Source organism: Schistocerca gregaria, chromosome 9 (assembly GCF_023897955.1).
Source record: "Schistocerca gregaria isolate iqSchGreg1 chromosome 9, iqSchGreg1.2, whole genome shotgun sequence".
Taxonomy (NCBI): domain Eukaryota; kingdom Metazoa; phylum Arthropoda; class Insecta; order Orthoptera; family Acrididae; genus Schistocerca; species Schistocerca gregaria.
Window position 1 is genome coordinate 247,894,320 of NC_064928.1, and position 288,358 is coordinate 248,182,677.

At 44.3% G+C, this 288,358-nt stretch overlaps 1 protein-coding gene across 1 annotated transcript; it reads right to left on the minus strand.

Annotated features, from left to right (window-relative positions):
* Positions 1-5,226: 5,226 nt before the first annotated feature.
* Positions 5,227-116,877, minus strand: LOC126292221 (acid phosphatase type 7). The gene is made up of 9 exons (XM_049986088.1): positions 116,101-116,877; positions 89,694-89,888; positions 89,300-89,520; positions 79,414-79,511; positions 72,257-72,434; positions 64,083-64,225; positions 36,853-37,024; positions 23,819-23,956; positions 5,227-6,102 (listed from the first exon to the last, which is right to left on the minus strand). Exons 1-9 carry the CDS (start codon positions 116,189-116,191, stop codon positions 6,034-6,036), a joined length of 1,305 nt encoding a protein of 434 aa, XP_049842045.1. The 5' UTR covers positions 116,192-116,877; the 3' UTR covers positions 5,227-6,033.
* Between the last annotated feature and the right edge of the window lie 171,481 nt (positions 116,878-288,358).

Below are 288,358 nucleotides of genomic sequence, written 5' to 3' on the forward strand. Positions count from 1 at the left end.
GGTGCTTTCACACGTGGCTCTGCCTTTGATCATGTACACCTTCTGGGTTACAGGACTGGAGTAGGTGGTGGTTGGAGGGTGCATAGGACAGGTTTTACACCGGGAGCGGTTGCAAGGGTAAGAGCCAGAGGGTAGGGAAGGCACGTCCAGGGCCTCGCTGCAATGGAGCACTTCCTTTCATGCCGATCACCTGCCACCCTACCTAAAACCTCTTTCCTCATCACCGTAGCCAGCTTCATCCTGACCCACAACTTCTTCACTTTTGAAGGCCAGACATACCAACAAATAAAGGGAACAGCCATGGGTACCAGGATGGCCCCCTCATATGCCAACCTATTTATGGGTCGCTTAGAGGAAGCCTTCTTGGTTACCCAAGCCTGCCAACCCAAAGTTGGGAAAAGATTTATTGACGACATCTTCATGATCTGGACTCACAGTGAAGAACAACTCCAGAATTTTCTCTCCAACCTCAACTCCTTTGGTTCCATCAGATTCACCTGCTCCTACTCCAAATCCCATGCCACTTTCCTAGACGTTGACCTCCATCTGTCCAATGGCCAGCTTCACACATCCGTCCACATCAAACCCACCAAAAAGCAACAGTGCCTCCATTATGACAGCTGCCACCCATTCCATATCAAACGGTCCCTTCCCTACAGCCTAGGCCTTCGTGGCAAACGAATCTGCTCCAGTCCTGAATCCCTGAACCATTACACCAACAACCTGAAAACAGCTTTCGCATCCCGCAATTACCCTCCCAACCTGGTACAGAAGCAAATAACCAGAGCCACTTCCTCATCCCCTCAAACCCAGAACCTCTCACAGAAGAACCCTAAAAGTGCCCCACTTGTGACAGAATACTTCCTGGGACTGGACCAGACTCTGAATGTGGCTCTTCAGCAGGGATACGACTTCCTAAAATCCTGCCCCGAAATGAGATCCATCCTTCATGAAATCCTCCCCACTCCACCAAGAGTGTCTTTCCGCCGTCCACCTAACCTTCGTAACCTCTTGGTTCATCCCTATGAAATCCCCAAACAACCTTCCCTACCCTCTGGCTCCTACCCTTGCAACCGCTCCCGGTGTAAAACCTGTCCTATGCACCCTCCCACCACAACCTACTCCAGTCCTGTAACCCAGAAGGTGTACATGATCAAAGGCAGAGCCACGTGTGAAAGCACCCACGTGATTATCAACTGACCTGCCTACACTGTGACTCTTTCTATGTGGGAATGACCAGCAACAAACTGTCCATTCACATGAATGGACACAGGCAGACAGTGTTTGTTGGTAATGAGGATCACCCTGTGGCTAAACATGCCTTGGTGCACAGCCAGCACATCTTGGCACAGTGTTACACCGTCCGGGTTATCTGGATACTTCCCACCAACACCAACCTATCCGAACTCCGGAGATGGGAACTTGCCCTTCAATATATCCTCTCTTCTCGTTATCCACCAGGTCTCAATCTCCACTAATTTCAAGTTGCCGTCACTCATACCTCACCTGTTATTCAACATCATCTTTGCCTCCACACTTCCGCCTTGACTTACATCTCTGCCCATACTCTTTGCCTTCAAATATGTCTGCTTGTGTCTGTGTATGTATGGGTGGATATGTGTGTGTGTGTGTGTGTGTGTGTGTGTGTGTGTGTGTGTGTGTGTGTGTGTGTTTGCGCGCGAGTATTTACCTATCCTTTTTTCCCCCCAAGGTAAGTCTTTCCGCTCCCGGGATTGGAATGACTCCTTACCCTCTCCCTTAAAACTCACATCCTTTCATCTTTCCTTTTCCTTCCCTCTTTCCTGACGAAGCAGCCGCCGGTTGTGAAAGCTCAAATTGTGTGTGTGTGTTTGCGTGTTTTATTCATTGTGCCTATCTACCGGCGCTTTCCCGCTTGGTAAGTCTTGGAATCTTTGTTTTTAGTATATTTTTCCCACGTGGAAGTTTCTTTCTATTTTATTTACAGAAAGTATATATCTTTCTGCTTGTTTAAGTTGTCCTTTGTACTGTGGCAATCATTGTTGCCACAATAGCACCATGATCACTGAAAGTAATTTCGATGCAGATGTCTTCAAAAAGGCCAGGTCTGTCTGATGCCATTAGATTCAATATATTTTCACTGCGAGTGGGTTTCTAGGTATCTGTTCTAGGTAGTTTTCAGATCATTCAAAGCAAAAGAGTCTAGTAAATTATGGGCTCCAAATTCCACCCCTTAAGAGCTACAAGTACTGTATAACACATCTCATTTTCAGTACACGTGCTCACAGCTCTTGAGGTACATGTTTTAGAGCCAATGTTTACCATCTGGATTCTTCCTCCAGGCACCTGTTTCTCACAAATGTGCGAGTAGGAACTAAGGTTACAACATGTCCTTGATTCTTACCACCCACCAGGCCTAATTTACGTTGATTTCTTCCATCTCAGCAGTAACTACTCCTTTACTCACTTCGTTTTAATTTTCGTCATCTTTTTTTCTTACCTGTTTATTTTTCACCATCGCCTCCCACCTCTGATACGTTCAATATAATTAGCTTTTCACTCTTATTAACTCACACACAATGTTTTAGCAGTAATCTCTGTCTTTCACATCACCCTTTCTTTCACTTCCAAACTCTCGGGTTTACAAATCTCGTGCAGTCCCCAACAGTCAGTTTTTTCTCCTCATCCCATCCAGTAAGTCTCCCGTAACATACGGTTCTGAGTGACTTTTCCAAAAGCTACCACTTTTCCTGGACTTCTCCAGTCCTTTTACTCCACCCCTCTTTGTTCCACTTCAACCCTTTTGCCTGAAGAAAGAGCCACTGGCTCTAAAAGTTTGCCTATGATCACCTCTTATGTGTGTGTTCTGCCACCACTTGATGAGCATATTTTTTTATCTATCCAATTACATTAAACTGTCAAAAATTGTTTTCATTGTTATAATCTATCCTTTTCATATATTATAAATAAAATAGAAAGAAACTTCCACAAGGGAAAAATATACTAAAACAAACATTCCAAGACTTACCAAGCGGGAAATCGCCAGTAGACAGGCACAATAAAATAACACAAAAACACACACACACATAATTTCTAGCTTTCGCAACTGATGGTTGCTTCTTCAGGAAAGAGGGAAGGAGAAGGAAAGATGAAAGGATGTGGGTTTTAAGGGAGAGTGTAAGGAGCCATTCCAATCCTGGGAGCGGAAAGACTTACCTACACACACACACACACACACACACACACACACACACACAAGCAGACATATTTAAAGGCAAAGAGTTTGGGCAGAGATGTCAGTCAAGACGGAAGTGCAGAGGCAAAGATGATGTTGACATTTTCAATGTCTGCTTGTGTCTGTGTATGTGCGGATGGAAATGTGTGTGTGTGCGCGATTGTACACCTGTCCTTTTTCCCCCCTAGGGTAAGTCTTTCCGCTCCCGGGAGTGGAATGACTCCTTACCCTATCCCTTAAAACCCACATCCTTTTGTCTTTCCCTCTCCTTCCCTCTTTCCTGAAGAAGCAACCGTAGGTTGCGAAAGCTAGAAATTTTGTGTGTGTGTTTGTGTGTTACCTTTTCATATATTACCTTTACACTCAGCATGTTTTGGTGAAATTTTCGTTACGAATTATTCTCTAGCGATGATATTTTGAATTTATTCGCTGTCATTTAAACAGAGGTCAACAAATAGTGGAATTGGACAAGTTCATTTAAGTGTTACACTAATTTTCAATAACTACATACTCAGTCGGAGAAGGGACACTATTAACTGGAATGACAAGAATGACCAATTCACTTGGGAGACACTTCAAAAAACTAAGTACATTTCCTTGTATTGGGAGTGTGCTAATTGTTTTTACAACCAGGCAACAGAGTGAAAGTGCTAATATGAAGTCTGTTTTGCTTGGGCACACATGGAGCAGACAGTAAGGTAGCTTCACTGTACACCAGAGGAACTCCACTCTTATTAGAAAATAACCAAATTAAACTTCTAACCTGAAACGTTTCTTTGTTCACAGATACAACTAAAACCAAAATAATCAGTAAGGTCCACATGTACTATTTTAAAAACATTCATTTAACTGTTCTTGCAATTGCAATTCCAAGTATGTGCTTAAATTATGAACACAGTAATACTTTTTAACTGCAGAGAGACAACAGCTAGGCAGGAGTTGACACAGAGAGAGAAAATTCATAGTACTGCTGGCAGAAACACTTAAAGTAGAAATGATTGCTCCTCGATTTCTGGACCTTCATGTTTATTTGTATCAAAGGGAAAATTCAGTTGAGAAAACTATTAAAAATTACAAGCAGCCAAAATGGCTGGCAAATACTTACCTTCAAGAGGCAAAATTCCAAGTACCGCTGACAGATCCATTTACAAGGTGTAGAAAAACTACACCCAGCCTTCAGGAATGAGATTTGGGTTTGAGAAGGTTTGAAAGAAGTGGTGGCTCACTCAGGATCCCATATTGCGAGGGACTACTTCCCGAGAGAAAGAACACATTACAGTCCAGAGAGATAGGTTTAGTATTTTCTGCTTTAACTGTTTTATATGGGCTGTATTTGGAATTTTATCTCCTGGAGGTAATACTGGATAGCTACTTCCTTTCCCTATTATTTCAACAGTTTCTCCATCAATTTCCTATTCCATAATATTTTTAACTTTCATACAAGTGATGTTATAGAAAATAAACAAACTGACTAAAGCACAATCTGTCATTGAGAATATATACAACAGGAAAGGTCTCTAATAGCTACAAAATTAAAACATTTACACAACGAGAAGTAACATGTCGGGATGAAATCACTTTCAAAACAACTAACACAAAACTGGAGACAGAAAGAAGTATAATAAGAAAGTGCATCAGAAAACTGACCTTGTAGACTAGCTTTCAATGAATCAAACGGAACCAGTAATGTGCATGAGGAGAAAGCAATGCATTTCATTCTTTAAACAGCTAATTAGGACAACACAAAACACAATGACCACAAGAATTAGAGAGATATTATGGAGCAGTAAGAGCAACATTATATCTTTAATCTCCTATTCTAAGTTGTAGTCCCTCATATCCAAATTGATTTTCGTAATTCATTAAAGTGAATCTTGACTTTCTTTCAAGATCTGATAGAAAAATAACCCTTTTTCTAAAACAGAATAACCTGATATTATAACATTTAATAAATAAAATGTTTGAAAGGATAGCACAAGTTTTGTAAACAACATACAAATTAAATACATGTGTTATTTAATAATATACTTTACTGGACAACATATACACAAAATATACTCTGACCACAAAAAGTAACAACAATAGTGGATCACTATTAACAAGGCTACAGATACAACAATACTGAGAACTTGCCTGTTTAATAACAGAACAGAACACAGCAAAATGATCACAGTTCTTATTGGTTCACAGATAACAATGAGCTTTCAGTTTCTATTTTCCGGCAGGAGTTACGGGAAAACACTATGGTCCTTAAAGCATTTTCTGGGGGATTCTACAGTACCTACCCTCCATATATACTGCCTACACCACAGTCCTTAAATTTGCAATCATTGTACATAGTTTAAGTACCATCACAAAAAAGCCTTAAGAATTGGAATGTATACAATACACTCGATATAGAAAACATGAATCCATATTACACACAGAAAACAGATATTAGAAATTTCACACTTTCAGCAGAATAATTTTACTAGGTTACTTGTATATTACAGACACCTCTGTAAAATAATATATACCATCTACCATAGATGTGAATGACAGTAGTGCAACAAATGTCAGACTAATTTTCAGAGAATTTTCAAATGAAAGCTAAAAGTATTCAACCATGATAAAAATACTAGAAAAATATACCAGGTATTGCTTTCACCTTTAATAGCCACCAAGACAATGCAACAAGTTTCAAAATACCCTATAAAGCTATTGAGATGTATGGCAACAAAAATGTTGATAAATATTGTCACTGTGAACTTTCAAAATATTACTGGAATGGATATGCACAAATTTCAATGGGTGGACTGTATTATTCACAGCCAGGGATTTCATCCTGAGCATTCAAACGGACCATGCTCATCTCTGACCAACCACAGATGGTCAATAACTGCTCCTTCCTGTAAAGATAAAAAGTTTAAGCTTATTGTGTGATACGAGATCATAATTCAAACACTCATACTGAATTAATGAGTAATTTTATTGGTTGTCTTTGGCTACCTTAATTATGAGGAGGAAAAACCAAAGAGAATTATTACATTATGTGATTCATGCATTAGCAGAAACACAAAAGTATCTTAAAGTCTCTTATAAGCTTGAGTCCACTGTTATAGATTAGATTTAATTTGCAAACTCATTTTCCTTGCACTAGGTTGTTTTAATTTGAAATGAAAGCTTTACTTCACTGGCAATTAGCTACTTGTGCTCCCTTCAGTACTATCAAGCAACAGCAAAAAAAGTTTCAAAAGAGTTATGTATGACTCCTTGTTGATGTGTTACAATCCACAAAGCAGTATGAAACATTTAAACAAAAACAGCACTTTTACATTACCATCAAATGTCACATTGAGGTGTTTAAGATAATAGAAATTCTACTAATAAAAACAAACAATGGAAACTCCAGGCTGGAGTATCAACAATATAAGACAAAGCAAGGGTTGCAACTTATCATAAAGATGGCATGTTAAGTTGCAACCAGATACAACTAAAAACACTTAGGCCCTACTCATTAAATTTTGGCCAAGGCCTTCATCACAAAAGGAAACACGCACACACTCAATTGTACAAGCATCCCAAAGACAGCAAGGGCAGGTAGGTGTGGGAACTATTGTAAAATCAGCTCACACACTTGAGGTGGACAAGAATAGTGAACAGATGAATGGGAAAGAAACTTTATGAGCAGTTTGGCTTTTATGAAAGGTAAAGGGAACAAAAAAGTTATATCGATGTGAATTTACCATGGAGGCAAGAGTTAAGAAAAACCATAGTATTTTTATATGCTTTTTTGTGTGTGTGTGTGTGGGGGGGGGGGGGGGGTTAAAGTAGTTGCAAATGTTTGAAATTTTCAAAATTGGGTATACACTACTGTGAAAGGTGGGTTATATATAATGTGCACAAGAACTGCAAGAGAACAACAGAAGGAAGAGCAAGGAATGTGATGCAACAGGTGCAGCACACAAGCAGGTTTCACAGACTCTGACAAAGGAGTCGTCTTAGAAGGCAACTGACGCACCACCACTAGCGAGGTGCACCGATCACTAATTAAGTTGCGGTTGTCTGTGTAATAATTGATACATACTGATGACAGGGTAGGGATGCAGGTAAACTGAAAGGAATTCTCTAGAAATGATCACTTAAAGGCAGTATTTGGCATGAGGGTGCCAATTTGGTGGAAACGAGAATGCGTCTCATTTTAGAATGCTAGAATAAAACTAGGGCTACATAAGAGGAAACGATATTACATGAAAGAGAAAAAGGATGGGAGTAAACACGTTTCAAAAGCCACTCTGCGAGTAGCATGCTATATTAGCCAGACATGATGAAAGATTTAGCCCAACATTTGCTAAATTTGACTGATTAAACACAATTATTTTATTTTAATTACACATCTAGTTCGAAATTTTTCTGAATTTCCCCACCCTTTAATGTGTTTTGGAGACAACACAACTACCTAACCTTTGCACCCGTTGTTGTTCACCAACCTAAGTTCAGCACAGGATCAACATAGCTCATCTCAAACCAACACTTTTTCGACTTTTTTCACACCTTTATCTCTCCCTATATATATTTCTATTTATTTTCACTTTAACCTCATACTACCCTTTCCACCTCCTAATACCATGTCAACCTCACAACATCCCTACAACAACCCCATTAAATTTTATTTACATTCCCTCCACAAACATGCCTTCACCCTAGCCAGATTACGCTCCCATATTATATTTACTCATGCTTGTCTGACATTTGGCATTACCCCCAAAGGCCTCACACTTGAAGTTCCCATCTCTGGCTGCAATCCTTCTTTCCATCAGTCCTTATACCAGTTCCAAATTGCACAATCTATAGCCCTCGCCCGCCTAATCCTTCACCTATACATTGACTCGGCCAATGAACACACCAGCCAACTCCTATCCCAAATCAAAGTCCTCAATCTTTCCTCTCCCACATCCACACCGGCTGTTCATAGCATCCTCCTACAGGCCAACCGCAAATTAGAACAGCATGCCACCCTCCACCTCAAAAAACTATCCAATCTCCTGGTTTCCCACCTCCGGAAAGGCAACTCACTTATCCTCCACAACCTTTCCAACAAACCTCAACCTCCTCTCATTGCACACAGACCCAGTCTCTCCCATCTACTCAATCTCCCACTTCCAGCTCCACTCCCCCCAACACCTCAAAATTCTAGTCAACACAATCTGGAAGCACAACACCCCAATTCAGTAGTTAACCTTTCCTCCAAACCTCTCTCCCAATCCGAAACCTCTGTCCTATCCAAAGGCCTCACCTTCAACCCCACTCCCAGGTTCAACCAAACTGCCCTTGTCAAAGATTTACTGTCCTACACTCGTAGTCTCTGCTGGAAATATCACTTTGCCACAAAGAAAAATAATCCTGATCCCACTCCTAATGATCCAACTCCCCAAGACACTATCCAAATTGAACCCTGCCTGGAATAGTTCCGTCCTCCATCACAGCGGGACCCACCTCCTCTTCCTCAAAATCACCCTCTCCAAACCTTCCAGGAATTTCTCACTTCCAGCCTTGCCTCTCAATCTTTCTTGAAAAACGTTAATCCTACTCCCAACATCACCACAGCCGAAGCCCAGGCTATCCGTGATCTGAAAGCTGACCGATCCATCATCATTCTTCCGGCTGACAAGGGTTCCACGACCGTGGTACTTGATCGTCGGGAGTATGTGGCTGAGGGACAGCGTCAGCTTTCAGACAACTCTACATACAAAGTTTGCCAAGCTAATCCCATTCCTGATGTCCAGACAGAGCTTCAAGGAATCCTCAGAACCTTAGGCCCCCTACAAAACCTTTCATCTGACTCCATCAAATTACTGACCCCACCGACACCTCGCACTCCTACCTTCTACCTACTTCCTAAACTTCACAAACCCAAACATCCCGGCCGCCCCATTGTAGCTGGTTACCAAGCCCCCCACAGAACGTATATCTGCCTACGTAGATCAACACCTTCAACCCATTACATGCAGTCTCCCATCCTTCATCAAAGACACCAACCACTTTCTCGAACGCCTGGAATCCTTACCCTGTCTGTTACCCCCGGAAACCATCCTTGTAACCATTGATGCCACTTCCCTATACACTAATATCCCACACGTCCAGGGCCTCACTGCAATGGAGCACTTCCTTTCACGCCGATCACCTGCCACCCTACCTAAAACCTCTTTCCTCGTCACCTTAGCCAGCTTCATCCTGACCCACAACTTCTTCACTTTTGAAGGCCAGACATACCAACAAATAAAGGGAACAGCCACGGGTACCAGGATGGCCCCCTCATATGCCAACCTATTTATGGGTCGCTTAGAGGAAGCCTTCTTGGTTACCAAAGCCTGCCAACCCAAAGTTGGGAAAAGATTTATTGACGACATCTTCATGATCTGGACTCACAGTGAAGAACAACTCCTGAATTTCCTCTCCAACCTCAACTCCTTTGGACCCATCAGATTCACCTGGTCCTACTCCAAATCCCATGCCACTTTCCTTGACGTTGACCTCCATCTGTCCAATGGCCAGCTTCACACATCCGTCCACATCAAACCCACCAACAAGCAACAGTACCTCCATTATGACAGCTGCCACCCATTCCATATCAAACGGTCACTTCCTTACAGCCTAGGCCTTCGTGGCAAACGAATCTACTCCAGTCCTGAATCCCTGAACCATTACACCAACAACCTGAAAACAGCTTTCGCATCCCGCAATTACCCTCCCAACCTGGTACAGAAGCAAATAACCAGAGCCACTTCCTCATCCCCTCAAACCCAGAACCTCTCACAGAAGAACCCTAAAAGTGCCCCACTTGTGACAGGATACTTCCCGGGACTGGATCAGACTTTGAATGTGGCTCTCCAGCAGGGATACGACTTCCTAAAATCCTACCCCGAAATGAGATCCATCCTTCATGAAATCCTCCCCACTCCACCAAGAGTGTCTTTCCGCCGTCCACCTAACCTTCGTAACCTCTTGGTTCATCCCTATGAAATCCCCAAACCACCTTCCCTACCCTCTGGCTCCTACCCTTGTAACTGCCCCCAGTGTAAAACCTGTCCTATGCACCCTCCCACCACCACCACCTACTCCAGTCCTGTAACCCGAAAGGTGAACACGATCAAAGGCAGAGCCATGTGTGAAAGCACCCACGTGATTTACCAACTGACCTGCCTACACTGTGACGCTTTCTGTTTGGGAATGACCAGCAACAAACTGTCCATTCACATGAATGGACACAGGCAGACAGTGTTTGTTGGTAATGAGGATCACCCTGTGGCTAAACATGCCTTGGTGCACGGCCAACACATCTTGGCACAGTGTTACACCGCCCGGGTTATCTGGATACTTCCCACCAACACCAACCTATCCGAACTCCGGAGATGGGAACTTGCCCTTCAATATATCCTCTCTTCTCGTCACCCACCAGGCCTCAATCTCCGCTAATTTCAAGTTGCTGCCACTCATACCTCACCTGTCATTCAACATCATCTTTGCCTCTGCACTTCCGCCTCGACTGACATCTCTGCCCAAACTCTTTGCCTTTAAATATGTCTGCTTGAGTCTGTATATGTATGGATGGATGGATGGATGGATGTGTGTGTGTGTGTGTGTGTGGGGGGGGGGGGGGGGGGGGCCACGAGTATACACCTATCCTTATTTCCCCCTAAGGTAAGTCTTTCCGCTCCCGGGATTGGAATGGCTCCTTACACTCTCCCTTAAAACCCACATCCTTTCAATCTTTCCTTCTCCTTCCCTCTTTCCTGATGAAGCAACCGCCGGTTGCGAAAGCTTGTAATTTTGTGTGTGTGTTTGTGTGTTATTTTATTGTGCTTGTCTACCGGCGCTTTCCCGCTTGGTAAGTCATATATATATATATTGGGAGGCCAATGTCAAAATACCCAGACTAGTGAGCAGGGGTCAACAAGAGGTTCATGAACTTACACCAGTTATTGCCCGAACCGCCCGCTTCTGAGCCAAAAATATTCTTTTAGAATGGGAAGAGTCACCCCAAAATATAATACCATATGACGTAAGCAAATGAAAATAAGTAAAGTAGACTAATTTTCATGTTGAACCATCACTTACTTCAGGTACCATTCAAATAGTAAAAGTGGAAGCATTAAGTTTCTGAACTATATCCTGAATGTGGGCTTCCCATGACAATTGACTATCTATCTGAACACCTAGAAGTTTGAACTGTCAGTTTCAGTAATCATATGCCCATTTTGTGAAATTAAAACGTTGGAATTTGTTGAATTGTGTGTTAGTTTGTAGTTTCTGAAACTTACTGTGATTTAGCATTAGTTTATTTTCTACAGGCCATGAGCGTATGTCATGAACTGCACTATTTGTAACAGAGCCAATGTTGCACACAGCATCCTTTACTGCGACGCTAGTCTTAACAGCGAACAGAAATATTTTTTAGAGTTACCCATAATACTAGGGAGCATATCATTAATACAAATTACAAACAGGAGTGGCCCCAACATTGATACCCAGGGGAACCCCATATCACAGCCATTCTCAACAGACTTGTTGCTGAAGTAAGAGGTAAACCAATTGTGAGCTACTCCCCGTATTCCGTAATGGTCCAACTTCTGGAACAATATTATGTGATCAAAAGCCTTATTTAAACCAAAAAAATATGCCTAGTGTTTGAAACCTTTTGTTTAATCCATCCAGTAGCTCAAGAGATGATAGAATATAGTATTTTCAGTTGTTAAACCACTTTGAAAGCCAAACTGTACACTTGATAGCAAATTATGTGATATAAAATGATAAATTATCCTTACATAGAAAGCATTTTCAATAACTTTAGCAAACACTGATGGCATAGAAATTTGTATACATTATCCCTTTCTCCATTTTTCTAAAGCGGCTTTACTACTGAGTACTTTAATCATTCAGGAAACTGACCATACTTAAAGGAGGAATTACAAATATGTCTAGGTACAGGGCTAACATGTGCAACACAGTACATTAATATTCTGCTAGGCACTTCATCATGTCCATGAGAGTCCTTAGTCTTCAGTGATTTAATTACTGACTCAGTCTCCGCCTTGTCAGTGAGGAGTATTTCAGACACATCTCGGAAAGGCATTTTCCAAGATAATTTCTACAGAGAATCATATAACTAAGTTTTTATTTAATTCACCAGCAATGCTCAGAAAATGATTGTTAAATGCTGTACACATATCTGACTTATCAGTAACTATGGACTGACTTTATATCGTTGACCTTGTGCTGCTGACCAGACACTTCCTTCACAACTGACCACATTGTCTTAATTTTATCCTGTGGATTAGCTATTCTATTTGCATACCACATACTCTTTGCCTTCCTAATAACCTTTTTAACCACCTTACAATACCATTTGTAATGGGCTACCATAGCTTGATTGTGACTACTTCTAAATTTTGTTATTACTCCTCCTTTTTTCCACAAGGTATCCTTATCCCACTAGTCAGCCACTCACGCTGCCTCTTAAGCTAGTATCACATTTAGAATGTTTTAGTGGAAAGCAAATCTCACAGAGCATGAGAAATGTGTTAAGGAAAGCATTATATTTGTTATCGGCACTATAAACGTCCTGCTACTCTTGTTCCTTAATGAGGTTTAAAAAACTCTGTATTGCCATTCGATTAGCTTTCCTACATAGTTCGTAATTACATGTGGCATTTGTTTGAGTACAAAAGCCTTTTAGTGTCACAATTTGTGCATCATGGTCTGAAAGACAATTCACCCTTTTATTAACAGAATGCCCATCTAGTAATGAAGAATGAATAAAAATATTGTCAATGGTTGAGCTAATGTTCCACTGCACCCTAGTTGGGAAATACATGATCGACATCAGATCATATGAGTTTAGGAGACCTACCAACATCCTTTTTCTTGGACAATCATATACAAAATTAATATTGAAGTCACCACATATAACTAATTTTTAGTACTTCCTGTAAGTGAACTAACAACCCTATCTAGGTTGAGCTGACTTAGGGAACCTATAAACAACAACAATTAGAAGTTAATAGTTTCACTAAATTCAACTGCCCCTGCACAACATTTAAATATCTGTTCAGTGCAGTGCCGTGATAAGTCTATGGACTGAATCAGAATGTACATGACCACTCCCCCACTCTGCAAGGAACTCCTTGAAAACCAGCCAGCTAATCTGTATCCTGGAAAAGGAAGCCTCTCAATTGTCAAATTATTTAAGTGGTGCAGCGATATATCAATAATGTCAGGGTCAACATCTATAAGCAGTTCACTAACTTATCTCTAATACCTCTTATATTTTTATGAAATATGTTAATTCCTTCGCTACTTGGATACCTGACACCCTCTGAAGCTGAGTCCTTAGTTAGAGGGACTTCCTTTAAGCAGTTATACCTATCAGCTGACTTCAATCTAAAAAAGGTGGAGCTTTAACACCAACTACTGCAGGAATTTTTCCACGAGTGATCCCACTACATTGTCACCTATAAGCTTTGCCCGACTTCCCTTTCCCGTACCTACTGAGGTGCAGACATGCCTAGTGAAATGTTATCTACTGATACACTCAACTAAATCCCAAAGTAGATGCCCCAGGAGAAAAAGGACACCACCTAAAAGTTGGGGGTCCCAATACAGACTGATATACGCAGTGAACCTGAACTTCAACAACAAAGTAACGAAGGCTGTTCAGATATTTCTGAGTAGTTTTGTATGAAGGAGTTATGGCTTGTTAGGCTGTGACAGGATTTAATTTCATTTCTTAGCCCTTTTAACTTTGTATCTATACTGCAACTCAAGTATCTGCACAACAGCGCAGATCTCGACAGTATGTGCTATATGTCTTGTCTGGAAACTTCTCACAGTACTCGCCGTTATCAATGGTAGCACCTGTGTGTGTGTGTGTGTGTGTGTGTGTGTGTGTGTGTGTGTGTGTTTTGTTGGTGAAGGCCAATGGCCAAAAGCTTTCATTGTGACAGTCTTTTTGTTGTGCCTATCTGCGACTCAGCATCTCTACTATATGGTGAGTAACAACTTTCCTTCTCATTATACTGTTAGATTCCATCCAAGATTTTCCATTGTTTGATTTAAACTAGAGTCTTAGTTCACAGCTTACAGTATTTTACAATGATAGTTTTCAGATCATAGCTTGTTAACCCTCTGTCTGAAGGGTTTAGAGTTGCTAATGAAGTTTTGGCAGAGTAAAGCAAAACAAATTATGCATCTGTTAATTTTCATCAACTTCCTTGGTAAAACATCCAAATTTGAGTATACAACCTAGAGCCAGACTAGGACAGGAAGCAGCAGGCAACAATGTGGTCACCCTTAATGCTACACAAAATCACATAATTAACAGAGTGCCAGGAAGAGAAACTCACCCAGTACATCTAAGAAATGAGCTCAGAAAATCTATCTTATACAGCTCTGGGAAAATAATTTGAATTATGAGGATTACAAATTGATATGCCATACAAACATTGCCCAAGTCCTTTGTCAAATTTTGCAGTGTATGGGTGAATGCCACACCTAACTGTAATTAGCAGATGATTAATCTCATGGTGAAATCTTGCCATGGGAACTCTGTGGTTAGAAGCACCTCTCTACTTCGTTCATGTGTGCAGAAATACTCTCATATTCTAGAAATTTCCACCCTCAACAGTGTTACAGCAACTTCCTAAGGCAATACACATGAAGTTCTTGGGTCCTCCCTCTGTCAAATCGCACAGCAGCAATATTGCAAAATTTATAGACATATAAGCTGCCCAGTATTTTCACTCAGTGACAGGTGGAAGAAGGGGAAGGAAGACTTGTTTGTGTTGCATCAGCTTAAATCAGAGTGTCACAGTGAGATTTCTGGAAGGATTTCAGGATTTTCCTTATCATGTGCCAACACCCGAGATATTGGACGATGTTTGCAACTGAGAAAAAGCTGATTACAGGCAAACTATAACAAATCAGCGATCAGTAAGAAATACAAACTGTATAAAAAAACATTTCTGACAAAGACTTTGGTAGGGTCAATTTTCCAGTTTTGATCACTACCACATTTATGCCCACTCTGATGTAATTAGTCAATTTTTAAGATTGTTTTGAATACCAGAAAGTCTTAAAATAGCTTATTATAAACAACACGAAACATACTACTCAAACAAATAGTGGAAAGTCCAGGATGGAATGTAACAATATTTTAAAAGGATAGCTGCTACTCAGCATACAGTGGAGCTGCTGAGTCACAGGAAGGCCCATCAAAACTGTTCGAAAGTTATCTTTCAGCCAACAAGGCCTTTGTCAAAAGCAGACCCCCCACCCCCCCACCCCACACACACACACATATACAAATGCAACTAACACACACAAATGACCACATACCCTGGCAGCAAGAGCCAGACTGCAACCAGCAGGGCATTATGGGAGATGCAACCAGCTGAGACTACGCTGGGGCAGGGAGGGAGAAGGAGAGCAGTGTAGGGGTTGCGGAGGGTAAAGTGCTGTTGAGAGTGTGCAGGGACAAGGTGGAGAGTGGGGCAGCTAGACGTAGTTGGGAGGTTAAATGGAGGGCTGGGGAGATGGGGAGGGGTAGCAGAAGAGGAGAGAAGTAAAAAGACTGGGTGCATTGGTGGAATGAGGGCTGTGTAATGCTGGAATGGGTAAGGACGCTGACTAACAAAAATTCAGGCCAGGAGGGTTATGGGAGCATAGGATATGTTTCAGGGAGAGTTCCCACCTGCACAGTTCAGAAGAGGTGGTGTTGGTGGGAAGGATCCAGATGGCACAGGCTGTGAGGCAGTCACTGAAATGAAGGACGTCATGTTGGGCGGCGTGTTCAGCAGTAAGGTGGTCCAGTTGTTGCTTGGCCACAGTTTGTTAATTGCGATTCATGCGGATGAAGAACTCGTTGGTTCTCATGACCGTGTAGAATGTAGTACAGTGGTTGCAGCTTAGCTTGCAAATCACATGACTGGTTTCACAGGTAGCCCTGCCTTTGAAGGGGTAGGTGAAGTTTGTGACAGGATTGGAGTAGTTGGTGGTAGGAGGATGTATGGCACACATTTTGCATCTAGTTCTATTACACAGATATGAGCTACGAGGCAAGGGGCTGGGAGCAGGGGTTGTGTAGGGATGGACGAGGACACTGTGAAGGTTCAGTGGGCGGTGGAACACCACTGTGGGAGGAGTGAGAAGGATAGTGGGCAGGCCATTTTTCACTTCACGGCATGACGAGAGGTAGCCAAAACCCTGGCAGAGAATGTAATTTAGTTGCTCCCATCCCGAGTGATACTTAGTCATGAGAGGAATGCTCCTCTGAGGCCAGACGGGGGACTTTGGTAGGTGGTGGGTGGTGGGTGACTGTATAAAAGCACTCCTCCTGTGCCTTACTTTTCCAAAGGTGGGAGGATAATTAAGATCTGTAAGGGCCTCAGTGAAACCCTTTGTATGAGAGGGACCACTCGCCACTAAAGGTGGGACCACAGGTGGCTAGGCTGTATGGAACAAGTGGCAGCTGTCGGAGTTGAGGTGTTGCTGGTGGTTGGTAGGTTTGATTGGACAGAGGTGCTGTTATAGCCAACATTGAGGTGGAGGTCAATATTGAGGAAGGTGGCTTGATGGGTTGAGTAGGAGCAGGTGAAGCAACTAGAGAAAGTCTTGATTTCCTGGAGAAATGTGCTTAGGGTATCCTCACCCTTGATCCAGATTGCGAAGGTGTTATCAATAAAGCTGAACCAAGTGAGCAGTTTGGGATTCTGTGTGTTTAGGAAGACTTCCTCTAGACAGCCCATTGATAAGTTGGTATAGTCCTGCAATATCAAATCAATCAGGCCCAAATCTCCTTACTATACATTCTCTCCATCCGTAAAATTTTCTTACTATGCAATCCCAAATTCCTGTATCGTATAACACACACTGAAAGTGTTGCCCTCCAGGAACTACAGCAACAAGACAACGCCACCTTAAAAAACTCTCCAACCTGCTCACTTCCTACTCCTGCCTTGGACTACCACTGTATGCCACCTCTACAACAATCACCAAACCTCCCCCATGTCCCTGATAAACACTATCTCTCGGAGCTACTACACTTACACCACCCTCCAAAATTCCCTCCCACCACCACACAGAATCCAGAACTCAGACAGACCCAAAACAGTCATGAACCTTTCCTCCAAAATCCTTAGCCCTGCAGAAGTATCAGTCCTTTCCAGAAGACTCACCTTTTGCCCCACACCCAAATTTAATCAAGCAGGACTTGTTAAAGACCTTCTCTCCTTCTCCCAGTCCCTGCAGTTGGAACACTTTTTTCCCCACCAACACTACCAATCAGACTCAACTGAAGACCAATGTTGAACCCTGCCTGACTCAGTTCACTTCATCCAACCTTGTTCCATCTCCACTGTCACCAAATCACCCTCTGTTAACTTTCCAGAATTTCTTAGCCACGAACCTCGCTCACCATCATTCCACAAATCCCTCAACATGCAAACTAACCTTACATCTGCAGAAAGATCTGCAATCCACCACCTAAAAACTGATCCTGACCTTATAACCATACCTGCTGAAAAAGGTTCCACCACTGTTCTTTTGAACCGCAAGGATTACAATGGCGGAAGGAGTCTGCCAGTTGTCAGATTCATCCGACTACAAACCCTGCCACCGCGACCCCATTCCAGAAATCCAGCAGTATCTCCAGTCACTCCTCAAATCCTTAGACCCATCCCAGAATCTCTCCCTGGAGTCCACCTCTCCCCTCACCCCTGCCATTCGCTGCACTCCTAAATCCAACATGCTTCCTCAAGTCCATGAACCCAACCAACCAACCAGGATGCCCTGTTGCAACCAGTTACTGTACCCCACTGAGAGGATCTCTGCTCTCATAGACCAGCACCTTCAGCCCGTTACACACAGCTTGCCCTCCTACATAAAACCTACATGAAAGGTACCAACCAGTTCTGCCACTGACTCTCCATAGTTCCTGTCCCTTTACCACACAGTGTCTTGCTTGTCACTATTGATACCTCCTTCCTTGACACTAACATCCCTAATGCTGTCCGCAGCTTGTAGTCTAGTGGCTGGTGTTGCTGACTCTTGATCACGGGGTCCCAAGTTCGATTCCCAGCCATGTTGGAGATTTTCTCTTCTTGGGGACTGGGTGTTTCTGTTGTTGTCATCATCATTTGTGACAGAGACAAGATTGGACTGAGTTAAAATTGGACCACATAAAAAATTGGGACTTTGTATGGGCACTGATGATCGTGCAGTTGAGCTCTCCACAAACCAAATCATCATCATCATCATCATCATAAGCATCATCATCATCATCATCATCATCATCATCATCCCTAACATCCATGGCCTTACCGCTATTGAACACTACCTTTCCCAATGCCAAATGGATTCTAAACCAACTATCTCTTTCATAACCACCATGACCAATTATACCCTCACCCACAATCACTTCTCCTTTGAAGGTATTACCTACAAACAAATCCAGGATATGGCTATGGATACCCACATGGCACTGTCCTACACCAACCTATTCATGTGCTATCTAGAAGAATCCTTCGTAAACACCCAGAATATCAAACCCCTCACCTGTTTCAGATTTATTGATGACATCATCATGATCTGGACTGAAGGTGAGAACACCCTATCCACATTCCTCAAGAACCTCAGCACCTTCTCCCCATTTGCTTCACCTGCACCTACTTAACCCATCAAGCCACTTTCTTTGATATCGACCTACACCTCAAAGATGGCTACATCATTACCTCTGTCCATATCAAACCTACCAACCACCAGCAATAACTCCACTTCGACAGCTGTCACCCATTCCATACCAAGAAGTCTCTTCGATACAGCATAGCCACCCGTGGCCGTCATATCTGTATTGAAAAGAGCAGTCCCTCTTGAAATATACCGAAGGTCTCACTGAGGCCTTTGCAAATCATAATTACCCTTCCAACCTTATACAAAAACAGATCTCTCATGCCTTATCTTTCCAGTCACCCACCACCCCTTCCCACAGGGAAGCATTTCCTTCGTGACTTAGTATCACCCAGGGCCAGAGCAACTGAATTACATTCTCTGCCAGGGTTTTGACTATCTCTCATTGTGCCATGCAGTGAGGAATGTCCTACCCACTATACTTCCCACAGTGGTATTCCATAGCCCACCAAACCTACACAATATCCTCATTCATCCCTACACAATGCCTGTCAACAGCACCTTGCCTCATGGCTCATATCCCTGTAACAGACCTAGATGCAAGGCCTGTCTGACACATCCTTCCACCACCACGTACTCCAGTCCAGTCACACGCATCACAGGTGGGGCTGCCTGTGAAACCAGTCATGTGATCTACAAGTTAACCTGCAATCACTGTGCTGCGTTCTATGTGGGCATGACAACCACAGGTTGTCTGTTCGGATGAAAGGCCATCAACAAACAGTGGCCCAGAAACAACTGGACCACCTTACTGCTGAGCACGCCGCTCAACATGACGTCCTTCACTTCAGTGACTGCCTCACAATCTGTACCATCTGGATCCTTCCCACCAACACCAGCTTTTCTGAATTGTGCAGGTGGGAACTCTCCCTGTGATATATCCTGCGTTCCTGTAACTCTCCTGGCCTCAACTTTCATTAGTCGTCGTTCTTACCCATTCAGCCACTTTTCTGTTCCCATTTCAGCCCCACACAGCCCTCATCCCACCCAACAACAAGTCTTTTTACTTCTCTCCTTTTCCGCTAACCCTCCACTCCTCTCCTTTTCTGCTCACCCTCCCTCCCCCTCTCCTTCACCCTCCACCTAACCCCTTGACTGCACCTAGCTGCCCCTTTCCCCATCTTTTCCCTGCATGCTCTGAGCAACAATTAACCGTCCCCGACATCTACTGTGCATTCCTGCCGCAGTCTCCTCCTTCCCCCCCCCCCCCCTCGCCCCCCTCCCCCCCCCCAGCTGACTGCCTCTCCCCTAATGTCCTGCTGCTCGCAGTCTTTCTCTAGCTGCCACGGACTATGGTCATGTGTGTGTTAGTTGCGTTTGCGTGTGTGTGTGTGTGTGTGTGTGTGTGTGTGTTTCTTTTCTACTTTTGACAAAAGGCTTGTTAGCTTTCGGCCAACTTTCCGACAGTCTTTTTGTTGTGCTTTTCTGTGACTCAGCATCTCTTCTACATGGTACAAACTATCCTTTTCATATACTACTCAATCAAGTATAGAAGCATTTCTCTCTGTTCTTGTTTGGAGTCATAATTTTGTGAAAAGGTCTGTGCTGAAGAAATTGAGTGTCTTAGAGTTTTTCTTTAATCAATGCATAATCAGTTTCTCATATTATACACTTTTAAATAAAACATCAGAAGAAACAATCTGTTGAGAGGTCAGGATAAATGTTATAGTTTCATTTCTTAGAAGTTAAATATCATAGAACCAAAAACACATACCACTAAACTTCTACAGCCATTAACAGATGTTGTTGGACTTGGTTCTGGACCGCTCCAACATGGGGTTTCTAGTTACTAAGGAAAATCTACATGCATCTACAGAAAAACATATTGAAATGCGGGTCTGTGAAGTTCTAAGGCTGTACTGCACATAATCAACCTGGAAAAAAAGTGATGTCACATCTGTCTCTTGACACAAAATTTTGTCACAAAAAGATGCTGAATGTGGAGCCCGATTCTATTTACAGGGAAGAAAAATAAGAAATTGGTTCCAGGAAGTATTTCTAAGACTGGATGATAAGGATATGCCAATTGACCATAACAGAGTTTTTAATATGGATGAAACCTCTTTTTCTGGTTCCTAAAGAGGAATAAATCATAGATTTTTCTCAGCCAATCATTACAATACTTCTTATTAATAATCTTCTGTCCCACTAAATTACTGTATCTCCTTTATGCATGTTTGTTTTTTATCTGCTTGTACAAAGAAAAAATTACTTTCTAGCAGATTGATCCTGGAATTTAAAGCCCCAGTTTTGTAATAATATACAGTGGCCAAAAATGAGGAAATAACTTGCCATGGCTAGAATTAATGTAGCCAAAACTGGGGAAATACACCATTTCATATTCAATACCTTTTGCTTTTGTTACAAAACTTAGAACATCTGTTAGTACATTGTTGTAATGTAAAGACTTTGAAACAACAGATTAAAAAGTTTTTGAAATAATTTGTAAACTTTTTTTCTTATAGTAAACATATATAGGTTGTATATGGAGACAAGGAAAAAAAATCTCGGATTTCCTGGTTAAAAAACACTTCTTTGTCAAGTGAAAACACACTTTTTCCATGTTAAACGACAGTATATTTTCTCTTGGAATGGTAAAACTTATCAATCCTTTAAATGGTTAATGTTTTATACACCAGCATAGAACTTCCCAACACTAAGGCAAAGATTTCACATTTAATATTGGTCTCGAAGATAAACTACAAGAGAAACTAAACTTTCACGTATGACACTGGTCTCTCTTTCTGTGCATTACACTTTAAGATGAATCGCACAAATGTGCCAGTAAAATGTAAAACAATGGCATAACTGTCTGGTCTCCTAATTCTTCTAAGTGGCTGGTCCTCAAAGTGTTGAGTTTTAAACAAGAGTCAAATGCTTTGCGATTTAAGAAATTCATCGCACATTCTCCCAAGTAATGTAATTCATCTTGTGTTAAAGGAAATTTACTTTGAAAGTCATGCTTTTCAAAGTGCCATTCGAAATATTTTCCCCTGAGACCTGTTAGAAATAGGGTCAGTTCAGCATTTGCCAGAGAGTACCATAAAACCAGTGTTACTGTGTGTGCACAACTACAGTGATGTAGGAAGCCCATATATATAAAGCATTAAGAGATCTTAGGTCATAAAAGAAACAGGACATGAGAGGATATTCCAAGAGCATCGTAATTTTGTAACCTGTATTAAAATGCATAATTTGTATGTCCAGATTTACAATGAAGTAGGACCCAAACTGATACTAAGCTTTTCAGTGTGGTTTTCAGGATGTAAATTTTCTTGGAGTACCAGTACTGTACTATCTCCTGTCTGGTTCTTTGCTATGGCATAATGCTATATGTGGCGGAATTTGAAAACGTGCTCTTTAAATTCAGTGAAGAGTTTGAACTAGCCAATATTGTGGGACGAAACACTTTTGTTTCACATAAATTGACTGCCTCATCGGAAAAGATTAATAAAAGCTAAATTTCTGTAGCAAACTTCATTGTTCTGTGAAGGGGTTAATGCTTCAAAAAAATGTTGGAAACAAAATAAAATCAGAACACAAGCTAATAATATATTTTAGGCTTCCATAATTATGTGAATGTATTTTAGTTCACCAGATAGCTCCCGGCCACAGAAATTGTTTTGTTTCCATTTGATATGGGAGCTGTACACGAAGAGAAAACAACAAAATCACTAAATGTAAACACGGATCGTGTGGAGACTATCCCCTCCCCACTACATCTCGGACTGCTCTGCGCATGCATGGCTCTGGCAGCTCGGGCACACAAAAAAAATTTTTCTGGTTAGCAGTTGGCATCAAGTAGCCAGAGGCGGTGGGAAGTAGGAGGTACTGTTCACACGCAACTCAACTGCAGATGCACATCAGCCTGCTGGCACCAGCTTGAATGAACCTAATGTAAGCAGTTGTGATGTCACGCTCATAAAGAGCAGTTTGTTGTTAGGATGTATTGCACAGTCTTCATCCTAAGGCCTTTGACACATTTTGCTGTTGGCAGATGCTTGGGTGTACGCGATTTTCTGTTGTTATAAATGGCACATTTCCTTTGCAACTGAAGTTTTATTTTATTTATTTCTGTCTGTCTGTCTGTCTCTCTCTCTCTCTCTCTCTCTCTCTCTCTCTCTCTCTCTCTCTCTCTCTCTCTCTCTCACACACACACACACACACACACACACACACACACACACACACACACGTTTTATTCTGCAGTAGCGGGATGCAGCAATATTCTTTGTTAGAGTACTAGTTCTTACCAGTAAAAACTAGAAAAATTTGAGTGAAAACTAAAACTATGAAAAATTCCTCAGTTTTTCCTGGATGAAAAAATTTCCGGGTTTTTCCCAGATTTCCTGAGGTGTACACATCCTGATAATACACGCCGCTATAGTCTATCTTGAATTTTCCTTAAGATGGTTATTAGAGATGCCTCAACAAAACTTGCCACAAATCCAGGAATGGCAGAAAAGATTCTATAACAATGTACCACAGGTATCTCTTTGGCCCCCACTACTGTGACCTGCTTGGGGTTAATGAAGAGAAGCCTTTATATTCTTGTCAGTAGTCCCGGCTACAATTGTCTTGATGAAATAATATTACTTTGACCCTTAAGCATTTGCAAACAATTAGGTAAATATTCAATGCTCTGAAAAGTGAACATTACTGACAAATTCTATAATTATGAGCTTAAGCATTATCTCTTAATAACTCATGGACAAAGGGGAGAGACAAAACAATGAAGGAAGATTAAAGCTAATGGAAATTATTAACTAGTTAGGATCTTGTGTCATGAGAACACACAACACATACTAAAATGAAGACATGGAACACAACAGTAACAACTTCTCAGCTTGTCTAGAAATAAGAGCAAAGTAACCTTATACGCACCAGGTCTATTGATATTTGTTCCATATAGAGGTGGCTGGCATTGAAAACCTTCATCCGCATGTAGCCGTAGTCCTTGGAGCGGAAGGCCGACCAAGACGGTGCCTCGTCCGTGAAGTTGTCGTGCAGCTCCTCACAGCCCTGCAGACAGAACAGACCATCAGCAAACGGGCATCTTGTAGCAACATACTTTCTCACATATCTGTAAATTTTTTTTGAAAACAGGTTTGTGTTTTTATTTGCAAATGACACACTGGATGACCAATTCAATGTTTGTGCAGTGTGTGGCAGAGGGTACACAGTGTGCCAGAATCACTTTCCCACCTCCGTTTCCTCCTGTTCTACTTGCAGATGGTGTGCAGAAAGAGAAGTTCTTGGTTCCCTTTTGTATACAAACAAATTAATCTATCATTATCAACATGGGCATTAAACAATGAACTCTTAGTCTGCAAAAGTAACATATTTCTCAACTTCTACTGAAATGTGGGCTCTCGGAATTTTGAAACGGTCTGCCCCTCCCAACAGCTGAGTTTGCTGAACATACGTGAGAGTCTCACTCACCCTCACATTGTGTCCCGCAAATCGTATCATCAAGGAGAGCCTCCAGGGGATGTGAAAAGAGTCAAGTTATACAGCAACCAACTGAAACTGGCAATCATGGAAATTTCTTGTAGATTACTTTACACACGTGAAAACAAGAGAGAGAGAGAGAGAGAGAGAGAGAGAGAGAGAGAGAGAGAGAGAGAGAGAGCCTCTATTTGTCTTCCTACTATACTCAGCTGCTTTCAAACCAGGTGTTTACTTTACACAGACTGCGATCAGCTGTGTATACAGAGGGAGTCATGTAAGATGTAACACAGTTTCCATTTTTTGAACAGTTCAAGGTATTGGAAAAAAGTTTTCAGCAAACAACAGTCCTGAAACGGGCACAAAAAGAGAAGGAAAAACTGTAGCTGAATATGGGATGAGGGAAATGAATGAAAGAGGAAGCTGTCAGGTACAATATTGTACAGAGCATAATGTAATCATAGCTAACACTTGGTTTAAGAATCATGAAAGGAAGTTGTATACATGGAAGAGATCAGGAGACATTGGAATGGTTCGGAATGATTATATAATGGTAAGACAGAGATTTCAGATCCAGATTTTAAATTGCAAGACACTTCCAGGTGCAAATGTAGACTCTGGTTTATTGGTTATGAATTTTAGATTAAAACGAAAGAAATTATAAAAAGGTAGGAATATAAGGAGATCGCACCTGGATAGGTTGAAAGAACCAGAGGTTGCCGGGAGCTTCAGAGGGAGCATTAGGCAACGATTGATTACAACAGGGGAAAGAAATACAGTAGAAGATGAATTGGTAGCTTTGAGACATGAAATAATGAAGGCAACAGAGGCTAAAAGAGGTAAAAAGGCAAGGCCTGATAGAAATCCTTTGACGACACACAAGATATTGAATTTAACAGATGAAAGCAGAAAACATGTTTTAAAAACAGGTGAAAGGGAATACAAATGTTTGTACAACGTAACTGACAGGAAGTGCACAATTGCCATGCAGCTATGGTTGTTATTGGGCAAATGTAAGGATTTAGAAGGATATTTCATTAGAGGAAAGACAGACAGTGCCTACAGGATAATTAAAGAGGCCTTTGGAGAAAAGAGAAAGCAAAGAAGGGAAAGCCTGAAGACGCGGAGACTATGTACTGGATCTATACAACAGCAATAAACTTGAAGGCAATATTATAGAAAGGGAAGAGAACATGGATGAAGATGAGATGGGAGATATCATACTGCAACAACAATTTGAAAAAGAAAGAAAGAAAGAAAGAAAGAAAAACAAAGCTGAAAGAAGGCTTCAGGAGTGGATGACATGCTGTAAGAACTACTGACAACCTTGGCACAGCCAACCATGGCAAAACTCTTCCATCCGGTGGACCAGATGTATGAGACAGAAAAAATACCCTCAGACTTCAAGAAGAATGTAACAATTGCAATTCCAAGGAAAGCAAGTGCTCACAGGCATGAATGTTGCCACACTATCAGTTTAGTAAGTCATGGTGGCAAAATACTAACACGAATTCCTAATAGAAGAATGAAAAAAACAGATAGAAGCTGACTTTCGGGATGATCAGTTTAAATTCTAGATAAATGCTCGAACACACGAGGCAATACTGACTCTCTGACTTACCCTAACAGATAGAGTAAGGTAAGGAAAGGAAAACCTACGTTTATAGCATTTTGTAGTGCCCCCAGAATTTTACGATAGTCTGGAGACACTTGTGTTACAGCTATTTCGAACACGCATTATTTTCAAGCAGGGCGTAAGGACGAGCATGGGATACTGCACCCATTTATTGTTTGTGCAAGCGAAACTGGAAGGGAGATAATTCGTCAGCGCGACCTGCCAAGAATAACCAAATACGGCCCGGAAGCTCCGTGGCCGGCTGCAAAGAGTAATGTAGCATTGTATTGTTAAAAAACAAATGGAGAGACTCGAAATAGTGACTGTTGATTATACGTTCAACTGCTGTTGAGAGTACGGGGACTGGATGTGGATAGTCAGCCAAGATAAAAGCTTATGTATTAATTGTGTTCAAAAAGGTGTAATTAACTGATTCTGGGTGCCCGGTTATGTGTGGGCTTACGTCATAAAGTTTAGTTTTTTTTTTTTTTTTGTACAAAGTGTAAATAAATATTTTGTGGTGCACTGAATGATATTCCACGAGTAGTGTCTTTTTTAAATAAATAGAGAGAGAGAGAGAGAGAGAGAGAGAGAGAGAGAGAGAGAGAAAATTTCCCCTTCTTAGCAGTGAAATCTTCGGAGAAGCATTCGGTGCTAGCAGAAGACATCAGCGCTGCAAGAAAGCAGAACCAGCATTCATCAACAAGTAAGTCCATGAAAACGCTTAAGCTGTATAGAGCGAGCTTAACATTACACTGGGCCACCACAATTTGTAGACTTAGATAAAGCTTTTGGCAATGTTGACTGGAATATTCTCTTTGAAATTCTGCAGGAAGCAGAACAAAAATACAAGGAGCAAAATGTTATTTACAACTTGTACAGTAACCAGAAGGCCATTTAGAAGAGATGCCGCACATGAAATGGAACAAGTGGTTGAGAAGGGAGTGAGACAGGGTTGTAGCCTGTCCATGATGATATCCAATATGTAGACCGAGCAATCACAGGGTGTATGCATTTAAAAAAATAAAAAATAAAAAAAAAATAAAAAAAATCCTGGTTGAAAATACACTTTCTCCCGGGTGAAAATATACTTTTTCCGTGTTAAGTGACAGTATACTTTTCCTCGGCATTGTAAAACTTATGAATCCTTAGAATGTTTATGGTTTTCTACACAGGCATAGAATTTGCTGGCACTTTAGAAAACGAAACACAGGGGAGGAAAAGATAAGTTTTGGAAAGATCTTTGATGTGCACCAACACGTACACTGCATTTTTTCGTGTTACGAAAGTATAAATTCGAATTCCACTAAACACTGCACGTTACTTTCTGAAGCAATGAAATCAAGATTACAACGCGCTTCTGTAAGCCAGTCATAGCTCATGTCATGTGATCTCACCAGCATAGGACACGCGACGTAGTCAACCAATAGCAAAGATCAATCTTCAGTAGGTCGAACACACAAAAAAAAAAAAAAAGTTACTGGTTTAAATTAATATACATAGTGTTGCTACAAGAAAAACAAAGCTTTCACAAAATAATATTGATCTCAAAAATTAATAAGCTGCAAGAGAAGCTAAGCTTCCACATACAATGACGACCTTTTAGCGTGTGTTACACTTTAAGATACATCACACAAATGTGCCAGTATAATTTTTAATAATGACGTAAATGTCTGATCTGGGCTCAAAATTCTTCTAGATGATCGTCCTCAAAGAGTTGATTTTTAAATGAGAGTCAGACGCTCTGTGATTTAAGAAATTCATCATACATTCTAGCACATAGTCCATCTACCGTAAAAAGAAATTTACTTTGAAAGTAACACTTTTCAAACCACCATTCGGAATATTTTCCAGTGACCTGTTAGAAATTGGTTCGTTTCAGCAGTTGCCAGAGAGCGCTAGATAACAGGCGTCTCTGCGCCTGCGCAGCTACGATGACGCAGGAAGCTCGCATGTTCGTACGTGTAAAACATTAAAAGATCTTGCAATATGTCATAAAAGAAACAAGACATCAAAGGATACTTCAAGAGCAACGGAATTTTGTGAACCATACTAAAATGCATAATTCGGCTTAAAGTGCACAATCGTATGTCCACATTCGGATGTAAATTTTCTGGAGTACCAACACTGTATTATCTCGTGTTTGGTTCTTTATTACGGCATAATACCATATGAGCTACTAGAAGATGGAAAACGTGCACTTGAAATGCAGCGAACAGTTGAAACTAGCCAACAGTGTGAAATTAAACACTTCGTTTTAAATAAACTGACTGCCTCAGTACAACAGATTAATAAAAGCCAAATCTCTTTAGCAAACTAAAAAAAATAACTTCATTGTTCCGCAAGGTGACTGATGCTTGACAGTTAGAAAGGTGGAAATAAAACCTGAAACTAACAGCATAATTTAGCCTTCTGTAATTATGTGAACATATTTTAATTCATTTGGTAGCTCTCAGCCACAGAAATTCATTAAAGTGAGAGCAATAAACGAAGATGAAATAGCAAAATCACTAAACGTAAACACAGGTCACGTGGAGACTACCCACCTCCCCACTACTCAGACTACTCTGTGCATCAGCACCGTATCTACGATATTTCCGAACTGGAGCAATTTAGATAGTGGCGCCCAGCCATACATCTGTAGCCAGAAGCAGGAGAAGGTACTACTCATCTGCGACTCAACTGTGCATGCCCAAGAGCCCGCCCGGAACTGCTCAAATGAATGTAATGTAAACAGCTGACACGTCCCACTCATTGGAGGCAATTTGTTGTTAGGAAGCACTGCATATTCTTTCTAAAGTCTTTGACACACTTTGGTTTGCAGTCGCTTGTATGAGAACTGTGTTTTGTTGTTGTATACGGGGCATTTCCTTTGCGACTTAAGTTTTATTTTCTTCCCCCTCCCCTCCCCCCCCACCCCCTCGTGTATGTTTTGTTGTTGCAGTATTATTCTGCAGAAGTGGGATACAGTAATATCCTTTGTTAGAATATTGATTCTTAACAGTCAAACTCACAAAAATTTTGCTGGTAACTATAACAATGAAAAATTCCCAGAATTCTAAAAAATTCCTAGGTTTTTCCTGGTTTTCTCCCAGACAAAAAAATTCCCAGGTTTTTCCCGGATCTCCCGGGTCATATGCACCCTGAATCAGTAAACGAAACAAAATAAAATGGGAGAAGAAATAAAAACTTTGGGATTTGCCGATGACACTGTGATTCTGTCACATACAGAAAAAGAATTGGAAAGGCAGTAGAATGGAGTAGATAGTGTCTTGAAAGAAGCACATAAGATGAACTTGAACAAAAGCAAAACAAGGATAATGGAAAGCAACTGAATTAAATCAAGTGATACTGAGGGAATTAAATTCACTGTCGAGGAATGCTTAAGATTAGATGGGTAGACCATGCAGCTAATGAGAAGGTACTGAACACAACTGGGGATAAAATAAATTTGTTGCACAACCTGACTAGAAGAAAAGATTGGTTGATAGGACACATTCTGAGACATCCAGAGATCACAATTTAGTATTGGAGGGATGTCTGGGGGTGGAGACCAAGAGACGAATATAGTAAGCAGATTCAGAACGACAAATGTCGCACTAGGTATCCAGTGATGAAGAGGCTGGTACAGGATAGAGTAGCACGGAGACCTATATCAAACCAGTTTTTCGAACTGAAGATAACAACAACAGGAGAAGAAAATACTATTCTTAATGCTACAGCTAATAAAATATTAACTTTGTATGGTTACATCCAGTCAATACATGATAACCAATGGTCAAAAAGAATCTATGAATCACCAGCTGAGCGAAAGAATCATCGCCGAAGCTATTGCGAATGTTTTCAGATGCTTCCCAGATTACCTTACACTGAGAGGCAAGTGCTAATTGTAGTTCACAACACTTTCTGCCAACTGGGCACAAAGCATTACCTGCTGCCAACAACTATTCTGTACAAGTACATCCTCTCTCCAACTCGTTTTGCAGTTCTATGTACACGGTGTCTGTAATTAATGTTGCAGTTTCAAAATTACTTTAGAAAGAGAACCACTGTTCAGAATTATGCCTAATTTGAAGAGGTTATTATTGACACAGGGGGAAACATCATAGAATAAAAGAAAAGAACACTTAACAAAATTTTGACCAATCGATGGGGCTGTAAGCACCAGAACACGCACATCGACAGATACGCAGCACACGGCTGTTCTGTTTCTGTCCCAGATGCTCAACACGATTGTCTCTATGAAGGACTCCATGCGTCGCTGGTAAAGCTCTTTTAAAAGAACTGTGCCTGTGCACCAGTAGCCTGCTGAAGTTCTAGACACTCAATGATATGAAAATAGGCATTGGTCCATTTTCTCCAGAAATTGCACAATTTGCAGTGCATTCTGATGTGATCCCCATGACACTCCAACCTGTTGTGGAACATACTGTGTCTCGATTTCAACCTGTGACAGGAAACAGTGGACAGCACACTGAACACGTATCGTCCCAGTCCGATGACAGTAAGAAACCGATCTCATTTTGCTTCTGATGTAGTTTTGGGCTGCAGGGCAGTTAAAAATGGATTTTTTGTCATTCGATGTAGCACCACCGTGCCATGCTGGATGGGCTTACCTAACTATCAATACCACAAATGTCAACTGTCGAACTTGTGCAACCGTGAACACTGAACAGTACGGACGGTGTAACGTGCAACTCAAACCACTGCCATCATATTGTGGTTCATTTTCCATTTGTAGCCGACCCCATCTATGTTAATATGCTTACAGTACACTCTACTTGTAAAATTTTTGTTACCCTTTTCTTTTCATTCCACCGTGTTTTCCCCTGTGTTAATAATATGCTCTTCAAATCTGACTTTACTCTGAGCAGTGGTTCTCATCTTCATCGATTTGAATCTGGAACTTCAATCATGGATACCCTGCACACTGATCAGCCAAAACATTTTGAACACTGCCAACGGTGAGACTGAATGTTTTTTGGTGGCATTACGGGCACCGTGGCATGGTAACAAAAATATATGCGCAGAGCAAAGGTGAGTGAGAAGACAATACACGCAAATCCACTGTAGTGAGAGACAAAAAAGGAGTGACTGTTATGGTCTGGTGCCCGAGAATGAGCATCTCAAAAATGTCAAAAACGAACAGCTGTTTGCGTGTTGCTGTCATGTGCGACCATCTCTAGGAGGTCATTGAAAGACAGTGAAACCACGTGTTGGATGTCCGTGCATTGTCACAGAATGTGGATATGGGGCAACTTGGCCTGTTGGTAAACAAGGATAGCTGGCAATGCCTTGGCAGATCTGACAATAGAGTTCAATGCTGATTCAAGTACTACTATTCCAGAGCACACCATTTGGCACACACTTTTGAGCGTGGGACTCCACAGCAGACGATCCTTCTCTGAGCCCGTCCTGGCCTAAAGATGTTGTCAATTACAAGGGTAGTGTGTGAATTTCTCGGAATCACCACCAAATGTCAGTGTTAGTGCAACGAGATTCCAATGTAATGACAGGTTATCGTTTACAAGCATTGAGATCTGCAGTGCAGATATCACTCTGTTGTTCCAGTGTGGTAATTTGTGAAGATGGAAAAATTTTAGATTCAAGCACTAATTAAGTACTCTGTACAGAAAGGGTTGAAACTGATGGAAATTCACCACAATTTTCAGAACATACTGGGAGACCCGTGTCCTTTGGATTCAACTGTTGCCAAGAGGAGAAACGAGTTTAAATTTGGTCGGGGCAGCTTAGATGACAATCTGCACAATGGTAGGGCAAGATGTGCCATTATACCAGAAATTATTGCAGAAGTGCATACAACGATCACATAGAATCGCCGACTGAAAGCGTGAGACATTGCTGAAGCTGAAGTGATGTCATTTGAAGAGGCATATTATGTTTTAACAGTGGAACTCAATATGAGAAAATTATCTGTCGGATGGGTGCTGCGACTATTACACAAGATGAGAAATGTTATCAGAATGGACATGTCCCAACAATGAGCAGGGAACAAGCAAAAAGATTTTTTGCATCGGTCTGCGACCACAGATGAAATCTAGATCCATACTACATTCTAGAGACAAAACAACAGTCAAACCAGTGCAAACATGTTGAATCACGATCACTGAGGCAATACAGTTGCCTAGAAAGATTATGCCATTAATTTTCAGGGATGCGAAAGCAGTTCTGCAGATAGATTCCCTTCCCACTGATCGAATACGGGATGACACTAGGATAACCTACAGCAAAATATGCACTAAAATGGCCAGGTTTGGCCAGGAAGAAAGTCATCTTTCATCAAGATAAGCCCTGACATGGCAAAAAATACATAAACTAAGATGAGAATTGTTGCCACATCTGCCTTATTAATCTTATTTGGCTGCATCAGACTTCCATCTCTTCTCAAAGCTGAGATCTTTCCTCAGTGGATTGATGTTCTGTTTAAATGAAGACCTGGCGGCCGAAGTTGATGGGTATTCTGTAGGCCTGGTCGAATCTAATTTTCGAGATGGGTTCAAGGCAGTGGAACATTGGTGGAGAAAGGGCATTAGTGTACAGAAAGACTACACTGACAAATAAAAAAAGTTTCACCGATATCAGTCGTTTCTTTCTATTCCATTCCAAGAACTTTTCAAACTACTCTTGGGCAATTACAGTGGGCATAGTATCATCAAGATGGAAATGTGTCATCTGATCAGATGAATACTGCTTCTAATTGCATCAGGCCAACTGTCGTGTTGTGGTATGCTGCCGTCCACTCAGACAGCTACTTTAAACACGCACCATGCCATGGGTGCAGGCTGATGATGGTAGTATTATCCTATGGGGGGATTTTTACCTGGACTTTAATGGGAGCTGTGGCAGTAACAGAAGGTGCTGTGACAGCTATGGATTACACAGACGTTATGGGGACCACCTGCCTCCTTTTATGCATTATGTCTTCCCTGACAGTACTGGCAGCATCTGACAGGATAACTGTTCATGTTTCAAGCTGAGAATCTCACTGATATCTTGGCTACCACCCTCGACTGATCTGAATGCGATGGAACACACCTGTGATGATATCGGGTGCCATTTTCACACCCACAAACCAGCAGCCCGTAATTTATGGTAATTGTGCAGAGACATCTGATACCATGTACTGTATGAGGGCTGTGAGCAAAGTTTTTGGCCTCAACCAGAGATCGCCCCAGTACTTGCATGATTTTCTCTCCTTATGTTAGTACATGTATTAGTAGACGCCACGTAATATTGCATGTCATTTTAGACAGCAGTTGACTGTAGGCTGTCATTTGAAGCAGTTGTGTTGCCTGTGGTGGTGTAAAACAAAAATAAAATAAAATAAAATAAAATTTATTCGATTATTGTGCACTGCCTAAATTCTTTGTAAAAGAATGTTTAGCACTGACCAAAATTGATTTGCAGCTTGTGAATGTGTATGGCAGCTCTTCATCCTCAATTTCCATCATGAAGGAATGGGTGGCTGACTGTCTTTAAATGTGGCTGTGAAAGTGTAAAAGATGATCCACATGAAGGATATCCACACAGTTAAAGCACACCAGCAATCATCGACAAAGTAAATTATATGATTTTGGAAGATCGGCATATAAAGGTGTGTGAAACTGCTAATGTTCGAAAATATCAGAGGAACATGTCACTCACATCTTGCACCAAGAATTGAACATGAGAAATCTTTGTGTAAGATGGGTGCTGTGCGTGCTACCTGCAGATCACAAACATGTTCACATGACACTTTCCAAGATGTGTTTGGTACTGTTTAAGAAAAACAGAAGTGATTTTTTGTGTCAATATGTGACTGGATGAAACGTGAATTCACCACTACACACTCAAATTCAAACAGAAGTCTATGAAGTCAATAGAAGACAGTTCTTCAGCTCCAAATATGGCAAGGATGGTGTCAAGGCCAGGAAAGATCACAGTGTTGGTGTTTTGGAATGTCTTAAAAACAGATCCTGCTTTAGAAATAAAAAAAATCATCAGGACAATGCACTTGCCCATAAAGTCTTGGCAATGGGGAAAATGAAGGGTTTGGATTACGAAGTGCTGGAACATCCACACTATTTCCAAAATTTGGCTCCCTTGGACTTCCATCTGTCCTCAAAACTGAAGAAATTCATTGCTGGTTAGCAGTTTTCCTCCCATCAAAAAATACTGCAGCTATAGATGTGTACTTTGCAGCAGTTCCAGAACACTGCAGAGAGAGGATAATGGCACTGGGACACTGCTGGATAAAAGGGACTGATATTAGAAGATATTTATTTTTCAACACAAACTTATTTGAAAACGTAAGTTGACATTTTCACTAACAGGCAAAGAACTTTCCACTCTGAAAGCATAAACTGTCCTTTACACCATATGTCGAGAACTTTCCTGTCTGCCCTTATATCTATGGGACCTACCGAGGAACTGTCGAATCCACACTATGAGGAATCACTGCTTATTGCATTCCGAAGTTGGACCAACACATATTTATCAGATGATCACATTGTCTTGGCTCGTCTGAGTTGGAGTGTATTTATACCAATACTTCAAAAAACTGAATGCTGGAAGAGTGCACGCCAAGCAGTAACAAGGTCAATTCTCAGACCAATAAATGAGCAAGTAAATATAAAAAACTCGCACAAGAATCATTGCCAGAAAATGAATGAAATTAAGTTGTTTTAATGGCACTGATTACTTTTTGAATTTAAAAATGACAATCTTTAGCAAACACTAATACTTGAGACTGTTCAGTGACCACAAAAGTTGAAACTTCCTGCTGGACTAAAACTGTGTGCCAGATAGGGCCTCGAACCTGGTACCTTTGCCTTTTTGAGCAGATGTTCTACTGACCAAACTACCCGAGCACAGCTCACGACCCACCCTCACATCTTCATTTCTGCTGTTAACTTTCCATCACTTTATAAACTGCACTCATTTGTTTCAAGAGTGCTAGTCCAGCAGGATAATGTCTGTTAGTTTTGAAGGTAGGAGAAGAGGAACTGGTGGAAGTAAAGGTGTGAGGGCAAGGTCACGATTCTTGCCTGGATAATTACGGGTACCATTATTGATACTCTTATTACGATACCAGTATCAGCAGCTCATTGCTGGCTGCTGCAGATGTAGGAGGTCTGGAAATTACACGAATGCGACAACAGTACGCGAATCCCTGGGGGACTGCGCATGCTTTTGGGTCATGAAAGTGAGTCGGCTGGTGGAGACCGGCCAAGATTGTCGATTAGGGTGCCGCCTAGAGGTGTGAATAGAAGTTCAATTTTGAAGTATACCAAGTCTGATAGTGAAAATAAAAACATCAATCATGTTCTCTTTGACTACTCAAAAAAATTAATTTGTGATGTAAACATATGTAGAACAGTTCAGCTTTGGGAACCTTTTGAAGACTGGGGAATGTGACGAGAATGTTAGCATATAGAAAACAACTTTCTGACATAACTGTGTACAAATGTTGAATACCTGCAAAGTAACTATGTAACTTAATTATTGTGACTCATGATAGTTGAGAGTAGGCAACACCTGTGGTTAAGTGAGCTGAGAGCAGTTTCATTGAGAGAATCTGATGAGGGTCTACAAAATGGAAAAAGCTGAAAGAATAAACAGTGTTTAATTTTGAGACTTACTGCTGCAAAACAATCATTAATTACAGTTCAATGATATGAATATAATAGAGGGAAACATTCCACATGGGAAAATTATATGTAAAAACAAAGATGATGTGACTTACCACACGAAAGCGCTGGCAGATTGATAGACACAGAAAATTCAAGCTTTTGCAACTCACGGTTGCTTCATCACGAAAGACGGAAGGAGAGGGAAAGACGAAAGGATGTGGGTTTTAAGGGAGAGGGTAAGGAGTCATTCCAATCCCGGGAGCGGAAAGACTTACCTTAGGGGGAAACAGGGACAGGTACACACACACACACACACACACACGTTCAACAACATCTTTGCCTCTATAATTCCACCTTGACTGACATCTCCGCCCAAACTCTTTGCCTTTAGAAATGTCTGCTTGTGTGTGTGTGTGTGTGTGTGTGTGTGTGTGTGTGTGAGAGAGAGAGAGAGAGAGAGAGAGAGAGAGAGAGAGAGAGAGAGAGAGAGAGAGAGAGAGAGAGTATACCTGTCCTTTCCCCCCCTAAGGTAAGTCTTTCCGCTCCCGGGATTGGAATGACTCCTTACCCTCTCCATTAAAACCCACATCCTTTCGTCTTTCCCTCTTTCCTGATGAAGAAACCGTGGGTTGCGAAAGCTTGAATTCTGTGTGTATGTTTGTGTGTCTATCAACCTGCCAGCGCTTTCGTTTGGTAAGTCACATCATCTTTGTTTTTAGATATATAAATTACAGTTCTATATACATAGAGGAAGCAGCATGTAGGTCGGTCAAGCCACACCGTTTAAATAACTGCCACCTAAATAGATGATGCACAAAATCGCTGCCCCTCGCCTGACAGCCATAAACTCAAGGGAACTCTTCAAGTACATTCAGAGATGAGAACAGAGGGTCAGTCATAACAGGTTACTCAACAGAGTACTTTCCTCCAAAAGGAAAAGGTTCTGGGTTCGAGTCCCTGTCTGGCAGGCAGTTTTAGTCTGCGACTGAAAATTCATTCCGAACTTCAAAAATTATTTATACCGGATTAACTCACAGTTTATGCTAAGGTAATATTATTTAAGACCATAATACTATTAACACACTTTCGCTTGTATTTTAAATAAACAGTGAAATTTTTAAATTAAAATAGCTTCATAATTACTGTACTGTACTGTAACTTTAATTCTCTGTAAGGAAAGCAGAAATAGCACTGCAGACTGTCAAACAAGCTCGTCCACTTACCGCCGATCCGGTTGTTACGTGGACAGGAGCACGCGGGTTCCTGTAAGGAGCTTCGTAGCTGCCGTTGCGTACCACGTAGTTGTAGATGGGCCACAGACGCTCATATGAATGCTCATGAGCCCAAATCAGCAGGTCCACACCGTACTGGCAGAAAACTTCCTCTAGACCAAACCTTAAAAAAGAAATAATAATAATAATAATAATAATAATAATAATAATAATAACAACAACAACAACAACAACAACAAGCAACAGCTTAAGGTACAAGATGTAAGCGCAGTCCTTTCACATTCTCTTATTAGAGCGCCCGAAAGTTGGAATACATTAGTGTCATAAACATGGTAACCAAAATTCCTGGTAGAATGTAAATAATTTAGGAGTAATGTAGATGCGTTATCAGTAGGCACATAAGGAAACCCAATAACTTTACTAGCTCTCCGAGTCATCCATACAGCACATCCTACACCAGTCCCCCAACAGGCTTATCCTACATCATCAGATGCTGGATCACTTAAAGCAACCATGTCATACATTAGCTCAGCTGCACAGATTTTTATGTCAGTATGACAACTGACCAGCTATCCACCACAATGGATGGGCCCGCCAAACTGTCGGCCACAACAAACCTTACCACCTGGTTGCACAACATGTAGCTTAGAATAGCATCCTCTACTTCAACGCTTGCTTGACCCGGGCCATCTCAATCCCCCTCCTCCCACTCATAAGCACTATTTATTTTCTGAATTATGTATATGGGACTAATCTTCACTAGATATCCTTCATTCTCCTAACCCTCCAGTAAACAACAGTCAACAGTTTCCTGTGCCCTCCTCCAAACAGTTTCCTCTTCCTCCGTCCTATCATCCCCTCCAAGTTCGCGTCCCCACACCACTTCACTGTGCACTGTTCACCACCAGCTCCGACACCTCTGCATCACGTAGCCATTCCGGATGCCTCCACCCCTCTTTTCTGCATTTATAGCTGGCAAACTGGCTTTCCCCCCTCCCCCCCCCCCCTGCCGAGCCTCTAGATAAGTGCTCCAAACTCCTCTTCCCACTCCTCTCCTCATCTATCCACACAACTTCACGCAGTCCGCAGTCCAAACTATTCCACTGCTGATTTGCAGTCCTGGTACTACACATCCACCCAGCACTATGTAAGGCATGTGTATTTGCATGCGTGAATGTGTTTTCAGTGTGTATTTGTTCGCTGGCTCCAGAAAGGGTTTGCTCAAAAGCTATCACTCCCCTTTCTTTTGTACACACCTGTCAATGACTCAGCACTTCTGCTTTTAGTGAGCTGTCTCCTTTACTCATACAGTATTTACATTCTACCAGAACTTTCTTTCTATAGTTAATTTTTACATGAATAAGTATGTGTGTTTTTCAAAGAAAATAGTTACCTCCATTTGTTACAACAGAACATTGATTACGATATGTTATTACCGGCCATGCAGCTCTACAACAAACATTTTTACTTTCCATTAGCAGACACAAACTTTGCAGTACTTGAATCTACATAATCCCACAGAATTTGCGAAGCAGTGGCTACTGGGCCTTCCTTTGTGGTTTTCTTTTGAACATTGTGATTTATGTTGCATGGGAGTTTGTAGGATGTCTTTGCACCCAAGCACACATTTGTTTTCTCTCAACTCTTAACACGAACAGAGTGTAGAGCATGCCTGATCGTAACGAAAACTGAGAATAGTCTACGTGGAGGGCTTAATCATGTTCAATCTTTCTCCCACCTCGTGAGGTTCCTGTTAATACAGACACCATTTATTTGATATTTTTAGCTTTGTACTGTGCTGCTGCAGTTTCAACAAATAACCTGCTTTCTTAAGCAGTGGTACAGGTTGCTACCCTGATGAGTACGACTGGAAGTCAGGCAGCGAGACTAGGAGTGCCATAAGGTGCTGATTGAAGTCATTCTGCTGTAGGGTGTTAAAATATTATTTATTAACAGAATCAATTTTTCACCCTTCAGTTGAGAGTGCACTGATATGAAACTCCCTGGCAGATTAAAACTGTGTGCTGGACTAAGAAGTCTGGAAGGTGGGAGATCACATATCAGCAGAAGTAAAGCTGTAAGGTTGTGTTGCGAGTCGCACTTGGTGGATCAGTCAATACAGCACATACAGCACTTGTTCCCAAAAGGCAAATGTCCCGAGTTCGAGTCTTGGTCTGCCATACAGTTTTAATCTGGCAGGAAGTTTCATTATTTATTACGATTGCAGTTTTCACATTCGTTGTCAAGCACATTGAAATGTAATTATCCACTCAGCAACATAAAGCTGTGGCGTGCTGGAAGATAGTTACCAGCAGTTTGAAAGCATTTGGCAGTGTAAATTTATCTGCTATTCCATACACCAAGTGAGCACGTACTAGAAGGCTGGTGAAATAACAGCATGCCTGATAAACAATTAGGTCAAAATCTTGTGTAGCAGATAATCATCAACCATACCTGTTACACGAGATTTTAACTTAAATACACTCCTGGAAATTGAAATAAGAACACCGTGAATTCATTGTCCCAGGAAGGGGAAACTTTATTGACACATTCCCGGGGTCACATACATCACATGATCACACTGACAGAACCACAGGCACATAGACACAGGCAACAGAGCATACACAATGTCAGCACTAGTACAGTGTATATCCACCTTTCGTAGCAATGCAGGCTGCTATTCTCCCATGGAGACGATCGTAGAGATGCTGGATGTAGTCCTGTGGAACGGCTTGCCATGCCATTTCCACCTGGCGCCTCAGTTGGACCAGCGTTCGTGCTGGACGTGCTGACCGCGTGAGACGACGCTTCATCCAGTCCCAAACATGCTCAATGGGGGAGAGATCCGGAGATCTTGCTGGCCAGGGTAGTTGACTTACACCTTCTAGAGCACGTTGGGTGGCACGGGTTACATTCGGACGTGCATTGTCCTGTTGGAACAGCAAGTTCCCTTGCCGGTCTAGGAATGGTAGAACGATGGGTTCGATGACGGTTTGGATGTACCGTGCAATATTCAGTGTCCCCTCGACAATCACCAGAGGTGTACAGCCAGTGTAGGAGATCGCTCCCAACACCATGATGCCGGGTGTTGGCCCTGTGTGCCTCGGTCGTATGCAGTCCTGATTGTGGCGCTCACCTGCACGGCGCCAAACACGCATACAACCATCATTGGCACCAAGGCAGAAGCGACTCTCATCGCTGAAGACGACACGTCTCCATTCGTCCCTCCATTCATGCCTGTCGCGACACCACTGGAGGCGAGCTGCACGATGTTGGGGCGTGAGCGGAAGATGGCCTAACGGTGTGCGGGACCGTAGCCCAGCTTCATGGAGACGGTTGCGAATGGTCCTCGCCGATACCCCAGGAGCAACAGTGTCCCTAATTTGCTGGGAAGTGGCGGTGCGGTCCCCTACGGCACTGCGTAGGATCCTACGGTCTTGGCGTGCATCCGTGCGTCGCTGCGGTCCGGTCCCAGGTCGATGGGCACGTGCACCTTCCGCCAACCACTGGCGACAACATCGATGTACTGTGGAGACCTCACGCCCCACGTGTTGAGCAATTCGGCGGTACGTCTACCCGGCCTCCCGCATGCCCACTATACACCCTCGCTCAAAGTCCGTCAACTGCACATACGGTTCACGTCCACGCTGTCGTGGCATGCTACCAGTGTTAAAGACTGCGATGGAGCTCCGTACGCCATGGCAAACTGGCTGACACTGACGGCGGCGGTGCACAAATGCTGCGCAGCTAGCGCCATTCGACGGCCAACAGCGCGGTTGCTGGTGTGTCCGCTGTGCCGTGCGTGTGATCATTGCTTGTACAGCCCTCTCGCAGTGTCCGGAGCAAGTATGGGTGTCAATGTGTTCTTTTTTCCATTTCCAGGAGTGTATTTATTGTATCTGCTATTATTCCACGAGCTTTCTAACACGTGTTCACATGGTGTATGGGACAGCTGATAAATCTACACTGCTGGGGAACTATCTTCTAACACGTTACAGCTGTATGTTATTGAGTGGATTACTACACTGCACAATGCTTGACAATGACCTCAAGTCCAAATTGCAATTGCAATAAATAATATTTTAACTGCCTAAAGAAGACCAATTTTATTCAGAAACTCCAGTCAGTATTAGGATGCCTTCTAGATCGGTCTCAGTGTCAAATACACTCCTGTATTTTCCGCATTTTTTGAAGTTAACTGTACCAAACTGAGTGGTTCTGAATTATTATACAGTATTAATCAATAAATGCACTGCAATAGCATACTAGAATACTATTTGAAGTAACCTATCCACCCACACGTCCAATTGTAACCACATAGTTACATTGTTTGCAGCTACAAGATACTGTATCAGAAAGATTACAGTGCCACAGAATAGCTAGGAGGGAAGTTCTCAGTGCTGAGGCACAATGCTAACCTAGGTAAGGCCAGTATTACACTATCAAATTTCTCTGTCAAAGATTTGATCAAAAATGTGATCAAATATTCTGTCAAATATATTTGACAAAGATCTTTGTGTAGCGCTAGAAGGGGTATTACACTATCATCAAATTTTTCGTCAAAGTTCAATATGGTTGACAGTCTTAAATTCCTGGCATTACAACTTTATAATAAATTCAGTTGGGGGGAGCACACCACAGAACTGCAGAAACGCCTTAACAAATCTGTATTTGCAATTTGAGTGTTACCAGACATAGGCAACATAAAAATGAAAAAGCTTGCATACTTTGCCTACTTTCATTCCATAAAATCCACTACCGGCAAACTCTTCAGTGTTGGTGCAAAATTTAAACCCTTCCCTAGCACGGATAACGCAGGCGGACAGTTGTCATCATCCGGCCCAACGTGAAGGGGTACTTCGTACCCTGGTACACAGGGCACATGTCATCTCCGACGTTGAGACTTTGCCTGCTGAGCTGGCCCATCTTGAGGCTACCTTCCGCCACAATGGGTATAGTGAAAGACAGATTGAACGGGCGTTGCGATATCAACCAACTGTGCGCCAGTTGACTGATGATAATTCTCAGTTGACTCCTAAATCTATTGCCTTTTTGCCCTACATAGGAAGCACTTCAAACAAGATAGGTCGTATTTTACGGAAATACAATGTGAAATGTGTTTTCCGACCTCCATCTAAGATTAAAGCGCTTTTGGGGTCTGTTAAGGATGATCTTGGTTTACGTAAGGCAGGTGTTTATCGCATTCCTTGTAGCTGTGGCATGGCATACATTGGTCAGACCATCAGGACCGTGGAGGACCGGTGTATTGAACATAAACGGCACACGCGACTACAGCAGCCTAGCAAATCTGCTATTGCCGAACATTGTTTGGACACTGGTCACCCCATGTGGTATAATAATACCGAGATATTAGCATGCACGTCCAGCTATTGGGATAGTGTGATTAAGGAGTCTGTTGAAATTAAATTGGCTAGCAACCTTGTGAATAGGGATGGAGGCTTTTGTTTAAACTCGGCCTGGAATCCTGCTCTTTCACTTGTTAAAAAACATAGGGACAGAGTTAACGTTTCCTCAACTACCAGTCTATAGTTTCTTACTATCGATAGCTGTGACTTCGTTCATCTTTGGTGGCTTTTGTTTAGGTGTGTGTTATCTTTTCTGTTAGACTCGCAGAACCGAGCTCTCGTGTTTTCTGCACTTCGTCTGGTCGTTGCAGTTAAGCCTTGAAAATGGCGGAGTGTGAATCCGCCGAAATATCGGCAGTTGTCGAAAATTCAACCTGGCTGAATGCCCGTAAGTACTTTGAACATAGTTTACGCCAGGAGAAGCTCAGGTCACATACTTAAGAATGGATGAGCATACATTTCTGTATGTGCTCAGTGAAGTGTATTCTCATATCACAAAGCACAATATTCACTTAAGAACTGCTACACCTGCAGAAGACAGGCTCACTGTAACACTCCGATTCCTTGCTACAGGAGAGGCTTAGGTTAGTTCTCCAATCTTCTTAATCTATTTTTGCATTCAGGGTGCCTCACGTAAAGCACCTCATCAGCTTTATGTATCTCTATTAATTTTGTAGTTGTCGGTACACACCAATTGTATTTACTGGCAATGTTGTTCAAAACACTACAGATGACAGAACGCTGCAGCGATGCTAGCGCTCCACGTGGCAACATGTCACATTGCAGTGAACAGAAGACAAGCGACTTCTTTGATCAAATCTATAGAGAGGCCCTAGATTTGATCAAATATTTGACGACATTTGACAAAGTTCCTATTACGCCATCAAATATCTTTGACAAAGAAATTTGATTGTGAAATTCAAGTTCAACCTTAGGCCGGTATTACACTGTCTCGAGTAGGCAGAAATGACCAAACATACTGCACACTACCTACGCCACTTTATACACACTTGTGTCTAGTCAGAGAAATATTTATGGAGATTTAGTACATGAAGGTATCTTGAAACATGAGCTTTTCTTCATCAGAGCTTGTTGAAGAAAATTATTTATATTTTTGATTCACCAGTCTTCAGTACTGCAGTACACTACACTATGTATTAACAGTTTACCAACAAAAGTTTCTGTGCCAGCCACTTGTTTATTTTGCAACTATCTATTTCAGTGGTTCACACCATCATCTTCAGGTGGAGAATTGTTTATTTACATGGCTGGTGTTGGTGAATAGTACAGGTATCTTTCTCAGTGGCAGATGAATACCAGTGAAGGTTGTTTTTCATCTCTGCTTTTCATCATTAGCAAAATAACCTACACTGCCCTCTGTCTATAACAATGGAAAGACGTCTGTACTCTTCAACAACACCAGCCATGTAAATACACAATTCTCCACCTGAAGATGATGGGTGTCAACCCCTGAAATGCGTACCAGCAAAATAAATGAGAGACTGACACAGAAACTGTTTCATTTGTACAAAGTCACAGCCCTCACAATGCTGTCTCTTATGGATGAAATAGTCATTATTAACAGTTTATTATATTCACTCTCTCTAAGAAATTCCTTTGGTGTCAGAATGTGCTGAAGTGGAAGAACAAGCTGCCCTCTCTGAGTAAACACTTGGCAAGACCCAATAGAGATCTAAATACACTGATTGGCCCCATTTCTGCTGCTTCACATTCCAGCTATCAGGAAACACTGTGTTTAATCCATTTAGGCTGCCAGTAAATACAAAGATTTCTAATCCAATCATGCACAACATTTCAGTTGTTGATTATTTTACATTTTGTTTCTGCTTTCATAGATACGGTTGCACTGAACACAGTGTTGTCTGCTACTTAATGTTGACAGATGCGTAAGGGCATTCAAGACCGGTGAGTATCACTTGATTGCCATCGATTCGGCTACTCACATCATTGAGTCTTGTACGGCTGTGATGTAACTGGCACCACACTCCTTATGGACACCATGAACACACAGTGGAGGAATCAGTTAACCACTGCCTTGTACTGCTGTCAATACAATGTACATCAGTTAATATGGTAGAAATAATCCTGGTTTCTGATGATACATGCACTGTTTTGGAGCAGTGCAAAGAAGTATCAAATGATGTCTTCGTGCAACTTACAGACTGGTTTTGCAAAAATGGGCTAGCTTCAAACTCAGAAAAACGCACTTGTTTCAGTTATGTACTACTTCAGAGGTCAGTAAGTTAACATATTTTGCACAGTTTCACTCATTAATGTCTTAGGGGATAACATTTTTAATTTTATCACTCAAGTCACAGCTACAGCCATTACTGAAAGCAACAAGTTTGTCTGTAACCAAGTTTGAAAGGCAGTTTCTGATAAAACAAAGTACTACACAATGGTAAACTGCATTTATGTAAATTTATGGATGCTGGGAGTTTGCAGTGATTGTGTTGTAAGTAGATGATACTTTTTTGTGTGGAAATTATGAAGAAATGTTTCTTTGTGCTAATGTTTACATCAAGTTCCAAGAGATTTATAAGAGAGCCTCTCAATTACACTGCAACCTAAATCTTATTATATTTAAAAATGTATTTGTCTTGTGATACCAGTCTATAAATACAGCACATAATCCATGTACCTGACCCTCTATTTAATTTCTGTTTGTAAGTAAATTTGTTCAAAAATTGCAGATAGCACAGAACTGATGGAAAACCACAGCTAAACCATCAAAGTTTCTCTAAAATCTGTTCTTAAACAATAAATAAATCTGATTTACAAATGTTTGAGCAGAAATTTTATTAATTTCCTGTGTAAATAGTTTTTTTCACTAATATCTGGCACATTATTTCGGTGGTTGCTGCAATAAGATTTCACTTGATAATGTCCTGAAGAGCTGAAAACTGATTCGTGATTAAATAAACAGCTGCTTCAGAAAATCAGGAAACGGTTTCCTGTTAGTCACTATGTACCATCCCTTTATCCCACATTATCGTACAGTCTCAACCTTGAAGCCATATTCAGATGTCAGTTACATAGACCAACAGAATCCATCATAAGAAACCATTTGTGGCTTCTTTCTTCGTATGTATAATTTTCGTACTTCACAAACACAAGTATATTTTAAAAATATTATTATATTACAGTCTACATGTTAATCTACTTTTCAACATAATTTCCAGCAATATTTTGGCATTTATCATGATGAGAAACCAACTTCTGAATTCAGAATTACATTCAAAGAAAATCAACACACAGTATCTTGATTGATTCCCACATTTAGCTCTACTGTGGACTAGTTTTGATGAAACAAGCTGGGATCTTTTTACTTCCTTTCTTGTTTTTCCATCTGCCTCCTTAAATTCATTTTACTTTCATTTTTCCCTAATTACCATTAACATGCTTAAGTATAACCCGCTTTTTCATAAAATAGAAAGGTTGGTCCTCAGTATTAAGGTATATAACACCAGATCTGATTTTGTTCTTAGTATTCCGTATGTCATCAATTTCCTAATTTATTTTGGCTATTCCTAGTTAATATCTTTTGTTGTACGGTGATACCAGTAATTTGTTTTGTGACTTACATTCTATCAGTGACTTATAAACAAATATAAATTCTGTAATAATTATAAAGATTTGGAAGAACAACTACAAGGGTTCTTAAAGTATTTATTTGGCTCTAATCGAAAACATATTAGCAGAGCCATCATTTAAACAAATAATTTGGCTTTACCCTTGTAGTAGAAGAAACTGTTAAAAAGAAGGAATTTTTATATATTCAGTTAATTGAAGGAGTTATGTTTTAATTGTAATTTCTGTAACTTAAACAACAAACAACATACAGTTTCAGCGCCTATTATTGTGAGGATATATAATGGCCAATTTTCAGACGTGAAATCTGTATCAGTTAGAGTAACAACAATACAGTGGAATTAGTTTAATACCAATGGGCTGTGTTAAAACGACAGTGTATTCTGAAAAAACTGAACTGTGTGATTAGGTTTTTACTGCTCATAGATGTTCAACAGCAAACTATCATAGCAGTGTGTCGATGTTTGCCTGCAGCGTATTAATAAGGCTTTTCAAAAGTTAACCAATAGTGAACTGGTCATATAACTGTGTAATATTGGGAGTTGTGAACAGTGAAAGAGCTGTGAAACCCAACTGTCAGCTACATCATTTACAGTAGCAAGTGTTGAACTTCCACACCCCATTTTCTCAGCCAGTATAACAATGCAGTACGTCAACACAGAGGACTATTAATGAAGAAATAAAGAAGGTAAACATCACATAGTGCTTTCTAATTTTTGTCTCCTTAAGTTTTTCATCAAAAGGAGAATTCAATTGAGAAATCCTGAAAATTTCAAGAAGACAGCACTGCTGGGCAATTGCAATTACTGCCAACAGACACATTAAAAAACTGTCCCTAATTCCCCCCTTCCTCAGAACTAGTGGGTCTCTCTCAACTGAAGGTATGATGGGCACTCCCTGTCCCTTTTTCTTCCCTGAGGGAGGAACTAATGGTTCTGAGAGCTAGGAACAGTTTTTTCAACTATAAGTTTTGCATCCTACATTGTTCACACGTCATATTTGCTAAATACTTAGGTTGCCTTTTTATGGCAATAGAATGTCCTGGCAGAATATAAGTAAGGCATAAGATCTGCACATATTACAAAAGTTAGAACATCTGTAAAGGGAAATGCAGAGTCTCAATGTATACCTAGTATGGATAAATGAAGTGAAATGGAAAAAGATAAGGACTTCTGGCCACATGAATAAAGGCCAATGTCTACAGAAAAACCGTAATGGATATAATGGAATTGTATAACTGGAGTACAGTTCGTTATGTACGGTCAAATAATGCTCTGAAACACAAACAGGTGGAAAATTTTGAAAAAAAAAAAATTGACAAGTTTTCTATATGTCCCACCAAAATTTCGGCAGATAAATGTGTCAAAAAATTGGATAGATAAAAAATCTACTTGCCAAGCTGTGACAGAAAACACACATAAAAGAGGGTTGTAATTGTGCAAGCTTTCGGTGTCAGTGGCTCCTTCTTCAGGCAGAAAGGTTGAAGGGGAAGAAAGAGGGGTGAAGGAAAAGGACTGGAGAGGTCCAGGAAAAGGGATAGCTTGCAGGAAAGTCACCCAGGACTGCAGGTCAGGGGAGACTTCTCGCACAGGATGAGAAGGAAAGACCATCTTTCTCATCCCATGCGGTAAGTCTCCCCTGACCCGCAGTCCTGGGTGAAATCTACCGCTTTTCCTAGACCTCTCCAGTCCTTTTCCTTCACCCCTCTTCCTTCCCCTTCAACCCTTCCACCTGAAGAACGAGCCACTGGCTCTGAAAGCTTGCCTAATTACAAGCCTATATTTTGTATGTGTTCTGCCAACGCATGGTGAGTAGATTTTTTTTTATCCATCCAAGTAAGTTATGTTGTCAAAAACTGTGTTTTCATTGTCACAAAAAAAACAGGATTCTTTTGGGCTTTTTCACTTATAACTTGGAAACAACATAATGTTCAGCAAAGTTGACTAGTTACGAAAATAAAGAGGATAAAATTTCATACAAAATATGTCATAGAGCTTCTTTTCATCAGGCCAATCGTACAGTACGTAGTATATATTGGAAGTTAGCCCGAGTTCAAAGCTGAGGAGGCGGGTCACCTCAGTACCTATCCCTGTGCCCTTGCCATAATTAGTTGCACATCCATTGCAGAATTCCATTCTCCAGTTGTGTCACAATGCTATTGGATTAGTTGGTAGTTGATCCTTGCTGCAGTGGAGGGGGGAAGAGGTTCGTGAGACGGCACGAATTCCTCTCCTGTGCTAACCACTTCACCTCAGAGTAACACTTGCAACGTATGTCCTCAATTATTTACCAGATGTATTCCAATCCCTGTCTTGCTCTACAGTTTTTGCCCTCCACAGCTCCCTCTAGTACTGTGGAAGCCATTCCCTTATGTCTCTTCTTTTCCGGTTTTCCCACAGTCCATGTTTCACTACCATACACAACTGTAATCCAGATGTACATTCTCAGAAATTTCTTCCTCAAATTATTGCCTATGTTTGATACTCATAGATTTCTCTTGGCCAGGAATGCCCTTTTTGCCATTGCTAGTCCGCTTTTAATGTCCTTACTCCGTCCATCATTGGTTATCTCACTGTCTAGGTAGCAGAATTCCTTAACTTCGTGATCATCAATCCTAATGTTAAGTTTTTCGCTGTTCTCATTTCTGCTCCTCATTACTTTCTTCTTTCTATGATTTACTCTCAATCCATATTCTGTACTCATTAGATTATTCATTCCATTCAGCAGATCATTTACATCTTCTTCAGTTTCACTCAGGATAGCAATGTAATGAGCGAATCTTATCACTGATATCCTTTCACCTTGAATTTTAATTCCACTACCAAGTCTTTCTTTAATTTCCGTCATTGCTTCTTCGATGTACAGATTGAACAGTAGGGGTGAAAGATTACATCCCTGTCTTACACCCTTTTTAATCCAAGCACTTTGTTCTTGTTCATCCACTCTATTATTCCCTCTTGGCTCTTTACAAATTGTATATTACCTATCTCTCCATACAGCTTACCCCTATTTTTCTCAGAATTTCGAACATCTTCCACCCTTTTTCCAGGTCGACAAATGCTGTGAATATGTCTTGGTTTTTCTGTAGTCTTGCTTCCATTATCAACCACAATGTCAGAATTGCCTCTCTCATGCCTTTACCTTTTCTAAAGCCAAACTGATTGTCATCTAGCACATCCTCAATTTTCTTTTCCATTCTTCTGTACATTATTCTTGTCAGCAACTTGGATGCACGAGCTGTTAAGCTGACTGTGGGATAATTCTCGCCCTTGTCAGCTCTTACAGTCTTCGGTGCTGTGGGCATGATATTTTTCCAAAAGTCCAATGGCGTGTCGCCGAACTCATATATTCTACACACCAATGTGAACAGTCATTTTCTTGCCACTTCCACCAATGATTTTAGAAATTCTAATGGAATGTTATCTACCCCTTCTGCCTTATTTGATCTTAAGTCCTCCATACCTCTTTTAAGTTCTGATTCTAATACTAGATCCCCTATCTTTTTTGAATCAACTTCTGTTTCTTCTTCTATCACATTAGACAAATCTTCCCCCCTAACAGAGGCTTTCAAGTATTTTTTCCACCTATCCACTCTCTCTCCTTTACATTTAAAAGTGGAATTCCCATTGCACTTGGAATATAACCACCCTTGCTATCAATGTCACCGAAGGTTATTTTGACTGTCTTGTATGCTGAGTCTTTAATTCCAACAATTATATCTTTTTCTATTTCTGCACATTTTTCATGAAGCCATTTTGATTGCATTTCCTATTTCTTTCATTCCTCAGTGACTTGTATTTCTGTATTCTGAGTTTCATGGAACATTTTTGTACTTCCTCCTTTCATCGATCAACTGCAGTATTTTTTCTGTCACCCATGGTTTCTTTGCAGTTACCTTCTTTGTAATAACATTTTTCTTTCCAACTTCTGTGATGGCCCTTTTTAGAGATATCTATTCCTCATCAACTGAGCTTTCCCTACTACTGTATCTATAGTCTTAAAGAACTTCAAGTGTACACTATGTGATCTAAAGTATCCGGACACCTGTCTGAAAATGACTTACAAGTTCGTGGTGCCCTCCATTGGTAATGCTGGAATTCAATATGGTGTTGACCCACCCTTAGACTTGATGAAAGCTTCAACTCTCGCAGGTATATGTTCAGTCAGGTGCTGGAAAGTGTCTTGGGGAATGGCACCCCATTCTTCATGGAGTGCTGCCCTGAGGAAAGGTGAGGCGTGGCACGAAGTCAGCATTCCAAAACACCCCAAAGATGTTCTGTTGGATTCAGGTCACGACTCTGTGAAGACCAGGCCATTACTGGATGTTATTGCCGTCTAACCGATCCGCCACAGGCCGTGTGCTCGATCGTGTTGAAAGCTCCAATCGCCATCCCTGAATTGCAGTGGGAAGCAAGAAGGAGCTTAAAACATCAATGTAGGTCTGTGCTCTGATAGTGCCATTCAAAACAACAAGGGGTGCAAGCCCCCTCCATGAAAAACACGAGCACACCATAACAACATTGCCTCTGAATTTTACTGTTGGCACTAAACACGCTGGGCAGATGACGTTCACCAGGCATTCGTCATACCCACACCCTGACATCGGATCGCCACATTGTGTACCGTGATTCGTCACTCCACACAACATTTTTCCATTGTTCAATTGTCCAATGTTTACGCTCCTTACACCAAGCAAGGCATCGTTTGGCATTTACCCACATGATGTGTGGTTTATGAACAGCTGCTCGACCATGAAATCCAAGTTTTCTCATCTCCCGCCTAACTGTTATAGTACTTGCAGTGGATCCTAATGCAGTTTGGAATTCCTGTAATGCGCTGGATAGATGTCTGCCTATTACACATTATGACCTCTTCAACTGTCGGAGGTGTCTGCCAGTCAACAGACGAGATCATCCTGTATGCTTTTGTGCTCTACATTTCCACTTCACTATCATGTGAGAAACAGTGGACCTGGGGATGATTTGGAGTGTGGAAATCTCGCGTACAGACATATGACACAAGCGACACCCAATCACCTGACTACGTTCTAAGTCCGTAAGTTCCGCGGAGCACCCCCTTCTGCTCTCTCACGAAGTCTAACGACTGGAGTTCGGGTTTTGCATGTAATTTTTCTTTACAGTACCTGGTGTTGTATCTTTATGAATTATGATATTTTGGAGGTACTAGGCATATTTTTGACATTTGAGCATATTATTGTCATATTTAGAGGAAATGGCTGTAAAGATGTACATTTTTTACGTTTAGAGGTCATATTGAAGTTCATTTTATTCCCTGGCAACCCAGGAACCTCCCACAATATTAGGCCAATAAATTTCCAAATGATATAATACTGGATGAGCCATCAGAACAAAAGCCTTTCAGTTAAACATGGGTAGCTTGTGGAGGGAGATAGTCTTGTTTTTTCACTCAGGTAGTCTCTCTGATAAGGATGCTAAAGACTTGTGATGGTCCATTGTTGAAAGATGGATTATTGGAGTAGAAATGTGCTTCAGTATTTGTTGCCCGCAGTTTATGCGTGTTCAGGTCGCTCACCTGATCTCTGCAGTGTGCCAACAGTGCCCTACTAGTTATTGTTGGCATTTTGCAATATGAATCATTCTTACAAGTGTTTCTGTGCTGTTCACATCAACTCTTTGCAATTTCCTTCACATTAAAAAACATTCCCAGACCAAAAACCAATAATTTACGGAAATGGATTGGGAGCGATTGTGCTTTCACAACGGATGTAAAAATAATATTCTGCCAACTATATGAAAAAGAGGTAGGTTTACTTCTTTTTTTTTCTTTTTCGATAATTTTTCCAAGAAATTAAAACAATTATTAAGTTCATCTGTAAATTTGCGTGCATGTTTTCTGTGTACGAATGGGAAGGAACAAAAAAAACCTTCAGGAATCACCATCAGCATTCTTGCAAATTAAAAAAAGAAATGTTAAATGTTGTGAGGGGATCGAAGTTTCAATTTTTAGAAACTTATCTGTAGTCTTAATTCAATGTTTTGAGTGACTATCTCACTGGTACACACTGTTCTCTTACATTTTTGTACAATTGCACGTACTTATTGATATTTATTCACTTCTCCAATGGTGTGGATCAGAGGTGAGAAAAAATTTCAACTGGATGAGCATAGAAAGACATCTCAGCACCAGAACAACGTAACCAAGAGACAGTTAAAAACTTCACAGTAACCATTCATCTCCTCATTTTCAAACCATACGGACAACAAAAATGAGTTTGATGAAGATCTTTGCAAGGCTTTAATAAAAGCAAACATCCCCTTGAATAAGCTGGAGAATGAAGGATTAAGGACCTTATCGAAAAAATACACAGGAAAAGATATTCCTCTCGAGTCAACGCTCAGAAAGAACTATATGGACCCATTGTATGAAAAGGTAAGGTTTTTCGGTAATTTTTATGAACGTAGGTATGTGAAAGTCAATGGATGTAATTTGGAATATACATGGGCCAAAATAGTAGTTGTTTGATTTAAAAAAACTTGAAAAATCAATTTAAATTGTGTTTGAATATTTATTTTTATAAAATTGTTTTTGTGTGTGTCTCCTACTAGTATCCACATGTTTACGTGTATTTTTAAACTTAGTTTCTCTATTACAGGCATTGGAGAATATTAGGAAAGACATTGGCGATTCTCCAGTCTGGCTATCTATTGACGAAACCACCGATTCTTGCAGCCAGTATATGGCGCACGTCATAGTTGGAAAACTCTCTGCTGACGAGGCTGCAAGAGGACACCTCATACTGCGCAAAGAAGTGGAACAAACGACACACGCCACAATTGCACGCACGGTGCAGGAAGTATTGTTCAAGTTTCACCAATATTGAATAGTTTCAAAAAAATTATAGATAATATGTAAGTGCAGTTTTTCACATCATATCCCGAGCCAATAATTAGTTTTCCACAACATGTCCCGAGCCAATAATAAAAAAAAATTGTAAAATTTGTAAAATCCTCCAATTTACTTTCAGGTGTGCTATGGAGAAGTGAAGAACAGAAAAATGGGGAGAACAAGATTTTGGCCACCGTGATGGATAGTGCCCTATATATGGTGAAGGCCAAAGAGTGTCTCCAGGTGTTTTACCCTAAAATTATTCACCTAACGTGTCTGGCTCATAGCATCCATCGAGTCGCTGAAGAGGTCAGAGCCACACCGCCAGAGGTCAACAACCTTATATCTTCGGAAACAAGGTTTTCATCAAAGCACCAAGTCGAGTGAGAGCTTTCAAGACTGCTCACCCTGACTGCCCACTGCCACCTGAACCAGTCTTGACGAGGTGGGGAATGTGGATTTTAGCTGCAAAATATTATGCAGACAACCACAGAAAAGTTGAAGAGGTATGGACGCATATGTAGTTCTGGGTAAATTGAATAATCAAAGAAAATGAACACAACATAGAATTCCACTATTAAGCTTATTTCTCTGTACTGCAGTTTTCAGCTTGAAACTGACATTCACCAGATTACTACTTTCTTGTTCCAGGTACTAAAGGGCTTTGAAGGTAGCAAAAATTTAGCTATACCAGAAGCCAAGGACACCCTGAAGAACTCCAATGTGTTACACAGACTATCTTTCACCTGAGCGCACTTGGGTGGCCTTCCAGACCTAACTGAGGAACCACAGACTTGTAACATGGAAGTTACGAAGGCAGTGGCTCTCCTCCAAGGACTCAGGACACAGCAAGAGTTGGCCAGGTCCAATCGGTCAGAAACTTAGAAGAAAATTGGATGCAGTTCTCCACAGATATCCTGGTTGGCCTACGATTCGGAAGATTGCTGTTACTGGAAGGAGAGAAACACTCCAAGAATCTAGATGATGTCACGTCGTCTGATGTCGCTACTCTTAAATTTTTACCTGTGTGTCATAAGATGTTGAACGATCGTTTTCAGGACTGAAAATGTTGTTATCTGACCACAGGAAAAATTTTCTTGTAGAGAATATGGAAAAAATGTTGGTAGTTCGAACAAACTCTAATTTTTAGAATTTACCTAACTTATACTGTAAGTACCTATGTTATACTTCATTTTATTCATTGAAAATATTTGATGGTTATTCATTAATTTTCCTAAGTAAGATGCATATTTTAAAGAATTTATCTAAGAGAAATGAATGATTAAAGAATGTTAGCTACATATTTAAAGGCATATACTGGCAGTAAGAGCATATTTTAACTGCATATTTTGAGGAGGTTTGGTGCATATTTCGTGGGTTTTACGTGCATATCGATCCAAACACTACTAATGACTAATGAGGTCACTGATATTGGGTACCCAGCAGTAGGTGGCAGCACAATGCACCTAATATGAAATATGTATGTTTTTTGGGGTGTCTGGATACTTTTGACTACATAGTGTATCTCATCATTCCTTAGTACTCCCATACCCCACTTCTTTGCATATAGATTCTTCCCGACTAATGTCGGGAACTTCAGCCTACTCTTCATCATTACTATAGAGTGATCTGAGTCTATATTTGCTCCTGGACACGCCCTTACAATCCACTATTTGATTTTGGAATCTGTCTGACTATAATTTAATATAACTGAAAGCTTCCAGTATCATCCAACCTTTTCCAAGCATACCATCTCCTCCTCTTGTAATTCTTGAACAGAGTATTTGCTATTACTAGTAGAAATTTAGTACACAAGTCAATTAGTATTTCTCCTTGACCCAAGCCCATATTCTTCTATAACCTTTTCTTTTATTCCTTCCCCTACAATTGTATTACAGTCGCCCATGACTATTACATTTTCGTCTCCCTTTACATACTGTGTTACCCTTTCTGTATATCTTCACCTTCAGCTTGTGACATTGGCGTGTATACCTAAATTATCATTGTTGGTGTTGGTTTGCTGTCTATTCTGATAAGAACAACACTATAACTGAATCATTCACAGTAACACACTCTCTGCCCTATCTTCCTGTTCATAACGAATCCTACTCTGGTTATACTATTTTCTGCTGCTGTTGGTATTACCCTATACTCATCTCACCTGAAATCCTTGTCTTCTTTGCAGTTCACTTCATTGACCTCTACTATATATACACTGAGCCTTTGCATTCCCCCCCCCCCCCCCTTTAGATTTTCTAGTTTTCCTACCATGTTCAAGCTTCTGAAATTCCATGCCCCGACTTTTAGAATGTTATCCTTTTGTTGATTATGCAGTCTTTTTCCCACGGTCACCTCCTCCTTGGCAGTCCCCCATGGAGATCTGAAGGGGGCTATTCCAGAACCTTTTGCCAATAGAGATCATCATGACACTTTCTCAATCACAGGCCACATGTCCTGCGGATACACGTTACATGTCTTTAATGCAGTGGTATCCATTCCCTTCTGCATCCTTATGCTACTGATCATTGCTGATTTTTTCGCCTTTAGGGGCAGTTTTGCACTCCTAGAACCAGAGAATGCCCTGAACCTCTGTCCGCTTCTCTGCCCTCTTGACGAGGCTGTTGGCAGAATGTGGGTGACTTCTTACACTGCAGTGACGTTTTGATTGCTAATCAAAGATGCTACCCCTACACCACAAGTTATATTTTTCCATCAGAACCGACAGCAAACCAGCACCAACAGTAGTTCAAGTACACATACCAACATCACAAGCAGAAGATGAAGAGATGGAGAAAGTATATGAGGATACTTAATGTCAAACAATGGAAAATCCAGAAGGGATTATAACAATATTATGAAAAGTATACTTGCTACTCACCATCTCTCTGAGTCGCAGGTAGGCACAAGAAAAAGACTGTCAGAACCTGAGATTTCTGTCAACAGGGCCTGCATGAGATATAGACAGACAGACAGACAGACAGACACACACACACACACACACACACACACACACACACACACACACACACACACAGTCTCTGCCTACTGAGTTGCGTTTGCGTGAATGTGTATGTATATGTTGTCTATATCTGCCAAAGGCCTTGTTGGCCAAAAGCTCACTTTCTGACAATCTTTTTTTTGTGCCTATCTGTGAATGAGCATCTCCACCACATGATGAGTAGCAACTATTCTTTCCATAATACTGAATGTGAAATTCAGCACATAAATGGAGATGAAAACCTAACAATCATGGGTGACTGGAATTCGGTAGTAGGTGACAATAGAAGACAGGGTTATGGGAGAATTTGGGATCAGTAGTGACAATGTCAGAGGAAAAGGACTAACACAGCTCTGCAGCAAGTTTCAGCAAATAATACAGAATACATTGTTAAAAGAGGAGGCGGCCCAACAGATATTATAAAATCAGATGTTTGACTGTAAGGCATATGCAGGAGCAGATATAGACCCTTATTGCAAGTTAGTAACGATGAAGAGTAGACTGAAGTTCAAAATAATCAGTGTGGAAAGAAGTGGGATACCGAAGTACTGAGGAATGGTTATGTACGTTTAAGGTTCTCTAAGAGTGTGTGTAGTGTGTTAATGAACACCACAGTAGGCAATTCAGTTGAAGAGAAATGGAAATCTCTAAAAAGTGCATTCACAGACAAATACACATGCAAGGAAGACAACAGTGACGAAATCCCAGATAACAGGATAAGTACTTCAACCTGGCAAAAGAATGAAGTACGAAATTACTCAGGAACTGACAGGAATACGGAAATTCAAGTCACTGAGGAATGAAATATATACGAAGTGCAGGGAAGCCGGGGCAAAATGGCTGTGAGAAAAATGTGGAGAGAAGAAAGGTTGTAGTAAAGACAGATTCAGCATACAGAAAAGTCAAAAAATATTCAGCAGAACTAAAAGCAAAGGAGTGAAATTAATAATGCAAGAAGAATTCCATTGTTAAATAAAGATGATAGGGCAGATATGTGGGAAGGGGGAAGAAATGTGTGATGATGTGATAGAAGAAGAATTGAGATTCAGTATGGATCATGTAGGTGATCCAGTATTACAATCAGAATGTAACAGAGTTATAGACGATCTAATGGTGAAATATAGTAGCAGGCATAGGTAACATTCCTTCAGAACTTCTAAAATTATGCAAGCTGATGTGTGGAACATGTGGGACTGGTGGAAAAATATCAGCCACACAATCCAGAAGATAGTAAGGACAGGTAAGTGTGAAAATTATTGTACAATTAGCTTATGCATTCAAGCTGCAAATATGAACAATACACAGAAGAATGGAAGAGAAAACTGATGATCTGTTAATTGATAATCAGTTTGACTTTAGACACGATAAAGGCACCAAAGAGAGAGTTCTTACGTTGGGCTTGATAATGGAAGAAAAATCAAGACGCCTTCATAGGATTTATCGACATAGAGAAAGTGTTTGACAATGTAACATGGTGCAGGATGATGTAAATTCTGAAGAAAATAAGAAAGACGGGTAATAAGCAAAATGTGTAGGAACCGCGAGGGAACAATAAGATTGGGAGACTGTTATAACTTCAAGTCGAAAAAATATATTTCAAGGAAGCGGTCCCTGGCTGGCTGGCCGGCCGCTTAGATGGCGCCGCTGCTGCACGGCTGGCAGACAGACAGCGCCGCATGTAGAGGGCGCGTGTAAATGCGTGGCAGCACTTTGAAAGATCGGTGGGTCACATCACTTTTCCCCCCTTTGAAGTTTTTGCACAGGTCTTGATGGAGGTGGCCTGTAGATTGCCAACGTCCATAGGTTTTGTTTGACTGGACGTAAAATCTCGAGGATGAGGCTTCCTGTACGGACACAAGCATCCCCGATAATAACGGGTGGAGATGACAGGAGATGTGGGGGTCAAATCTGCTGGCGCCCCATGCACCAATCTGCCCGTTGCGGCACGTCCAGTTGTTATAACAGGAGACATGGGCGATGTGTCCGCATCCGTAGGAGGAGGAGGCGAGTAGAGTTGCTCTGACAGATGATGGTCATCTGGTTCCTGCATGGGCACGTCTCCTGGTGGCGTCAGTTCTTGTGCTGGCACCGATATGATGGTGAGAGGACTGCATTGTGAGTAATGAGAGATTCCAGTATCCCGAGCATAAGGCAGAGCCGAAGGTGGTGTAGCGGCATCTAGAACAAGCATTGCCGCTACACGAGGCCGAAGCTGGTCCGAATGCCACACTGCAACACCCTTGTCTGTCTGGATTTCATACAGGCGTTGGCCACGATGCCGTAAGATGCGACCAGGACTCCATTTTGGCTGCCTGCCATATCCCCGTAACCATACTAGGGCGTCGGCGGTGAACCAGCCAGGCAAAGGCACTCGCAGCCATGAGATGGAAGGCCACAGAAGATGACGTACCATTCGGGGCTGTCTGCCATGTAAGAGCTCAGCTGGGATGTGGCCGCCCATGGGGGTGAAACGGTAAGAAGCCAGAAATTGGAGAAGCGCATCATCATCATCAGCAGCAGCAGCAGAAGAAGAAGCCAGGAGTTTCCTCATCTGAGCCTTAAATGTGCGGACCAGTCATTCACCCTTGCTGTTTGACTGTGGATGGAACAGAGGGGCCGTGACATGTATGACGCCGTGACGGGCACAAAAATCCACAAAATCAGAAGAAGCAAATTGCGGACCATTATCAGTAACAAGAATAGAGGGAAGGCCTTCCAAAGAGAAAATGCGAGCTAGAGCATTGGTGGTTGCCGCAGTGGTAGGCGACGTGCAACAGACAATGAAAAGGAAGTTAAAGCAGGCGTCAATAACGAGAAGCCAATAAGTACCTAAAAAAGGTCCCGCGAAGTCAGAATGAATACACTCCCAGGGCTTCTCACGCGAAGGCCACGGGGACAAAGATGACTTCCGGGCAGTGGCCTGTGACGTCCAAGGGCTGCAGGCAGTGACCATGTCTGCGATTTCAGAGTCGTTGCCGGGCCAGTACACATGACGGCGCACCAGAGATTTTGTGCGACACACACCCCAGAGCACTTGGTGAAGGAGGCGCAAGACCGAAGCACGCAAAGGCGCAGGTACCACAATACGCGGCGAAGGATTTTTGGTGCAATGGACGATAACACCATCCCTAGCCGTGAGGTGGTAACGCAAAGCATAGTAGTTCCACAATGGGTCAGAAGTCTTAACAGAGGGACAATCTGGCCAACCTTTCTGAATACAGCGTAAAACCTGGGAGAGGGTAGGGTCAGAACCCGTAGCAGCTGCCAGCCGGTCCCCGGTGATGGGGAACCCGTCCACAACCCGCTGCTTTGCAACATCCAGGTGGAAACACAAAAGTTCGTCCCTATCAAATGCCAGATCAGGACCAATGGGAAGACGAGACAGTGCATCAGCATTCGCATGTTGAGCCGATGGCCGGAAATGAATCTCATAATTGAAATGAGACAAGTACAGAGCCCAACGCTGGAGGCGGTGTGCAGCCTTGTCGGGAAGTGACGTTGATGGATGACACAAGGAAACAGGTGGCTTGTGATCCATAACAAGATGAAATTTGGATCCATAGAGAAAACCAAACTTATGTAGAGCGTAAATAATGGCCAAAGCTTCCTTTCCATTTTGAGAATACTTTCGTTGGGCATCCATGAGCGTTTTGGAGGCATAAACAATGGGTTGTTCAGAACCATCAGAAAAACAGTGCGCAAGGACTGCACCAACCCCTTATTGAGAGGTGTGCGTAGCAAGATGTTGGCCAGGTTGATAAGTAGCCAGGCACAGAGCCTGTTTCAGCACAGTCTTCAATTTCTGAAAAGCCGCATCACATGACGCGGACCAGTGAAAAGGCACGTTTTTATGCAACAGGCGATGCAACGGCTGAGCCACCGAAGCAGCAGACGGTAAAAACATGTGATAGTATGTTATTTTCCCAAAGAAGGCCTGCAGTTCCTTAACAGATGTAGGCTGAGGAAGGGCATCGATCGCAGTGACAGTTTGCTGAGGCGGATTAAAACCATCTCGAGAGTGTTGAAACCCCAAGTACGTGATAGATGCCTGAAAACATTTTGATTTCTGAAGATTACACTTAAGACTGGCAATCTGTAAGACATGAAAAAGTGTGCAGAGATTTTGAAGATGTTCATCAGTGGTGGAGCCAGTAACAACAATGTCATCCTGGTAATTTATACACCCAAGGACAGTGAGCAATAATTGTTCAAAGAATCACTGAAAGAGAGCAGGGGTGCTGGCAACCCTGAATGGCAATCGTTGGTATTGATAGAGGCCGAAAGGCGTGTTAAGGACCAGACACTGCCGGTAAGCAGCGTTGAGAGGAAGTTGATTATAAGCTTCTGACAGGTAAAGTTTAGAAAAATACTGGCCTCCAGCAAGTTTAGTGAACAATTCTTCAGGTCGAGGCATAGGGTGTCGATAAGGGATTGAGCATTTACAGCGAAATCGCCCCAGAGATAAATATCACCATTTGGCTTAGCAACGACGACGACAGGAGAGGCCCACTCACTGGAAGTGACAGGAAGCAAGACCCCTTAAGCAGTGAGACGATCCAGCTCCTGATCACGAAGGGCAACAGGAAACTTGGGTCGAGCAGAGGGTTTGAGGGTGATATGAGCTTCAAAGTTGTTTGCATGTCCTAACCCAGGAGAAAAAAGGGATGAAAATTTCGTTGACAAGGAATCCAATTGAGCATAAGGAATAGCATCAGAGATGATATTGACAGAGTCATCTATGGAGAACCCAAAAACGCGAAAGGCATCGAAACCAAAAAGATCCCCGTGTTACTATGGTCGACCACAAATATTGGAACAGGATTGGAAAACCCAACTGAAGATATGTCTGAGAACTGATGATAGTGGCAGCAGAACCAGTATCCGCCTGCATGCGACCATCTCGACCAAGTATTTGGACAGTGAGGAATAACTTCCCTAAAAGAGAAGAAGTGCAATTGACAGAGAACACAGAAGAAGAATCAGCGTCATGTGCATGAACATCATGTATGCGGTTGGATTTCCAAATGGATGACACATGACCTTTTTTTGCATTTGTGACACATGGCCCAACGTTGTGGACAATCTTCTCATGAATGTTTCGTAAAACAGTGCGGACATGAAGGAAGTTGCCGTGGGTTTTGCTGCAGTTTCTTAGAGGTTTGTTTATGGTTAGGCCAAGGCTGTGCTTGGGAGCGTACTGCGGCCACGTCGGCCGGCGGGGACATGCCACACGCTTCGTCAACATCGCACTGAGGTTGTATTTCCCCGACGTCACCCCATGCCTCTATTTGTGGTCCAGCGGCGCGAGAAATTTCAAAAGACTGAGCAATGGATAGGACTTCATCTAGAGTCGGATTTGCCAACTGAAGGGCACGTTGCCTAACTTCTTTGTCGGGCGCCGATCGGATAATAGCATCCCGTACCACGGAATCGGTGTAGGATTCTTTGTGAACTTCAGTAACAAATTGACACTTTCTACGGAAGCCGTGAAGTTCAGCAGCCCAAGCGCGATAGGATTGATTCGGTTGTTTTTGACAACGATAAAAGGCAACACGAGAGGCTACCACATGCGTTTGCTTTTGAAAATAGCCAGGCAGAAGTGAGCACATTTCAGCAAAGGACAACGACGCAGGATCTTTCAAAGGAGCCAATTGCGACAACAACCGATACATTTGAGGTGAAATCCATGGAAGGAACAGAGACTTACGTGTTTGTTCGTCCGTGACATGAAATGCCAAGAAGTGCTGTCAAAGACATTTTTCGTAATCAGACCAGTCTTCGGCCGTCTCGTCGTAAGGAGGGAGAGACAACGATGAGAAACGCACCGCATTTGCTTCTCACAAATGCGATTCGTGATTTCATTGGGGCATCAAATGCTGTTCTACGAGACCTTGCGATAGTTGCTCTAAAGTAGCCCTGGAAACATGTGGGTCAACGATGGAAAAGAAAAATCACTATCTCGTCACCAATTGTTATAACTTCACGTTGAACAAATATTTCAAGGAAGACGCAAGACATGAAAGTCACAGATCAAGTAAACAGAGTAAGACGTGTGTACACTTTAACAGTCAAATCATAACTGAGTCCGAGACTAGCGGCCGCTGGCTGGCTGGCTGGCTGGCTGGCTGGCTGGCTGGCCGGCCGTTTAGGTGGGGATGCTGCCGCATGGCTGGCAGACAGCGCCGCATGTAGAGGATGCGTGTAACTGCGCGGCGGCACTTTGAGAGATCGGCGAGTCACAACAGAGAAAAAGATAGAAATGCTTGGATTAAAAAGGAATGAAGACAAGGATGCAGCCTTTCTCACCTATTGATCAATCTGTACATTGAAGCAGCAGTGGCAGAAATGAAAGATAGGTTTAGGAATGTTATTAACATTCAGGATGAAAGGATATAACTGATGACATTTCTATCCTCAGTGGGAGCAAGAAAGGACATACTGTACAAAATGAACAGGTCACAGTGCACACAATATGGAATTTGAACGAACCGAAGAAAGACAAAAGTGTTGAGGAGTAGCAGAAATGAGATTAGTGATGAAATTTACATCAAAATTAGAGACCATGAAGCAGAAAAAACTGAAAGAATTGTTGCCATGAAGCAAAATAATTTATGACAGATGAAGCAAGGAGGACATAAAAAGCAGACTAGCATAGGCAAAGAGGGCATTCCCTTAAGTCTACTAGTATGGAGGACAGTGTTGTACAGAAGTGAATCATGGACTTTGTGGGAAGATAAGAAGAGAACTGAAGTGTTAGAGATGTGGTGCTACAGAAGCATCCTGAAAAGTAGGTGGGCTGATAGTGGAGGGGTCTCTGCAGTACTGGTGTGGACAGAAGTACATGGGAAACACTGTCAAGGAGGGGGCCACGACAAGTTTTAAGACATCAGGGAATCATTTCAGTGGTACTAGGGGGAACTGTAGAAGGTAAGAACTGTAATGAAAGACTAACATTGGAATGTATCCAACAAGTAACTGAGGGCTTTGTGTGCAAGTGCTACTCAGAGACATCAACTCAAGTTAGATGACATAACCAAAAAAGTAATAGCAGTAATAATAATAATAATAATAATAATAATAATAATAATAAAGCAATAAGTTTAAAAAGAAGGCATGAATGTAAAAACTGACGAAATAACACGTGAGTCGGCACTTCTGCTATTACATTTTACCTTTTCCTCATTCCAAATTTTAGATTTTCATTGCAACCTTATCAGTTTTCCATAGACAACTTTGGGTATCACTGGCTATGTAACCAAACTATATGGATTCTTTCAATATCTACTGGCTTGGCTCACTTCCACAAGCTTTCCTCGAATGGGAGATGCAAGGGCTGACAGTACTGTTAATTGTTAGACAGCTCTTTACTATTCACATTTTGATCCAGTTACTTAATTTTAGCTCACTGCACAGGCAAATACAAAAGAACAGTTTCCATACAATATCAGCTGTCTATAGAGGTACACGACTATTTGTAAGGATTTTCCATTTACTGGAAAAACTGGAGTTGCACAACTTGGCGTTGGGTTTCTTTTATGTACACAAAGGTTTAGGTGTCTAGCAGTCTCGCCTCAAATTACTTCAGACTCACAAAAGGTATTTGTAACCTCTTTTCATGTAAACAAACAATGGACATTGACGCATAAAACAACGACGAATGCATTTCTGTAACTTCATGTATTATCAAAAATGATTTTTTTTCCCCACTATAATATGCGATCTGTACAAGACAAATTCAATACTGTATCTCTCTTACAAACCCATGACAAATAATATGAAAATTTCGTTAAATGTCACAAATTTTGAATTGTTGAGACCAAACTGTATACAAATTTGGACTGCAAAGGTAAGCAATATTTTAACAACACTCTCAATGCAAGTCTGTGCAGCTGATACGAGTGATGCCTCATCATCATCAGGCTGAACGAGTTTCGGAGGTATAACATTCTTTTTACTGTAATAGATATTTAGACCTTTGTAGAATCTAACACTCAATCAAGACTCTTCATCAAAAAATCCCTAGCATTTACATGGCACAGAGGTTGTCATATTCAATTTAATTTTCTGTTCTACAAAAATATGACACAGAATCTTATCTCTTAGAGATTCACTATTCTCATGCAAAGAATGCTTCAATAACATTTAAAAAAAGAAAGTAAGAAATAAAGAAAAAATGAGTCGACGCCTAGATCTTAATGATCAATGAAGTTGCAAAAATATGCTTGTCTTCATATGAGAGAGCTGGTCACTGTTCACCTAAGTAGACAGAGATTACTCATATCTGAAGCAAGATTAAAGTTATCCGAGACAAAAAAAAAAAAAAAAAGATGCAAAATAACAGAAATGACAAGGCTGCCAGCTGAAGGAAGAAAGCTCACCATTTGACCACGGGAAGACCAATGCGTGTTAATGTTCCATAAAACGTGCAGTCATCAGTGTTGTTGTTGGAGCAGTACATGGGACGGTGGCCGTAGACAACTATCCACGGGCGCACAGCGCGATTCTCTGGACGATTAGCTTCCTAGAACCAAAGCCGTAACTCAATCAACAATGATAAAATAAAGTAAAATAAAAATAGTAAAAATTCACACTATTAGGAAAAACACCGCACAAGTGCAAGTAGGACTCACACTATGAGGAATCCGTACTGACGTAAGTATATAGACAGTTCATCTACAGGTTTTGATGTGCGAGTCTGAGAGTATCAAAGTATGTGACATCAATGGACGTACCTGTTGACTGCATAGACTTAGAAGTTTAAATGTTTTACACTGCCAAGGGACTGTAGATTTCGGAAATTTCAACTTGATGTCTCTGAGCATTCCTGAGAAAACGGAGACATAACAATAAAATTATCCTACAAGGGTCCTGTTTTTACCGACTGAGGTACAGAACCCTAAAAATGAAGTATACAGTGAACACACAAGACAAAAGGGACACAAATGAATTAAAAGAGGGAGAGTATTATTATTTAGCCATGGATGAATGGGTGCTACTACAGGTGTGAGCTTTTCAGTCTACATATTTGCTACCGTTTGCTAGTCATGTCAGTTGGTCCTATATTTTGTCCAGTCTCACGTTATAAGTTATGTAATTCCCTTCTTGCAGTTATTCAGTGTAACTGAATAAGCAATAGCTATTCTTCAAATCTACCAGGCTACAATTAGCTGTCATAAAGACAAACAGTATTAAAGCTGTATAGATATTAGTGTTAGTGGTGTCCGTAAGCAGCTGAAATTGCTAAAATTAAACAAGGCTGCATGTTACGATGGAATCTATGTCATATTCTGTACAGATTTTTTTTTTTTTTTTTTTAATTGAGTAAGCTCCAATTTTAAATACAAAACATGCTTTGCACTAAAAACTGTGTCAAGTGACTGGGAGAGAGCACAGGTCACATCTGTCTACAAGAGTGGTAGCAGAAGTGATCCACAAAACTACTGTTCAGTGCCATTGCCACCAATCTGTTGTAGAATTCCTGGAATGTACTTTGCCCTAAAGTGTGACAAGGTATCTCAAACAGAATGACAAAAACATCTGTCATATGAAACCCAACCCACATTTTACTCACAATATTCTGAAATCCATAAATCAAGGACATCGTGTGGATGCAGTATTGAACCCTGTGCGTGCTTTAATTAGTCAAATTTTGCTTCTGTAGTGTCCGTGGAAATGATATGTTTTAACTGATAGTTAGTGTCTAGCAACTCCGGTTTACTGACATTTCTGTGATGCTCTCCCATAAGTCAAACAAACATGTGACCATTGGTGCTGACCCTTGTAGCGGTTCACCTTCTTTGTTTCTTTGTTTGTTGCCCTCAGTGTCAATGTACTGAATTGCTGCAGTGGTTGAAAAATGGTGTTTGTAATTTGGACACTGACAACTGTGAATAATGCAGCCAACAGATGCACAGTTGCGATTCACAGTCTTTTACTTTCACTGTTCACAATCGCCCAATATTACACAGTTATATGGCCCATGCACTATTGATTAACCTTCAATAAGCCTCATTAATAGGTTTCAGGCAAACCTCCACATACTGCTACAATTGTTTACTGTTGAACATCTGTTGTTGTTGTTATTGTTGTTGTCTTCAGTCCTGAGACTGGTTTGATGCAGCTCTCCATGCTGCTCTATCCTATGCCAGCTTCTTGATCTCCCAGTATCTACTGCAACCTACATCCTTCTGAATCTGCTTAGTGTATTGATCTCTTTGTCTCCCTCTACGATTTTTACCCTCCACGCTGCCTTCCAATACTAAATTGGTGATCCCTTGATGCCTCAGAACATGTCCTACCAACCGATCCCTTCTTCTGGTCAAGTTGTGCCACAAACTTCTCTTCTCCCCAATCCTACCCAATACTTCCTCATCAGTTATGAGATCTACCCATCTAATCTTCAGCATTCATCTGAAGCACCACATTTCGAACGCTTCTATTCTCTTCTTGTCCAAACTATTTATCGTCCATGTTTCACTTCCATACATGGCTACAGTCCATACAAATACTTTCAGAAACGACTTCCTGACACTTAAATCTATACTCGATGTTAAAAGATCTCTCTTCTTCAGAAACGCTTTGCCAGTCTACATTTTATATCCTCTCTACTTTGACCATCATCAGTTATTTAGCTCCCCAAATAGCAAAACTCCTTTACTACTTTAAGTGTGTCATTTCCTAATCTAATTCCCTCAGCATCACCTGACTTAATTCGACTACATTCCATTATCCTCGTTTTGCTTTTGTTGATGTTCATCTTATATACTCCTCTCAAGACACTGTCCATTCCATTCAACTGCTCTTCCAAGTCCTTTTCTGTCTCTGACAGAATTACAATGTCATCGACGAACCTCAAAGTTTTTATTTCTTCTCCATGGATTTTAATACCTGCTCCGAATTCTTCGTTTGTTTCCTTTACTGTTTGCTCAATATACAGATTGAATAACATCGGGGAGAGGCTACAACCCTGTCCCATTCCCTTCCCAACTACTGCTTCCCTTTCATGCCCCTCGACTATTATAACTGCCATCTGGTTTCTGTATACATTGTAAATAGCCTTTCACACCCTGTATTTTACCCCTGCCACCTTCAGAATTTGAAAGAGATTATTCCAGTCAGCATTGTCAAAAGCTTTCTCTAAGTCTACAAATGCTAGAAACGTAGGTTTGCCCTTCCTTAATCTAGCTTCTAAGATAAGTCGTAAGGTCAGTATTGCCTCACGTGTTCCAGTATTTCTACGGAATCCAAACTGATCTTCCCCGAGGTCGGCTTCTACTAGTTTTTCCATTCGTCTGTAAAGAATTCGTGTTAGTATTTTGCAGCTATGGCTTATTAAACTGATTGTTCGGTAATTTTCACATCTGTCAAAACCTGCTTTCTTTGGGATTGGAATTATAATATTCGTTTTGAAGTCTGAGGGTATTTCGCCTGTTTCATACATCTTGCTCACCAGATGGTAGAGTTTTGTCAGGTCTGGCTCTCCCAAGGCCGTAAGTAGTTCTAATGGAATGTTATCTACTCCGGGGGCCTTGTTTCGACTCAGGTTTTTCAGTGCTCCGTCAAACTCTTCACGCAGTATCGTATCTCCCATTTCATCTTCATCTACATCCTCTTCCATTTCCATAACATTGTCCTCAAGTCCATCGCCTTTGTATAGTCCCTCTATATACTCCTTCCACCTTTCCGCTTTCCCTTCTTTGCTTAGAACTGGGTTTCCATCTGAGCTCTTGATGTTCATACAAGTGGTTCTCTTATCTCCAAAGGCGTCTTTAATTTTCCTGTAGGCAGTATCTATCTTACCCCTAGTGCGATAAGCCTCTACATCCTTACATTTGTCCTCTAGCCATCCCTGCTTAGCCATTTTGCACTTCCTGTCGATCTCATTTTTGAGACATTTGTATTCCTTTTTACCTGCTTCATTTATTGCATTTTTATATTTTCTCCTTACCCAAGGATTTCTACTATCCCTTGTCTTTTTACCTACTTGATCCTCTGCTGCCTTCACTACTTCATCCCTCAAAGCTACCCATTCTTCTTCTACTGTATTTCTTTCCCCTATTCCTGTCAATTGTTCTCTTATGCTCTCCCTGAAACTCTGTACAACCTCTGGTTCTTTCAGTTTATCCAGGTCCCATCTCCTTAAATTCCCACCTTTTTGCAGTTTCTTCAGTTTTAATCTATAGGTCATCACCAATAGATTGTGGTCAGAGTCCACATCTGCCCCTGGAAATGTCTTACAATGTAAAACCAGTTCCTAAATCTCTGTCTTACCATTATGTAATCTGATACCTTTTAGTATCTCCAGGGTTCTTCTATGTATACAACCTTCTTTCATGATTCTTAAACCAAGTGTTAGCTGTGATTAAGTTGTGCTCTGTACAAAATTCTACCAGGTGGCTTCCTCTTTTATTTCTTATCCCCAATCCATATCCACCTACATTTCCTTCTCTCCCTTTTCCTACACTCGAATTCCAGTCACCCATTACTATTAAATTTTCATCTCCCTTCACTATCTGAATAATTTCTTTTATTTAATTATACATTTCTTCAATTTCTTAGTCATCTGCAGAGCTAGTTGGCATATAAACTTGTACTACTGTAGTAGGTGTGGGCTTCGTATCTATCTTGGCCACAATAATGCGTTCACTATGCTGTTTGTAGTAGCTTACCCGCATTCCTATTTTCCTATTCCTTATTAAACCTACTCCTGCATTACCCCTATTTGATTTTGTGTTTATAACCCTGTAGTCAACTGACCAGAAGTCTTGTTCCTCCTGCCACCGAACTTCACTAATTCCCACTATGTCTAACTTTAACCTATCCATTTCCCTTTTTAAATTTTCTAACCTACCTGCCCGATTAAGGAATCTGACATTCCATGCTGCGATCCGTAGAATGCCAGTTTTCTTTCTCCTGATAACGACATCCTCTTGAGTAGTCCCCGCCCGGAGATCCGAATGGGGGACTATTTTACCTCCGGAAGATTTTACCCAAGAGGACGCCTTCATCATTTAATCATACAGTAAAGCTGCATGCCCTCGGGAAAAATTATGGCCGTAGTTTCCCCTTGCTTTCAGCCGTTCGCAGAACCAGCACAGCAAGGCCGTTTTGGTTATTGTTACAAGGCCAGATAAGTCAATCACCCAGACTGCTGCCCTTGCAACTACTGAAAAAGCTGCTGCCTCCCTTCAGGAACCACACGTTTGTCTGGCCTCTCAACAGATACCCCTACATTGTGGTTGAACCTATGGTACGGCTATCTGTATCGCTGAGGCACACAAGCCTCCCCAACAACGGCAAGGTCCATGGTTCATGGCGCTGACAAATGACAGCTCCCCTGACAATATGCCTTGTGTTGCAGCCTTTGTGATTGATGCAGCATACTGTAAGCTGGAGAATCGTTCGTATTCCGTCAGGAACACGCGGAGATGGTGTTTGTGGATGACTGAGCACAAGGAAACGGTCAAGAGGCAGCACGGCCATACCAACACATTACATAACACTTCAACCCTTTTTTGAATGTTTGTGTCATCACGGGTCCTTTCAGACAGACAAATGAGCACTGACGCAGCAGACAGTGCACAAATCAAATTTGGAGAACCGGGTTCTACAGAATATTGAGACGAACTCTAGTACAAGCTCCAGGCAAGTTGGCCACCAACATCATGCGAGCTGAAATACGATTATTTGTATTCCTGCACGAAAACTGCTACATGGAGGCCACTCTGAACGTCTGGTGTGATGTGGATTTACTGCAGCTCTGTAATGTGTTCCTGAACGATTTTTTGTTGTTATAGGCGCACCTTCTGTTTTCGGATAGGTGTTCATAGGACCTTTTTTCCTCCATATCAGGTTAGGAATCTGTCCCTGCAGCATGTCAGTTTTATTGATGATCATCATGTAAACTCCACAAGGAACTGCACATTTCGTGGAGGAGGGTACTGTACCATTACTAGTAATTTGCTTCCCTGTTCCACTCGCAAATAGAGAGGGGGAAAAACAACTGTCTATATGTCTCCATACAAACCCTACTATCTGGTTTCGGTGTCCCTTACACAAAATGTATGTGGCCACCACTAGACCTGTACTGCAGTTCACCTCAAATGGTGGTTCCCCAAATTTTATCTGTGTTCCGTAAAAAGAATGTTTTATTCCTCCATTGATTCCCACGTGAGTTGCCAAAACATCTTCCTAACACCGACTTGTTGATCAACCCTATCATTAACAAATCTAGCAGCCCACTTCTGAATTTCTATGGTGGCTTCTTTAATTCGACCTGGTGAGGATCCCTAACACTTGAGCTATACTCAAGAATAGGTGAGTCTACTTTACAGATGAACCACACTTTTCTACAATTCTCCCAATAAACCGAAGTCAATCCTTGGTCTATCCTACTACAGTCCTTACATGCTTGTTCCATTTCATATCACTTTGGAATGTCATGCCCAGATATTTAAATGATATGACTGTGACAAGTAACACACTACTATGAGTAATGCTGTATTCAAAAGTTATGGATTTGTTTTTCCTACTCATCTCCATTAACTAACATTTTTCTACATTTAAAACAAGCTACCATTCACCACACCAACTAGAAATTTTGTTTAAGTCAGCCTGTATCACCCTACTATAGTCACTAAGCTTTGCCACCTTCCCGTACACCACAGTATCATCGGCAAATAGCAGCAGACCGTTGCCGACCCTGTTCGCCAGATCACTTACTTTCTATATACATAATAGTGGTCCTATCACACTTCCTTGAAGCACTCGTCACAATATCCTTGCCTCTGATGAACACTCACCATCAAGGACAACACAGGGTTCTATTATTCAAGAAGTCTTCAAGCCATTCTCATAACTGGGAACCTACTCCATATGTCATACTTTCACTGATACTTTTCAATGGGGCACACTTTCTGGAAATCTAGACATATGGAATGTCCCTTTTTTCCTTTGTCCAAGATTTAAAGGACGTCATGCAAGGGAAAGCCGAGTTCTGCACAAATGACACTGGAAAACTGTGCTGATGTTTGAATAGAATCTTTCTGATCTCAAGGGAATTTATTATATTCATTCTAAGAATATGTTCCAGAACTCTGCAGCAAACTGATGTTAAAGATATTGGTCTATAAGTTTGTGGGTACATTCTTTCACCTTTCTTGTATGTAAGAGTCCACCTGCACTTTTTTCCAATCACTAGGAACTTTGCACTGGGCGAGAGATTCGTGACAAATGCAAGCTATGTAAGGATCCAGTTCCCTAGAGTACTCTTTGTAAAACTGAATTAGGATTCCATCTGGACATGGCGGCTTACATGTTTTCAACTCTCTCAGTTGTTTGTTTATGCCAGGGATGCCTATGTTGTCCATACGGGAGTCTGTTTATACGATTCTCCAACATGAACCATTTCTTACGAGCAAAATTTAAAACTTCGGCTTTCCTTTTGCTATCTTTTACTGCCACATCAGACTGGTCGGGTGACTGGATAGAAGACTTAGACCACTTTAGCGATTTTATAGGGAACCAGAATATTCTCGGGTTCTCGGCCACATATTTTGCTAAGGTATGAGGGTGGTAGTAGTTGTATGCTTCATGTATAGATCTTTTTACAGACACAAGAACTTCTACTGACCTTTGTCATCATTTGTGCATCCTCTTTTGAACCGAGAGTGCAACAGCCTTTGCTTCCTCAGCATTTTCTGAATCACAGTGTTAAACAACAGGGGGTCTTTTCATTCCTTAATCCACATGCTTCTCTGCATCACAATTTACCATTCATTTAAACTTTGCTCAAAATTTCTCTATGTCCATCAAACTCGAATTGAATGATTTCAGTTCAATGTCTAAAGCACAATGCTAACAACTGCTCATTTGCTCTTTCTAGTAAAAATAATCTTCTAGCCTCCTTCACTGATGTTAACGTCACCAACCATTATCGCTATGATCATATTACTAACTCCTGGCTCTACACTGAGACCGTAGACCACATGAAGCCCGTTTGTAGCTACAAGATCTAAAATGTTTCCAATGTGTCTGGGGTGCAAACTAGCTGCTCAAGACAGTTTTCCGAAAACTGCTAGACTGTCTGTCTGTCTGTCTGTCTGTCAATCCCTCCTGTACCCATCTGATGTAAAGCATTCTTCTGTACTACCACAGTTCAAAAGCTGCCACTGTCTTTTTACCTGTATTGTTTACTGTCAATGTTTAACTTTCATACAAGGCTATACACTAGACAAGAGCCTTTAGAAAGACTTCAGAACACTTAAATTTACAATAGATGTTAACAAATTCTTTTATACCAGGAAAAGTTTTCCTGGTATCTCCCCAAAATACAAAGCTTGTCTGTTACATTTAGTACTTCATTTTCTAATTAATTCCCTCACCGTCTCCTGACTTAATGAGACATCACTCCAGTACCCTCACTCTACTTCTGTTGATGTTAATCTTATAATCTCTTCTGAAGACATTGCACACAGTGTCCAGTTGCTTTCCCAAGTACTTTACTGCCTCTGACAAAATTACAATGTCACAGGTAAAACTTTAAAAATCTTACCTTCAAATCATTCAGCAGCCATTCAAACTGATTTGCCAGAACTTTCAAGCCATACTCCAGGAAATAGTAAACTTCTGTTGATATCGAGACAAAGTGGACAGGCCCCATGTTGAAACTGTAGAAAAGTCCCTCCGTGTCTCCCGGCATCGAGAAGCGTGCACGGTATTCACTGAAGTTGCTGCAACATTAAAGACTAAAGTCAATGGCTGCCAGTCTGCATATGACCGTGGAGTGAATAGCAGTGCTTTACTTATAGAAATAGATGACATCTGACAGTCTAACTTTACCTGTTGGAGGGAAAAGAAAATTTATTGCAAATGGACATATCATACAAGAACACTCTATTTTATAAAGCATTAAGTGTCATTTATGAGAGACGTAAAAAATGTATGTGTTCATAAAAGCTTTTATTGACTTTTTTGTTTCCCATAAACTTAATACTTTTTGTATTGTTGCACTAACTTGTTCAATCACTCTGCATTAGAAGTTCTCACTCTAACAAGTGAACCAGCAGACAATGGCAGCCTTTTGGGTCGACCATTGCCTTAAAACTATTGCCTACAGTGCCACTGCTTCACAAGCAGAGAGAGATAGCAGTCGCTGGTTGTTAGGTCGGGCCTGTAGGGTGTGCGGTCAGAAGCTTCCAAATGGTAAATGCCAACCCTAACTCCTAGTGCGGGCAACGGTGCTTTGACACATTTTGTTGTGCTGGATGAGGACTATCCCAAATTGTGCATCTCAGTCAACATTTTGCAGTATACTTCAGCTGTAATGGTTGATTCACGTTTCCTGAAAGTAACCATAAGAATACCACTTTCATCTCAGAAAACAGTAGCCATCATTTGCCAACTTAAGTAAGGATTTGGTGAAGTTGATTGGTACAACTGCAATGACTGTTGCTTTGATTCTGCGCTGGTGGAGAATATCCACAGCTACACACCTGTAACAATGTGGGAAAAGAAATTAGCTCCATCTTGTCGATAGTGGTCCAAAAACACTTTTCTGCTTGAATGTTTGGCTCTTTGTAATGATTGGTAAGCATTTTCAGTACCCACCTAGCACACAACTTTGAATATGCCTTAACTGGACGAAGTACTGTTCATGCTGCTGTCATGGCAAAGCTTGGATATCAATCAGCCAGAGCATCAATGGTCTACTGTTCAGAGCTGTTCAGAGAGCAGTTTTCAGTCCATTCATTACAGGATTCCATCAGTCTCGCAACAGCAACAGTGAAATATAAAATTTCTCTGCCATGTCATCACCTTCAGCATTCCACTATGGCCTTGCAGCTGTATATTAGAATGGCCTTGCACATTCTGCCACCAACATATTAATGTCTGCCACCCACACTGCGATTCCTGTAAGCTGCCAATAACCTTCAACATATTGATAAGTGTATTTTTCCAACGGATTCGATGTAAAGAACATTTCTTAACAGTATACACTAATCAACTTTTGCATTACAGGTTATAGCAGCCTTTGTAGATAAAAATGTCCGAAAGTTGACTCACTTCTCCTGTTTTCATTCACTAATGTTTCTTATCCTGAGTAAACTCTTAACTAAGGAAAAAAAAATTTTCATTGCACAGAGTCATATAATAAGGATAATGTGTTGCAAACACATCTCAATCTCTTGTATACAGCTTGTGAAACAGTTAGGCATACAGCTAACAGTCTTATTACATTTACTCCATTGGGAAGTTTATTGTCAACAATCTATATATATATATATATATATATATTATATATATAATACTAGAAAGAGAAATGAATCACATTATCTATCACTCAGTCTTAGTATAGCTCAGAAAGGAATGAGGTATTCATACAAAAAAATCTTGTGACCATTTATACCGTGATTTCCGGCATTTTTTCTCTGTGAATGTATATTAGATTTGTAACAAATCCGACACATACAATGTCACAGTGAGAGATTAAAATAATTATCACAACCCACAGAGAACAGCCAACTAGCTAAACCAATAGTCTTTTGTATATAGGGGTCCACGACGACTGCATATTTCTTGAGGGGAGTCATTTTTCTGTGTAGGCGGTTTTATTTAGAAATAAATACTTTAGTGTTATAATACAATAATTTGTATTGTAATTTATCTGGTTATTTGTTCTTTTTTGAAAAGAAGAATGTCAAAATCAGCTTTCCCACCAAAAATAAACTTCGACAAAGATTAGCACACATACTCCCACAAAATTAATACCCCCCCTCCAAAAAAGAAGAGGAATTAACAGGAATTTATAAACTGAACAGTAATAACCGTCCCTAACTTTACAGTGACCAAACAGGTACAACTTTTGAAACAATGTTTAAGGAACTCCCAGATGCCGTTTGATTTCATAACTTAAGCAAATCAGCCTTTGGCATCCATCTTGCAGAAAATAATCATACAGTCAATAATTGATAGGAAACAACCTGCAGTTTGCAGACATGTCATATTGGATGAACGGGTATGAATGCCAGAATAATCTCAAAGTTTATCTGGAACAGCAGACAAACTGATAATTGGAAATATATACAAAAGTGCTTACAGATATGGGTGGCACAAAGACTCTTCAAGACGTAAGAATACCTTCCCTGATCTAGTACTGAGTGAGTAAACAGCCAGCTACTTGCCTAAATAACTTCCGAGAGGTCTTTTTACCTTTTAAACCAGCATAATACTGCCACAGAGCAATATAGCCATATTACACCTTCAATGGTGTTTCATTTCAAAAGAAAAAATATTTTGCCAATATAAACTACCTATATCTTCAATGTAAAAAAATCACATTTACATGGTATTCATAGTCTGATACATAAAAATGGTACAGCTTATTTCTTCCTTTTTAACTGCCCAATCAGTAAAATATATCAGATCACTGTTTAATGTAGAATGGAACTGTAGATTGGGTGTTCAAATTTCGTTTTATCACTACAACAAGAAAACATATCTTACTGTGCTTTTCTCCTGTGCACGTTGTCGGTCTTGTAATGTCCAAGTTCAACGTCGATTCTCTTCACTCTAGTAACATTACAGTATATCTTAAATTATAATCGCCCAATCAATATAAAAAGATGTTATAATACTGTTTGTCTTACAGAAGGAACTTCAGAGTCAATATTCATACCCAGTTTCATCAATGTAGCAAAAAAGAAACAGAAAACGTACCATGTTCTATTGTGCTCTTTAGTTTACACAGCGTTCATCATATAATGCCCATATTCAATGCACAAATGTCTTATCTGTGCACAACGCAACAAACATTCGATCTGGTAACATAGCTCACAACTATACACCTTTCGTTGTTTGTATACAATATCTGTGAAATTCTATTGAATGCCATATTATAATTTACTGTACACCATTTTGTGTCTTTTCCTGACTATTTAATTTCATTGTTCTAGCAGAGGCATATTTTACACTGCCCATGCATATTTGTAACCTAACATTCTTACTACTGTAACAACTATGAAACTATTGTTTTTGTTACTCATGTGAAGCTGGGCCACATTTAGTAAATGATGAGTGTGTGTGCTGCCATAAAACATAGAGAGGTAGTTTGTTAAAGCAGTTTCCTGGTAAATAAATAACACCCACATAGCACATCTGCAAAAATGTGTTTACTTTAAAATGCATAACAGAAATACAGGATTAATTTGTTGTGCTGAAATACCTATCACGTAAAGTGTTCATAACATTTCATGTTTTATTAATTTCAATATCATTTCACAAATGTTTCCATGAAGATCAAATAAAAAATCTCTCACAAGTACATTGTATTATGCTCAAAAAAACTTTTTGTTGATCTTAGTGTACAAAACCAGTAACACATACAAAAAAGGACCCAGCAAGACATAAGGAAATCTGTAAGGGCTATCCCAAAATGGATTTGTAATAAATCTGAAACTGGTAATGGTTTGAGTCAAACTTTTTAAAACTGTACTTGTGACTAGCTGCTGCTACTTTATACCTGTACTACAGGCAAGGTCCTCATTATTCAACTGTGCCATTCATTATTCCAGATAGAAATTATGTGTTTACTTATGGTAGTGAAACAGAAATCCTTTCCTATACACATTACAATCACCAGTCAACAACTTGAAATGTTACTGATCCTATCTGATAAACTGCTTATGAATGTTGAGACAATTCTAGTGTATATCGTTGAGACAATTCTAGTGTATATCAGTGGGGGAGGAGGGGGGTGGCGGTGGGGGTGGGGACGACGACGACCATGTCTGCAACTGTAAACCAGGCACATGTACATTCTTCAGTTTGTCAACAGCAACAATCTCACCATGTCGGTAACACAAGTTCCTGCCCAAACACTGAAGTTAAACATTTTGGATGGACCCAATTAGTACTTGGACGCGTGAACATCCAGGGAAAACAGAGAGCTGTGAAAAAAACCGGGTGTTATCGGTTTTAAGAACACACGAGTCGCCAAAGTGGCTCGCACTATGCTGAGGTACCATATGAACTACTTTGAACTCTGTCAGCATTTCTTGAAGGGTCAATTCAAGCTCTGACCTCTCACCCACCCACTCATATGCACTGTCACTTTACACCAAACAGAGCTTTCAATACATGAAGTCATTAACAGAATTGCTGTACACAAGAGTGACACGATTTAAATGTTAAGTCTTCTGTGAGACAAAACACTGAAGATCCGCCTCACAGTAGTCAACTTCGATTGACACACCAGGTGATGGACACTACCTACAAATAGCGATACTGTGACAAACTGCAAGCTGCCTTCTTAGAGGCAACGAGGATGGGTGTGCCAACCCAGACAGTAAGAAACTGTCTCTACACTATCAGTTTGGTCCCTACGCATCCATTAGGAATAATGGTATGTATTTCCCAATACCGTGGCACACAAATACGGTATGAAATGAAATGTCATGTGGCTAGGGCCTCCCATCAGGTAGACCGTTCACCTGGTGGAGGTCTTTCGATTTGACGCCACTTCGGCGACTTGCGCGTCGATGGGGATGAAATGATGATGATGATTAGGACAACACAACACCCAGTCCCTTATCGGAGAAAATTTCCAACCCAGCCAGGAATCGAATCCGGGCCCTTAGGATTGACAGTCTGTCACGCTGACCACTCAGCTGCAGGTGGCAGACACACAAATACAGTGAGTGAGGGAATAACCTGGATCACTGGTGTTGGTAGCGTGAAGTGTTATGTCCCTTGATCAATTAGATAGGTTAGACAATTTAAAAAGGGGAATGGACAGTGTAAGGTTCCATGCACTGAAGTACGGAGGCAGGAGTAAGAGTTCTTGTGGTCAGGTGAGAACAGGGTTATCAAGGCAAAATCAATAAGGTTTAATAGAGGAATAGGTCTAACAATGGATAAGAAAACAGGAACATGGGTAAGATACTATGAACAACAAAGAGAAGATGGTTAAGGGAGGTGAAAATTTAGGCATTTTGCAGAGCACATGTAGATTCTGTCCATAATTTACTAGAAAAGAACCGTAGATTAAAAATGAAGAAATTGCAGTACAGTAGGGAATTTTGAGACAGGACCTGGACAAATCGAAAGAGGTGAGATGTAGATGATGAGCAGAATGCAAGTTTTTGAAATGTCGGGCAACAGAAGAATGATGAAGACTACAAGGGTAGACAAGGTCACTGATGAAGGGATACTGATTTGAACAGGGGAGAAAAGAAATTTATGGCACAACTTGACTGAATGAAGGTATGGTTGATCAGGAAGAAAAGTGGGTTTTTCCAATGTAGCTGATTAACTTCTCATGGTCGGGTTTCATAGTCATGTAAGGTTTTTTAAAGAACCTCACACAGTCAACGGAGATGATGATGTCTTTCAAAAATTAAACAAAGTAATCCACACGAAATTACAATAACTTATAGTGTGAGTTCAATCAGCACTGGTCATAGTTTGTTGTCAGTATACTTTCACAGAAGTAGTCAGCATTAACTGCTTTTGCCTGTTAATGTATTAAGTTGACTCATTTGCTTCTCAGAAAACTCCCCTTCACAGTTGTGTTGTGGAATGGCCAAAGTAATGTAAGACTGAGGAAATTCAGGATATGGTGTTCCAATTATGATCCTGAAGGTCTCAGATGATGACACACCTAACCTGGAGAATATGCATCTTGTAGCAAGACATGGCAAGACTCTCCAAATAACCCACACTGTGCCAATCAGTAGTGCATTCCTCCGCTGTCAGTAAACCAAATGCTGACCCAGTCATACTTACAAACACTGGTCAGAGGTTACAGATGGCAACTGTAACTGGAAGCCACTTTACTGACTGACTGCTGAGATCTAGAGTTCAGGTCGCCCCATATCTACGATACTGCACTACAGGCTTTGGCAGCCAGCTCCGGATGACCACGGAGACCTCCATCGGGAGCTGCTGTCTCGGTACCCGGCCCATCAGTTCTGTCCAACAACCACCCTGCCGCCTACTCCACACATCACACACCACAGTACAATGTCACTTCGTGCAAGGCACAGATCGATGTCTGACCACACCACGCAGCACAGACACTTCAGATCAATGCTACGTTGCGCCACTTGACGAGGGCACACACCTGTAACTGCTTTAGCCATTTGGAACAATAAAGAGTTTTCAAGAGTGACATCAGTCTTGCTGCAGCCACCTTAATCCTCCAACGGACTCCTGCAGTCTTCACTGACCCGTCAAACCCACCACACTCAGGTAGCAGACTCAAATGCCATCCTGACAACTAGGAGAATTGCTCTTCTGCCTCCATATGCTGGATTTTGCACTTTGCTCTGCTATAATGGGATTTATGGAGCACAGAGTGTGAATGAATGAATGTCTATATCTCTACACCCAACAGCCTAGATAATAACCTGCTTTCGACTCTAAACTTTGTCTGTTCAGTACAATTTTTCCTCCCACAGCTGCTCCTCAGTGTGTTTCATCACTCTTACTACTACTACTACTACTACTACTACTACTACTACTACTGGTTCCTATCAGCTTCTTCTTCAAGCAACACAAATTTCAAAGAATTTTAAAAGTAAAATATACAATTTTGCTTTTTAGATTTTTCTTCATCTGTCCTGCACCATGCAGCTGGCACATAAATCCCCCTGCCTCATATCAGGAATAAAATAATGAAATGAATAAACAAATGTGTTCCTTGCAACTTACTTCGCCTCTTCGTGGTTTCCGGGGCAAGTCATGTACGGAACATATGCAGCAACAGGCTGTATCTGATTCATAAATTCGTCACCAACTGTCCCATTTTCCTGAAAGTCAAACGAACAATTAATGCATTATGAAGTTTTTCGTATGTCACTTAAAAACATGCATATACACCTGATATGACTGTCCTGATATAATGGGTGATCTGCTGAGTCAAGTGAAAAAGGCAGCGGAATGTGGAAAACTTGTGCCATCAAAATAACTGTAGCTCTTGATATAAGAAACTTTATTACCATATGTAAATATTTTCTCATTTTGGCACAAAAAGGACTAAATGTTTTTGAATCCTTTGAAATTTAGTACCACCAAACTCTAGCTTAACTGTCTCTTTCTTAATTATCTTGCTTTTAAACTTAATGTGCAATATGTTTTGAGTGAAGTAACTGTTTAAGGCAACTGATATTTTGACACTCAAAGCATAAAATTTCCAAGGCAGAGAGGACAGTAAAAGCTCTCTCTGAGATAACGTTCACTGTGGTTACGCAGACACAACCAGTTCACACTCAAATCATTAATTTTGGAGTACATATTCAAATATGGAACAAAAGTTACACATCCCCCTAATTACAAGGTATTTTAAAGTTTGTGTAAGTATTATCATGTCACACTATTCAAGTTGCTAATATAAAGAGTGCGCTTATAAAGGACACACTGAAGGAAGATGTGTAATGAACTGAAACACAATGGCAGGGAGAACTACGCTGCAGGAAAAAAATGTTACTCCTGCAAGGACTGTGTTCACTTGAACCAGGGTATGATATGTGCATAATGAGGGGTGGTTGTGTCAGTGATTCATTTGTCGTCATTGTCGGCAATCAGGAGGCCTGTCTGTGCACCCCGAATTTGACTCTGAAGGCAGTAAATGTGCTGAATGTAGTAATGAACACTATTTGCAACATTCATTCTAGGATACAGCCACACTCCACTGTCAAGTGCACACTCCTGTTGAACAGGTTTAGACATCTGCACAGGGTCATACTGTGGAACTGTGGGAAGCGGGATGGCCATATTGTTGGATTGCTGCATATGTTCTGTGGCACGACACGCACAGCCACACAAACGCAATGGTCGGCTACCGCAGCAGAGTTAAGCGGCGCCTGCAACTTTAGCGCCGGTGCGTTCCAACAGCCGGCGGAAGAGACGTTCCCGCCAAACATTCAATCAGCCGCGAACTACGCAGGCGCACAAGCCTTTTTCCGGCGCGGATGGTCACACTATGATATCACCTCCACCAGTCAGGGATCGCCAACAGCCACCAATCATCACTCCAGAATCAGCGGAGGAAGACTGGAGCCGCCGTGTTAAATAGCAGGAGGAAAAAGAAACCGGCGTCTTTCGACCCTCCGTGGACTGCTGCCTGGAAGATACTTTGATGCAGCTGGAACGTCCAGGTGCCACATCTATGCTACATCGGCCATCGACCCCGGACTCTGTGCCTGTCTACTTCCTCGGCACCTGCTGGAAAGTGTCGAGAGTAAACCTGACAAAGGAATGTAAATTCAGTTCAGCTGCTAATATTTCAATTCAATAAGGTGGCATATTCTTTGGCTTGTTATAAAATTTTGGTAGGAGAAGAAGCCTTTTGTTTTCAAAGAAAGTTCATCTTTTAGCAAAATTAAGTGGTGGCCTTGCTCCACCTAATAAAAATTTTTGTTCGTACATGGGTGTTAATCTGTGGATGTAACATTGGGCACACAACAGTGGTCTGTGGCACATTACTGCACCCGTAGACTGAGTTCTGGACATTTGTGTAGCATAGAGCATGTCAACACAGACAGTGGTGTGGTAAGTGGTGGCCAAGCAACATCATCTGGGAATGAAATTTGAGCACACATAGCACCTGCTGGATCTTCAAAGACCACTGCCTACCATCTGCTTTCATTAGGACTAAGAACACGGATGAATCTCGTCAGGCTACGACTGACACCGAGACACCAGCGAGCACGGCTAGTCTATCGTAAGGAAATGGTTGATAGCAATCTGCTGTCTTCAGTGATGAGCATAGGTTCTGACTGTATGTGAGCGACAAACACACACGTGTATGCCGTAGACCTGGAAAGCACTAATTCCAGAGTGCATTTGCCTATGACACCCAAGTCCCATTCCAGGCTCCACGGGGTGGACCATCAGTTACAACTCGCTGTCACACATGGTGTTTCTGCAGGTTAAAGTAACCAGAGCCCGCTGCACTGCACAGGCTGTTATCTCCATGCTACTGCCATTTCTTCAACATTGAAGATGATGTTGAAAAAAAGCACATGACAATACACGTCCACATATGGCTGCTGCAACGCAACATGCTCTTCAAGGTGTACAACAACTGCCCTGGCCAGCAAGATCACCAGCTCTCTTGCCATTTGAACATGTGCAGGACATGCTGGAGTGGGAAAGTACTCATTCTCCAGGATTTGCAAAAACCACTGCCGAACTGAAACAAAAGGTGCAAAATGTCTGCGACAATGCATTAAAGGATGCCATTTGGGAATTTTATGACGGTTTGCATGCAAAAGTACATGCCTACATTGCTGTGAGAGGGTGTAGGTCCGGGGAGGTGAGGGGGGGGGGGGGGGGGGGGGGGGTTACCTTTCTTGTGATGCATTTTATCTGGATGTGTTATCATATATACCTACAATGACGGACTACCTGTCACCTCACTTGAAAATAAAATGATCTCGGGACCGATGACTATAGCAGTCTAATCCCTATCATCCCACAAACCAACCAACCAAAATGACCTCGTCCGTGGGGGTGCTGCATTTATTTTTATGTGTACATGGAAACAACAGTAAAATGGGTATAGCAGCAACAAAAGCTATGTTGAGATGTATAAAAACTTGATGCTAAGATATGTAATGAGACTAATGTGGATTGTAATTAGACGAACACAAACATAATGGTTTGTTGCTATTGTGTCTTCAGTCTAAAGATTGGTTTGAAGCAGTTCTCCACAACTACTCTATCCTGTGCAAGCCTCTTCATCTCTGCACGACTACTGCAGCCTACACACGTTTTGATGTGCTTATTGCATTTGTGCTTCGGTCTCTCTCGGCAATTCTTACCTCCAACATTTCTTTCTATTACCAAATATTTCCTATGAAGCAATCCCTTCTTTCAGTCAAATTTTACCACAAATTTATTTTCTCCCCAGTTAAATTAAGTAACCCTTCATTAGTAACTCTATGACTTCTCTAATCTTGATCTGCCCATATAATCTTCAGCACCCTTTTATAGCACCACATTTCAAAAGCTTCTGTTCTCTTCATGTCTGAACTCTTTGTGTCCATGTTTCACTACCCCTTCCCTTTCATTTCCTTTGACTCTTAAAACTGCAATCTGGTTTCCGTAGAAGGAGAAAGGTGGGAAAGAATCAGCTGAACCCTATCAAAGTGACTTCTTATCAAATTGCATCCCTATGTAGCATTGACCGAGTTCTAGAATCAATTCATGATTTCCTGTCATAAAGGTGACAGTTCATAGTAACTGACACAAAGTCACTAAGTAATGCAGAAGTAATATCTGGCATTCCCCAAAGAAGTGTTGGAGATCCTCTACTGTTGTTGATCTACATAAGAGATATGGGAGACAATTTGAGCGGCTCTGAGATTATCTCCAGATGGTGCTATCATTTATAGCCAACAGAAGATCAAAATAAATTGCAATATGATTTAGACAAGATATATGACTGGAGCAAAAAGTGGCAACACACTCTACATAGTGAAAAGTGTGAAGTCATCCACATGAGTACAAAAAGAATCAATGAAATTTTGGTTGCATAATAAATGACAAACTAAAGGCTGTGAATTTAACTGGATGCTACCATTACATACAATTTAAACTGGGAAAGCAAAGCAAAGAGTACGATTAATTAGCAGAACACTTAAAAATACAACACGTCTACTAAAGAGACTGCTTACACTAAGCTTCCCTGGCCTCTTCCGAGTACTGCTATGAGGCACGGAGTCTATATAAGAAAGGACTGACAGAGGACAGCAAAGAAGGGCAGCTCATTCTATATCAATGTGAAACACGAGAGGCAATGCCACGTATATGAAACTCAAATTGAGGTGGCGATCATTAAAACAAAGGTGTTTTTCATTGCATAGCAGGATCTTCTCATGAAATTTCAATCACCAACCTTCTCCTATGAATGTAGAAGTGCTCTGTTGGTGCCCAGCTACATACGGAGAAATGACCACCACATTAAAACAACAGAAATCAGAAAAAGCACAGAATGATTGAAGCGTTCATTTTTCCTGTGTGCTATTCAAAAGTGGAATAACAGAGAAATGGATGCTCTGCCACATACTTGATTGTTAAGTGCAGAGTAATCATGTAGATATAGATGAAAGGAACCATCGCCACCCTCTGCCTCAAGCCTTTTGAGGAGGTAATAGAAAACTTATACATGGGAGCCACACAGGGACTGGAACCACTGCCCAGCGCCGTTATACTGAGTGCCTGGAAGGTAAGTGTGGCTGGTCATAACTGTAGAGGGAGATCAAGGGTTAATTACAGTGATCAGGTCCAAACGGCCGTAGGTCACAGTAGCCATGTAGAGATAGAGAGGCCTGCACAGGATGACACTAGTGTGGAAAGCTGCACGGAACCAGTCTCAGGTTGAAGACGGCGGTGACGACGATTATATTGCATTAGGTTCAAAAATTAAATTGTTAGGTTTAGACACAGCCTACACTAGGAACAACAATGTCCGGAGGAATTATCAGCACTACAGAAATATTTGCATCACTGTTCCATCTCGTTCTTTGGTGCAGCCAGCAAAATCACTTAGCTGATGTAATGTCAGACATAAACACAACAGATTTTTTTAATATATAACGTAATTTGATACATAAAACATCTACACACTAAGGGTTTTCAGGAGGACACACTTATAAAGGTATTTAAATCTGCAAGCTTTTGGAGCCAGTGGCTTCTTCTTCTTCTTCTGGCAGAATCATTGAAGGGGAAGGAAGAAGGGTGAAGGAAAACAACTGAACCAGTCTTTCCTTATTGTCCCGTCCAGTAAGTGCCCCGTGACCCAGGGTTCTGGGCTACTTTTTTGAACTCTCCACATTTCCTAAAACTCACCAGTACTTTCCCTTCAGACTTCTTCCTTCCCCTTCAACCTATCTGCCAGAAGAAGGAGCTGTTGCCTCTGAAAGCTTGCAAATTTAGATACCTTTACACGTGTGTACTCCTTCAGCCACTTGGTGTGTAATTGTTTATCTATCCAATGGCATTATAAACAGAACAGAGATAAACATATATCTCCACATCTTGTCCTTAGGCTATTTCACAGTTCAGCATTTCACATATGGATTAAGCACACCCCTACGCTGCAACGCATTAGATAGAACTTTTCTTCGACTTAGTAAAATGTATGGACCTTGATAATACAGTGAAGTTCTTTATAATTATGGATGCTGCATTATGTTACTGGGGAAAGTGTAAAAATTGTGTGGGAAAGCCGCACTACCATCTGACAGTTTGCTTAGGGCTGAACATACAGTGGTGTGCATGTTAGAATGCGGGTGTGTGATGCATTCTCGGAGAGAAGGAGATGGAGCAGCACCAGTGTGCTCTCCGTTTCTGTTCCGTGGCCTACCCTCCAGCTCTTGACTACCCTGGGGACAAGCTATCACTGGAGTGAAGGAGTGAACACCGCAACGAGCTGCTGTTTCTGCTTCCGACTCACCTTGGATAAATTTAAATGCTTGGTAAACTATTGTTGCTTCTTAATGTAATACTTGTCATGTCTGCGTTGTTCCACCCACCGTGAAGACTATAGCAGCCAAGTACATTCATTATACTATATTGTTCACAAAACTGTTGATGCTAACTTTGTACTCCCAACATCGGGGCAGTTACAGGTAATGTCAAATTGAACTACACTTTGTAATCCAGTTATTGTACAATTCATACATATTGAGTTTTTTTAAAGCACAATTATTTTAATAAATTTAATTTTGCTTTCATAAAAACTAATCTTTTTCCCCTGTGGAGCTAGCAAGTGCTGCCCTCAACTAAAGTTCGTCCTCCGCCCACTACTATGCCTGCCAAATAATTATTTTAACTGATTTTTGTTTCAATGATAAAAGGATGGAAGATAAACAAAGTGCACATGCTAGATCCATTAAGCAGAATGTAATATCAATGAAAGAAAATACACTAGCATATAAGCAAAAGACACCTGCACTACATTGTATATATAGTGATGGAAAACCTTTATCACTTTTGGTAAACATCAGATAAATTGCAATTGCGAATCACGACTACCATCAGCTATAGAATGGAATGACGACATTGAAAATGTGTGCCAGACCAGGACTCAAACCCGAGTTTCCCACTTATCGCAACCGTTACCTTACCATTTGGTTATCCGTGCATGACTCACAACCAGACCCAAACTTCTACATGTCATCAACCATATGTCTACAAGCTGTACTCACACATCCATTATGTATACTCCTGTACAGATCAGACATTGTGCTTGAACATCGCATGCCCAGTCTTGGCAGATAAACTGGGTGTTACAAAAAGGTACGGCCAAACTTTCAGGAAACATTCCTCACACACAAAGAAAGAAAATATGTTAAGTGGACATGTGTCCAGAAATGCTTATTTTCCATGTTAGAGCTCATTTTATTACTTCTCTTCAAACCACATTAATCATGGAATGGAAACACACAGCAACAGAACGTACCAGCGTGTTTCCAAATACGTTGTTACAGGAAATGTTCAAAATGTCCTCCGTTAGCAAGGATACATCCATCCACCCTCTGTCACATGGAGTCCCTGATGCGGTGATGCAGCCCTGGAGAATGGTGTATTGTATCACAGCCGTCCACAATACGAGCACGAAGAGTCCCTACATTTGGTACCAGGGTTGCGTTGACAAGAGCTTTCAAATGCCCCCATAAATGAAAGTCAAAAGGGTTGAGGTAAAGAGAGCGTGGAGGCCATGGAATTGGTCCGCCTCTACCAATCCATCAGTCACCGAATCTGTTGTTGAGAAGCGTACAAACACTTCGACCGAAATGTGCAAGAGCTCCATCGTGCATGACCCACTTGTAAAGGCACATGTTCTAGCAGCACAGGTAGAGCATCCCGTATGAAATCATGGCGGTAAATTGGGGAACTACAGTACATACAGACGAAACTAAAATAAGCTCTAACATGGAAATTGAGCATTTCCGGACACATGTCCACATAACATCTTTTCTTCATTTGTGTGTGAGGAATGTTTCCTGAAAGTTTGGCCGTACCTTTTTGTAACACCCTGAATATGATGCCGCAGTGTCTCTGTTATTCTGATGACAATGTACTGTGGCAACCACACAGACGCACGGTTGACGACATATGGAAGTTTGGGTCTCGCTGTGAGTTGTGCACGGATAGTCAAATGGTGAAGTGACCGCTTGCGATAAGGTACGAGTTCCACTCCGGCAAAAAATTTCATTGTCGCCATTCCATTCTACAGCTGATTGTGGTCATTATTCGCAATTGCGAATTCATCTGATTTAATTCATAATGGCTGTGGTCGCCACAGTGCATCACCATCAGAATAGCGCAGGCACTGCAATATCATACTTATTACTTTTTTTCCAAGTTAGCTGCCTTTTATAAAAATGGTCATGAAATCTGCAATCTGAGGAAAAATCAATACAGGGAAAGAACCACTACAATATCTAACCTAAAATGAAAATCGACACTAAACGTTCTCCGTGCATCTACATCTACTACATCTATGTTTATACTCCGCAAGCCCCCCAACGATGTCTGGCGGAGCGCACTTTACATGCCACTGTCATTACCTCCCTCTTCTATTCCAGTCGCGTATGGTTCACAAGAAGAACGACTGCCGGAAAGCATCCGTGCTCGCTCGAATCTCTCGAATTTTACATTCGTGATCTCCTCGGGAGGTATAAGTAGGGGGAAGCAATATAGTCGATACCTCATCCAGAAACGCATCCTCTCGAAACCTGGTGAGCAAGCTACACCGCGATGCAGAGCGCCTCTCTTGCAGAGTCTGCCACTTGAGTTTGCTAAACATCTCCGTAACGCAATCACGGTTACCAAATAACCCTGTGACGAAACACGCCACTCTTCTTTGGATCTTCTCTGATGGACTACATTTTGTAAGGACTCTCCCAATGAATCTCAACCTGGTACCTGCCTTACCAATAATTAATTTTATATGATCATTCCACTTCAAATTGTTCTGCACGCATACTCCCAGATATTTTACAGAAGTAACTGCTACCAGTGTGTGTTCCGCTATCATATAATCATACAATAAAGGATCCTTCTTTCTATGTATTTGCAATACATTACATTTGTCTATGTTAAGAGTCAGTTGCCACTCCTTGCACCAAGTGCCTATCCGTTGCAGATCTTCCTGCATTTCGCTACAATTTTCTAATGCTGCAACTTCTCTGTATACTACAGCATCATCCGCGAAAAGTCGCATGCAACTTCCGACACTATCTACTAGGTCATTTATATATATTGTAAAAAGCAATGGTCCCATAACACTCCCCTGTGGCACGCCAGAGGTTACTTTAACGTCTGTAGACGTCTCTTCATTGAGAACAACATGCTTTGTTCTGTCTGCTAAAAACTCTTCAATCCAGCCACACAGCTTGTCTTATATTCCGTAGACTCTTACTTTGTTTATCAGGTGACAGTGGGGAACTGTATCGAACGCCTTCCGGAAGTCAAGGAAAATAGCATCTACCTGGGAGCCTGAATCTAATATTTTCTGGGTGTCATGAACAAATAAACGGAGTTGGGTCTCACACGATCGCTGTTTCCGGAATCCATGTTGATTCCTACAGAGTAGATTCTGGGTTTCCAAAAACGACGTGATACGCGAGCAAAAAACATGTTCTAAAATTCTACAACAGATCGACGTCAGAGATATAGGTCTATAGTTTTGCGCATCTGCTCAACGACCCTTCTTTAAGACTGGGACTACCTGTGCTCTTTTCCAATCATTTGGAATCTTCCGTTCCTCTAGAGACTTGCGGTACAAGGCTGTTAGAAGGGGGGCAAGTTCTTTCGTGTACTCTGTGTACAATCAAATTGGTAGTCCGTCATGTCCAGTGGACTTTCCTCTGTTGAGTGATTCCAGCTGCTTTTCTATTCCTTGGACACTTCTTTCGATGTCAGCCATTTTTTCGTTTGTGCGAGGATTTAGAGAAGGAACTGCAGTGTGGTCTTCCTCTGTGAAACAGCTTTGGAAAAAGGTGCTTAGTATTTCAGCTTTACGCGTGTCATCCTCTGTTTCAATGCCATCATCATCCCGGAGTGTCTGGATATGCTGTTTCGAGCCACTTACTGATTTAACGTAAGACCAGAAGTTCCTAGGATTTTCTGTCAAGTCGGTACATAGAATTTTACTTTCGAATTCACTGAATGCTTCACGCATAGCCCTCCTTATGCTAACTTTGACATCGTTTTGCTTGTGTTTGTCTGAAAGGTTTTGGCTGCGTTTAAACTTGGAGTGAAGCTCTTTTTGCTTTCGCAGTAGTTTCCTAACTTTGTTGTTGAACCAATGTGCAGACATGGCACTACTGGCTGGAATGTCATACAGGGCACTGCTCCTTGCTTCTGTCTATCTACCCACCATCTACCTTTTTATGTGCACACTGCTATAGGTGCGGTACATTAAATCATTCATTCATTAATTCAAAAAGTATGGCTGGTTGTACTTTTTTCTTCAGTGATAAACCTTATAGTTTTCATCCCTGAACTTCAATTATTTTTCCCAGATTTCTGCACAGTTTTCTCCATTGCTTTTGTATCACAATGTATAACTTTAACAACATACCGTATTCATGTCATACGCAAAGTCACCGACATGGATGATGGCGTCGTACATTCCCCTCTGCACCTCCTCCTGCAGAAATGGCAGCGACACGGCGTTCTCGTTACCCATATCACCAAACACTGCGAGGGAAGGCACCCACTGCACGGGACCTTCCGGGTCTGGTGGGACTCGGAACCTGAATAGTTCCGACCATCCGTAGTCTGGGTTCCCACAGTGATAAACTGCAACAAGGTAGCATATAAGTTTACAGCATCCATCTTACAGTGTTTTCGCAAAACTGATACTGAATGATTGACATTTTGTAGGGATACAGGCACCTTTGAGCCCAAAATGAAGTGTTGAGAGATTTGCGTCAAAATGTGTAAGTACGGAGGTAGAGAACAATCTGGCTTACCGTATATACTGTCCCATGTGAGATTCGCTAGTACAACTCTATGGATGTACTGTATTCTCTCCAAACTGCCAGCACTCTGAAAAATCTTCGATGTGCCCTTTGCTTCTAAAATGAGGCCACCTATGCCATACTCGACAACAGATTTGCCAGTGTTATTTAAAGTGCTCCACGTAACGACGATTGTGTTGGGGACATCTGTAAAATTTAATAACATCCAATTACATGAAGAAATAACGTTATATCCAGGTAACTGGAGTATCCTTACATAGAATAAATGGGTCTGCTGGTAAAAAGGGAGCAGAGGTCACAGAGTACAAATTTGGGGCAGCAGATGGGTGACGTCTGGCTGTGACCAATATGTTATGAAAAATAGTAGAGAAAAATACAAGCAGTAACTTCATCCACCATACAAAGAAGACAACTGTGTTACAGGTACACACACAGACAATGACTAGCTGATAAGAAGACATGTAACTTTAGAACCCCCACGAGTAGAAAACTGAGATGGTTCTAAGAATGCATAAATGATCTGCAAAGTAAATTCATTTCTCCCTACTCTGCACATAGCAAACCTATCTAACTTTCTTGATCTGCAGACAGGACTGCTGGTATACTCTGCATTCCTCCACTTAATTCTGCCTTGCAACACCGTCTTCTGGGGTAATGCAGCTCATAAAAAGTACTTACTCTAGAGAAGAGTGCAGAGAGAATATTATGTAAAGATGATAATCAAAGATTATGCAGAAGCCTCTTCAGGACCAATGAATTCTTATGCTTACAGAGGTCGGACAAAAACGCGGAAACCTGACGAAAAATGCAGGTTTTCAGCTTTACCGATGTATGCACATGAGTATTTTATTGCTTACGGTATCATGACAGTTGAAGAATGCTAGACAACTATTTTTATGTTCCGTATCCACCCCGGTCAGTTCTGATCCAACTCAACATGCACGAGTATTGTCGGGACAGATTAAATTCTGCTGGTCACTCCCAGAGAGTTTAAAATGGTCGGTGATGCATCGAGGAAATTTTCTTCTGCCATTAATTGCTCCAGGCACCTAGCAGGTAGAAATGATTGTTGTGCACATTGATTGCTGTGTGCCACAATGATTTTCTAGACTTCAACCGCTGGGGTTATGTTGATGAAAATTATGGCTAAATGGGTAATTCTGGATTGGTTTTTGTTCTTGTACACACACATTCATTTCCATCTACACCTACATACATACTCCACAACCACTGTACTGTGCAGAGCTGCATACCGCTACTCCTCATATCTTTTCCTGCTCTACTCACAAACAGAGCGAGGGAAAAATGACTGTCTATTTTCTCTCGACTTGTCTTCGCAGTCCTCACACAAAATGTACGTCGACAACACTAGAATTGTTCTGCAATCAAATACAAATGATGATTCTCTAAATTGTCTCAACATTGTTTCGTGGAAAGAACATTGTTTTCCCTCCACAGACTGCTATTTACATTCTGGAAGCATCTAAATAATACTCTGATGTTCATCAAAACCACCATTAATACATCTAGCAGCACCAAAACCACCAGTAATAAATCTAGAAGCACAAGTTCGAGCTGCTTCCACATCTAACCTTAATATGACCTAGTGGGTATCTCAAACACTCAAGCAGAACTTAAGAGTAGGTCACACAATGTTGTGGATGAGCTACACTTTCCTAAAATTCTTCCAACAAAACAAAGACGAATATTCACCTTCTATATTACCATCCTTACGTGCTTGTTCCATTTCGTATCGCTTCGCCTAGAAATTTAATTGACATAACTGAATCGAGCAGCACAGTACTGATGCTGTATTCAAACATCACATACTTCTTTGCTACTCATCCACATTGACTTACATTTTTTTGCATTAAGAGCACCAACTAAAAATTCTGTTTAAGTCATCTCGTCTCCTCCCCTATAGTCATTTAACGACAACATTTCCCGTTCACTGCACCGTCATTACTAAACAGCGGCAGATAACTGTTCACTCGGTCCGTCAGACAATTTACCTATGTAGAGAACAAGAGGGGTCCCATTACTTTTCCATACATTCAACAATGACTGTGATCTTCCCACAAATGGTGGTGGAATATTACTATGAACCAGTACTAAATGTGTGTTTGTGGACAAATCCACCTTGTTACAAGGTGCACAGCTTGACTGAGCTGAATGTCTGTTTTCAAAATGCATCAGTGAGGTTATATAAATTTTTAATGTGAAGCTGTAGATATAAACCCCAGCTGAGCAGTCTAAGAGGGCAAGGCATTTTCCAAAGTAGCTGAGTTTCACAAATAAAGAGTAACATAGAAGAACTACCATAATTGTATATTTGACTAGCTTAGCACAGTTCATGATTTGCTGGTGGTATACTTTACAGAGGTCTCAAGCTGCTGCTACTTCTGCATATCAGTGTATACATTTATTCATGCCATGTCCGTGAAAGTCCTCTGTCATGACAGTGTTTCGAAAACATTCTGGAAATTCGAGCAAATGATTTGGCTACCCACATCACCGGACATGAATCCCATCAACATGTGTCAATGGATGGCATCTGCTGTCATATATGAAAAATGTTAAATTCCCAAAAGAACTGAACTGATATCCGAATTCAAACAAAAAAAATATATCAAATGGCGAACTCCATATGCACACTGAACTAATTCCTCATAATAATAAATAATATGACACCACTCCTTAGTGACACAGTCTTCCTCCCATGTACTATGTTCCTCAAATTAATAAAAAAGCTAGATGCACACGAACTACTGACAGTGGAGTAATTTTTCTTTTTCTAGCCTGGCTTGTCCAGACTTTCACGGTTCTGGTGATGACCACTGTTGACAGTTACAGAGCTACTGTCTTCAGTTACCAGCGTGATGTGGCCATGCACGGTGAATTTATTTACACAAAGACAGCAAACTACACTTTTTTATGGTCACTTATTTATACGGGATGGCAAAAGCTCAAAACTGCAGTCCTTCCCATTAAAGATGTTGGTTTAAATAACCCACGTAAACAAAATGTTGTAGTAATTGTGAACTGGCAGTAGAAATTCCACATTATTTTATTATACACCATTATCACCGTCTGATGATTACTGAGCAGTGCACAATTCTTTTTCTGTTCCCATCTCCACAGTTTCCAATGAAGTATACACTGAGGTGATGAAAGTCACAGGACACCTCACAATATCGTGCCGGATCTCCTTTTGCCCAGCGTAGTGCACCAGCTCAACGTGGCACAGACACAAGAAGTCATTGGAAGTCCTCTGCTGAAATACTCAACCATGCTGCCCCTACAGCCATCAATATAAGTACAAAAGTGTAGCTGGTGTGGGATATTGCACACGAACTGACATCTCGACTGTGTGATGTTTAAAGCTTTCCCGGCGTACTGATTGTTCCATAAAAACATGGGAGAACTGCCGGATATCAGTAACGTCCTGCCACGATATTTCGGCACAGAGTCTTCTGGCCATCTTCAGGTGAGTGCCGAAATATCGTGGCAGGACGTTACTGACATCCGGCAGTTCTCCCGTGTTTTTATAGAACATCTCGACTGTGCATCATAAAAGTCTGATGGGATTTGAGTCAGGTGATCTGGGTTGCCAAATCATTCCCTCAAACTGTCTGGAATGTTGTTCTTCTTCTTCATCTACATCTACATCCATGCTCCGCAAGCCACCTGACGGTGTGTGGTGGAGGGTACCTTGAGTACCTCTATCGGTTCTCCCTTCTATTCCAGTCTCTTATTGTTCATGGAAAGAAGGATTGTCGGTATGCCTCTGTGTGGGCTCTAATCTCTCTGATTTTATCCTCATGGTCTCTTCGCGAGATATATGTAGGAGGGAGCAATATACTGCTCGATTCCTCGGTTGTTGTTGTTGTTGGGATGTTTAAGGGGGACTAAACAGCTAAGGTCATCAGTCCCCCATTCCAAAAAACCGGCTAAACAAAATTTACGGAACAAGGAAAACCCCAAGGGGGGAGGAGACGCCCCTCCCCCCAGTCACTGAAAGAACACCAATGTGGCAGCGAACACTAGAGACAAGAAGAGTACAGACGAACACTGGACAGAAAGAAACGGAAGAAAATAAGAGGGTCGAATACTGGTTGACTGACCATGGGAACAAAAATTGGGAAAGAGTCAACCATCCGAATACACACATTAAAATCTGCAACCAATGAGACACTCGAGGACAAGATACACAGAAAGGGAAAGGGACAGGTCCCCCCTAAATGGAACCATAAAAAGGACTACCACGGATAAAATTTAAAACGTCGTCAGCCACGGAGGCATCGTCGCATAAAACCAAAGGCAACGTGCCCGGGAGATTAAAAGTCTGCCGGAGGATGCGCAGGCGGGGACACTCCAACAAAATGTGGGCGACCGTCAACCGGGACCCACACTGACACAGGGGGGGATCCTCCTGACGCAAAAGATGTCCGTGCGTCAGGTAGGTATGGCCGATGCGGAGCCGACACAGGATGACAGAGTCCCTGCGAGAAGCCCGCAGGGAGAACTGCCACACATCGGTCGTCTCCTTAACAGCCCGCAGTTTATTCGGAGAAGTCAGGCTACGCCACTCATCACGCCACATCTGAAGCACCTTACGGCGCAACGCCAGCTGCAAATCACGAGCCGGGAGGCCGATCGCCAAAGTGGGGGCGTCGACCGCCCCTTTGGCCAGCCTGTCGACACGTTCATTCCCCGGGATGCCAACGTGACCTGACGTCCAAACAAAGACCACCGAACGACCAGAGCGGGTAATGGCAAAAACAGACTCCTGAATAAAGGATACCAGAGGAGAAGAGGTATAGCAGCGGTCGATAGCCTGGAGGCTGCTCAGGGAGTCACTGCAGATGACGATGGACGTACCTGAGCAGGAACGCATATGCTCAAGAGCGCGCAATATGGCCACCAGCTCTGCAGTAAAAATACTGCAGCCAGCCGGCAACGAGCGTTGTTCAACATGGGCAGCGTGAGCAAAAGCGTAGGCAGGACGACCATCCACCAGGGAACCATCAGTGTAGACAGGCTCACAGCCTGAAAATGAGGCGACGAGCGCAAGAAAACGGTGACGGAGGGCCACATTCGGAACCGAGTCCTTGGGTTCCTGTGCCAAGTCCAGGCGGACGGACGGACGGACGAGTCATACACCAGGGAGGCGTGGGTGCACAGGCCCGGAAGGGCGGCAGAAGAGGGAACGACCCCAGTTCAGACAGCAGGGACTGGACACGGAAAGGAATGGAAAGCCCAGACCTAGGTCGCCGGTCGGGCAGAGGGAGGACCCTGGCAGGGAAAAGCAGGCGATGATTGGGATGGCCCGGTGAGCAATGCACGTGGACATCATAGTCGGCGAGCAGTCGGTGGCGGCGAATCCGCAGTGGGGGAACCCCGGCCTCCACCAGCAAACTATCCACGGGGCTCGTACGGAAAGCACCAGTTGCAAGCCGAACCCCACAGTGGTGTATGGGGTCCAACAACGTCAACACTGAGGGCGATGCAGACCCATAGGCCAGGCTCCCATAATCAAGCCTTGACTGCACAAGGGCTCTGTACAATCGCAACAGCGTGCTGCGATCTGCACCCCAAGACGCATGGCTCAGGCAGCGGAGGGCGTTGAGGTGCTGCCAGCACTTTTGCTTCAGCTGAGTAATATGAGGAACCCATGTGAGCCGGGCATCAAAGACGAGTCCTAAGAAGCGGCTAGTGTCCACCACTTCAAGTAGGTGACCGTCGAGGTAAAGTTCCGGATGAGGGTGGACCGTCCGACGCCTGCAGAAGTGCATAACTCGAGTCTTGGCCGCAGAGAACTGAAATCCATGAGTCAGAGCCCATGATGCCGCCTTGTGAACGGCTGCTTGCAGCCTGCGTTCGGCGACTCCTGTAGTCGTTGAGCTAAATGAGATGCAGAAGTCGTCGGCATACAAAGAAGGAGACACCGACGACCCCACGGCTGCAGCCAGACCATTAATGGCCACTAGAAATAAGGAAACGCTCAACACCGAGCCCTGCGGGACCCCATTTTCCTGTATATAAGATGAACTAGAGGCGGCACCGACTTGCACCCGGAAAGAGCGGCGCAATAAAAAGTTTTGAAGAAAAGCTGGGAGGTGACCACGAAGACCCCACTCGCGCAACGTAGCAAGGATGTGATGCCTCCATGTTGTGTCATATGCCTTCCGCAGATCAAAAAATACAGCAACGAGATGCTGACGGCGGGAAAAGGCCGTACGGATAGCAGATTCCAGCCGCACCAAATTGTCCGCAGCAGACCGGCCCTGACGGAAGCCACCCTGGGATGGAGCGAGGAGACCGCGCGACTCAAGGACCCAACACAAACGCCGCCCCATCATACGTTCGAGCAATTTGCACAAAACGTTGGTTAGTGTAATGGGACGATAGCCGTCCACCGCCAGAGGGTCCGCACCGGGCTTCAAGATGGGAACGATAACACCCTCTCGCCATTGCGACGGGAACACGCCCTCGCTCCAAATGCGGTTAAAGATGGTGAGGATGTGTCTCTGGCAGACCCTGGAGATGCTTCAGCATCTGCGCGTGGATGCAGTCCGGTCCTGGCGCTGTATCAGGGCAATCGGCGAGGGCAGCGAGGAATTCCCTCTCGCTGAAAGGAGCATTGTATTTTTCAGAACGACGTGTGTGGAACGATAACGGCGTCCGCTCAGCGCGCTCCTTTAGAGAGCGAAAGGCATGAGGGTAAGTTGCAGTCGCAGAGCTCATAGCAAAGTGCGTGGCAAGGTGATCAGCAATGGCGGCAGCGTCCGTGCAGACAGCGCCGTCCAGGGAGATTCCAGGGACACCCATAGGGGTCTGGTATCCATAAATCCGCCGGATGCGGGACCACACGAGCGACGGGGAGACACGGGAGCCCAAGGATGAAATGTACCTCTCCCAGCATTCCTGCTTACGCCGTGCAATAAGACGACGGGCCAAGGCACGGAGCTTCTTAAAGGCGATGAGGGTCTCCAGAGACGGGTGCCGCTTATGACGCTGGAGAGCCCGCCTACGGTCGCGAATAGCCTCAGCAATCTCCGGCGACCACCAGGGGACAGACTTCCTCCGAGGGAGTCCAGAAGAGCGAGGGATGGCAGTCTCGGCCGCAGAAATAATTGACGAGGTCAAGACACGGACCACCTCGTCAATGTCACCCTGTGGGAGAGAAGCAATGGTGGCAGCGGAAGTAAAAGCCGGCCAGTCAGCCCTGTTGAGAGCCCAGCGGGGCAGGCGTCCAGAAGAATGACAGTGGGGCAGTGACAAATAGATGGGAAAATGGTCACTACCACACAGATCAGGATGCACTCTCCAGTGAAGGGATGGGACAAGTCCGGGGCTGCAAAGAGAGAGATCGATGGCCGAGAACGAGCCATGGGCCACACTGAAATGCGTGGGAGCACCGGTGTTCAAGAGGCTAAGGTCGAGCTGAGCCAACACATGCTCCACAGCGCGACCGCGGTCATCGGAGACAGTCCCACCCCATAGAGGGTTGTGAGCATTGAAATCGCCCAGAAGCAGCAATGGCGGCGGGAGTTGAGCCAGCAGTGCAGCCAAGACATGTCGGGGGAGTTGCCCATACGGAGGAACGTAAACAGAGCAAACAGTAATAGCCGGCGAGAGCTCAATCCTGACAGCGACTGCCTCTAAAGGCGTCAGAAGGGGTACTGGTGAGCTACAGACAGAGTGGTGAACAAAGAGGCAAACTCCACCTGAAGCTCGTTGACAGTCAGCGCGGTTCTTATAGTATCCCCGATAACTGCGAAGGGCAGGGGTCCGCATTGCTGGAAACCAAGTTTCCTGAAGAGCAATGCACAGAACAGGGGAAACACTCAGAAGCATCCGGAGCTAAGGCAGGTGGCGGAAATAACTGCCGCAATTCCACTGGAGAATGGAAGCAGGAAGGGACTGGGAGGGCGTTAAGTCGACTAAGAGGCAGACGGCGCCGCAGAGTCAACGGCCGCCACCGAGCGAGAGTCAGCTGTGTCCATAGGAGAGGCCCCCGAGGGTTCCGTGAGGGCGAGATCTGCAGCAGAGGCGAGGATCTCCACTGCATCCCCAGAGCCAGAGCTATTGACAGCAGGCGGTACTGAAACTGCCGGAGCGTCCTTCTTCTTGGACACGTTCCGGTCCTTCTTCTCGCGTCTGTCCTTTGGCTTAGAGGGCTGGGAGAGTTTCTCTGAAGGAGCGTCGGAGGCTGACGACGACGCAGAAGCCCTACGACCAGTAGGTGGATGAACCTTCAGCCACTGGCTGACATCCGGCGGGGTAGCAGAAGAAACAGAAGAAGGGAGGGCCCCGAGGGACCCCTTCCGCGAGAGAGGAGCCGGCAGAGACGACGCCGGCGGAGACGACGCCGGCAGAGAAGGGGGAGGGGGAGGGATCGAGCCCCCTGGTTTCGGAGCAGATGTCACTCCTGAAGCATGTGCGGGGGGAGTGACAGAAGGGGGTTTGCCCCCAACTGCTAAGGGGGCAACAGAGGAAGGCTTGCCCCCAGACACGAGGGGGGCAGACAGAGATGGACGGCCCCGAGGGCCAACTGAAGGCGGCACAGAGGAGGCGACAACTGCCGCCCGCGAGGGCGACGATAATGTAGCTGCAGCATAAGAAGTTTGAAGAGGGACAGGATGCAACCTTTCAAATTTCAGTTTTGCCTCGCGATAAGTAAGCCGGTCCAGGGTCTTAAATTCCATAATCTTCCGCTCCTTATGAAGAACGGGGCAGTCCGGCGAGCATGGAGAGTGGTGTTCCCCACAGTTGACACAGACAGGCGGAGGCGCACATGGAGAATCAGGATGAGAGGGGCGTCCGCAATCTCGACATGTGGCGCTGGATGGGCAACGGGAGGACATATGCCCAAACTTCCAGCACTGGAAGCACCGCATCGGGGGAGGGACGTATGGCTTGACGTCACAACGGTAAACCATTACCTTGACCTTCTCAGGCAATACAGCACCCTCGAAGGCCAAGATAAAGGCACCGGTGGCCACCCTTTTGGTCTTGGGTCCTCTGTGCACACGACGGACAAAATGCACACCACGTCGTTCCAAGTCAGCTCTCAGCTCGTCATCGGACTGTAACAAGAGGTCGCGATGGTAAATAATCCCCTGGACCATATTTAAGCTACTGTGGGGAGTGACGGTAACAGGGACATCTCCCAGCTTATCACACAAGAGCAACGCCCGTGACTGGGCTGGGGAGGACATCTTGAGGAGGATGGACCCATTCCTCATTTTAGACAAACCCGCCAATTCCCCAAACTTATCCTCCAGGTGTTCCACAGAAAACATAGGCTTTGTCGAAAGAAAGGAGTCACCATCAGTCCTGCTGCAGACATGGTATTGTGGTACATAAGGCTCCTGCTTGGCACTAGATCTGCGTCCCTCCCATGGCGCAGCCAACGAGGGGAACGACTGAGGATCATATTGTGCAGCATCGAATTCAATTTTGCCTCGCTTCGAGACGCTGGTGGCAGTGCGACCACCAGCTTGGTGAGATTTATTGCGCTTCATTGCGCCACATCCGCCCAGATGCCACCTACTCCGAACGAGGGCTCTCCCCAAGGGCGCCACCCAGCCAAAGCAACGGGTACCTGGCCGATATCCCATTGCCCGGAGTCCCCGTACCCCAGACAAGATGGGCACATACTCCTTGGCATGCATGGGGAGGAAACAGCTCTGGCATCTGTAGTGCGATCCCTGCGTGGTCAGGGGGCTACCACCAAGAGGGTACATGACGACCCCACCACAACGGACTGGCTACCGTGCTGGATTTTAGGTGTTGAAAGGGTCCACAGTTGCCGTGGGCGCTAAGAAGGGGATTGCGCACAAGACGAGGAGGCAACCCAGAAGACATGGGGTGTAAATCCCTCCACACGACAATAGATAGCATGCAAGATGGAGGTGCACGATGGACCAATAGAAAAACACCATGTAAGGCGTCCTTCCCCAAATGGCACGCACTAACAACGGAAATTTTGAAAATGGCAGGTCAAACCCAAGTGGGGACCATCACATAAGGCCGAAACTTTGAAGACTCCTTTTAGTCGCCTCTTACGACAGGCAGGAATACCGCGGGCCTATTCGTACCCCCGAACCCGCAGGGGGAGATTCCTCGGTGAAGGTTAGTTCTCGAAACTTCAACAGAAGTCTGTACCTAGCTACTGAGGGTCTCTCTCGCAGTCTTACACTGAAGTTTATCATCTCCGTAACGTTTTCGCAATTTCTAAATGATCCTGTAACAAAGTGCGCTGCTCTCCCTTGGATCTTCAGTACCTCTTCTATCAATCCTATCTGGTACGGATCCAACACTGTTGAACAGTATTCAAGCAGTGGGCGACACTTGTTCTGTAAGATACTTCCTTTGTTTTCGGATTGCATTTCCACAGGATTATAATGAATCTCAGTCTCGCATCTGCTTTACCGATTATCAACTTTATATGATAATTCCATTTTAAAGCACTCCTAATGCCCACTCCCAGATGCTTTATGGAATTAACTGCTTCCACTTGTTGATCTATATTGTAGCTAAATGATAAAGGATCTTTCTTTCTATGTATTCGCAGCACATTACACTTGTCTACATTGAGATCCAATTGCCATTCCCTGCACCATGTGTCAATTCCCTGCAGATCCTGCTGCATTTCAGTACAATTTTCCATTGTTACAACCTCTTGATATACCACAGCATCATACGCAAGAAGCCTCAGTGAACTTCCGATTTAATCCACAAGGTCATTTATGTATATTATGAATAGAAACGGTCCTAAGACACTCCCCTGCGGCACACCTGAAATCACTCTTACTCCGAAAGACTTCGCTCGATTGAGAATGACATGCTGCATTCTGTTATCTAGGAACTCTTCAACCCAATCACACAATTGGTCTGATAGTCCATATGCTCTTACTTTGTTCATTAAACAAATGTGAGGAACTGTATCAAACGACTTGCGGAAGTCCAGAAACACGGCATCTACCTGGGACCCGCGTCTATGGCCCATTGAGTCTTTTTAGAAACCCATGCCGATTCCTACAAAGTAGATTTCTAGTCTCCAGAAAAGTCATTATACTCAAACATAATACGTGCTCCAAAATTCTACAACTGATATACGTTAGAGATATAGGTCTATAGTTCTGGACATCTGTTCAATGTCTCTTCTTGAAAATGGGCATGACCTGTGCTCTTTTCCAATCCTTTGGAATGCTACGCTCTTCTAGAGACCTACGGTACACCGCTGCAAGAAGGGGCCAATTTCCTTCACGTACTCTGTGTAAAATCGAACTGGTATCCCATCAGGTCCAGCGGCCTTTCCTCTTTTGAGCGAATTTAATTGTTTCTCTATCCCCCTGTCATCTATTTCGATATCTACCATTTTGTCATCTGTGCGACAATATAGAGAAGGAACTACAGTGCAATCTTCCTCTGTGAAACAGCTTTCGAAAAAGCTGAAACCGATAGTGAACAACTGTGGCCCCATGACATGACATCTTTGTTTAGGAACATGAAGTCCATAAATGATTGAAAATGGTCTCCATGTAGCCAAACACAACTATTTCCAATCAATGATCAACTCAGTTGGACCAGAGAGCACAGTCAATTCCATACAAACACAGCCTACACCATTAATGAGCTACCACCAGCTTGCATAGTGCATTGTTGACAAGTTGAATTGGGCCTCACCTGACCAGGATACTATTTTCCAGTCATCTAGGGTGCAAACCAACATGGTCACGGGCCTAGGAGAGGTCATGCAAGCAATTTTGTGCTGTTAGCAAAGGCTGCTGCCAGAGCCCAATAAACACCAAATTTCGCTGCATTGCCCTAACTGATATGTTTGTCATACATCCCACATTGATTTCTGTGGTTGATCAAGCAATGTTGCTCGTCTGCTAGCACTGACAAATCTATGCAAATGACACAGCTCTCGGTTGTTAAGTGAAGAGGTTGGGTTGGGTTGTTTGGGGAAGGAGACCAGATAGCGAGGTCATCAGTCTCATTGGATTACGGAAGGACTGGGAAGGAAGTCAGCCGTGCCCTTTCCAAGGAACCATCCCGGCATTTGTCTTGAATGATTTAGGGAAATCACAGAAAACCTAAATCAGGATGGCCGGTCGTGGGATTGAACTGTTGTCCTCCCGAATGCGATTCCAATGTCTATGTTAAGTGAAGGCAGTTGGCCACTGTGCACTGTGTTGTCCATGATTAGAGGTAATACCTGCAATTTGATTCTCGGCACACTCTTGACACTTAGGGTCCCAGAATACTGAATTCCCTTAAGATTTCCAAAATGTAGTGTCCCATGTGTCTAGCTCCAACTACTACTATGCGTTCAAAGTCAGTTAATTCCCGTCATGTGGCCATAATTTTGCTGGAAATTGTTTCACACGAGTCACATGAGTACAAACAACAGCTCCACCAATGCACTGCCCCTTTATAGCTCGTGTAAGTGATATGACTACCATCTGTAGATATGTTTATCACTACTCCATGATTCTTGTCACCTCAGTGTAATATTGGTACTCACAAAATGTCCCAACATCCCTTTGTAGTTGGCCTAGAAACATGAGGGTCGCCTTGTTTTTATCAACAACTGCTAGATGACACTGCTGACATGTGACATTATTATTTTACAATTTGCATTTATTGTTGTAAAAAAATGACACATCAGACACTGACTGGTAGTTTGTGTATAGTGAGTGTTAAAGAAACAGTTTGGTGAAAAATGTGGAATTTTCAGATAAGAGATTTCATTAGATGATTTCTGTAACAGCCTAACTCATCAGAAACAGTGCCTCCATCAGTTTTAAGTTTCATGAAGGTCAACCAAAACCAGGGATGCTATGTGCAGCATAACTGAAGAGCATCAACATAATAGTGTCACACAGAATAAGGCGTAATTAGATGAATGACGAACACTAACTTCACTTAACGAAGGTTTATTCAGCACTTGTTCATACAAGAGCGCGAAGCGAACTGCCTCTGGCCGGAACACATACAGTATATATACAGCTATAGAACATTCCAGTACAATGACTCTTGATATTGGTAGATACTTCTAGAATGTATTTGAACCAAATATAGAAATTAAAATTGTACAGTCCAGGTGAGTTTTGATCTCCTGACCCTCCTTGCAACAGTTCAGTTTAGTATCACTAAATCACGATGCTACCCAGTTTCTTCTGTGACATTGCTCCTTCCTTAAGAGAACAGCATCTCGGTGTTACATCCTCCTAGTCCAGGAACGAGTAATTGGTCTTGCATATTCTGACTCTTGATTCTCACCCTAGCGGTGATCTTCTTAGAACTTCTTTTGCCACTATGCTCTTTGTTACCTTTCCGAATGTTGCCTGTCGCTGGAGCATCGAATTTACCCTGGGTCGCAGGATCCTTATAGGGCTTCATTCAAAGGACGTGGACCATATCTCTGATGTTTCAACGTTTTGTGCTGGGATAGAAACCTTCACCTTCTTAAGCAACATCAGATAACTGTCTTATAACCTTATAAGGACCAAAGTAGTGCCTGAGGAGCTTCTCACAGAGACCAACCTATCGAACAGGAGTGAAGATCCAGAAACGGTCACCAGGCTTATAGACAACAGAGCGGTGGCTCACGTCCACCATCAGCGACCGTGTTCTTAAGCCTGCAGCGTGTGGAGTAGAGCTAACTGCCAAGCTTCCTCAGCTCTGGTTAACATCTGGCCGATGTAGTCGTCGTCCATGTCATTAGCATGTAACGGAAACACAGTGTCCGTCGTCGTAGTCGCCTCACTCCCATGTACCAGGAAAAATGGCATAAATCCTGTGGTGTCTTGTTTGGCGGTGTTGTAGGCAAACGTCACGAAAGGTAGCACCTCATCCCAGTTGCTCTGCTCAACATTGACGAACACTGATGTCAGCCAAGGTCTTATTAAGGCGTTCAGTAAGCCCGTTAGTTTGTGGATGGTAGGCAGTCGTCATGCGATGAGTAATGTAGCACCAATGGTTTGTCACAAGATTCGATTGAAAAACTTTCTCGCGATCTGTAATTAACGACCTTGGGGCACCGTGTTTTCATACAATGTCTTCCACAGTGAATTTGGCTACCTCAGATGTTTCAGCTGTTTTCACAGCTTTTGTAATGGTATAGTGTGTCAGATAATCAGTGCAAACAATTATCCGTCTATTACCACTAGCAGATGCTGGAAATCGTCCGAGGACATCAACACCCACATGCTGGTGGAAATAGTATGAGTCAGCCAGGTGGTTTCTGAGGAACTGCCTTTCTCCTCTGGCACTCTCGACAGTACGACACATAGCGACGGACACTTCTAAATAAACCTGGCCAGAAAAATCTATTGCCGATTCTATTGTATGTCTTAACCCATTAAGTACCAGTGTCCTATTTTGAAGACAGAGCACATATTTATTTATAAATAGACAATAAATTATTAATTTGCAACTATTGCTGTTCTACGTCATTTATTGATGCCTTTTATAAAAAATGTATGCTTACAGGTAATTAAAAGTAATAAATCTTACGATTAATTGATTATTGAATACTAAGGCACACTTTTCGTTATTGCAGGTATTTACTTTATCGACAATTTAGTAATATTTTAAATATGTGGCAAAGATCTTTTTGTGATTATTTATAGTCAACAATGTGTCTTTTAAACTACTTGCATTGTTAGCTCAATTAGTGCTATATTCATTGTTTTCCATTGTTATAAAATTTGGTGTACTCGAAATAGGACACTGGGACTTGGTGTTATCATTTCATTTATTTGTATTGCTGCACGTTCGAATATGAAACTCTGCTGCTGCTGATGTATTTTCTTTTCAGAACGTGGTAATTTTACCAGATTTTGTTGCTGAGGTAAGTAACGATCCCTCTTGATATGAAGTTACTTTGAAATTTACAGTGCATTATGTAAGTATATTTATGAATATGTTACCCTTTAGTAAATAATACAGTTCCAGATGGACAGTTTATCCGAGGCAAGCCTATTAGATTTGGCTATAGGTTGTGGTCTCTTTGTGGAGCAACTGGCTACTGTTTCAAATCTGTGGAAAGGATCCAGATGATAACACAAGGGATGACCTACTATTGCGATCAAGAGTAGTCCTAAACATGTTGGACTGCATTGAAAAACCCGAGAATCATTGTGTGTACTTTGACAATTTCTTCATTAGTAGAGATATTCTGATTCATCTGAGAAATTTGGGTTTTTGAGCAACTGAGACCGTCAGAGAGAATCGAGTTGGTGACTGTCCACTACTGAGCAGCAACGAACTGAAAAAGACAGTTCGAGGAAACTATGACTACCAGTTTGACAGGAATGGTGAAGTCTCATTTCTTCAATGGCACGACAACAGATGGGTTACAATTAGTACAAATTTTGACCACATTGAACCTTTGGGAGCACCTACGCGGTACAGTAGACAAGCAAGTGAGGAGACTCAAGTGCAACAACCTGTCGTTTTAAAGTCGTATAACGCGTACGTGGGAGGTGCTGACCACTGTGACTGGTTAGTTGGAAAATATGCGATGGTAATTAGAGGGAAAAATGGTACAGGGTCCTATTACACGTTTGCTGTAAATGGCCCCCGTAAATGCCTGACTCTTCTACAGACTAGTACATGGGGAAAATGTACAGGATTTACTCGATTTCAGACGTGCTGTTACAGTTACATACCTGAAATTGGACACTGGAAGACCGAATATTGGACGTCCAATGGAATACCCACCAAGTCAGTTGAGAGTGATACCAGACATCAGGTTTGATGGAACTGGTAATATGATTGACAAAAGAAGCACGCAAAGCAGATGTGTAAGAGCTAAATGCAACGGGAAGCCAAAAACATATTGTGTTAAATGCTGTGTAACACTGTGTTTGAAATGTTTTGTACCACAAGAAATAAATAGTTGATACTTGAGTATAGTTTAGTATAGTATAAGATACTGTTAGATCCCAGTGTCCTATTTTGAGGACAGCCATTATATCAGCATGTATAAATATTCTTTGGCTATTTTTGTACTTACTGTGGTTCATACACTATGTACATTATAATTAAGGAATAAAAAATTCAAATTTTAAAAATAATTAATTTGGGACTTAATAGGTTAATAAATCCCAAATGTCCGGCCTCAATGTGTCATGCAATTACTGTTGAACATCTAACCGCATGTATTTAGGAACCACCGGTAGCAACATCTTTCCATACGGATCAAAGTTTTTCTTGCAAAGTAATCCATTAGCTACCTTGAATTGTCCTTTCACATCCCTGACCGATTTAAGGCAAGCATAATTTGAGATATCTTGTGTGGTGTCACCGCCAGACACCACACTTGCTAGGTGGTAGCCTTTAAATCGGCCGCAGTCTGGTAGTATACGTCGGACCCGCGTGTCGCCACTATCGGTGATTGCAGACCGAGCGCCGCCACACGGCAGGTCTAGAGAGACTTCCTAGCACTCGCCCCAGTTGTACAGCCGACTTTGCTAGCGATGGTTCACTGACTTCTACGCTCTCATTTGCCGAGACGATAGTTAGCATAGCCTTCAGCTACGTTATTTGCTACGACCTAGCAAGGCGCCAGTATCTGTACTATTGATATTGTGAATCATGTACCATAACGAGCGACGTTCTCCATTAATGGATTAATGTTAAGTATTCCACCAGCTACGTCCGTTTTTCTCAATTCTAATTCCCTTGTAATGTTCCAGACCTCACGTCAGCCTGCGTGAGCTGAGACGCGTGCATTTTGGCCTCCTTTAGAAAAAAACGGTTGGCTCTCCTGCAACCACAACATCTTGGTGTCATCCTTCTGCTCAGAACAGAGATCCTGGAGTGCAGCGAGTCAGTCACTGTCTTCATCAAAGTCTTTATGGTCTTGCACAGAGTTTCCTGAGATACAGTCAGCATCTTGGTGTTTTCTTCCACTTTTGTACACTATTGCAATTTCATACTCTAGAAGAAATAGTGCCCATCTGGCGAGTCGTCCTGTTGGATCCTTAAGACCTGTCAACCAACAAAGTGAATGACGGTCTGTAACAACTGTGAATGGCCTTCCATATAGATACTGTCAAAATTTGCACATGGCCGATATCACAGCAAGACATTCTCTTTCTGTAGTTGGGTAGTTCCTCTCGGCTTTTGTAAGCGTCCTAGAAGCATAGCCTATAAACCTTCTCCTTTCCATCCGAAATTTGCACCAGAACAGCACCAATCCCATACCCACCGGCATCTGTGTGTAGTTCTGTAGGTGCTCACTCAACATACAGACCAAGTACAGGGTCAGTTGTGAGAGCTATTTGCAGCACATTGAAAGAATCTTGTTGAGCACCACCCCAGATAAATTTAGCATCAGCTTTTAACAACCCTTGGAGTGACATGGCTTTGATACAAAAATCTCTGATAAAACAACGGTAATAAGAACATTATCCAAGGAAGCTTTTCACATCTCTAATACTTTTAGGAAATAGGAAATTCTGTTATAGATCTCACCTTTCCTGCGTCTGGCCACACACCTTCGTTTGATACAAGGTGTCCAAGTTTTTTGATTTCTTTTGCTCCAAAGAGACTCTTTCCTGGATTAAGTTTCAGTCCGCCTTGTTGGAGACACTCAAGAATGGCCCTCAGTCTTTTTATATGTTCATCAAATGTCTCTGAGAACACTATAATGTCATCTAAATAACAAAGACACATCGTCCACTTCAGGTGCCTAAGAAGATCATCCATCATCCGTTCAAAAGCTGCTTGTGCATTACACAAACCAAATGGCATAACCTTAAATTCATACAGGCCCTCAGGTGATGAATGCAATTTTCTAACGATCAGCCTCATCTACATTGATTTGCCAGTATCCCGAGTACATGTCCATCATTGAGTAAAACTGAGCCCCCTTCAGACAATCTAGTGTCTTGTCAATTTGTGGAAGAAGGTAAACGTCCCGTTTAGTTATCTCATTAAGCTTCCTGTAATTAACACAAAAGCAACAACTGCCATCCTTCTTCCTGACGAGGACCAATGGTCACGACCATGGGCTCTGCAAAGGCTGAATGATGTCATTCTTCTTCATTTTCTCTACCTCGTCGCGAATTATCCGACATTCCGTTGCTGACACACGGTATGCTCTCTGGCTTATTGGTTGATGGTCGCCAGTGCTAATCCGGTGCTTCACCATAAATTTGTCTAATTTGCTCTTCACCTGTGGATTGAAGTAGTTAGAGAACTCTTGAAGAATGGCAAGTAGCTTCTTCTGTTGTTCGTTAGTGAGATATGGTGATAGTCGAGTTAGAAGATCTTGTCTCATAGTGGTAGCAAAATTCGCGCACAGACTCAGCATGGGAGGTTTCTATGACGTTCAGCTGTACTTCAATTAACAGCTCAGCATTTGCCACATGCATGCGTCTTGGAAGGATCTGCAGTTCTCGGTGACAGTTAACTATCCACAATTCATCGAATCCGTTCTTAAATGAGATGACAGAGGCTGAGATGACGAAGTTATTCTTCAGTGGTATGCTTCTCTTACATCCCACTACAAGATCCATGGGTTGATGCACGGCATGACACGTTACAGTTACCTTTCTAGTGCTGACTGCAGGAATGATCACTTCATCCAGTACGCAGTCTCCACATACTCGGATGCACATCTTCCTGTCCACAGTATCTCATCTTGTCTAGCATAAGCTTCGAGCGACCACAATCGATAATTGCCTGAGAAGCTTTCTAAAAGTCCTATCTGAGAATGACATAATGACTACACTCTTGTAAGACGATGAATTCTGAGGGCTGTGTATGGCCACTTATACCCACACGAGTGGTACACCTTCCTGTAGGTTTTACATATTTCCCTTTAGCCACCTTCAGCACAGATGTTTTGTCGTCGACGAATACGGTTTTCTGCAACTGGTGATGGTACATCTCCGAAATGACTGAACATGATGCTCCACAGTTCACAAGAGCTTGGGCTGGTCGGCCATCCATGAGGTTTTCGCCGTAGCTCCCAATGATTTTTCTCTTCGGCAGCCTGACCTCCAAGGAAGGTCACAGCCTTTAGTTTTCCAGGTTGCAGCAGCTAGATGATCAGCTGGAGCTTCTAAACGGTGATGGAGACCTTCATTGGCGGGTTGGGGAGCGTCCTCTCCAGTGTGGCCGTCGTCATATATCCGCTGCCTTTCTTGGCAATAGCGTACCACGTCCTGGTCGTCCACAGTGGAAACATACTGGTTGGTTATCCCGGGTCCTCCAGACGTCAGTCATCCTCGGTGCCCAAACGGGTTCCTCATTCGACATTATAGGAATGTAACTCCAGCTGGGTCTCAACTTTTTGAGCGTTCTAAAGGGAAATGAAGGACGAGAGATTGGGTTCAATGTCTGTTCCACTTCCTTCCCGATGACCTCATGAAGTGTCTCGGTTTTTTGCTCGCCATGCAATACAAGTGCCTTTTGAACCTCCTCTGTCACTATCTGATGAAGAATACTTGTGAAATCAGTTGCTTCCTCCATCACAGACATTGTATGACATTTGAAAGCAGTTCAAATTTCTTGCATGCAATTCTTTTTTGATGCATTATCTCGACATATTGGCACCATTTTATGAAGTTGTCTGCTGTCGAACCTCCTTCAGGAGCAGGACTGGATACTTGTCCTCAGCAACACCTTTCATGAGATGTCCAACCTTGTATTCCTCCTTCATTCTAGGATCCACTATTTTACACAGCTCCAAGACATCTTGAATTTAGGATGCTGTAGTTTCTCCTGGACACTGTGCCCTGCACTTCAGTTTATCTTCAGCCGTGCACTTCTGTTGTTGTGTGTCACCGAAATACTTGTGCAGTTCTGGCTGGAACACTTCCCAGCTTGTGAACTTTTCCTCGTCGTCATCATACCATTGCTTGGCAGTGCCCTCGAAGTAGAAAAATACATTAGCCAAACACACGGTGTCATCCCAATTTGGCTGAACGCTCATATACCTTCAGCCACTTGTTTGAATCTTAGCCATCATCACCAGAGAAGCAGGAAGGATTTCTCATGTGGTGGCAAACAGTTGCTGTCATCATAACATTGTCCTCTTCATCTGTCTTCAATAGATTCCAATCTGAGAATATGGCTCAAACTTGGGTTTCTTGCCACATAAACGGCAGCTCTGTCATGGCCTGATGTGAGCCACTGTGTCTTCAATAATGTGCTCTATTACAACTCCCAATACCCAGCGCCTCCACCAGAATAATGTCATTCAGAAGAAGGTGTAATTAGATGAGTGACGAATACTGACTTCACTAAACGAAGGTTTATTCAGCACTTGCACATACAAGAGCGTTGAGGGAACTGTCTCTGGCCAGAACATATACAGAATATATATACAGCTACAGAACATTCCAGTACAACGATTCTTGATTTTAGTGGATACTTCTAGAATGTATTCCAACCAAATATAGAAACTAAAATTGTACAGTCCAGGTGAGTTTTGAACTCATGACCCTCCATGCAACAGTTTAGACTTCAGTATCATAATCACTAAACCACAGTGCTACTCAGCTTCTTCTCAGACAATACAAACATCATTATGTATATCAAAAACTACAGTAAATTTGGTTTTGTTTGACCATTTATCTGTGAAAAAGATTTGTTCCCAAGGATTCCATACAATTCAACTGAAGCTTGAACACTTATTTGTGTTGACTGATTTATGAGTAGCTCAATACGAAGGGCAATGAAATAACAAAGAACATTTGACTGACTGACACGTTAATAGGCATGCTACAGAACAGAGAATATTACACAACACTCCAGGTGAAGAAATGTAGATGGAGAAACTGAAAATTTATATTATAACAAGAGAATGTACTTTTCCCTACTATGTTTCATGTGTACACTAATGACCAGCCACATCAGTCAGAAATAAAATGATTCATATATGCAGATGCCGTCCGCCGCCGCCGCCCCCCCCCCCCCCCATGAACCATGGACCTTTCCGTTGGTGGGGAGGCTTGCGTGCCTCAATGATACAGATAGCCGTACCGTAGGTACAATCACAACGGAGGGGTGTAAAGTAAAGTTCGGAATAGGTATTAAAATCCATGGAGAAGAAACAAAAACCTTGATATTCGCTGATGACACTGTAATTCTGTCAGAGACTGCAAAGGATTTGGAAGAGCAGTTGAATGGTATGGGCAGTGTCTTGAAAGGAGGGTATAAGATGAACATCAACTGAAGCAAAAAGAGGATATTGGAATGTAGTCGAATTAAATCGGGGCATTAGATTAGGAAGTGAGACACTGAACGTAGCAAAGGAGTTTTGCTTTTTAGGGAGCAAAATAACTGATGATGGTCGAAGTAGAGAAGATATAAAATGTTGACTGGCAATGACAAGGAAAGCGTTTCTGAAGAAGAGAAATTTGTTAACATCGAGTATAGATTTAAGTGTCAGAAAGTCGTTTCTCAAAGTATTTGTATGAAGTGTAGCCACATATGGAAGTGAAACATGGACGATGAATAGTTTAGACAAGAAGAGAATAGAAGCTTTCGAAATGTGGTGCTACAGAAGAATGCTGAAGGTTAGATGGGTAGATCACATAACTAATGAGGAGGTATTGAATAGAATTTGGGAGATGAGAAGTTTGTGGCACAACTTGACTAGAAGAAGGGACCGGTTGGTGGGACATGTTCTGAGGCATCAAGGGACCACCAATTTAGTACTGGAGGGCAGCATGGAGGGTAAAAATCGTAGAGGGAGACCAAGAGATGAATACACTACGCAGATTCAAAAGGATGTAGGTTGCAGTAGGTACTGGGAGATGATGAAGCTTGCACAGGATAGAGTAGCATGGAGAGCTGCATCAAACCAGTCTCAGGACTGAAGACCACAACAACAGATGGTATCACCATCACTGATCAAGGAATAAAATTGAAGACACTGAAATAACACACACTCTCTCTCTCTGTTCTGAAAGCCTGCATGGGCAATGTACAAACCACGTCAACAAATACTGTAATAAATTGGTGTTTTAGTTCAAAGTATTTTTCTGGAGTATCTAAAGCATGCATGAGTTGTGCTCCTATTAAAGTATTATAAGAAAAAAGAAGACATATATAGGCGTGTTTCCCTACTCTCACCAATCTAAAAAATAACAGAATCAATCATTAAAGGCAGAGTACTGAGTTACCTGAATAAGTAGAACCTTTTTAATGATGTGAATTTTTTGCTTTTATGGTAGAAAATGTACCGTATTCGCCATAACAAAATTTTACAAAACCTGACAGGAGTGACTGTGTTAGAAGCATATTTTAGACTTTTCCAAAGCTTTTGACAGCAATCACCATGAAATATTACAAAATAAGCTACATGCAGTAGGCAAAAGATGAAAATCTAATGAGTAGTCCCAGTAACACCTGGAAAATAGGATGTAAAAATGTGAAGATAGGTGTGGGCTATGAAAATGCTAAATTCTTTATTGAAACAATTATTATAGCCAAAACACAGTATTCCTTCTCAATGGCGCACATAGGAAAATAAAATAAAAAATAAAAATCAATGAAAGCAGGCTAAAATTGGTGGTCTTCGGGACCAAATAGTTTTACAATGATTTACACGATACGCTATATGTGAGAAATTGACAAAAAAGTTGAATTAATGGCACCATTAGTAAACTATGGGACAGAAGGAAGACCATGTATGAGATATAAAGACCTCAGCTGAACCAGTACTGAACAGAAATTATGAAAGTAGGAATAATTATGGAGAAACAGAGTCATACATACATTGTTAAGAGCACTTCAACTATTGATGCTTATTTTCACTTACATTGTCAAGATTCACTTAGCACTTACTCCATTACCAAAGTATAGACCTCTATTTCTGGATGTGTTCGTACATGTCACAAACAACTTTTCCTTCTGGTTTTCAGAGATTCTTTCCCTTAATCATTTCATTTAACACCTGTAATGTTTCATTTTGTAAATCAGAATTTTCATTTACAAAGTGTGTTTTTATTTTACTTAGTGGAATTGAAAGTATTAGCATCCCCTGAATGTTTACAGTGATGGGTTAGCATTATAAAACTCTACTTCTTCGCTAATTAGTCTCTTTCAAGAAGGCAAGGAAAATGTCAAAGTTTGCTACAAGATGCATGACCATAAAGGTGTGGAAGACTATTGACAACTAAGTTGAAGCTCTCATCTCGTGTTTGTTTGTGTACTCAACCCCCCCCCCCCCCCAAGCCTTTCACTGGGTCATAATTACTTACAAGCTCTGCAGATCTCACAACCTCTCACCCACACACCACGGCACTCACACTCGCCAAGCATGGAACACAATTTCTTGTACACCCTACAGCAACCCTTCAAAAAATTAAAGAACGATAAGCTTTCCTACTAGGTATTTCCCATTTTCAACCTACCTACATCAGTTTTTAATTTTACTCAAAATATCAACCAACAGTATGTTGCAGATGATACCTATCACCCAGTCTTAGCAAGCACAGAAAGGAGCGAAGTGTCCAGCCATAACAATCTCTGGCCACTTCCGCAGTGATGGAAAGAATTCAATGTATACTAAAATAAAATTCAAACACAAAATGAAATCTTATTTGCTTGACAACTGCTTCTATTCTGAAGAAGAATTTCTCAATAGGTGTCTGTGTGTGTGTTTGTTGAATTAACTGAAGCTTTCAATATCATATGGTCTGACTGACCACAATGGGCAGTTGCATATGACATTATGTTCTAGCAATAAATCTTAATCAGTTTTTAGGTATTTCAGAACAATCAATATGGACACATCAGAAAATTTCAAACAGCTCTCGCAGCAGAAGATTGACTGGAGCCCAATATATGAAGAAATAAATGTTAATATCAAATTTAAGCTAGTCACAGATGAATTCAAGTCCCTATTTGAAGTAGTATTTCACAAGAAAAGTGTAAAAATTGATCCTCAGAATTTCCAAGTGAAACTGTGGATTAGAAAGGGATGAAAATTTCATGCAAGACAAAGAAAGTTAGATATATCACAAAGAAGTTCTAATATGACTGCAAAAAAAGAACACTAGGCCTATAGATTATATCATAATATCCTAAAAATAAATGTAAGGTGCTCCAAATCCTTATATTTTAAATCTAAAACAGACAACCCAAACAATAAACCATCTTGAGTGTTATGAAAAGGGAGTCGGAAAAAAAAGATGAAAATGTATCCAACATAGAAATTTTGACATTGTGGTAATTTGATTAAAGAAACTGGACGCACTTGCAAATGTCATTAATGAGTACTTCCCAACAGCTTCTCAGAAAACCAGTTACAAGGGTTCAGACCATGGATCTGGATTGTGCAAAGTAAGTAAAATGCACATAGCCTCTTTTATGGTCAATGAGGTGAAAACGATCACCACTAAAATGCAAAACAAAAATTTTAAAATGATATTAAAGATATAATGTGCGAAAACTGGTCAGATAAATGATCAGTGTGTTACCATATTTTTCACTGAGAAACTGTACTGCAACTCCAAAGCAACTGAAAAGGTCCGTACCAATGCCTCTTGCTGATATAAGCAACTGATCTTTCCTCAAAAGTACATTTCCACTGTGTTTAAAAATTGCTAAAGTGGTCCCTATTCATAAGAAAGGAGACGAACTAAAACAGAAAACTATAGACCAACTGCCATATCATCAGACTTAAGTAAAATCACAGAAGAAGTAATGTATAATTGGTTAACAAGATTTTTAGAGAAAAACAAAGTTCTCACTGATGCTCAGAATGGATTCAGGAAAAGCTAGTGCCATAATGAAATTTTCTTTCTGCAGCGGAGTGTGCTCTGATATGAAACTTCCTGGCAGATTAAAACTTTGTACCAGACCGAAATTTGACCTCGGGACCTTTGCCTTTCGCAGGCAAGTGTTCTACCAACCGAGCTACCAAAGCATGACTCACACTTCATCCTCACAGCCAGTAGCTCGTCTCCTAAACTTCACAGAAGCTCTCCTGCAAACCTTGCAGAACTAGCACTCCTGGAAGGAAAGATACTGGCGTAAGTAAAGCCGTGAGGACTGGGAGTGAGCTGTGCTTGGGTTGCACAGCTGGTAGAGCACTTGCCCATAAAAGGCAAGGATCCGGAGTTCAAGTCTCATTCCGGCAGTTTTTATCTGCCAGGATGTTTCAACTAGTGCCATCTATGATTTTAGACACACTGCCCTGCAAGCAATTGACCTTAACACACTGTTGGACAAGCATGTACTACATGAAAACAATCTGCATCTTACTTGACAAAAAAGGTTTTTCTCTTTTCTCTCTTTCTTTTTTTCCCAGATGATGCAATAAATCCTTATCACAGGAAACACCCAAGTGAACTACAAGCAGCTGTAAATAAAACAGCAGCACAGCTAAATAGATGATTTGATGGGAATGAACTACTGATAAACACAAAAGAAACACCTAAATTTACATGTAACACTGGTGTGACAATGAATGCTAACAAAATTTCACATTCTTTGGAAACAAATTTTTTAGGCATGTGGCTTCAAAATACCTTCAAATGGCATACACAAATAAACAAAATAAATGTAATACTGAATGACTTGCAAAAGCTTCATGTCCACTCAGTGAGGATATCAGCCTGTAATACCTCCATAACAAACATTGGTATACAAATTTACAATAGTCTTGCAAATAAGTTAAAAAAATCATACCACCGTTCACACTCTTTTCTAAAATCATAAGCACATTCTTATTAGATCGTTGCTTCAATTCAGTAGCAGAATATTTAGAACATTTGAGATTCAAGACACTTGAAGCAATACAGTGCAGCTTGTGCAAAATCTTTCGTGGCTATGTTCCCACAACCTGGAAAGATTTTTTGACTAATAACTAAAATAAATCCTAGTGAGTCACCGCAATTGTGACGAGCATCTTTAATACGCTCGTGGGAAAAACCCCTATTTTACTAACTGTTTTGTTGTAGCCAGATAAGCAATTTCAACTTAGCCCTACAGTCTCTATTATGACTTCTTTTGCTCTCCATGTCTGACCTGGAAATGTATGTCGGCGGACAAGGTCGGAAATAATATAACGATGGAAAACACTGATAAATTACGAAAAATTAACATCCTAAAATTCACTGTGATTTTTTAATCTCTCATCACTACTCTCCGTCGAAAGTGTTACAAGTTTCACTCTGTTTGCTGCCTGTAGTTAGTATCTCACTTCTCTGTGTTGTAGTACACAAACGCAGTTTACGTAGTTTTTATTACTTCGTTCATTAAACTCAACAAAGTCCACAGTGGTTTTACATTTAATTTGGACTGTCAGTATTCAGGTTGTGAAATGAACTATACATTTGCGCGACAAATTAGCAAATGCGTGGAAACGAAATGGTAATTCTGCGTCTGACAACTATTTACAACATACCTCCATATGAAAGGTGTATCTGCTCTGGTTGATAAAACACAAGACAGCTTGCAACGTGAATACAGAACAAAACAGTCACAAATCTCCACATCTTGGAAGTTTCACTGAGGCTAGCGTTGCATTGACGTTATTGAGAAGTCACACGGTTAACTCATACAACGCCCCCTCCACAATCAAACCGCAAACAACCAATGACAACAAACGCACACCACACACTGCGGTTACGCAAAGATCATTGACACTACGCAAAGATATCATCACTTCTTCACCAAACAAAGATAACAGCTCAATGTAACTGTCTCTAACAAATTTGAATGTGCTACGCATTCGAGAGATCTCCAATATGGTGACATTTAAAAAGATGCATTTTATATTGACATTTCCTGCATTTGCTCAGTTGGGCTTGTTTGACCTTGCATACCGCTATTGCACAAATAAACGATGTCGTAAATCAAATAGAAATGATTCAATGGGGTGAACGGAGATCAGATGCACCATTACTTATATTGGTAATCCAAAATAAATGCTGGTAACAATGGTATTCCCCTGAGTTCAGTTTTAAATCGTGTGACTGTCAGCTGATTCTTCCCGGCAGTTTTGCTACTCATTCGGCATTGTTTACTTGTGATGTCATGTTATTCTGTTTTCAAGGAACTGGAAACTGAGGTCAGCTGAAGAATAGGATACAACCAACACCTTCTAGAGGGTGTTGATACAACTCGTTTTGATGAATGACTAAAATATTACGTCACTGTTTATTTTCGAGCCATAGAAAATAAATTGTTATATTCTGTGGCAAAGGTCATAATCATAAATAAGTAAATGTTATTAAGAGACAGATATTGTGTACGCTTTTTGCCGCTTGTGGTAATTTTAAATCCTTTCGTGTACACAATTTGAATTATACCTTCGTCTGATAGTGAGTCGCTTCAATTGACGTTTCCTCTGTAGTTGATTCGTATCCTGTACTATGTAGGTCAAGTCAAGGATAGGCTACTAGTATTGCGAAAGCAAAAAAGCTACATGCATAACACTGACATCTTATTTCCCAGTTGAACTACGAAGGTTGTATTCAGTTCTTTAGCTCACCTATATAGGTCAACAGAAGTACATGATAAAAATTTAACGTTTGTCGAATTTTTGGCCTTTGCTCGTACTAATATCCTATTCTTCAGTTGCGACTAGTAATTGTGAATGTGAAAAACATGGCATGTGTCAAATCCGTATCTTGTACTTCAGTTGACCTATATGGCTCAACTGAGGAACAGGATACAACCTATACATGTCAGCTGAGGTATTCCTTAGCAATGTTATACATGTCCCTTTTTTTTCTTTCTCTAGCCCTATGTCACTTTTTTTTCTTTTGCTAGCCCTATGTCGCTTTTTTTTCCTTTCACAAGCCCTAGTATTCTATCCTTCAGTTGACCTATATAGATCAACTGAAGAATAGGATACTAGGGCTCTCTACTGCAAAAAATAAAATTAAATTCGAAATGTGGGTACGTGCGGTACATGTCTACGGCCTGTTTTCTCTGCACAACATTTCTTTGCTTCTCAACATTGATCTATGGTATTGCTATGTATCATCTGTGGTTAGTTCTGACATTTTTCAAAGCCAATGGCTTGTATTTCATTCTTCAGTATTCCCAGAAACTTCAGTTACCAAAAACATACCCCACGTTTGAATAAAGCTGAATTTCTCGTAAAAGGTAAGAAATATATCTATGATTAATAACTTATTATTGTTATTCCAAATTTAAAAAATAAAAATTAAAAAAATGGTCCTATTTAGGATGAAGCAGTATCACTCAACCTAAATTGAGTGAATTCAACTTTTTTTCAGCTAGAACAATATACTCACGTTTTACAAGAGGCTCTTGGGACATACTCTTTCAACTGGTGCAATGCTCATAACTTAAATAAAGCTATGAATGAAATAAAATGTGTAAAATGAACTGTGTGTTGCTTCAGAAAAGTATCACATAGACAAGATGAAGATATTTTGGAAATACAAAAACACCCAGCAAAAGGCTCATGGTGGGAACACAACTTTTGAGTTCCATGGTAGAGCTTTTTAGAAAGGTGGGCTTTATTAATTTGCTGCACTAAAGCACATTATGCACAGGCACCTAAATAAACTTTTTCATTCTAAGCTGTTGAGTAGTTACCATAGGTAATTACCATACTGGTACCAGTATAAGCAGTATGTGAACCATGTTTAGGCAAAACCCATCTAGGCCTAGTGTATCACATTATAATTAAATTATCTAATAAGCCAATCACACCAAGTTATTTAAACTTTTTTTCAGACAAAACCTCCTCCTCTGAAAATGGTGTTTTCTGTTAAGACACACGGATTTTCATGTTGGAAAAGCGAGGGAGGACCATAAAGTAGTTCAGAAATAATCACCAGATGAGGATTCAGTCATTTCCTTTTTGGCAAGGCACAAAGAGCAGCTTAGCTTGAGAATGAGCCAAAATAACAGAAGAGCCAGGGCAGGTGCACAAACAATAAATGGTTACTTTGACACTCTTGTAGAAAGTCATAGTGATGTAGAGCATTGTAGCATTATAAACTATGATGAAACAAACTTGACTAATGAACTGAGAAGCAAAAACATAATTTGTAGAAGGGGTAAATCCTCACTGAAAAATTAGATTACTTTGGAAAATCAGCAATGAGCTTCATGTTTGCTTTCAGTGGAGATGGTAAATTGTTACCAATTTATGTTGTGTACAAAACTGAAAATTAGTGTGACACTCAGTGCATTGGAAGGCCTAAGGGCACATGGTACAGATGTTCAAAGTGCAGCTGGTTTGACCACAACATTTTGAAGACTGACATTTTATTATAGCTTTGCCACAGCTGCAGAAACAGCCACAACCAAGAGACGTCATTGGTGACAATGTTTCAAGTAATTTCTCTGGAGTTGTTTTGAAATCTTGAGATAACGAAATCATGCTTATGATGCTTCCCAAACACTCAATTCATACCGCCCAGCCTCTAGATGTGGCATTTTTTGAGCATTTGGAAAGTAATTGGAAATCATTCCTTTGGAAGAGGAGATAACGAGGTAACTGAGGCTCTCAGGATCTATTTTGCACCAATGCTACAAAACTCATTGAAGAAATGGGTGAAAGTTGTCTCTATACCACATTAGGAGTGATTTCAGACTAATGGGCATTGTTCCTCAAGAAATACTGAATCTGCTGTCCAAGAAAGGAGTCAATGCGAATCCTGTTGGTACTGAAGAAAACATAGATGAATGTGCAGAAGCTCTGCTGTAGGAAAGCAAAGTCAAGACCAAGGACCAGCCTGAAGCAAATCTTTGATTTCAGTTATATCCGTGATAAGCATACAAACTTTATTCCGACACCCTCTTCCGGCCAGCAGGTAAACGGAGCGCGCTCGGTCCTACAGGCGGCCACAATGGGACGGACCGGTTCCGGCGGCGGGCTCTTTGTGGCCCACGCGAACGCGCAGTCGCTAACGGCTCACTTCGACGAGTTCTGTGACCTGTTCTGGCAATCGCTGTTCCACATAATCCTCGTCTTTGAAACTTGGCTGAAACCAAACATTTCTTCCGACGCTATCCGAATCGCTGGTTACTCTCTCCTAAGGGCAGATCGTGAAACACGACACGGGGGTGGTGTGGGTGCCTATGTTCGCTCTGATCTGACACCTACTGTAGTATGCACATCGGATGCAAAGGGCCAAGGAAAAGCAGAGTTCTTGTTTTTCGAAATAAATACTTCAAATCAGAAACTGCTACTTGGAGTAATCTATAAACCTCCTAACGTCGGTGCAATGTCCTCCTTTCAGTCTGCCCTGTCCACACTCATGACACAGTATGAACACATAATCATTATGGGCAACACAAACATCGACTTACAGTTAAAATCTCCCTCTGCCAAAAACTAAGGCGACTGTTCCATTCCAATGACATGAGTTTAATACCGTTGGACCCAACTCATCACATGCCATACAGCCACACACTCATAGATATAATAGCAATAAAGCGACCAGATAAAATAATCCGCACCAATCAGACATCCGCTCCGGGACTCTCTGCTCAAGACGTGATATTCTTAAATTACTCGATGCATACTACCAAAGAAAAATCTCACCTGGTAACCTACAGAAACTTAAAAAATGTTAACCATGACGCTCTTCAAAAGGATTGCTCAGACATCCCTTGGCATGATATAAGCAATGAACCGACTTTAGACGGAAAAATTCGGCAATTATGTCACAAAATTATTGCACTGTATGATAAACATGCTCCTCAACGCACTGTCAAGGTAAAGAGAGCTCCCGCTCCGTGGCTCACCACTGCATTACGCCAGTTAATGAATAAACGTGATGCTGCACATAGGACCTTCAAGCGTAACCCAACTCCCGAGGCGTACGAAGCTTATAGGAAACTCCGAAACAGAACCAAGCAAAGCGTGAGGAATGCCAAAATCAGACATGCCCGCTCTGTCGTATGCGGCATATCAAAACCTGCTGCACTGTGGAAAAAGCTGCGCAGTTTCGATATAGGGAAGCGAAGATCTGACGCTGTTTATCAGGCGTCTGCAGAAGAATTAAACGATTTCTTCTCAACAGCTGTAAACTGCCACACAGCGACAAATTACCAGCCCCAAGATATCAATCTCTCTAGAGACAAGTTTTTCCTAAAACATGTCACTACCGGCACAGTACACGAGGCAATTATGAGAATCTCTTCCGAGGCAGTAGGAAATGATGGAGTGAGCATTGGCATGATTAAGAACGTCGTAGACACTATTATTCCAGTTATCACAGACATCTTCAACCTGTCTCTTGTCAGTAGTACATATCCTACTGAGTGGAAGCAAAGTTTAATTCAGCCTATACCCAAGACTGACAACCCTAAGTCGCTAGGTGACTACAGGCCGATCAGCATACTACCTGCAATATCTAAAGCCCTAGAATACATCGTCCATGAACAGCTGACGGATTACCTCAAAACTCATAACATCCATGAGGAATATCAGTCAGGCTTTCGAAAGCACCATAGTAAAGCAACTGCATTAATCAAAGTAACTGATGACATTAAACATTCTATGGACAGACGTGAAGCTACTATCCTAACACTGCTTGACTTTAGCAAGGCTTTTGACACAGTTGACTTCTATATATTACTAATTAAAATGAAACGGCTGAATTTCTCAAACAGCACAAAACACTGGTTCGACAGCTACCTCAAAAACAGAAGTCAACAAGTCATTTGTGGGTCGGAAAAGTCATCATGGAAAAGTGTGCGCTCTGGAGTTCCCCAAGGCTCCGTCCTTGGTCCACTACTCTTCTCACTGTACATTAATGATATTTCTTCAGTGATTCACTCCTGCACCTACCATCTATATGCCGACGACATCCAACTGTACATAAGTGCAAGCCCCAAAAACATCGCTGGCGCAGTAGCGAGTATGAACGCAGATCTTTGCTCTGTTTCTCGATGGGCACAGAACCTAGGTCGGAAACTAAACCCCAAGAAATCCCAGGTCATACTTATATCTCATCCAAAGTTAATCAGCCGGTACTTTCGCGAAACAGTACCTGCAATACTCCTCAATGGTACCCAACTACCATACCAAAAAACAGTAAAAGACCTTGGAATAATCTTGGATGAACACCTAAACTGGGAAGAACGAACAGTCACAGCTTGCCGGAAATCGCTCTCCTCCCTACATGCAATTCAAAAAATTTAGAAAAATATTTTCAACCCATGTTAAACAAAAATTAGTCCAAACACTAGTCTTGTCTAATCTTTACTACTGCGATGTAGTTCAACACGGCACAAATAGTGAAAATTCTAGATGCCTCGAGCTAGTGATGAATGCTTGCGTTAGATACGTGTGCAATATTCAGTTGTATGATCATATCAGTCCTTCATACTCCCAGATAGGTTGTATACGCCCACATAAGGCACGCGATCTCCATACTATGTGCTTACTTCATCGACTTCTAAGCCACTGGTGCCCCCAATACTTATTTTCTCACATTAAACACCTATCATCATTCCATAATCGCAATACGAGATCGGATACGTCTATCATCTTGGCTGTACCTTTACATAACACAAAATCTTTCTCCGTGTCATTCTCCATCTCAGCCATACGACTATGGAACACGCTCCCATGTGATCTGCGTCTTACCAGAACTACTTAACATTCAAGAGGGAACTCAAAACTTACATATTAGGGACGGTATAGCCGCCATTGTTGTTCCCCTCCCATCTCTTTCTTTCTCCTCTCCATCACAGCTTCGAATTTTACATTCTATTTGTCTTCCTCTAACCTATCTACCTCTTAAATATCTCTTTCACCCCATTCTATCGTCTTATGTCTCTGCTCGATGAGAATAACTCACAAGCTGCAAGAACATAACGTGAAAATTCCCAACTAACAATGGGACAGACATTAACAAAAGAAAAGTATGTTTACTTTCATATACATAGTCATTATTATTACTATTATTATTATTCTTGATTTTATAATTATTTTTATTGTTATAATTATCATTGTACTACTGTTATAATATCTAGTTTTTTCTTTAACATCAATACTGCATAATACGTTATATGTCCTTAATGTTATGTAGAAACTGTAACTCGTTCAATCTGAGTATGCCTGGTTAGGTGTAAGAGAGGGCCTAAAGGCCCTAATCTTGCCAGGTAAAATAATTGCATAAATAAATAAAAATAATAAATAATTATTATCTATTTTAATTTCTATGTTGTTCTGTTACAAATACAGAAAGTAGATAGGTATCTTTTTCTTCTTCTTCTTCTTCTTCTTCCTCCTTGAACCTTGCTACTAAAAGGTTGTAAACTTAATGTGCTGTAAATTACAATGTGAAATAACAACTTGTATGTAATTTATTTGTGTGTTGATTAGGTAGCACTGTGCTTACACATGTTCTCCACTGACGACAAATATCTTTGTATATTTTTCAGCCTTTTAAATTCGTTGTATGTGGTCAGCTTTGAGCCACAAGGATCATGTCTAATAAGCGTGCTGTCACTTTCACACATCAATATTTGTAAGTCGAGCCTGCAAGCCATGTTTTTTTTTTGACCAATGTCCAACTGGAATGATTATGATTAAGCTAACTCTTTCATTGCATTAAAAATTAACAAAACCATGGTTTTGCATCACCAAGCTTGCTGATCTCTAACCAAGACATCTGTGCTGTGCCTACTAATTCACAGAATGAAAGAAAAAGGTATAATGCAACGAGAGAGAAAAGGACTTCATACCTCCTTTTTAATCTTCAATTAAATGTTTTCTCTCTCTCTCTCTTCTTGTCGGCAACATAATGTGACCTTCCTTTTTCAATATTTTATCTTCTTTCTTAAATTTCAAAAGCCAACAGCGATAGGAGGGAGGCAATATTACTAGGTGAAATGGAAAGTTCCATGTTGAATGAGGAAGATGTCTTAAGAATTTTGGAGAGGATGAAACAGAAGACAGCTCAGAAATTTCTCATGACAACAAGGAGGAATACAATATGGATGCCTTAGAAAAAAGCAAGGAAGAAACTGAAATAGTTGAGACAACTCCAGAAGTTGATTACATGGCCCTCAATGTAGCAAAAAGACCAAGTAACAAAAAAGACAGAAATGACAGATACTATTTGCAAGTGGGCAGTCATTAAAATAAATGGAGACGTTGAAAATTTGTGTTGTATTGTTCAGAAGTCTTATTAGATTAGTACTTGTTCCATAGATCATGAATACGACACTTCGCAATAATGTGGAACGTGTCAGGTTAATAAAAGGTGTCTATACAAGATATTACATGACACTCAATAAATTTTTTCGTGGAGGTTGGGAAATTACCCACTTACTATATCAAAAAATTCATCTAATGAGTAGAAGGAGTTGCCATTAAGGAATTATTTTAATTTCCTTTTAAATGATATATGGTTATCTGTCAGAATTTTGATGCTATTAGGTAAGTGACCAAAGACTTTTGTGGCACCATAATTTACCCCCTTCTGAGCCAAAGTTAGATTTAACCTTCTGTAGTGAAGATCATTCTCTCTCCTAGTATTGCAGCCATGTACTCTACTATTACTTTTGAATTCATTCGGATTGTTAATAACAAATTTCATAAGTGAGTATATATATTGTGAGGCTACGGTGAAGATTTAGAGCTCTTTAAATAAGTGTCTGCAGGAGGATCTTGGATGAGCTCCAGCAATAATTCTGATTACACGCTTTTGTGCAAAGAACACTCTTTTTCTCAATGATGAGTTACCCCAGAATATGATGCCATACGAAAGCAGAGAATGAAAATAGGCGCCGGCCACGGTGGTCTCGCGGTTCTAGGCGCGCAGTCCGGTAGCGTGCGACTGCTACAGTCGCAGCTTCGAATCCTGCCTCGGGCATGGATGTGTGTGATGTCCTTAGGTTAGTTAGGGTTAAGTAGTTCTAAGTTCTAGGGGACTAATGACCACAGCAGTTGAGTCCCATAGTGCTCAGAGACATTTGAACCATTTTTTTAAAATAGGTGTGGTAAGCTAATTTACTCAGATGTATATCGCCAAAATTTGCAATGACCCTAATAGCATATTAGCTGAACTCTAACGTTTCAGCATAAGCTCAGTGTGTTTTTTTCCAGTTCAACCCCTCATCAATGCATACACCTAGAAATTTTGAATATTCTACCTTAGCTACCAATTTCTGATTGAAGTCTATATTTATTAATGGGGTCATTCCATTTACTGAGTTTAATGAGAGCCCATTTGCAGAGAACCACTTAATGATTATCTGAAAAACGTCGTTTACAATTTCACCAGTTAATTCTTGTCTGTCGAGTGTGGTAGCTATACTTGTATCATCGGCAAAAAGTACCAGCTTTGCATCTTCGTGAATATATAATGGCAAGTCATTAATATATATTAAGAACAGCAGAGGACCCAAGATCGAACCATGCGACACCCCATTGTTGATTGTTCCCCAGTTTGAGAAATCACCAGTTTTTTGCATATTGTGTGAGCTGTTTATGTGTGTCAGAAACCAGCAGTGGTTTTGCATTTGGTGCATGTTACATAGTATGTCAGAGACTTTTAAAGAAAATATTCTCCCTTTTTTATAGCAACATTTTTCCGTTGGTGACGATACCGAACGATTAATTCATTATTTAACACGATAATAGAATGATCGTAGCAGGGGAAGGACTAGAAGAAAAGTGGTACAGGAAAACATGGACTTGTGTAGAAGAAATGAGACAGGAGGAAAACTGATACATCTCTGAATTAAAGTTCAGACAGCAACAGCGAAAACGCTGTTCAAAATTCGGAAAAGGTATATTTAGAGAAGGTCTGGAGACACAGGAAGATTCCAGCTAGATTATGTCACGGTCGGACGGAGATTCCGAAATCAGGTAGACTGTGCGGAAGTGCTGCTGCTCTTTTTGAGTATCGACGCATTAAAGGAACATGGAGAAGTCCTCTTTGCTTACCGGGATTGAAGAACATGATTCGGAAGTTCGAATTAATTGGCGATTTGCGAACTGCTCCTGGGATATGCCAGCGGCCAACTACGCCAAAAACTGTCGAAGAAGTTAACCGATGTCACGTCTCAGAATGTTGGACACAGTTTGCGATCTTCAAGCAGTGCACGAGAGTGTCACGACAGCTGAACGTCCTCTTCAACTTTGTGTTCTGCCTTACGGCTGGTCATGTCATGGGGGAGCCTCTTAAGAGAGGTCCAGCGCATGAGGTTCTTGGAAAGTAATGCCAGTTGTCGTTTCCCGTAGCCTTCCACTGATGATAATGAGGACAACAAAACGCCCAGACCGTGAGCGAAAAAAATCTCCGACCCAGTCGTGAATCGAACCCGGCCCCTTGGCCGCCGCGATGACAATTTTTTTTTATCTCATTTTTTGTTATATATATTTTTGTATACATGGAAGAATCCTGGAGATACTAAAAGGTATCAGATAGATTATATAATGGTAAGACAGAGATTTAGGATTCAGGTTTTAAATTGTAGGACATTTCCAGGGGCAGATGTGGACTCTGACCACAATCTATTGGTTATGACCTGTAGATTAAAACTGAAGAAACTGCAAAAAGGTGGGAACTTAAGGAGATGGGATCTGGATAAACTGAAAGAACCAGAGGTTGTACAGAGTTTCAAGGAGAGCACAAGGGAACAATTGACAGCAATGAGGGAAAGAAACACAGTAGAAGAAGAATGGGTAGCACTGAGGGATGAAGTAGTGAAGGCAGCAGAGGATAAAGTAGGTAAAACGACGAGGGCTGTTAGAAATCCTTGGGTAACAGAAGAAATATTGAATTTAATTGATGAAAGGAGAAAATATAAAAATGCAGTAAATGAAGCAGGCAAAAAGGAATACAAACGTCTAAAAAATGAGATCGACAGGAAGTGCAATATGGCTAAGCAGGGATGGCTAGAGGACAAATGTAAGGATGTAGAAGCTTATCTCACTAGGGGTAAGATAGATACTGCCTACAGGAAAATTAAAGAGACCTTTGGATAGAAGAGAACCACTTGTTTGAATATCAAGAGCTCAGATGGAAATCCAGTTCTAAGCAAAGAAGGGAAGGCGGAAAAGTCGAATGAGTGTATAAAGGGTTTATACATGGGCGATGTACTTGAGGACAATATTATGGAAAGGGAAGAGGATCTAGAAGAAGACGAAATGGGAGATAAGATACTGCGTGAAGAGTTTGACAGAGCACTGAAAGACCTGAATCGAAACAAGGCCCCGGAGTAGACAACATTCCATTAGAACTACTGACGGCCTTGGGAGAGCTAGTCATGACAAAACTCTACCATCTGGTGAGTAAGATGTATGAGACAGGTAAAATACCCTCAGACGTCAAGAAGAATATAATAATTTCAATCCCAAAGAAAGTAGATGTTGACAGATGTGAAAATTACCGAACTATCAGTTTAATAAGTCACAGCTGCAAAATACTAACGCGAATTCTTTACAGACGAATGGAAAAACTGGTAGATGTGGACCTCGGGGAGGATCAGTTTGGATTCCGTAGAAATGTTGGAACACGTGAGGCAATACTGACCTTACGACTTATCTTAGAAGAAAGATTAAGAAAAGGCAAACCTACGTTTCTAGAATTTGTAGACTTAGAGAAAGCTTTTGACAATGTTGACTGGAATACTCTTTTTCAAATTCTGAAGGTGGCAGGGGTAAAATACAGGGAGCAAAAGGCTATTTACAATGTATACAGAAACCAGATGGCAGTTATAATAGTCGAGGGACATGAAAGGGAAGCAGTGGTTGGGAAAGGAGTGAGACAGGGTTGTAGCCTCTCCCAGATGTTATTCAATCTGTATATTGAGCAAGCAGTAAAGGAAACAAAAGAAAAATTCGGAGTAGGTATTAAAATCCATGGAGAAGAAGTAAAAACTTTGAGGTTCGCCGATGACATTGTAATTCAGTCAGAGACAGCAAAGGACTTGGAAGAACAGTTGAACGGAATGGATAGTGTCTTGAAAGGAGGATAAAAGATGAACATCATCAAAAGCAAAACGAGGATAATGGAATGTAGTCAAATTAAATCGGGTGATGGTGAGGGAATTAGATTAGGAAATGAGACACTTGAAGTAGTAAAGGAGTTTTGCTCTTTGGGGAGCAAAATAACTGATGATGGTCGAAGTAGAGAGGATATAAAATGTAGACTGGCAATGGCAAGGAAAGCGTTTCTGAAGAAGAGAAATTTGTTAACATCGAATATAGATTTATGTATCAGGAAGTCGTTTCTGAAAGTATTTGTATGGAGTGTAGCCATGTATGGAAGTGAAACATGGACGATAACTAGTTTGGACAAGAAGAGAATAGAAGCTTTCGAAATGTGGTGCTACAGAAGAATGCTGAAGATTACATGGGTTGATCACATAACTAATGAGGAGGTATTGAATAGGATTGGGGAAAAAAGAAATTTGTGGCACAACTTGACTAGAAGAAGGGATCGGTTGGTAGGACATGTTTTGAGGCATCAAGAGATCACAAATTTAGCATTGGAGGGCAGCGTGGAGGGTAAAAATCGTAGAGGGAGACCAAGAGATGAATAGACTAAGCAGGTTCAGAAGGATGTAGGTTTCAGTAGGTACTGGGAGATGAAGCGGCTTGCACAGGATAGAGTAGCATGGAGAGCTGCATCAAACCAGTCTCAGGACTGAAGACAACAACAACAACAACAACATATTTTTCGTTGAATTTGTTCGTGGCGGACGTACTATGACGCCCGTTCCGGTTGTTCGTTGATCCGTTTACTCATTTTTTTTATTACAGAGGAGTGATTTAAAATGGAATGGTCATATAAAGTTGATCGTCGGTAAAGCAGATGCCAGACAGAGATTCATTGGAAGAATCCTAAGGAATTGCAATCCGACTACAAAGGAAGTAGGTTACAGTACGCTTGTTCGCCCACTGCTTGAATACTGCTCAGCAGTGTGGGATCCGCACCAGATAGGGTTGATAGAAGAAATAGAGAAGATCCAACGGAGAGCAGCGCGCTTCGTTACAGGATCATTTAGTAACCGCGAAAGCGTTACGGAGATGATATACTCCAGTGGATGACTCTGCAGGAGAGACGCTCAGTAGCTCGGTACGGGCTTTTGTTAAAGTTTCGAGAACATACCTTCACCGAAGAGTCAAGCAGTATATTGCTCCCTCCTACGTATATCTCGCGAAGAGACCATGAGGATAAAATCAGAGAGATTAGGGCCCACACAGAAGCATACCGACAATCCTCCTTTCCACATACAATACGAGACTGGAATAGAAGGGAGAAACGATAGAGGTACTCAGGGTACCCTCCGCCACACACCGTCAGGTGGCTTGCAGAGTATGGATGTAGATGTAGATAAGTAAACCGAACACGCTGAGCTACCATGCTGGCGTCATTCAGCTAACGGGGCCGACCGAACATCCTCTGACCCGCCGTTGTTTCGGACAACAGAAGAGCAATCTCTAAGAGCGGTTCCAGGCTGTCGTGGATACAGGTGGTCGTCGTACTGCTAACTTTCGTAACATGGAGCGTAAACATGCTACACAATTAACAAATGCCGCCCAATAGTGCGGAAATTATGATATGTTTTTTTTTTTCAATGTTTTTTTCCGCTATTTCTCTTCCGTGTGTCCTTACAATGTTTTCACAAACTTTCCTACAATCACTCGTTTGTCAGAGGGGCCTTCTCAAGTAGCGAAAGTTTAACTACAGCCACCTTGTACTTGAGGGAACAGTAGTAAGTCAAAACGTGGTACAGGTATGCGGCAATAATTGAACAATCCCTCTAGATAGCACTCAAAGTTTCTTGTGTAACAACACATTCAGGGTGTCGCAGAAATGTTGCTACAAACTTCTAGGAGAGGTGGGGCACAACTTAATGATTACGAATTGCACAGAAAACGTCAAGGGTAAGTGGTAACAGAAGTCGGAGATCAGAAAGGTAACAAAGAAGTGATTCATTTCGAACATTTATTGGGCATGGCTGGTACGACATAAAGAGAGCTCTGATGCTGCCTCAAGTCTAGACGACTCATGTAACAAAAACGAATACTACAACTTCAACATGGCGTCAATACAGTAGAACATAGAGCTGCTACGTTCTTCTGTATTGTCCTTATGTCGATATTGTAATACGTGCTTTTATTACACGAATCTTCAAGACTTCGGTATTTGCACTGAAAACGGTCACACAGTGACAAATCGATTTACCATAATAAATGGTTGTAAACCACTCACGAGCAATGCTGCCAGGTCTCTTGTTGACAGTCGCTCAGGACATGCGTGTGTGCTGGTGCCTGGATTAGTCCCACGGCATCCAACACTCTTTCTTCCCTAACGACCGAACGTGCCGAACGTGGTCTGCCCTCACTAGCCCTGCCACCTCTTAACGGCCTGTACTCGCACAAGTTACCATCGCGCACAGCTTTTCTGAGTCTTAAGCATTGTGACTCGTTTGATGTGGCCCGTCTCGAATTTCTCACCTGCGCCAGCCATTTCATGTGTGAGTAGCAACTACAGCCTGAGTCAATGCTCGCGTGTGCACCACCAGCTAGCGGCGTACGGCGACGTTGCGGCCACGGGCTGCTCTGCGGTTCTCAATCCTTATTATGTGCTCCACCTCCTATAGAAGTTTGTCGCAGCATTTGTCGGACACCCTGTACTTTCCTTCAATTCGACTGCTCGTAATAACTGGATAAACGCACGTCATTGTTTACGTTAGGTCATGGCGTTTCTTTTGTTTTGTCTGATGGTAGTTTGTTGTGCTTTAGAGTAATTTCCATCACAAAGATGTATTTAGTGTCTGAAATAACACACATGCACTGCTTGTACGCCATGTCACATGGGACGAGGACGCAGCACATCAACATTATTCCGAGCGCGTTGCCGTAGGAGGCAGTTACTGCTGCAAGAGCGTTAGTACGAGGGTAATCCCAAACGTAAGGTCTCCTATTTTTTTATAAGTACATACACCTATTTATTTCTACAATGGTTTACATCAGTTTACAGTTTGAACATTTAGGTATTTTTCGACGTAATCACCATTTCTGTCGATGCATTCTTGTAGACGCTGTGGCAGGTTTTGTATGCCCACGTCATACCAGCTCGCCGCCACGCTCTTCAGAAAGTTATGAACCTCTCCTTTCACCACGTCGTCGGAGCTGAATCGCTGGGATCACAATTAACGTTGACAGGCACTATGAGACTCTGAAAAAACTCAAACGTGCAATTCAGAACCGGAGACTAGGGATGTTGAGCAAGGGCGTACACATTCTCCATGACAACGCTCGCCCACACATTGCTCGGCAAACCGTTGCTCTCCTGCAACAGTTTCAGTGGAAGACAATCACCCACCCACCCTATAGTCATGACTTGGTGCCCAGTGACTATCACCTGTTCCCTAGGTTGAAGGAACATTTGGCCGGAAAGCGATTCGGCTCCGACGACGAGATGAAAAAAGAGGTTCAAAACTTTCTGAACAGCGTGGCGGCGAGCTGGTATGACGTGGGCGTACAAAACCTGCCACAGCGTCTACAAGAATGCATCGACAGAAATGATGATTACGTCGAAAAATAGCTAAATGTTCAAGCTGTAAACTGATGTAAACCATTGTAGAAATAAACAGGTCTATGTACTTTTTTTAAAAAGAATAGGAGACCTTACTTTTGGAATTACCCTCGTACGTACGACTCCACCAAGACAGAGACAGGCTCATGTGAGAACTGCAGGTGGTTGGAGACCATGTCATATACGGTGGTGGTGGTGGTGGTGGTGGTGGTGGTGGTGGTGGTGGTGGTGGTGATGGTGGTGGTTAGTGTTTAACGTCCCGTCGACAACGAGGTCATTAGAGACGGAGCGCAAGCTCCGGTTTGGGAAGGATTGGGAAGGAAATCGGCCGTGCCCTTTCAAAGGAACCACCCCGGCATTTGCCTGAAGCGATTTAGGGAAATCACGGAAAACCTAAATCAGGATGGCCGGAGACGAAATTGAACCGTCGTCCTCCCGAATGCGAGTCCAGTGTGCTAACCACTGCGCCACCTCGCTCGGTGTCATATAACGAATAGCTGAACTTCTGTTTTTAGTAGTGTGGATGAAACTCAAGTCCATCAACTAACACAAGGAGAATTGAGGAAAGGGGAGGCATTAATCACACGACGATATGGAGCATTCGGCATCAAAACGTTCTGTTTACCGTATCAGCCAAGAGTAACGGTAAATGGTTCCTAAGACAGAATACTCAAATTTGTGGGTGTGTGCACTGATGAGAAATTGAACAGGAAGAAACACATTGATGATCTGCTGAAACGTTTAAGTTCAGCTACTTATGTTATTAGTGTTACTGCAAATTTTGATGATAAACATGTCTGTAAGTTAACCTAGTTCCTCCATTTTCATTAACTGCTGCTTTCATGTGACATAAGTATTGACTGCACAAAAATGTGTGATCAGAATAAAAGATGGAGCCCACCCAAGATCACCTTGCAGATGTTTATTTGAGATCACCGTACTTTCATGATACATATATTCATTTGTGAAATTTGTTGTTAATAGCGCATTCCAACTCAAAAGCAGTAGCAAAGAACATAGCTACAAACTAGAAGAAACGATGATCTTCACTATTGTAAGTTAAATCTGACTTTGGTACAGAAAGGGTTGAATTATGCTGCAGCTCTGGTCATTTACCAAATAGCATTAAAGTCTGAGACATAGGCATCCACCAGTTAAACACAAATTAAAAGTGTTTCTGAATAACAGACAACTCCTCCTACTCAGTATATGGTAATTTCTACGAACTGTGACCTCTCTGACAGGAAATCACGAATCCAGTGGCATAACAGACAATATTCCATAAACACGCAATTTGATTACAAGCCGCTTGTGTGGTACGGCGTCAAAAGCCTTCAGCAAATCTAGAAATACGGAATCAATTTGAAATCTCTTATCGATAGCCCTGAACACTTACTGTGAGCAAAGAGCTAGTTGTGTTTCACAAGAACGATGTTTTCTAAATCCGTGTTGACTATGAATTATCTCGAAGAGAACGGTCTATTGACACATAATGTTCGCATGCAATGTATGTTCAAAAATCCTAGAGCATATCAAAGTTAATGAAATGGGCCTATAATTTAGTGGATTACTCCTATTACCTTTCTTGAATATTGGTGTGAACTGTGCAACTTTCCAGTCTTTGGGTGCGGGTCTTTCGTCGAGCGAGCGGTTGTATATGGTTGTTAAGTATGGAGATACTGTATCAACGTAGTCTGAAACGAACCCAATTGGTATTCAGTCTGGACCGGAAGACTTGCTTTTATTAAGAGAATTATGTTGTTTCACTACTCCGAGGATATTTGCTTCTACGTTACTCATGTTGGCAGCTGTTCTTGATTCTAATTCTGGAATATGTACTCTATCTTCTTTGATGAAGTAATTTAGGAACGTTGTGTTCAGTAACTTTGCTTTGGCAGCGCTGTTATCGATAGTACATTCATTGCTGTCACGCAGAGAAAGCACTGACTGTTCCTTGCCGCTACCATACCGCACATACGACCAGAATCTCTCTGGATTTCTTGCTACGGTACGAGACAAAGTTTCATTGTGGAAACTATTATAAGCATTTCGCACTGAAGTCCGCGCGAAATTTCGAGCTTCCATAAAAGATCGCCAATTGAGGATTTTACGTTCTTTTGAATTTGACATGCTTTTTTCGTTGTTTCTGCAACAAAGTTCTGACCTCTTTTGTGCACCAGGGGGATCGGCTCCGTCTTTTTTTTTTAAATTTATTTGGTATAAATCTCTAATTTGCTGTCGATACTATTTCTTTGCATTCAAACCACATCTGATGTACAGTTACATTGTTAATTTGAATGGAACCGAGATTTTCTGTCAGGTAGGCGTCAAGCGAATTTTTATCTGCCTTTTTTGAATGCATATATTTTTCATTTATTGTTCGTGAACGTGGGAGTTACGGTATTCAGTCTCTCTACGACAATCCTGTGTTCACTAATCCCTGTATCTGTTTTGATGTTCGTTATTAGCTCAGAATTATTTGTTGCTACGAAATAAAGTGTGTTTTCATAACCGTTTCCTATTCGAGAGGGCTCATGAACTAATTGCTCGAAATAATTTTCAGAGGGTTGTTTAAACACAATTTCAGCTAATGCTTTATGCGTACCTCCGGATTTTCGCCAGCATTGTTGTTGTCTTCAGTCCTGAGACTGGTTTGATGCAGCTCTCCATGCTACTCTATCCTGTGCAAGCTGCTTCATCTCCCAGTACCTACTGCAACCTACATCCTTCTGAATCTGCTTAGTGTACTCATCTCTCGGTCTCCCTCTACGATTTTTACCCTCCAATGCTAAATTTGTGATCGCTTGATGCCTCAAAACATGTCCTACCAACCGATCCCTTCTTCTAGTCAAGTTGTGCCACAAACTTCTCTTCTCCCCAATCCTATTCAATACCTCCTCATTAGTTACGTGATCTATCCACCTTATCTTCAGTATTCTTCTGTAGCACCACATTTCGAAAGCTTCTATTCTCTTCTTGTCCAAACTAGTTATCGTCCATGTTTCACTTCCATACATGGCTACACTCCAAACAAATACTTTCAGAAACGACTTCCTGATACATAAATCTATATTCGATGTTAACAAATTTCTCTTCTTCAGAAACGCTTTCCTTGCCATTGCCAGTCTACATTTTATATCCTCTCTACTTCGACCATCATCAGTTATTTTACTTCCTAAATAGCAAAACTCCTTTACTACTTTAAGTGTCTCATTTCCTAATCTAATTCCCTCACCATCACCCGATTTAATTTGACTACATTCCATTATCCTCGTTTTGCTTTTGTTAATGTTCATCTTATATCCTCCTTTCAAGACACTGTCCATTCCGTTCAACTGCTCTTCCAAGTCCTTTGCCGTCTCTGACAGAATTACAATGTCATCGGCGAACCTCAAAGTTTTTATTTCTTCTCCATGGATTTTAATACCTACTCCGAATTTTTCTTTTGTTTCCTTTGCTGCTTGCTCAATATACAGATTGAATAACATCGGGGAGAGTCTACAACCCTGTCTCACTCCTTTCCCAACCACTGCTTCCCTTTCATGCCCCTCGACTCTTATTACTGCCATCTGGTTTCTGTACAAATTATAAATAGCCTTTCGCTCCCTGTATTTTACCCCTGCCACCTTTAGAATTTGAAAAAGAGTATTCCAGTCAACATTGTCAAAAGCTTTCTCTAAGTCTACAAATGCTAGAAACGTAGGTTTGCCTTTTCTTAATCTTTCTTCTAAGATAAGTCGTAAGGTCAGTATTGCCTCACGTGTTCCAACATTTCGACGGAATCCAAACTGATCCTCCCCGAGGTCTGCATCTACCAGTTTTTCCATTCGTCTGTAAAGAATTCGCGTTAGTATTTTGCAGCCGTGGCTTATTAAACTGATAGTTCGGTAATTTTCACATCTGTCAGCACCTGCTTTCTTTGGGATTGGAATTATTATATTCTTCTTGAAGTCTGAGGGTATTTCGCCTGTCTCATACATCTTGCTCACCAGCTGGTAGAGTTTTGTCATGACTGGCTCTCCCAAGGCCGTAAGTAGTTCTAATGGAATGTTGTCTACTCCGGGGGCCTTGTTTCGACTCAGGTCTTTCAGTGCTCTGTCAAACTCTTCACGCAGTATCGTATCTCCCATTTCGTCTTCATCTACATCCTCTTCCATTTCCATAATATTGTCCTCAAGTACATCGCCCTTGTATAAACCTTCTATATACTCCTTCCACCTTTCTGCCTTCCCTTCTTTGCTTAGAACTGGGCTGCCATCTGAGCTCTTGATATTCATACACGTGGTTCTCTTCTATCCAAAGGTCTCTTTAATTTTCCTGTAGGCAGTATCTATCTTACCCCTAGTGAGATAAGCTTCTACATCCTTACATTTGTCCTCTAGCCATCCCTGTTTAGCCATTTTGCACTTTCTGTCGATCTCATTTTTTAGACGTTTGTATTCCTTTTTGCCTGCTTCATTTACTGCATTTTTATATTTTCTCCTTTCATCAATTAAATTCAATATTTCTTCTGTTACCCAAGGATTTCTAGCAGCCCTCGTCTTTGTACCTACTTTATCCTCTGCTGCCTTCACTACTACATCTCTCAGAGCTACCCATTCTTCTTCTACTGTATTTCTTTCCCCTATTCCTGTCAATTGTTCCCTTATGCTCTCTCTGAAACTCTGTACAACCTCTGGTTCTTTCAGTTTATCCAGGTCCCATCTCTTTAATTTCCCACATTTTTGCAGTTTCTTCAGTTTTAATCTACAGGTCATAACCAATAGATTGTGGTCAGAGTCCACATCTGCCCCTGGAAATGTCTTACAACTTAAAACCTGGTTCCTAAATCTCTGTTTTACCATTATATAATCTATCTGATACCTTTTAGTATCTCCAGGGTTCTTCCACGTATACAACCTTCTTTCATGATTCTTAAACCAAGTGTCAGCTATGATTAAGTTGTGCTCTGTGCAAAATTCTACTAGGCGGCTTCCTCTTTCATTTCTTAGCCCCAATCCATATTCACCTACTATGTTTCCTTCTCTCCCTTTTCCTACACTCGAATTCCAGTCACCCATTACTATTAAATTTTCGTCTCCCTTCACTATCTGAATAATTTCTTTTATTTCATCGTACATTTCTTCAATTTCTTCATCATCTGCAGAGCTAGTTGGCATATAAACTTGTACTACTGTAGTAGGTGTGGGCTTCGTATCTATCTTGGCCACAATAATGCGTTTACTTTGCTGTTTGTAGTAGCTTACCCGCATTCCTATTTTCCTATTCATTATTAAACCTACTCCTGCATTACCCCTATTTGATTTTGTGTTTATAACCCTGTAGTCAACTGACCAAAAGTCTTGTTCCTCCTGCCACCGAACTTCACTAATTCCCACTATGTCTAACTTTAACCTATCCATTTCCCTTTTTAAATTTTCTAACCTACCTGCCCGATTAAGGGATCTGACATTCCACGCTCCGATCCGTAGAACGCCAGTTTTCTTTCTCCTGATAACGACATCCTCCTGAGTAGTCCCCGCCCGGAGATCCAAATGGGGGACTATTTTACCTCCGGAATATTTTACCCAAGAGGATGCCATCATCATTTAATCATACAGTAAAGCTGCATGTCCTCGGGAAAAATTACGGCCGTAGTTTCCCCTTGCTTTCAGCCGTTCGCAGTACCAGCACAGCAAGGCCGTTTTGGTTAATGTTGCAAGGCCAGATCAGTCAATCATCCAGACTGTTGCCCCTGCAACTACTGAAAAGGCTGCTGCCCCTCTTCAGGAACCACACGTTTGTCTGGCCTCTCAACAGATACCCCTCCGTTGTGGTTGCACCTACGGTACGGCCATCTGTATCGCTGAGGCACGCAAGCCTCCCCACCAACGGCAAGGTCCATGGTTCATGGGGGGGAAGGTTCGCCAGCATATCAAGAGTAAATTGATGTCACCACCAACTATAATTGTGTAAGTCGGGTATGTGCTTAAAATGAGACTCAAGTTTTCCTTGAAGCTTTCAGTAATTGCATCATCTGAATTGGGAGGTCGGTAAAAGCATCCAGCTATTATTTTATTCCGGTTGCCAAGAATGACCTCTACCCATACTATGTCTACTTCAGTTTCGCTACAAGATAAACAACTGAGCAGCAATAAACATGAAACCGGCATGTGTATTTAGTCTATCTTCTCTGAACAAAGTTAGGTCCTTCGTAAAAGTTTCGGCTGAACTTATCTGTGGCTTTAGGCAGCTATCAGTGCCTAAAACAATATGTTGAATAGAACAGTCTAATGAGAACAGACTGTGGATTGAGAGTAAATCGAAAGACGGCGAAAGTAATGAGAAGTAACAGAAATGGTAACAGCGAGAAACTTAATATCAGAATTTAGTATGACGAAGTTAGGGAATTCTGTTAACAAGGTAGCAAAGGTCGACATCAGAAGCAGAGTAGTACTCACAAGAAGTCAATTTCTGGCCGAGAAGACTTAAATTCTCAGACATTCCTTCCTCAAATTACGTGTGGAGCACAGCATTGTATGGTAGTGAAACATGGACTGTGGGAAAACTGGATCAGAAGAGAATCGAAACCCCTGAGATGTGCTGCTACGGAATAATTTTGAAAACTGGGTGGACTGATAAGGTAAGAAATGAGAAGATTCTGCACAGAATACGGAAAACACTGGCAATTAGAAGGGACAGGATGAGAGGAAATCTGCTAAGACATCAAGCAGTAACTTTCAGGGTAGTGGACGGAGCTGTACAGGTAAATACTGTAGAGGAAGAAAATAATTGAGGATATATGATGCAGGTACTATTCTGAGGTGAAATGATTGGCACAGGAGAGGAATTCGTGGCGAGCGGCATCAAGCCAATCAGAAGACTAATGACTCAAAAGATTTTTCTAAATCTTCAAATGCTGTAAACATTGGTTTGCCTTTCCTCAATCTATCTCCTATGAGAAATCGTAGGGTCAATATTGCCTCGCATCTTCCTACATTTCTCCGAAATGAAAGCTGATCTCCACCGAGATCGGCTTCTACTAGTTTTTTTCCGTTCGTCTGTAAACAATTCATGTCAGTATTTTGCAACCACAGGAGGCAGTTCGGTAACCTGGCTCCTGCCAGCACCTTCCCTTTTTGGAAATGGAATTGTTGTATTCTTCTTGAAGTCGAAGGGTATTTCGCCTGACTCATTTACCTTGCTTACCTGGTTGAATGGTTTTGCCTTAGCTGGCACTCCAAAGAGTCTCAATAATTCTGAGGCAATGTCGTCTACACCAAGCGCTTCATTTCAATACCTTGTCAAATTCTTCTCGCAGTATCATACCATCCATCTTCATCTACTCCCTCTTCGTTTTCTACAGCATTGCCTTCAAGCACATATCCCCTGTATAGCCACTCAGTACACAGTGATTCCGTGATTATGTTACCAACTTTTAGGGGTAATGAAGAATAGTAACTGCATAACTTTGAGGTAAGGAACCACAGTCCGTTGACAGTCTGACAATGCACCTCTTCTACTTCAGGCTCTTTGGTTTCCATATTTTGAGAACTGGTAGCATCGACCAAAACGAGAAAGAATTGCCTAGTAAATGTGGGCTCTACAATGGGTAACATAAGAGGTATATTGTGTTTGCTCAGCAGAAGAGGTTTTCCTCGCATTAGCAAAGACGAAAAAGTGCTCGTAGCTCTTAAGGGCCGGCCGCTCTGGCCGAGCGGTTTTAGGCGCTTCAGTCCGGAACCGCGCTGCTGCTATGGGCGCAGTTTCGAATCCTGCCTCGGGCATGGATGTGTGTGATGTCCTTAGAACTACTTAAACCTAACTAACCTAAGTTCTAGGGGACTGATGACCTTAGAAGTTAAGTCCCACAGTGCTCAGAGCCATTTGCAAAGCGGATGACATCGATGTTCCAATTACACAGTGTTCTGCGATGTACTGAGAAAATGTTTACGATCACTGAAAAATCGGTATGAGCTCTGATAGACGATGGCTTCGTCGCTGTAACGTTGGCTGACGAAATGCGAAATGACATCCCCACTCCGCACAACATTCAGCGAGTCGACGGCATCATTCGTGGTGACCTCCGGGTGACTGCAGATCATTTGCGTCGCATTAACTCCCCGAGTAAAGGCAGTGAGACGACGTTTATTCAACAACGACGATAGTCCAAGGTTTGTGCAACCTGGGCACCAAGAATGTTAACCGACCAGAATAAAGTGACAAGAAATACAGGTGCCTCCTAACCATTGCAACGCTTCCTTTTGAAAGGAGAGCGGTTTCTGGAAGGAAACAGGAGACGAAACATGTGTTTGTTCAAATGGCTCTAAGCACTATGGGACATCTGGGATCATCAGTCTTAGAACTACTTAAACCTAACCTAAGGACATCACACACATCCATGCCCGAGGCAGAATTCGAACCTGCGACCTTAGCAGCATCGTGGTTCCGGACTGTAGCGCCTAGAACCGCTCGGCCACCGCGGCCGGCCATGAGTAAACTACTTTTTTTTTTGGAACCTGAATCAAAGAGGCACTCAATAGAACGGCTTCACAGAAAAAGGAAAAGTTAAAAACTTCGTGATTCGCAGGGAAATTTGTGGCTACAGTATTACTGGACGCAGTGGGTGCGATTATGGTTGATTTTTTGGAGCAGGGATGTTCAATAAATTCTGTCCAATATGCCAGAAACCTCAAACAGTTTAAAGTCCGTCTTCAGCGAGTTCTGCCAATAGAAGTATGTCAGCAGTTGTTCTTTTGTCTGTCAATGTAAAACCGCACAATAGTCGGAACGCCACTGAAGATACTGCGAAAGCTGGATGGAAAGTCTTGCCTCGTTCCCCATAAAGCCCTGACCTGGCACCATCAGACTTCAAGCGGTTCAGCCCCCAAAAGAAATTCATCGTGAGATTCGCTCTAAAAATGAGGCGGCCGTGAAAACTTCAATACGATAATGGCTTCGAAGGCAGGACCGTGCGTTTTACCACACTGGAATACATGTCCTTGTTAAAAGACGGGTCAAAACTGTGGAAATGGATGGAGACTATACTGAAGAGTCATGGATTAATAGTCGATGTTATTCTTTTCAACCTATGTAGTTGCATTTGGAATTCTTATCAAATAAAAAGAGGGGGAGCATTATTTTTTTGACTGATGTATCAGAACTCAGACGTTTCCAGTTAAGTCCCTCACCTCAAATTAATGTCTTCACCCATCATTCCTGAAAGTTTGTAACATCATCACAGAATCATCCTGTATATTCCTTGCACTTCTCAGATCTCTCTTCTTTTCTCCATTCATCAGTTAAAATCAGTATCTCTTCTGCTATCCAATATTTCTAATAGGCCTTGTATTTTTATTTATTTTGTCCTCTGCTGCCTTCTCTATTTCATCTCTCAAAGCTACACGATAGTCGTTTATTGCATTCCTTTTCCCTTTTTCAGCAGTCAATAGTTGCGTAATGCTTGAAACTGCCAAATAGCTCTGGTACTCGCAACTTATCAAGGTCCCAACTCCTTAATATTCTACCTTTTTGCAGGTTCATCAGTTTTAATCTACAACAACTTAAGTAGTAAAAGATGGGCAGAGTCTACATCTGCCCCTGGAAATGTCTTTAAAGATGTTCGTCATAGCTTATCCGCATTTCTGTTTTCTTTTTCATTATCAGATCTACTCTCACACTACCACATTTAATTTTGTATTTGTAACCATACACTCACCTGACGAGAAGACCTCTTCCTCCTGCCAACGAACGTCAGTAATTTCCACTATATCTAACTTCAACATACACATTTACCTTTTAAAATTTTTCTAGTCTACTCGCCCGATTAAGAGATCTCACGTTCCACACTCCTATCTGTAGAACGCCAATTTTGTTTTTACTGATGGGACAGCATCCTGAGTAGTTCCCGCTCGGAGATCCTAAAGGGGGAATATTCCACCTCCGAAATATTTTACCCAAGTGGGTGCCATCATCATTTAACCATACTTTGGGAAAATAACGGCTCTAGTTTCGTTTGTATTTAGCCGTTTTCAATACTAGCATAGTAAGGCCATATTGGTTGATGTTACAAGGCCAGATGAGTCAATCATCCAGATTGCAAATACTGATCGTCTTCAGGAACCACAAGTTAGTCTGGCATTTCAACAGATACCCCTCCACTGTGGTTGCACTTAGGGTATGGATGGTTATCTGTAACACTGAGGCTCGAAGTCACCATCCCTCAACAAAGTCCATCGTTCAAGATATTTGTTTGTCACGCAACAATCGTTACATTTCACTAAAAATGAAGTTTTACGTGCATATAATTATATTCTGGAACAGTTGAAAAATGAAACTGAATTTAAAAACGTAATATAATATCTGTATTACCGAAGCTTTATTTGAGAATGTCCTTTTCCCTCACTATTAATTAAAATTGCAATTATGCTAGCATTAGATTACAAATCTATACTCAGTTCATTTATTATCTGTTATTAAATATAATGATATTCACTTAAAACTTTATTTATCATGTGTAATTAAACGTAAATATTTCGGCATAACATAATATAACTTTACGAAGGAAACGCTTCATATATCTTCTGTATCAGTACTATACATGTTTAAGTCGCATGTCATTTTATCTGTGTTTGCGATATTCATTTGTCACCTAACGATGGCCCAAGAAGCCAAAAGCAGGTTCATAAACAAATAAATACTATTTTTCAAAACTTCAGTAACAGATATCCTATTTAATATAGTATTCTTTCGTTCATGTCTTCTGTAAATATATCAACAGGTCACTGGAGAAGATTTATCTCTCCTGCTGAGTCGATAATGTTTGTCGCAGACGAACGATGAATAACGTTATTCGCTAATCAGCAGTTTTAACGCACAGATTCAACTCAAGAGATGCTCGCATACTGGCGTGAGTTTTCTCAAAATAAGTGTACGTTTATACCACAATTGCCTGCCTACATTTATTTACTTTTTGGAAATCCAAAATTTGTATCGATGTGCTTTATAGGGCAGCCACTGATAACTAAATAAAAACAAGAAAAGATGGGGTTCGTTTTTAATCTATTATATTGTTGTGAAGACGGGCTTTTAGTAGCTCTAATAGCTGTAAAGAGTCTAGGGATTCGATCAAAGTAAACTACAGTCAGGCCAGCGAGTCGTGAACCTGACGACTCGGCCGACACACGGAGGTAAACACGTCACCTCCCCTTAGTGCAGCGGGCCATACCTCGTCCTGTGCCCGGTGTAAACACAGAGACAGCAGGAAGTGTCGGACTGCCGGAGCCACACACGGCCGGGGTCCTCGGTGGTCTAGCGGTTACAGTCTGGAACGTTCCAGCGCCTCGGCTGGGGCTATTCGCCCCAGCCGGGCCGGGGTTCAATCCCCGGCCGGCGCTGGAATTTTCAGACTCCCTGGCCCTAGCCTCCACCTCTCCCCTGGCATGTGGAGCATGCCGGGAACCCCCGTGGGGTCCGTGCTTCGGATCCCACGTGGACCACGCCAGCAAACTACAAAACACAGCCCGATTATGCTGCTGCTGACAGTCATCATTATAAGATATTTCATATTTTTTCTTTTTGCTTAAAATATGTTCTTTATGTACTTTACAGCTGCAATTAAAAATTTGAAATATCGTGCATTTCGTTTGGTGAGATGTCTCAAGGGAAAAGAAATTATAAAAGTATGTGCAACAATTCACATGTATTTTCAGTATACTTTTCTCTTAAAATAACTCTCTCAGAACTAATTTTAGTATATAATATCTCTAGGAGTACAACAATGGCATATTCGTATGATCTTTACTGTGCTGGTTACCAACGTAAGGAAATAAATAAATAAAGATAGTTTTTACAGTTAATACCGAATATATCAAAAACTTATTTTTTCATTGATTGTACTAAGACATATTTCGTATACAGCACTCGATAAATTAGAAAAAAACCCGAATAAATCGTATTTTTTGCTTAAATCAACACTGTTGCTAACAGTGATCATTATTCGACGATACATTTTTCCTTTTCCTTAAAGGTATTGTATTGTTTATGTACTTTACTTCTGCAACTGAAGATTCGAAATTACGTTTTGACAGTGAGACATTAGGAGGAAAAGGAATTTATGAAACTTCCTAGAACAAAGAATGTATAATTTCAGGATACCTTTCCCCTGAAATTACTTACAGTCACAATCAGTCGCACGACATAATATATCTAGGTTTACAACAATGTAAAAAATTTAAAAAATTAAAATAGCTTGTTTTATGGTCTTTAGTGTACTGAATGCCAATGTCACAAAAAAACTGTATTAGTGATTATATACAGTTAATACTGAATACATTAAAAACTTTTTTGTTTCTATTTTACTAATACTGCACTGCATACACTTTCCAAAAACGACTAGAGAGAATTTTTCCTTAAAATATCTCACAATCGGTGGCAAAACGAAATGCATGATATCACACGTGCTAACAATGAAAGTGTCTGTGGTAAGTAAGTAGCTTACTGTTGTTCTCTTCAGTATGTTCAGTACTAATATTACAAAAATAACGTCTTACGATTATCATACTGGAATTTCTAAGTGACTTTAGTAATGGACCATATATTTCATATAGCTACTATTTCGTTGGAAGTGGTTGAATTTGTTAGTATATCGTAACTACTATGACAATTTCTCTGGCTCTTTTCTCGTGGATCAGAAAACAAATTATATTACCACGTCTATATATACATTAGGCTTAATAAAACGGTTCTTCACAGCCTTAACCAAATATGCAAAACGGTTCAAGTACCTCTGCGAGGTGTTTGCTAGTCTACAATAAGTGAAATTGAAGAAAATGACAATGTTGCACCACTGATGTTGCATTACGAAAAAAGTTATTTACTGTTCTCTTTAAAATTCTTGATACCACAATGCAGTGCAGTTATTTTGATTCTGTGAAAAAAAAAACCTTCACTCTATGGTGCGCATTAAGATGAGCAATATACTTGGAACGAAATAAAAAAAATAAACAATTACTATCAAACACAGTGTCACACTTCCATTTTAAATGCTTAACACCGTGCATGAAATTGTGTTTAATAATATTAATTTACGTGGAAAGAATGTTTAATATAACGCCCCATGTGTGTTAAAGTCACTAGAGATCAAATTTCCGTTAAATATTGTGAGCACAAAATTACTTTGTAACATGCGAAATACACAACAATGGGGTAACTGATAAACAGTGAAACGATTATGCAGTTCTCTGATACTCGTATAAACTAACGTAAGTACCTCAATTTCTGCTACCACTGTTGTTCACCACTCCGCTGGTAGATGTCTCTACTGGTCAGCTATCTGTAGTGGAGGCGTTCTCTGCCAGAGGGCGCTAGTTCCGCTGGCGAGAACTCTGTGGATAGTTTGCCGCTTCATTCAACATCCAGCCAGGCGACGTGACAGCAAAACCGTCAGACTAAACGAGAAACGTAATAATCTCAGTACCAGAGAAGAAAAGCGTCGACAGGTGTGAATATCACCGAGCCATCAGTTTAATATTAATAAGTCATTGTACCGAAACACTGACACAAATTGCCTGTAGGAAAGTGGAACAACCGGTAGCACCGAGCCTGGGGGAGCATCAATTTGCAGACTGTACGAGTTATCAGACAGGTTGAAGAGAGACAAAGCCACGATTAGTATTTTTATATGTAGAAAAGATTTTAGACAATTTTCATCAGAATTTACTGTTTGATTTTGTTATGTTAACAGGGGTAACAAAGAGGACGTGAAAGGTTATGTAGAACTCTAGCAAAAACCAGGCACAAGTTGGACATAAAAGGAAGGCCACAGTTAAGAAACTAGTGTGACAGGACTGAGGTCCATCCCATTTTAGTAATTTTCTGTACCGAAGGCACAGAATAAGAAATCCACGGCAGATCTAGGAAACGAATTTATGATCAGAGAGATGAAATGAAAACTGTTTCCAAAATGAATTTTCACTCTGCAGCGGAACATGAACTGGTTTGAAAGTTCCAGGCAGATTAAAAGTGCGTTTTTTATTTTTTTTGGGCGGGGGGCGGGGTACTGGTAGAGCATTTGCACGTGGAAGTCTAAAGTTCGAGTCCTTGTGTGGCACACAGGTTTAATCTGCAAGGGAGTTTCAAAGCAGTGCACACACTGCTGCAGAGGGATGATCACAGCCCCCACCCCCGTCCTCACCCCTCCCAAACATACACAAACACAGTTTTAATCTGCCAGAGAGTTTCAAATCTTCCTTTGCAGGTGACGTTACTGAGCTCTGAGAGTTGGTTACACACTTGAAAGATTAGGTGAAGGGAATGGATAGTTCTTGGATAGAGGTAATAAGATGAACACAGATTGAAACAAGAGTAACGGAGGGCAGATGAATTACATCAAAATTTACTGAGGGAATTAAAGTTCAAAATGAGAGTAGGAGTAGGAGACGGCTTTTGGAATTTCGGTAGCAAAATAAAAGGCCATAGTGGAAGTAGAAAAGCTATGAAACTGTCAATAGCGTTACAGACAAGGGGAAAAAAGTTACAATTTGTAAGTGTTAGGAAGTCTTTCCTGAGTTTTTTTTTGGGGGGGGGGGAGGAAATGTTTTAAATAGGAATGATGTGACGATGACAAACAGTAGCCTACAGTTCGTCTCATCCACAGTTCTTATGTGACTGACAAAAGTCTTCTCCATTCTCTTCGATGCGACTTATATGAGATTTCACAGATCCATACATTCCTGTTTGTGCATGTCTGTAGGTTACATCCTCCCGGGCACACACTTTTTTATATTTGAAAGGTTCGTGAGGACTGCACATACTGAACTGTTTAATCCGTGGAAAGTATTGTCTGTTGTGTCACGTCGATCACCACGAATCATTCGCTCAGGTGCCTCAGTGTTCCAGTCCATTTGACAAGTGGATCGCTGACCGGCTCTGAGCACTCTGGGACTTAACTTCTGAGGGCATCAGCCCCCTAGAACTTAGAACTACTTAAACCTAACTAACCTAAGGACATCACACACATCCATGCCCGAGGCAGGATTCGAACTTGCGACCGTAGCGGTCGCGCGGTTCCAGACTGTAGCGCCTAGAACCGCTCGGCCACCTCGGCAGGCTTTAATTCGATTTATCCATTCTTAAACATAACAGCGAGTAAGACAGCTATCACAATATTGAACCTTTGTGCAGTTCAGAATACGCCCGACAGCATGCACTGAATTTAGAGGATGAACACAACTAAGGTGTAATGACTTAAGACACATCGTTGTTGAGGAAGTGTTTTCAGTTTACCGAGTACTAAAAAGTTCTTTATTTATCGATCGGTATATGGAACCAAAAAGCTGAGAGAAAAAATACGATTTCTGAAGCTGTTATATCTCGGATTCTACTGATCACAGAGATACGGGGACAAGTGCTCCGAATAGCCATATGCCTACTGGAAGGAACGGGCATACTGTAGCTGAGCTACAGTACACGGTCCAAATTTAAACAACACGAAGTTCCTCCAGCCCAGGTAAATTGAGCAAATTGGTTCTGTCTTTTGGATTAGGTGTGATCTAGGGTGGCCTTAGACGGCTTGTATAACCACACTTTCTTCATGGGCATCTGCTGAGCTAACAGCGAAAAACCATGTTTTTTTGGGGGGTATAAAAAGTACCAGTTGTGGGGATGATCACTTCTTTAATTTCTATTCATGGCAAATCGTTGAAATTTTTGGCAAATGTTATTCAGATAATGTTCTCGGAGAGCTTAAAAACTTATTTCGATATCATACCCGTTACCGAGGTCAAAAGGTTAAAGGGTGCCGTGCTCGTGCACGCGAAGCAGTCAGGAGCAACTGGCGATGGTTCTGAGGTCGCCAAACTCTGTTTCCGTCGTCTTTGTTTCTGCAATAAAACGTTGTCATTTGTTGCCTCTGTAGAATGGGCACTTCATGGCTGCACGGATTGTCCTCATCTGGAACTTGTTCGATGGTGCCCGCTGGCAGAGGAAGCACCTCATATAAAATTTACTTGCAACTCGAACACCAATTTTTGGATATTTTAGGTGTAGCCTAAAGATGTGCACTTTATATTAAGCAGTGTAAAGTAAACTTGTGTTAGGTGGGAGACTGTTTTGTGTTAACATTTTATTATGAGTACTTATTTTTTGTTTATGTGTGTAGAAATATATACATGAACTGTGGAAAAGTTACTGACGTCCGAAATGCGTTTTATGTAAGCTGCACACCCTGTTGTAACATGCAAAGCAAGGTAACACGCAGGGAAGATAGTTTTATCACAGCACAGAATAGGCGAGTACGTTCCTCTCTAAAAGACTCCGACAGAAAAGTGGGAAACCAGCTGCTTTCTTGTGCTGATAGGAAGTACCAGAAAGACAGTAAAGTAGAAAGTGGCAGTAGGAGGGAAGGGAAAAGGAGACAGATGGATAAAAGCAAAGGCAGTGGGAGGCAAAGAAAGAGGAATACTGATGGTGAGTGAAAGACAGCAGCAGAGGGGGGAGGGGAGAGAGCGAAGGGGGAGGAGGAGGGGAGAGCGAGGCAGGAGGGGGGAGAGAGGGAGAGAGAGGGAGAGGGGGGAGAGGGAGAGGAGGGAGAGGGAGAGAGAGGGAGAGGGGGGAGGGGGGAGGGAGAGGGGGGAGAGAGGGGGAGGGGAGAGCGAGGGTGCGGTGGGAGAGAGGGAGAGAGAGGGAGGGAGAGGGGAGCGAGAGGGAGGGAGGGAGGGAGAGAGAGGGAGGTAGGGAGGGAGAGAGAGGGAGGTGGGAGAGAGGGAGAGAGAGGGAGGGAGAGAGAGGGAGGTGGGAGAGAGGGAGAGAGGGAGGGAGGGAGGGAGAGAGAGGAAGGGAGGGAGAGGAGAGAGTGAGGGAGGGAGAGCGAGGGAGAGGGGAGAGAGAGGGAAGAGGGGAGAGGGGAGAGAGAGGGAAGAGGGGAGAGGGGAGAGAGAGGGGAGAGGGGAGAGAGAGGGGAGAGGGGAGAGGGGAGAGGGGAGAGAGAGGGGAGAGGGGAGTGAGTGAGGGAGAGGGGAGAGAGTTGGGAGAGAGAGGTGAGAGGGGAGAGAGAGAGGGGGAGAGGGGAGAGAGAGGGGGGAGAGGGGAGAGAGTGAGGGGGAGAGGGGAGAGCGTGAGGGAGAGGGGAGAGAGAGGGAGGGGAGAGAGAGAGGGAGAGGGGAGAGAGAGGGAGGGGAGAGAGAGAGGGAGAGGGGGAGAGAGAGGGAGAATGGGGAGAGAGAGGGAGAGAGGGGAGAGAGAGGGAGAGGGGGGAGAGAGAGGGAGAGGGGGGAGAGAGGGAGAGGGGAGAGAGAGGGAGGGGAGAGAGAGGGAGGGGAGAGAGAGGGAGGGGAGAGAGAGAGGGAGAGGGGAGAGAGAGGGAGAGGGGAGAGAGAGGGAGAGGGGAGAGAGAGGGAGAGGGGAGACGCGTGGTTGTTGGGAAAAACTAACTTTGACCTTCCCTCAGAGTTTTTGAGCTGCCGAGGTATGGTGGAGACAGTGAGAGTGAGACAGGAAGACACTATGAGACACGTGAAAACGAGATGTAGGAGACAGTGGCAGAGGGAGAGGAAGGTAGAATCAGGCAATGGAAGCGAGAGTGAAGACAGAAGGAGGCAGGTGCGGTCAGTGGCAGCGAAATAGAGGGAGCGACACGTCCGCCAATCGACGGTTTGGGCGGCGGGAAGGCGTCTGTCAATTTTCTCCCATCACGCTATACCTGTGCGTTAAAAAAATTAACTAGTTTACCCCTATACCAATATAACCACCGGTCAAAGTTTTTCAGTCTAGGGAAGTACAAAGAGAGACCGGGTAAGGGTGTGTAGTGTATTCTGGGCTACGAGAACGCATATGAGTTGACGTACCAAAATTATTCATGAGGACTGAACCAAATGGTTCCCCACTTTTCTGTCAGCATCTTTCAAAGAGGATCATATTCGTCTTTCTTGTCCTCCAATAGAAGCATTTTTCAGATGGGTCATTGATAAGATGCCGGGCGCAGTTAACTGTTAGTTATTGTAAATCTTTTGTAGACTTCTTTCATTATGAACTGAATCTGTTTAATTTTTATCGCTGTACCGCTGGATAGAATTATAGCCTTTGCTCGATAATGCATTAAAACTCGGTAGCCTCTTTGGATCAACCTATGAGCAACGTTTTCCCATGTTGTTGTTGTTGTTGTTGTGGTCTTCAGTCCTGAGACTGGTTTGATGCAGCTCTCCATGCTACTCCATCTTGTGCAAGCCTCTTCATCTCCCAGTACCCACTGCAACCTACATCCTTCTGAATCTGCGTAGTGTAGTCATCTCTTGGTCTCCCTCTACGATTTTTACCCTCCACGCTGCCCTCCAATACTAAATTGGTGATCCCTTGATGCCTCAAAACATGTCCTACCAACTGGTCCCTTCTTTTTGTCAAGTTGTGCCACAAACTCCTCTTCTCCCCAATTCTATTCAATACCTCCTCATTAGTTATGTGATCTACCCATCTAGTCTTCAGCATTCTTCTGTAGCACCACATTTCGAAAGCTTCTATTCTCTTCTTGTCCAAACTATTTATCGTCCATGTTTCACTTCCATACATGGCTACACTCCATACAAATACTTTCAGAAACGACTTCCTGACCATTAAATCTATGCTGGATGTTAACAAATTTCTCTTCTTCAGAAACGCTTTCCTTGCCATTGCCAGTCTACATTTTATATCCTCTCTACTTCGACCACCATGAGTTATTTTTCTCCCCAAATAGCAAAACTCCTTTACTACTTTAAGTGTCTCATTTCCTAATCTAATACCCTCAACATCACCCGACTTAATTCGACTACATTCCATTATCCTCGTTTTGCTTTTGTTGATGTTCATCTTATATCCTCCTTTCAAGACACTATCCATTCCGTTCAAATGCTCTTCCAAGTCCTTTGCTGTCTCTGACTGAATTACAATGTCATCGGCGAACCTCAAAGTTTTTATTTCTTCTCCATGGATTTTAATACCTACTCCGAATTTTTCTTTTGTTTCCTACACTGCTTGCTCAATATATAGATAGAATAACATCGGGGAGAGACTACAACCCTGTCTCACTCCCTTCCCAACCAATGTTTCCCTTTCATGTCCCTCGACTCTTATAACTGCCATCTGGTTTCTGTACAAATTGTAAATAGCCTTTCGCTCTCTGTATTTGACCCCTGCCACCTTCAGAATTTGAATGAGTATTCTAGTCAGCATTGTCAAAAGCTTTCTCTAAGCCTACAAATGATAGAAACGTAGGTTTGCCTTTCCTTAATCTAGCTTCTAAGATAAGTCGTAGGGTCAGTATTGCCTCACGTGTTCCAACATTTCTACGGAATCCAAACTGATCTTCCCCGAGGTCGGATTCTACCAGTTTTTCCATTCGTCTGTAAAGAATTCGCAATTGTATTTTGCAGCTGTGACTTATTAAACTGATAGTTCGGTAATTTTCACATCTGTCAACACCTGCTTTCTTTGGGATTGGAATTATTATATTCTTCTTGAAGTCTGAGGGTATTTCACCTGTCTCATACATCTTGCTCACCAGATGGTAGAGTTTTGTCAGGACTGGCTCTCCCAAGGCTGTCAGTAGTTCCAATGGAATGTTGTCTACTCCAGGGGTCTTGTTTCGACTCAGGTCTTTCAGTGCTCCGTCAAACTCTTCACGCAGTATCGTATCTCCCATTTCATCTTCATCTACATCCTGTTCAATTTCCATAATATTGTCCTCAAGTACATCGCCCTTGTATAGACGCTCTATATACTCCTTCCACCTTTCAGCTTTCCCTTCTTTGCTTAGAAGTGGGTTTCCATCTGAGCTCTTGATATTCATACAAGTGGTTCTCTTAACTCCAAAGGTCTCTTTAATTTACCTGTAGGCAGTATCTATCTTACCCCTAGTGAGATAAGCCTCTACATCCTTACATTTGTCCTCTAGCCATCCCTGCTTAGCCATTTTGCACTTCCTGTCGATCTCATTTTTGAGACGTTTGTATTCCTTTTTGCCTGCTTCATTTACAGTATTTTTATATTTTCTCCTTTCATCAATTAAATTCAATATTTCCTCTGTTACCCAAGGATTTCTACTAGCCCTCGTCTTTTTACCTATTTGATCCTCTGCTGCCTTCACTACTTCATCCCTCAAAGCTACCCATTCTTCTTCTACTGAATTTCTTTCCCCCATTCCTGTCAATTAATCCCTTATGCTCTCCCTGAAACTCTGTACAACCTCTGGCTCTTTCCGTTTATCCAGGTCCCATCTCCTTAAATTTCCACCTTTTTGCAGTTTCTTCAGTTTTAATCTACAGGTCATAACCGATAGATTGTGGTCAGAGTCCACATCTGCCCCTGGAAATGTCTTACAATTTAAAACCTGGTTCCTAAAACTCTGTCTTACCATTATATAATCAATCTGAAACTTGTTAGTATCTCCAGGCTTCTTCCACGTGCACAGCTTTCTTTTTATGATTCTTGAACCAAGTGTTACCTATGATTAAGTTTCGCTCTGTGCAAAATTCTACCAGGCGGCTTCCTGTTTCATTTCTTTGCCCCAGTCCATATTCACCTACTATGTTTCCTTCTCTCCGTTTTCCTACTACCGAATTCCAGTCACCCATGACTATTAAATTTTCGTCTCCCTTCACTATCTGAATAAATTCTTTGATTTGATCATACATTTCATCAATTTCTTCATCTGCACAGCTAGTTGGCATATAAACTTGTACTACTGTAGTAGGTGTGGGCTATGTATCTATCTTGGCCACAATAATGCGTTCACTATGCTGTTTATAGTAGCTTACTCACATTCCTATTTTGCTATTCATTATTAAACCTACTCCTGCATTACCCCTATTTGATTTTGTGTTTATAACCCTGTAGTCACCTGACCAGAAGTCTTGTTCCTTTTGCTACCGAACTTCACTAATTCCCACTATATCTAACTTTAACCTATCCATTTCCCTTTTTAAATTTTCTAACCTACCTGCCCGATTAAGGGATCTGACATTCCACGCTCCGATCCGTAGAACGGCAGTTTTCTTTCTCCTGATAACGACGTCCTCTTGAGTAGTCCCCGCCCGGAGATCCGAATGGGGGACTATTTTATTTCCGGAATATTTTACCCAAGAGGACGCCATCATCACTTAATGATATAGTAAAGCTGCATGCCCTTGGGAAAAATTACGGCCGTAGTTTCCCCTTGCTTTCAGCCGTTCGCAGTACCAGCACAGCAAGGCCGTTTTGGTTATTCTTACAAGGCCAGATCAGTCAATCATCCAGACTGTTGCCCCTGCAACTACTGAAAAGGCTGCTGCCCCTCTTCAGGAACCACATGTTTGTCTGGCCTCTCAACAGATACCACTCCGTTGTGGTTGAACCTACGGTACGGCTATCTGTATCGCTGAGGCACGCAAGCCTCCCCACCAACGGCAAGGTCCATGCTTCATGGGGGGGAGGGGACGTTTTCCCATAACGAACATTAACAAATAAAAAAAGAAATAGGAACTGCTTGACGAACGACAATTTAGACCTCATCTCAGACAAAAATTGATGCAGACATTAAAGCAATTCTAAAATCAATGGAGGGTTATGTTTCAAATCAAATCGTGGAAATAATATTTATGTAATAATACACTGTTGTAATTATATTTGCTAAACAAATGATGCGGAATATTTACATACATTGTTAGTTTATTTTTAGGGTTTACTTACCTCAGTCGCTGAAAACGGAACGTTTATGGAATCACATTGTTGTCTGATTGTTAACAAACTTTTTCTCAGGATGTATCAGTCTGAAATTTATGTCACATCCTAAGATGTGTAGCCCTTGTTGGTGTAATAAATGTAAGTTAAGTCAATGCTGTCAAAAGGTTTTACCATTTATGTCACAATATTCCGATACTCGCAAAACCACTCACAAAACCTACAGGAACTGGTGGACATATATATTGTTTGCCAGACGCCGGTTTGAGACCAAACAATATTTTGCAGAACATTAGGTTCAAATGGCTCTGAACACTATGGGACTTAACTTCTGTTGTCATCAGTCCCTTGGAACAAACCTAACCAACCTAAGGACATCACACACACCTATACCCGAGGCAGGATTCGACCTCACCGTAGCCGTCGCGCGGTTCTGGACTGTAGTGCCTAGAACCGCTCGGCCACTTAGGCTGGCCAGAACACCAGGGAAACGTTTCCTATTTAATGCAGTATTTTTCCATCTCTTCTGCTCACTTGAGCAAACATATCTCTGCTGCCGTGACATTATCATTTGTCATTGACAAAAAATGTGCAATGAAAAATTGAAGAACATCTGATCAGAAGGATTCAGATCAGAAGCACGATCTCAATCGAGAGTGAGTTTGCTGAAAATACACCTAATCTATTACCATAATTTGTTTAATTACCTACAGTTTTTAGAATCCTAAAATCATATCGATATACTTTCCAAGACAGCCAAGTCTGCAGCCACTGAAAACGGACTAAAAGCTACCCAGAAGGTTCAGTAATTAAAAGCAGTTATTGACATTATGCCATGCAAATGACGAATTCGATGAAACGAAACTACAGGCAGGCATGTGAGTCGTGGACCTGGCGACTCGGCCGCCAGACGAAGGTAAACACGTCCCGTCCTCCCCGGAGTGCAGCCGGCCTGTGCCCGGTGCAAACACAGAGACAGACAGCAGGAAGTGTCGGACTGCCGGAGCCACACACGGCCGGGGTCCTCGGTGGTCTAGCGGTTACAGTCTGGAACGTTCCAGCGCCTCGGCTGGGGCTATTCGCCCCAGCCGGGCCGGGGTTCGATCCCCGGCCGGCGCTGGAATTTTCAGACTCCCTGGCCCTAGCCTCCACCTCTCCCCTGGCATGTGGAGCATGCCGGGAACCCCCGTGGGGTCCGGGCTTCGGATCTCACGTGGACCACACCAGCAAACTATAAAACACAGGTCGATTATGCTGTTGCTGACAGTGATCATTATTCGACGATACATTTTTCCTTTTCCTTGAAGGTATTGTATTGTTTATGTACTTTACTTCTGCAACTGAAGATTCGAAATTATGTTTTGACAGTGAGACATTAGGAGGAAAAGGAATTTATAAAACTTCCTAGAACAAAGAATGTATAATTTCAGGATACCTTTCCCCTGAAATTACTTACAGTCACAATCAGTCGCACGACATAATATATCAAGGTTTACAACAATGTAAAAAATTTAAAAAATTAAAATAGCTTGTTTTATGGTCTTTAGTGTACTGAATGCCAATGTTACAAAAAACTGTATTAGGGATTATATACAGTTAATACTGAATACATTAAAAACTTTTTTGTTTCTATTTTACTAATACTGCACTGCATACACTTTCCAAAAACGACTAGAGAGAATTTTTCCTTAAAATATCTCACAATCAGTCGCAAAACGAAATGCATGATATCACACAGGCCAACAATGAAAACAAGGTCTCATGAGAATACACACATTTCCTAGAACGTGGCTTTGCATTTTTTCAGGATACTTTTTCCCTGAAATAATGCAGTGCCAAAACAAGATGCACAGCACCAGAAATATAGAGTTACAGCAATGAAAAAAAGACTTAATAAATGAGATTGGCATAATCTTGGGTTTCTAGTCTTCTGAATGCCAATATGGTACCAAAAAATTCTACATCACATATTTTTTACAATTAGTACTCAATATTTTTTAGAAACGTTTTACTAACACATAAATTTCATATGTAGTACTTCACACATTTTCAATCTTAACCACAGGATTTTCTTTCTTCAGTTGATTCAGTTTAAAAACGAAATGCATGAAATCACTCCTACAACAGTAATAAAAGAAGCCTAGTTGATACGTAAGAGGCTTCTCCTTGTGCTTTTTTAATGTATTGAATGGTAGCATGACAAAAATATCGTTTCACCTACGATTTGTTTTGCACTTTACACTCGAAGAATCTCATGGAGACGAGAGAAAGAAAGTTGGCTCAGCACCTCTACAGATTACATTGGGCTAAATGAAACAGCCTGTGAAAACCTCACCCAAAGACCGACAGTCTTTCTAATATCTCTGTGAGACGTTTGCTAATGTACAATAAGAGAAATAAAATTCTGGCACCCACAACACAGTTCAGTTATTTTTATACTGTGTAATGCAAAGAAGCACATACCCTATACACTGTAGAACAAATTTAACCAACGCTGTGCATGCCTAAAGCGTGAATCAAATTAATTTATAAATATTAATTTACACAGGATTGTTGAATACAACGTACTGAGTTAGTAAAGTTGAGATAGAGCTCCCATTAAATCTTGTCAGAATATTACTTTGTAGTATGTAAAGTACACAACAATATGGTAACTGACAAACAGACCAACAATGATGCATTGTTCTTTGTGATAACCGTATAAATCACGTCGCTCATTTTTCCCGTTTTGCTGTTCGCCACTTCGCTAGTAGAGGTCTCTACCGGTTCCTTATCCACTCAGCCGTCCGTATTGCCTGTTTGATAGAACAGACCCTATACCTATATGTGTGTACCTAAATAAAACTTAACTTCTGCTTAAAATGTAGCGCAAATTATCCAGACGATATTCATCCAGTGTTTCATAATGAGAGCATCTGGTGACTTCTAACAAGTTTCAAAACCTTATGAAACTTTTGCTCGCTGACATTCCCCAGAGAATGACGAAAGGAGAAAAGGTTCATCGCTTAACATTTTCGTTGTTATTGCAGTAAAGCTTCAGTACCAGGAATGACGTTTTAATTTATTTCTTCATTACCACCTACTTGACTCTGAACACATTTCGTACACAGTAGCCCCACATGTGCCACTAAATGTACCTGCTAAACGTGTCATTGTACTATACATTACATCATAAATACCGAGATGCGTGAAATAACAGCTTCTGCCTAAAACGGAGCGAAAATCACTCATACTGCATTCATCAAATATCTGATAATGAGAGCATTAGCATCTTCTAAAAGACCTGAAAAACAAAATCCAAACTTTAGAGAAAGTATTCCTCGTCTATCTGCTTCACAGCATATATTTAACACCTTAGACGATTTGAAAAGTAATCAGGAGTTTGAAGCTGTATTGTATACTGGAGTCCTGATCTGTACAGAACCGTGCGTTTAGTGGTTCAGCCCTGACTTCTGTCACGTGTGCCGGCCACGGGAGGCAAGTTGCTGGTTCTTCCGCAAGACGGTGCTGCCTTCCCAATAAAATGTAATATTCGCATTTTTTTGATCTTTATAACCTATTTCGTAAGTTTACACATTTTAATGTATTGTTTAGCTAAGTTCGTAGACGCTGTACTTACCCAACACATGTAGTTGTGACAGCACGTCAGCTGTACTAACATGTAAAGACGAGACGTTTCAAAAATCTCAAAAAATTCTAAAGCTGTGGTTTATACATATAAGACTAAGGCTTCTGGCACAATGCCGGTGGATTCCGTCGACGGCCGCGCTTATTAGATAAATACCCCACTACGTGCGCGGTCACACGAGAGCCGATCCTACCTCCTGAACGTACAGACATCGGACGGCAGTCGGTGAAATTCATATCACTTTGTTTTCTGCAGTCAAATAGACCGACGATCTCGCAGCCGATATATGGAGCGTGAGAAACTGATAGGTTTAGTCCAAGAAAGAGTGAGTTTGTGACACCCTGAGGGTGAAAATATGATAATCGGGATACAGCTTGGAATGTTATGACTGAAATCGCAGGTTTATTCAGAACCTCGAAAAGGCAAAATCTTTTCTGGAAATTTTACACACTAGATTGTAACCCCAAAAAATAATTTGTTCGAGTGAAGAGGGTGGCCTATCTTATATGCTTATAGCTACTGTACTGGATTTTTCTTGCGGCAGGTTGCCGTTAATTATCTACAAATTATTCTTGGTGCTTACTGGCGTTTTATGCCAGTAGGGTAGTGACTCTGTTAACATGGAGTGGTTTGCAAGTACGGAGCATGGTATGTATTTCCACTTTTTAAGTGCTTTAGGTTATCAGAGACGCCACATTTTATGCTTGTCTTTCACTCTTGTGCTGAATGACAGTGATTGAAGGTTAATTGACGTTCGTCTGGACAGCCTAAAATCCGATCATGGGTTTCTTATGGCATCTACTAGCGCTTTGTGATGTGTGTATACGATACATTGTCGGCCCTCAATGTCTTCACAGACGTACCTGACGACAGAATAGACCGCTAGGAGCTACTAGTCGAGCACAGACCACTTGGCTTGGGAAGTTGACAGTTTGTTGGAGGAAAAACTGCAGCCGCCGAGGTGCACCTTCAGGCAGCTGCTGCAGAACTGCCCCAGTAGTGGAACTGCTCCCATCAGCAGTGAGAGTCAAGTGAGCGTTGGGATTGGTGGGTGTGCCAAGGTTGACAGCACTTGCTAAGCATTGCTCGGCACGTCGAAAAGCACTCGCCATCTCCGAAGACCACTGAATTTTGTTCTTGTCCTGTTTTTCGGTGCCTGCAAGAGCGTTCATTAGAGGTACCTCTACCTCAGCTCCACGAGGCAGGCGGTGACGACAGAGGTCTGGAACACCTAGGATGCACCATAGGTCGTGATAAGTTTCAGGAAGGGAGAGGTTGCTCACCATAGGGATACTCTCCTCGGTTGGCAGAAGCATTGATCTTGTGTCCTAGGACCATGCCCACCGGCTGACGTAACAGCGATTTGTATTCGTCAATTGTCTACAGCGAAACAGTGTGTTAATATAACTTGCTTTTCAAGGTCGCCACGAATTATGTCGAGTATATAACAGAACGTTTTCCCCGCCATCCCACATATTCGTAAAACTTGTCTGGTTATTCCACTAACTGAGGGCAGAGTGTGTAGTACTCGTCACGTTCTTTAGGAGACACGAAACCTCATTCACATGCTTTCGGCATCTCTTTAATAGCAGATGCCGCTACGCAGCACTCGTATCCAAACACAGAGGCGCCGTGGTATCTGCCCCGTACTAAGAGGTTAAAATCTAACCTGCATTAGATTCTATTCCAACCTAACCTAAACGACCTTGACCCTGGCAAAAGCTGACGAATGAGATCGGACGCAGGGTGAGCAAGCTGCCAGTCGTTGCTATCGTGTGCCCTCTGGCGACGGCCTCGTGGTCGCAGCCTAACAGTGGAGTGGTCGACGATGCTCGTGTTTGGACCTTGGTGAGTGCCGAGTACTACTGGTGGTGTCCTACCGACCCGTAGTCTGATGCTTATACTCCATTGGTGACCCCGCGTCTACACGCATTCGTTCGGCGTTCGCGGGGCTATCGTGCTGCAACAGTGTAGCCGTCCCACTTCGTTTCGTCTTCCTCATCGATTTTTGCGGACTACAGCTCAAGTTTTGCAGCGCAGAAAGCGCAATGTGCTAATCGTGTGTTTAAAACTGATTGTGACGTTCAACAGTGCGGCGTTTTTGTGTTCAGCCCTAGACTTACGTGCCTCAACAAGGCCGCCTGCTCCGTAACCGTTATCAGACTTCGTCAACAATGCCGCTTCTGGTCCTGCCTCGATTCAGCAACGGCGACAAACTATGTGCAGGGGATAGGCAAAATAATGTGAACACCTGTACTTACTTGGGAATGGTTTATTAATAAGTAGTTGGACCCCCTTTTGCCCCTAATACAGCTAGGATTCGTCTTGGAATACTGGCGTTTAGTGATTGTTTAGTCTCCAGTGGAATGTTATACCACTCTTCAATCAGAACCTCTTCTAGCTCCTGTAGTGACGAGGGAGGCAACATCTGCTCCGGAGTCTGAGCTCCAATACCGCCAACAAGGGTTCAATAATGTTCGTTCAAGTCTGGGGACTATGCTGGCCAGGGAAGACGCTGCAATTTAGTTTTCATGCTCCTCATACCACGGTTGTACTGTCCTGGCTCTGTGAATGGGTGCAGTATCGTCCTGAAATATGCCATCATTGTTTAGGAACAACATCGGAATCATGAGGTGCACTTTTTCACCTAAAATGTTCACACAATCGTTGGCTGTAACACGGCCTTTGATGGGACCATCAGAATACCACGTGCTTGCCCAAACTTCCACCACCATGCTTAACCGTTGGAATCAAGTAATCTGGATTGTACCCTTCTTTTGGCGTTCCCCAGACGTAAATCCGGCCCGGGGTTGGAAACAACGAAAACGACGACTCGTCGGATCATGTGACGTGTTTCCACTGATCAGCGGCCCGGGATTTATGCTCCTTACGCCATGTTTTACTCTTCTCTGTGTTGGTTGGTTGGCGTCACTAATGGTTTCGTCCAAGAATATTTTCAGCGGACAGCGTCGATATGGGGTCTAGAAGACGGCCATTAATCTCTGCAATGACTTTAGCTAGTTTCGTGTTGTTTTGACACAATTAGTGTTAGCGTAAAACGCTGTCTCTCATTTAGTTTTGATTTGCGGCCACTACTACGTTTACACGATGTTGTCCTTCCATGTTTTGTGTAGGCTGTCTTGAGTGTTGAAACAGTTGCTCTTGAAACATTCAATAAGTAGGCCATCTTGGTTACTGATGCTCCAGCTAATCGGGCCCCCACAATCTGCCCTCTTTGGAACTCTGTTAGGTCTTACATTGCACGTCGACCTCGGCCTCTGAATGCAAATACGAAGTGTGCACTACTTGTGAACAACCTGCACTGATGCATAGTCCGTACTGAACACGCTCATTCCAGGGCGACATGTTTCTTACCTCTGTTGTTGACCATCAAATACAACCATACCACTGTTCACATTATTTTGCATGCCCCTGTACGATTCTGCGTTCGCGTCCTCCACGCCACGTATTGGATTCGCGAAATCGCTAACCGTTCCGCCTTAAACAGCTGTGTGCTACGCAGATCCACAGCCATGTTGCACAACGCAACAAGCGATGAGACAGTTCACCCCGCCTTTATCGTCACAACAGGTACTCGTTTAAAAGTCGCCATTGGATGCCACACAGCCAGCATTATGGTTCGTGACCGTGGAATGTACAGGGTAATAATTATTGAACTATATAAAAAATCGTAAATTACTAACTACGGCGTTCACACCCTTTATTCAACATGTAAAGGTCACTACAGATATACGGATTTAAATTACGCCATGATTGATATGTCTGCCATCACTGGCGATGATGTGGCGCACACGAATAAGGAAATTCTGCACGACTCACTGAAGTGTCGGCATATCGATGCTGCCGATGATCCCCTGAATGGCTGTTTTCAGCTCAGTAATGGCTTTGGAGTTGTTGCTGTACATATTGTCTAAAGCCCTCAAAAACGAGTCGCAGCTGTTTGGATCCGGAGAATATGGCGGTCAGTCGAGGCCCATGCCAGTGGCCTCTGGGTACCCCAGAGCCAGAAAGTGCTCCTACAGGACATCACTCTCCTGCTTCTGTGGGATCGAGCACCGTTCTGTACAAACGACATCTTGTAGAAATCAGGGTCACTTTGGATAATGGGGGATGAGCAGTCATGGACTGTGCGGCTGGTCCCGGCGGAGGCTCGAGTCCTCCCTAAGGGCATGGGTGTGTGTGCGTTCTTAGGATAATTTAGTTTAAGTAGCGTGTAAGCTTAGGGACTGATGACCTTAGCAGTTAAAGTCCCATAAGATTTCACAACATTTGAACATTTGATAATGGGTTTGAAATCGTCTTCGGTTCGGTAGTCACCGTGCCTTCGAGGAATATCGAACAGATTAGTCCTTGACTGGGCGATCTCGAAATGCGGATTCTCAGTCCCCCAAATGCGCCAATTTTGCTTATTGCCGAACCCATCCAAATGAAAGTGCGCTTCGTCGCTAAACCAAACCAAGCATAGGCATACTAATCCCCATCACGCCCGTCTGCCAACCTTGCAGTATGAATGTCGTAACGCAAACCGTTCAGAATTTATGATGATTTTATTTCACATAGTTCAGTAAATGTCACCCTGTATTTTCGACGATGCGAACAAGTCTGTGGGTCTACTGAGCCATCCATGATCCAACGGTGCAGGCCGAACTCATTAGTGGCATTGATCTGAAAAAAAAAAATCGTTGAAATGGCTCTGAGCACTATGGGACTTAACATCTGAGGTCACCAGTCCCCTAGAGCTTAGAACTACTTACACCTAACTAACCTAAGGACATCACACACATCCATGCCCAAGGCAGGATTCGAACCTGTGACCGTAGTGGTCGCGCGGTTCCAGCCTGAAGCGCCTAGAACCATTCGGTCACACCGGCCGGCCATTGTTCTGACCATCCGCATAAAAAGAAGTACGCTGCAGCGAAAGCCACCCTGTTACAGATACGTTAACGCTCATCAGAACAGCAGCTGCATGAAGTCAGATACAAGTGACAACTACATGAGAACACACCACTGGAACTCTGACGTCAACTCCGTGCAACCCTATCTTTATGTCAGACAGGACATTGTGAACCCTTGCCTAGTGAAGTTGCTGACTGACCTACCACTCACAAGAATCACCCACAACTCAACTCCTTTGGAAGATTGACTCGTGCTGGGAGATCGAACGTCTTCAGTAATCCGCCACCGCCACAGGATTAGGAAGTGCAAGGCTACCATCTCTGGTGGCGTGGGAGGTGCACCTAAACCAGCTGAAATCAATGTGACTACCCATGGAGAGGACGCCACACGCCCACAATGGTGGGCAGACTGGCGTAGCTCGGCCACCCAGCTTGCACCGCGTAACAACAATGCACCGGATACCACTCCCACAGCTGAACGGATGACTCGCTGGTTTCACAGCTGATTCAGCAGCGCTGCTCCTAGGAGCTACAAATCTCGTAATTACCCAACGCCGCCAGTGGTCCAGTTTAGATATACCGGCCTGCCTGTAAGAGGAAAGTCGCCTACAACTTTCACACACTGCACAGGCACATGTCGCCGTGACGTCGCCCACACGGGGACTCCTCTTCATAGCAAATCTCTCGACACATCGACACTTCTCGATAGACGTGGGATTGGACATCAGCTCCCTTCCACGAATCAGCGCGTCGACATTTGCACCAATGACGACTTTACAATTCCATTCAGCAAACGACACGGAAATCACGGTCTATGGCACCACTGACTGCACTGTGCACACATCACTGACTCTGCAGTGCACTTGGACGTTTACATCATCAACACCACTGAGCTACTCACTGGCTTGGACTTCTTACAATTTCATCAGCTCCCAACAGACGTCATTCACATTGTTCTCATTCATTAGTCTACCGGTGGTACTATTCAGGACCTCATCGCCTCGAGCATGCCTACACCTCTCACATCTGTCCCAGACGACTCGAGCTGGCGTGGTGGGGATCATACTGCGATACACTTCATCAGTGCGTAGCACTAGTGGATGATATACATAGTACACATCAGTGCTATATTGACTGTCGCAATCAGATTCACAGTGAGAAGCAGTGCCTCAGGTGCTGTAACAACAACGTAACTGCAGAACCACAACTGGACCCAGAACGATTGCATGCGGCAGAGTAACAAGAACAGGGGACGCCATGTGTTGCGCTAAACTCCACCCCATTCCCCTCTTTCCAGCCTCAACTCGCCACGATGCGTCAACAGTCTTCCCAAGGTCAAATGAGCCCCACCTGTGGTGTTTGTAAACTGTGTCACTGATGCGGCCAAAACCGGCGCCCACGCACGTGCTTGTCCTGTTTGGGATGGAACAACGCATCATAGCATAACCACCACCTGTCCACCACGTCACCACTAACCTCGGCGCATGTGCCCTGAAGACTTATCAACTGCAAGTCGGTTATTAACAAACTGTTCCAAGCAGAGGTTGTAAGTAGGCTGTTTAGGTTTTTATGTTGGTAACGCCATGTAATATAAGAATATATAATATATGTAATAAAAGAAATTATTCAGATAGTGAAGGGAGACGAAAATTTAATAGTAATGGGTGACTGGAATTCGAGTGTAGGAAAAGGGAGAGAAGGAAACATAGTAGGTGAATATGGATTGGGGCTAAGAAATGAAAGAGGAAGCCGCCTAGTAGAATTTTGCACAGAGCACAACTTAATCATAGCTAACACTTGGTTTAAGAATCATGAAAGAAGGTTGTATACGTGGAAGAACCCTGGAGATACTAAAAGGTATCAGATAGATTATATAATGGTAAAACAGAGATTTAGGAACCAGGTTTTAAGTTGTAAGACATTTCCAGGGGCAGATGTGGACTCTGACCACAATCTATTGGTTATGACCTGTAGATTAAAACTGAAGAAACTGCAAAAATGTGGGAAATTAAGGAGATGGGACCTGGATAAACTGAAAGAACCAGAGGTTGTACAGAGTTTCAGGGAGAGCATAAGGGAACAATTGACAGGAATAGGGGAAAGAAATACAGTAGAAGAAGAATGGGTAGCTCTGAGGGATGTAGTAGTGAAGGCAGCAGAGGATAAAGTAGGTAAAAAGACGAGGGCTGCTAGAAATCCTTGGGTAACAGAAGAAATATTGAAATTAATTGATGAAAGGAGAAAATATAAAAATGCAGTAAATGAAGCAGGCAAAAAGGAATACAAACGTCTCAAAAATGAGATCGACAGGAAGTGCAAAATGGCTAAACAGGGATGGCTAGAGGACAAATGTAAGGATGTAGAAGCTTATCTCACTAGGGGTAAGATAGATACTGCCTACAGGAAAATTAAAGAGACCTTTGGAGAGAGGAGAACCACGTGTATGAATATCAAGAGCTCAGATGGCAGCCCAGTTCTAAGCAAAGAAGGGAAAGCAGGTGGAACGAGTATATACAAGGTTTATACAAGGGCGATGTACTTGAGGACAATATTATGGAAATGGAAGAGGATGTAGATGAAGACGAAATGGGAGATACGATACTGCGTGAAGAGTTTGACAGAGCACTGAAAGACCTGAGTCGAAACAAGGCCCCCGGAGTAGACAACATTCCATTAGAACTACTGACGGCCTTGGGACAACCAGTCCTGACAAACCTCTACCATCTGGTGAGCAAGATGTATGAGACAGGCGAAATACCCTCAGACTTCAAAAAGAATATAATAATTCCAATCCCAAAGAAAGCAGGTGCTAACAGATGTGAAAATTACCGAACTATCAGTTTAATAAGCCATGGCTGCAAAATACTAACGCGAATTCTTTACAGACGAATGGAAAAACTGGTAGATGCAGACCTCGGGGAGGATCAGTTTGGATTCCGTCGAAATGTTGGAACACGTGAGGCAATACTGACCTTAAGACTTATCTTAGAAGAAAGATTAAGAAAAGGCAAACCTACGTTTCTAGCATTTGTAGACTTAGAGAAAGCTTTTGACAATGTTGACTGGAATACTCTTTTTCAAATTCTAAAGGTGGCAGGGGTAAAATACAGGGAGCGAAAGGCTATTTATAATTTGTACAGAAACCAGATGGCAGTCATAAGAGTCGAGGGGCATGAAAGGGAAGCAGTGGTTGGGAAAGGAGTGAGACAGGGTTGTAGCCTCTCCCCGATGTTATTCAATCTGTATATTGAGCAAGCAGTAAAGGAAACAAAAGAAAAATTTGGAGTAGGTATTAAAATTCATGGAGACGAAGTAAAAACTTTGAGGTTCGCCGATGACATTGTAATTCTGTCAGAGACGGCAAAGGACTTGGAAGAGCAGTTGAACGGAATGGACAGTGTCTTGAAAGGAGGATATAAGATGAACATTAACAAAAGCAAAACGAGGATAATGGAATGTAGTCAAATTAAATCGGGTGATGCTGAGGGAATTAGATTAGGAAATGAGACACTTCAAGTAGTAAAGGAGTTTTGCTATTTAGGAAGTAAAATAACTGATGATGGTCGAAGTAGAGAGGATATAAAATGTAGACTGGCAATGGCAAGGAAAGCGTTTCTGAAGAAGAGAAATTTGTTAACATCGAATATAGATTTATGTATTAGGAAGTCGTTTCTGAAAGTATTTGTTTGGAGTGTAGCCATGTATGGAAGTGAAACATGGACGATAACTAGTTTGGACAAGAAGAGAATAGAAGCTTTCGAAATGTGGTGCTACAGAAGAATACTGAAGATAAGGTGGATAGAGCACGTAACTAATGAGGAGGTATTGAATAGGATTGGGGAGAAGTTTGTGGCACAACTTGACTAGAAGAAGGGATCGGTTGGTAGGACATGTTTTGAGGCATCAAGGGATCACAAATTTAGCATTGGAGGGCAGCGTGGAGGGTAAAAATCGTAGAGGGAGACCGAGAGATGAGTACACTAAGTAGATTCAGAAGGATGTAGGTTGCAGTAGGTACTGGGAGATGAAGCAGCTTGCACAGGATAGAGTAGCATGGAGAGCTGCATCAAACCAGTCTCAGGACTGAAGACAACAACAACAACAACAACGCCATGTAACGCTCTATATGAAAATCACTGGCTGTGCTGTGTGCAGTCTGTGGCTGGTTAGCATTATTGTAACATTCGCTATTGTAGTGTTGGGCAGCTGGCTGTTAACAGCGTTGCGCAGTTGGAGGTGAGCCGCCAGCAGTGGTGGATGTGGGGAGAGAGATGGTGGAGTTTTGAGAGCGGATGATCTGGACTTGTGTCCATCAGAGACAGTAAATTTGTAAGGCTGGGTGTCATGAACTGATAAATATATTACGACTTTTGAACACTATCAAGGTAAATACATTGTTTGTTCTTTATCAAAATCTTTCATTTGCTAACTATGCCTATCAGTAGTTAGTGACTTCAGTAGTTTGAATCTTTTATTTAGCTGGCAGTATTGGCGCTCGCTGTACTGCAGTAGTTTGAGTAACGAAGATTTTTGTGAGGTAAGTGATTCATGAAAGGTATAGGCTATTGTTAGTCAGGGCCATTCTTTTGTAGGGAGTTTTGAAAGTCAGACTGCGTTGCGCTAAAAATATTGTGTGTCAGTTTAGTGTTGATCAGAATAAGTAAATAGCGTAATGTCAGTACGTTCAGTTTTTCTCAGCTGTTTGAAAAGCAAATAATGTAAGAGGTTTATCAGCACAGTAATTCATAAATTTTTCTAAGGGGACGTTTCAAGATTTACATCCCTCTGACAGCCCTTTGATTTCTCACGTGAAATGGTGCCCAAAAAATATGGTTCAGTCAGTCGATGCAGTGACTGTTGTCTACTGTACTCTAGGATATCCAGAAGTTCACACCTGCATTCGCTGGTGCGACAGTGTTTAGTGCCATTGACTGCAAATGAGCATGCTTGCCAATCCCAATACATACGGATGATATACAGAAAACACCATGCTGTTCGGACTGTTCAAATATCTCTACATGCCTTACCATCTTAAGAATGTCTCTAAGGCATGTCAGTGGTTAATCGATTGCTTTCGATTCTGCTTTCCCTTCAGTTATGCATATTTGGATGATCTCATTTTCTCCTAAAAGAATGGTGTCCATTTGAGCCATCTAGAATTAATTGTAACCAAACTCTGTAACGGGGCTTTGGTTATTGACGAATCCAAATCTGTGTTACGTCAACCGGAGGTCATAGTCCTAAGACACAAGCTCAACGCTTCTGGCACCAAACCAATCGAACGGTGTATCTCTGTAGTGAGCAATCTCCCCCTTTCTGAAACGTATCATGACCTATGGCTCTTCCTAGGGATTCTATATTTCTATAGTCACCACATGTGTCGTACAGCTGAGCTACAGATACTTCTCACGACTGCTCTGGTAGCCACCAACAAACAGGACAAGAAGAAAATTCAGTGGACTTCGGAGATGGCGGATGCATTGCTTGGCACACGCTGTTAAACTGGTACACCCGAATCCCTACGCCCAATTGGTTATCACCACCGACGAGAGCATTTCCACTACAGGGACAGCTCTGCAACAAGTACTCGACGGTGAACCTTAGAGGCTGCCGATTTTTTCCCAAGAAACTGTCACTGTCCCAAGCCGAGTGGTCTGTGTTCGACTGGGAGCTTCTAGCAGTCTATTTTGAGGGCCCACAAGTTATCGCAAGTACAGATCACAAGGCGCTAGTAAATAACATTGGAAACCCACCATCAGATTCCAGCCCATAGTGATTCTGGTATTTGGAGCGCATCTCACAGTACACCACAGACATCCGACAGGTACACAGCGCAGACACAGTTACTGCCGATTATGTTTCACATGTCAGTGCTACATCCACACAACACGACTTCACACGAATAGTGAAGGAACAGGTGAAGGAACCGAGCATCCGAGTGCTGTGCAGCAATCCACTTACTGGTCTCCACATCAAACATCGTCCACTCGCGTCATCTGCTGAACTATTGTTATGTGACATGTTGTAAGACACATCATGTCCTTTAGTGCTTCTAGCGATACATAAGGAGGTATCATCCCGCTACACAACGTGAGTCACGGTGGAAATAAAGCCACAATAGCACTTCTCACAGACAGATTCGTGTGGCCGATGATAAAACGTCATTGCCATTGCTGGGCGGAGGCTTGCATTCTCTGCCAACAGAGTAAGATTAGTCGCCACGACCAGTGCCACCTTCGATACAATGTCCCAATAGCACGCTTTCAGCATGTTCGTCTCTATACTATCGGCCACCCGGTAGAAACAGGCGGCTATCGCTAAATTCTTTCGGCGTTCGACAGCATGACACTACAGCCAATTCTACCACTCATGAGTTCGTCCATTTGTGTATCACACATTCGGGACCCCAGAGCTCATTATCCCTGATCAGGGCCGTCAGTTTAAGCCTGTCCTTTCTAAAGCCCTGTGCTGCCTCCGTAGAATATCGCACATGCCCACCACTGTCTGTCCCCACAAAGTAATGGGCTCATAGGCACAGGATCGTGAAACGGGCCTTGATGTTCCACGAGGAGGCCTGCACCGATGCCCTACTGTGGGTTCTACTTGGGCTGTGTACAGAGTACAAGGACGGCCAGCAGGTATCACCGACAGAAGTACTGTTCGCAAACCTCTGATACTGCCAGCAGACTTTGCACAACCAACAATCACCGGTTGGTCGGGTATCGCAGGATATTTGCATATCTGTCGTCACACTGCCAGTGGCACATTCGACAGTGAATATTTTTCAACACAAGTATCTGGTGCAGTGTGATTATGTCCTGGTGTTGGAGGACTCCATTTGGGCCACCTTGCAGCCTCCATAATGAGGACTATACAGAGACATCAGCCAAAGCCACAGACCTGCAATGTCTTATTATGCAGTAACTGACGACCATTCCCATCTTCTGCCTAAAATCGGCGTGGATACTACGACCACACTTCGTCCCAGGCCACTGACGAGGCGTGACTGGGTGTCCAGAAACACTGACACGAGCCCTCTCCATCCCATGCTGCTATGGAATCCTTGACTGGTGCCATGGATGACAAATCAAGGTCCATCATACAGATTGTGCCCACAAAGCCCTCAGAATCGCAGTACTGTTGCCTTCTACACCCTCCTGCACACCTGGCTCAATACCAGCTATATGGCATTCGTGCAACACATTTCGCTGTGAAACAGTCTCGCCTCATCATGAATTCGCACCATCAATGACACAGCCTTTGATGCAGACCTGCGCACGTCGATACTCCCCTGTTTGTTCACCACAGGACTCCATACTTAGCCGGCCGTTGAAGCCGAGCGGTTCTAGGCGCTTCAGTCCGGAACTGCGTTGCCGCTACGCTCGCAGGTTCGAATCCTGCCTCGGGCATGGATGTGTGTGATGTCCTTAGGCTATTTAGGTTTACGTAGTTCTGAGTTCTAGGGGACTGATGACCTCAGTGTCACTTGAAGCATTTTTAAACTCCATAATTCCGGTGGGGAGGAGGGGGGGGAGGGGGGGGGGGGGAAGGGTTGGGAATACCGACTTCAACCACATTCAGAATCTCACTGATGAGGCAGTCAAGAAGGTCTTTGACTAACAGTGGAGTGGCAATGTGGTGCAGATGACGCTATTGTATGGACATGTAAGTGTAGGGTGTGTAATGAAGCGTGTATCGCATAATGTACCTAGTAGTACTAATGGTTTCCCACCGACCTGTAGCCCAGTGCCTCCTACAAACTTATAAAGGGGAAACGTTGTTAGCAAGAATCTCGAAAACTTGTGACTAAATATATGCAAGGTATACTAACAAACATTCACATAGACAGAGTGTATTTTTGTAACAACAATCTGTTTTCTTTGTAGCTCACAGAGAAGGAAAAATGCTCTTGTGTACTGTGAGAATATGCGTTTCGTTCTCTTTCTCACAGTTTTAACTACACTACTGGCCATTAAAATTGCTACACCACGAAGATGACGTGCTACAGACACCAAATTTAACCGACAGGAAGAAGATGATGTGATATGCAAATGATTAGCTTTTCAGAGCATTCACACAAGGATGGCGCCGGTGGTGACGCCTACAACGTGCTGACATGACGAAAGTTTCCAACCGATTTCTCATACACAAACAGCAGTTGACCGGCGTTGCCTGGTGAAATGCTGTTTTGATGCCTCGTGTAAGGAAGAGAAATGCGTACCATCACGTTTCCGGCTTTGATAAAGGTCGGATTGTAGCCTATCGCGATTCCGGTTTATCGTCGAGATCCAATGACTGTTAGCAGAATATGGAATCGGTGGGTTCAGGAGGGTAACACGGAACGCCGTGATGGATCCTAACGGTCTCGTATCACTAGCAGTCGAGATGACAGGCATCTTATCCGCATGGCTGTAACGGATCGTGCAGCCACGTCTCGATCCCCGAGTCAACAGATGGGGACGTTTGCAAGACAACAACCATCTGCACGAACAGTTCGGCGACGTTTGCACAGCATGAACTATCAGCTCGGAGACCGTGTCTGCGGTTACACTTGACGCTGCATCACAGACAGGAGCGCCTGCGATGGTGTATTCAAAGACGAACCTGGGTGCACGAATGGCAAAACGTCATTTTTTCGGATGAATTCAGGTTCTGTTTTCAGCATCATTATGGTTGCATCCGTGTTTGGCGACATCACGGTGAACGCACATTGGAAGCGTGTATTCGTCATCACCATACTGGCGTATCACCCGGCGTGATGGTATGGGGTGCCATTGGTTACACGTCTTGGTCACCACCTGTTCGCATTGACGGCACTTTGATCAGTGGACGTTAGATTTCAGATGTGTTACGACCCGTGGCTGTACCCTTCATTCGATCCCTACGTAACCCTACATTTCAGCAGGATAATGCACGACCCCATGTTGCAGGTCCTGTACGGGCCTTTCTGGATACAGAAAATGTTCGACTGCTGCCCTGGCCAGCACATTCTCCAGATCTCTCACCAATTGACAACGTTTAGTCAATGGTGGCCGAGCAAGTGGCTCGTCACAATACGCCAGTCACTACTCTTGATGAACTGTGGTATCGTGTTGAAGCTGCACGGGCAGCTGTACCTGTGCACACCATCAAAGCTCTGTTTGACTCAATACCCAGGCGTATCAAGGTCGTTATTACGGCCAGAGGTGATTGTTCTGGATACTGATTTCTCAGGATCTATGCACCCAAATTGCGTGAAAATGTAATCAAATGTCAGTAACAGTATAGTATATTTGTCCAATGTGTACTCGTTTATCATCTGCGTTTCTTCTTGGTGTAGCAATTTTAATGGCCAGTTGTATTCAATAGCAGGGCATTTCAACCATTAGACAAATTGTTTTTCTAGTATATTTTCTTATTAGTTATACGTGAGTATAGACAAAATTGTATCACAATTTAGTCGCAGTCGGTTTTAAGAAAAATCCGGGAAAGCTGAGTTAATGCTTGAAAATGTCTAGCATATATTGTATTAATAGCTTGTTGGGTTATCGTGAAAATACCGTTACAGGATATGAATCGTCTGAGAGTTTGTAATACTACACTTTCGGAGATACTGTCATTGAAGTTACTATCAGTCCATGTCCAGCAGCTGGAGACGTCTCCCACACACTCAGCACACCAGTAATACGAACCGATTTACCCATTCAGTTTGGTCGGCTTCAGTTCCCAATGAAGGTTTCGCTTGCAACTACAATGAACACTGTTCTACGTCACAGAGAGGGAGAAAGCGGAGCTGAACACGGGTGGGGGGGGGGGGGGAGGAGGAGGAGGAAATGGACATAAGACAGGGGGAGGACGAGATGGGGAGGAGGCGCTGGAGAGAGAAAGGGTGGAGGAGGACATAACGAGTATAGGCAATTCCCATACGTATTTAGCATTGGCGAAGAACTGCTGTGTTCGCTAGTGCTTTTACTATCGCAACAACGAGTTGACGCGAAACATTACATAGCAAAGTTGACGCGGCTGTTCGAGAGGCGGGGCAAGCACTTCCACCCACTGCAAGTGGAGTGTGACGTCAACTCAGGATCCAGACGCCAATGTTAGCGTCTTATGCGATACCTTTGCAGCCAACTTGAGGTCGGCCGAGGACGTTGTAGATGAGACCGTCTACACGTGTTCGTGGCGAACTGACGTGATGCTGACGAGATCGACAGCGTCAACCAAAAAGAGGAGCAGCAGCAGCGGCAACAGCTCGCCCATCCTAGAGCCGTCGACACACGGACCGTGCATCCGAACGTTGAGCGTTGAGCGTACCGAGTTTCGTATGTCATAGCGTGGAATAGCACGCTCGGGAGTCTTTCCGAACGTGCAGAGCAATATCTGGCATGTCAGATATTCTGAGCGTGCGTCTGAGCGTTGACCAATGAGATGGCACAACGCCACCTATGTCACACGCACGCCGTCTCCCTTCAGTACAGCGTTGTGAGGCGCCATATTGGCATTCATTTCAAGCCTTATGTTGTTGTTGTTGTCTTCAGTCCTGAGACTGGTTTGATGCAGCTCTCCATGCTACTCTATCCTGTGCAAGCTGCTTCATCTCCCAGTAACTACTGCAACCTACATCCTTCTGAATCTGCTTAGTGTACTCATCTCTCGGTCTCCCTCTACGATTTTTACCCTCCACGCTGCCCTCCAATGCTAAATTTGTGATCCCTTGATGCCTCAAAACATGTCCTACCAACCGATCCCTTCTTCTAGTCAAGTTGTGCCACAAACTTCTCTTCTCCCCAATCCTATTCAATACCTCCTCATTAGTTACGTGATCTATCCACCTTATCTTCAGTATTCTTCTGTAGCACCACATTTCGAAAGCTTCTATTCTCTTCTTGTCCAAACTAGTTATCATCCATGTTTCACTTCCATACATGGCTACACTCCAAACAAATACTTTCAGAAACGACTTCCTGATACATAAATCTATATTCGATGTTAACAAATTTCTCTTCTTCAGAAACGCTTTCCTTGCCATTGCCAGTCTACATTTTATATCCTCTCTACTTCGACCATCATCAGTTATTTTACTTCCTAAATAGCAAAACTCCTTTACTACTTGAAGTGTCTCATTTCCTAATCTAATTCCCTCAGCATCACCCGATTTAATTTGACTACATTCCATTATCCTCGTTTTGCTTTTGTTAATGTTCATCTTATATCCTCCTTTCAAGACACTGTCCATTCCGTTCAACTGCTCTTCCAAGTCCTTTGCTGTCTCTGACAGAATTACAATGTCATCGGCGAACCTCAAAGTTTTTGCTTCGTCTCCATGAATTTTAATACCTACTCCAAATTTTTCTTTTGTTTCCTTTACTGCTTGCTCAATATACAGATTGAATAACATCGGGGAGAGGCTACAACCCTGTCTCACTCCTTTCCCAACCACTGCTTCCCTTTCATGCCCCTCGACTCTTATTACTGCCATCTGGTTTCAGTACAAATTATAAATAGCCTTTCGCTCCCTGTATTTTACCCCTGCCACCTTTAGAATTTGAAAAAGAGTATTCCAGTCAACATTGTCAAAAGCTTTCTCTAAGTCTACAAATGCTAGAAACGTAGATACTTTTTCTGAGCACCAGAAAATTGAGAATCACTGGAAAACCCGTTGTTAGTTGTGTTATTCGTTCCAATAAAATAATGAGAAACATCACACTCCTGCCAAAAGAATTATTGTAACTTGCGTATTATGAGAGTATGCTATTTGAAGGCAGCGACACACTGAAGATCCACCCAAAACGCATTGAGACTGGTACAATTTGTTATAGTTAAATTTCAATTAGTAACATAATTATCTACGATTTACGTTTTTAGCAATGGGTTACACAATATGGCTACGTGTTGTTGGTTTAGCGTAAGCTATGAGATGTATTTCCCATGAGCAAAAACGAACTCTGTGACGTGGATTAGCGACCACGCTGTTCACTACCTATTCGGTAATGGCGGAAAGACAGTACCAGATTTTTCGTATTACGTCAACGAACGACACTGTGCGATCGTCAAGAACCCTAAATATAGGCAATATTTTTCGAATTTTCTCTGGAGCGAATTCCATAATCCGCCTCGCAGCTGGATTATCGATGACATGAGAAGATAACCATAGCACCTATTCCCAGTTCCCTTTTTTTATGAGATTGAACAAACAACGGAAACACAGCAACGAGACGACAATCGTCGAAAAATTCGCAGCGGGCTATAGTATGGAGCATCCTTTGTCGTAACGGGTCGAATTCCTATTATTCTGTTTATGTCGCCGAAGAAGAAGGGCTTTCCTTTTATCCATTTGTATATAAATAAAAATAAGTAAATAAGTAAATAAATGAAAATAAAAAATAGAAACAAAAAATTAAAAAAGGAGCAAAACAAACGTTCCTAAATCCTTTTTCCTTTTTCATAAAAAATAAAAAAGATGGTAGACCTCGCGCTTAGCATGTGAGAGGTACCGGGATCGATACCCAGCGCGTCCAGATACGATTTTGGAAAAAAAGAGCCACGATATTCCGACCGTGCAAAGGTAGCATGATCGTTACTGTCTTAATTAGTGGCTGCAATGAATGGCTTTACGAGAACTTAACTGTATTTAAAAAAATTAATTTAACTTTCAAGTAAAAAATGCTTAAACTTATCTCTAGGATGAGAACATTCAATAGAACTTAACATTTTATATAGCTTTTTGTTGAGTTTTCTATATTTGATGATAATGTTTTGTTGGGGCGACATGAAGAATAAATAAACTCTTCATTAAAAAAAATCGTAAAGAGTAGCGCCTCTGTCCAGTAATGAGTTTAGGTTGGGCCGGTGGTTCACGTCTTAACATTTCCAGATTTTTATTCCTAACATTCGCGTTTTTATTAGGTTCTGATACTTTACTATTACTTTAATATATGTTATAATATCTGTGCTATTTAAATATAAGCTCACCTTTTTTTGAGGGGTGACTTTGTTCGATTGGCTTAATTTACAGGACAGCTTGCGCTACTTATATAAAGATAGTTTGCTCCTTTTTCTTTTAGGCTTCGTAATTCACACGTTGCAAAGATTCTGCTACTGGGTGGCAACAGTGATCAAGTAAGACTGACCTTGGGGTTTCACTAAAGTGTGGGAATGATGAAGTAACGTTTATCTTATGCGGAGAAGTATTTCCAAATTTGTAAATTTGTACCGGACTGTTTGTAATGGAACTTTTATATGCCTGTGTCCTTATTGAGTGGACATGGTACTTTCTTTTTCGTGGACGATGAAGGAAATGTTAATTTTAATAGGGCTAACGTGAGAATTTTACGCGCGCCCGTTGAGTATCAGTGTGATTTACGAACTAGCAACATCCCTCGACTGCCGCTGGAGTGCGTTGCGATCGCGTATGCCACGTTGGGGCCCACGTACCGTGTGCACGAGTCGCATCGCTCCTGATCGTTCAGCAGCACGCTGAACTTGGCACGCTCAACGTTGACGTTCGACAGAACGGTCCGTGTGCCGACGCCTTAAGCCCAGGAAAGCAGGAGCGTGTGGCCGAGTTAATGACGCACTGCTGAAGCAACTGCTCCCACACGCATTGTGCAACCTGACGGCGATTTTCAACTTCTTCGTCACGAAGCACCACGATCTTTCCGCACGGAAACGCTCGGCTGTAGTGGCCATTCCTTAAGCCGTCCTCACACGGGCCGTGGCATTCAACGAACAACGTGCTGACGCGATCTGCGCCGTGCCGCTGAACCTAGGAGGCGATCCCGCTTGTGCACACGGTACGTGTTCCTCAGCGTGGCGGACGCGACCATAGCGCGCTCCAGCGGCAGCTCGGTGCGGTACGGGAGCGCGCCAAGTACGCAGCACGCACGATTCTCAGAATGGACCAGCGCAAACTAGCTGCGATAGTTTCACGGCGTCCTACACGTGACGAGGCTGCTGGGGCCGACGTGGATACAGACGATAAAACCAGCCGCACCAGGGAGAGAGTCAGTATCACACGGGACGTGCTGACTAACGTGGTTTGCCTATGCAGGAAAAAAAGCATTTTTGTGATTTGCGACAGCAGTGCTCTCTATCAGCAGTCGTCTGGGGTCAAAAACTGTGAATAGTTTATTTTAAGAGAAAATTTCTATGGTATCTCTGGCAAAACGCGCATTCTCTGCCTTGTCCATGTATTACTCGTGTTATTCTGCCTGTGGTATAAAGAAAATAAAAACTTCGGTATCCATGAACGTGTCATAAGGCAAAAAGAATATTCCATGTCCAGTCAGTAAGGACATCAGCTAACAGAAGTTCATTAGAACAGTGTAAAAGAAACTTCCTGGTAGATTAAAACTGTGTGCTGGACTGAGACTCGAACTCGGTAACTTTGCCTCTTTCTGGCGGGTACAGCACTTGCCTGCAGAAGAGTGAATATTTCAGTCTAGTGCAAAAGAAATTTAAAATAGTCTTTCACATAAGATAAAAATAATTTCATTTTCCTCAAGTTTTGGTAAAATCCTAAGGTCACCCTTACTGCATCTTTTTTTTTTTTTTTCAGTAGCAGAACCTTTACAAATGGGGAAAACACAACGTAGAAGAAGGGAGTGCAAAATATCTTACTGCTGGTAGTGCAAGCTCTCATAATTCTTATATTTACAGAACATGGAATATTACAGAACATATTTCTATTAAATTAACAAGGAAAGTCCCAGAACCTTTTAGCAAATGTTTGGGCGAAAAGAAATGAATGTCACCTTATTTTGCAATGACGTATTTAATGTAACTAAGTGCTGAAGTCTGAAAGCCCTGAGACAATTTTTTATACGATTTCCTGTTGACTGCGCCTAATTTGGGGCGGGGAGGAGATGAATTTACTTAAATGTATTCCTGAGCGTGAAAATTACCGAACAATCTGTTTAATAAGCCACAGCTGCAAAATACTAAAACGAATTCTTTACAGAACTAGTAGAAGCCGACCTCGGGGAAGATCTGTTTGGATTCCGTAGAAATACTGGAACACGTGAGGCAAAACTGACCTTACGACTTATCTTAGAAGAAAGATTAAGGGAAGGCAAACCTACGTATCTAGCATTTGTAGACTTAGAGAAAGCTTATGACAATGTTGACTGGAATACTCTCTTTCAAATTCTAAAGGTGGCAGGGGTAAAATACAGAGCGCGAAAGGCTATTTACAATTTGTACAGAAACCAGATGGCAGTTATAATAGTCGAGGGGCATGAAAGGGAAGCAGTGGTTGGGAAGGGAATGAGACAGGGTTGTAGCCTCTCCCCGATGTTATTCAATCTGTATATTGAGCAAGCAGTAAAGGAAACAAAAGAAAAATTCGGAGTAGGTATTAAAATCCATGGAGAAGAAATAAAGATGTTGAGGTTCGCCGATGACATCGTGATTCTGTCAGAGACAGCAAAGGACTTGAAAGAGCAGTTGAACGGAATGGACAGTGTCTTGAAAGGAGGATATAAGATGAACATCAACAAAAGCAAAACGAGGATAATGGAATGTAGTCGAATTAAGTCGGGTGATGCTGAGGGAATTAGATTAGGAAGTGAGACACTTAAAGTAGTAAAGGAGTTTTGCTATTTGGGGAGCAAAATATCTGATGATGATCGAAGTAGAGAGGATATAAAATGTAGACTGGCAATGGCAAGGAAAGCGTTTCTTTAGAAGAGAAATTTGTTAACATCGAGTATTGATTTAAGTGTGAGGAAGTCATTTCTGAAAGTATTTGTATGGAGTGTAGCCATGTATGGAAGTGAAACATGGTCGATAAATAGTTTGGACAAGAAGATAATAGAAGCTTTCGAAATGTGGTGCTACAGAAGAATGCTGAAGATCAGATGGGGAGATCACATAACTAATGAGGAAGTATTGAATAGGATTGGGGAGAAGAGAAGTTTGTGGCACAACTTTACTAGAAGAAGGGATCGGTTGGTAGGACATGTGCTGAGGCATCAAGGGATCACCAATTTAGTATTGGAGGGAAACGTGGAGGGTAAGAATCGTCGAGGAAGACCAAGAGATGAATACACTAAGCAGATTCAGAAGGATGTAAGTTGCAGTAGGTACTGGGAGATGAAGCAGCTTGCACAGGATAGAGTAGCATGGAGAGCTGCATCAAACCAGTCTCAGGACTGAAGACCACCACCAGCACCACAACAGCAGCAGCAACAACAACGTTGATTTACTGCACTGTTTTGAGGAAAAAGTGTTCTATAATGAGATAATCTTTGCAATAAAAATCAAAATACTCTTTGTCCACTTTAGAATGGACACGTAATTGTATTCTTGTACTTTCACCATTCAAACAACTGAGTGAAGTGGATGACTACGTTGAATGACGCATCCAAGCACTAAGATTTTTCTTAACAATTTAGAAAAAGAAATATCTTTATTAAAATCAATGGCTACTAACAATGGATACGACCCTAAATTAATTGACCAAATTGTTAAGAAGAAAACAGCTGTAAAATGTTCAACTTTAGGAGATAACAGGGCGAAGAAGTATGGCGGGTATTAACTTTATTTCTATTACATTTTTGGGGAACGTTTCATATAAGATAAGAACACTTTTACAGAAACAATACGATTACAGAGTTGCCTTTTCCGTAAATAATAGCCTGAAACAAAGAGTAATTCGTAATATTGGAGCACGGGAAGAACTTGGCACGAAGTCCGGTGTATACAAAATTACTTGTAACGATTGCCCAAACTATTACATTGGACAGACAGGTAGACCCATTAAAGTTAGGTATAAAGAACACATGTTAGGTAAAAATGGGGAAAACGTACATAATTCCACGTTTGCCGAGCATCTATGACTCTTACAGCATACGCCACGTGAACTCGACGACGTAGAGTTGCGTCATGAAGCGAATACAGGTTACAAACTGGACTTGCTCGAAGAATTAGAGATTTTCAAGTATGTCTCTAAAAGATGGTTTTGTTCTTAATGAACAGGTGCAGCTTAGAAACGAAAATTTTTTAGACAGTTTCAAACCGCTCCTTGCCTTAATGTAATATAGTCTGGCTGACTAGAAGTTAGTTTTCTTGCTTGTTGATGCCGGTGAAATGCGCTTTTCCTGTCTTGTTGGGATTCTACGTATTTTTGATGTTTGTTGTTTGTGATTTTCGATGTGTATGTGTGGTTAATTGACTAGTATGTTTTTATTCGCAGCGACAGATGGTTTCGTTTCACTCAAACATTTCGGTTGTTTCCGCTAGTACGTACTTCACCGCCGCCTTCGTTACGCGAGATTCTCGCGCAATACACTAGTGCCCTCTGTCGTCAGATGTGTTCCGTAGCGCAAGCTTCATCTGTTTGACACCAGGACACAGCTAAATTGGTTCCATTTTTTCTGTTTTACATAAATGTTTTTAAATGGTCTGATATGTTTTATTTATAAAGACAGAAAGTTTGAATTAACACAACTTTTAATTATTTTTGATGCGCTTTTGTATGTATTCATGGATTTTAATTTGCGCGATTGTCTGGCACATACAAGTGCCCTCTCTCGGTGAAACCATCTGCCCTAGTGCCTTCACACACTTATTGACGACGCCTTTGGCACAATTGTTTTATTAATCTCCATTGCATGATGTAATTTTAGTAAGTAACTAAAGATTTTATGCCTGTATTACTCTGGTAACTTCACTGTTACTTAAGCTTTTGTGTTTCTCACTTCCGATGCTAAGGCTTTTCTAATGAAAGTGTCTTCCTGTTCAGGATTTTTTACTTCTAATGAAGGTATATTTATATGTACCGAAACCTTGGTCAAGAAATTTAATAAATTTTTCTGCTGCAACTGTTTTTGGCTGCCATCCTTTTGCATTAATGATTAACAAGAACATGGTTTTGAGTTACCAAGTTCGCTACTTTCCTACGATAGCTCCTTGGCCAGAAGCTAATTATTCCGAAGAATGAAATCAAACATGCAATCTCTTACAGAATCTCTTACGCCATAATAATCAGGTAAAAGCACTAATACTTCCTTTCATGTTTTATGATTACATGTTTTCTTTTTTTATTGGAAATGTGGTGAAGCCTTTCTTCGATAACGTTTTACTCTCATGGACAAATTTAGAACCTTTGTATGCCGTACGTTGGACGTAAACTCGACCAGAGGTTGTAAACACTGTGAAACAAAACTAAAAAATGTCTTCCATTGCGCCAAGATGCATATTTCGTGGCTTCGACAACACATTACCTCTTACGGGCTTTGCATTACTGATGACTGGTTTTTGAATACCAGCTCGTTCTGCTCCCAGAGTTGCCTTGGTGGTATTCTGCTAGTGACAGCGTTCACGAGTGCGACGTTTAGTTTTGCTGTGACTTTTGCATCTCTAGTCCTTTCTCGTCGCAATCGTCTCAATGGCCGTCTCTCACGAGAACTCAACACACACTTCCGCTGTGACTTAGCCGATGACGTTACTCTGCTTTCCCTGTATGCCGAATAAATCTTCGATACGGTGCTCCTTGAAACAATGAACACTTCGGCTACCTTTGTTACGGAAACAATCAACCATTCGGGAAGCAACGACTTTCTCCCGTTCGAATCCACCCAGCTGCGACATGATGCACTCACAACTGCACAGAACGCTGGGTTCAAACACCGGGCACATAGTGGAGATGTTGCACAGGTGCCGTTCGTGTCAAATACGTCAGCGCAATTTGGAGTCTAGGCTATTATCGGAATTTACTTGCAAACACGAATTTATCGCGCTGTTTACATATTTTTCTCAAAATATAGCGTCACTTTTATAGTAAAATTATGAACAACAAATATGGACTAAAATTATGTATAAATAAAATATACTCGGACGTTCCTCATGAGCGTATAAGAAAAGGCGTAAAAAGGTTAGCACCAATATGTACAGGTGTTTTACAGATGCAAAGGGAAGCGATATTTTATAGGCAATACATGCTATGTTTAAGGACAATAAAAATTAGCTTTGGTGTTCTTAGTTTTTTTCTTTCACTTCGGGTTTCTCTTTGGCATTGTTATGATCCGATCGATGGGCGTTATGTAAAATGGTCTGTCGATGGAATAATTTAAAATATCTGTTTTAAATGTTGCATTTGTTATTTCAGTACTAACGTACAAACCACCCATGTCAAATATTTAACCAAGTTCTAATATAAAAGGATAATTTTGGCCATTCTTAAGTAACATCGCTAACAGCGTGTCTTGGAAGTGCAACAATACGGCGCCAATACGTGCACGGATCTATTTACATTAAATCACGGGCCGAACCCTTACTCCCTGCCAAAAGCAATAAATAATTTTGATTGCAATTGATGATTTACATATTCTTAGTAGGAGATAACTTGAGGTTTCACTCCAGAGTACGGCTATACTCGAATAATGACTTCGGCCTAGACTGTGCCATAAGTAATTAAAAAGCATCGCATTAGAGATTATTTATGAGAATAGAATATTCAATAGGCTTATAGCTCTTTTGTTCTCAGTATTGGGATCGCATAAGATATTCGTGACGATACAACCCGCGGGGCCTAAAAACTTACTAAAAAAATAAGGAAAACAAAGACGGTTAAAGTATGAACTGGGGAAGGCACGTCAGTTCCCTACCCGTCGCGTTCCACCTTCTGCTTACGAGAAGCAGCTTTTCCGTTGGTCCGCGACTCATAACACAAGCTTTTGTGACTCATTTCGCCCATAATGCAGCTACTATCACAGAATAGACGTGTAACGTTAACATGTTTTATGCGTCAACAGTGCACTTGATCCTCACTGCAGCCTTCTATTCAGCGCGGCTCCGTGGACTTTCCGACCCTTTTGTTGGTGCCGCAGAGACGATGGCTCTTCGCGCAAGAGCATTCGCACAGTGGCATTTACGAGCAGAGCCTTCCCACTCCTGCAGCTTGCTTTGAAAGACGGAAAAGCTACGGCTAAGAAATATTTTTAGGTGGAAACAGCGCGTTGACGTCATAGGTCGAAAAGGCCACGATCGTAAGTTTGCGACACCATCAGGTCGCGTATGTTCAATAATGGAATTTGCTCCTGCTGCAACTTCTCTGCGGTATTGTTAGATCTCAAAGGTCGTCGAAGCATGTATGGTGGTTATAATTTCGTAAATTACAAGCACTCATCCACATACTTTGCCGTGATCTGCAACCACGTTCGGTGTTATTTGATAGATAGTACATCGTATATGTGAATATTTGAAGGAGATTGCCTTGTAAATAATTATTAACGCCTATTGCATGAAAGGTGACGGAGTGTCTTTATTATCGTACTAGTAGAGGTTGGAACGGCAGTGGAAATGAAACGGCAGACTGAAGTGCCTGTGGTTTCTGTTTTTCAAGTTCTCCTTGCCCCGTCCATCATGAGTTACTTTGGTTCCGAGGTAGCAGAACTCCTCAAACTCGTCAACTTCTTTATCACCAATTTTGATGTTAAGCTCTTCTCTATTCTCGTTTCTGCTGCACCTCATGACTTTTGTCTTTTCCGGTTTACTTTCAACCCATTTCCTGTACTCATTAGACGGTTGATGCCATTGAACATATGTTGTGATTCTTCTTTACTTTAACTAAGAATGGCAGTTTCATTCGCAAATCTTATCACTGATACACTTTCACCCTGAATTTTAATCCCTCTCTTATATTCTTCATTGCTTTTTCGATATATAGAATGAACAGTAGGGGCGAAAGTGTACACCCCTATCTTACAAGCTTGTTAATTCGAGCACTTAGATCTTAATCTTCCACTCTTGCTGTTCACTCTTTATTCTTGTGCATATTGTATATTACCCATCGTTCCATATAGTTTATCCTCTCTCAGAATTTCGGACATCTTACATTATTTCACACTGTCGTGCACTACTTCTAGGCTGTCAGATCCTAAGACAGTGTCCTGACGTTTCTTCAATTTTGCTTCAATTATCAGTCGCAATTTCAGAACTACCTGTCGACTGTACACCAATTCAAAGCTCTATAACATTAATGGCTGATAGAACAGGTATCTCAGAATATTGAAAGCGTTTTAATTAGTTTTAACAGTTGGAACTGAAGTGCGGGTTAGGATCTATGGTTACATGTCGCCACTTTCCGAGTACCACACATACAAATATAGGGTGTTGGGGTGTCTTGGCCTCGTGGTAAGTGCCTGCTGGTCCTAATTGAAGTGATTTGTATACAAAGTTTGGTCGACATTTTGTAAAGCTATGCATTATCATGTCACTTGTGGGTGGAGTACATTAACTGAAATTTTTGCCGGCCGCGGTGGTCTAGTGGTTCTAGGCGCGCAGTCCGGAACCGCGGGGCTGCTACGGTCGCAGCTTCGAATCCTGCTTCGGGCATGGATGTATGTGATGTCCTTAGGTTAGTTAGTTTTAAGTAGTTCTAAGTTCTAAGGGACTGATGACCACATATGTTAAGTCCCGTAGTGCTCAGAGCCATTTTTGAACTGAAATTTTTAATTACATACCTTAATTTGGCCCTGTACATGTGACATTAGTAAATCACCATCTGTCAAAATAAAAATAAAAGAATTCATCTGATTAGAGAATTAGACAAAGATCTCAATGAACTCTAGTTTATTACAAATGAGGGAAATTAAATTCACAAGAAACAAATGGATCGACCATTAAAAAAGTGAACTAATGGCTTGGCAATTTGGAAAGGGGGTCACGAAAGTGATTCAAGTGGAGACACGTCTGGGAAAAACATTAACATTCGCGTAAGTCGTCCCATGGCTGCCAAAGGTTAGTGCATAGAAAATACTACAGAAGGTTATGTGTAGGCATCTACTGCGACAGTTGAAGGCATGTTGAACCTAAGGCTGCAAATAAGACTGCAGAACAAAAACTGAGATTACTGAGTATCGTCACAAATGATCCTTCTTTTCCTACAGTTTACTTCGCTGCTGCGGCCTGGTCTCCGCGAACTTGTGACAATGGCGGCCGACGTGGCTGCCGGAGTCTGCCATTCGCCCTGAACCAACAGCTGGACTCTGCGTCTGAGTTAGCTCAGTCAGATGGAGACGCTCATCCCAAATGAGCATGGAGACGTCGTCTAAAAGTGTACTCATGGAGCAGCCTGCCCATCAAGTCGCTGATGTAAAAAGCAGCCTTCCCCAGAAGTCACCTACCTGAGAGGTGTTTCTGACGAGGAAATGTCCGTGATTTGCATTTTTCGGCGCCACGTAATCGTGATTGGCTGAATAATAAATCTTATGAGTGCTGACCAGCAATAAGTTATCCCCCTTCGTTACTCCTATTTGAGGTGGTTAACCAGTTGCAAAACTTGTCAGTGTTGGCGCTCCCAAAGTGTCCGACATTCTCACCTTCACTGTCTGTCCTCGTGTGCTGGCCAATACTGAAGGACCCCTGTAAGCTCATTCACACTCCTTACTCTAATTTCTAATTGATTTACATGGAACTACTGGTAAGTGCGTTTACTTTTCCCTATCTACGACAGTTGGAATTTACATAGTGGCAACTATTTATTCACAACCGATACAAAAGAGTTACATGTTTGCACCTGTTACTGTCCTTCAAAGTAGTCACCAGCGTTGTGTAAAACCTGTTGCCAGCGATCTGGAAGGCGTAGTATACCGTTAGCAGAGCCTGTTCTGTTGATGGTGCGAATGGAGCGGTCTGCTGCCTGTTGAAACTCTGGAACAGTTCTGAAGCGAATGCCACGAAGTGATTTCCTTATCTTCGGAATCAAATCAAAGTCACAAGGACTTGTCCGGGGATTGTGGTGGATGGTGCAGCACTTCCCAGGCCCATCGACCGAACAGAGCAGCCACAGCCTGAGCTGTATGCGCCCGCCCATTGTCGTGCAAAATGATGGGTGGCCTGCGCAGAAAATGTCGCCCGCTTCTTTCGCAAAGGTGGTCGCAGGTGATGCTCCAGAAACGAACAGCGCTCGTGTTCATTGACGACGTGCCGTGGAAGGAACGTAATGCGTTAGGATAACAGCATCACAGTCGTACACGAGAATCACCATAACTTTCACCATACTGTGGCTCTGACGCACTTTCGACTATCGCGACGACCCATAATGACGCCATTCCTTGGACTGGCGATTCAGTTTTGGCTCGCAGAATGTGGCCCTGTCTCATCCAGTGTTACGATACGGCGTAAGAAAGCCTGTCCTTCTCTCTCATAGCGCGCCAAGTGCGTCCGAGCAGCGTCGTAATGCATCCATTTCTGCATTTCCGTCAATTCATGCGGAACACATCGCGATGAAATTTTTCGCATGCCCAGGTGTTCCTTCAGGATGCGAAGCACAGTCATATGCGCTAATCCCGTTTCGTGGGAGAGCTCACGAGTCGTATGGCGTCGATCAATGTCGACTATCGCGACAACAGCATGCACTATTTCTTCAGAGAAGCTAGGACGGCCTGCCCGATGCATGTGTGCCACAGTTTGCCGACCTTCGTTGGAGGCTTTTACCCAACGTGCCACTGACCTGTACGGCAATGCCGATTCCCCGGACGCCTCTAGAAGACCTTGATGACACTGTCGTGCTGTGCGACCTCTGGCACATTCAGTCTTGATCAACTCTGTTGTTCCTGTTTCGAAAACACAGTGACACCGTTACGTTAGACTGCTCGCTCACAAGTGACTGTTTCCCTCTATTGTGTGCACGCCGGTGACGTGGGACGGGCGAGTCCATTTGCTCAGAGTTAACGTAGGTATTTCAACAACGTGTGCTGTCAGCGACAATAGTAGATTCCATTGAACAGTGTCTCCACAGCAATGTTGCCACCATTTGAGTTCCAACCTACGTATTTGGATTAGCACCAGCTGAGCAAAATGTCGGCATCCCACGATCTTCAGATGATCCCTAAACTTTCTGTTCCCTTTCCACTTTCTGATATGTTATCGTAACAGCCCCCGTTCGTCGACGAATTTTGAATGCCCGCTGTTCCCTTCCACAATGACAGTTCTTCCGAGACACTGCCATTTAACAGCATGCATCTCGTGACACAGCTCACGAGAAACAGACTATGTTGTTCCGTACATACTGGAGAAATAATCTGTATTGCTTGACTTTGGACCGTCAGCTCCATGGCAACCTCTTTTCAGAACGCAGCACGATCAGACATTTATACCTGCCTGATATTCCCTTCGCATGGGGGCGAGCGGCGATTCTACAAACAGGTGTGGGGAACTGATTCTCTGCAGTTTATGGCCGTACCATGCATCCCTCGTTCTCTGCAGAGCCCAATTGTTTCCACGGTGGCTTCTCATTTAGCTATGTACACAGTTTAACGTACGAAGTCGTAGTTACATATTGGCAGTCTGCTAATGACTCACATTACTGTTTCACAAGGGAAACAGTCTGTGCTGCGAAATTATTTAATATCAGGGACGTGTTTCACCCTTTTGGAGCATCATCAGATTGTGTAAGAGTGACCTATCAGTCACAAAACCACATGTAAGGTAAAATCCACCGTCATTTTGGAGCATATTTACAGCTACTTTGGTGTCTATTTTACATTACATGTGGTTTTATGACTGATATGTCACTTATCTAGCTACTTTTACACGAACTGATGATGCCCCGAAAGGGTTAAACGCGTCACTGACATTAAATAATTTCGCAACTCAGACTTACTGTTCTGAAAAACTAATGAACCGATTGCTGTAACAGGCTACCAAGATGGAAAACTTTTTGACCCACATTAAGTTATCTGGTGGGCATTAATTTATTACAATTTGATTTGACAGTTTCTCATGGGTTTTGCGTAAGTTACTGGAACAGTTTGGGAAAAAAATCGGTCGCACAACAGCGACTCAGCCGTTTTCGATCTATCGTGATCTGCACACACTGTAAGATCTTGTATAATACATCGTTGGTCGATATTTTGAAATGTAAACAACTCATACTGATTCTATTACGAGAATTTACTACAATAGAAAACAATTCTAATTACAACTTAACTGTCTCACAAAATAAGTGAAGCGCCAGAAGATACGGTCGGGTCTCAGCGTAACTTTGTACACTTGCACACCATCGACAGGTATGTAAATGATTAGAGCTGCAGTTCTGTAACTGGTTGGAGCTTCAGCTCTCTGTGGCAGGTAGAACGGGTGCGTGAGAGCATTAGCGTTGTTCGTGTTTAGTATTGTGACCAGGCTTGGCAACGTATATAAGGGCCGTGAACTGTTCCAGGCGTTGTGAAGGGCAGATGACGTGCAATAGTATGAGCCAGCGTTGTCAGCAGCATACGAAGATTGAAAGGGGTCTCCTTTTGGCCGGCTGGTTGAGTAGTGGAGAGTGCTCATTTTTGGGGCGTGCTGACGTAACAGTGGTCCTCACGTGTTGGACTGCATGGGAATGTGAGGGCACCACCACAGGTGGATCCTCATACCGAGCACCAAGCGCTGTGCAACCCTTTCCCATCTGGGCCTGCCATTTGACAACAGGTAACGAACTTCCTGCAACATTCTCTATTACCCAGCACCACTGGCTGGAACCTAGCAGCCGGACTAGGGAATTACCGATCACAGCTTTGGCTACCTTTAACGCCACAGAGAGAAACAGCTGCATCTGGGTTGGTGCCAAGACCGGGAAACGTAGACTACTGACGACTGGCACCGAACTACCTACAGCGATAAATCTCTGGTCTGCACTACTCCGAATGACCTTAAGAGGCACAGCGGCGTTACACCTGGTGTTACGTCGTGCTGAGCCTCAGGGATCGGCTGGTAGTCGTTGGAGGAGGTTCTGACGGCCAGACTGAACGCTACGGACAGTTGGTGTCCTCGTGTGTCACCTGCAGCGCTACAAGATCGCAGAGCCATTTTTCAACAGGACAATGCTCGTCGACACATGGCACGTGTGTCTATGCGCGGTGTGAAAGTATTGCCTCGGCGAGAAAGATTCCTAGATCTCACAAGCCGCGACATGTTTGCGAATGGAACTGATCCGAAAATGTAGAACAAATTTCTTTATTTCACGTGTATGATCACAACTACAGTAGATCCTCAGACTACCGGTTTCGGTCAGCCATGGCCAACTTCGGACCTGTTTTATAAAACCATCTCCTAATACACGGGACGCCACTATTAGTCCAGTATAAAATAAATCTGAAGATGATCACTGGTAACCTAAACATGTAGTTTGGGGACCTACAATATTTGCAATCATAGACATGAAATAAGGAAATTTATTCCTAGATCTTTCCCCAATAGCAGGTATTTGGGACAGCTTGGACGTTAAAGTGTCAATGTCCAGGATATGAAGGACCAATTACAGCAGCTGTGAGGCAGCTTGGTCCAGGAGAGGGTACAATGGCGTCGTGAGTCCCTTCCCAACCTGTATTCTAGGCAGGCAGGGTGCAGTTTAAAACTGGTAACTGGGCTCATACGGCCAAGTTCTTTGTAAATGTGACTGTGACTCCATACTGTAATCGCTGAGATACCACGGCACGCCCTCTCCATACGTTTTTTTCTCGCCTTCCTGGGGCTTCACTTTTTGTGTCAGGCAGTTTATTACTAACAATCGTGTATAAATAAGAAAACATTGTTTGGAAAGAAAACGAATGGACCACCGGGTAAAAAAATTTCAAAGCTGTAATATGCAACACGAAACAGTATTTATTAATTTTTTTCATAATGCGGGGGCCAAAGTCATAATATATTTGTTTAAAGTCAGTCCCGCCATTAGACTGTTGTTTATTTACAGTTTTACATTTACACTTACACTTACACAATCATGATTTCGGCTTCAAAATGCCATTATCAAGTGTTTTATGTGTTATAAACTGCCTAAGATGGCATACTGTCGCATTAAAATACACTATTAGACACGCTGTCTAAGAGTCGATATTTCTGGCAGAGCCTACTGCTTTGTATCGTTACTGAGTACACCATCTTGACTGAATGACAGTATTTGTTGTAAATAAGGAGTAATTACTCTCAGAAAACACACTTTACCTATCTAGGTCAAGTGGATATTGCGATACGCAGTACCGAATGATGTACTTATCAGTAATAATTATAAACGAGTATGAAAAGAGCAGCGTAAACTGTTTATCAGGAAGATAATGAAAGTAGTAAAAATCAGGTCTCCAGTTGCAATGGAGACCTCGATACACAGTACGAACTAAAAATAAATACCGTAAGGAGGTTAACGTACCATCGAAAAATACACTTTAACTATGTAGCTCAAGCGCTAGACCACGATACGCAGTTACAAATGTAAGTGCGTATCAGCAGTTAAATCTAAATGCTTATGACAAAAATGAATTTTATTATTTATAGGAATTAAACCGAATCTGCTGTCGTAAGAAAGCAGTACAAATGCAGTAGGGACCACGATTAACAGTACGAATAAAAAAACCATTTATCGTAGAGAAAATAGAATACACAGCAGAGACTAAAAATATATAATTTCTCTCGTAACTAATGAAGTTTGACATCCAATAGCGCTATAAAGAAATGTAATTAAAAATTCGCACCAAGAAGTGACGTCACAGTAGCCATTACCATTCGTCGGTGGTCAAAGCCGAAGCGTAGTATCGCAAATTTCTCTTCATCGAGAGTAGCCTCCTCCGGTGACGAGTTGCACGCTTTTCAACTAATGGGTGCTGAGTCTCTTCCGAACATGTGTGTGGGCGTCGACCGAACGATAGAACTGGCTGCAAAATGTATGCTGAATTCTGAAAGAAGAACACACAGAGAAGACACTGGCTGTTACTATACGACAACTACTACTAAATAAGGTAACTAACAAATTAGATATCATTCAATGCAGCTCTCTTATGCTTGTTCTTTGAACGAAGATCAAAGTTCTGCCGTTCATACGTCAGTTTAGAGCCGTCATTTGGTGTTGATTTACCAATTAACCAACATCTTCACACTTCACTAGCCGTACAGAGGTAAGTTAAAAGTCAGTGAAATAGGAATTCAGTCTTTGTGGGGGGGAATTGACGGCAAAATCGGTAAATGTCACGCCACGACCTTGGCGAAATTATTGTTTTCTACCGTCTCTGAATACAAACATAGGATGAAGAATCTTGCCTCTGTACGGCTTGTGAGTCATGAGAATGTAGGTTAATAGTTAAATAAACACCAAATGACGGCTCTAAACTGACGTTTGAATGGCAATATTTTGATATGCGGGGTGTTCAAAAAGTCTCTCCACAGTGTCATATGATTGTTAGCCGCACGTGCCGTATGCCACAGTGAACGTTCCGAAATGAAACTCAATGAAATACAAGTTATTAATTGATTGAATATTCATTTTTATTTAAAAAATTTCACATTAAATGATGAAAGTGTCTCCCTGTTGTGGAGTAAACAATTCAATTCGTCTAATCATGTTTCCAAACACAAACTGTAACATTTCTTCTGTAACAGAAGCAGTGAAAGTGGATATTACAGTTTTCAATTCATCGATGGATTTTGGATGGTTTCTATAGACAGTTGCTTTCGCTGCACCCCAGAAGGAAAAGTCAGGTGGTGTTAGGTCAGGCGATCGTGGAGGCCAAAGTCCCTGTGAAATTATGCGATCACCAAAAACATCAGCAAGCAGTGACTTAAAAACGCTAGCTGTATGCGCGGTTGCACCATCTTGTTGCTCGCATCTCGTGGTCGTGCGGTAGCGTTCTCGCTTCCCACGCCCGGGTTCCCGGGTTCGATTCCCGACGGGGTCAGGGATTTTCTCTGCCTCGTGATGGCTGGGTGTTGTGTGATGTCCTTAGGTTAGTTAGGTTTAAGTAGTTCTAAGTTCTGGGGGACTGATGACCATATATGTTAAGTCCCATAGTGCTCAGAGCCATTTTAACCATCTTGTTGAAAATAACCGTTCAGTATTTCGCTTAACACAAATTCACCTATGGAGGGATACAGAATATCACTAAAGTATCGTCGTTGATTGTTTCGTTGAAAAATATGGGACGCACAAACCGACGTCTAGAAATTTCAATCCAAACTCCTGTTTTCACAGAATGAAGTCGTTCCTCATGAATACACAATTGATTTGCAGTACTCCACATACGAGACTTTTGCGAGTTCATGCACCCGGATAAATGAAACCACGCCTCATCATTAAGAATATCCCTTCCAATTTGTTGAACGAAATTTTTTAACCATTGACAATAATGCAGTCTCCTTCCATGATCAATATTTTTCAGTTCTTGCACGACTGTCACTTTGTATGGGAAAAGTTCTAATTTTTTCCTTACAGCTTATCTTACTGGCTTGTTCGGACTCATGGACATTTTATCGGAAATATCGAGTAGTTTATCCTCAAACTACCCGTACTTCGAAATTTGTTAATCAGATCTCCCACAGTATCGCGATGTGGGAGTATTGTCTAGGAGGAAACCAAATTAAATGTTTGACGAACTGAAACTGTATTTACTGCCAGATTTGAACACTTGTTCGACTAAAAACACATGTTCTTTAATGGTTAGCATTTTAAGAGTGACAAAAACGAAACAAACGGTCAAAGGAACTAAAACGTTTAACGTCAACACGTAACGACACACACCAAGGATACTACTGACGCTGGCTGAAATAAACGAAACAGTGGAATTTTAGAGGAGTACACTTGAAGGGACGTAACCCAGGCAGGCGAACAATCATACGGAACGCGCGGCTATCAATCATACGGCACTGCAGAGGGACTTTTTGAACACCCCGTACGTTCAAAGAACAAGCACCACAGACACCTGCATTAAATGATGTCTAATTAGTTAGTTACTTACTTTAGTAGGTTTTGTTGTACGGAAATAGCTAGTCTGAAACTTCCTGGCAGATTAAAACTGTGTGCCCGACCGAGACTCGAACTCGGTACCTTTGCCTTTCGCGGGCAAGTGCTCTACCAACTGAGCTACCCAAGCACGACTGGCAGAAGTAAAGCTGTGAGGACCGGGCGTGAGTCGTGCTTCGGTAGCTCAGATGGTACAGCACTTGCCCGCGAAAGGCAAAGGTCCCGAGTTCGAGTCTCGGTCGGGCACACAGTTTTAATCTGCCAGGAAGTTTCATATCAGCGCACAGTCCACTGCAGAGCGAAAATCTCATTATGGAATAGCTAGTCTCTCCTCTGTGTGTTGTTCTTTCCGCACCAACACCACTTTGCGGTCAGTGTGTGTTACACTCAAGTCTAATGATTTTTAATACTTTTAACACCTGATAATGGCCTAAGGATGAAATCTAGATTGTGGAATAAAACCTATTGTGTAGTCAAATGACAGTTATAGCTTCCAGAAAAATCTTAATATTGTCGGAAAAAATAGGATTCGAATTGTTCAAAGAGGGAGGTAGCCAATAAGTTGTGGAGGAGACCCCTTCAGACAAACACGTGGCATCATACCCTCCCTGGTCAAAAGACCACAAGACGTCACGAGAGGCGGACCCGCGAGTATAAAAGGAGTCAGGGTGTGTAGTGTTGTCAGTAGAGAACCAGAAGCAGCAGAATGGACCAGTCACGAGAGATCAGCGACTTCGAACGTGAACTAATCACTCGATGTGGCATGAGTAACAAATCGATTGGGGTATTTCAGCCCTTTTAAAGTTGCCCAAATCGACAACTGGTGATGTCTTTGAGGAATGGAAACTCGCAGGAACAGCCACAGCTGAACCAGGACCACGCAGAACTCGTGTTGTCAGACAGCGGGTGGTTGTGGAAGACATCGCGTGAAACCAGCGGACGGACTCACTCGTCAGTTCGAAAATGCTACCTGCAGTCCAGGTAGAACTGCGGCAGTGTTCAGAGAGTTAGTATGCCCTTGTGGGGTAGTACTGTGCTTACTGGCCGAGACAGTCTCAGTTCGACTCTGCCTCTTAAATACTGGGGCCGCCACACATTTCATTGTGGCTCCTGGTAGTTACTCGGCCATTGCTTTATCAGTTTGCAACCCAGGACTTTCCCCAACTATCCACTGGAGAGCACATGACAACCTGTGTGGTAGTGACCACTTTTCCAACTTCCTGTCACTGCCCCTGCGTCACGACCACGGACGCTTGCCGAGATGGGCTTTAAACAAGGCGCACTGGGAAACTTTCACCTCTGCTGTTGAGTCTCCTCCACACGGTAACATCGATGTGAACAGGTGACAACAACAATCGTTTCTGTGGCAGAAAACACAATCCCTCGCTCTTTAGGGTGCCCCCGGCGTAAGGCAGTCCCTTGATGGTCGCCGAAAGTCGTTGAAGCAATTACGGAGCGTCGGCGAGCTCTACAGCGACATAAGCTTAGAGACTGCTGGCGACGGACCACCAGCAAGAGATGAAGTACTACGCTTGATAGGGTGTCATCCGACCTGATGCCACCCACTCGAAGCAGGGGCCCTCCCCACGGGCGCCACCCAGCCTCAGCAAGGGCCACCTGGCAGGATGGCCATTGTCGGGAGTCCCGATGCCCCAAGGAGATGGCCATCGACTCCATGGCATATGTGGGGAGTTAATGACGCAGGCGTCAGAAGAGCGATCCCTGTGTGGTCAGGGGGCTACAACCAACAGGGTACATGGTGGCCCCACCACATCGGACTGGTCCTAAGAAGTCCATATATTTCATATATTTCGGGCGTATTATAGTATTTGACAGTTGTAGCATCGCGCTTTAGTGTTTACTTCGTAGATTCTTATTTAAATTGCGTGTGAGTTTCGTATAGGAGGTGCAGTTTCGAGTTTTAGTTACTGTAATCGTAAATTCAGCAGATTGTAGCGCAGTCGTTAGGCATTTGTACAGGTCAGTTGATACATTCTTTGCGTGTTCCGCTTGCGTTATCTAGGCACCGACTCGTGTTTCAGTAACTGTTGTTAAACATCGATTAGAATGGACAGGGACTGCGATTGCTGTGTTCGGATGAGGGCTGACTTGGCATCCCTTCGCTCACAGCTGCAATCGGCGCTGACTTCGGTCGCGCAGCTTGAGGCTGTTGCCAATGGGCACCACTGTGGGGAGCCGGACTCGGGTATCACGGGGATGTCAACCTCATCCCGTCTGTCCCCAGATCGGTCTGCCGCTGTGGTTGCCCCGGTTGCTGCCCGCAGTGGAGCTGAGCCCTCGCCTGTGGTTGATTGGGAGGTCGTTCCAAGGCGTGGCAGGCAGCGAAAGGCGTCCCCGGAAGCTGACCAGAAAGCCTCCCCGGTGCGTCTGACAAACCGGTTTCAGGCACTGTCTCTGGCTGAGCCAGATGCAGCTGCCTGCCCTGTTTCAGAGGATCATTCTCAGCCTTCAAGGTCCGGGCAATCGCAGAGGTTGGGCTTACTGGTAGTTGGGAGCTCCAATGTTAGGCGCGTAATGGGGCCCCTTAGGGATATGGCGGCTAAGGAGGGGAAGAAATCCAGTGTGCACTCCGTGTGCATTCCGGGAGGAGTCATTCCTGATGTGGAAAGGGTCCTTCCGGATGCCATGAAGAGCACAGGGTGCAGCCAGCTGCAGGTGGTGGCACATGTCGGCACTAATGACGTGTGTCGCTTTGGATCTGAGGAAATTCTCTCTGGATTCCAGCGGCTATCTGATTTGGTGAAGGCTGCCGGTCTTGCTTATGAGATGAAGGCAGAGCTCACCATCTGCAGCATCGTTGACAGAACCGACTGCGGACCTTTGGTGCAGAGCCGGGTGGAGGGTCTGAATCAGAGGCTCAGACGGTTTTGCGACGGTATTGGCTGCAAATTCCTTGACTTGCGCCATAGGGTGGTGGGGTTTCGGGTTCCGCTGAATAGGTCAGGAGTTCACTACACTCAGCTGGCGGCTACACGGGTAGCGGAGGCTGTGTGGCGTGGACTGGGCGGTTTTTTAGGTTAGAAGGCCTCGGGAAAGTGCGGGATGGGCTGCAATGTCAAAGGGTGCTTGGCAATTACAGGACGTGCTTGGATCAAGGAACAGTCGGAATTATAGTTGTAAACTGTTGTAGTTGCGCTGGAAAAGTCCCTGAGCTTCAAGCGCTAATAGAAAGCACAGAAGCGGATATCGTTATAGGTACAGAAAGCTGGCTAAAGCCTGAAATAAGTTCTGCAGAAATTTTTACGAAGTCTCAGACGGTGTTCAGGAAAGATAGATTAGGCAGAATTGGTGGTGGAGTGTTGGTGTCTGTCAGTAGTGGTTTATCTTGTAGTGAAGTCGAAGTAGATACTCTGTGCGAATTGGTGTGGGTGGAGGTTATACTTAACAGCCGAATTAAGTTAATAATTGGCTCCTTCTACCGACCCCCAGACTCCGATGATACAGTTGCGGAACAGTTCAGAGAAAGTTTGAGTCTCGTAACAAATAAATACCCCACTCATACGGTTATAGTTGGTGGGGACTTCAACCTACCCTCGGTATGTTGGCAAAAATACTTGTTCAAAACCGGTGGTAGGCAGAAAACGTCTTCCGAGATTGTCCTAAATGCATTCTCCGAAAATTATTTAGAGCAGTTAGTCCACGAACCCACGCGAATTGTAAATGGTTGCGAAAACACACTTGACCTCTTGGCCACAAACAATCCAGAGCTGATAGAGAGCATCATGACTGATACAGGGATTAGTGATCACAAGGTCATTGTAGCTAGGCTCAATACCATATCTTCCAAATCCATCAGAAACAAACGCCAAATAATTTTATTTAAAAAAGCGGATAAAGTACCACTAGAAGCCTTCCTAAAAGACAATTTCCATTCCTTCCGAACTGACTATGCGAATGTAGACGAGATGTGGCTCAAATTCAAAGATATAGTAGCAACAGCAATTGAGAGATTCATACCTCATAAATTGGTAAGAGATGGAACGGATCCCCCGTGGTACACAAAAAAGGTCCGAACGCTGTTGCAGAGGCAACGGAAAAAGCATGCGAAGTTCAGAAGAACGCGAAATCCTGAAGATGGGCTAAAATTTACAGACGCGCGAAATTTGGCACGTACTTCGATGCGAGATGCCTTTAATAGGTTCCACAACGAAACATTGTCTCGAAATTTGGTAGAAAATCCGAAGAAATTCTGGTCGTATGTAAAGTACACAAGCGGCAAGACGCAGTCAATACCTTCGCTGCGCAGTGCCGATGGTACTGTTATCGACGACTGCGCCGCTAAAGCGAAGTTATTGAACGCAGTTTTCCGAAATTCCTTCACCAGGGAAGACGAATGGAATATTCCAGAATTTGAAACACGAACATCTGCTAGCATGAGTTTCTTAGAAGTAGATACCTTAGGGGTTGCGAAGCAACTCAAATCGCTTGATACGGGCAAGTCTTCAGGTCCAGATTGTATACCGATTAGGTTCCTTTCAGATTGCGCTGATACTATAGCTCCCTACTTAGCACTCATATACAACAGCTCGCTCACCGATAGATCTGTACCTACAGATTGGAAAATTGCGCAGGTCGCACCAGTGTTCAAGAAGGGTAGTAGGAGTAATCCATTTAACTACAGACCTATATCATTGACGTCGGTTTGCAGTAGGGTTTTGGAGCATATACTGTATTCAAACATTATGAATCACCTCGAAGGGAACGATCTATTGACACGTAATCAGCATGGCTTCAGAAAACATCGCTCTTGTGCAACGGAGCTAGCTCTTTATTCGCACGAAGTAATGGCCGCTATCGACAGGGGATCTCAAGTTGATTCCGTATTTCTAGATTTCCGGAAAGCTTTTGACACCGTTCCTCACAAGCGACTTCTAATCAAGCTGCGGAGCTATGGGGTATCGTCTCAGTTGTGCGACTGGATTCGTGATTTCCTGTCAGGAAGGTCGCAGTTCGTAGTAATAGACGGCAAATCATCGAGTAAAACTGAAGTGATATCAGGTGTTCCCCAGGGAAGCGTCCTGGGACCTCTACTGTTCCTGATCTATATAAATGACCTGGGTGACAATCTGAGCAGTTCTCTTAGGTTGTTCGCAGATGATGCTGTAATTTACCGTCTAGTAAGGTCATCCGAAGACCAGTATCAGCTGCAAAGCGATTTAGAAAAGATTGCTGTATGGTGTGTCAGGTGGCAGTTGACGCTAAATAACGAAAAGTGTGAGATGATCCACATGAGTTCCAAAAGAAATCCGTTGGAATTCGATTACTCGATAAATAGTACAATTCTCAAGGCTGTCAATTCAACTAAGTACCTGGGTGTTAAAATTACAAACAACTTCAGTTGGAAGGACCACATAGATAATATTGTCGGGAAGGCGAGCCAAAGGTTGCGTTTCATTGGCAGGACACTTAGAAGATGCAACAAGTCCACTAAAGAGACAGCTTACACTACACTCGTTCGTCCTCTGTTAGAATATTGCTGCGCGGTGTGGGATCCTTACCAGGTGGGATTGACGGAGGACATCGAGAGGGTGCAAAGAAGGGCAGCTCGTTTTGTATTATCGCGTTATAGGGGAGAGAGTGTGGCAGATATGATACACGAGTTGGGATGGAAGTCATTACAGCATAGACGTTTTTCGTCGCGGCGAGACCTTTTTACGAAATTTCAGTCACCAACTTTCTCTTCCGAATGCGAAAATATTTTGTTGAGCCCAACCTACATAGGTAGGAATGATCATCAAAATAAAATAAGAGAAATCAGAGCTCGAACAGAAAGGTTTAGGTGTTCGTTTTTCCCGCTCGCTGTTCGGGAGTGGAATAGTAGAGAGATAGTATGATTGTGGTTCGATGAACCCTCTGCCAAGCACTTAAATGTGAATTGCAGAGTAGTCATGTAGATGTAGATGTAGATGTCATCGTCTGGGCAGAAAGAGACACTGGAAAACTCACCCAGGAAGGTGGCCTCGCCCAAGAGCTGGAGAATGAGCGGGACTGCAATGCGACGACGAAAAAGCAGACCAATGATCTCAATACACAATGCACCATGTAACTGTCCGTTCCCCAGTTGGCTCGCTCTTCGGGAAAATGTAGAAAGATGGAGGTCAAACCCGACAGCGGACCATCACATAAAGATCGAAACGTATGAGACTACTTTTAGTCGCCTCTTACGACAGGGAGGAATACCTTTGGCCTGTTCTAAACCCCGGACCCACAGGCGGCGCGAGGGAGGGAGGGGGGGAGGGGGTTCAGACACTTCAGCGAGCCGTACAGAATTTCGCTATTGACCTGCGCCATATCATCGCCAATGACTGCAGGCATATCGAACTTATTATACCTTAAATTCGAATATCTGTACTGATGCTTACATGCTGGATAAAGTGCGTGCAAGTAATTTACGTTTTTTTTCATGTAGTTCAGTAATTGTCTCTCTGCACATTCCGCATAAGGGCCGTAAAGGCAAGAGAAGAGAAAATACGGCTCGTACAGAGGCATATAAACCGTCATTTTTACCTCGCTCCATTTGAGGTTGGAACAGAAAAGGAAATGACTTAGTGGTGCAAGGTGTCCTCAGCCATGCACCAAAAGGTTGCTTACGGAGTATGCTTGTAGATCATCATCGCCAGGTCCGGCTTAGTACGTACTACAGTCGACATGGGCTGCGTTCCACGAAACCTGAACGAGAAGTGTTTCGGGCAGCGGCCGATGTGCCGGAGTACTGGTGCGGTACGTCGATTGGAAACCAAGCTGGATTGGGACAGTTGGACCCTGCGGCCATTGTCTCCGGTGTGCTATTGTGCGGCGTTGTTTACGTGGGCCGCGGAATGTTATCGCGGCGCTGCGACTTCGCCTCGTGCCCGGCGCGACACCGCAGCGGCTATCAGCGCTCCACTGCATGGGCTATGACGGCCAGGGCCCCTCAGCCAGTCCGATAAGACGCCGTCGCCAGAGCTGGGCTGTCAGCTGACAGAAGGCCAACAGGTACCCGAGGCGGTGCTGCCGACACGCAGTTCCCACTCCGACAACTTGAGTACTTGACCCACATGTACTGTGCTGCTTCAGAGCATTTCTTCGCAGCCAGCCGGACAACAGCGCAAATCTCCTATTATCCTAAGGTGACCTTACGTCTTTATTTCCTGGGGGCTGTCCTCAGTTCACACGCTTTGTCCTCAGTTTCCGTAAAACTGATTGAGAACAACAAATGCTCTCAATTCCTTATTTTTTGTACACAGTTTCGAGATATTTTCAAAAAACTGAAATAGGAAGACTGTGCTGGACATTTTAAACCAAAACTCAGCTGGATATATCAGTTTAACCACTTCGGTTTCTGTGTAATTGCAACAATTAGTCTTACTTAATGGTAGAAACGGCTCTGCTTGTGGCACAGTACGTCACTGGGCCCTCCTCATTTAAGAGCGGATTTCGAATCCCGGGCGCGCTATCCTGGTTTACGTTTCCCGTCGTTTACTTGCATCTACATCTACGTGATTACACTGCAATTTGCGCGCAAGTGTTTGGGAGAGCATTCGTAGAAGCATTGTCAAACTATTGTTTCACTGTTCCAGTTACGAATTTCACTTGCAGAAGATGAACATCTAATTCTGTTCGTGCGAGTTAAGATTTCTCTTATTTTGTAACGATGGTCATTTCTTTCGGTGTCAGCGAAAGTCAACAAAATATTTTGGCATTCTGAGGGGAAATCCGGTAAATCAAATTTCGTGAAAGGCTCTTGCCGCAGAGAAAAACGCCTTTCTTAGGGACTGCCACCTCAACTCGTGTATCATATCCATGGCACTCACTGCCTTATTTCGCGATAATATAAAACTGGCTGCCTCCTTAGAACTTTCCCGAGCCCCCCTGTTAAACCTAACTGGTAAGACTCCCTAACCACACAGCTATACTGCCTCAGACGAAGGAGAATCTTAGTGTAGACACTTTTTTTGACAGATTTAAGGAACCTTCTAAGCGTTTTGCCAATAAAACAGCCTTTGGTTCGCCTTTCCCACTACATTTAAGTTATTCGTAATTGCGATTCTAGGTATTTATTTGACTCTAAAAGTACTAAATTTGTGTGATTCACAATGTGATCGAAATGTAACGGATTCCTTTCAGCACCCATGTGAATGACATTACACTTTTTATTGTTTACAGTCAATTGACTCTTTTGACATTATACAGACATCTTGTCTAAATTATTTTGCAATTGTATTCGACCTTCCGATAACTTTACTATCCATAACAACAGAATTATCTGCAGACAACGTAAGAGGATTGCTCATATTGTCTCCTCTAAACGGTTGAATAGTTCAAGTACAGCAGAGGGCCTACAACGTTACCTGGGGAAAACCCAAGACATAACTTCGTTTAGCTTGATGAGTCGCCCTCAGTTAGAAGAAACTGCGACCTGTCTGATACCCGTTTATCATCTGCATTTCTTCTTGGTGTAGCAATTTTAATGGCCAGTAGTGTACTTACTTTCTTGCGCATTCGTCAGAACGATGCTGACATTTCGTTAGATATTGTGGAAACATCACAACAAAGAGAAAATAACTCTAACAATTGGTGAATTATAATTCGAACGATGACTGTTGTGCTAATTAAAGTTTAGAATAAAAATGGAATGACTTACAAGGACAAAGAAAACCTGTGCAATGATAGCTTTCCGTTACAAAGAAAAGGTTGTAAATTTTTTGGTTGAACGAAGGGGGGAGAGGGGAGAAAACGCTTAAATTGAAGCATTGCGCAAAGTAGTTTCGTTAAATCTGAACACGAACTTTACGAATGATTGTAAGATTTACACGAAGTACGAAATAAGCGCCAAAATGAGAGTCGCAAAAGTGAGAAGAAGAAATGATAATTCAAAGATTTGTAATTGCTTGTGTGAGTCAGTGTACCGTCATCGAGGAAGATCGAGGAGTGGGCGCTGAGAACCGTGAGTGAGATGAACATTACTGATTCCGAAGCTTATTCCACCTGCTTAAACGGATTCAGGAAAGTATAATGAAAAGGAAGTCGCAAATTACCAAGTGTACCTCAAGTAAACGTATAGAGGAGATGTCATTAATAAATAACACCCAATAGAAATTCGTAGCTGACGTGAATATGAAGCTTCTTGTTTTCCCCTGAAGCGCTGTGCATAAAGCCAGTCACTTACGTATCGTGCAAGATCTGCATGAAAGTGAAAACAGACAGCCGCTTGTGCAGTCAATGAAAAAAAAAAAAGCTCTGAGCACTATGGGACTTAACATCTGAGGTCATCAGTCCCCTAGAACTTAGAACTACATAAACCTAACTAACCTAAGGACATCACACACATCCATGCCCGAGGCAGGATGCGAACCTGCGACCGTAGCGGTCGCACGGTTCCAGACTGAAGCGCCAATAACCGCTCGGCAACACCGGCCGGCAATGCTGTGACACATTCGTATACAACAATGCCAGTGATAAGAATCAGTGTTATTGTTTCCGCAGCTTTATATCCGTCTTCAGGGCCATCAAGGCAAATTAAGGCAAATTTTAAATTTGCTTGCAAAAATCTTGTAATCTTCGAAGCAAAATCCGAAAAAATGGGAGAAAATAATTTTCAGTGGTACATCCGAGACGTCTTCTCACTATCTGCAGCAAATAATTCATTGCTTTTATGACCCTTTTTCTTTAGGAAAGTGACAGAAAGGCACATAATTTGGATTCCACCCGAACTAACAGTACGAGTCAACCACTCGATAAAGAAAATTTTCGGTTGTGTAAAGCACGTTTTAGAAAATTGTCGGACAGTATAGCTTCCGAAAGTTCTTTGTCATTTCAATTTTATCAGCCGGATAGTATTGTAAAAGTTCAATCATTTCTGTATTGTCAGTTTGGATGACCGCATTTTACGATTTTTATCAATTATGCCTGCCTGGCAAGTAGCACAGTATTCAGAACAATGGCGACGGCCATTTGTTACTCTGTTCCAGTTCAAAGAACTACTAATGACTGCGAAGACCTGAATGCATTAATTTTTCTGTTATGAGGCGCGTCTGGTGTACGGAAAACATTTGTTTTTATCATCCAGTAGACTCTTCACACTTTTGTGAGAATTACAGAAAGTAAACAAGGAACTGTTTGTAAAATGTTCCTTATTCAACAATTATCATAAGAACTTGGTTGACTCATACTGTTAGTTCGGGTGGAATCCGAATTATGCGCCTTTCTGTCACTTTCCTAAAGAAAAAGGGTCATAAAAGAAATGAATTATTTGCTGCAGATAGTGAGAAGACGTCTCTGATGTAACACTGAAAATTATTTTCTCCCATTTTTCCGGATTTTGCTTCGAAGATTACAAGATTTTTGCAAGTAAATTTAAAATACTCTCATTTCTGAAAGTATTTGTATGGAGTGTAGCCATGTATTGGAAGTGAAACATGGACGATAAATAGTTTGGACAAGAAGAGAATAGAAGCCTTCGAAATGTGGTGCTACGGAAGAATGCTGAAGATTAGATGGGTAGATCACATAACTAATGAGGAGGTATTGAATAGAAATGGGGAGAAGAGAAGTTTATGGCACAACTTGACCAGAAGAAGGGATCGGTTGGTAGGACATGTCCTGAGGCACCAAGGGATCACCAATTCAGTATTGGAGGGCAGCGTGGAGGGTAAAAATCGTAGAGGGAGACCAAGAGATGAACACACTAAGCAGATTCAGAAGGATGTAGGTTGCAGTAGGTACTGGGAGATGAAGAAGCCTGCACAGGATAGAGTAGCATGGAGAGCTGCATCAAACCAGTCTCAGGACTGAAGACAACAACAATCATAAGAACTGTGCTTCAGGAATTGGTATAAAATACTTGAAGTCAAGCAATTAAAGTCCTGAATGAAGGAAGTCGTCTGTAATGTTAACGTCTTACACTGCCGCCTTCCTTTTCTTTCCTCTGCTAGTCACTTGTGTAACAAATCTGCAACAGTGTAACTGTAGGTATGAACTGCAAGTTGTAAAAACTAATGATCTGAGACACTTTCGGGATGGTTTAAGGGCTTAAGTCGCGCGTGTGTGCACTTCGGACTTTGCGTTATGCGGCGCTGTGTTCTCTTGTCACGGCTGGGTGTGTTATGAGGAAAGGGCTGGACAAACCGCCGTTATACTCTTTAAGTATTTCGCCGTGGGACAAGAATCGGTACTTTCAACGTTTCGTTTTTAAAAAAAAATTCTTACAATGCGCCTTAGCAGCTAAAATTTTGACAGTGCACTTCTTTTGGTGTATTCTTCGTGTGTGAAAACTTCACAGGTAGATTTCCATTTGTCGGACTGGACGATTCCCTTGTTACTCAGTCCCTTTTTTTTAATGTATATAAATTCATGTATATACTTTGATAATTTAATTTATTACTGGTCGCCGGCTTAACTGCAAAACTCAGTGTACACACACACACACACACACACACACACACACACACACACACACACACACACACACAAAAGGTTCAACTGTCTCTGAGCACTATGCGACTTAACATCTGAGGTCATCAGTTCCCTAGCACTTACAACTACTTAAACCTAACTAACCTAAGGACATCACACACATCAATGCCGAGGCAGGATTCGAACGAACACACACACACACACACACACACACATACATACATACAGAGAGAGAGAGAGAGAGAGAGAGAGAGAGAGAGAGAGAGAGAGAGAGAGAGAGTCAACTGACGTCAGGACCTCTTGTTATGCATTTTGTGTACTGCAACTTCTCATTTACTGACTTGCCTGAAAAATCTGACTCAGAATCCCTGCATAACGAATAATACACTATCTGACCAGAAGTCAAAATTTTAGAAGCATTCTTGACTGGTGTACAGGGATCGGTATAAAATGTTAAAAATCAAGAAAAACAATCTCCATTACATTCTATGGATCTCACTGCGTCTGCTGCCACTAGCAGCCACAATGGAGGCATAAGCCTGAAGACGATCCGAGGAAAAGGCCTGAAACCTGTTGCCAACAAAGAACAAAATCTGAAGACGCGATCGAGACGGTTTTTTATGGATGTTTAAAATCTTATCAGAAGCATGCGGACACCTCCATGCAATTCGGAATTGACCACTAAATATCAGGAGAGGCGGACCCGCGGTATGAGAGGAGCTGGTGAGTGTTACGCTGTCAGTAGAGAATCTACATCTACATTTATACTCCGCAAGCCACCCAACGGTGTGCGACGGAGGGCACTTTCCGTGCCACTGTCATTACCTCCCTTTTCTGTTCCAGTCGCGTATGGCTCGCGGGAAGAACGACTGCTGGAAAGCCTCCGTGCGCGCTCGAATCTCTCTAATTTTATATTCGTGGTCTCCTCGGGAGGTATAAGTAGGTGGAAGCAACATATTCGATACCTCATCCAGAAACGCACCCTCTCGAAACTTGGCGAGCAAGCTACACCGCGATTCAGACCTCCTCTCTTGCATAGTCTGCCAATTGAGTTTGCTAAACATCTCCGTAACGCTATCACGCTTACCAAATAACCCTGTGACGAAACGCGCCGCTCTTCTTTGGATCTTCTCTATCTCCTCCGTCAACCCGATCTGGTACGGATCCCACACTGATGAGCAATACTCAAGTATAGATCGAACGAGTGTTTTGTAAGCCACCTCCTTTGTTGATGGACTACATTTTCTAAGGACTGTCCCAATGAATCTCAACCTGGTACCCGCCTTACCAACAATTAATTTTATATGATCATTCCACTTCAAATCGTTCCGTACGCATACTCCCAGATATTTTACAGAAGTTAACTGCTACCAGTGTTTGTTCCGGTATCATATAATCATACAATAAAGGAGAACTGGACAGACTGCAGAGGTCAGCGAAATTGAACGAGGACGATTCGCTGGGCGACACTGAAACTCCTCTAAAGGTGCCCACGTCGACTGCTGGTGGCGTCATTGTGAAGTGAAACCGCGAAGCAACAATCACAGCTGAGCCGAGACCGGCAGAGCTCATGTAGTGACTGGACAAAGACCTCCGAGAACTGCGTAAATAATAGCGTGGAATCAGCGCAAGGTGTCGGTCTCTGAGTTGCATAGTGCTGCCGGCAGTCGAGCTAGCTCAACGACTGCGCCTAGGCAGTTAAAGAGAGTGGCCGAGCAGACAGCAGAAAACCCGTACCGACGAGCAACCAACGCACTCCGTGTGGGGTGGACAGCCTGACACACTCGCCGTCGTCTTAGCCGCAGCTTAGACGGCTGACGCAAGAAGCGGTTTCTGCAGTCGCGCGCGCACACACGCGGCTTTTCCCGCTCGAAGGTTACGAGCAGGATCTCCTCTTCAAGCGTCACCACTTCTGCTGGCTACGCGAATACTTTAAATTTCACGTCCGCCAAAGGTCTGCGAAATGATTTCGATAGCTTTGCACTGCTAGGGCACACAATTAAAAAAAAAGCCTAATTATACTTCTTGTTACAAAACGTTTTATTGTTTTTCAAAATATTCGTCTTTAAAATTTTACGCAATTTTGTATGCGTACGAACTACAATACTGGCCATCAAAATTGCAATACCAAGAAATGCAGATGATAAACGGGTATTCACTGGACAAAGGTACTATACTAGAACTGACATGTGATTACATTTTCACGCAATTTGCGTTATTAGATCCTGAGAAATCAGTACCCAGAACAACCACCTCTGGCCGTAAAAACGGCCTTGATACGCCTGGGCATTGAGTCAAACAGAGCTTGGATGGCGTGTACAGCTTCAATACGATACCACAGTTCACCAAGAGCAGTGACTGCCGTATTGCGACGGGCCAGTTGCTCGGCCACCACTGACCAGACGTTTTCAATTGATGAGAGATCTCGTGAGTGTGCTGCCAGGGCAGCAGTCGACCTTTTTCTGTATCCAGAAAGGCCCGTACAGGACCGACAACCTGTGGTCGTGCATTATCCTGCTGAAATGTAGGGTTTCGCAGGGATCGAATGAAGGGTAGAGCCACGGGTCGTAACACGTCTGAAATGTAACTTCCACTGTTCGAACTGTCGCCAATGCAAACAAGAGGTGACCGAGACGTGTAACCAATGGCACCCCGTACCATCACGCCGGGTGATACGCCAGTATGGCGATGACGAATACACGCTTCCAATGTGCGTTCACCGCGATGTAACCAAACACGGATGCAACAATCATGATGCTGTAAACAGAACCTGAATTCATCCGAAAAAATGACGTTTTGCCATTCGTACTTCCAGGTTTGTCGTTGACTACACCATCGCAGGCGCTCCTGTCTGTGATGCAGCGTCAAGGGTAACTGCAGCCATGGTCTCCGAGGTGATAGTCCGTGCTGCTGCAAACGTCGTCGAACTGTTCGTGCAGATGGTTGTTGTCTTGCAAACGTCCCGATCTGTTGACTCGGGGATCGAGACGTGGCTGCACGATCCGTTACAGCCATGCGGATAAGATGCCTGTCATCTCGATTGCTAGTGATACGAGGCCGTTGGGATCAAGCACGGCGTTCCGTATTACCCTCCTGAACCCACTGATTCCATATTTTGCTAACAGTCATTGGATCTCGACCAACGCGAGCAGCAATGTCGCGATACGATAAACCGCTATCGCGATAGGCTACATTCCGACGTCGGAAACGTGATGGTACGCATTTCTTCTCCTTACACGGGGCATCACAAGAGCGTTTCACCAGGCAAAGCCGGTCAGCTGCTGTCTGTGTATGAGAAATCGGTTTTAAACTTTCTTCATGTCAGAACGTTGTAGGTGTCGCCGCCGGCGCCATCCTTGTGTGAATGCTCTGAAAAGCTAATCATTTGCATATCACAGCATCTTCTTCCTGTCGGTTAAATTTCGCATCTGCAGCACGTCATCGTCGTCGTGTATCAATTTTAATGGCCAGTAGTGTAGTTACGGAAACATTTTCTCGACCAAGTTGTTGGTAACTGCAACATATTTTCTTGCGATGAATCAAGAGCCTTTTGGCTGGAAAAAAATGTCTGTTTAGGAATTTTGTGGCGGAGCTAACGGAGGGAAAATACCTCGTCAGGGGATAAATGAGTCGAATGCTGGCAATGAGCCATTAATTCGACGTTTTTCTCCATCAAATAATAAACTGTGTCATGTGTTACGAGACAACTGGCATTGTCATGTTCTCGATTATTTTTTTCTGATTCCGTCGATGACTTGTGACAAATTCAGAACCAGCCGTTCTTTCATTCTCCGAAGAAACTGTCGCGGTATGTCTGCATCTACGTAGACATTCCGCAAGCAACCGTAAGGTGCGTGGCGGAGGGTACCCTGTACCACTACTAGTAATTTCCTTTCCTGTTCCACTCGAAAACTTGGTCGAGAAAAACTACTGCCTAGCCCTAATTTCTCGTATCTTATCTTCGCGCTCCTTAAGCGCGATGTTTGTTGGGGTCAGTAAAATCATTCTGCAGTCAGCTTCAAACGCCGGTTTTCTAAATTTTTTTCAATTTGATTTCTCGAGAAGAACATTGCCTTCCCTCCACGAATTCCCCTTTGTGTTCCCGAAGGATCTCCGTAAGACTTACATGTTGTTCCAACCTACCAGAAACAAATCTAGCATCCCGCCTCTGAACTGATTCGATATCCTCCTTCAGTCCAACCTGGTACGGATTCCAAACACTCGAGCAGTACGTGAGACTAGGTCGCACCAGCGTCCTGTATGCTGTCTCCTTCACAGGTGAGCCACACTCTCCTAAAATTCTGCCAACAAACCGAAGTCGACCACCATTCGGCTTCCCTGCCACAGTCCTCATATGCTGGTTCCACTTCATATCGCTTTGCAACGCTACGCCCAGATATTTAGACGACGTGACTGTGTTAAGCAGGGAACTACTGATGCTGTAATCTGTTTGTGCTACACATCGACATTAACTTACATTTTTACATATTTAGAACTAGTTGCCATTCATCATACAAGCCAGAAATGTTGTCTAATTTTTTTTGTATTCCCCTACAGTCACTCAACCCCAACATCCTACCGTACACCACAGCATCATCAACAAACAACTACAGATTGCCGTCCGCCAAATCATTTCTGTATACAGATAACAACAGCGGTCCTGCAACACTCCCTGGGACACCCCTGACAATACTCGCCGTCGTGACAGCCCCAGCATACTGGGTTGTGTTACCTAAGAAGTCTTCCAGCCACTCACATATCTGTGAAATCCATACGCTCGTACCGTCGTTAATAGCCTGCATTGGGACACCATATTAAATTCTTTACGGGAGTGAAGGAATATGAAATCTTCCTATTGCCCTACATCCATAGTTCGATAATGTCATGTGAGAAAAGGTGCAAGCTGAATTTCCCACATGCAATGCAGTCTGTAACCATATTGATTCGTGCACATAAGCTTCTCAGTCTCAAGAGTGTTTCTTATATTCGAATTGAGAATATTTTCATGGATTCTGTAGCAAACCGAAGTTAGGGATATTAGTCTCCAATTTTGGGGGCCCGTTCTTTAGCACTTCTTATACACAGGACTCGCCTGTGCTTTTCTCCAGTCGCTTAGGACTTGTGCTGGGCAACAGATTCGCGAATGCAATGACGAGTGTAGCCAAAGGAAGCGAGTGGTCTGTTTTAGGAAACTTTTTAGCGAACGAACTTCTTTTATTGGTTTCACATCACGTTGGGATATCCATAGAGTCGGTAGTTACTACTTTACGGCTAGTACGAATACGCAGGCAGTTGCCGCTAAGTGGGGACTAATTGCAGGAAACGGTGCGTGAGAGCATAAGGAGCTAATAACACCACGTGGACGTATGGCCGGAGATGTATTCCAGTGGAGGAGCACGCGCTGGCAGATTGAGAAAAAACATCGAAACGAGAACACACCACGCAAGTGGCAATGTTCTGTCTGCACGAGTGTTTTAGTTCCACACACTGGGCGGCAGTAGGCTGCACTTCGTACCAACGAAGCTCTGATTTCCAGCAAGTGCGACAGAGTCAACCGCAGGAAGTGCAGACGCGCCTCATGTGTGTGGCGCTGCGGGAGGGTGAGAGAGGCCCCTGGAGGCGGTCGCAAGTAACCCCCGCCACACACCGAGGCTGAACCGCTGCTGTTGGTTTCTCTGCCACCATACCGCTGGGATTCACGATACTGTCCCTAGTGAAGGTAGGCTCACCGTCAGCAGGGTGGATGACAGAAATCCTAGCGCTCACTGTGAACTTACTACCCGGCCAACTGTTTTAACTAACAAGTGATAAATTTTAAGACAAGAGTATCGATAAATCTTAACAGCCGAGTCTCTCAGTCGCCCCTTGAAACGCCCTCGTATAGACTACTTTCTACAAAATCAGGAATTTGGAAAAGGGCAGATAGAACATCCGTTAAAGTTATGCGTGGTCCTCGATAACTTGGCAGAAAGTACCACAAAAAAAAAGTACAACTATGTAAACTGCATATGGGTAGCCTCAGCGACATGAATCTTTACTGCCACACATAAAAGAAATTTTTAAACACAGTTTTATACACAAAATATGGAAATGTAGTGTGGCTAGGGTCTCCCATCCGGTAGACCGTTCGCCTGGCGCAAGTCTTTCGAGTTGACGCCACTGCGGCGACTTGCGTGTCGATGGGGATGAAGGACAACACAACACCCAGTCCCTGAGCGGAGAAACTCTCCGACCCAGCCGGGAATCGAACCCGGGCTGTTAGGCGTGACATTCTGTCCGCTGACCACTGAGCTACCAGGGGCGGACATATACAAAATAAAATACAAACAGCGAAAAGTTATTTACAATTTGTACAACGAGACACCGGTTAATTAGAGTCGACCAATATAAAATGGAAGTAGTGGTTGCGAAGGGAGACAGAGTTGTAGCCTATCCCCCATGTTATACAGTCTGTGAACTGAGCAAGCGGTGAAAGAAAGCAATGAGAAATTTGGAAAAGGGATTAAAATTCAGGTAGAGCAGAAAGAAAAACTATGAGATACACCGAACACAGTGTAACCCTTTCAGAGACAGCAATGTATGTGAAAGAACAGTTGCGTGCAATGGACAGGCTCTTGAAGAGAGATCATAAGATGAACATCAGCAAAAATTAAGCGAGTGTAATCTCAACTGTCGAAGTATTCGTTATAAAGTTCCTGACTTTACTGCCCTTCAGGAAAGTTCTCGCGCTCAAATTATTCTTTGGACCGAGAGCTGGCTGAAACCGGAGGTGGAAAGCTCTGAGCTACTTAGCGATTCATGGAACGTATATAGGAAAGGAAGATTAGAGGCCATACGAGGGGGGAATGTTCATTGCAATTGACAAAAATATTCTCTCTGTTGAGGTAGTAGTTGATGTCATCTCGTCGCTTCCAACAGGTCTACGTGAAACCAAGTTAATTGTTGGATGTTTTTACCGGCCACCCGATTCCGCTGTGGCAGAGTTAGAGTCGTTCAAATAAAGTCTACAATCAATAGCGCGTAGATATCCAGATAATGGATACTAGAAGGAGGCTACTTTAACCTACCGCGTATAGACTAGAATGTCTATGGAATCATTGCTGAGGGGTACTGACAGGCAGTCATGCGAAATATGAGGGTCATTCAATAATTAAAAAGACGGTTTGGGGAAGAAACTGTTAATAGGGAGATCGAGTTAATAATTAAATGACTGAAGGCCAAGAACTCTCATGGGAATGACGGGGTATCTAGCAGAATACTGAAGTATTGTTCCATGTATGTTAGCCCAATACTTAGCCGTATCTGCAACCTTTCCTTTAGGAGTGGCCGGTTTACTGACCGATAACTCAGTAGTAAAGCCACTTTATAAAAAGGGAGACAGGGATAATGTGACAATTATAGACCTATTTCTATGCCATCGGTGTTTGCTAAAGTTATCGAGAAGGTTGTATATACAAGGTTACTGGAGCATTTAAATTCACATAATTTGCTGTCAAATGTACAGTTTGGTTTCAGAAATGGATTAACAACTGAAAATGCTATAGTCTCTTTTCTCTGTGAGGTTTTGGACGGATTAAATAAAAGGTTGCTAACGCAAGGTGTTTTCTTTGATTTAATGAAGGATTTTGACTGTGTTGTCCACAAAATATTACTGCAGAAGTTGGACCATTATGGAGTAAGCGGAGTAGCTTACAATCGGTTTGCCTCTTACTTTAAGAACAGAAAGCAGAACTTAATTCTCCGCAATACTGAGAGTGGTAGTGATGTTCAGTCCCAATGGGGCACTGTTAAGTGGGGGGTTCTACAAGGGTCGGTGCTGGGGCCACTGCTGTTTCTTATTTATATAAATGATATGCCTTCTAGTATTACAGTTGAATCAAAAATATTTGTTTGCTGATGACACCAGCTTGGTAGTGAACGATCTTGTGTGTAATACTGAAACATTATCAAATAATGTAGATCATGAAATATGTTTGTGCTTGTTTCTAACTCACAATTCAACAAGAACTAATATTTTGATCACACAGTATGGGCATATTATAAGCGAGACGGAACAGTTCAAGTTCCTAGGCTTTCGGATAGATAGTAAGCTGTTGTGGAAAGCCCATGTTCAGGATCTTGTTCAGAAAGTAAACACTGCTTTATTTACCATTAGAACAGTATTTGAAATAAGTGACAGTTCAATACAAAAAGTGGTCTACTTCGCATATTTTCATACGCTTATGTCATATGGTATTATTTTTGGGGTAATTATTCTGATTCAAAAAGAGTATTTCTGGCTCAAAAACGGGCTGTTCGAGCTACGTCTGGAGTCAGTTCGAGAACCTCTCGTCGACCCCTATTCAATAGTCTGGGAATTCTGACATTGCCCTCATAGTATATATTTTCTTTAATGTTGTTTGTTGTTAGCAATATTAGCTTATTCCCAAGTGTTAGCAATTTCACTCAGTTCATACTAGGCAGAAATCGAATCTGCATGTGGAATGCACTTCCTTCACTCTTGTGCAGAAATGAGTGCAGTATTCTGCTGGATCCATTTTCAATAAGCTACCACAAGAACTCAAAAATCTTAGCAGTAGCCCAAAGTCTTTTAAGTGTAAACTGAAGAGTTTCCTCATGGCTCACTCCTATTCTGTCGACGAGCTCCCGGAAGAGCTAAAAAGTTAAGCACATTGCAGTGTAACATTGTTAATTTTCTTTATTTAAACTTATGAATTGTCGACTGAATACGTTTCTTGTATTTCATTTTATCTGTTTCTACTATCGTGTTATAATTTCATGTATTGACTCGTTCCATGACCATGGAGACTTCTGCTTAATTTGGTCCCACGGAACAATAAATAAATAAAAAAATGGGGCAAGTTTGGAACTGTCATGGCTTTAAGTTCGCATCACTGAGATGAATCCTTATCAGCTTATGTATCAACATTGTTTTGTTTGTTGTTGTTGTTGTTGTGGTCTTCAGTCCTGAGACTGATTTGATGCAGCTCTCCATGCTACTCTATCTTGTGCAAGCTTCTTCATCTCCCAGTACCTACTGCGACCTACATCCTTCTGAATCTGCTTAGCGTAGTCATCTCTTGGTCTCCCTCTACGATTTTTACCCTCCACGCTGCCCTCTAATACTAAATTGGTGATCCCTTGATGCCTCAGGACATGTCCTACCAACCAATCCCTTCTTCTGGTCAAGTTGTGCCACAAACTTCTCTTCTCCCCAATTCTATTCAATACCTCCTCATTAGTTATGTGATCTACCCATCTAATCTTCAGCATTCTTCTGTAGCACCACATTTCGAAAGCTTCTATTCTCTTCTTGTCTAAACTATTTATCGTCCATGTTTCACTTCCATACATGGCTACACTCCATACAAATACTTTCAGAAATGACTTCCTGACAAATCTATACTCGATGTTAACAAATTTCTCTTCTTCAGAAACGGTTTCCTTGCCATTGCCAGTCTTCATTTTATATCCTCTCTACTTCGACCATCATCAGTTATTTTGCTCCCCAAATAGCAAAACTCCTTTACTACTTTAAGTCTCTCATTTCCTCATCTAATTCCCTCAGCATCACCCGACTTAATTCGACTACATTTCATTATCCTCGTTTTGCTTTTGTTGATGTTCATCTTATATCCTCCTTTCAAGACACTGTCCATTCCGTTCAACTGCTCTTCCAAGTCCTTTGCTGTCTCTGACAGAATTACAATGTCATCGGCGAACCTCAAAGTTTTTATTTCTTATCCATGGATTTTAATACCTACTCCGAATTTTTCTTTTGTGTCCTTTACTGCTTGCTCAATATATAGATTGAATAACATCGGGGAGATGCTACAACCCTGTCTTACTGGCTTCCCAACAACTGCTTCCCTTTCATGTCCCTCGACTCTTATGACTGCCATCTGGTTTCTGTACAAATTGTAAATAGCCTTTCGCTCCCTGTATTTTACCCCTGCCACCTTTAGAATTTGAAAGAGAGTATTCCAGTCGACATTGTCAAAGCTTTCTCTAAGTCTACAAATGCTAGAAACGTAGGTTTGCCCTTCCTTAATCTAGCTTCTAAGATAAGTGGTAGGGACAGTATTGCCTCACGTGTTCCAACATTTCTACGGAATCCAAACTGATCTTCCCCGACGTCGGCTTCTACTAGTTTTTCGATTAGTCTGTAAAGAATTCGCGTTAGTATTTTGCAGCCGTGACTTATTAAACTGATAGTTCGGTAATTTTCACGTCTGTCAACACCTGCTTTCTGGGGGTTGGAATTATTATATTCTTCTTGAAGTCTGAGGGTATTTCGCCTGTCATACATCTTGCTCACCAGATGGTAGGGTTTTTGTCAGGACTGGCTCTCCCAAGGCCGTCAGTAGTTCCAATGGAATGTTGTCTACTCCGGGGCCTTGTTTCTACTCATGTCTTTCAGTGCTTTGTTTTGTTTATAACCTTTGTTTTGTTTATAACCTCAAAAATACATTTCAAGACGGCGAGTCCTCTTGAAACGTCCAAATCAGTTAAACAGCGTTAAGTTATTCGTTGTTTTACTTTCTGAAAGCGAGAAACCAGTGAATACATAATGTAGAATGTCTTAAGTTTATGGTGAAAGTTGTATCAATCGCGAAAATTTTTGCAAATGGGTACAGCAGTTCAAAAATGGTCGGACTCCGCGACTGACGAACACCGTTCTGGCCGTCCAGTTGCAATTTCTGTGCCCTTACTTGAAAGTCGAATTGACGACATCATGAAAGACGTGCACTTCATTCACCATTCAGTGCTCGTATTTCGTATTCCTAATCCCAGCATTCTGGTATTCGGTAATATAATAATTCAGGCCCTGTTAATAATTTCTATGAGTTGCCTAATTTATTTGACGATGTCTACAGTTTGTCTCACACTGATCTGTGAGAGGAGCTTGGCGCTAGGAATTTTCTTTATTTATGGGCGAGGGCAGCAGTCTTCGTAGCTGCCGTGATGGCTCCCCGTTTCCCATCCTTTTTCCGATCGCCAGGCTAGCACGTGGTGTCGTTGAAAGCTCAGTAGTGGCCAAAGTTTCTCCTGTTCTCAGTTCCCCATCCTGCCTTACCAACCTTGTAACCGCCATTTCTGCTCGATTTTAACGTCGCGAGGCAGCCTCCCTGTGAGATTCCGGCGCTCTGATTGGCCAGTTGAGGAGCGCGCCCGTTTTTCGCGGGCGGCCGCCAACCGCCCTCCGCGAGTGGATAGTGGACGAAGGAGCAGTAGGGCACTTTAAGTGTGACCGTGCCGGAGACCGGAGGCGCCGCTTCCAGGAGATGAAGTTCGGTAAGCTTGAGGAATGCCGGAGACCGGAGGCGCCGCTTCCAGGAGATGAAGTTCGGTAAGCTTGAGGAATGCCGGAGACCGGAGGCGCCGCTTCCAGGAGATGAAGTTCGGTAAGCTTGAGGAATGCCGGAGACCGGAGGCGCCGCTTCCAGGAGATGAAGTTCGGTAAGCTTGAGGAATGCCGGAGACCGGAGGCGCCGCTTCCAGGAGATGAAGTTCGGTAAGCTTGAGGAATGCCGGAGGCCGGAGGCGCCGCTTCCAGGAGATGAAGTTCGGTAAGCTTGAGGAATGCCGGAGGCCGGAGGCGCCGCTTCCAGGAGATGAAGTTCGGTAAGCTTGAGGAATGCCGGAGGCCGGAGGCGCCGCTTCCAGGAGATGAAGTTCGGTAAGCTTGAGGAATGCCGGAGACCGGAGGCGCCGCTTCCAGGAGATGAAGTTCGGTAAGCTTGAGGAATGCCGGAGACCGGAGGCGCCGCTTCCAGGAGATGAAGTTCGGTAAGCTTGAGGAATGCCGGAGACCGGAGGCGCCGCTTCCAGGAGATGAAGTTCGGTAAGCTTGAGGAATGCCGGAGGCCGGAGGCGCCGCTTCCAGGAGATGAAGTTCGGTAAGCTTGAGGAATGCCGGACATTTGCCACACTTTCCCCTTCGCCAGGTAGCGATCCCTCAGGTAAGGGACGCCCTTCCTCGTACTACTTCTGTCCGCTTTCAAACCGCCGTCTCCACATCTTACTCGATACAACCAGTACGTAAGGGACCTCCTTCTTCGACTCCTTGGCCAAATACAGAGCTTCTTTTCCGAAATCGAAATATTTATAACTTTTGGGAACGAAAGCAATGCCGACAATTATGTCGGTATGTAATCAGTTCTGCCAAGTATAAATATAGATCCCTCTGTATGTACGGTACCTTCCTTTCACGTTTACTGATTGCGATAGAAACAGTCCATCGCCATGGGAGCGACAAGAAAGGAACGATGTAAAGAGAATGCGAATGTACGCTAATTATTTCTCTTTAATCACTGCATTTTTCTACTTTAATTACTACAACTGCATGCCCAAAAGACAACAAGGAAAGAAGAAATGGGTATGTGAATGTTTGAAAAGAAGAACGACATACTCCATATTAATTTACTCTCTAAAATGCGATATCCCTTGCGGTGAAACTTTAGTTAATAATGTGTAGGGGGACAATGTTCAAAACATGACTGAAAATACGTTCACTAAATAGAGGTAAGAACATCTATGATTGACATGTCACCTAAAGTCGACGTACATTTTTAAAATGTTAGAAATAAGGAAATGAAGTAATACAGAACGCTATGCTTGTAACGTACGTTGTTCTACATTACTTACCTCTGGTATTTACAGGGCCAAAGAGAAAGCGTCGTAGGTTTTCGAGGGAAAAGCCGTAATTGTAATGATCTGCACTACAACTGAAACAAGAAGCACAATTTAAGGAAAAATAATGCAATGTGTGTTTCATCTCACAAGCGACATTGAAGCAGATACATACTGTGACTTACTATGGGCAGAGGTTATATTCGACAACCGGAATAAGTTAATAACTGGCTCCTTTTACCGACCCCCTCCCGGTCGGAGATGAAACAGTTGCTGAACACTTCAAAGAAAACTTGAGACTCATCACAAATATGTAGCCTACTCATACAGTTACAGTTGGTAGTGACTTCAATCTACCTTCCGTAGCCTGCTGGAGTGGCCCAGCGGTTCTAGGCGCTTCAGTCTGGAACCGCGCGACCGCTACGGTCGCACGTTCGAATCCTGCCTCGGGCATGGATGTGTGTGATGTCCTTAGTTTAGTTAGGTTTAAGTAGTTCAAAGTTCTAGGGGACTGATGACCTCAGAAGTGAAGTCTCAGAGTGGTCGGAGCCATTTGTTTTACCTTCCGTATGTTGACAAAAATACATTTTCAGATCCTATTGTACATAGAAAACAACTTCCGTAATTGTCCTAAATGCTTTTTTTAAAGATTATTTTTAACAATTAGTACACGAGGCCATTCAAATTGTAAATGGTTACGTAAACACACTTGACCTCTTAGCCACAAATTATTCTGAGCATTACGACGGGCACAGGGATTAGTGAACACACAGCCGAGCGAGGCTCAATTCCGTAACAAAGAAATTCACCAAAACTAAATGCGAAATATATCTATTTATAAAAGCAACCAAAAATTCCATTGACGTCTTTCTAAGAGACAGTCTCCAATCTTCCCAGACTATGTAAGTGAGGACCATATGTGGCTTAAGTTCAAAGAAATAGTATCAACAGCACACGAGAGATTCATACCAAATAAATTAATAAGAGACGGAACTGATCCCCCATGGTACACAAAACACGACAGAAAGCTGCTGCAGGAGCACCAAAAAAGGCAAATATAATTTAGACGAACGCAAAATCTCCCAGATTGGCGAAGTTTTACTGAGGCTCAAAATTTGGTGCGGATTTCAATGCGAGATGCATTTAATAGTTCCCACAACCCCACAACGAAACTCTGTCTAGAAATGTGGCGGAAAATCCAAACAGATTCTGGTCCTATGTTAAGTAAACCAGCGGAAAGGCTCAGTAAGCGAGGAGGAGGAGGAGGAGAAGGAGGGGTAGGAGGAGGAGGAGGGGTAGGAGGAGGGGTAGGAGGAGGGGGAGGAGGAGGGGTAGGAGGAGGGGTAGGAGGAGGGGGAGGAGGAGGGGGAAGAGGAGGGGGAGGAGGAGGGGGAGGAGGAGGGGGAGGAGGAGGGGGAGGAGGAGGGGGAGGAGAGGGAGGGGAGGAGGGGGAGGGGGAGGAGGGGGAGGGGGAGGGGAGGAGGAGGGGGAGGAGGGGGGAGGGGGAGGAGGAGGGGGGAGGAGGGGGAGGAGGGGGGAGGGGGAGGAGGAGGGGGGAGGAGGGGGAGGGGGAAGGGGAGGAGGGGGGAGGAGAAGGAGGAGGGGGGAGACAAGGGGCCCAACCCCTCGGAGCGGGTAAAGTCGTGGCAAATGCCCGCACACCAAGCTTGAGCACCGGCGTGCACTGTAGCTTCGCGCCCTGCAGCCCAGAGGGAACCTTATAGGTCACTTTAATGACGTGCGTTCCTTGAATTATGGTTTACACAATTTTTCGTGTTCTTAGACTGTAGGTTTTCCTTGTACAGATGCGATGGTTAGCCACAGCAGCTTGGAGTACGGCGCTAAAGTGCATACATTCATACTCACTTTTCCGCTTCTTCTGGCAGTAGCTCTTTCAGTTCTCCTGTGTAAAATTCGACTCAGAATTTACGTCTTGCTAGCCTGAACACTTTGTCCTACACCATGTGGTGAGTGTCTGGCGCCCCTTCATGTTTCGTTACCGTTGTCGGACCGCGAGCCAAAGTTATCTAGTATCGCTCATATGAATAGTTCGCGTCTGGCTGGTTCTATTCCTTTAGTACAGGAAGCTACCTAGCGATTCACCCACAATAGCATCTTTCTTAGTCATTTCTGATTCATGGTGGTGGTCGCTGCATGCCTACAACCCCTTCCTTTAGTAAAATGGACCCCATTTAATAATACGGCGATCGTTCCTAAAATTCCCTTTCTCCTGCTATCGTGGATTATTATGAACGAGCGTTGGGGCAGGCCGCTGAACTAAATTCTTTCTTCCCCCACCCCCATTCAATTGTATAATAGTTCAGTATTCAACTGTAAAATAAAAAGAGTCCTTTAATCTGTACATTCTCCCTTTCATTACGTGAAACCATCCTTAATGTCACAGTAGAATAAAGCAGAACTATAACGGTTGCTATAAGGTAGTGCAGGTCTCGCGGCATTAACGATAGGATAAAGATTCAATATCGCACTCCTGACACGACCATTGCTCGCATCGCACCGATAATAGTAATTATTTTCAATTATTCTCCATTGATAAACTGGGAAGTATTGATGGCTCAGTGTGAGTACGTGAGCACTAAATCCACTTGATGTGGTGGGAGTAGTAGCCTCTGTTTTACCTTGCTGGTTTATACAAAACATTAAAAATTACGGCCCCTACAGCAAGGGATCGTAACCTGAAAATAACGAGCCACCGCTTTTAATTATTTGTGCCGACTGCCGTGTGACTGTGGAAATGATAGTTGCTAAGGTTCAAGTTAGTACTGGTGCAGTTCGTTAACATTATCCTTAATAAGCTGAGGTACCGCAAAACATGTGCAAGAAGGGTCCCAAAGGAGTTGACGCGGCTACACAAAGAGAAAAGGTTGACAGCGCGCACAGAGATAAAGCAACGTTATGAAAGACAAGGTGAGCACTTAGTGAACAAAATTTTAACTTGTGATGAAACTGGTTCACTATTACGATCCAGAATCGAAGAGACAAAGCATGGAGTCGAAGCACACCAACTCACCTGTCAAGAAAAAAATTCAAAACGCGAGCACCAGCAGGAAAAATCATGTTGAAGGTGTTTTGGAATGCTGAATTGGTTGGATTGTTTGGGGAAGGAGACCAGACAGCGAGGTCATGGGTCTCTTCGGATTAGGGAAGGACAGGGAAGGAAGTCGCCGTGCCCTTGCAAAGGGACCATCCCGACATTTGCCTGGAGCGATTTAGGAAAATCACGGAAAACCTAACTCAGGATGGCCTGACGCGAGATTAAACCGTCGTCCACCCGAATACGAGTCCAGTGTGCTAGCCACTGCGACACCTCGCTCGGTTTGGAATGCTGAGAGTCCAGTTTTTTGTGATTATCTCGAATAGCTGCGTAAAATGAACAGCCAATACTACTCGGATTGCTCTTAAACAAGGTGAAACTAGCCATGAGAGAGAGAGAGAGAGAGATGTCGTGGATCTCAGAGGAGAGGTGTGATTCTCCAGCAGGACAACGCACGTCCTCCTACTGCTCAAATAACCCGCGAAACCACCGAAAAAAGTGGACTGGGCGGTACTGCCTCAGCCCCCTCACAGTCCTGACTCAGCACCTGGTGATTTCCGTTTGTTTGGTGCACTGAAGGAGGCAATGCGTGGGAGGAGGTTCGAGGAGAACGAGGACGTGAAAAAGTTTGTGGGAAATTGGATCAAACATCTTTGCAGCCGTAATACAAAAGCTTGTATCCCGTTGGAACAAATTTGGAAGGTAGGAGACGAGATACTGGCAGAAGTAAAGCTGTGAGGACCGGGGGTGAGTCGTGCTTCGGTAGCTCAGATGGTAGAGCTCTTGCCCGCGAAAGGCAAAGGTCCCGAGTTCGACTCTCGGTCGGGCGCACAATTTTAATCTGCCACGAAGTTTCGGAAAAATATTGTTTTGTAAAAACAAACCCATTTTTCTCCAGACCAATTTGTCTATTTAATTATTGAATGGCCCTCGTACTTTTGAATAGGTTTTCTGAAAACTGCCTTGAGCAGCTAGCTCGGCAGCCCACAGGCAATGGAAATATCTTTGAACTTGTGGCTACAACCTTACCGACAACATCAAAATAGAAACGGGGATTAGGCGATCATTACATTATAGCAATTCTGATTACGGAAGTTAATAAATCAGTCAAGAAAGCTAGGGGCGAGTTCCCACAAGATAGAGCAGATAAGCAGTTCTTAACAAGTCACTTAGACAGTGAATTGGCATCACTTAGTTCGAGTAAGATGGAGTTAGAGGAATTATAGGCAAAGTTTATGCAGATTATAAATCGTGGTCTGGAGGGTTACGTACCTAGAAGATGAATGATGAATAGAAAAGACGCATCATGGCTAAATAACGAAATTCGGAAGATGCTGATGAAGCAGCGGCTGTTGCACTCTCGGTTCGAACAACAAGCGAAGGTTAATACAGATTGGTGGGTGTGTGAAAAGAGGCATACAGCAGCTTCTACCGTCGCAACTTAGCAAAAGATCTGGCAGAGGGACCGACAAAATTCTGGTCCTACGTAAAATCTTTAATCGGGTCTAAGGTTTCCATTTAGTCCCTTGTTGAGCACTCTGGTGTCGTAGCTGAAGACATCAAAACGGAAGGCGAAGTTTGAAATTTCACTTTCAAGAGATCGTTCACACAGGAGAATCGCGCAAACACGCCGTCATTTGACCATCGGACATACTCCCTCACGGACGACGTAGCACGCCTGATAAGCATCCCTGGCGTAGAGAAACAACTGGATGGTTTTAAAGCAAATAAATCACCATGATCGGATGAAATCCCAATTCGATTTTACAAAGAGTACTCTACGGCATTTGCCCCTGCATCTCTCGTCCAGCATAAAATCGCAAGCGACTGGAGAGAAAAGCACAGGAGAGTCCTGTGTGTAAGAAGGACTAAAGAACGGACCGGCAAAATTGCAGGCTAATATCCCTCACTGCAGAATCCTTGAACCTATTCTCAGTTCGAATATAAGAAACATTCTTGAGACTGAGACATTTATGTCCACGAATCAGAATGTTTTTTAGAAAGCATCGCTCGTGAGAAACTCAGCTTGTGCTTTTCTCACATGATATTTATCGAAGTATGAACGTAGGGCGACAGGCATATTCCCTATTTCTGCTCTCACGGAGAGAATTTGACACGGTGCAGGCTGTTAATGAGAGTACGTGCTTATGGAATAAGTTCATAGATATGCGAGGAGATCGAAGACTTCATAAGTAATGGAACCCAGCATGTTGTCGTCGACGGTGAGCGCTCATCAGAGACAAGGGTATTCTCAGGATTATTCCAGGGAAGTGTGACAGGACAGCTGTTGTTTTCTGTATACATAAATGATTTGGCGGACAGGGTGGGCAGCAGTCTGGGGTTGTTTGCCGATGATGCCGTGGTGTACGGTAAGGTGTCGAAGTTGAGTGACTCTAGGAAGACACTAGACGACCTAGACAAGACTTCTAGCTGGTGTGATGATTGGCAGCGAGCTCTGCAGGTGGAAAAACGTACGTTAATGTGGATGAGTAGGAAGAACAGGCCTCTGATGTTCGATTACAGCAATAGCAATTTACTGCTTGTCAAGTCAGGTCATCTAAGTATCTGGCGTAACGTTGCAAACCAATATGAAATGGAACGAACATGTAAGGACTGTGGCCGAGCTGTTCTAGGCGCTTCAGTCCGGGACCACGCGGCTGCTACGGAAGCAGGTTCGGATCCTGCCTCGGGCATGCATGTGCGTTATGTCCTTAGGTTAGTTAGGTTGAAGTAGTTCTGTGTCTAGGGCAGTGATGACCTCAGATGTTAAGCCCCATAGTGCTTGGAGCCATCTGAACCATTTGTGAGGACTGCGGTAGGGAAAGCGAATGGTTGACTTCGATTTATTGGGAGAATTTACGAAAGAGTGGTTCACTTGTAAAGGAGGCCGCATGCAGGACGTGTGTGTGACCTGCTCTTGAATACTGCTGGAGTTTTTGGGATCCGTACCAGGTCGGATTGAAGGGAGACACCGAAGCAGTTCGCAGGCGGGCTGCTGGATGTGTTACGGAGATGCTTCGGGAATTCAAATGAGAATCTCTGGAAGGAAGACGACCTCCTTTTCGAGAATCACTACTGAGAAAATTTAGGTAACCGGCAATTACAGCTAACTGCTGAACGATTTTACTGCCGCCAACATATATACATAGATACGAAGACAAGATTTATCGCGAATCTTTCGCGCAGCACAAAGTCCCAAGCGACTGAAAAAATGCATAGGTGACTCCAGCTTAAGAAGTGTAAAAGAACGGCGGCGAAATCGCAGACCGATATCCCTAACTTCTGTTTGCTGCAGAATCCTCGAACATATTCTGAATTCGAATATACTGAACTTAGGAGAGATACGGAGGCACGCAGCCAGTCGTCTTTCCCTAGATCTATTTGCGAGTGGAAGACGAAACGAAATTGCTAGTAGTTGCAGAGGGTACCCGCCGCGCACCGTACGGTGGCTTGAAGGGTATCTATGTAAATGTAGATGTAGTCGAAGTGATTCAAACGATGCTGAAGGAATGAGATTAATAAATGAAACACTAAATGTAGCAGCTCATGTTTTACTATTTGGTCAGCAAAATAATGGACGATGACCAGGGTAGAGAGGATCTAAAATGGGGAGTGGCTGTAGCAAGAAAAGCATTTCTGGAAAAGAGTAATTTGTTTATATTCGCTATAAACTGAAGTGCTAGGAAGTATTTTGTGAAGTTACTTGTCTGGAGTGTGGCCATGTTCAGGGATGAAATGTTCGCGATAAGCAGTGAAAGGTCGCTACACTGAGTCACAGCGCCAGAGATTGCGCCAAAGAGTATTATTCAGGCGCCTCCACTGGCAGTTGCAGCTGAGAAGTTGCTGTGGGCAGTGGTAGTTCTGAGGTAGGCGTGATCTGTGCTTGTTGAGACGTCGATATAGTTGTTCTGTTGGGCAAGACACCATATGTTATTCGATTGTGGATGTTGTAATGATCAAAGTGTATTTTTCGACAATATATATGAAGGTAAAGAATTTTTTTTTTATTTTAGACGTCCTTATTAACAATGCTTCTTGGTCACAGGTTCAGTCCACAAAGCATCTGGCTTGTGTACTTGTATTTGACTGTAATTCTGGTTTCTATGTGCAATCATAGTATTTCTGTTTTTTTTTTTAAATTACTTCAGTGTAAATCGTGTTTGAAATATCTTGTCTTATTAAGGTAGAACCGTGCCAGATGTGTACGTTGAATCACACTTCCACACACAGAACAGTTACATTTGTACTTTGTTGTTTTGTAGCAGTTGCTGGGGACTTAATTAATTAATTGTGTTAACGGAAATTTCCTTTCATTCTTTGTTATTCTGTGCAGTCAGATTGCGGAGTAACACTAGTTAGGGCCAACCGGTTACGAGACTGCGTAACCGGACAAACAGCGACTAAAATTAAAAATATTTGCATTCTATTTAATTAAGCCCCCATGCACGTGGCGACCCTGCCAGGATCGTCCCTTGGAATTCTTTTGATAGTAAAAATAGCAAACAGTAGTATTGTTGCGGTAATTTGTAGTTTAGTAACTGTAGTCTATATTGCATGTGTAGGTTTGGTAATGAACATTTGTAGTTGTCATTCTTCTATTGGTATTTTTGCAGAATTTAATTTTTGATGTCTTGCATAGGGGTTTGACAACTTTGTGCAATTATGATGATTTGAATTGTTCGTTAATCGTGTTTGTCGGGAGACATTTTGTGTGAATAGTATTGTTGGTGATAAAGTGTCATATTGTGTGTAATTTTCGTATAGGGACGAGTTTTGTATGTTTTGTAAATGATTACGTGATCGATGAAAAAGGCAAAAATGTTGGATAGTGAGAATGACGAAATTGTTAACATGGCGAACTCGCCAACATATGAGAACAGTATGATGAATAATGAAGTAGAAAACCATTTAATAAGTCGGGAAAATAGTCCGGAACCAGTTCAAAATTTTTCACAATCAAAAAATTTTCAGAATTCGAGATTAACGACAGAAGATTCTGGAATAGTATCGAACACAGATAGCTTTACAGCTATGACGAAGGAAGTTGGTTTTGCGGCAAATGTTAGGGGCGTAAAGATTTTCGAACCAGTTAATATACCCAAGACTGACAACCCTAAGTCGCCAGGTGACTACAGGCCGATCAGCATACTACCTGCAATATCTAAAGCCCTAGAATACATCGTCCATGAACAGCTGACTGATTACCTCAAAACTCATAACATCCATGACGAATATGTCAGGCTTTCGAAAGCACCATAGTACAGCAACTGCATTAATCAAAGTAACTGATGACATTAAACATGCTATGGACAGACGTGAAGCTACCATCCTAACACTGCTTGACTTTAGCAAGGCTTTTGACACAGTTGACTTCGATATATTACTAATTAAAATGAAACAGCTGAATTTCTCAAACAGCGCAATACACTGGTTTGACAGCTACCCCAAAAACAGAAATCAACAAGTCATTTGTGGGTCGGAAAAGTCATGATGGAAAAGTGTGCGCTCTGGAGTTCCCCAAGGCTCCGTCCTTGGTCCACTACTCTTCTCACTGTACATTAATGATATTTCTTCAGTGATTCACTCCTGCAACTACCATCTTTATGCCGACGACATCCAACTGTACATAAGTGCAAGCCCCAAAAACATTGCTGGCGCAGTAGCGAGTATGAATGCAGATCTTTGCTCTGTTTCTCGATGGGCACAGAACCTAGGTCTGAAACTAAACCCCAAGAAATCCCAGGTCATACTTATATCTCATCCAAAGTTAATCAGCCGGTACTTTCGCGAAACAGTCCCTAAAATACTCCTCAATGGTACCCAACTACCATACCAAAAAAAGTAAAAGACCTTGGAATAATCTTGGATGAACACCTAAACTGGGAAGAACGAACAGTCACAGCTTGCCGGAAATCGCTCTCCTCCCTACATGCAATTCAAAAAATTTAGAAAAATATTTTCAACCCATGTTAAACAAAAATTAGTCCAAACACTAGTCTTGTCTAATCTTTACTACTGCGATGTAGTTCAACACGGCACAAATAGTGAAAATTCTAGATGTCTCGAGCTAGTGATGAATGCTTGCGTTAGATACGTGTGCAATATTCGGTTGTATGATCATATCAGTCCTTCATACTCCCAGCTAGGTTGGATACGCCCACACAAGGCACTCGATCTCCACACGATGTGCTTACTTCATCGATTTCTTAGCCACTGGTGCCCCCAATACTTATCTTCTCACATTAAACACCTATCATCATTCCACAATCGCAATACCAGATTCGATACGTCTAGCATCTTGGCTGTACCTTTACATAACACAAAATCTTTCTCCGTGTCATTCTCAGCCATACGACTATGGAACGCACTCCCCTGTGATCAGCGTCTTATACAGAACTACTCAGCATTCAAGAGGGTACTCAAAACTTACATATTAGGGACGGTATAGCCACCATTGTTGTGCCCTTCCCATCTCTTTCTTTCTCCTCTCCATCACAGCTTCGAATTTTACCATTCTATTTCTCTTCCTCTAACCTATCTACCTGTTAGATATCTCTTTCAACCCATTTTATCGTCTTATGTCTCTGCTCGATGAGAATAACTCACGAGCTGCAAGAATATAACGAGAAAATTCCCAACTAACAATGGAACTGACATTCACAAAAGAAAAGTATGTTTACTTTCATATACATAGTCACTACTACTACTACTACTACTACTACTACTATTATTATTATTATTATTATTATTATTATTATTATTATTATTATTATTATTATTATTATACTACTTTTATAATCTCTATTTTTTTCTTTAACATCAATACTGCATAATACGTTATATGTCCTTAATGTTATGTAGAAACTGTAACTCGTTCAATCTGAGTATGCCTGGTTAGGTGTAGGAGAGGGCCTGAAGGCCATAATCGTGCCAGGTAAAATAAATGCATAAATGCATAAATAAATAAATAAATAAATAAAATGGAGCAGTTGATGAGTGCAATATTAAATTTGGGATCACAGTTAGACTCACGGTTTGACTCACGAATAGGGATATGTTTTAAAAACATGAAAGATGAATTAAAGAAAGAAATTAGAGAAGAAGTACAACCCATTTTGAATCCTCACAACAACAGATCAATTTCAGTAGAAATCAAAGAAAAGAAACAGGATAGAGAACAGGTAGAAAGACATCAAATGATAGTACAAAAATTCTCAGAGTTAAATTTACAACGTGCACACGATAAGGAAGAAATATTTGAAAGAATCGAAGAATCTGTACCAAATGAAAGAATAAATAACCTAACACGACAATGTGAACAGTTAACTACTAAATGTGTCAATACTGAAACCAGAGTCGCGACACTTACGGAAGACGTAAATAAACAGAAAGAACAAATAGGTGACTTATCGGAAAGAGTTGAGGAGATTTCAGATAAATTGACAAGTCTTAGTTTAAATGGGGACAGAGATTCAGATGATACAGATCCATTGCCATTTGCAGAAACCGATGAGTACCAGAACATAAATAAACATGTTGAAAATCAGGGAAAATTTAATGAACGCGTTAAAAGGGAATTTGAGGCGTTGCGAAAGCAAGTCAAACAAATTGAAAGCGAAATCGTAGGGAAAGACAGCAGAAGAAATTTAGAATCACAGATAGCAGAGGGCTTTGAAGAAAATAATTTATTTCATTTACGAGAAGCAACAAGAGAGCGCCAGGCGCGCGAACTTGACAATCGACATTGGAACGGGGACAGACGCGGTAGGTCTTTGTCGCCACGAGGCGAAAACTTTGACTATAAACACTTCTTAACTGTTCGGAAATGTAAGATCTTTCGCAATTCTAAGAATGACATACATCCATGTTCATGGTTAGATCAATTTATGCACGCACTTCCACCAAATTGGCCACTAAGTTACAAACTAGAAGTTATGTGCGGCTATTTAAGTCCTCAGGGGATTCGCTACACTAAGTGAATATGTGCCGTAGCGTGCACAGGGCCCCGAGCTGTAGTGGTGCTATTTCCCTTTTAGTTTTCTGCACCGCTGCCTACTCTTTTACTATTCTTTGTATCTATCAAAACAATTCTTCAACTATTAGTCTATCTAGAGATTCGGTAAAGAATAACCGGATATGACTATTTTACCCAAAAGTGATTTCGGATATTACCGTTTGGACTTACTATATCTTCAGCAGTATTCATTCGTAGTTTAAACGAAATTTTACCTGTTTATCTTCGTGAAAATATTACTTCATATGTTGACGATATTCTTATCGCTAAACATTCTTGGAGTGAGCATCACAAAATTTTGGTTTCGTTATTACATATTTTTGCAAGAGTTGACATTACACTGAACTTGAAAAAATCTTAATTTGGTTGTTCTCACATGAAATTTCTTGGTCATATTATTTCTACAGAAGGTATTCTTCCTGATCCAGAGAAACTAGACACTATTCGTAATTATGCTGTTCCTACTACAAAACGTAATGTTCGTAGTTTCCTTGGTGTCTGTAATTTTCTTAGACGCTTTGTTAGATTGGACAATTTGGCCACACCTCGTTTATGTGAACTATCTGGAAAGAATTGTAATTGGTGTTGGGATGAGGAAGCTCAGTCAGAATTTGAACAACTTCGTGATGCTTTAGTTGCTGCTCCACTCTTTCACATCCGGATTTATCTAAAGATTTTTGTTTGGCGACGGACTCATCATACAAAGGCCTAGGTGCAACTTATTTCAAGAGATAGAAGAAAGCGGCGTTGTAGTACAGAAAACTATTGCATTTGGAAGTCGTGTTCTCTCTAAATCAGAAAAGAATTATTCGCTTACGGAACTTGAAGCCTTGGGTGTTGTTTGGGCTTTCACAAAATTTCGCTTATTTTTGTATGGCAGACATACTAAGGGTTACACCGATCATCGAGCTCTGGAATTTCTTATGTCAACAAAATTAACTCATGGGAGATTGTCACGATGGACACTTTATCTACAGGAATTAGACTTTAGTATTGTTTACATACAGGGTTCTTCAAATATTATTGCGGATGCTTTATCACGTGCACCTATGGGTTTGAAACAAAGTGCTGAGGAGGACTGCAAAGAAAACAATTATTGTTTGATGTATATTCAAGGGGTTGCGTTTGAAAATTTTATTTCGTCTTCGCTCCTGGACAAAACAAGGATCCAGTATGGAAGGACATAAGGAGAAGTGGAGGAGGAAGGAAAGCGTAGCGATTAGACAGTATTATTTAGTTCGCGATGATATTCTTTTTAAACGAAAATCGGTCGACAACTCTGGTTAGTTTGCATTCCTGATGAGTGGGTTAATAAATTGATTTGGTATACACATTTCAGTTATGCACACTTTGGTCCCAGAAAATGCTTTCATAAATTACGAGAAAATTGCTACTTCAGTAATATGGAAAAACGCATTCGATCTGCTCTTCCCAAATGCAAATTATGTCAAAAAGCTAAGCCGCCAACTATTTCTCACAGAGCACCGTTGTTTCCTATCATTCCAGCGAAATTAAAGGATATGGCTGCAGTCGATTTGTTCGGTTAAGTGGTTCGTTCTACTAATGGTTTTGCGTTCATTTTGGTAGCAGTGGAATTGACATCAGAATATGTGTGTTTTACACCTTTACGCAAAGCAACAGCTCGTTCAGTATCTAATGCTTTCATCAAACATTTTCTTAAAGAAGTGGGTCATGTTGATAAGGTTATATCAGATAATGGATCACAGTTTCGCTCTAAAATTTGGCTTCGTACTCTACAGCGTCGTAATATTAAACCAATTTTCATTTTACTTTTTCACCCTCAACCTAACGCTTCAGAGAGATGGATGAAGGAAATCAATAAATTGTGTCGACTTTATTGTCATTAGAATCATAGAACGTGGGATCAGTTTCTTCATATTTTTCAAAACATTCTGAATGAACTCCCTAGTGATTCAACTTCTTTACCGCCTATATTGATATTAAAAAATAAAGCACCGACAAATCGTATTTCTGAAATCGTTCCTTTTCCGCCTTCACGGAAACTGCGGCATTCTGAAGTTGTCAATCTGGCTCTACAAAATATTGCATCTGCGGCTGCTAGAAGAGAGAAATCAGCTAAACGTCCTGGTCGTTTAAAGCTTGTCAGTTGGTCAAAAGGTGTCAATTAAGTCTCATCGTTTGTCTCACAAAGTAAAAGGCTTGTGTCGCAAATTTTTCTTGCTTTATAACGGTCCATATAGGGTTCGCAAAATAATTCATGATTACCCTGTTGAAGTAGAAACTCTTAAATCACACCGCTCTAAGGGAATACGTCATATATCGAACGTTAAATTTTTTTTGTGGAATGACATACTTTCGAGAAACTAACAGTTATACGTAAACACGCCGAGAATACAAGGATACCGCGCCGTGTTCTGGCGGCGGCACATACTCAAAGCAACAGTCAAGTCTGCGCGCCGCACAAGGTAGTCGTTGACCGCAAACAATTACTTCATACGTCACGAGTACCTACAGCTGATCGAGCGCTCAGTGCAAATGCACTGACAGCCGTAAACAAATACACAGTCTAATTTCTCCGAATAAATTCAGTATAAAGCTATAGTGACTTGATGAATTATGTTATTAACGTTCAGTATTTTTCAGGATACAGTTGTATAAAATATTTAAGAACTTCAGGTAAATTCTGTGTGTGTCCGACGTTAAGAGGACTTGCTATCGAGAAAATTTCAGGAAGAATGTAATTTCGAAGAAGAAAGTAATAAACTAAATAGGTAACGATTAATTGAGTTTATTTTTCAGGTAACATATTTCCACTTAGGTACATACTTTAGACGTAATTTGCTGCTCGAGATTACGTGATTTATACTTTGTGTTAACTGATTTTGACAATGACTGACTAATGAACAGGGTTGTTAGCTTGGCTGCACTGCTTTTCCACTGATGTCACATATTTTTATTTTAATTTTACTATGCGCCTGCTATGCTTATTTATTTAAATTATAATTGTTACCTGATTAATTATGGTGATATGGTTATGTATGTAAGTTATACTTTGTGATTTATCTGCTTGCGCCTTCATGTTTACTTATTAAGATTACATATGAACATTTATTTGCTTATGCTGATATGATGCTAATGACCTGTTTATTATGTGAGATATATATTTGCTGCATTGCGTATGGATTGCATATTTACCCATTTCTGCTTTGTTGTCATAACTATTCTTTAATTTGGTATATAGAAATGCTGATATACTGTGTACCAACATGGAGTTAAGGTCACACTATGGTATTAATTATGGATTGTTCGCTTGGCAGAGCCTCGTTGTAGAGATTGTGCTACATCCATTTGTGGACATTCTGCTCTCTACTGGTATATTTACTCGCTATTGCATGTTTTGCTTACGCTCAGTGCTTTGTATTTTAAGATAAGAAAATGAACTGCTATAATTCTATGAACGACATTGGTACCAAAAACTTCATTGAAGTCACATGAGCTGGAGGTTTTATGGAAGCTGTATAAATTTATGCTAATAGGGAGGAAGCTAACGACATGACATACCAACACTAGGTTTAGATCATTGACTGTTATTACATTGCATTCTTCGTGAGCAATTGTAATAGCAAGTGACACTCGACACGAGAAATACTCCACATGTTTGCCTCTGTTTTGCCATGATTCTTGAAGTGGTGTACACACTGTGAATTATTGCTATCATTCACACTCCGTACTCATACTTACTTACTTACTGAAATGATGATGAGGACAACATAACACGGGGTCCCTGAGCGGAGAACATCTCCAACCCAGCTGGGAATCGAACCCTGGCCCCTTAGTGTGACAAGGTGTCGTGCTGACCACTCAGCTATCGGAGCGGGCTTTTTCGACCATACTGCCATCTTTGAAACTTGCCTACCCTACAATCTTAGCAACAACAGTACCGGTACATGTATTCTGTATAGTGTCAGAGGTATCAGAACGCTTTTCGCTCTTAACGTTCGTTTCCGATACACGGACCCTCACCTAAAATTGATACATTTATCCTTCCCCATCATCCTTGAACGTTTGTATCATCATCGTCGTGGGATCACCCTGCATATACGTATATTTATGGGCCCCAATGCCTGTGACTTTGACGCTCTGTACCGTCGCTGGATGACATTTCCGGACATGGGTTCCTACGTAAAACACGATCTACCAAGTGCCCTCTGCAACTTCTACAGGTGACACATCCTGTGCATCATGTATAAAGATATCGATACAAGTAAATATAGTAGGGGAAAATACAAACATTAGCTTACTCACTACACTTCCAAGAAACATTCTAAGAATTGTTACTGTAATATGAGGAATAGAAATCAAATTGATCTTGAAAGGGTTAATGGAAAGGAATCGAGAAGCTGAGATAAACCTCTTCTTTCGTAACCTCTAGAATGTTATGTAAATGAGAGAGCACAAGTGCGGGCTGAAGCAGCGTTTTAAAGAATTCCACAGGTGCATTTTCAAGTTGAGTACGTCCCGCCAGGGAGGAATTAAGGAGGAAAGAGTAATTATCCTTAAGGAGCCATTTGCTAATTGCATCTGCGTTTCCACTTTTCGGAGTGTAGGAAAAACAGAGCGGATATTGTTTTTATGCAAAAGGCCGCAGAGGCTGAACCCCTACTTAAGACGTTCCTGTAAGGTGGTGCGGTGCTGTAGGCTCCACGAAGGGCGCTGTTCCCGGAGAAATATATCCCGGCCTAGCGGTGATAAACGAGCAGTCGCGGCCCTGCGAAGCCCTTTGGCGGGCGGGCAGCGGCAGCCGTGCTCGGGGAATCCCCCAGGGTGCGACTGGCGAGCCGAGGACTTTGGAGGGCAGCCGGGACTTCCCGGCCCCGGAAACTTCTTCACGTCTAGGAGGGCGCGCACACCTGTTTGTTGTGGCCAGCTACAAGTTCCTGCACGCTACTGCGTGCGACTGCTGTCGAGAGCTTGGAGAAACAGGGCTAAGAGATAGACCGTATTTTAATGGTCGACAATCTTCGACCAAATGTCTGGACAACATTGAGTTAAAACTGCGAATAGCCCTTACAGCTGTTTCCGGTTTTGGCATTTGTGTGGCGTTCAGGAAGACAGTTGCAGAGAGAGAAAATGTGGGCTGCGCGCATCAAGCCAGTGGCATGTAAACATCCACTCACTGAACTATAGGGATGGCACTTACGCGATGTGAATAAGTTAGGGTCAGAACCAGACATTAATAACAACGGAATGCAGTAAGTTAACCAAGCCTTTTACGGTTACAGTGTTATTTCTGATATAAAAATGATGATTTGAGTAGAAGGCTACAGAAATTTCGGTGTCTAAGTAGTAAAATCAAACGTTTTTTTTCGAAATGGTAGAAATATACATGATTAAACTATGTGAAGTAATGAAGGTATCTAACACGTTTTACGGGTATGAATGTTGGACGCTAACTACACAACAGATCAGAAAGATGGAATTTTCGGAAGTGAAATTTCTGAGAGCACCAGCTGGCCGATTACACATTTGATGTAAAGAAAACTACAGGTATCAGAAAATAACTGAACATATTTTAACTAAATGAAGAAACTGTTAAATACAGAAATAAATATGAAGACCATGTAACTATAACGCAAGCAATGAGAACACGAAAGTCACAGCTGAAATGTAAATCGGGAAAAAAGGAGGAAGAAGATCATTCCATTTCACAGGTCCTGTAATTCATCCTCTGTTTCACTGTGGGCAACAGAGTCATCAGCTACACTTAGCATTGCTATCCTTCCACCGATAATTTGAATCCTACCCTTGAAATCTTCTTTACTTACTTTGCAGACTAAACACCAGAGGAGAAAGTCTGTAGACCTCTCTACCTTTCCTTTTAATTCGAGCACCTTTTTCTTGATCTTTAATTCTTTTCGTCACACTAGAGATGCGTTAATCCGTTGCTGCTGCTGCTGGTGGTGGTTGTTATTTTGTACAAGATGTTCCATTCGGCTCAACAAGCTCTAGCACGCATGGCTCTAAAGAAGCGGTAAAATGGGTGATGAAAGGATTTTTGAGAATATAAAGCTATTGAGGGTATTTTGAAGCTGCAACTATGAAAATTGGTTTTTCGTTCTCGATCAGAAAAAAAAAATACATTGTTTCAGCGTTTGGAATTTCAATACCTATGGGGGGGGGGGGGGGGTTGATATTAAGGGTGAAATTTTCCTTGAAAATATATCATTAAATAACTACTAAAACATTTTTAACGCTACATATATGAAAACTGATATTTGTCTTCTCAGTTGGAAACAAAAAAAATACGTTCGTTTTTGGAAATTCAGCCCCTAAATGGGTGAAATAATCGTTCAAATGTTTTACGGAAATATTTCATTATGTAAGAATTTCTGAATGTAATTCTATGAAATTCGAATTTAGCACCTCGGTTGGAAAAACGTACGTATTTCAGTGTTTTTGGGAATTCAGCTTCTTAATGGGCTACAAAAGCAATTTTAAAGCTAAATCAAGAAAACTCTTATTTGCCTTCCCGGTTAAAAACACTTGTCACGTCTTATTTGGAAATTCAACCCGTAAGAGGGTGAAATACGGGAGGAAAGTTTTCATGGAAGTATTTCGTCATATTAAAACTATTTTTCAAGCTCAATCTATAAAAACTGGTATTTGACTTCTACGGCAGTATGTCTTATGGGATAAAAGTTTCTATGCAAATATCAGGGCAAGAACTCAAAAGGCAGAACTAACAAAGACCTTCGACTCCATCCAGCAGAACCTTTTTTGGTGAGAAGTGGGGCCTTAATTAGGGTGAAAGGTTTAGATGATGTTGCAGTTTGCGAAAACAATATTCGATTAAGGAAAACAAAAAAAAGAAAAATATCTGCATACCATACAGTCTACGCGAGCGAACCAGCGGTCGCTAAGCTAGATTTCGGTACTGTGAAAGAAGTCTCTTCTACTGCAAGCTCTTTGCTTTCCATATTTTGAGGAGGAGGGGCGGGGGGAAATATGGACCAACTTAAAAAAATATCCCATAAACATGGGCTCTTAACTGCATTCCTTAAGAGCAGTGAGCACTTGTTCATCCTCGCCACTGTGAAACCCCTCTCTTCCAACGAACAAGTGCTCATAGCTTATGTTGTTGTTGTGGCCCTCAATCCTGAGACTGGTTTGATGCAGATCTCCACGCTACTCTATCCTGTGCAAGCGTCTTCATCTCCCAGTACCTACTGCAGCCTACATCCCTCTGAATCTGCTTGGTGTATTCATCCCTTGGTCTCCCTCTACGATTTTTACCCTCTACGCTGCCCTCCAATACTAAATTGGTGATCCCTTGATGCCTCCTCAGAAGATGTCCTACCAACCGATCCCTTCTTCTAGTCAAATTGTGCCATAAACTCCTCTTCTCCCCAATCCTATTCAGTACCACCTCATTAGTATGTGATCTACCCATCTAATCTTCAGCATTCTTCTGTAGCACCACATTTCGAAAGCTTCTATTCTCTTCTTGTCTAAACTATTTACAGTCCATGTTTCACTTCCATACATGGCTACACTCCATACAAATACTTTCAGAAACAACTTCCTGCCACTTAAATCTCTATTCGATGTTAACAAATTTCTCTTCTTCAGAAACGCTTTCCTTGTCATTGCCAGTTAACATTTTATATCTTCTCTACTTCGACCATCATCAGTTATTTTGCTCCCAAAATAGCAAAACTCCTTTGCTACTTTAAGTGTCTCACTTCCTAATCTAATTACCTCAGCATCACCCGACTTAATTCGACTACATTCCATTCTTTCAAGACACTGTCCATTCCGTTCAACTGCTCTTGCAAGTCCTTTGCTGTCTCTGACAGAATTACAATGTCATCGGCGAACCTCGAAGTTTTTATGTCTTCTCCATGGATTTTAATTCCTACTCCAAATTTTTCTTTTTTTCCCTTTACTGCTTGCTCAATATACAGATTGAACAACACCAGGGAGAGGCTACAACCCTTTCTCATTCCCTTCCCAACCACTGCTTCCCTTTCATGCCCCTCGACTATTATAACTGCCATCTGGTTTCTGTACAAATTGTAAATAGCCTTTCGCTCCCTGTAATTTACCCCTGCCACCTTCAGAATTTGAAAGAGAGTATCTCAGTCAACATTGTCAAATCTTTCTGTAATTCTACAAATGGTAGAAACGTAGGTTTGCCTTTTCTTAATCTAGCTTCTAAAATAAGTCGTAGGGTCAGTATTGCCTCACGTGTTCCCATATTTCTACGGAATCCGAACTGATCTTCCCAAAGGTCGGCTTTTACCAGTTTTTCCGCTCGTCTGTAAAGAATTCGCGTTAGTATTTTGCAGCCGTGACTTATTAAACTGATAGTTCGGTAATTTTCACATCTGTCAACATCTGCTTTCTTTGGGATTGGAATTATTACATTCTGAGGGTATTTCGCCTGTCTCATACATTTTGATCACCAGATGGTAGAGTTTTGTCAGGACTGGCTCGCCCAAGGCCGTCAGTAGTTCTAATGGCATGTTGTCTACTCCCAGGGCCTTGTTTCGACTCTGGTCTTTCAGTGCTGTGTCAAACTCTTCCCGCAGTATTGTATCTCCCATTTCATCTTCATCCTCTTCCATTTCCATTACATCGCCCTTGTATAAACCTTCCATATACTCCTTCCACCTTTCCGCCTTCCCTTCTTTGCTTAGAACTGGGTTTCCATCTGAGCTCTTGATGTTCATACAAGTCGTTCTCTTGTCTCCAAAGGTGTCTTTAATTTTCCTGTAGGCAGTATCTATCTTACCCCTAGTGAGATAAGCCTCTACATCCTTACATTTGTCCTCTAGCCATCCCTGCTTAGCCATTTTGCATTTCCTGTCGATCTCATTTTTGAGACGTTAGTATTTCTTTTTGCCTGCTTCAGTTATTGCATTTTTATATTTTCTCCTTTCATAAATTAAATTCGAGATTTCTTCTGTTATCCAAGGATTTATACTAGCCCTCGTCTTTTTACCTACTTGATCCTCTGCTGCCTTCACTCTTTTATCCCTCAAAGCTACCCATTCTTCTTCTACTGTATTTCTTTCCCCCATTCCTGTCAATTGTTACCTTATGCTCTCCCTGAAACTCTGTATAACCTCTGGTTCTTTCAGTTTATCCAGGTCCCATCTCCTTAAACTACCACCTTTTTGCAGTTTCTTCAATTTTAATCTACAGTTCACAACCAATAGATTGTAGTCAGAGTCCACACCTGCCCCTGGAAATGTCTCACAATTTAAAACCTGGGTCCTAAATCTCTGTCTTACCATTATATAATCTATCTGATACTAAAAGGTATCTCCAGGGTTCTTCCATGTGTACAACCTTCTTTTATGATTCTTGAACCAAGTGTTAGCTATGATTAAGTTGTGCTCTGTGCAATATTCCATCTGGCGGCTTGCTCTTTCATTTCTTATAGCTTATAAGGTGCGCACTTTGAACCCAGGTTTTCCAGATTTCCTTGCTTCGAATGATCATTCCTGTCGCACCTGTGAATGCTGCCCATTCCTCCTGGCAGCTACAACTCGTATGTGTGCCTCAGTTTGTTCATCTCCTACGTGACTACACGAGGCGGACAGTTTCCCAGTCACGATGTGCCGTGCTTGCTGGTGTTTCGCCACACGGCCGCAGCCGCGGACTCGGTCAGGGGATTCCCGCCGTCTAACCTCGCGACCCGCGTGACGTCACCAAGTTGCGCAAACTTCTATCCGCGCTGTGCCGTGTCACGTCTGTACACACGATCGCTGCGTTTTTCTCTCGACGTTCATACCTTTAAGTTTTGCAGCAACTGTTTGAGGGCGGACGACGGTAGGTGATGTAGGGAAAAGCAGAACAGAAATGTCGAACACTGATTACTGCGAATGAAGCTGATAAAACAGTCTGCTTCATGGTAACACGAGACGTTCTGGTGGTACAGTACGCCCACGAGAGTTGCAGACAGACTACTAGTTTCATGAAATTTTGTCTTCGTGAGTCAGTGAATATCTGACCCTTAACTAGGTGAGCGTAGACAATGAAAGGCGAAAGAAATACAGCTTATAGCATGACAGAGTTACTTGGTGTTTATTTGGTCTGCTCTACAAAAGACACGAATGTATTTGGGGGGGGGGGGGGGGGAGGAGCAGGAACGATTTGTCCATCATGCAAGGCGCTGTACAGTGCGTGGCGGTGGTTACCTTATACCATCGCTGGACACACTTCTTCCCATTCCACTCACAGATAGAGCGACGAAACGGTGATGGGTAGTCTGCTTCTGTTGGAGCCTCCACTAACCTGTCCAGTTTGTCGTCGGCGTCCTTACGCAAGATCGGGCATTCGATATAACGAAATCGCTTTGTGGTCTGTCGCAATTGCATTTTCTGTAAACTTCAATAGCTTTTCGCGAAAAGATCACCTTTTTGCTTTCAGGTATTCCTGTCTTAGTTCACGAAGCATTTCCGTAACAATAGCGTGCTGGTAGAACCTACAGGTAACAAAACTAGCAGTACGCCGCTACCAGTGGGCGAAGAGAAACAGGCAGACTGGGTATTTCTAGACTTCTGGAAGGCGCTTGACACGGAGCCCCATTGCAGACTGTTAATGAACGCCTGAGCACAAGGGTTAGGTTCGCAGATATGTGAATGGCTTGAGAATTTCCTATGTAACAGAATCCAATATGCTGTCCTCGACCGTTAGTGTTGATCAGAGACAAGGTTATCGTCAGGAGAGTCCCACAGAAGTGTAATAGGACCGCTGTTTCTATATACGTAACTGATTTGCCGTACAGGTTCAAATTCAAATGACTCTGAGCACTACGGGACTTAATATCTGAGGTCGTCAGTCCCCTAGACTTAGAACTACTTAAACGTAACTAACCTAAGGACATCACACACAGCCATGCCCGAGGCAGGATTCGAACCTGCGACCGTAGCGGTCGCGCGGTTCCAGACTGTATCGCCTAGAACCGCTTGGCCACAGCGGCCGGCTTGGCGTACAGGGTGGGCAGCTATCTGCAGTTCTTTGCTGGTGACGCCGTCGTGAACGGGAAGGTGTAGAAGTTAAGTGACTGTAGAACGTTGTAAGATGACTTAGAATTTCTAGTTGGCGCGATGAATGGCAGCTAGCCCTAAATGTGGAAAAATATAAGTTAATCCGGATGAGTAGAAAAAAAACAATTACGTTGTGGTCTAACACACCGTTGATAGTGTGTGGCTCGACACATTCACGCCATTTAAAAATATAAGTGCAACGTTGCAAAGAGATATGAAATGGAACGAACACAAAAAAGGATTGTAATAGTGAAGGCGAGTGGTCGACATCGGTTTATTGGGAAGATTTTAAAGTGTGCTTCATCTGTAAGGGAGACCGCATACAAGATGGTAGTGCTAACCATTTATTTCTGGAGTGTTTCTGATCCCCATCAGGTTGGATTAAAGGAAAACATCGAAAAAATTCAGAGGCGGGCTGCTAGATTTGTTACTGGTAAGTTTGGTCAACTTCCAAATGTTACAGAGATGCTTCATGAACTCACAGGGGGAATGCCTTGAGAGAAGAGATCGTTCTTTTCGAGAATACTGAGAAGAGGTTTTTAAATGCATATTCGACTCGTTTTTGCGATTTGAAAGATCTGACGTTAATTGTAGAAAACCCATCAAGCTTTAGTTGTGGAATGTAATTGGTCGTGTTTATTTCAGAAACTATTAACAAAATTTAGAAACTGTAGAACTGGTAACTGTGCAACGACTTCATTGCCACCAACGTAAATTTCACGCAATGGCGGCGAAGATAATAGACATTAGACACTGAGGTGACACAGGTCATGGAATACTAATATGCACATATACAGCCTGCGCTAGTGCTGAGTGCAAGTTTTCGACATAATTACGGGCCACAATACGAGAATTAACAGACTTTGAACGCGGAATTGTAGTTGGAGCTAGTCGCGTGGGACATTCCACTTCGAAAATTGTTAGAGAATTCAGTATTCTGAGATCCACAGTGTCACGAGTGTACCGAGAACACCAAATCACAGGCACGGAATACGCAGTTGTCGGGGGCCTTCACTCAACGGCCGAGAGCAGCGGCGTTTGCGTAGAGTTGTCAGTGCTAAAGGACAAGTAACACTGCGTGAAATAAATGCAGAAATCAATGTGCGACGTACGACGAACGTATCGGTAGAACGGTGCGGCGAAATATGGCGTTACTGGGCTGTGGCAGCAGACCACTGATGCGATTGCCTTTGATAAAAGCTCGACATTGCCCTTGTGGGCTCGTCACCTCGTCGGTTGCACCAGCGACGACGGGAAAACCGTGCTACGGTCAGACGAGTGCCGATTTCACTTGGTAAGAGCTGATGGTAGTGTCCCAGTGTGGCACAAGCCGCTCAAGACCGTGCTGCAACATTACGACTATGTTTCAACTACTTCTCCAAAACCGTAATTCATCTACGTCAGAAGCAAGCTTCCAAACATCGCACCAAGCAGAAATTCCGCGTATCAGTTCTACTACAGAGAACCAGACTGCGCACTTTCCCGTATACAACAGCCCACAATAACCGATCAGGCGGTTTATTATCCACTACAGTATAAGGCAAGCCACGAATGTTTACAGAAACGACCGCTAAATGGCGCTATTCAGATGTGACGGTGGCTTTTTTTCCTGCTCTGTCGTTCGTTGTTAAAACAATGGCAACTCAAACTGACCGAGTAGTTTGGAGTAAGTGTTTAAAACGAAAGATTGCGAAAGAAATAGAAATTTCAATAGGAGGCTGTCGCTGGATTATTTTGCAATTGTTTTCTTAAATTTCCTTCCCCACGACCTTTTTTTTTGGTTAGTTTCACACAACGTTGACAAACTGCAGTTTGCGGCGCCAGTTGTATGGAAGTTCATAGTATTTTGTTGTTATTTTTACTATCCATGAGATAAGTGTCCGTAATATCACAGTTCTGTAAAATCATTGCTGTTACTGCCTTTTTGTTTCAATCTACACCTGAAAATGGTCTGCAGCGCAGATTTAAACCGGCTGTAGGCAAATAAAAAGTTGCGGTCCAGGCAGTGTTTCTTTACTCATTGGTCAAATTAAGTTCTCTCTCTGTGTGTATATTACCATTTGAATGTAAACCATTAGGTGCTCTTCTTTATGTCTTAAAAAGGGATAAAACTGGAAATTTGTGCTAAGATCTTATGGGACCAAACCTGTGAGTTTATCGGTCCCTAAGCTTACATACTACTTAATCCAACTTAAACAGCAAAGGACTTGGAAGAGCAGTTGAACGGATTTAGATTAGATTAGATTAGATTAGTTTTCGTTCCATAGATCCGTGTTGAGGAGATCCTCGTGGATGTGGAGCATGTCACCTTTTTTATTTTTTTATTTTATTTTTTTAAAGCTGAAATAACAATACTAATAGTATAAATGTATACAACACATCATTTGTTTCTATTAAAAAATTCGTCAATGGAGTAGAAGGAGTTGGCCACTAGTAAGTATTTCAGGCTCCTTTTAAACTGATATTTGTAACTAAATTTTTTATGTTTGCTGGCAAATTATTGAAGATGAGTGTTCCTGAGTAGTGGACCCCTTTTTGAACTAAAGTAAGTGCTTTGAAGTCCGTTTGCAGATCATTTTTGTTCCTGGTATTGTATGTATGAACTGAGTTGTTTGTTGCAAAAAGAGATATTATTTAGGACAAATTTCATTAAGGAGTAAATATACTGAGAGGCAGTAGTTAGTATACCCAGTTCTTTGAAGAGGTTTCTACAAGACGTCCGTGAGGTTACCCCACAAGTAATACGTATTACATGCTTTTGGAGTCTGAAAACTTTTGTTTGACTTGTAGAGTTACCCCAAAATATTATACCATATGACATTATGGAATGAAAGTAGGCAAAGTATGCAAGCTTTTTCACTTTTATGTCGCCTGTGTCTGCTAACACTCGAATTGCAAATACAGATTTGTTAAGACGTTTCTGCAGTTCTGTGGTGTGCTCCTCCCAACTGAATTTATTATCAAGTTGTAATCCCAGGAATTTAAGACTGTCAACCTCTTCTATCTGCTCTTCTTCATACGTGATGCATATGCTGGGTGGAAAGCTCTTACAGGTTCTGAATTGCATATAGTGAGTCTTTTCGAAGTTTAATGTCAGTGAGTTGGCTTTAAACCATTTATTAATATCCATGAAAATATCATTAGCAGATCTTTCTAGAACTACACTCGACATACTATTTATTGCAATACTTGTGTCATCTGCAAACAAGAAGAACTCTGCTTCTAGCAGTGTAACTGATGAGAGATCATTAATGTACACAAGAAAAAGCAATGGCCCTAAGATGGATCCTTGTGGGACACCACATGTAATTTCTTCCCATTCTGATGATGACTGATGACTAAATTCACTAGTCCCTTGCACTGACACCCTTTGTTTCCTGTTAGCGATGTATGACTTGAACCATTTTGCAGCACTGCCTGTGACACCATAGAATTCTAATTTATTTAAAAGGATGTTGTGGTTTACACAATCGCATGCCGTTGACAAATCACAGAAAATACCTGCTGCTTGTAACTTGTTATTTAATGAGTTAAGTACATTTTCACTGTAGGTGCAAATAGCCTTTTCGATATCAGAACCCTTCAGAAATCCAAACTGTGTTCTTGATAATATGTTATTTGTGGTCAGATGGTTGAGAAGCTGCCTGTAGATTACTTTTTCTAAAATTTTTGAGAATGCTGGCAAAAGTGAAATCGGTCTGTAGTTTGATGGCATCTCTTCATCCCCTTTCTTGAATAGAGATTTAACATCTGCATATTTCAGCCAGTCAGGAAATGTCCCAGTTATAAGTGACTGGTTACACAAGTAACTTAGAATTGTACTAAACTCACAAGAACATACCTTAATTAACTTTGTTGATATTTCATCATAACCACAAGAATGCTTTGTTTTTAAAGATTTTATTATAGAAGTTATTTCTTTTGGTGATGTGAGTGACATATTCATGTCCCTAAAGCTATTTGTAAAGGCTAGTTTCAGATATTCAAGGGCATTATTTACTGATCCTGACAATCCCATTCTATCAGTAACGGATATAAAGTACTTGTTAAATAGATTTGCCACATTATGCCCATCGGTTACTAATGTGTCATTTACCCTTAGTGCTATCTGCTCCTGTTCCTTTCTGGTTCTACCAGTCTCCTCTTTCACTATATCCCATATTGTTTTTATTTTGTTCCCTGACATTGCTATCTTCTTCTCGTAGTGTATTTGTTTAGATGCCTGAATTACTTTTTTAAATATTTTACAGTATTCCTTGTATTTAGCTAAATCATCAGTATTGGAGCTATTCTTGGTAGACAGATACATTTTCCTTTTTGTCTTACAGGAAATCTTTAGTCCTTGGGTAATCCATAGTTTTATTATAGACTTCTGTTTAATTTGAGTAACTTTTAGAGGAAAACAGTTTTCAAACATGGTACTGACATTGTTCATGAATGTGTTATATTTTTCATTCATGTCATGAGCACTATAAACGTCTTTCCAGTTAATATCTTTGAGCAGTTTTCTAAAACACTCAATTTTTGGTTGATTCAATACTCTCCTGTACTCAGATTTAGCAGTCTTTTAGCTTAGAATTTACATTTAAAACAAGGAGCTGCATGTCATGATCTGATAGTCCATTTATTACAGGTTTTATGATATGATATTGTTCCTTTGACTTGTCTATAAAAATTTTATCAATGGCTTCCTTGAGGATTTAGTGATCCTAGTTGGAAAGTTTACAGTGTGAGTTAGATTGAAAGACAACATTACTAACTGCAGTAAATGTTTACTGGAAGATTGAATTAGAAAATCTGTATTAAAGTCACCAGCAATCAAAATTTCTTTGTTTCTTACTGTTAAATAACCCAAAAGAGCTTCTAGATGATTTATGAATAGATTATAATTTCCTGTAGGTGCTCGGTAAATAGTTACTATTATATAGAATCTGTTATGGAACTCTACTTCTGTTGCACATGCTTCTAGATGCTGCTCTAAACAGAATTTATTAATGTCAATGTTCTTGAATTTATGGCTGTTTTTAATAAGTGTGGCAACTCCTCGTCCCTCCTCCCCCAATGGACAGTGTCTTGAAAGGACGTCATAAGATGAACATCAACAAAAGCAAAACGAGGATAATGGAATGTAGTCGAATTAAATCGGGTGATGCCGAGGGAATTAGTTTAGGAAATGAGACACTTAATGTAGTAAAGGAGTTTTCCTATTTGCAGAGCAAAATAACTGATGATGGTCGAAGTAGAGAGAATATAAAATGTAGACTGGCAATGGCAAGGAAAGCGTTTCTGAAAAAGAGAAATTTGTTAACATCGAGTATTGATTTAAGTGTCAGGAAGTCGTTTCTGAAAGTATTTGTATGGAAGTGAAAAATGGACGATAAATAGTTTGAACAAGAAGAGAATAGAAGCTTTCGAAATGTGGTGCTACAGAAGAACGCTGAAGATTAGATGGGTAGATCACATAACTAATGAGGAGGTACTGAACAGAAATGGGGAGAAGAGGAGTCTGTGGTACAATTTGACTAGAAGAAGAGACCGGTTGGTAGGACATGTTCTGAGGCACCAAGGGATCACCAATTTAGTATTGGAGGGCAGCGTGGAGGGTAAAAATCGTAGAGGGAGACCAAGAGATGAATACACCAAGCAGATTCAGAAGGCTGTAGGTTGCAGTAGGTACTGGGAGATGATGAAGCTTGCACAGGATAGGGTAGGGTAGCATGGAAAGCTGCATCAAACCAGTCTCAGGACTGAAGATCACAACAACAACAAACTAACTTACATTAAGGACAACACACGCATGCATTCCCGGGGAAGGACTCGAACCTCCGACGGGGGAGGAGAGTCTCGCGAACCGTGGTAGGACGCCTAAGACCGCGCGGCTAAAACAGGCATAAATGAGAATCCTCGGTGTACAGCATAAAATCTCTTCCTTCTATTTTTTGAGAGCGTGTAGAAACCGTATAAGTTTATTTTCCATCTGACCTGAAGGAATAATCTCCTTCCTGATAAAGAGAAGTATGGATGAAGAGGAGAATACTGCACACAGACTCTCCTTGGCACATTCTTCCTGCGAGACGCCATTTATTTTTTACCCACGTCGCTTATCACTTCTGTTCATTTCCTTCCTGATGCATAGGATCATCTTTCTTCTACTTTTTACTTTAAAATCTTGTTTAAAAAGTTCACTTTTTTCGTTGTAACTTTCGGTTCACGTAAACGTGTAATGCCCTGTTGTCAGGATCCCAAAGTTCCCCTTGTTGTTACCGTCTTTTTAGTAGGCAACGTACAGTTTCAAGCATTTTAATTGCTGCGACTCGTGTTGTGTAGGGGTGTGCTGTATCATCCAGGGTGATGAAGACTGTGGATGTTATTGCGCTAGTCGAAGTTCTCCAGACGCATGCTTACTTCAGTCTGGTACAGCTCTTCTTGTCTTGATCTTTGTAACTAGTAGACCACGAGCTGCGGGTACGATTTGCACTAAACAAAAGCGTCTTCTAGAATAAGAGTATTTGTGGAGTCTGTGTCTAGCAACTGCTGTGCTGACCGGGGCTGCCTCGCGCCGCACAGTAGGTTGGCGCGCCGCCGGGTCCCGAAGCCCAGCCTCCAGGCTGCGCTGCCGTCCGTGACCCCTGGAGCGTCACGAGTCGTGTCATGTCGTGTCGTGTCGTGACTGCCGGTTGCTGGACGGAGCGTCACGTCGTGCCGCGTCCGCTGGGGAAACCTACTCCAGCCACTTCACTCCAGTGGGGTCTGCGTGAACCCCGCACGAAAGGCATGTCGTCTCGTAAATAAAACTGTCTTGCTGCAGTTTACAACCTTTTCTCCCACATCTACAACTATGTCCACATCTACATCGATCTTCTGCAAATCACATTTAAGTGCCTGTCAGAGGGTTCATTCAACCACCTTCACAATAATTCTCTATTATTTCAATTTCGAACAGCGCGCGGAAGAAACGAACACACACTTCTTTCCGTGCGAGCTCTGAATTCTCTCATTTTATTGTGATGATCGATCTCCCTATGTATGTTTTTTGCATTCGGAGGAGAAAGTTGATGATTGGAATTTCGTGAGAAGATTCCGCGGCAACGAAAAACCCAAGTCCTGTATCATGTCAGTGACACTCACCTCCCTACTTCGCGATAACACAAAACGTGCTGCCCTTCTTTTAACTTTCTCGATGTACTCCGTTAATCCTATCTGGTAAGGATCCCACACCGCGCAGCAGCATTCTTAAAGAGGACGGACAAGAGTAGTGTAGGCAGTCTTTTTAGTAGACTGTTTGTTACATTTTCTAAGTGTTCTGCCAGTAAAACGCAGTCTTTGGTTCACTTTCCCCACAACATTTTCTATGTGCTTCTTCCGATCTAAGTTATTCGTAATTGTAATTCCTAGGTATTTAGCTGAATTTACAACCTTTAGATTTGACTGATTTATCGTGTAACCTAAGTCCAACCGATTCCTTTTAGCACTCATGTGGATGATCTTGCACCTTTCGTTACTTAGGGTCAACTGCAAATTTTCGCACCATAGAGATATCTTCTGATAACTTTACCAGTCGATAAACGATAGCATCATCTGCAAACAACCTAAGAATGCCGCTCAGATTGTTTCGAAAATCGTTTATATATACAAGGGCCTATAACACTACCTTGGGGAACGCCAGAAATCACTTCTGTTTCACTCGATAACTTTCAGTCAGTTACTACGAACTGTTACCTCTCTGACAGGAAATCACGACTCCAGTCACACAACTGAGGCGATATTCCATAAGCACGCAATTTCACTACAAGCCATTTGTGTGGTACTGTGTCAGAAGGCTTCTGGAAAGCTAGAAATACGGAATCAATTTGAATCAGTTGTCAATCGAACTCAACACTTCGTGCCAGTAAAGAGTTAGTAGTGTTTCACAAGAAAGATGTTTCTAAATCCGTGTTGACTGTGTGTCAACTGACGTTCCCTTCGAGGTAATTCGTAACGTTGGACACAATATGTGTTCCAAAATCCTGCTGCAGATCAATGTCAATGAGACGGGCCTGTAATTCAGTGGATTACTCCTATTACCTTTCTTGAATATTGGTGTGCAACTTTCCAGTCTTTGAGTACGGATGTTTCACCGAGCGAACGGTTGTTTATTATTGTTAACTATGGAGGTATTGTATGAGCATACTGTTAAAGGAACGTAACTGGTAAACAGGGTGGAGCGGAAGACTTGCTTTTGTTGAATGATGTAAGTTGCTTCACTACTCCAAGTATGTATCTCTACGTTATTCATGTTGCAGCTGTTCTTGATTCGAATTCCGGAATACTTATTCTGTCTTCTACACGATTACTCTGCAATTCAGACGTAAGTGCCGGGCTTAGAGTTCACAACACAATATTCAAACTACTACTAGACTGTTCCGCTATCGAATAATGCATTGCAGCAAATGAACACTGAAATCTTTCCGCGTGAGTTCTAATTTCTCTCATTTTTACAGTGCTCATTTCTATCTATGTAGGCGCGAGTCAACAAAGTATATTGACGGTCTGAGGAGAATGTTGGTCATTGAAATTCCGTGAAAAGATATCGCCACAACGGAAAACTCCTTCGTTTTAATGATTGCAACTACAACTCGCTCAAAACTATCCGTGACATACTCGCCCCTGTTTCGCAACAATACAAAACGACCTACTCTCCTTCCAACCTTTTCTGCGACCTCCGTCAATACTACCTATCTGGTAAGGATCCCATACCATCTAGCAGTACCCTAAAAGTGGAAGAACAAGCGCAGAGTAAGTAGTCGGTCAAGCAGATCTGCTGCATTTTGCAAGTATCCTGTCAACAAATCGCAGTCTCCGGTTCGCCTTGCCCACACCATTCCCTACGTCATCGTTCCATTTTAATTTGCCCGTTATTGTAAGCCCTAGCTATTTAGTTGAACCGACACCCAGTAAATTTGCGTTATTTATCATGTAACTGAAATTTAAAGGATTTTCTTAGTAGCGGAGGCGCACAAATGTTTATTATGAAGGCTGAATTACCACTTTGAGCACCAGTTATCTTCTCGTGAAGACGACCGCCCCATCTGCAAACAATCTTAAGATGGCTGCTCTGATTGTCTCCTTGAAAAATGGTTCAAATGGCTCTGAGCACTATGGGACTTGACATCTGAGGTCATCAGTACCCTAGACTTAGAACTACTTAAACCTAACTAACCTAAGGATATCACACACATCCATGCCCGAGGCAGGATTCGAACCTGCGACCGTAGTGGTCGCACGGTTCCAGACTGAAGCGCCTAGAACCGCTCGGCCACGCCGGCCGGCGACCGTCCCCTAAATCGTTTATATAGACTGACAGCCTCAGAGCACCTGTAACACTTTCTGGGGGTAAGCCAGATGTACATTCGGTTGCACTACACGAGATACTGTTAATTAGCACTGATACTATAATCGCTGTCGAATTTTTAGCAGCTGTTCATGACATGGTCTGTTTGAAAATAAATGAAAGAGGCGAAATAGTAAAGCACTAGGAAACTAAACTTTTGTATACAATCACGCGCACCTGAATGCATTGCACTATGAAGGTGCGTTGACTCGAGAAAGAACGTCAACACTTCAGCACTCCCTTCAGCTGAGAATAGAATGGCGAAACTGAAGTTATGAGGTAGCATCCGGTGATACAGACAATCAGAAAAAAAGACGAAGCCGCACCACGATGGAGTTATCCGAATGGGACGGAATAGTGACGTACATGTGGTATACAGACAAATGAGAGATTACAATTTCTGAAAGTTACGATGATTTATTCAAGAGAAAGGACTTCACAAACTGACCAAGTCAATAAAGCGTTGATCCACCTCCGGCCCTTATGCAAGCAGAGCAGAGCAGAGATACTCGACTTGGCAGAGTTGTTCAATATCCTCCTGAGAAATAATGTGCCAAATTCAGCCCAATTCGCGCCTTAGGTTGTCAAAATCCCTAGCTGATTGGAGGCCCCTGATCACAATGCTTCGAACGTCCTTACTTTGGGACAGGCTCGGCGGCCTGTTTGGCCACAGTGGGTTTAAAAAGCACGGAGACAAGGAGTAGAAACTCTAGCCGTTGAGGGTTGAAACGTAAGCCGAGGACGGCTTGCCATGAATTGAAACAAAACGAGGCGTGGAATATCGTCAACGTAACTCTGCGCTGCAAGGACGCCGCAGATCATCGTGGCCTGGAATCTTATTGGAGTAGGACTGTTGTCCCGCTTCGAACTCTGCCTCGATGACCGGCGAAAACATGTCGTCCAGACGGAAGTGGGGTGCTAGCGTGACTGTCGCCTGCTATACGGCCCGAAAACCACGAGTCACGGCCTGGGGTGCCACTTCATTTCACAGCAGGTCGCCTTTGGTTGTCATCCACTGCACTCTCGTAGCACAGAGATGCGTCAGCGCTATTTTACGTCCCGTTTGTTGCTCTTCATGGCGAGACATCCTGGACTTACGTTTCAGCAAGATAACGCCCGCCCGCACAGGACGAGACTTTCTGCTGGTTGCCTTCCTGCTTGGTAAACCCAACCTTGGCCGGCAAGGTCACCGGGTCTCTCCCCAACTGAGAACGTTTGGAGCATTATGGGCAAGGGCAAGGGCAAGGGCAAGGACCGCCCTAACCGACGTCTGCTTCACGTCTGCTGTGCAGCGAGCTACCTTAATTTAAGTATTATCTGTATTTTTCTTACTTGTCACTTCTTCTTCTGCGTGTTTTTGCTTTTAGGAAGCTTTAATAGTAGAGTGCTATTAAGTGTTCCATAGATCTCGTGTTTGTTTTGAATACAGTCAGAGAGAGTCCCTTTAGTCAGCCATAGTGCCAGTAGTGTCAGTGTCGCCCTAACCGCCGTCTGCTTCACGTCTGCTGTGCAGCGAGCTACCTTAATTTAAGTATTATCTGTATTTTTCTTACTTGTCACTTCTTCTTCTGCGTGTTTTTGCTTTTAGGAAGCTTTAATAGTAGAGTGCTATTAAGTGTTCCATAGATCTCGTGTTTGTTTTGAATACAGTCAGAGAGAGTCCCTTTAGTCAGCCATAGTGCCAGTAGTGTCAGTGTCGCCCTAACCGCCGTCTGCTTCACGTCTGCTGTGCAGCGAGCTACCTTAATTTAAGTATTATCTGTATTTTTCTTACTTGTCACTTCTTCTTCTGCGTGTTTTTGCTTTTAGGAAGCTTTAATAGTAGAGTGCTATTAAGTGTTCCATAGATCTCGTGTTTGTTTTGAATACAGTCAGAGAGAGTCCCTTTAGTCAGCCATAGTGCCAGTAGTGTCAGTGTCGCCCTAACCGCCGTCTGCTTCACGTCTGCTGTGCAGCGAGCTACCTTAATTTAAGTATTATCTGTATTTTTCTTACTTGTCACTTCTTCTTCTGCGTGTTTTTGCTTTTAGGAAGCTTCAATAGTAGAGTGCTATTAAGTGTTCCATAGATCTCGTGTGTGTTTCGAATACAGTCAGAGAGTCCCTTTAGTCAGCCATAGTGCTCGTAGTGCTAGCGTTTGTTTTCAATACCGTCCAGAGACAGGTAGTGCTATTTTCCTTGTTTCTACAAGAAGTGGTTAGCAATCACAGTTTAGTCAATAATCAACCGCCTTTAGTGAATTAGTAGTCTAGTTAAAAGTTGATTAACACTCTATAGTAAATTGATTTCTTAGGATGGCTAGGATGTGTGGCTGCTGTGTACGGACGCAGGAGGAGCTGGCCACTCTTCGCGAACAGCTGAGCGTGTTGATGGCCGCGGTCAGCCGTCTTCAGGCTGCTGCCTCGGAGTGTAGCGGCAGTGGGGAGTCTGGTGCGTCGCATGGTGCACCCCAGGTGTTAGATGCTTCACCCACTGTCCCTGCTGTCGAGACATCTTCGCGGGTACCGGGCGCGGTTGGGCCACCCTCTCCCCAAGGGGAGTGGCGGGTTCAGCGGCGTTCGCGGCGCACGAGGCGGAGGGTCAATGTGGAGGCTGGCCGTGTGGCATCGCCCGCTCTGCCTGTGAGTGGACATGTGGCTGCTCCTTCAGCAAGGTCCGAGCAGGCACACGGGGGGAGGGGTTTATTAGTTATTGGGAGCTCCAACGTTAGGCGGGTGATGGAGCCCCTTAGGGAAATAGCGGAAAGGTCGGGGAAGAAGGCCAGTGTTCACTCTGTCTGCTTGCCGGGGGGTCTCATCCGAGATGTGGAGGAGGCCCTACCGGCGGCGACAGAGAGCACTGGCTGCACCCGACTGCAAATTGTTGCTCATGTCGGCACCAATGACTCCTGCCGTCTGGGTTCAGAGGTCATCCTCAGTTCGTACAGGCGGTTGGCGGAGTTGGTGAAGGTGGAAAGCCTCGCTCGCGGGGTGGAATCAGAGCTAACTATTTGTAGTATCGTTCCGAGAACCGATCGCGGTCCTCTGGTTTGGAGCCGAGTGGAAGGCTTAAACCAGAGGCTCAGACGATTCTGCGGAGAGCTGGGGTGCAAATTTCTCGACCTCCGCTATCGGGTGGAGAAATGTAGGGTCCCCCTGAATAGGTCAGGCGTGCACTACACGCCGGAAGCGGCTACGAGGGTAGCGGAGTACGTGTGGAGTGCACATGGGGTTTTTTTAGGTTAGAGAATTCCCTCCCTAGGCCCGACAAGACGCCTCCTGAGACGCGGCAAGGCAGGAGTAGGCAAAATGCAACAAGGAATAACAATATTAATGTGCTAATAGTAAACTGCAGAAGCGTCTATAGAAAGGTCCCAGAACTGCTCTCATTAATAAACGGTCACAACGCCCATATAGTACTAGGAACAGAAAGTTGGCTGAAACCAGACGTAAACAGTAATGAAATCCTAAACTCTGATTGTAATGTATACCGCAGAGATAGGCTGGACAGTGAAGGGGGAGGCGTGTTTATAGCGATAAGAAGTGCAATAGTATCGAAGGAAATTGACGGAGATTCGAATTGTGAAATGATTTGGGTGAAGGTCACGGTTAAAGCAGGCTCAGACATGGTAATTGGATGTCTCTATAGGCCTCCGGGCTCAGCAGCTGTTGTGGCTCAGCACCTGAAGAATAATTTGGAAAATATTTCGAGTAGATTTCCCCACCATGTTATAGTTCTGGGTGGAGATTTTAATTTGCCGGATATAGACTGGGAGACTCAAACGTTCATAACGGGTGGCAGGGACAAAGAATCCAGTGAAATATTTTTAAGTGCTTTATCTGAAAACTACCTTGAGCAGTTAAACAGAAAACCGACTCGTGGCGATAATATATTAGACCTTCTGGTGACAAACAGACCCGAACTATTTGAATCAGTTAATGCAGAACAGGGAATCAGCGATCATAAAGCGGTTACTGCGTCGATGATTTCAGCCGTAAATAGAAATATTAAAAAAGGTAGGAAGATTTTTCTGTTTAGCAAAAGTGACAAAAAGCAGATTACAGAGTACCTGACGGCTCAACACAAAAGTTTTGTCTCAAGTGCAGATAGTGTTGAGGATCAGTGGACAAAGTTCAAAACCATGGTACAATATGCGTTAGATGAGTATGTGCCAAGCAAGATCGTAAGAGATGGAAAAGAGCCACCGTGGTACAACAACCGAGTTAGAAAACTGCTGCGGAAGCAAAGGGAACTTCACAGCAAACATAAACATAGCCAAAGCCTTGCAGACAAACAAAAATTACGCGAAGCGAAATGTAGTGTGAGGAGGGCTATGCGAGAGGCTTTCAATGAATTCGAAAGTAACGTTCTATGTACTGACTTGGCAGAAAATCCTAAGAAATTTTGGTCCTATGTCAAAGCGGTAGGTGGATCAAAACAAAATGTCCAGACACTCTGTGACCAAAATGGTACTGAAACAGAGGATGACAGACTAAAGGCCGAATTACTAAATGTCTTCTTCCAAAGCTGTTTCACAGAGGAAGACTGCACTGTGCTTCCTTCTCTAGATTGTCGCACAGTTGACAAAATGGTAGATATCGAAGTAGACGACAGAGGGATAGAGAAACAATTAAAATCGCTCAAAAGAGGAAAGGCCGCTGGTCCTGATGGGATACCAGTTCGATTTTACACAGAGTACGCGAAGGAACTTGCCCCCCTTCTTGCAGCGGTGTACCGTAGGTCTCTAGAAGAGCGAAGCGCTCCAAAGGATTGGAAAAGGGCACAGGTCATCCCCGTTCTCAAGAAGGGACGTCGAACAGATGTGCAGAACTATAGACCTATATCTCTAACGTCGATCAGTTGTAGAATTTTGGAACACGTATTATGTTCGAGTATAATGTCTTTTCTGGAGACTAGAAATCTACTCTGTAGGAATCAGCATGGGTTTCGAAAAAGACGATCGTGTGAAACCCAGCTCGCGCTATTCGTCCACGAGACTCAGAGGGCCTTAGACACGGGTTCACAGGTAGATGCCGTGTTTCTTGACCTCCGCAAGGCGTTTGACACAGTTCCCCATAGTCGTTTAATGAACAAAGTAAGAGCATACGGACTATCAGATCAATTGTGTGATTGGATTGAGGAGTTCCTAGATAACAGAACGCAGCACGTCATTCTCAATGGAGAGAAGTCTTCCGAAGTAAGAGTGATTTCAGGTGTGCCGCAGGGGAGTGTCATAGGACCGTTGCTATTCACAATATACATAAATGACCTGGTGGATGACATCGGAAGTTCACTGAGGCTTTTTGCAGATGATGCTGTGGTGTATCGAGAGGTTGCAACAATGGAAAATTGTACTGAAATGCAGGAGGATCTGCAGCGAATTGACGCATGGTGCACGGAATGGCAATTGAATCTCAATGTAGCGAAGTGTAATGTGATGCGAATACATAGAAAGATAGGTCCCTTATCATTTAGCTACAAAATAGCAGGTCAGCAACTGGAAGCAGTTAATTCCATAAATTATCTGGGAGTACGCATTAGGAGTGATTTAAAATGGAATGATCATATAAAGTTGATCGTCGGTAAAGCAGATGCCAGACTGAGATTCATTGGAAGAATCCTAAGGAAATGCAATCCGACAACAAAGGAAGTAGGTTACAGTACGCTTGTTCGCCCAATGCTTGAATACTGCTCAGCAGTGTGGGATCCGCACCAGGTAGGGTTGATAGAAGAGATAGAGAAGATCCAACGGAGAGCAGCGCGCTTCGTTACAGGATCATTTAGTAATTGCGAAAGCGTTACGGAGATGATAGATAAACTCCAGTGGAAGACTCTGCAGGAGAGACGCTCAGTAGCTCGGTACGGGCTTTTGTTGAAGTTTCGAGAACATACCTTCACCGAAGAGTCAAGCAGTATATTGCTCCCTCCTACGTATATCTCGCGAAGAGACCATGAGGATAAAATCAGAGAGATTAGAGCCCACACAGAAGCATACCGACAATCCTTCTTTCCACGTACAATACGAGACTGGAATAGAAGGGAGAACCGATAGAGGTACTCAGGGTACCCTCCACCACACACCGTCAGGTGGCTTGCGGAGTACGGATGTAGATGTAGATGTAGACCTCCAGTCAACTCGGGATTTTGACGATCTAACGCGCCATTTGAACAGATTTTGGCATCATATGGCTCAGGAGCTCATCCAACAACTTTATCAATCAATGCCAAGAGGAATAAGTTCTTGCATGAGGACCAGAGGTGGACTTGTTCAATTGCTGAACCTGTTCTCCTGAAATTGTAATCATTTATTTGTCAGTAGATGTAGGTCACATCTACCGATTTCCCACCCATTTGTATAATTTCTGACTGGTCCGTCGTGTTTCTTGTCTTAAGAGTGTATCACAACTGAGAAACTAGCAGTAACAGTTGAACTAAGCAACTCTGGACATGAGGCAATGCTTAGAAGGCGATATAAAGTCTATTTATACTTTATCGACAATGCGTTGTTTCCTTTCTGTGAACTACATAGCACATGTAGTTTTCTCCTTCACTCCAGCAGACTTTCGTACCGTTAAAAAAAGACTGTTAAATGGAAAATGTTTTGTCTACTGGCGTTCTTATTTATGGGCAGTGTGGGTTTCTTTTTCCTGGTACTGCACAACTCAGATGATTTTTCGCTTTCAGATAACTAGCTTTTTATGGAACAAGACTCAAAGGAGTGAAATCCAACCCGCCATGCAATCTTCGCAGTAAGTCATGTAAGCAAAAAGAAACAATAAAATAATGATTAGCGAGCCACACAAGGAAAAAAAATCCCTCCTCGAGGATGAGTGAGCGCGGAAAGAAATAGTTTCCATCTGCCGACGTCGGCGGACGAAGGTAGAAAGCCGATGTCAAGACTTCCTGAGAATCCTTGACGGTGACGTTGCGTATCCGGTATCGGAGCATTTGAATGCTGCCATTTGAAACGTGTTGTGTAAGGTTCTGGCGTTCGGTCCCGGGACGTCCACTGTGTGTTGACCATAATTCGCCAGTGGGCCAATCGGCCAAGAGAGGCGCTCGCGATGGAAACAAATTTGCGCCCTGGTTGGTTTAACCGGCGGTTACAGTCAGCTACCAACTGTATAAAGGCGGTAACTCTTAAATCGTAAATATACGATCCAAAATATTCCCAATATAAAAATAATTGTGAGGTACAGGTGTACCCTTTGCAACGTTTCTGTGCTAGGAGATGCGGCTGTAGTTTTACCACAGGGAGCACGTGAATGGACGAGACGTATTTGGGCTACGGGTGGAAGGCGCCATTTTCTGGCTTGTACTTATATGGACATCTCCGAAAGAACACACAACATATAAGTATATAGTTCTGGCAATACCGGCCATGTCATTCCTCTTCTGCGCGGATGCACAGATATTGCCCAAACTCTTACGGGAATTGGTGATAATGTCTTCCGGGACTAATGAGTATGTTGGGTAGGAACACTACGAATGTAGTTTGTGGACATACAAGGTGAGCATGTGGGTCTCGCGGGAGGCGTGCGCGAGATAGTCCCTGCAGTCGCACTATCCTCTGTGCCCTCGGTGGTTCAGATGGACAGAGCATCTGCCATGTAAGCAGGAGATCCCAGGTTCGAGTCTCGGTCTCGCCACACATTTTCAGCTGTCCCCGTTGATATATATCAACGCCCCTCAGCAGCTGGATGTATTAGTATATAATTATAATCTTCTGGCTTGGTTGCTTCTGGCCGAGCATTCGTTTTGCTCTGGCTTGTACTGTTCTCAATGTCGGTATGGAGATTTACTTTCAGGATGCCGTTTCGAGATATGCTGAATGCCGTAATACCCGACACTGCATTTGGACTTGCTACGATCGCAAATGTTTAAGCGATATGGCTTGGCAAGATTTTTCTTTCCCTGGGACATAGTTTAGGAATTCGATTTTTAATTAACACAACATTGTTGGAGAGCTATTTCACAGTCACCATGGACGTAATCAGGGAAATCATTACTGCTCGTTTTACCCTTTTAATGCGCATAACACAAGTACTTTTCCTAGTCAAAATTGTGTAATCTACTAACACAATCTTATGTTTTCGCAATCGTGTGTAAGTGATTGTTCGTGACAGCTGTGTTTAACAGACATATTCATACTTCCAAATACAAACGCCCCATATCTTCTCGGTTAAAATACAAGAACTAACCTGAAACAGAATTTTGATTCGTCGATTCTACTATTGCCGGTAGGGGACAGACACATCGCTCTGTTTTCGTTCTTCTATTGTGCGATGTAATGTGTTAGAGCTCGTAGTAGTGGTAATACAAGACTACACTGAATCGATTTACATGTACGAAAACAGAGTAGCTAGGCTATGGTCCACAAGCCCTACTGCCTCAAGTGCTATGAGATACGTCGCCTGGTGAAATCAAATGTTCGACATTTATCACTGACCTCTGGGGTATTTCCCGACATTTTCGACCCTTGTGTCTCGTATTAAATTACTTGTCTCAGTATCATGTACATCGCTTCGGTTTTTTTAACGTTAATAAGAATGACCCTGTATATAAAATATCCAAACACGAAGGTTGCACCTTCTCAAAGTGAAAGAAAGACAACTGCCAACCACAGGTGTGAACCGGGAGTGGAAAAGTGCTCACCTGCAGTATGCACTGTACACGAAACACGCAGAAGCAATGAATGAAGTGTTAACTAAAACAAGCTATTGTTGGGCAAGTACGAGCCGGCAGGAAATGGAACCACAGCTAAAGAAGGGAAAAAACTGGACTGAACAGGAAAACTGGACTCATCAGGAAAACTTCGGTAATAGCTTTGTTGCGGAAACGGATTTCTTCGTTTAACAAATGACGCTGCTATTTTCTTAAGGTAGTAAAAATTGCAAGTTCTTGGAATGAAGCTAAACGGCATACTTTACGAACATACTGTCGTTGTAATATGCTCACCTATTTTACGTCAACTTTTTTTTTTTTTAAATTAGTGTGTTTCAGATATCCTTTCTCCATAAGTAGACCATCAAGTGATGAATTTCTAGGAAGAGGAAACCGGTTATCGCGGCATTCGTCTCACGCGAGACTGGAAAACAGGGTGTTGAAAAAAGCAGTTGAGTTTGTTAATAGGACGCTGTACTCAGTGAAACGGCAAGAAAGTGGAATAAACATCCATTGGGGAACATAACTACTCAGACCAGAACTCTAGTTCACAGCAACGGTCGGAAAACATTTGGCTGCCGTCGTGACGACAGCCGCTCCTACGGAGTTTTCGACGTCCTTCTGTACCACAGTACACTACCCTAGCCGCACGTCGGCTCCAATATTACATTGTCTGCAATCAGCGGTGTGATACCGAGTTGTCTTCTGCCTTTTTTCAGACGTATTAGCGAGTATTATTGTGTACAAGTTATTCACAACTCCGGGTATGTTATCTCGACTTGTTACATTGTTACGGGGATGGCGTCGCTCAGCTGTTTATTGCTATTACGATGATGTTATTTTCCACCATTTAGCAGCAACGGACGCCTACTGCTACACACGTAATAGTGCCGGGAACGATTTCCTGCTACAGTTTAGCAAATGGACTCCATCTGATGGAAAGTACTTTTATGTGATGGGTAACTGACCACTAAATGTAACGAGAAGTGGATCCGCCAGTAGAAATTAGGGAGGTATATAGTGTTGTCAGCAGAGAAGGACTAACAAGAGAATATATCCGTCAAGAGCATTCAGTTACTTTTAAAGTGGGCTACTCATTGAATGTCAGCTTCATAACAAATCAGTCAGGCGGATTTAAACGCCCCTTGAACTGCCCTAGCTGACTGTTGGTGATGTGACTCAACTGCTGGACAGAGACCGCCGAGAATTTCGTATGGGGGTTGTAAATATCGCATTAAATCAGCTGCAGGAATCTGTGACGGTTCAGTTATTTACTGATTGCAAATTCAAAGACCTGTTACCTGATATTTTAAAAGACGTAGTACATATTATACTCTTTTCGTTTGTCATCTCCTTTGTAGTTCTTTGTTTTGTTTTTATCTGCAACTTTTGGCACACAATAAATACTTTTTAAAAATAACTAACTTGAGGTCAGGTATAAAATTTCTTCGTTCTAAGAGGAATGCAGAAAGATGATACGCTAGAGAAGAGATTTGTTAGAATCAAAAGCGATTGTGACTGGCGGAATGGTTTCATGTTCCTCAGCTTCCTCAGTGGCGCTGTTGTCGGTGTCCACCCGCTCGACATTGTTGCTACGTTGCATGTACGCACTTCTTATGTCGTGTCCGTAGGTTCTCTTCATGCGTTATTTTTGAAATACCATCTGTATGTGTATTTAATTGTCCCCATTGTTCTTGTTCTCTTATTGCTATGCAAACATGAATTTCTGTTTCTGTTTAGTCGAAGTGGAAGTGGTGAGTGAGAGTGTGAAGACACCCACATTCCACGCGCGTGTCATAAGGCCCGTGTCCGGTTAAGAAATCCACCATACAGCGGCAAGAACCGAACTGTTTATTCTCAATTGCTCCCTTTTGTCGAAGAGGAAGTCGCACAGTCTACGTCCGTTATCGCTTAAATGCCATTCATCCTACCAACTTTCCAGGTGACGCGTAGTATCAGTACACCTTGTCCGCAGCTCATGGCCTTGCGGTAGCGTTCTCGCTTCCCGCGCCCGGGGTCCCGGGTTCGATTCACGGCCGGGTTAGGGACTTTCTCTGCCTCGTGAGGACCGGGTGCAGTGTGTTCTTCACCATCGTTTCATCATCAGTGACGCTCAAGTCGCCGAAGTGGCGTCAACTAAAAAGGAAATACGGCAGTCGAACTTCCCCACATGGGGCCTCCCGGCCAACAATGCCATACGATCATTTGATTTCATTTGTGTGTACCTTATCTAGTCTCTCAATCTCTTACCAGTAGCTTGTACGTAGGTATGGGAAAAAGCGACTGATTAAAATCGATGCCGGTATTTTTGTTCTGAATAATCGTCATTTTTTTGTTTTTGTTTCATTTTTATTAACAACCGAGGAAAAATGAAATACCAATTAGCCAGAGCAGCTGTGCTAAAAGATTACGTTTTTAAATAAACGTTATTTACAAAAGGACTAATTTTCATTCGTAAAATTCGAATTGGTTTCAAATATTGAATTATTATAGAAAATGAGAAAAGCGATCCCTATCGTTTGAATAACAACGTCCACAGAAACGCTCAACCGACACATGAAATGAGAACTCCTACAGCATTGCTGAGACAATAACGTCCCTACCGGCCGGGGTGGCCGAGCGGTTCTAGGCGCTACAGTCTGGAAACGCGCGACCGCTACGGTCGCAGGTTCGAATTCTGCCTAGGCATGGATGTGTGTGATGTCCTTAGGTTAGTTAGGTGTAAGTAGTTCTAAGTTCTAGGGGACTGATGACCTCAGAAGTTAAGTCCCATAGTGCTCAGAGCAATTTCAACCAATAACGTCCCTGTTACATGCGACGTGGCTTAAAGTGCGCGTCGCTCCCACACATCCAATGTATTGCAGAATGGCACGGAAGACAGTCTGGAAATAATTTTACGAACTGATTTAGCAGTAAAGTACAATGATTCATTTGCTTTATGAGGTTAAAGATTAGTCTGGCATTTCTATGAAATGATAAAAGAGGAATAATATTGTGGTAACAGTAAAAAAACTGAAAACTTAAAAATTCGTTATAGTAGAGAGCTTCACGGAGAACATTAGGGAACGATTGACAAGAATGGGGGAAAGAAATACAGTAGAAGAAGAATGGGTAGCTTTGAGAGACGAAATAGTGAAGGTAGCAGAGGATCAGGTATGTAAAAAGACGAGGGCTAATACAAATCCTTGGGTAACAGAAGAGAGGAGGAGGAGATTAGTGTTTAACGTCCCGTCGACAACGAGGTCATTAGACACGTAGCGCAAGCTCGGGTGAGGGAAGGACGGGGAAGGAAATCGGCCGTGCCCTTTCAAAGGAACCATCCCGGCATTTGCCTGAAGCGATTTAGGGAAATCACGGAAAACTTAAATCAGGATGGCCGGAGACGGGATTGAACCGCCGTCCTCCCGAATGCGAGTCCAGTGTGCTAACCACTGCGCCACCTCTCTCGGTTAACAGAAGAGATATTGAATTTGTTTGATGAAAGGAGAAAATACAAAAATGCAGTAAATGAAGCAAGCAAAAAAGAATACAAACGCCTCAAAAGTGAGATCGACAGGAAGTGCAAAATGGCTAAGCACGGATGGCTAGAGGACAAATGTAAGGATGTAGAAACTTATCTCACTGGGGGTAAGATAGATACTGCCTACAGGAAAATTAAAGAGACCTTTGGAGAAAAGAGAACGAATGGCATGAATATCAAGAGCTCAGATGGAGATCCAATAATAAGCAAAGAAGGGAAAGCAGTAAGGTGGAAGGTGTATATAGAGGGTCTATACAAGGGCGATGTACTGGAGGACAACATTAGAGAAATGGTAAAGGATGTAGATGAAGCTGAAATAGGAGATATGATACTGCGTGAAGAGTTTGACAGAGCACTGAAAGACCTAAGTCGAAAAAAGGACCCGGGAGTAGACAACATCCCATTAGAACTAATGACGGCCTTGGGAGAACCAGGCCTAACAAAACTCTACCATCTAGTGATCAAGACGTATGAGACAGACGGAATACCCTCAGACTTCAAGAGGAATACAATAAATCCAATCCCAAAGAAATCAGGTATTAACAGATGTGAATATTACCGAACTATCAGTTTAATAAGCCACGGCTGCAAAATACTAACACGAATTCTTCACAGACGAATGGAAAAACTGGCGAATTCTTTACAGACGAATGGAAAAACTGGCAGAAGCCGACATCGGGGAAGATCAGTTTGGATTCCGTAGAAATGTTGGAACACGTGAGGCAATACTGACCTTACGACTTATCTTAGAAAGTAGATTAAGGAAAGGCAAACCTACGTTTCTAGCACTTGTAGACTTAGAGAAAGCTTTTCACAATGTTGACCGGAATATTCTCATTCAAATTTTAAATGTGGCAGGGGTAAAATACAGGGAGCGAAAGGCTATTTACAATTTGTACAGAAACCAGATGGCAGTCATAAAAGTCGAGGGGCATGAAAGGGAAGCAGTGGTTGGGAAGGGAGTGACAGAGGGTTGTAGCCTCTCCCCGATGTTATTCAATCTGTATATTGAGCAAGCAGTAAAGGAAACAAAAGAAAAATTCGGAGTAGGTATTAAAATCCATGGAGAAGAAATAAAAACTTTTGAGGTTCGCCGATGACATTGTAATTCTGTCAGAGAGAGCAAAGGACCTGGGACAGCAGCTGAACGGAATGGACAGTGTCTTGAAAGGAGGATCTAAGATGAACATTAACAAAAGCAAAACGAGGATAATGGAATGTAGTCAAATTAAATCGGGTGATGCTGAGGGAATTAGATTATGAAATGAGAGGCTTAAAGTAGGAAAAGAGTTTTGCTATTTGGGGAGCAAAATAACTGATGATGGTCGAAGTAGAGAGCATATAAAATGTAGACTGGCAATGGCAAGGAAAGTGTTTCTGAAGAAGAGAAATTAGTTAACATCGAGTATTGATTTAAGTGTCAAGAAATCGTTTCTGAAAGTATTTGTATGGAGTGTAGCGATGTATGGAAGTGAAACATGGACGATAAATAGTTTGGACAAGAAGAGAATAGAAGCTTTCGAAACGCGGTGCTACAGAAGAATGCTGAAGATTTGATGCGTAGATCACATAACTAATGAGGAGGTACTGAATTGAATTGGGGAGAAGAGGAGTTTGTGGCACAACTTGACAAGAAGAAGTGATCGTTTGGTAGGACATGTTCTGAGGCATCAAGGGATCACCAATTTAGTATTGGAGGGCAGCGTGGAGGGCAAAAATCGTAGAGGGAGACCAAGAGATGAATACACTAAGCTGTTTCAGAAGGATGTACGTTGCAGTAAGTACTGGGAGATGAAGAAGCTTGCACAGGATCGAGTAGCATGGAGAGCTGCATCAAACCAGTCTCTGGACTGAAGACCACAACAACCGTTCGGTCGCAGGATCGAATCCTGCCTCGGGCATGGATATGTGTGAAGTCGTTAGGTTAGTTAGGTTTAAGTAGTTCTAAGTTCTAGGGGACTGATGACCGTAGAAGCTAAGTCCCACAGTGCTGATAGCCAACAACATATGATAAAAATAACAAACAGCTGATATGATGCCTGTATCTGCTTGTAGTTCTTGGAAACCGACAAAATAACACAAGAAAAGGTTCTTCAGTCTCTGTTTTCACCCTTTATCACTGACTGTTGTGCGTAATACCGAAATAGTGTTATGATAACCGGTTACATGTTTTTTGAGCAGACCTTAAAAAAATGAGATTTAAGAATACTACTCGTTTTTGTATTGTATTCAACCAGTTATGACTTTTCAAGTAAAAAAAACTAACGGCCGACGGACTAAGTTTTCTTTTACTTTCTTTTATTTGCCTATTTCATTTAATATTCTGATTGTGTCTCTTGAAACTGAGTCGAAATTTTTCAGTCTTCGTTCGATTTGCAGGTTTAGTAAAGGAAATAATAGGAATTATTTCAGAAATCGATTATTGTACTTTGAGCAACATTAACAGTCAGGTTAAACTGGCGTGGAAACACCGATACAACCTAAAACCGGTTGTTTGAGTGATAACCGCTATCCATACCTTGCAGCTCTGTATCTGATCGTCTATAGGGCATGTTCAAAGCACCACAGTGCATCCACTAAGTCTGCGATGAAGGTTCCAGATAGCGTATGCAGAACACTTTTGTTCCCTCGCCTGACTGGTGCTTTGTACCCGACAAGGTTGTTCGTGTGCCCACGTGCTAGCTGCAAAGTTCAGTACTGATCCGAAGAGCGCACAGTGGTATGTCCGTGTGAGTGGTAGCGGTAGTCAGTACATTTTGAATTTTGCCTCACTGGATTGCCGAGTGATAGGAACCCTCGACCATTCGATTCATGTGTATATTCACATTGTATACTGTAGACTCAGCAGTATTTGGCTTGTAATGCAGCAGCTACGTATCCCAGCCCCTAGACAATTAAACCCGCCAAAAGTTTTAATATCGCAACACTGAGTCAGAGGGTAAGTAGTTGAGGGCCACCACAACAGCATTTCATCACATCATTTTTATTTGAAAGCCCGCAACCTCTGCCGCAACTGCTTGGGCGGCAGACTCAACTCCTGTCTCGCGGTTAACGAGGTAACATCCGCAAGACAATCTGCGCTGGTCGGTTCACCACATATACCGACCCAGGGAGTGGTGAGTCTGAGCTGGGGATCTTCCAGTCAGCACACGATTCTGAGCTGTGGTCCAATCTGTTTTGTTCAAGGTGTGTGGGATATTCGGATCACTGGAACACGGACCGTGCCAAACCGCACAGGGCTATGAACGTCGTCGTGTAATCAGATAAGATGAATGTGTTTACTACACATGATCACGATTCATTATTAAATGCCATTAAAAGAACTTGTGTTAGTGTCTGCACAGGATACGGTGGCCTATGCGCAGTGACCAGTTTTTCTCCGAAGTGCTTGTTCGGAAGGAGATACCAACATTGTTCGCCCACTTACGGCCGGTCGGCGACAATCTGCGACGGTATAACCGAGACGCACGCCCTACAGTCTTCCTCAAAAGACTCTGCACAAACTATTCGGAAAAAGAAAGTTATTTTTGTATTACTTGTATCTTTGTGTGTCAGCTTTATGATGATGTGTGCATCGTTTCGTTAATGATCATAGTTATTGTGGTATTTGCATTTAAGATACCACGCGAAATTCGAAAAAGCTTGCAATAAAAATAGGGGTCGCTATGATTTTGCTTTTGGTGCACATTTCATAATGTGTTGCTGCATACGAAAGTTTGCTAATATATTTTTCATTAGGCTTGGGTGCAAGCCTCTTGTCTGTTACTAATCTCGAGAGAAGTAACCTGATTTAGCACAGTCATTTGGGATTGTAGGCGCCAGCGATAAAGACGGAATGGAATAGCCACAACATTCCTCACAGTTCAAAAACAGCTTGAGATATCGAAATGAGATTTTGGCAAATGATTGCATGCAAAGAGAAAATAATTTTACCATATGGTTATTACGCAGAACTTCAGTGTGTGCCATGTTATTCCACAAACTACTGACTTTTTTCTATGAAAGATTTCAATTTGTAAGTGCTATCGATTGCTGGTGAAATTAGAAATGCTATGGGTTTTGGAAGAACTTAAGTGAAGACATTAGATGTTCATTTTGTACCAAGAATGTGCTTTTTCATAAGCTACTGACCTAACTTTCCGTCAGTTTCTCACTTAAACAACATGTTAGCGAGGTGAGACTATGTAAACTCGCCTGACTTTTGGGAAATGAACAAAAGAAATGTAGGTTGTACTCGAAATTCGCCATTTGTGATGCTTCTCTGAAAGTTACAAATTGTTAACAAGTCACCAAAAACAAAGTGTTGCTTTTGTTGCATTTTCACCAGAATTCTTTCTGGATACTAACCAACGCAGGTGTGATAGTACTCGTAGATCGATTTGAATGGAAGTCATTCAGCTGTGGGCACAGAAGGGCTCCACTTCATACTTACAAAAAATTGTGTAGGCTTCGGTTCAGACTGGCCTTCCCCTCCGGCGCTCAGCATTTCCCCTACAATGCCTGCCTACAGCCCCCACCACTGCCCACTGCTCTCCCTGCATGTATCCTGCCCGTTGCTCATCTACCGGCCACATTATTCTGAGCGGACTCTACCTAGTGTGGCCTACTGAGTAGCCCCAGCTGTTTTTTAAAGAACGATGTTCAGTTACCTTTTTCAGCTTGTTTTGATTATTGTGTACTTTCCTGGGTGCCCTGATTGATACTAGGGTTCCACCACACTTCTTGTTGGGTCGATTTGAAGCTCATTTAAGCTTGAAATTCGAACTATATGGGAATATTTTTAATGCTGATGTTTTTAAAGGAGGGTAGATACTTCTCACGATTATCTTGTATCTTTTTAACCTTCTTAAAGAAAAATTGTAACGTTGTTTTGTAACCATGGAAGTGATGTTAAGTTGTATTTCTTTAAATAATTGTATTCATTGATATTATTCATTGTGATAATAAAATTGTAATTGGGTATTCCCCTACTGATTGGATTTTTATTTTCTATGCATTTTCCTGCTCATACATAAAAAATGTTACTTTTGGAATGGTGTTGTGCACACCTCTCGAAGCCGGCATTGCCACTCGCGCTGTCACAGAAGCAGTCGTGAGTTCCGAAATGACACCAGCAGTCACGCTAATACAGTGATTGTGTAGGGAGTTGAAAAGAATGGGGTAGAGTAGTCGACTTGCTCTTCATACGTGGTGCAAAGACCAACACCACTGGACAGTGGATTACTGGTAACAAGTGTTTTAGAGCGATGAATCGTTCTATGCATTGTGGCAACCTGATAGAACAGTTTGGGTTTGGCGAACGCCGAGGGAATGTTACTTACCAATCATGTGTAGGACCACCAATGAAATACGGAGCAGACAGTGTTACGCTACTGGCGCGTTTTTCTGGATTAGGGTGTTGTCTCCTTATTGAGATGAAGAAAACGCAAAATGCAGATGGGTATGAACACATCTCACAACATTGTGGGCTGCTTTCAACAGAGCAACAAACACGTTGATCGTCAGTGTCAAAATGACAAAGCACCCTGTTATGAAGTAGCATATTTGAGGCAAAGGTTTGTGGACGGTAACATGCCTAAAGTGCACTGGCCTGCCCAGAGTACTGATATCTCATTAGGAACACCTGTAGGGTGAGCCTGAAACTAGACAGACACCAGCGTGCAACGTCACTACCCTCTCCAGTTTCAGCTCTCGAGGAAAAATGGACTGCTACTGCTCCACAGACATCTAGACGCCTCATTGAAAGTATCAGCAAAATAGTTCAAGACGTCATGAAGCCGAAGGGTGGAGATATTCCATAATAATGACCATAAATGTGCGTCCAGATACATTTGCTCTGAACCTACGTTTCTAGCATTTGTAGACTTAGAGAAAATTTGGACAATGTTGACTGGAATACTCTTTCAAATTCTAAAGGTGGCAGGGCTAAACTACAAAGAGCGAAAGGCCATTATTTGTACAGAAACCAGATGGTAGTTACAGAGTCGAGGGGCATGACAGGGAAGCAGCGGTTAGGAAGGGAGTGAGACAGAGTTGTAGCCTCTCCCCGATGTTATTCAATCTGTATATTGAGCAAGTACTAAAGAAACAAAAGAAAAATTCAGAGTAGGTATTAAAATCTATGGAGAAGAAATAAAAACTTTGAGGTACGCCGATGACATTGTAATTCTGTCAGGCACAGCATAGGACTTGGAAGAACGGTTGAACGGAATGGGCAGTGTCTTGAAAGGAGGATGCAAGATGAACATCAACAAACGCAAAACGAGGATAGTGGAATGTAGTCGAATTAAGTCGGGTAATGCTGAGGGAATTAGATTACGAAAGTAGTAAAGGAGTTTTGCTATTTGGGGTGCAAAATATCTGATGATGGACGAAGTAGAGAGGCTATAAAATGTAGACTGGCAATGGCAAGGAAAGTTTGTTAACATCGAGTATAGATTTAAGTGTCAGGAAGTCGTTTCTGTAAGTATTTCTATGGAGTGTAGCCATGTGTGGAAGTGAAACATGGACGATAAATAGTTTGGACAAAAAGAGAATAGAAGCTTTCTTAATATGGTACTACAGAAGAATGCTGAAGATTAGATGGGTGGATCACAAAACTAATGAGGAGGTATTGAATAGAATTGGGATCAAGAAGGAGTTTGTGGCACAACTAGACAAGAAGATGGGACCGGTTGGTAGGACATGTTCTGAGCCATCAAGGGATCACAAATTTAGCATTTAAGGGCAGCGTGGAGGGAAAAAACCGTAGAGGGAGACCAAGAGATGAATACACTAAGCAGATTCAGAAGGATGTACTTTGCAGTAGGTACTGGGAGATGAAGAAGCTTGCACAGGATAGAGTAGCATGGAGAGCTGCATCAAACCAGTCTCAGGACTGAAGACAACAACAACAACAACAACAGTATGAACAGTAATTTTTCTCCTGCTCAATGCGAGAATCATATACGAAGGAAAATCGAAGCTATTGCTGAACAGTGTACCCTCATCCATGCACTGTGCAGGGGCTGTGGAGAGAGAGAGAGAGAGAGAGAGAGAGAGAGAGAGAGAGAGAGAGAGAGAGAGAGAGTGTGAGTGTGTGTGTTTGTGTGTGTGTGTGTGTGTGTGTGTGTGTGTGTGTAAAGAGCAAGCTGACTGGCTTGTTTATGGGAAAGGTAACAGATCGGATGCATTGAATTGGAGGCCAGTATCGTTAACGTCTCGTTGTTTCGAGACGCTAAAGTATATTCTATGTTCATACATTGTGAGGTCCCTGGAAGAAAACTAGATTCTCAAACAATCGCACGGATTCAGAAGAAAACCAATTGTGTGGAACACAGCCTGCTTCATTCAGACACAAAATCCTGTAAGTAACAAATGTAGACGAAGTACAGAAGTATCGGTCTCAAGCCCACTGGTATTTAGAAAATTCGTTGTAAGTGCGAAAGCAACTGTATCCGTCAATCAATCTGTACAGTCACCACAAAGGCAAATGAAAAGCCGGGGACTTGAAAAACCAGCCGTCGCTGAACGCAGTTTCACAACTGGACACCGAATAATTTTTGATGAAGCTATATCTCATCCCACACTTCTGCATTCTGGGATTGTGTTATTAAAGCAGCAGAAATGAGAATGTGCGGGACAGCACTTGTAAAACGGGACAGCGCCTACGCGTCATCTCCGATTTCGTCCAAATTACGGTATGTGGAGGGTGTGGCCAGAAATGAAATTGGCGTAAGAGGAAGCTCCAGGTGAGCAGGCGCTTAAAAATAAATTTGACCGCTTGCTAGTAGGCCCCGCACAAATTAAATTATTTATGCAGACTGTTCATCCGTGCCGGGAATCGATTATTTAGGAGATATTGATACTAGAATGAAATTTTCACTCTGCAGCGGAGTGTGCGCTGTATGAAGCTTCTTGGCAGATTAAAACTGTCTGCTGGACCGTGACTCGAACTCGGGACCTCTGTCTTTCGCGGGCAAGTGCTCCACCAACTGAGCTACCCAAGCACGACTCACGCCCCGTATTCACAGCTTTACTCCTTCCAGTACCTCGTCTCCTACCTTCCAAACTTTACAGAAGCTCTCCCGCGAACCTTGCAGAACTAGCACTCCTGAAAGAAAGGTTTGCAGGAGAGCTTCTGTAATGTTTGGAAGGTAGGAGACGAGGTACTGGCGGAAGTAAAGCTGTGACGGCGGCGCGTGAGTCGTGCTTGGGTAGGTCAGTTGGTAGAGCACTTGCTCGCGAAAGGCAAAGGTCCCGAGTTCGAGTCTCGGTCCAGCAGACAGTTTTAATCTACCAGGAAGTTTGTTATTGATACTGGCAAGATACTGGCGCCGGTAATTTCAAGACTTCCGAGAATATTTAATTTTAATTTTGCAGTCGGATGACAAATGGCAAAATAAGTATTTTTATGCTGTGAGTTAATTACAAATTAATAATTTTCGGATTTTTATCCTCTATTTATAATGTCAAGATTAGCTTCCTGCTAAGTTTTACAGCTTTCAATGATTGAGTTTGCGAGTATTAAAAAAGCTGACACAAACGAGCGTACCTTTGATTGCATTGACTTAGAAGCTAAAATTTCGTGCACCACCAAGGGACCGGGATCCTTAGTATGTGTCAAACTTCAGCTTGACAGGTCAACCCACTCCTGAGAAGAACGCATCAAAACTTTGACGGCCCTAGGTCAACTGAAAGTATCCAACAGGTTTCGATGACTCAGCTGTCGAGTATAGATGACTTTGTACACCGGCAAAGGGCTGTACACTTAGAACGCGACAAATTTGAGCTTGTTACCTCGACCCACTCTTGAAAGGAAGATGGGTTAAAGGATGGACCGGCACACACAATCGGACAAAGGAGATAACGATTTCGTGTGATATTACAAATCACCACGTTTCGCATTTTTTCGTGTACCTTGCTCCTTCAAAAAATAGCGCAGCTGTAAGTATCCTCTAGGTATCGATGAGTGAATTTTCGAGTATGATAGTACGTGACGAAAAATGGCTGGATCTTTTGACTGCATTGACCTATAAGCTTTAATTTGGTACAGCAGCAAATAACTGTAGATCTTAGTACGTGACATAAATTCAACTTCATACACATATCAGCTCCAGAAAAGAAGGCGTTTTACTTGATGGACGAACACATCGGTAGTTGGACAAAAAATGACGAAAGTGATTTTTTTCTGTTACAATATTACAAATTAACACTTTTCGCATTTGCTCGTTTTCGCATTTTCTCGTGTGCGTTTACTGTCAAACCTTGCCTCTTGCCGAATTTGACGATCCTACGTCAACTGAAAATGTCCTACACGTTTAGATGAGCGAGATACAGAGTATCAAAGTGTGTGACTAAAAATGGGATCGTAGAGCTTTGCATGTGAGAAAAATTTCTAGTTGACACCTCTACCCATTCCTGAGACATGGGGTTTTTAAGTGTCGAACGGACAGACAGACTGACTGACTGACTGACGGACTAAAATGTGATTATTTAAGATCTCCGGATTTACAGACCGAGATACAATACTCCAGCAAAAGTATTTTTTGTGGGAGTCGTCCGACAAATTATACACTTTTTGCAACCGAAGATCGAATGCAACGGATGGCGCAGCGGGAAAGTGTACACAACTGCAATCTGTGGGTCGTTTGGTCGTGTCCCCTTGCGGAAATGTTTTCCCCTTTCAGTGTTTACGTTACAATGCAAATAATCGAAATAATGCTTAATATACATGCATATGCTAATATTTTCATGAAAGGCAAGGCAAGGAAAGGAAGAGGAAAATTTTCGATTGCAAATTGATTGCAAAGAAGGGATACTAATCCATATCGAGAACTTCGTGAGCAAAATTAGATACTTTTATTAATTTACACTAAGACTTATACGTGCAAGCGTGACATTCATCGTAAAAATGGGAGAAGCTGTTATTTTTTCGGCATCTTAAGCACTTCGTAAACGCCGCATTTCTACAATTACATGGTTGGTGTGAAGACTCTACAGAGAAACAAACTTGGTTTACATGCATAGCGTCGCCTGTTTTGGCAGCAGACCACGCGTAACTCATCATTTCGCTAAATGTTGGTAACGATAGCTGGTGATGTATTTTGATGAAGTTTTCTCGGGATATGATCTCTCTCTCTCTCTCTCTCTCTCTCTCTCTCTCTCTCTCTCTCTCTCTCTCTCTCTCTCTCTCTCTCTTTAGACGTCCCACCGTTGTACCAGCGGATGCATTTCAGAGGGGATGACATTTTGATACGTAGGATGGAAATCCTTCTGCGTCATGCCATACCTTCATCTGTGGATTTGTTTGTCCTTCCCATATGTCTGTCAGCAGAATACATTTATACTCCTACATGTCAGACTTCTTCACATGAGCGAAAGAAATTTCGTTTTGATGCTTCTAATAAACACAGTATATTGTGTATTATTTCAGTTTATGTGCATTGTAAGTATCGCAAAAATTGAAAATTAAAAAAGTTTCCGCATGGGTACTCGGATTACTGTTCCCACGGATTACCGTTCTGTACACACTTCGGCAGCGCCACCCGGCGCCTGGAAAGTACGCCGACGGTAAGTCCATTCTTGAGAGCGAGGCACAGAATTTATAATCACTGTTTAAGGACACAGTCGTAGGTTGCAGAAATTATTTTATTAGCTCAAAACCGACCCGTTCCGTCCGGATATCGCATCGCCAGGTTATCTGGAAATATAGGCGGAGGACGAAATTAAAGTTAATTGGACATGTTCCTGAACTGGACTGCAATAATATCAAAATAAGATTGAAACACGGGTCGAATATAATAATGTAGAGAAACGTAACCCACGTTAATGAAAAATTTTCTGCAAAACAGCTTTCGTCAAAGAAGGTGTGATACCGAATAAAATGTACTACAAGACAAACTATAGGGAAAAATATTAAATATTAATAAGAGCACCAGGATCAGCCATAAGTAGAGAATGAAGGAGAAACTGAAAAATGAAGATTACCTCGTGGGTGCGACAAGAGGCATGGCAGCAGAAACGAACTCGCAGGCAAACTGTAAACACAGCCGTACTCTACGATGGCCCCAGGGCCTGTCCGTATTTAACAGAGTGCGCACGTATGAATGGCAGGAGCTCAAGCGAGATACTGGTCTAGTACTAATGACAGCCGCCATGCGGTGCTGCCGTCGGATTTACCACGTGGTAACGACGTAAGATTCAAACGCTAATGGACAACCTGAGAAATAAATGAAAACGTTATCTAACATTTGAAGCAGCACAGGGCAAAACGTGCTAGATCGAAAGCTATGTACACAGACATAGAAAATCCTTACCCTCAAAATCAGTGTAAAAGAATAATTAAGTAAAATTCGTAGAACAATAACTTTAACATTTGACTACAAATATAAGGCTAAAACGTAACAAAGGTAAAGAGATAAAATGCATTCGCGTGTAGATGACAAGCGACCAAGACCGTGGTAGTAACAAGATAAAAACTAATATATTGTTCGAAAATGGGAAACGTTCAATCATACAACACCTGATTTTTGCCGGATAACTGGTCATTGAGTAACATACACAGCTTAATGGGCGAACATTGTTAACAATCTCGCTCTATTGAGTATCTTTCCTTTGGGAGTATGGTGTAAAACCATGAAGTTCCCGAGTGTAGGTAGTTGGTGGCCACTGGATTTAAGGTGCTCAGCGACTCTGGACAATAAAAGACGTTTTTGACATTCACAGCACAGGAGCACATATACGCCAGAGGCACCAGCTTTATCTTTCATGTTGCGCCCATTGTATGTGATGTGGTCTACGGTGGGATTTCTTATGACATATTCGCCATCAGCAGCAGACCAAAATCTATCCGAAGATTCCAAGAGGCCTATGTGCATCAAATAGCTGAAATTTGTGCGATATATTCCTAAGAGCCTGATCTCAAAGAGCCTTGAAAATTATCTTCATGTCTTTACCCTTCCCGAAAAACCGAAGTACTATGTTTCCGTACTTGTACACGTAAAATACGGACGTAAAATGCGAAGTGAGGCGAAAGTGACGTGGCACGGAGAAATGTTCTGTTAAGTGTCTCCGTGATCCTCAAATCTCATGCATTTGTACTGAACCACATTTAATTTTTTTTTGCACTGAATATCGGGATTGAGGTGTCAAATTAATTATGCGTTATTTAAACTTCACGCAAGGAAACTATCTAAATTTTACTGATAAATGCATTTTTTTCCCCTTTGAGTTATATGTCGAGCTGCAGCAAGCATAGGAAGGAAGGCAGCCAGCAGAAAAATTGACCTACTGGAGCACACAAAATGAGAATACGTTCCTGTTTATTTTAGAAGACTGACTGAAAAGTGGGGTATGAGCTGCTTCATTCTACCTTCCTCAGAAGGTTTGAAAATTGTCCGAAAGATTTTGGCATGGGAAAATAATCACCCTTTATGGGGAGAGAGAGGGGTGTGTCGAGGGGGTGTGTGGGGGATGCGTGTGTGGCGAGAGGGTGTGTGGGGGGCGGCGAGGTGGAGGGCAGCGACAGGGTGCGACGGGAGTGGGCGGCGAGAGGGGGCGGCGAGGAAGGGCAGCGGGGACAGAGGGGACAGAGGGGACAGAGGGGACAGAGGGGGGGGCGGGGACAGAGGGGAAAGAGGGGACAGAGGGGGCAGCGGGGACAGAGGGGACAGCGGGGACAGAGGGGACAGCGGGGACAGAGGGGGCAGCGGGGACAGAGGGGACAGCGGGGACAGAGGGGACAGAGGGGACAGAGGGGGGGGCGGGGACAGAGGGGACAGAGGGGGCAGCGGGGACAGAGGGGGCAGCGGGGACAGAGGGGGCAGAGGGGACAGAGGGGACAGAGGGGACAGAGGGGGCAGCGGGGACAGAGGGGGCAGCGGGGACAGAGGGGACAGAGGGGGGGCGGGGACAGAGGGGACAGAGGGGGGGCGGGGACAGAGGGGACAGAGGGGACAGAGGGGGGGCGGGGACAGGGGGGAAAGAGGGGACAGAGGGGAAAGAGGGGACAGAGGGGACAGAGGGGGGGCGGGGACAGAGGGGACAGAGGGGACAGAGGGGACAGAGGGGAAAGAGGGGACAGAGGGGACAGAGGGGGGGCGGGGACAGAGGGGACAGAGGGGACAGAGGGGACAGAGGGGACAGAGGGGACAGAGGGGACAGAGGGGACAGAGGGGACAGAGGGGACAGAGGGGACAGAGGGGACAGAGGGGGGGCGGGGACAGAGGGGAAAGAGGGGACAGAGGGGACAGAGGGGGGGCGGGGACAGAGGGGAAAGAGGGGACAGAGGGGACAGAGGGGGGGGCGGGGACAGAGGGGAAAGAGGGGACAGAGGGGACAGAGGGGACAGAGGGGGCAGCGGGGACAGAGGGGGCAGAGGGGACAGAGGGGACAGAGGGGACAGCGGGGACAGAGGGGGCAGCGGGGACAGAGGGGGGCAGCGGGGACAGAGGGGACAGCGGGGACAGAGGGGGGCAGCGGGGACAGAAGGGACAGAGGGGACAGAGGGGGCAGCGGGGACAGAGGGGACAGCGGGGACAGAGGGGACAGCGGGGACAGAGGGGGGGCGGGGACAGAGGGGACAGAGGGGGGGCGGGGACAGAGGGGACAGAGGGGACAGCGGCGACAGAGGGGACAGCGGGGACAGAGGGGACAGCGGGGACAGAGGGGACAGCGGGGACAGAGGGGACAGAGGGGACAGAGGGGGGGCGGGGACAGAGGGGGCAGCGGGGACAGAGGGGGCAGCGGGGACAGAGGGGGGGCGGGGACAGAGGGGGGGCGGGGACAGAGGGGACAGAGGGGGGGCGGGGACAGAGGGGACAGAGGGGGCAGCGGGGACAGAGGGGACAGCGGGGACAGAGGGGACAGCGGGGACAGAGGGGGCAGCGGGGACAGAGGGGACAGCGGGGACAGAGGGGGCAGAGGGGACAGAGGGGGGGCGGGGACAGAGGGGGCAGCGGGGACAGAGGGGACAGCGGGGACAGAGGGGGCAGCGGGGACAGAGGGGACAGCGGGGACAGAGGGGGCAGCGGGGACAGAGGGGGCAGCGGGGACAGAGGGGGCAGCGGGGACAGAGGGGGCAGCGGGGACAGAGGGGGCAGCGGGGACAGAGGGGGCAGCGGGGACAGAGGGGGCAGCGGGGACAGAGGGGACAGCGGGGACAGAGGGGGCAGCGGGGACAGAGGGGGGCAGCGGGGACAGAGGGGACAGAGGGGGGCAGGGACAGAGGGGACAGAGGGGACAGAGGGGACAGAGGGGACAGAGGGGGCAGCAGGGACAGAGGGGGCAGCGGGGACAGAGGGGACAGCGGGGACGGAGGGGGAGCGGGGAGAGAGGGGACAGAGGGGACAGATGGGACAGAGGGGACAGAGGGGACAGCGGGGACAGAGGGGACAGAGGGGGGGGCGGGGACAGAGGGGACAGAGGGGGGGCGGGGACAGAGGGGGCAGAGGGGACAGAGGGGACAGCGGGGACAGAGGGGGCAGAGGGGACAGCGGGGACAGAGGGGACAGAGGGGGCAGCGGGGACAGAGGGGGGGCGGGGACAGAGGGGGCAGAGGGGACAGAGGGGGCAGCGGGGACAGAGGGGGGGCGGGGACAGAGGGGGCAGAGGGGACAGAGGGGACAGAGGGGACAGAGGGGACAGAGGGGACAGAGGGGACAGAGGGGACAGAGGGGACAGAGGGGACAGAGGGGGCAGCGGGGACAGAGGGGGCAGAGGGGACAGAGGGGACAGAGGGGACAGCGGGGACAGAGGGGGCAGCGGGGACAGAGGGGACAGCGGGGACAGAGGGGACAGCGGGGACAGAGGGGACAGCGGGGACAGAGGGGACAGCGGGGACAGAGGGGGCAGCGGGGACAGAGGGGGCAGCGGGGACAGAGGGGGCAGCGGGGACAGAGGGGGCAGCGGGGACAGAGGGGGCAGAGGGGACAGAGGGGGGGCGGGGACAGAGGGGACAGAGGGGGCAGCGGGGACAGAGGGGGCAGCGGGGACAGAGGGGACAGCGGGGACAGAGGGGGGGCGGGGACAGCGGGGACAGAGGGGGGGCGGGGACAGAGGGGACAGAGGGGACAGCGGGGACAGAGGGGACAGCGGGGACAGAGGGGACAGCGGGGACAGAGGGGGCAGAGGGGACAGAGGGGGCAGAGGGGACAGAGGGGGGGCGGGGACAGAGGGGGGCAGCGGGGACAGGGGGGGGCAGCGGGGACAGAGGGGGGCGGGGACAGAGGGGGGGCGGGGACAGAGGGGACAGAGGGGGGGCGGGGACAGAGGGGACAGCGGGGACAGAGGGGACAGCGGGGACAGAGGGGGCAGCGGGGACAGAGGGGACAGCGGGGACAGAGGGGACAGCGGGGACAGAGGGGACAGCGGGGACAGAGGGGGCAGCGGGGACAGAGGGGACAGAGGGGGGGCGGGGACAGAGGGGGCAGCGGGGACAGAGGGGACAGCGGGGACAGAGGGGGCAGCGGGGACAGAGGGGGCAGCGGGGACAGAGGGGGGCAGCGGGGACAGAGGGGGCAGCGGGGACAGAGGGGGCAGCGGGGACAGAGGGGGCAGCGGGGACAGAGGGGGCAGCGGGGACAGAGGGGACAGCGGGGACAGCGGGGGCAGCGGGGACAGAGGGGGCAGCGGGGACAGAGGGGACAGAGGGGGGGCGGGGACAGAGGGGACAGAGGGGACAGAGGGGGCAGAGGGGACAGAGGGGGGGCGGGGACAGAGGGGACAGAGGGGACAGAGGGGGCAGAGGGGGCAGCAGGGACAGAGAGGGGAAGCGGGGACAGAGGGGACAGCGGGGACGGAGGGGGAGCGGGGAGAGAGGGGACAGAGGGGACAGATGGGACAGAGGGGACAGAGGGGACAGAGGGGACAGAGGGGACAGAGGGGACAGAGGGGACAGAGGGGACAGAGGGGACAGAGGGGGGGGCGGGGACAGAGGGGACAGAGGGGGGGCGGGGACAGAGGGGGCAGAGGGGACAGAGGGGACAGCGGGGACAGAGGGGGCAGAGGGGACAGCGGGGACAGAGGGGACAGAGGGGGCAGCGGGGACAGAGGGGGGGGGCGGGGACAGAGGGGACAGAGGGGGGGGGCGGGGACAGAGGGGGCAGAGGGGACAGAGGGGACAGAGGGGACAGAGGGGGCAGCGGGGACAGAGGGGACAGTGGGGACAGAGGGGGGGCGGGGACAGAGGGGACAGAGGGGACAGAGGGGACAGAGGGGACAGAGGGGGGCGGGGACAGAGGGGACAGAGGGGACAGAGGGGGCAGCGAGGACAGAGGGGGGGCGGGGACAGAGGGGACAGAGGGGGGGCGGGGACAGAGGGGACAGAGGGGACAGCTGGGACAGAGGGGGCAGCGGGGACAGAGGGGGCAGCGGGGACAGAGGGGGCAGCGGGGACAGAGGGGGCAGCGGGGACAGAGGGGGGCAGCGGGGACAGAGGGGACAGCGGGGACAGAGGGGACAGAGGGGGGGCGGGGACAGAGGGGACAGAGGGGACAGAGGGGACAGAGGGGGCAGCGGGGACAGAGGGGGCAGCGGGGACAGAGGGGACAGAGGGGACAGAGGGGGCAGCGGGGACAGAGGGGGCAGCGGGGACAGAGTGGCAGCGGGGACAGAGGGGACAGAGGGGACAGAGGGGACAGAGGGGACAGAGGGGACAGAGGGGACAGAGGGGACAGAGGGGACAGAGGGGACAGAGGGGACAGAGTTGACAGAGTTGACAGAGGGGACAGAGGGGACAGAGGGGAGCGGGGACAGAGGGGACAGAGGGGGCAGCGGGGACAGCGGGGACAGAGGGGGGGCGGGGACAGAGGGGACAGAGGGGACAGAGGGGACAGAGGGGGGGCGGGGACAGAGGGGAAAGAGGGGACAGAGGGGACAGAGGGGGCAGCGGGGACAGAGGGGGCTGCGGGGACAGAGGGGACAGAGGGGGGGCGGGGACAGAGGGGACAGAGGGGGGGGCGGGGACAGAGGGGACAGAGGGGAGGCGGGGACAGAGGGGACAGAGGGGGGGCGGGGACAGAGGGGACAGAGGGGACAGAGGGGGGCGGGGACAGAGGGGACAGAGGGGGGGCGGGGACAGAGGGGACAGAGGGGGGGCGGGGACAGAGGGGACAGAGGGGGGGCGGGGACAGAGGGGACAGAGGGGGGGCGGGGACAGAGGGGGGCGGGGACAGAGGGGACAGAGGGGACAGAGGGGACAGAGGGGACAGAGGGGACAGAGGGGACAGAGGGGACAGAGGGGACAGAGTTGACAGAGGGGACAGAGGGGACAGAGGGGACAGAGGGGACAGAGGGGACAGAGGGGACAGAGGGGACAGAGGGGACAGAGGGGACAGAGGGGACAGAGGGGACAGAGGGGACAGAGGGGACAGAGGGGACAGAGGGGACAGAGCGGGGGCGGGGACAGAGGGGACAGAGGGGGGGCGGGGACAGAGGGGGCAGAGGGGACAGAGGGGACAGCGGGGACAGAGGGGACAGCGGGGACAGAGGGGACAGAGGGGACAGAGGGGACAGCGGGGACAGAGGGGACAGAGGGGGGGCGGGGACAGAGGGGACAGAGGGGGGGCGGGGACAGAGGGGGCAGAGGGGACAGAGGGGACAGAGGGGACAGAGGGGACAGCGGGGGCAGAGGGGGGCAGCGGGGACAGAGGGGACAGTGGGGACAGAGGGGGGGCGGGGACAGAGGGGACAGAGGGGACAGAGGGGGGCGGGGACAGAGGGGACAGAGGGGACAGAGGGGACAGAGGGGGCAGCGGGGACAGAGGGGGGCAGCGGGGACAGAGGGGGCAGCGGGGACAGAGGGGGCAGCGGGGACAGAGGGGGCAGCGGGGACAGAGGGGGCAGCGGGGACAGAGGGGACAGAGGGGGGAGAGGGGGGAGAGGGGACAGAGGGGACAGCGGGGACAGAGGGGACAGAGGGGGGGCGGGGACAGAAGGGACAGAGGGGGGGCCGGGACAGAGGGGACAGCGGGGACAGAGGGGGCAGCGGGGACAGAGGGGGCAGCGGGGACAGAGGGGGCAGCGGGGACAGAGGGGGCAGCGGGGACAGAGGGGGCAGCGGGGACAGAGGGGACAGAGGGGGCAGCGGGGACAGAGGGGACAGCGGGGACAGCGGGGACAGAGGGGGGGGCGGGGACAGAGGGGACAGAGGGGACAGAGGGGGCAGCGGGGACAGAGGGGGCAGCGGGGACAGAGGGGACAGAGGGGACAGAGGGGACAGGGGGGGCAGAGGGGACAGGGGGGGCAGCGGGGACAGGGGGGCAGTGGGGACAGGGGGGCAGCGGGGACAGAGGGGACAGAGGGGGGGAGAGGCGGGAGAGGGGGGAGAGGGGGGAGAGGGGGGAGAGAGGGGAGAGGGGGGAAAGGGGGAGAGGGGGAGAGAGGGGAGATGGGACAGAAGGGGGACAGAGAGTACAGAAGGGGGACAGAAGGGGGACAGAAGGGGGACAGAGGGGGCAGTGGGGGGCAGCGGGGACAGAAGGGGGGCAGCGGGGACAGAGGGGACAGCGGGGACAGAGGGGACAGAGGGGGGAGAAGGGGGAGAGGGGGGAGAAGGGGGCAGCGGGGGGAGAGGGGGCAGGGGGGACCGAGGGGACAGCGGGGACAGAAGGGGGCAGGGGGGACAGAGGGGACAGCGGGGACAGAGGGGGCAGCGGGGACAGAGGGGGCAGCGGGGACAGAGGGGACACCGGGGACAGAGGGGGCAGAGGGGACAGAGGGGGGGCGGGGACAGAGGGGGCAGCGGGGACAGAGGGGACAGCGGGGACAGAGGGGGCAGAGGGGACAGAGGGGACAGAGGGGACAGAGGGGACAGAGGGGACAGAGGGGACAGAGGGGACAGAGGGGACAGAGGGGACAGAGGGGACAGAGGGGACAGAGGGGACAGAGGGGACAGAGGGGACAGAGGGGACAGAGGGGGGCGGGGACAGAGGGGACAGAGGGGGCAGCGGGGACAGAGGGGGCAGCGGGGACAGAGGGGGCAGCGGGGACAGAGGGGGGCGGGGACAGAGGGGACAGAGGGGGGGCGGGGACAGAGGGGACAGAGGGGACAGAGGGGGCAGCGGGGACAGAGGGGACAGAGGGGGCAGCGGGGACAGAGGGGACAGCGGGGACAGCGGGGACAGCGGGGACAGAGGGGGGCGGGGACAGAGGGGACAGAAGGGACAGAGGGGACAGAGGGGACAGAGGGGACAGAGGGGGCAGCGGGGACAGAGGGGACATCGGGGACAGAGGGGGCAGCGGGGACAGAGGGGGCAGCGGGGACAGAGGGGGCAGCGGGGACAGAGGGGGCAGCGGGGACAGAGGGGGCAGCGGGGACAGAGGGGACAGAGGGGACAGAGGGGACAGAGGGGACAGAGGGGGGGCGGGGACAGAGGGGACAGAGGGGGCAGCGGGGACAGAGGGGGCAGCGGGGACAGAGGGGGCAGCGGGGACAGAGGGGGGCGGGGACAGAGGGGACAGAGGGGGGGCGGGGACAGAGGGGACAGAGGGGACAGAGGGGACAGAGGGGACAGAGGGGGGAGAGGGGGGAGAGGGGACAGAGGGGACATCGGGGACAGAGGGGGGGCGGGGACAGAGGGGACAGCGGGGACAGAGGGGGCAGCGGGGACAGAGGGGGCAGCGGGGACAGAGGGGGCAGCGGGGACAGAGGGGGCAGCGGGGACAGAGGGGACAGAGGGGGCAGCGGGGACAGAGGGGACAGCGGGGACAGCGGGGACAGCGGGGACAGAGGGGGGCGGGGACAGAGGGGACAGAGGGGACAGAGGGGACAGAGGGGACAGAGGGGGCAGCGGGGACAGAGGGGACAGCGGGGACAGAAGGGGGCAGCGGGGACAGGGGGGCAGGGGGGACCGAGGGGACAGCGGGGACAGAAGGGGGCAGGGGGGACAGAGGGGACAGCGGGGACAGAGGGGGGGCAGCGGGGACAGGGGGCAGCGGGGACAGGGGGCAGCGGGGACAGAGGGGGCAGAGGGGGGGCGGGGCAGATGGGACAGAGGGGACAGAGGGGACAGAGGGGACAGAGGGGACAGAGGGGACAGAGGGGACAGAGGGGACAGAGGGGACAGAGGGGACAGAGGGGACAGAGGGGACAGAGGGGACAGAGGGGACAGAGGGGACAGAGGGGACAGAGGGGACAGAGGGGACAGAGGGGACAGCGGGGACAGAGGGGGCAGCGGGGACAGAGGGGGCAGCGGGGACAGAGGGGACAGAGGGGGGCAGGGACAGAGGGGACAGAGGGGACAGAGGGGACAGAGGGGACAGAGGGGGCAGCAGGGACAGAGGGGGCAGCGGGGACAGAGGGGACAGCGGGGACGGAGGGGGAGCGGGGAGAGAGGGGACAGAGGGGACAGATGGGACAGAGGGGACAGAGGGGACAGCGGGGACAGAGGGGACAGAGGGGGGGCGGGGACAGAGGGGACAGAGGGGGGGCGGGGACAGAGGGGGCAGAGGGGACAGAGGGGACAGCGGGGACAGAGGGGGCAGAGGGGACAGCGGGGACAGAGGGGACAGAGGGGGCAGAGGGGACAGCGGGGACAGAGGGGACAGAGGGGGCAGCGGGGACAGAGGGGGGGCGGGGACAGAGGGGGCAGAGGGGACAGAGGGGACAGAGGGGACAGAGGGGACAGAGGGGACAGAGGGGACAGAGGGGACAGAGGGGACAGAGGGGGCAGCGGGGACAGAGGGGGCAGAGGGGGCAGAGGGGACAGAGGGGACAGCGGGGACAGAGGGGGCAGCGGGGACAGAGGGGACAGCGGGGACAGAGGGGACAGCGGGGACAGAGGGGACAGCGGGGACAGAGGGGACAGCGGGGACAGAGGGGGCAGCGGGGACAGAGGGGGCAGCGGGGACAGAGGGGGCAGCGGGGACAGAGGGGGCAGAGGGGACAGAGGGGGGGCGGGGACCGAGGGGACAGAGGGGGCAGCGGGGACAGAGGGGGCAGCGGGGACAGAGGGGACAGCGGGGACAGAGGGGGGGCGGGGACAGCGGGGACAGAGGGGGGGCGGGGACAGAGGGGACAGAGGGGACAGCGGGGACAGAGGGGACAGCGGGGACAGAGGGGACAGCGGGGACAGAGGGGGCAGAGGGGACAGAGGGGGCAGAGGGGACAGAGGGGGGGCGGGGACAGAGGGGGCAGCGGGGACAGGGGGGGCAGCGGGGACAGAGGGGGGCGGGGACAGAGGGGGGGCGGGGACAGAGGGGACAGAGGGGGGGCGGGGACAGAGGGGACAGCGGGGACAGAGGGGACAGCGGGGACAGAGGGGGCAGCGGGGACAGAGGGGACAGCGGGGACAGAGGGGACAGCGGGGACAGAGGGGACAGCGGGGACAGAGGGGGCAGCGGGGACAGAGGGGACAGAGGGGGGGCGGGGACAGAGGGGGCAGCGGGGACAGAGGGGACAGCGGGGACAGAGGGGGCAGCGGGGACAGAGGGGGCAGCGGGGACAGAGGGGGCAGCGGGGACAGAGGGGGCAGCGGGGACAGAGGGGGCAGCGGGGACAGAGGGGGCAGCGGGGACAGAGGGGGCAGCGGGGACAGAGGGGACAGCGGGGACAGCGGGGGCAGCGGGGACAGAGGGGGCAGCGGGGACAGAGGGGACAGAGGGGGGGCGGGGACAGAGGGGACAGAGGGGACAGAGGGGGCAGAGGGGACAGAGGGGGGGCGGGGACAGAGGGGACAGAGGGGACAGAGGGGGCAGAGGGGGCAGCAGGGACAGAGAGGGGAAGCGGGGACAGAGGGGACAGCGGGGACGGAGGGGGAGCGGGGAGAGAGGGGACAGAGGGGACAGATGGGACAGAGGGGACAGAGGGGACAGAGGGGACAGAGGGGACAGAGGGGACAGAGGGGACAGAGGGGACAGAGGGGACAGAGGGGGGGCGGGGACAGAGGGGACAGAGGGGGGGCGGGGACAGAGGGGGCAGAGGGGACAGAGGGGACAGCGGGGACAGAGGGGGCAGAGGGGACAGCGGGGACAGAGGGGACAGAGGGGGCAGCGGGGACAGAGGGGGGGGCGGGGACAGAGGGGGCAGAGGGGACAGAGGGGACAGAGGGGACAGAGGGGGCAGCGGGGACAGAGGGGACAGTGGGGACAGAGGGGGGGCGGGGACAGAGGGGACAGAGGGGACAGAGGGGACAGAGGGGACAGAGGGGGGCGGGGACAGAGGGGACAGAGGGGACAGAGGGGGCAGCGAGGACAGAGGGGGGGCGGGGACAGAGGGGACAGAGGGGGGGCGGGGACAGAGGGGACAGAGGGGACAGCTGGGACAGAGGGGGCAGCGGGGACAGAGGGGGCAGCGGGGACAGAGGGGGCAGCGGGGACAGAGGGGGCAGCGGGGACAGAGGGGGCAGCGGGGACAGAGGGGACAGCGGGGACAGAGGGGACAGAGGGGGGGCGGGGACAGAGGGGACAGAGGGGACAGAGGGGACAGAGGGGACAGAGGGGGCAGCGGGGACAGAGGGGGCAGCGGGGACAGAGGGGACAGAGGGGACAGAGGGGGCAGCGGGGACAGAGGGGGCAGCGGGGACAGAGTGGCAGCGGGGACAGAGGGGACAGAGGGGACAGAGGGGACAGAGGGGACAGAGGGGACAGAGGGGACAGAGGGGACAGAGGGGACAGAGGGGACAGAGGGGACAGAGTTGACAGAGTTGACAGAGGGGACAGAGGGGACAGAGGGGAGCGGGGACAGAGGGGACAGAGGGGGCAGCGGGGACAGCGGGGACAGAGGGGGGGCGGGGACAGAGGGGACAGAGGGGACAGAGGGGACAGAGGGGGGGCGGGGACAGAGGGGAAAGAGGGGACAGAGGGGACAGAGGGGGCAGCGGGGACAGAGGGGGCTGCGGGGACAGAGGGGACAGAGGGGGGGCGGGGACAGAGGGGACAGAGGGGGGGGCGGGGACAGAGGGGACAGAGGGGAGGCGGGGACAGAGGGGACAGAGGGGGGGCGGGGACAGAGGGGACAGAGGGGACAGAGGGGGGCGGGGACAGAGGGGACAGAGGGGGGGCGGGGACAGAGGGGACAGAGGGGGGGCGGGGACAGAGGGGACAGAGGGGGGGCGGGGACAGAGGGGACAGAGGGGGGGCGGGGACAGAGGGGGGCGGGGACAGAGGGGACAGAGGGGACAGAGGGGACAGAGGGGACAGAGGGGACAGAGGGGACAGAGGGGACAGAGGGGACAGAGGGGACAGAGGGGACAGAGGGGACAGAGTTGACAGAGGGGACAGAGGGGACAGAGGGGACAGAGGGGACAGAGGGGACAGAGGGGACAGAGGGGACAGAGGGGACAGAGGGGACAGAGGGGACAGAGGGGACAGAGGGGACAGAGGGGACAGAGGGGACAGAGCGGGGGCGGGGACAGAGGGGACAGAGGGGGGGCGGGGACAGAGGGGGCAGAGGGGACAGAGGGGACAGCGGGGACAGAGGGGACAGCGGGGACAGAGGGGACAGAGGGGACAGAGGGGACAGCGGGGACAGAGGGGACAGAGGGGGGGCGGGGACAGAGGGGACAGAGGGGGGGCGGGGACAGAGGGGGCAGAGGGGACAGAGGGGACAGAGGGGACAGCGGGGACAGAGGGGGCAGAGGGGGCAGCGGGGACAGAGGGGACAGTGGGGACAGAGGGGGGGCGGGGACAGAGGGGACAGAGGGGACAGAGGGGGGCGGGGACAGAGGGGACAGAGGGGACAGAGGGGACAGAGGGGGCAGCGGGGACAGAGGGGGCAGCGGGGACAGAGGGGGCAGCGGGGACAGAGGGGGCAGCGGGGACAGAGGGGGCAGCGGGGACAGAGGGGGCAGCGGGGACAGAGGGGGCAGCGGGGACAGAGGGGGCAGCGGGGACAGAGGGGACAGAGGGGGGAGAGGGGGGAGAGGGGACAGAGGGGACAGCGGGGACAGAGGGGACAGAGGGGGGGCGGGGACAGAAGGGACAGAGGGGGGGCCGGGACAGAGGGGACAGCGGGGACAGAGGGGGCAGCGGGGACAGAGGGGGCAGCGGGGACAGAGGGGGCAGCGGGGACAGAGGGGGCAGCGGGGACAGAGGGGACAGAGGGGGCAGCGGGGACAGAGGGGACAGCGGGGACAGCGGGGACAGAGGGGGGGGCGGGGACAGAGGGGACAGAGGGGACAGAGGGGACAGAGGGGACAGAGGGGGCAGCGGGGACAGAGGGGGCAGCGGGGACAGAGGGGACAGAGGGGACAGAGGGGACAGGGGGGGCAGAGGGGACAGGGGGGGCAGCGGGGACAGGGGGGCAGTGGGGACAGGGGGGCAGCGGGGACAGAGGGGACAGAGGGGGGGAGAGGCGGGAGAGGGGGGAGAGGGGGGAGAGGGGGGAGAGAGGGGAGAGGGGGGAGAGGGGGAGAGAGGGGAGATGGGACAGAAGGGGGACAGAGAGTACAGAAGGGGGACAGAAGGGGGACAGAAGGGGGACAGAGGGGGCAGTGGGGGGCAGCGGGGACAGAAGGGGGGCAGCGGGGACAGCGGGGACAGAGGGGACAGAGGGGGGAGAAGGGGGAGAGGGGGGAGAAGGGGGCAGCGGGGGGAGAGGGGGCAGGGGGGACCGAGGGGACAGCGGGGACAGAAGGGGGCAGGGGGGACAGAGGGGACAGCGGGGACAGAGGGGGCAGCGGGGACAGAGGGGGCAGCGGGGACAGAGGGGACACCGGGGACAGAGGGGGCAGAGGGGACAGAGGGGGGGCGGGGACAGAGGGGGCAGCGGGGACAGAGGGGACAGCGGGGACAGAGGGGGCAGAGGGGACAGAGGGGACAGAGGGGACAGAGGGGACAGAGGGGACAGAGGGGACAGAGGGGACAGAGGGGACAGAGGGGACAGAGGGGACAGAGGGGACAGAGGGGACAGAGGGGACAGAGGGGACAGAGGGGACAGAGGGGACAGAGGGGGGCGGGGACAGAGGGGACAGAGGGGGCAGCGGGGACAGAGGGGGCAGCGGGGACAGAGGGGGCAGCGGGGACAGAGGGGGGCGGGGACAGAGGGGACAGAGGGGGGGCGGGGACAGAGGGGACAGAGGGGACAGAGGGGGCAGCGGGGACAGAGGGGACAGAGGGGGCAGCGGGGACAGAGGGGACAGCGGGGACAGCGGGGACAGCGGGGACAGCGGGGACAGAGGGGGGCGGGGACAGAGGGGACAGAAGGGACAGAGGGGACAGAGGGGACAGAGGGGACAGAGGGGGCAGCGGGGACAGAGGGGACATCGGGGACAGAGGGGGCAGCGGGGACAGAGGGGGCAGCGGGGACAGAGGGGGCAGCGGGGACAGAGGGGGCAGCGGGGACAGAGGGGGCAGCGGGGACAGAGGGGGCAGCGGGGACAGAGGGGACAGAGGGGACAGAGGGGACAGAGGGGACAGAGGGGGGCGGGGACAGAGGGGACAGAGGGGGCAGCGGGGACAGAGGGGGCAGCGGGGACAGAGGGGACAGAGGGGGGGCGGGGACAGAGGGGACAGAGGGGACAGAGGGGACAGAGGGGACAGAGGGGGGAGAGGGGGGAGAGGGGACAGAGGGGACATCGGGGACAGAGGGGGGGCGGGGACAGAGGGGACAGCGGGGACAGAGGGGGCAGCGGGGACAGAGGGGGCAGCGGGGACAGAGGGGGCAGCGGGGACAGAGGGGGCAGCGGGGACAGAGGGGACAGAGGGGGCAGCGGGGACAGAGGGGACAGCGGGGACAGCGGGGACAGCGGGGACAGAGGGGGGCGGGGACAGAGGGGACAGAGGGGACAGAGGGGACAGAGGGGACAGAGGGGGCAGCGGGGACAGAGGGGACAGCGGGGACAGAAGGGGGCAGCGGGGACAGGGGGGCAGGGGGGACCGAGGGGACAGCGGGGACAGAAGGGGGCAGGGGGGACAGAGGGGACAGCGGGGACAGAGGGGGGGGGCAGCGGGGACAGGGGGCAGCGGGGACAGGGGGCAGCGGGGACAGAGGGGGCAGAGGGGGGGCGGGGCAGATGGGACAGAGGGGACAGAGGGGACAGCGGGGACAGAGGGGGGCGGGGACAGAGGGGACAGAAGGGACAGAGGGGACAGAGGGGACAGAGGGGACAGAGGGGGCAGCGGGGACAGAGGGGACATCGGGGACAGAGGGGGCAGCGGGGACAGAGGGGGCAGCGGGGACAGAGGGGGCAGCGGGGACAGAGGGGGCAGCGGGGACAGAGGGGGCAGCGGGGACAGAGGGGACAGAGGGGACAGAGGGGACAGAGGGGGGGCGGGGACAGAGGGGACAGAGGGGGCAGCGGGGACAGAGGGGGCAGCGGGGACAGAGGGGGCAGCGGGGACAGAGGGGGGCGGGGACAGAGGGGACAGAGGGGGGGCGGGGACAGAGGGGACAGAGGGGGGGCGGGGACAGAGGGGACAGAGGGGACAGAGGGGACAGAGGGGACAGAGGGGGGAGAGGGGACAGAGGGGACATCGGGGACAGAGGGGGGGCGGGGACAGAGGGGACAGCGGGGACAGAGGGGGCAGCGGGGACAGAGGGGGCAGCGGGGACAGAGGGGGCAGCGGGGACAGAGGGGGCAGCGGGGACAGAGGGGGCAGCGGGGACAGAGGGGACAGAGGGGGCAGCGGGGACAGAGGGGACAGCGGGGACAGCGGGGACAGCGGGGACAGAGGGGGGCGGGGACAGAGGGGACAGAGGGGACAGAGGGGACAGAGGGGACAGAGGGGGCAGCGGGGACAGAGGGGACAGCGGGGACAGAAGGGGGCAGCGGGGACAGGGGGGCAGGGGGGACCGAGGGGACAGCGGGGACAGAAGGGGGCAGGGGGGACAGAGGGGACAGCGGGGACAGAGGGGGGGCAGCGGGGACAGGGGGCAGCGGGGACAGGGGGCAGCGGGGACAGAGGGGGCAGAGGGGGGGCGGGGCAGATGGGACAGAGGGGACAGAGGGGACAGAGGGGACAGAGGGGACAGAGGGGACAGAGGGGACAGAGGGGACAGAGGGGACAGAGGGGACAGAGGGGACAGAGGGGACAGAGGGGACAGAGGGGACAGAGGGGACAGAGGGGGCAGAGGGGACAGAGGGGACAGAGGGGACAGAGGGGGCAGCGGGGACAGAGGGGGCAGCGGGGACAGAGGGGGCAGAGGGGACAGAGGGGGGGAGAGGGGACAGAGGGGACAGCGGGGACAGGCGGGAGAGGGGGGAGAGGCGGGAGAGGCGGGAGATGGGACAGAAGGGGGACAGAGGGGACAGAAGGGGGACAAGGGGACAAAAGGGGGACAAGGGGACAAAAGGGGGACAGAGGGGGCAGCGGGGGGCAGCGGGGACAGAAGGGGGCAGCGGGGACAGGGGGGACAGGGGGGACAGCGGGGACAGAGGGGGCAGAGGGGACCGGGGGGACAGGGGGGACAGAGGGGACAGAGGGGACAGAGGGGGCAGAGGGGACAGAGGGGGCAGAGGGGGCAGAGGGGACAGAGGGGGCAGAGGGGACAGAGGGGACAGAGGGGGCAGCGGGGACAGAGGGGGCAGCGGGGACAGAGGGGGCAGAGGGGACAGAGGGGGGAGAGGGGACAGAGGGGACAGCGGGGACAGGCGGGAGAGGGGGGAGAGGCGGGAGAGGCGGGAGATGGGACAGAAGGGGGCAGAGGGGGGAGAAGGGGGACAGAGGGGACAGAGGGGGCAGAGGGGGGAGAAGGGGACAGAGGGGACAGGGGGGCAGAGGGGAGAGAGGGGGCAGAGGGGACAGAGGGGGCAGAGGGGGCAGAGGGGACAGAGGGGGAAGAGGGGACAGAGGGGGCAGAGGGGACAGAGGGGACAGAGGGGGCAGAGGGGACAGAGGGGACAGAGGGGGCAGAGGGGACAGAGGGGGCAGAGGGGGCAGAGGGGACAGAGGGGGCAGAGGGGGGAGAAGGGGGAGAGGGGGGAGAAGGGGGAGAGGGGGGAGAAGGGGGAGAAGGGGGAGAAGGGGGAGAAGGGGGAGAGGGGGGAGAAGGGGGAGAAGGGGGAGAGGGGGGAGAAGGGGGAGAAGGGGGCAGCGGGGGGAGAGGGGGCAGAGGGGGCAGAGGGGGCAGAGGGGGCAGAGGGGGGAGAGGGGGCAGTGGGGGCAGCGGGGACAGAGGGGGCAGCGGGGGGAGATGCGGGAGAGCGGGAGGGGGGGGGGGAGAGGGGGGAGAGGAGGGAGAGGGGGAGAGGGGGGAGTGGGGGAGAGGCAGGAGAGGGGGAGAGGGGGAGAGGCGGTAGAGGGGTGAGAGGCGGGAGAGGGGGGAGAGGCGGGAGAGGCGGGAGATGGGACAGAAGGGGGACAGAGGGGACAGAAGGGGGACAGAAGGGGGACAGAAGGGGGACAGAAGGGGGACAGAAGGGGGACAGAAGGGGGACAGAAGGGGGACAGAGGGGGCAGCGGGGGGCAGCGGGGACAGGGGGGGCAGCGGGGACAGAAGGGGGGCAGCGGGGACAGGGGGGGCAGCGGGGACAGGGGGGACAGAGGGGACAGAGGGGGCAGAGGGGACAGAGGGGACAGAGGGGACAGAGGGGGCAGAGGGGGCAGAGGGGGCAGAGGGGACAGAGGGGGCAGAGGGGGCAGAGGGGGCAGAGGGGACAGAGGGGGCAGAGGGGACAGAGGGGGGACAGAGGGGACAGAAGGGGGACAGAGGGGACAGAAGGGGGACAGGGGGACAGAGGGGACAGAAGGGGGACAGAGGGGACAGAAGGGGGACAGAGGGGGCAGCGGGGGGACAGAAGGGGGACAGAAGGGGGGCAGCGGGGACAGGGGGCAGCGGGGACAGAAGGGGGGCAGCGGGGACAGGGGGCAGCGGGGACAGAAGGGGGGCAGCGGGGACAGGGGGCAGCGGGGACAGGGGGCAGCGGGGACAGGGGGCAGCGGGGGCAGAGGGGGCAGAGGGGACCGGGGGGACCGGGGGGACAGGGGGGACTGGGGGGACAGGGGGGACTGGGGGGACAGGGGGGACAGGGGGGACAGGGGGGACAGGGGGGCAGCGGGGACAGGGGGCAGCGGGGACAGGGGGCAGCGGGGACAGGGGGGCAGCGGGGACAGGGGGCAGTGGGGACAGGGGGGCAGCGGGGACAGAGGGGACAGAGGGGGGGAGAGGCGGGAGAGGGGGGAGAGGGGGGAGAGGGGGGAGAGGGGGAGAGGGGGGAGAGGGGGAGAGGGGGGAGAGGGGGAGAGGGGGGAGAGGCGGGAGATGGGACAGAAGGGGGACAGAGGGGACAGAAGGGGGACAGAGGGGACAGAAGGGGGACAGAAGGGGGACAGAAGGGGGACAGAGGGGGCAGCGGGGGGCAGCGGGGACAGAAGGGGGCAGCGGGGACAGAAGGGGGCAGCGGGGACAGAAGGGGGGCAGCGGGGACAGAAGGGGGCAGCGGGGACAGAAGGGGGCAGCGGGGACAGGGGGGCAGCGGGGACAGAGGGGACAGCGGGGACAGAGGGGAAGGAGGGGACAGAGGGGGCAGAGGGGGCAGAGGGGACAGAGGGGGGAGAAGAGGGAGAGGGGGGAGAAGGGGGAGAAGGGTGAGAAGGGGGGCAGCGGGGGGAGAGGGGGGAGAGGGGGCAGAGGGGGCAGAGGGGGGAGAGGGGGCAGAGGGGGGAGAGGGGGAGAGGGGCAGAGGGGGGAGAGGGGGGAGAGGGGGCAG

Coding starts and splice junctions, on each gene's coding strand:
- LOC126292221 (XM_049986088.1), bottom strand. CDS start 116,191: ATGTGGAGATTTGTGACTGTTTTGTTCTGTATTCACGTTGCAAGCTGT. Junction 37,025..64,082: donor GGTCTTCCCGTGGTCAAATG/GTGAGCTTTCTT, acceptor TTCTTTTTTAAG/GTTTGGTCTAGAGGAAGTTT. Junction 6,103..23,818: donor AACAAATATCAATAGACCTG/GTGCGTATAAGG, acceptor TTATCTTTACAG/GAAGGAGCAGTTATTGACCA.